Genomic DNA, 220,206 nt, shown 5'->3' with positions numbered 1-220,206 from the left:
CTGTCCACTTAGGGAGCAACACTGATTGACAATAAATTTCACATGCTGTTGTGCAAATGGAATAGACAACAGGTGGAAAGTATAGGCAATTAGCAAGACACCCCCAATAAAGGAGTGGTTCTGCAGGTGGGGACCACAGACCACTTCTCAGTTCCTATGCTTCCTGGCTGATGTTTTGGTCACTTTTGAATGCTGGCGGTGCTTTCACTCTAGTGGTAGCATGAGACGGAGTCTACAACCCACACAAGTGGCTCAGGTAGTGCAGCTCATCCAGGATGGCACATCAATGCAAGCTGTGGCAAGAAGGTTTGCTGTGTCTGTCAGTGTAGTGTCCAGAGCATGGAGGCGCTACCAGGAGACAGGCCAGTACATCAGGAGACGTGGAGGAGGCCGTAGGAGGGCAACAACCCAGTAGCAGGACCGCTACCTCCGCCTTTGTGCAAGGAGGAGCAGGAGAAGCACTGCCAGAGCCCTGCAAAATGACCTCCAGCAGGCCACAAATGTGCATGTGTCTGCTCAAACGGTCAGAAACAGACTCCATGAGGGTGGTATGAGGGCCCGACGTCCACAGGTGGGGGTTGTGCTTAGAGCCCAACACCGTGCAGGACGTTTGGCATTTGCCAGAGAACACCAAGATTGGCAAATTCGCCACTGGCGCCCAGTGCTCTTCACAGATGAAAGCAGGTTCACACTGAGCACGTGACAGACGTGACAGAGTCTGGAGACGCCGTGGAGAACGTTCTGCTGCCTGCAACATCCTCCAGCATGACCGGTTTGGCGGTGGGTGAGTCATGGTGTGGGGTGGCATTTCTTTGGGGGGCCGCACAGCCCTCCATGTGCTCGCCAGAGGTAGCCTGACTGCCATTAGGTACCGAGATGAGATCCTCAGACCCCTTGTGAGACCATATGCTGGTGCGGTTGGCCCTGGGTTCCTCCTAATGCAAGACAATGCTAGACCTCATGTGGCTGGAGTGTGTCAGCAGTTCCTGCAAGAGGAAGGCATTGATGCTATGGACTGGCCCGCCCGTTCCCCAGACCTGAATCCAATTGAGCACATCTGGGACATCATGTCTCGCTCCATCCACCAACGCCACGTTGCACCACAGACTGTCCAGGAGTTGGCGGATGCTTTAGTCCAGGTCTGGGAGGAGATCCCTCAGGAGACCATCCGCCACCTCATCAGGAGCATGCCCAGGCATTGTAGGGAGGTCATACAGGCACGTGGAGGCCACACACACTACTGAGCCTCATTTTGACTTGTTTTAAGGACATTACATCAAAGTTGGATCAGCCTGTAGTGTGGTTTTCCACTTTAATTTTGAGTGTGACTCCAAATCCAGACCTCCATGGGTTGATAAATTGGATTTCCATTGATTATTTTTGTGTGATTTTGTTGTCAGCACATTCAACTATGTAAAGAAAAAAGTATTTCATAAGATTATTTCTTTCATTCAGATCTAGGATGTGTTGTTTAAGTGTTCCCTTTATTTTTTTGAGCAGTATATATATATATATATATATATATATATATATATATATATATATATATATATATATCTCAAAAACGAAAATCAATAGCGTCTGAAAGGCAAAGAGCGTGTTTGCCCGGACAAATACTGGAAGTGGTTTTATGGACCATCTGTGTTTGTCAGGTAAATAGTTCCCATATTTCTGGCACCCAGCAGCCTCTGTGAGCATATCATGCATCCGCCCGCACCCGGCCCCAAAGGTCAGAGAGAAATAGGTTATGGTCAGCACGTAAATGCCCTGGCGAAGGCCGAAAGGTTGAAAAGTTAGAATGATAAAACTTGGAACAGTTGACGCGCTCAGTTTGCTGGAGTTTCCGAAAGTTTATCTGGTATGTAGTAGTGTAGTGTTTCATATCACACCAAGTTCTCTACAATCATATGCTCTTCAAAATACACAGTTGGATACATTGGTAATATATACTGAACAAAAATATGAACGCAACATGTTTCAATTTCAAAGATTTTACTGAGTTACAGTTCATATAAGTGTAACCGATGTGAAATGGCTAGCTAGTTAGCGGTGGTGCGCGCTAATAGCGTTTCAATCGGTGACGTCACTCGCTCTGCGACCTTAAGTAGTTGTTCCCCTTGCGCTGCAAGGGCCATGGCTTTTGTGGAGCGATGGGTAACGATGCTTCGTGGGTGTCAGTTGTTGATGTGTGCAGAGGGTCCCTGGTTCAAGCCCAGGTTGGGACGAGGAGAGGGACGGAAGCTATACTGTTACATAAGGAAATCAGTCGACTGAAATAAATAAATTAGGCCCTAATCTATGTATTTCACGACTAGGAATACAGACATACATTTGTTGGTCACAGATACAAAAAAAAGGAAGGAGCATGGATCAGAAAACCAGTTAGTATCTGGTGTGACCACCATTTGCCTCATGCAGCGTGAAACATCTCCTTTGCATAGAGTTGATCAGGCTGTTGATTGTGGCCCTTTGGAATGTTGTCCCACTCCTCTTCAATGGCTGTGCGAAGTTTCTGGATATTGGCTGGTACTGGAACACGCTGTCGTACACGTCAATCCAGAGCATCCCAAACATGCTCAAAGAGTGACATGTCTGGTGAGTATGCAGGCCATGAAAGAACTGAGGCATTTTCAGCTTCCAGGAATTGCGTACAGATCCTTATGACATGGGGCCATGCATTATCATGTTGAAACAGCAGGTGATGGCAGCGGATGAATGGCACGACAATGGGCCTCGGGATTTTGTCACGGTATCTCTCTGCATTCAAATTGCCATCGATAAAATGCAATTGTGTTCATTGTCCGTAGCTTATGCCTGCCCATACCATAATCCCACCGCCACCATGGGCCCTCTGTTCACAACGCTGGCATCAGCAAACCACTCGCTCACACGACGTCATACACGTGGTCTGCGGTTGCACGAACTGCCAAATTCTCTAAAACATCATTGGAGGCGGCTTATGGTGGAGCAATTGACATTAATTTCTCTGTCAACATGGACATTCCTGCAGTCAGCATGCCAATTGCAAGCTTCATCAAAACTTGAGACATCTGTGGCATTGTGTGGTTTGACAAAATTTCACATTTTAGAGTGGTCTTTTATTGTCCCCGGCACAAGGTTCACCTGTGTAATGCGGAATCATACTGAGTCATGCTGATCATGATTTTCTTTTCGTTTTTTTGTGTGTATGGAACATTTCTGGGATCTTTTATTTCAACTCATGAAACATGGGACCAACACTTTACATGTTGTGTTTATATTTTTGTTCAGTGTCTTTCTTTTGCACTGAAAATCAAGGGGAATTCCGACCCAAGTGAAATTGAATATAATTGCCCTTTTATACACTTTTCTCTCTACGCTTCTTCTGACCTTGACTTTATTCCCTCATAATTCCACCACCTTTGCGCACAAGGAATAAGGTGGAGCGACCTGTTGGTTCCAAGTGGAACAACATCTACTTTATTTTTCCTGATAGAAATAACACCATTCTTCATGCACTTTAAATTACAAATTGATAAGAGCCTGAGCTATTGATAAGAGCTAGGTAAATGAGTAAGCCATTTGGATACATATTTTTTTATTTAACCTTTATTTAACTAGGCAAGTCAGTTAAGAACAAATTCTGATTTACAATGACAGCCGACATGTAATGACGACCTACATGACATTCTAGACGATTCTGTGCTTCAACTTTGAGGCAACAGTTTGGTGAAGGCCCTTTTTTGTTTCAGCATGAGAATGATGAGTTACTATTTTGAATCAGCTGTGTAGTGCTAGGGCAAAAACCAAAACGTGCACCCAGGGGGACCCCTAGGTCCAACTTTGGGAAATCCTGTGGTAGATTATTTAGGCAAATTTTGGTCTGAGTTCCATAATGATTCAAATAGGCTAGATGTCCCAAATTATTGCACAATGTTAGCGTAACATGATCCACTAATGCTAGCAACCCTCAGGAACAACTACACAGACGTGACAGAGGAAAGAAAGGTCAGCGGAATGGAATGATGCAAAATGTAGGCTACAATTCAAGGAAACTATCACTAAGTGACAGTTATGAATGTATGTGGGTATTACTGATGGTGGATTCCGATACTGGCTAACATTTAACATGATACAAATTGTAAAATAAAACAGAGAAAAGCCTGGGCATATAATAAAAACATTTTAAAGTGTACACATCAACTCGGCAGGTCTATAAATCAATCAATTACAGTGCGTAGAGAATGCTGTTATTTCTATCTGAAAAAAAGAAAGTAGAGGCTTTTTCAACTTGGGACTGGCATGTTTGCTCTAACTTATTTATGGTTTCCTCGCACTTAAAGGTGGTGGAATTATGAGGGAAGTAAGTCATGGTCAGAATACGGAGTATCTGTAGACACACCTTCATTTCTTTGATCTCCACTCCACGCCGAATGAATAGCAGGTGAATAGCACACTATTCCCATGCTTAAACTGAAGGTCAGAATACGCATAGAGATAAAACGTTCCATTATGAGCGCTTAACTAGGGTCGTAATCCCCCCCCCCCCATTTAAAAAGTATTGTTGAGTGATGCAAATTCATACATTTTACATGTCAATAATAAATAATCACTTTGGGATAAACATATGTTAAATAATAACATGAAAACCATCTGTGCCCATGCAGTTGGCTGTGCTGTATGTGTTCTTCAGTTTGAGGACAGTAGCTTTATGTTGACATGTGAGGCATTCACTGCAGGAGTAGCCTACACACTGCCCCAGGAAGTGAATTCATGAAAAGTAGATTGGGCTCCAGTGGAAACAAACTTAGCGACTCACTGATATACTGACACACTAACCCAGAGACCCACAACACTGTGACACTAAAACCCTAATCCTAATCCTGGCCGGCAGCAGCACTCTACTTAATCTCCAACGCAAATCCCTAATACAGGGTTTAGATGTCAGTGCAGGATGTATACAGGATGTATCCCTTCAGGTGACAGATACTGTACATAGTAAATCAAGGAGAGATGGAATGATAAAATAGGTTTCCATCTAATTGGCAAAAGATCTATGTGAATATTTTAAATTCTTGATGAAACAATATGAGCATTTTCCCACCAGAGAGTGATTTATTGTGGATAAAAGGCTGTAGGCCTACGTGATGACTTACCAGTCAGAAGTTTGGACACACCTACTCATTCAAGGGTTTTTCTTTATTTTTACTATTTTCTACATTATAGAATAATAGTGAAGAGATCAAAACGATGAAATAACACATATGGAATCATGTAGTAACCAAAAAAGTGTTAACCTCTCTAGGGTAGGTGGCACCAAATCGTCCCACCTACGTAACAGCCAGTGTAATCCCGTGGCGCGTTATTCAAAAACCTAAAAAATGCAAAAACTTCAATTTTTCAAACATATGACTATTTTACACCATTTTAAAGACTCTCATTAATCTAACCACACTGTCCGATTTCAAAAAGGCTTTACAACGAAAGCAAAACATTAGATTATGTCAGCAGAGTACCCAGCCAGAAATAATCAGACACCCATTTTTCAAGCTAGCATATAATGTCACATAAACCCAAACCACAGCTAAATGCAGCACTAACCTTTGATGATCTTCATCAGGTGACAACCCTAGGACATTATGTTATACAATACATGCATGTTTTGTTCAATCAAGTTCATATTTATATCAAAAACCAGCTTTTTACATTAGCATGTGACTAGCATGTGACTAGCATTCCCACCGAACACTGCCGGTGAATTTACTAAATTACTCACGATAAACGTTCACAAAGAGCATAACAATTATTTTAAGAATTATAGATACAGAACTCCTCTATGCACTCGATATGTCCGATTTTAAAATAGCTTTTCGGTGAAAGCACATTTTGCAATATTCTCAATAGATAGCCCGGCATCACAGGGTTAGCTATTTAGACACCCAGCAAGTTTAGCACTCAGCAAAGTCACATTTACTATAAGAAAAATGTTATTACCTTTGCTGTCTTCGTCAGAATGCACTCCCAGGACTTCTACTTCAATAACAAATGTTGGTTTGGTTCAAAATAATCCATAGTTATATCCAAACAGCGGCGTTTTGTTCGTGCGTTCAAGACACTATCCGAAAGGGTAAATAAGGGTGATGAGCATGGCGCAATTCGTGACAAAAAAATTCTAAATATTCCATTACCGTACTTCGAAGCATGTCAACCGCTGTTTAAAATCAATTTTTATGCAATTTTTCTCATAAAAAAGCGATAATATTCCGACCGGGAATCTGCGTTTAGGTAAACAGACGAAAGAAAATAAAGCATGGGGTCGACTCGGGCATGCGCCTAAGCCCATAGTACTCTGATCGGCCACTTGCCAAAAGCGATAATGTGTTTCAGCCAGAGGCTGCCTCGATATCATTCAGCTTTTTCCCGGGCTCTGAGAGCCTATGGGAGCCATAGGAAGTGTCACGTTAGAGCAAAGATCCTCAGTCTTCAATAAAAAGAGCCAGGATAAAACACAACTTGTCAGGCCTGGCCACTTCCTGCATGGAATCTTCTCAGGTTTTGGCCTGCCATTTGAGTTCTGTTATACTCACAGACACCATTCAAACAGTTTTAGAAACTTTAGGGTGTTTTCTATCCAAAGCCAATAATTATATGCATATTCTAGTTAGTGGGCAGGAGTAGTAACCAGATTAAATCGGGTACGTTTTTTATCCGGCCGTGTCAATACTGCCCCCTATCCCAAAGAAGTTAAACCATTCGTCCACCGCAGGAGCTTCGATCTCGCTCTGATGCCAAGGTGCCAGAACCAGCTGATACCCCAGTGTGCACTGGAAGGGAGAGATGTTAGTGGAGGTGTGGCAGAGTGAGTTTTGGCACATATCTGCCCATGGGATGAACACCGCCCACTCCCCCGGCCGATCCTGGCAATGTGACCGCAGAAACCTACCCACATCCTGGTTTACTCCCTCCACCTGCCCGTTACTCTCGGGGTGAAAACCTGAGGTGAGGCTGACCGAGACCCCCAGACGTTCCATGAACGCTCTCCAGACGCTGGACGTGAACTGGGGACCCCGATCAGAGACTATGTCCTCAGGCACCCCGTAGTGCCGGAAGACGTGAGTGAACAGGGCCTCCACAGTCTGTAGGGTCGTAGGGAGAACGGGCAAAGGGAGGAGATGGCAGGACTTAAAAAAACGATCCACAACGACCAGGATTGTGGTGTTGCCCTGTGAGGGGGGAAGATCCGTCAGGAAGTCCACCGACAGGTGCGACCATGGCCGTTGTAGAACGGGTAGGGGTTGTATCTTACCTCTGGGCAGGTGCCTGGGAGCCTTGCACTGGGTGCACACCGAGCAGGAGGAAACATAAACCGTCACGTCCTTGGCCAAGGTGGACCACCAGTACTTCCCACTAAGGCAACGCACCATCCGACCGATGCCAGGATGACCAGAGGAGGGTGACGTGTGGGCCCAATAGATCAGACGGTCGCGGACAGCAGACGGAACGTACAGGCGCCCCGCTGGACACTGAGGGGGAGTGGGCTCTGTGCGTAACGGCCGCTCAATGTCCGCGTCCAGCTCTCACACCACCGGTGCCACCAGGCAAGAGGCCGGAAGTATGGGAGTGTGATCCATGGACCGCTCCTCTGTGTCATACATCCGGGACAGTGCGTCTGCCTGAGCGTTCTGGGAACCTGGTCTGTAGGACAGAGTGAAAACAAAACGGGTAAAGAACATGGCCCACCTTGCCTGGCGAGGGTTCAGTCTCCTCGCCACCCGGATGTACTACAGATTGCGGTGGTCAGTCCAGATGAGGAAAGGGTGTTTAGCCCCCTCAAGCCAATGTCTCCACGCCTTCAGAGCCTTGACAACAGCCAAAAGCTCCCGATCCCCCACATCATAGTTTCGCTCCGCAGGGCTGAGCTTATTCGAAAAGAAAGCACAGGGGCAGAGCTTTGGTGGCGTGCCTGAGCGCTGAGAGAGCACGACTCCTATCCCAGCCTCGGACGCGTCCACCTCCACTATGAACTCCAAAGAGGGATCTTGATGAGCCAGCACGGGAGCCGAGGTACACAGAGCCTTCAGGTGACCAAAAGCCCTGTCGCCTCAGCCGACCACTGCAGTCGCCCCGGACCCCCCTTCAGCAGTGAGGTAATGGGAGCTGCTACCTGACCAAAACCCTGGATAAACCTCCGGTAGTTGTTGGCAAACCCTAGAAACCGCTGCACTTCCTTTACCGTGGTGGGAGTCGGCCAATTACGCACGGCTGAAATGTGGTCACTCTCCATCTCCACCCCTGAGGTGGAAATGCTGTACCCTAGGAAGGAGACGGACTGTTGGAAGAACAGACATTTCTCAGCCTTGACGTACAGGTCATGCTCCAACAGTCGACCAAGCACCCTGCACACCAGGGATACATGTTCGGTGCGTGTAGCGGAGTATATCAGAATGTTGTCGATATACACCACTACACCCTGCCCATGCAGGTCCCAGAAAATCTTGTCAACAAAGGCCTGGAAGATTGATGGAGCATTCATCAACCCATACGGCATGACGAGGTACTCATAGTGCCCTGAGGTGGTACTAAATGCCATCTTCCACTTGTCCCCCTCCCCGATACGCACCAGGTTGTAAGCGCTCCTGAGATCCAATTTTGTGAAGAACCGCGCCCCATGCATTGACTCAATCGCACTGGCAATGAGAGGCAGTGGGTAGCTGTACCTCACTGTGATCTGGTTGATACCCCGATAGTCAATACACGGGCGCAGACCTCCATCCTTCTTCTTCACAAAAAATAAACTCGAGGAGGAAGGTGAAGTGGAGGGCCGAATGTATCCCTGCCCCAGGGATTCGGAGACATATGTTTCCATAGCCGCCGTCTCCTCCTGTGACAGAGGATACACGTGACTCCTGGGAAGTGCTGTGTCTACCAGGAGTTTTATCACACAATCCCCCCATCGATGTGGTGGTAATTGAGTCGCCTTCTTCTTACAGAAGGCGAGAGCCAAATCAGCATATTCTGAGGGGATGCGCACGGTGGAGACCTGGTCTGGACTTTCCACCGTAGTCGCACCGATGGAAACTCCCACACACCTCCCTGAGCACTCTCGTGACCACCCCTTGAGAGCCCTCTGTTGCCACGAAATAGTGGGGTCATGACAGGCCAACCAGGGTAGGCCCAGCACCACGGGAAACGCAGAAGAATCAATAAGGAAGAGACTGAATCTCTCCCTGTGACCCTCCTGCGTATCCATGCTTAGTGGAGCGGTGGCCTCCCTAATCTGCCCTGACCCTAATGGTCGACTATCTAGGGCGTGCACAGGGAAGGGCATATCAACAGGAACAAGGGGGATCCGTAACCTATGAGCAAATGAACGGTCAATAAAATTCCCAGCTGCGCTTGAATCTACAAGCGCCTTATGCTGGGAATGCGGGGAAAACTCAGGAAATGTAATTAACACATACATGTGAGCAACAGGGGGCTCTGGGTGAGCCTGGTGCCGACTCACCTGGGGTGACACGATAGTGCCCTGCCTGCTGCCTCGACTCCTTGAGGAACCCCCCCAGCACCGACCAGCAGTGTGCCCTCTACGGCCACAGATGGTGCAGGGAATGGCCCCTCCTCCGGTCGCCCTAAGTGCAGCACCTCCCAGCTCCATGGGTGTCGGAGCGGAGGTGCTGGGGGATGGAACTGACAGGCCCCGATCCAGACGCCCGCGGCTAGCCAGCAGGTTGTCCAGCCAGATGGACAGGTCCACCAGCTGGTCCAATGTGAGGGTGGTGTCTCGGCAGGTCAACTCCCGATGGACGTCCTCGCGCAGACTGCACCGGTAGTGATCGATCAGGGCCCTGTCGTTCCATCCCGCGCTGGCGGCCAAGGTCCGGAAGTCCAAAGCGAATTCCTGCGCGCTCCTTGTCCCCTGCCTCAGGTGGAACAGACGTTCACCCGCCGCTCGACCCTCAGGCGGGTGGTCAAAAACTGCCCGAAAGCGGCGGGTGAACTCTGCGTAATGGTCCAACGCCACGTCTCCTTCACTTCATACGGCGTTGGCCCACTCCAGGGCTTTGCCTGAGAGGCAGGAGACAAGGGCGGACACGCTCTCACGTCCCGAAGGAGCCGGGTAGACAGTCGCCAGGTAGAGTTAAGCTGGAGGAGGAACCCCTGGCATCCGGCAGCCGTCCCATCATTCTCCCTTGGGAGCGCGAGCCAAATTCCGCTGGGACCGGGTGAAGGAGGGGTGGACAGTGGGGCCTGCTGTAGTGGGGCTGGTGGAGGCGCTGGACGACCTCCTCCACTCTCCCAACAATCCATCGTCTGCAGCACGCGATCCATGGCGGTGCCCAGATGTTGCAATATGGTCGCGTGCTGCTGGATGCGCTCCTCTATCGCCACATGGAGGGCGTCTGCTCCTGCTGACTCCATTCTTGGTGAGTAATTCTGTAAAGCGTCTGTGTTTAGCTGGTGAGATGAGTCAGGCGCAAGACAGCAGATAAGAGTAAAGAAAGCAATTTTACTCAAAATATATCACAATACACATCGTAAATACAAGGCCACACAATACGGACCGCAATACAAAAAACAATTACTCACAAACAAACATGGGCGAACGGAGGGTTAAATAATGAACAAGTAATTGGGGGATTGAAACCAGGTGTGTAAGACAAAGACAAAACAAATGGAAAATGAAAAGTGGATCGGCGATGGCTAGAAGGCCGGTGACGTCGACCGCCGAACGTCGCCTGAACAAGGAGAGGGACCGACTTCGGCGGAAGTCGTGACATCCAGTCTGTGTAAAGACTATTTTGCCAAGGAGTGTGATAGAGTGCTGCATCAGTGTGAAGGAAAAGCAGCCAACAAGCACTCAGCATATGTGGGAACTCCTCAAGGCAACTCCTTCAACGCATTCCAGGTGAAGCTGGTTGAGAGAATGCCAAGAGTGTGCAAAGCTGTAACTACTTTGAAGAATCTGAAATATAAAATATATTTCGATTTGTTTAAATTAACACTTTTTAGTTACTACATGATTCCATATGTGTTATTTCATAGTTTTGACGTCTTCACTATTATTCTACAATGCAGAAAATAGTAAAATTATGTTTGACTGGTACTGTAGTGCACATAAAAATAACTTGTGGTTAAATTCTCATGTACCAAATAAAAAATAAAAGTTAAATGGTTTTCCTTCACATTTTCAACTCTACTGATGTTTTTCCCCAAAAACTGTTGCGTTATATAGCAAATATGCCCACTCTAGTCTTGGCACGTGCGCTCTAGCCAGCAGCTCGCAGATAAAGTGCGGGTAGTTTACCTACATGAGGAGATTACTACAGCAAGATTATTTTTAATTGTCAATCGGCAGCCAAGCATTGATCCTCATGTCACCAGAATAACACCCACTACATTTATTGGAAAGGAGCATCAAGCTCATCACCGTGCACTTTCACCACCCCGTAACTTATTTAAACTGCATGCTTGCATGCCCTGATCTTAACCCTCAACATAGTGATATGCTTCCTGGTGTTGATAACTGGAGTTCATTGGGCTGTACTTTTCACTTCATTAAGAGTAGCCAGAGACAAGGACTGAAATCTTTGGAGAGGGATAGAAGGCCAGCCCTACCCTGGTGGTAGAACACTCTCCCTGTAACTGTCAGGTAATATCAACAAAAGGAAGAGGAAGCACAGGATGCTAACTAATAGGCTACTGAGAATAAAACTTAACACCACACAGAAAATTGTAGCAAATACAAACAATATGGCATCACCAGACTGCAACAGAACAGCATTGCAATCATATATTGTATCACACACAACATCCTGTGGTGTATAACATTTTCCATTTGACTCTCCCTATGTGCTATAGGAATGGCAGTTTCTTTTTGTAGAGCTACAATAGAGCTTTTACCCTGGTCTCTGGCCACTGTTGATGATGTAAAGGTAAATCCCTGCAGGCCACAGAGCTCAATTATTAAATTACTGGGATGTGCTTCTCAAGGATTCAGAGAGAGAGAGAGAGATGGGGGAAAGACAGAGGAAAGGGGGAACGAGCGAGAGAGAAAGAGAGAGAGAGAGGGGGAGAGAGAAAGTACAGTATAATCAGGAGCCTATAATCACTAAAATCTTTGGATAAAGTCTTACAGTTTATAATAGTTAGTTGATCTTTATTTGATAGCCCATTGCTTTTCTGGTATTTCCACAGTATGTTTCTGGTATTAAGATTACCTGGTGAGATGGTCTTTACTTTCTAGTACTGAAACGGCAGTAAATTAGTTTTATCACCTGTACTTTCTTTCTAAGATGCAGGCTTATTCCCTCCTTTCCCTTTCTCTCCATTAGTGTCAGCTGTCCACCACTGTCTTGTTGACCTATCCACCCCTTCCCTGACATGAGAGACCTGCAAGAAATGTGAAACCTAATTAAAAGTCCCCTTACTGCGTCTTTCTCTATCAGAGGTCCCAGTCAGACCATTCAGGGTTTCTGTCACCTCACCTTCTTTTAGTTTTTTTTAATTTCACCTTTATTTAACCAGGTAGGCCAGAAGTTCTCATTTACAACTGCGAGCTGGCCAAGATAAAGCCAAGCAGTGTGACAAAAACAACAACACAGAGTTACACATGGGATAAACAAACGTACAGTCAAAAACACAATAGAAAAATCTATATACAGTGTGTGCAAATGTAGTAAGATTAGGGAGGTAAGGCAATAAATAGGACATAGTGGCAAAATAATTACAATTTAGCATTAACACTAGAGTGATAGATGTGCAGATGATGATGTGCAAGTAGCGATACTGGGGTGCAAAAGAGCAAAATAAATAACAATATGGGGATGAGGCAGTTGGGTGGGCTATTTTCAGATAATACTAGGTACCTGCATGCATGTACCTAGTACTTCATGTTGTGCTCTTTTTCTCAACCATTGCCACGAGAATTTTCAATCCCAATGATGATAACTAACAATTATTTTAAGCTTTGACCAATCCCCAAGGTTTGTAAGACCCTGGGTTTAATAATAATTAGGCTTATGCAAAAGGTCCGTACAGTTTATTCAGAGAACGTTCTAAAGTCCACAATACAAAGACATGCCATTTTATAACTCACTCCCTACTTATGAAAAATACCTCCACACAAACAGTAGATAGCCTACGCACATACATACACACGAACAGTAGGTAGAATGTATCCTTCCCCATGGTTCTCACCACTGTTCATCATTACCAAACTGGCAGTTCCATCCCCCCGAGATTAGAGGAACCTTGAAAGGACTCCCTGTCCTATCGTAAGTTTCTCAGAGTTCTAGCCAGGTCAAGTCATACACAGTTTAATTGTTCTCGGTATCTTCTTAGTCACACACACACACATTTCTCTCCCTTACATGTCTCTACCGAACCTTATTGGACTTACATTTAGTAATTTACGTTCATTATACATGCTACATAAACTAATAATCACTAATAGTTACGTTTCAGGGTGGAATTCTTTAATCATTACCTTTAAGCATATAAATTGCCTTATCAACCATGCATGCAAAGGAAAAGATAAATAAAATATACGTTCAAAATATAGATGTTATATAGCCTACACATGACAGAATATTTGAATCATGCACATACGATCCTATCTCTTAACCTTAGTGCACCATTATTCCCCAACAAAGTTTGTCAATGTACACACACAACAGCCAATGTAAACATACAAGACCTAAGGTTAAGGCTGTAGTGTCTGCTTTTGCCTTGTGATGTGCGAGCCACTTCAAATAACTCTTAATCACCAGGCTGATCCCATTACGACAGACAGACCCAGTTATCTGATATACATCAACCCTGTGTTACATCACTAAAGGGCTAGTTGCCCCACATTGAGGTGGACTAGCTCAGTACTCAGTAGGGTTTAATATTTTCCAGGTATTTCCCGCCAAAACCAGAAGTGTTATTCTAAAGCATCGAAAACAATAGAATCATGTGCCATTGTCACGTCCTGACCAGTAAAGGGGTTATTTGTTATTGTAGTTTGGTCAGGACGTGGCAGGGGGTGTTTGTTTTATGTGGTTCGGGGTTTGTTGGGATATGTAATTATGTAAGAGGGGTGTTTGTTTTATGTGTTCCGGGGTTTTGGGATATTGTTCTATGTTTTGTATTTCTATGGTTTTTCTATGTTGTGTATTTCTTTGTTGGCCTGGTATGGCTCTCAATCAGGAACAGCTGTACATCGTTGTTGCTGATTGGGAGTCATACTTAGATAGCCCTTTTTTCACCTGTCTTTTGTGGTAAGTTGTTGTTTTACTGCTGTGTTAGCCTGCAATACTGTTCGTTCGTACGTTTTCTTGTTTTGTTAATTAAGTGTTCTAAATAAAAGATAAAATGAGCACTCAACCCGCTGCGCCTTGGTCCAGTATATACGACGACCGTTACAGCCATTCTATGTGCCGTCTGGAGGAAACCTGGCACCATCCCTACAGTGAAGCATGGTGGTGGCAGCATCATGCTGTGGGGATGTTTTTCAGCGGCAGGGACTGGGAGACTAGTCAGGATCGTGGAAAGATGAATAAAAACCTGCTCCGGAGCGCTCACGACCTCAGACTGGGGCCAATGTTCACCTTCGTAAACTGTTGAGGAAAAAAGCAATGTTATCAATTTTAGAATAATGCTGTAACGTAACAAAATGTGAGCCAACCTTAGCATCTGTTGTCGAAGTGTAACTGGAACGACAATTTGAGATAAACTGGACCAATTGTCTTTCCCAGAAGTGGAGCGAGAAAGCCATTTCCTCATTAGAACACCATCTCTGTCAAAGTAACCCACACAAACTTCATCAAACTCCGGACGAACAGTATCTCAGAAAAGAGTGTAGAGGGAAACATCTTTACTCTGTTCAGAAATGAGCTGCTTCCTAGATGTTGATGTGCCAACTGCAGGGAGCCTCTCTGTCTTCAGTGGTCCTACAAACTCACTCACCTTTGGGGTTTTCAAAGGAGAGGTCAACTCAGGAGGTTCACCGAAATCAGGATCACTCAAACGTCTTGGACAGATCGACGATGGTGGGATCAGGTTCCTCTACACTGGGTTCCTTACAAATGAGAGGATTTGGCATGACCTTCCTCCCAGACAAATAATTTCCCAAAATGAATGAGACCCCCTTCACTGCTAGGCGTAGGCCTCACTCCAACAACAAAACCAGAAGCAAGATTAGACTTGAGTTCCACTAACACACTGTAACCAGTTGATGAAGAGTCAGACAAAGGCATAACACCCTCCAAAATTAAGGATTGGGCTGCCCCAGTGTCTCGCAGTATCTTACCGGCTGCTTAACATAATTGCCACTTGGCAGAGACACGAAACCATCTGAATCAAAGGGTTCATACACATTGGATCCAAAATCTTGTTTAGGTGATACACCAGTCCCAACCAGGGACTTGATGGGCTGGAGGGCTCCCACAAGAAGAAACTGCTTTTTCTCTCCCTCTCTCTCTATTTCAACTTTGAACACTAAAGACATTGTGTCCTTTGTCACAGCAGTAATGACAAACTGGTGGATACTTCAAACCAGTTTTCTGCTGATCCATATCTTTTGGGATTGTTGAAAAAAGACTGAAACCTCGCAGTAGGACGTGGTTTCTCTGGATTGCTTTTTGAGTAGGGATAACTACTGGGTGCTTTATTTGTGAAGGTAGTTTTATGTGTCAACACAAACTCATCTGCAAGGACTGCAGATTTCTCAGGAGTGAGATCCTTGTGCTCATAAATGTAGGTACCAACCCTTTCATAAAGGCAGTTCTTAAGCAGCTTGAGAAGTATTTAATTAAATCCTCAAGGTCCTTGACCTCTTGAGAACCCCACCACCAATCAAAAAGTCTTGCTTGTTCCCTTGCGAACTCAACATGGCTTTGTGATTCGGTCTTTCATAATTTATGGAACTGTTGTCTGTATGCCTCTGAGACCAACTCATATGCTTGAAGGATAGCAGCTTTAACAGTGTCATAATCTGAGCTCTGGTCAAAGTATTAAACGGTGTACACTTTCTGGGCTTTTCCCACAAGAACACTTTGGAGGATTAGTGACCAAATATCTTGTAGACATTTGAGGGATGTGGCAATCCGCTCAAACAGGGTAAAATATACATCAATTTCCTTTTTTGTTGAAAGGCGGTACAATCCGGCTGTTCCGACCAAGATAAAACTCTGTTGAGGGTGTAGGATGGCCTGATTTGATTCGGAGTACTTCCAGATCTATCTCTTTGTCGCACTTCCAGCTCCATCTCTTTTAATCAGATGGTACGTTCTCCTAGTTCTTGTTCTAGTCTGCCTGCACCTCTTTCCATTTCCTTATGCTCAAGGTCTAATATCTGTTGATCCCATTTTGCCTTTAGTTCTACCTCTCACAGTTGCACATCTACAGGGTGTACTCTATCACCCATAGGAACCTTTTCATCATCCTCCCTCTCCGTAAGGATTTCCTCCTCCACCAAAGCAGTATAGACCAGCATACTGACTAGACCGGGCGCGTGTGTCCTCCATCGCGCACATGTTTATTTTGTCCATACACACCAGACACGATCAGGACACGCAGTTTGAAATATCAAAACGAACTCTGAACCAACTATATTCATTTGGGGACAGATCGAAACGCATGAAACATTCATGGAAATGTAGCTAGCTAACTTGCTGTTGCTAGTTAATTTGTCCTGGGATATAAACATTGGGTTGTTATTTTACCTGAAATGCACAAGGTCCTCTACTCTAACAATGAATCCACAGATAAAAGGGTAAACCGAGTTTGTTTCTACTAATCTCTCCTCCTTCAGTCTTGTTCTTATTTTGACTTTATATGGTGGTTGGCAACCAACTTTAAGGTACATTACCACCACCAACTGGACTGGAGTGTGTACCTCAGTTCATCTTTCAATCACCCACATGGATTTATGCTCCTAAAAACCAATGAGGAGTTGGCAGAGGGACTTGCAGCGTATCAAGCATCAAAAATAGAACCAAGTTCTATTTTAGCTCCTGGCTATGCAGATGCTTGTTGACAGGTGCAAGCAGTTTGAATGAAATGATTGAATAACATGTATGTGTACATTTATTTTATCACGCTCGCGCACATAACGGGCAGTGTGGTCAGCATGTAACTCTGACTACTGCTTTCGAAATTGCATGTGCAACTTTGATGTCATCATGCTTTGCAATGATGAGCAGATTCGCCTTTGTACATTTATCTAGTTTCTCCCATGTAAGGTTTCCACAAATGCTTCCAACTTAAAGTCCATGGCTTTTTGTATATATACCCTACGCCTTTGGGTAGATGTTAGTGACAAACTACCACAAAAGTGTCTTTTGAACCCTCAAATATCTGGGCACAGTAGACCCTCAGAGTAAGTGATTAGAACGAATACCATACTCATGAGAAACAATATCCCAGTCTAGCTCCATTTTGTTACATTCTCTAGCAAGAAACCAAAAATGTCGCACAAACAGAAGAGGGATCTAGCAGTCACCAGCAACGACCAAAGCAAAACAGTTGGGGTTCTAGGAGGGGTTCTGAAAAAATAATGGGAGTGTCCAATGAAAGTTTACTAGCAACAACAACTGAGACCTAAAAGATACTCACCATGAGCTACCACTAAATTTGCCCAAGAAGAGACAAACAAAATAAAAACCCACACCAAACTTAAAGATAGGAAGCAAACCAAAAAGTGGAGCAAAATGAAAAACAAGGAAGATCAGATAGGGAGAGCCAACTAAAAGTGTTAACCCTCTACATCTCTCAAGCCAACTGGAGACCTGGGTAAGCTGCTCTTAAATATCACCTGTGCTCACACATGAAATAAAAAAAAGATGAAAAAAAAAAACATTTAGCCTTTATTTAACTAGGCAAGTCAGTTAAGAACAAATTCTTATTTACAATGATGGCCTACCCCGGCCAAACCCTAACCCGGACAACACTGGGCCAATTGTGCGCCGCCCTATGGGACTCCCAATCACAGCCGGTTGTGATACAGCCTGGAATAAAACCAGGGTCTGTAGTGACCCCTCTAGCACCTTAGACCTCTGTGCCACTTGGGAGCACACTTGGGAGACCATGCTGGCTAAGGTGAGACCAGTTGAAAGAGAGAGGGGGTTTGAAGTGAAGGGACAGGGTTTACATGTCTCTTGAGGAGGCAAAAAAGAGATTATGGCTTGGAATAGTTAAATATTTTCAAAAGGAGTGTGGTAATTGGTTAAGAGAGGAGGATTGGAGTTAAAGAGAGAGGAGGTTTAAAAGACTGAGGGAGGCAGAGGACGGTTTGAATCTGTTGAAGCTAGCAATAACAAGGGAGAGGGTATGTCGAGGAAGATTGGTGTTAAGTTCAAACAGAGGGAGCCGGACGCCAGTTAGAGTTCTGGAGGTGAAATGGAAAGGGTAGAAGGTGTTGTGAGAAGCTTGGAGCCCGAGCCTTGTATTGATGGCCATGGTAATGATAAAGATACGTTTGTTCCAGTGGGAGTGAGATTTTTGAAGAGGTTGGAACCAGGCCTTTTGGCTGATTCATGGCAGGTTTAAGGTTGGGTGGAAATGATGGTGGGGCTGTTGAGTCAGTGAAGGTAACCCAAAGTGGACTTGTGATGTTTCTTTGTGTTTCTTCAGATCAGAGGGAGCAGGCACTCCGTGCAACGTAACTTGGGGGAATACCTGTATCTTGCTTTGTGGTCAGGTACATGGCACCATTGAAGGGAGTGATTTCTGGGGTAGCATTAGGTGTGGAGGTGAAGCAATTTAAGTTGAAGATTCCTGGTGTTTGTGACGCCCGCCGTTTGGTGAGACACAGATCCGGTAGGGAGCGTGGTGAAACAGATGTGACAGTCTTTACCTCATATATTGTAATTAGGATATATGAGTTATGCTGTTGGAGCTTTTGTGCCGAATACACTGCTGTGTTATAAGTGTCATATTTATGGGGATGTCGCAGCAGTGTGTAGGAGGAAGAGTCCAAGATGTGGGAAGTGTGCAGGTGGACAACGGACGGAGGAATATGAAGTTTTGGTGGAAAAAGTTGTGTTAACTGTAGGGGTGCCCATGTTGCTGGGGATCGGAGGTGTCCGGTGCGAGAGAGGCAGGTTGAGGTGGCCAGGGTCAGAGTAGTGCAGAAGATGTCAGAAGCTGAGGCAGTGAAGAAAGTACAGGAGGGTGGATCAAAGGTAAGGGATTCTGAGAGGATCCTTCTGAATAGTAGGTCAGTGCCAGAACAGAGGGGTGTTGGCCAATGAGTGATATGTTTCAGTAAGGTTGGCTTATTAGCATTCATAGCAATGGCTATCAACTGTAACGAAGAGACGGAACGTAAGTCACAGAAAATAGATGTTGTGGTGGCAGCTGCAGATAAGTACTTGGGGGTACGAGATTTGACTTCAGAAGAGTTACAGGGTGTGTTGAGTGGCCTGGGGTAGAATCAGATAGGGTCAAAGTAATGGAATAAGGTGGTGGGATTTAATGAGTTTAGGGTTTTATTTTCCCGTTTACCCTTTTTGTATCACAAAGTGTAATGGATTTATAATATAGTTCATTTGGGGGGCGGTAATGCAACATATCGGATGCCAACGGCCATTAAACTCCACCTAAGAAGAGCAACATACTGACTAATGAGGTGACACCAATCGGTTCACCCAACGTGCTAATGTCCAAAACTTATTTCATTTAACTGTGGAGAGAAATGGAGAGAGAAAGAGGAGGTAATACACACGTTGCACAACATTAGGGGAAATATAATCAAATGTAATGCGTCAGCCTACTAATTATGAAAATGTAAAATAGGCTCTATTATATTTCAACATTTAAATCAAATTCGCTAGCCTATAATTCAAGAGTATATTTCCGAAATGTTATATATCCATTTTTTGAAATGTTGGCAAATTTGCTTTTATTGTTTAAATAATGAATGAAAGAGATTGGTGTGTTTTTTCACTATCTAATCATGTCATTGTGTTGTTCACCGACAGCATGTATGTGTTTAAAATCAATAAATTGGTTTCATTTCAGAGAGCCAAATAATCATGTAAAATGCTATATATTTGCCTCACTCTCAGAGAAATAAGTAGTACTTCTAATATTTACACAGTCACATGTAACAAATAACTATATTTGTAATAAAGAACTGTACAAATTATACATTTGTGACATCAATATTCAATATTAAAAAAGTATAATTCACTTTAGTAATATGAGCTCTGTATGTAAAACATTGACATTTGACATTTTAGTAATTTAGCAGATGCTCTTATCCATGGCGACTTACAGTTAGTGCATTCATCTTTAGATACGCAGCTAGGTGAGACAACCACATCACAATAAAATATACAAGATAGGAACATTCCATTCCAGCTAAACAATCGATATATAGTGTTTAGCAAAATATCACATTTGAATACACATACAAAATCTATGAATAAAAATCTGAGAACAGTAATATTTTACAAGCACTGCTGGATATAGCGTTTTGGAAATTAACTCTTCAATTTTTACTTTGTAGGCCGCATGTCCTGCACCAGCATAGTGTGTTCAATCCCAGCTTCTTTGCTTGAAGGAGGTGAGTAATCCCTGTCCATATAATATAGTATAATACAAAACAGTAGCCTACAGTAATACAGTCCACATTAAAAAAGATTACTGGAACTTGTTTAATTTATTTCCATACATCTATGAGCTTTTATGTTTTTCTGTCGTGCGCAATGTGAGGTAGCCTATAGCCTATCATATGTATTGGATAATGGCACAATCATTGAGATTTGGACACATAAAATGCATTTAATGTAGGGCTCCTCTTGCTCAGGTAGCATCAGGCTTGAATGTTCATGCTGATCAAAGCTCTAACCAAATCCAGACATATTTATACTCTTTATATGCTTCAGATAGACACTTCCGGTTCTGGCGAGAAATAACGGGCTACCTGGGAGAAAAGTGATTTATTCTCGAGATGGAACTTTCGTAAAATACTGGGAAAATATTGAACCCTAAAACAGACACTGGGAGACAAATTCACCTTTCAGGAGGACAATAACCCTAAAACAAAATGCCAAATCTACTGTAGAGTTGCTTACCAAGACTTATATCTGCTTGAAAATCTAGGGCAAGACTTGAAAATGGCTGTCTAGCAATGATCAACAAACAATTTGACAGACCTTGAATAATTTTTAAAAGAATAATGGGCAAATACTACACAATCCAGGTGTGCGAAGCTCTTGGAGATTTACCCCAAAAGACTCACTGACTCACTGACTCACAGTGCTGTTTCCCTAGATGCTGTAATCACTGTCAAAGATGTTTGTAACATGTATTGACTCAATGTGGTGAATACATTCCTAATCAAGGTTTTATTTGTCATTAGTAGAAAAAAATGACATTGATTCTTTCACTTTGACAGAGTATTTTGTGTAGATTATTGACCAAAAAATGACAAATCTATTTTAACCCCACTTCGTAACAACAAAATGTGGAAAAAGTCAAGGGCTGTGAATACTTTCTGAATGCACTGTAGCATGTAGTAAGTGCTGTTTCCCTAGATGTGCCAATTCAATATCAGTCTATGACTTTTTCTTTTTTTTACAATACAAGACATCCACATACAAACAAAAACATAGACTCACAAAAACATCCACAACATTACCCTTGCCCACATCAATCTGCTCACACCCCCATCTCCAGCGCCCGCATCAGTCTCCGCCACAAGGTCTCAAATTGCACCATTTAGTGTCTCTCCGTTGCCCACACACTTTCAACATTCTGATAGTATTTTACCTTTCCATTGTGCTAACAATGGAGAATTGGTTGATTTCCAGTTTAAGTAGACTGTATGTTTTTTCAAGATGATTGACGAGAAAAGTATTGTCCAACCCATCGAGTATCTCACTGCACACTGGGCTTCCAAGTGGCGCAGCGGTCTAAGGCACTGCATCTCAGTGCAAGAGGTGTCACTACAGTCCCTGGTTTGAATCCAGGCTGCATTGCATCCGTCCGTGATTGGGAGTCCCATAGGGCGGCGCACAATTGGCCCTGCGTCGTCCGGGGTAGGCCGTCATTGTAAATAAGAATTTGTTCTTAACTGACTTGCCTAGTTAAATAAAGGTTAAATCAAATTTAAAAAATATGCCATGTCTTAAAATATGCAGGCAGACGGATTAAAAGTGGGGTTACATTATAATACTTCTGAAATCCAACTTTCCAACTTTGCCCATAACTTTATAATATTCCCAGAAGGCATGGGAATAATACATTCTATACATTAGCTTATACTGAATTAAGTGTATATTTTCGTTAACTGTAATTAGTCTGACTGTTTAAATGCTTTTGGAACAGTTGATAACAGAAACCTGGTTTGAACCTTTGTCTAAAGACTCCAGCCATCAAAATAATGGATGTCTGAATATCTCTTGTTGACAAGAATGTGTACTCATGAGTGAAGATGAGCATTCCTCCCCCAACTTGTCTGGGTTGTGAAGCCTTCTCTAAGGGATGGGAAACACACTTTTCTGATCGTTAGGTGATGCCTTCAATGCTCACTTCGAGGCAAGCAACACTGAACCATGCAACACTCACCAGCTGTTCTGGACGACTGTGTAATCACGCTCTCCGTAGCCGATGTCAGTAAGACCTTTAAACAGGTTATCATTCACAACCTCTCCCTGACCCAGTCTGTAATACCTACATGTTTCAAGCAGACCTGTGCCCAAGAACACCAAGGTCTAAATGACTATCGCCCAGTTGCACAAATGAAAGAGATTAAATGCTTTGAAAGATTGGTCATGGCTCACATCAACACCATCATCTCAGACACCCTGGACCCACTCCAATTCGCATACCACCCCAACAGATCCACAGATGATGCAATCTTTATTGCACACCACACTGCCTTCTCCCACCTGGACAAGAGGAACACCTATGTGAGAATGCTGTTCATTGACTATAGCTCAGCTTTCAACAGCAATAATGCCCTCCAAGCACATCACTAAGTTAAGGACCCTGGGACTGAACACTTCCCTCTGCAACTGGATCCTTGACTTCCTGACGGGCCATCCCCAGGTGGTGAGGGTAGGCAACAACACATCCACCACCCTGAAAACGGGGGTGCATGCTTAGTGACCTCTTGTACTCCCTGTTCACCCACAACTGCGTGGCCGCACATGACTCCAACACCATCATTAAGTATGATGATGACACGACGGTGGTAGGCCTGATTACGACGCCGATGAGACGGCCTATACGAAGGAGGTCAGAGCAGTGCTTCATTTGTACATTTTGGGATGCCAGAACAAAAAGTGATCATGAGAGGGCAGGTGACCTGAGGAGCTCTGAGGTAATGGAAAATGAGAAAGAATATCACCTTTATATTAAAGCATTGCATTTTTATCATTGCATTTACGTACTGGTATTGAGCAGTAGAGTAGAGGCACTTACAGAAGTTACACACATGGGGACATTTTTTTGTGGCTTAGGTTCCGGGAGCTCGGAACTGGGAAATCTCTGACTTCTGACTTCAGTGCATTCAAGACAACTGGGAACGCAGAAAAAAAACGGTCATCCAACTCGGAATTACAAGTTGGGAACTCGGGCCTCAGACTTTCTGCCCTGAAGATCACTGATGTCATGATTCGATCTCATTTTTTTCCCCCGAGTTCTTAAGATCCTTTTCACAGCACAGGGCCAGAGTTATGGGCGGGCCTTAGAGGGTCTGACCTGCCCTACCGTACCTTCTTGCCGTCCAAATAAAATATTGAAATATTGATAATTTATTTGACCGAGACGTGCGCCGACATAAAGATGCATCAATCTAAGATAAAGCATCCGAGCGAGCAAAACAACACCCCTCTGTCTCAATATATGTAGATGTATCTGATGCTGTCTGGACAAAAAGAGTATGACATGTTATACTATTTCTGGCCAGACAGGATCAGATACATGAGCTACAGACAATATTTGTGAACTTTGTGCAGTCTTCTTACTTTTTGTCAAGTGTGAACAATTCAAAGGAACTCAGACCCTTCAAAACAGCCCCCGAAGCGAACCAAACTGAGTCCATCTCGAGAGGTGGTATGAATTAGGTTCGCTTGAAGTCCGTGGCCCGTCTTCCTTTTTTTGCGCAATGTGAACATAACGTTTTCCAGGAGACTGTAAGATGGCGGACAGGAAAAAAAGGAGGAAATTGGAACATATTATTAGTAAATATGGAGTGGGGGATTTCACAAGCCTTCTGGAAGATCTGATGAAGGAGATGATGGCGGACAATAAAAAAAGGAGAAAAGTAGAACATGTTTTCAGTGAATATGGAAAAGGGGATCACACAGAACTTTTGGAAGAGCTACAGAAGAAAATTAAATATGAGGAGAGTGAGGATTAATTAAATGCAGTGGCAGGTGCAGTGGTGACTGCTGAAAAGGAAAGCGGTGTGGTGAGGAAGGTTGGAGTCAAGTGCAAAAAGAGGGATACGTAGTAGCTCAGTGATGGAACCCGATGAGAGTGAGGATGAATTACCTACAGTGAGGACCGCCTAGTTTGAGCCTCGTCCTTATGACAACAAGGATGATTCTGTCCCAGTGGGAGTGAGATTTGTGGAGCGAATAGATCCTTGTATTCTGGCTGATCCATATGTCATGTCAGGTTGGGCGGAGAAGAGGTTGGGGACTGTTGAGTTTGGAAAAGTAACTCGAACTGGACTCGTAATCATTTATTGTGTTTCTTCCGTCCAGAGGAAACGAGAGCTCCGGACCATGTAACTATGGACAAGAACTGTGACTTGCTTTGCTCTTCGGAGCAGGGCGCCGTTGAGAGTGATAACGGGGGTGGCATTAAGTGTTGAGAAGGATTAGCTGGAATGGAAGATTTCTGGTGTCTGTGACGCCCGTCGTTTGGTGCGACGCAGACCCGGTGGAGAATGTGATGAAACGGAGAAGGCATGTCTGTCGTGCTGAGTTTTGATGCAGAGTCTGCCCGACAAGGTCAAGTTAGGATGTGTTAGTTGTTCCGAAAATACTAGTATTTTAGGTGCCAAGCTCATTTTCATGTGGCAGCAGTGTGTAGGAGGGAGATTCCTAGATGTGAGAAGTGTGAAGGAGGGCATGAGATGAAGTAATGTGTAGTATCGGTGGAGGAATTTTTGTGTGTAATCCGTGGGGGGTGCCCTTGGGGCTGGAGATTGGAGGTGTCCGGTGAGAGAAAGGCAGGTTGAGGTTGCCAGGGTCAGAATAGTACAGAAAGTGTTGTATGCTGAAGCAGTGAAGAGAGTGGTAAAGGAAGATGGGTACAGGGTGAGGGATCCTGAGAGGAGGCAGAGAACAATAGAGAGGGATGGGAATAATATGTGCTTCAGTAAGGAGGATTTCTTAGGATTAATAGCCATGGTTGTCAACTGTACTGCAGAAATGGAACGTAAGTCACAGAAATAGAGGTTGTGGTGACAGCTGCAGAGAAGTACTTGGGATTGCGATGTTTTACTGCAGAAGATTTGAAGGGGGTGTTGAGTGGTAGTGTTCTGTCCTCCCAGACCGTTGGCCAGGGGTAGTGTTAGATAAGGTTAAATTGTGGAATGGGGTGCTGTTTTTTTTTAGTAAAGGCTAATACTTGGCAGGGTAATTTTCATTTTCCCCAATTTTGTATTACCGGAAGTTAATGTACACTAGCTAGGCCGTGACAGGCCTCACATTCCAGTACAGTAGGTGGCGGTGTATGCACTTTAAAGTTGGAGGCGATCCGCCAACCCAATCCCAAAGAAGAAGAAGAAGAAGACAGCTCTTTAGGTTCACTTGCAAAGAGAACTGCCCTATGCCCATTTTGACACTTTTGACATTTCTGCTGTTGCTGTGCGCTCTGACAAGAAGTGACTAGCAGCTAACACCATCCAGCGTGTGTATGACTGTGAATAAAATCCAATACTAGCTATCAATCATGACAACCTGTAAAAAATATTGTATATACTGAACAAAAATATAAATGCAACACGTCAAGGGTTGGTCCCATGTTTCATCAGCTGAAATAAAAGATCCCAGAAATGTTCCATAGGCACAAAAAGCTAATTTCTCTCAGATTTTGTACACAAATTTGTTTTCATCCGTGTTAGTGAGCATTTCTCCTTTGCCAATATAACCCACCTTACAAGTGTGGCATATCAATAAGCTGATTAAACAGCATGATCATTACACAGCTGCATCTTGTGTTGGGGAGAACAAAAGCCCACTCTAAAATGTCCAGTTTGTCGCACAACACAATGCCACAATGTCTCAAGTTTTGAGGGAACATGCATTTGGCATGCTGACTGCAAGAATGTCTTTCAGAGCTGTTGCCAGAGAATGTAATGTTAATTTCACTACCATAAGCCAACTTCAACTTCATTTGGCAGTACGTGCACCCGGCCTCACAACTGCAGACCACGTGTATGGTGCCGTGTGGGCGAGCGGTTTGCTGATATCAACGTTGTGAAGAGAATGCCCCATGGTGGCGGTGGGGTTATGGTATGGGCAGGCATAAGCTACGGACAACAAACACAATTGCATTTTATCGATGGCAATTTCAATGCACAGAGATACTGTGACGAGATCCTGAGGCCCATTGTCGTGCCATTTATCCGCCGCCATCACCTCATGTTTCAGCATCATAATGCACGGCCCCACGTCGCAAGGGTCTGTATACAATTCCTGGAAGCTGACCATGTCCAAGTTCTTACATAGCCTGCATACTCACCAGACATGTCACCCATTGAGCATGTTTGGGATGCTCTGGATCGACGTGTACGACAGCGTGTTCCAGTTCCCGCCAATATCCTTAAACTTCGCACAGCCATTGAAGATGAGTCGGACAACATTCCACAGGCCACAATCAGCCTGATGAACTCTATGCGAAGGAGATGTGTCGCGCTGCCTGAAGCAAATGGTGGTCACACCAGATACTGACTGGTTTTCTGATCCACGCTCCTACCTTTTTTAAAGGTATCTGTGACCAACAGATGCATATTGATATTCCCAGTCATGTAAAATCCATAGATTAGGGCCTAATGGATGTATTTGAATTGATTGATTTCCTTATATGAACTGTAACTCAGTAAAATCTTAGAAATTATTGCATGTTGCGTGTATATTTTTGTTCTGTGTAGTTATCAATATCCAAAGCTGTGAGTGAATGAATTGTAATGCTGTCATAGTCCGTGTATGTAGGTGGCAGGGAAGTCAGGTGCAGGAGAAAACAGAGTGGTTTAAAAAATTGAATATTTATTCCCAAAACCAACGTAGAAAAGAATCCGGGTAAAACAATAACCCGTCGCACACCGATATAGAAACAACACGTACATCACCAACAAACAATCACCGACAGAGAAATGAGGGGAATCAGAGGGTTAAATACACAACATATAATTACTGGGATATGAAACAGGTGTGTACGGAGACCAGACAAAACCAATGGAAAATGAAAAACTGATCAATGGTGGCTAGAAGGCCGGTGACGTCGACCGCCGAACACCACCCGAACAAGGAGGGGCATTAACTTCAGTAGAAGTCGTGACAAATGCTTGGCATTTAATTGTCTCTCCTCAGAACTCATGGACAGCAGCAGTCTGGATGACAATTCAAGCACCTGTGCTTTCTGCATAGGAAAGTGGGGAGGAAAGCTCCAGTGGAAGCCCTCTCGCAGACCAAAAGAAGACTCCAGTGAAGAGGACTGCAGGAAAAAATGACAAGATGGCAAAGGAAACCAATGATCACAAGGGATTTGAAACACAGAGCAGTGGAGACTTCTCAGAAGAGGACAGGGAGAGACCATCCTCCTCAGTGAATTTCAGATACATAAAAATAGTGGAACATTAAAGAAGCTATCCTTTTTAGAGAAAACTATAATAAATATATTCACATCACCAAATAATTGATTAAAACACACTGTTTTGTAATGAAGGTTTACAGTAGCTTCAACAGCACTCTGTAGGGTAGCACCATGGTGTAGCCGGAGGACAGCTAGTTTCCGTCCTCCTCTGGGTACCTAGGAGGCTCATGGTTCTCACCCCCTTCTATAGACTTACACAGTAATTATGACAACTTCCGGAGGAAGTCCTCCAACCTACCCAAATCAAATCAAATCAAATTGTATTGGTCACATACACATGGTCAGCAGATGTTAATGCGAGTGTAGCGAAATGCTTGTGCTTCTAGTTCCAACAGTGCAGTAATATCTAACAAGTAATCTAACAAGTCCCAACAACTACCTAATACACACAAATCTAACAAGTAATCTAACAATTCCCCAACAACTACCTAATACACACAAATCTAAAGTGGTGAATGAGAATATGTACATATAAGGATATGGATGAGCGATGGCCGTGCGGCATAGGCAAGGTGCAGTAGATGTATAAAATACCGTATTTACATGTGATATAAGTAATGTAAGATATGTAAACATTATTAAAGTGGCATTATTTAAAGTGGAATTGTTTAAAGTGGCTAGTGATCATTTTATTCAATTGTCCAGTGATTGGGTCGCAATACAGTATAAACATGTGATATGAGTAATGTAAGATATGTATACATTACTAAAGTGGCATTATTTAGAATGGAATTGTTTAAAGTGAATAGTGATCCATTTATTAAAGTGTTCAGTGATTGGGTCTCAATGTAGGGAGCAGCCTCTCTGAGTTAGTGATTGCTGTTTAGCAGTCTGATGGCCTTGAGATAGAAGCTGTTTCTCAACCTCTCGGTCCCAGCTTTGATGCACCTATACTGACCTTGCCTTCTGGATGATAGCGGTGTGAACAGGCAGTGGCTAGGGAGGTTGTTGTCCTTGATTATCTTTTTGGCCTTCCTGTGACATCGGGTGCTATAGGTGTCATGGAGGGCAGGTAGTTTGCCCCCGGTGATGCGTTGTGCAGACCGCACCACCCTCTGGAGAGCCTTGCGGTTGAGGGCTGTGCAGTTGCCGTACCAGGCTTTGATACAGCCTGACAGGATGCTCTTAAAACTTCTTATGGGTAACATCCGGTAAAATTGCAGAGCGCCAAATTCAAAAACAGAAATACTCATTATAAAAATTCATAAAACATACAAGTGTCATACATCGGCTTAAAGATGAACTTCTTGTTAATCCAACCGCTGTGTCAGATTTCAAAAAGGCTTTACGGCAAAAGCATACCATGCGCCCAGCACACAAAACATTACAAACAGTTACCAGCCAAGTATTGGAGTTACAAAAGTCAGAAATAGCGATAAAATTAATCACTTACCTTTGATGATCTTCATATGGTTGCACTCACAAGACTCCCAGTTTCACAATAAATGTTTGTTTTGTTCAATAAAGTCCTTCTTTATATCCAAGAACCTCAGTTTTGTTGCTGTGTTTTGTTCAGTAATCCAATGGCTCAAAGGCAGTCACAACAGGCAGATGAAAAATCCAAATAGTGTCTGTAAAGTTTGTAGAAACATGTCAAACGATGTTTATAATCAATCCTCAGGTTGTTTTTAATCATAATAATCAATAATACTTCAACCGGACAATAGCTTCGTCAATATAAAAGAAAAACAAGAAAGGCACGCTCTCGGTCGTGCGCAGCAAACAGGTCTGGGGACTTTCCACTATCCACTTACTCAGAGTGGCCATTTTTCAGAATACAAGCCTGAAACAATTTCTAAAGACTGTTGACATCTAGTGGAAGCCATAGGAAGTGGGCACAGCACTTTGAGTCCTAAGTCATGGGATACTGTATAGGCATTCAATATAAAATTACAAACATAAAAAAATCCCACTTCCTGGATGGATTTTTCTCAGGTTTTTGCCTGCCATATCAGTTCTGTTATACTCACAGACAAACTTTAGAGTGTTTTCGATCCAAATCTACCAATTAGATGCATATCCTAGCTTCTGGGCCTGAGTAACAGGCAGTTTACTTTGGGCACGCTTTTCATCTGGAGGTGAAAATAGTGCCCCCTACCCTAGTGAGGTTAACTGTGCATCTGTAAAAGTTTGTCAGGGTTTGGGGTGACAAGCCAAATTTCTTCAGCCTTCCAAAGTTGAAGAGGCGCTGTTGCGCCTTCTTCACCCCACTGTCTGTGTGGGTGAACCATTTCAGTTTGTCTGTGATGTGTGCGCCCAGGAACTTAAAACGTTCCACCTTCTCCACTGCTGTCCCTTCGATGTGAATAGGGGGGTGCTCCCTCTGCTGTTTCCTGAAGTCCACGATCATCTCCTTTGTTTTGTTGATGTTGAGTGAGAGGTTGTTTTCCTGACACCACACTCCGAGTGCCCTCATCTCCTTCCTGTAGGCTGTCTCATCATTGTTGGTGATCAAGCCGAAAATTATGAAAATGTTATGAGTAGTTGACTCAAAGAGGGAGAAAGAGTTTTTAACAAATCAATTTCTTCAAAAATGAAGGAGAAGCAAGAGAGAGAGAGATAGAGACAGAGAGAGAGCTATCTATATTTTGCTGTATTTTTTTCCTCACTTTCACTTTCACTTTCACTAATGCAGCTAGCTAGTTTAGCTTACTCAAACACCCAGCTCAAATAGAGAGGGATACTATGTTAGCTAGCTGGCTATGGCTATCCAACACTGGATATCTTCCAAGTCAAGGTAAGCTTTTGGTTTGATACATTTATTGCCATCGGGACTCGCCAGTCCAACTGCTGAACTTGTAATGCATTAGTCAACAAAGCTACTAGAACTATGATGTTAATATGGTGACATAAATGTAGGTGTGTTGCGGTTATGATAAGAAGGTTTGGTTTGAAAGGTTTGTTCACCTGGTCACAGACAGCTGACGTGTTGTGCACTAAAGTCCACAAGCGAAGGGAAAAAGTGAGAGGATTAGAGCACGTAGATGCAAGACGGAATTGTACAACGATCAAAGGGATCATGCTGTTTGTACAGTTGAAGTCGGAAGTTTACATACACCTTAGCCAAATACATTTCAACTCAGTTTTTCACAATTCCTGACATTTAATCCTCGTAGAAATTCCCTGTCTTAGGTCAGTTAGAATCACCACTTTATTTTAAGAATATTAAATGTCAGAATAATAGTTATTCTTTCATCACATACCCAGTGGGTCAGAAGTTTACATACACTCAATTAGTATTTGGAAGCATTGCCTTTAAATTGTTTAACTTGGGTCAAATGTTTTGGGTAGCCTTCCACAAGCTTCCCACAATAAGTTGGGTGAATTTTGGCCCATTCCTCCTGACAGAGCTAGTATAACAGAGTCAGGTTTGTAGGCCTTGCTCGCACATGCTTTTTCAGTTCTGCCCTCAAATTTTTTATAGGATTGAGGTCAGGGCTTTGTGATGGCCATTCCAAGACCTTTACCTTGTTGTCCTTAAGCCTTTGGAAGTATGCTTGGGGTCATTGTACATTTGGAAGACCCATTTGCGACCAAGCTTTAACTTCCTGACTGATGTCTTGAGATGTTGCTTCAATATATCCACATAATTTTCCATCTTCATGATGCCATCTATTTTGTGAAGTGCACCAGTCCCTCATGCAGCAAAGCACCCCCACAACATGATGCTGCCACCCCCATGCTTCACGTTTGGGATGGTTTTCTTCAGCTTGCAAGCCTCCCCCTTTTTCCTCCAAACATAACAATGGTCATTATGACCAAACAATTATATTTTTGTTTCATCAGACCAGAGGACATTTCTCCAAAAAGAACGATCTTTGTCCACATGTGCAGTTGCAAACCGTAGTCTGGCTTTTTTATGGCGGTTTTAGAGCAGTGGCTTCTTCCTTGCTGAGCGGCCTTCCAGGTTATGTTGATATAGGACTTGTTTTATTGTGGATATAGATACTTTTGTACCTGTTTCCTCCAGCATCTTCCCAAGGTCCTTTGCTGTTGTTCTGGAATTGATTTGCACTTTTCGCACCAAAGTACGTTCATCTCTAAGAGACAGAACACGTCTCCTTCCTGAGCGGTATGACGGCTGCGTAGTCCCATGGTGTTTAAACTTACGTACTATTGTTTGTACAGATGAACGTGGTACCTTAAGGCGTTTGGAAATTGCTCCCAAGGATGAACCAGACTTGTGGAGGTCTACAATTTATTTTCTGAGGTCTTGGCTGATTTCTTTTGATTTTCCCATGATGTCAAGCAAAGAGGCACTGAGTTTGAAGGTAGGCCTTGAAATACATCCACAGGTACACCTCCAATTGACTCAAATGATGTCAATTAGCCTATCAGAAGCTTCTAAAGCCATGACATAATTTTCTGGAATTTTCCAAGCTGTTTAAAGGCACAGTCAACTTAGTGTGTGTAAACTTCTGACCCACTGGAATTGTGAGTTATAAGTGAAATAATCTGTCTGTAAACAATTGTTGGAAAAATTACTTGTGTCATGCACAAAGTGAATGTCCTAACCGACTTGCCAAAGCTATAGTTTGTTAACAAGAAATTTGTGGAGTGGTTGAAAAACTAGCTTTAATGACTCCAACCTAAGTGTATGTAAACTTCCGACATCAACTGTATGTGGCTGCTATGAAAGTGAACTGTGATTGCGTGTGATCAGGGGTGTATTCCTTCTGCCGATTTTGTCGAAAAACATTTCTTAAAGAAAAGTAAACGGAACGGGGATAAACATACCTGAATTTATCCAATATAAACTCTTGTTTGCAACTGTTGGACTAATGATTACACCCTAAATCAGCTAGATGCAGGCAAGAGCGTGCAAGGCGGTATTGAATGTGCCAATGTCTGTCACCTTGATTACTCAAATTTCTCTCAACCTATGCACTTATGTTGTAAACTTTCATTCATAGGCTAGGTTGTAGCGCTCCTCATAAAGGGTATAGGGAATATTTGAGTGTCATGTAGTAAGTAGCCTAAACCTTTCAATGTTACATTGAACTGGGTGAATGGAACATGAATGACAGTCATCCAATATGCTGTAATAGAAATAATGGAAATGCTCATAAATAAAAAAAATTGTCCTCCCTCATCTTAAACGGCACTGACTGACAAAGAGGAAAGTTCATGATGAATTGTTGGACAAAGATGCCAGGCACCAGCAGGAAATGGAACTCGTGAGAGAGAGAGGTACCGAATGCAGATTGAAGAGGAAGGAAAGCGGTGTGAAGCCCAGGACAAACAAGACCAAGTCATGGTCAGGATGCTCACTCAAGTGATGAGCACTGTTGCTTCAAGCAATGCTTCTGCTCCCCCTTACCGCCATGCCCAAGACTAACCCCATGCACCAGCCTAAAGATCATAGTCAGGAAACTTCTGCCGCCAGTACAAGCGTGCAACCACTCTTGTCTGCCTTGCATGAGCTAAATAAGTATAATTAACACAACTAGATATGGTTACGTTTCAGCCAGTGACAACGCGTTGTTCAGGGCAGGTTGGGCCTTTTTTGTGTCCCTGTTTTGCATGTTATTTTGCCGTTAATACGTGCCACATATCAGTTTGCAAACAAAGTAAAAAAATAAATAATAATCAGTTAATAAAGCCGGATTCAAACATGGTATTTTTTTTTGCTTTCTTGAGTAAGGCAGCTACAAAATGCAGGTGTTTCAGCCTAGCTCAGTGATTTTTGTGGTGGTGGGGCAGCCAGAGGAAAATACGGAGCTTAATGCTTGGTAATGTTCTCTAGTTGCGCTGTGATTGGCTCAGTGTTCTGTCACTCATGCGGACACTACGTTACCGCAAAATCTATGGGTAGAGCTCAATAATTCAAGCCTCTTGGGTGCTGCCATAGACTTACATTAGAAGTGCCCATCCAAGAAGGCTCAAGGTCATTGGCCACAGATAAAATGACGTCAAATATGTCAGCATACACAAGGTTATGTCTACAGTGCATCAAAACAAGTATACTGTGAAGATGTGAACTTATTTAATTGGACATGAACTGAAAATAATCTATTTGTTAGTGTAATTTGGGTTAATAAAATATTAACACTGTGCCTTGACCACAAAAACAAGACAATATAACTTTAATTACTTTTTTGAAGCAGAATATGACAACGGCATTGTACAGTGGATAAGCATACACATTACGTAGGCTATTGCAGATAAGTTTAGCTAATCTCTTCAAAGTTGTGCAAAATACTCTGTCAGAGCTCTGCACAGGCAATGTGCATCGACGTTGTCTAAAATAGGCTGCTCCTGGGGCTGCTCCTCCTCTTCCTCTTCATCCCTATTCTCCAGAATATGTGCCTCAAATGCTTCCCCTCTACTGTCGCATATATTATGCCGTATACATCAAGCTGCTACGATGGTCTTCCAATTGTTGATATTGTGATCATTTCTTTTCAGTAGGATCTTCCACTGAGCTTTAAGCCTGCCAAAAGCACACTCAACACATATTCTAGCTCCACACAGTATTTCACTTAAACTTGTTTGCTCGTCTATTACCCCATGTTCTGAAAACGATTTAACAAGAGTGGATATACTCCATCTCCTAGAATTGATATAGGGACATGAACATTCTGGAATTCTTCAGTCGATGGTGGAAAAAGCTCCCCAGACTGGCCTTTGTGAAAGATTGCAGAGTTGCAAAGACCCTCACATGATGCACCTTTCCAGGCCATCCTACATTTATGTCCCAGAACTGAAGTTTGTGGTCAACCCTGCAGAAAGACAGAGTAATCTGCTTTGTTGATAGGTGGGGCAAGGATGGGCACATGGGTGCCATCAATGGCTCCTGCACATTATGGGAACAGCCATTTGTCCATTGATAATGTCTCTCAGATCATTTCCCTTTGGGACCTTAACAAATTGTGACTTGAGGACTCGGACAATGGCTAAGGCAACATATTGGGTTATCACAGAGACAGTTGAAATCCATATTTCAAACAGGTGGGCAATAGAGTGATATTCTATGTTTATTGACAGCCTCCATTATGTGACTGCCACACGTTGTTCAACTGTGAGTTGGTGGGCAATAGGTCACAGCCAGTCTATTTCGTTCCAGGTCGACCGTGCTCTCCCACCAAATGCTGGATCGTTCTTTAGGTCAGCATGATCTGAAAGAGCAATATTCAATATATTCAATGTATTCATGTAAGCAAAGTAATGTCATGAATGCTGTTATGAATGCCAAACATACTATCTATCATGTATACAATAATACCATTCATTTGTTTTATTTCATGTAGGAAATTAGGTATAATTTAATCATTGCAATTACATTATAATATGTAATAATTGTATTAAATAATATTGTAATGTATAATTAAATATTGACATTTAATAACATAATATATGTAAACAAATATTTTAATAAAAATAAACAAGCTCTTCTGGAGAGCATTGGAGTGCCAATGTTGCGAGCAGCATCACCTGCACTCCGGACAGTTTTTGGTTCTGGATCATCAAAATCATTCTCCTCCATGCTTGTCTCCTCTTCAGTCGGTGGTGGCAAATTTTGTGTCAACGTGAGAAATCAAATTTTGCTTCTCCCTGTCTCTGCTTTTAAAGTACACAAGCAATGCTGAAAGGACAGTAAATCCAGCAGCGGCTGCCATCTTTTTCCATGTTCAAATACCCAGAATGCACATCTGTAAATGGTCTCATTTCCCATTAATCATGGCAATGTGAATGCAAAGTGGACTGAGACCTCAACGAAGGTGAAAAAAAACAGCAAGAGGTCTGAGTCTTCATTAAAAGACAAGGACACTGAATACAAAGTGAACCGAGTTCTTTAACTTTTTTCCCTGAGTTCACTTTTTTTTAAACTAGAGTCGATGTCAGCGCCCCCGCGAAAAGCGAGTTTTTCAGGTGAATGACCTAATCCCATCTTTTGCCAGGGTCGACATTTTCCAATTGGAGCCTATGGCTTTTCGCCTGTCGTTGTCCAAGGAAGAATTTCAATTGCTTACCCCTCACGTTCTCTCTCCTCGCCTCCTTCTAAAAACCCATTGGAGGAGAAGGTCAGAGGGGAGGAACCTCTGGTTTTCTCATCCAATGGGTTTAGAGAAGAAGACGAGGAGAGAGGGAATGCGAGGAGAATGCAATTGAGATTCGCCCGAATATGCAGGTGCCATGCTCTTCGCTCATTGGGCAACCACCCTCTGAAGGGGGTGGGTCCCCCTTTTTCTCTTCGACGATATCCTACCGGATCATGGGGACTATTATATATATTTATAATGGCCAGGGTGTTAGTCTTCGGAGGGGCCTGGAAGGGCCATCTCCTACAGAAGTTTTCCTCTTGTGCACCATGAATTGTTTTTTTCTTCATTAAACTGAGATTTTGTGCACCACGTATTGCGCTTCCCCTCACTTTGTTATGAGGATTTTCCCAATGGGTTGTCTCTGCACCTTCTCGGTGCGTACTGCCTTAGTTTTGGGCCATCTGAGGGTTGCTGATGTTGGGACTACCCTGGCTTCGGAGAGCATGTCTTTGCTATTTGGGAGTTGGCTATATCGCCACATGTGAGATATCCAAGCAAATAATTGAAAGAGAACTTAAGGTTCTTGCATAACCCCGTTTCTCTGATATTATGAGTGAGATATCTCATCGTATTCCCCTGCTCAAAAGAGCGTGAGAAAGAGATGCATGCTTGAGAATAACTAGTGGACGGGAGAGGGGCTCATTTTAAGAAAGGTGAGTCTCACCTCATTCGGCACTAAGGTCGGGAAGATACCAGTAATTAACGATACTCCTTATTGTCCTGGCAAGGAAACAAAACACAAAGTGGATCTAAATTCTTTAGGAAAACAGCCTTAATGTTGAAAGAAAACATAATTATGTTGTCATCCAGAGTCAATTTTATATATTTTCCAAAGTAGAGCACACAATATTTTACATACAGCAGGTTTTTAAAGGACCAAAGAGTTGTGTCTGCATTGTGATTCCATTTCTGCTCTGGAAAAAATATTGCGATACTAGTTTTGTCCTGGCCCTATTCGCCACTCTGTCTGTCTCCAACAGACACTTTTGATAGGTAGGCCTACTTCCAACAGATCCCCATGTGAGATATCTCACTAATATCAGAGAACCGGGGTTACGCAAGTCATCTTACGTTTTGGTTTGCTCAGATCTTGGACTGGTTTGAGTCGTGACATTGGTGCTGTGACCCTGATAACATGGCAGGTTTTTTTGGCCCCTTTTTATTTTAAGAATAGCCTTTACACACATATTATGCCAAATTTTTGTTATTAGTATTAGCTTTTATCCAGGCTGTATCTGTAATCAATACTCATGGAGAAAAAGGTGTATGTTCACGGGCAGAGTGCGGCAGATGTTTATTAAGCCATCACAGACGGCTGTTATCGTGGTCACAGGCAGCCAATGGTCAAATACAGGTAGGCAGTCAAAAACTAACAATACCTCACAACCATACAAACAGAAAGAACTGAACTAAATTGGGAGCTGATGAGACCAGGTGAGAAACGAACCCAGGTGAAATCAATGAACAAAATGAAAGACAGGGCTACGTTCCAGAACCCAAAGAAACAGGGCTACGTTCAAGAACACAAAGAAAAAGAACACAAAGTTGACTATGAAAAGAAAAGCAGAACCTTACAGTATCACAACCGGCCGTGATTGTGAGTCCCATAGGGCAGTGCACAATTGGCCCAGCGTCCCAGCGTCGTCCGGGTTTGGCCGGTGTAGGCCGTCATTGTAAATAAGAATTTGTTCTTAACTGACTTGCCTAGTTAAATAAAGGTTTAAAAAAATAAAAAATAAATTATTTATTTACATTTTATTTTACTCACCAGTCGTCATCTTGACTGGCAGTCAGATTATACATATTTTTTTTACCTCTACATCTCTGATTATAGTACAGGACTATGTTTGAGTGACAGTTTCTAATATTGTTTTTCCACAATGAGTCTTGGAAATGTAGATTACTAATGAATGACAGGCCTTGTAGTATAGCCTACTATACCTCAACCCTCCCACTCTTGCAGTTATCCAATCACAGCCTAAAGACTCAGACCAATAGCATTTGTTGGCCTGAGAGTACTTAGCACCTCTGAATGTAATTTGTTAACTGAGTGCGCACAAATTTTACATGTAGAATTACATGAAAAATGTCGGCAGGTGGTCCCTAAAACAACACGCCGAACGATCAGCAGACGAACGATAGATCCAGTTTCGGTGCGAGCCTTAAGACATTTGTGGATCTATGTCAAGAACATTTTGTGTAGTTTTCGTGACCACTGCAACTGAAGCTGAAGTGTTGGTCCATTGGCCTTATTATGAAACCAAACAGTATATGAACCTATACAGTGTGTACAGCAACAACAATTTTACAGACTTTAACTGTGATTGATCTTATTTTCTCTGAATGACACTCAATACCATCAACATGCACCATAAATGCTCACACCTGCACACCAATGCAATCAGGAAGCCTTGGGAAGCATTGTAATGGAGACACTGGGAGCCGAGAAGCAGGTCCAGGTGGTGAGTTTAATAATGCAATGAACATGGAACAATACAAAACACGAGTAGTGTCTGGACATGAAACACATAACCAATACTGCCTGTGGAATAAAACTAAGGGAGTGTCAGATATAGGGGAGGTAATCAGTGAAGTGATGGAGTCCAGGTGTGTCTCATGATGGGGCGCAGGTGCGCGTAACGATTGTGCTAGGTGTGCATAATGATGGTTGTCAGAGCCAGTGATTAGTAAACCAGCGACGTTGAGTGCCGGAGAGGGGGAGGGACTAGACGTGACAGCTCCACACTTCCTCTGCACGCCTGAACCACTCATCCACCGCAGGAGCCTCGGTCTGGCCCAGGGTCCACGGATCCAGGGCAGGCTGATAACCCAGGACACACTGGAAAGGAGTCAGCCCGGTGGAGGAGTAAGGTAATGATTTCTGGGTGTACTCTGCACAGGGAAGGAATCAGGCCCTGGCTCCTCAGGAACCTCCCCAGCTCCTGGCTCATCCTCTCCACTTGACCGCTAGACTGAGGCCTATACCTGGAAGTGAGGCTGACCGCAACCCCGAGCTTCTCCATGAAGGCTCTCCATACCAAGTGATGTGAACTGGGGGCTACGATCAGAGACGATGTCCTCCGGAAGGCCATAATGCCGGAAGACCTGTTGGACCAGTGCCTCAGCGACCTGGAGAGCAGTAGAGACAATGAGACAACAGTACAATGACCCAACACACCTCCAGGCTGTGTAAGGGCTATTTGACTAAGAAGGAGAGGGATGGAGTGCTGCATCAGATGACCTGGCCTCCACAGTCACCCGACCTCAACCCAAATGAAATGGTTTGGGATGAGTTGGACCGCAGAGTGAAGGAAAAGCAGCCAACAAGTAATCAGCAGATGTGGGAACTCCTTCAAGACTGCTGGAAAAGGAGTTCCAGCTGAAGCTGGTTGAGAGAATGCCAAGAGTGTGCAAAGCTGTCATCAAGGAAAAGGGTGGTTACTTTGAAGAATCTAAAATATAAAACAGAGAAAATTGAATGATTTTAATTTACAAAAATGTTATTTATAAGATAATTATAAAATACTTATAGGTTACATTAACTTAAGAATTTTAAGTTCTTGAAACAACTTTCCACGTGGCTCTGTTTTTACAGGATTGTGGGTAATTCAACTTTGATTATTTTACACAATGTTGTGTGTGCATGTTTTAAGAAAGAAAATAATAGTTCTATGTTAGTTTTAAGCAGCTTGTTCTGCCATATGTAATGGATCCTGATGAATGGATTTCGAAACCGTCAGGCAAATTGACTTTCAATGATGAGACCACCCTTCCCCACCATTATCACTCTTACTGGCAGAGTTCAATGCAGCATCCAGCAAAACTTGTGGCTCTACCTCAAGTTACTGCTGGTGGGTTGAGCACTGTGTTCAACGGTGCCTGCCAATGTCAAACATGAAGTGTTTGTGAAACACTATTGTTGGCTATATGAAATATTTGTGTTACATCAACTCATGTTTGATTTATATGATCAGTAAATCCAACACATTTTAATGGCTATTAGGCTGCATTTACACAAGCCGCCCAATTCTGATAGTTTTTTCACCAATCAGATCAGCTCTGAAAAAGATCTGAAGTTAAAAGATTTTATGTGATTGGTCAAAAGACAAATTCGTGTGTAAAAATATCAGAATTGGGCTGCCTGTGTAAATTAATTCCTTGGGCTTACTTTATTTGTGTAAATTCAAACAACTCATTAAAAATAGGAATTTACATAAACTCATATTTAATATCTTCTTGTTGCCTTATTTTTTTTTAAAGTAGCTTCAACACCATATTTTTTTTACAGTTTACGAGGGCAATGTACAGGGGCTACTAGATTTAAATAGTCCGATGATCCAGCGAGAGCCTGCATCAGCACACTTCAAGGAATTAATGTTTTGGTCTTGTTGTTCTTCCAACCTTAACCCTCACTTACACCCTTAAGGCTTGCACACCGCACATCGCACCGAATGTGGATCTACCATTCGTCTGCCGATCGTTCAGCGCGCTGTGTTTTAGGGACCACCCTCTGCAGACGTCTGACTGCCGACATTTTTCACCCGATGCTACATGTAAAAACGGTGTTAAATCGGTTTGCAAATTACATTCAGAAGTGCTAAGTATGCCTATTCTCGGTCAGCAAACGTTATTGTTCTGTCTGAGCCCGTAACAGTTCTTACAGCACCTAATTTCTTCCGGAGACCTAATTCTTTCAGGTTGAAGTGAATGGAAAATACCTGGCAACCTCTTAAAGGGGCAATCCGAGATTGTTATATCCATTATGGACTTTTAAATGTAGCCCTTGATTCTTGAAGAATATAACTTTATGAGTTTATGCCATATAACTAATGATCTTAATTCAACTGTCTTACCCCACCAGAACCCCAAAATATAAGATGTATTTACTTTGTTGTTTGTAAACAATGTCATTGTAAACTAACAAACTAGCTAGTTAAAACTGTTAGTCCTTGCACCTAGAGCACTGTATTAACTTGAGAGGGGCTACATTTCCCTAGTCTCATCCTTAATCTGTTTACCAAAGAATTTGGCAGGTCAGCCCGTTCGTTGTGTTTTGAATCCCTGACTGCTGCTTTAATTTGACAGCTAATGGTAAGTGGCAGGTAGGGAGGGTCTCCAAATCGAATCAAATTGTATTGGTCACATACACAATTTTAGCAGATGTTATTGCGGTTGTAGCGAAATGCTTGTGTTCCTAGCTCCAACAGTGCAGTAGTATCTAACAATTCACAACAATACACACAAATCTAAAAGTAAAAGAATGGAATTAAGAAATATGTAAATATTAGGACGAGCAATGTCGGCGTGGTATTGACTAAAATACAGTAGAATAGAATACAGTAGATGCATATGAGATGAGTAAAGCAGTACAGTACGTAAACATTATTAAAGTGACTAGTGTTCCATTATTAAAGTGGCCAGTGATTCCATGTCTAAACATGAAGGCTTCTCCTGAACTCTTGAGTTAACCAAATGCATGCAATATGCTTTTCCCATGAATAAACCTTTTATCACATGTATACATACTAAGCTCACAGCCCCATTGTGATCTGTTTAAGCCCTGTTAGTGGACTATAAGGAAATAGAAGATACAGTATAAGATATAGCATATGTTAACGTAATATATAAAGATCATATACTGTACAAACAGCTTTTAGATTATTTTCTACACAGCATGTTGTATATTGACTGTTGCATATTCTCTGTGATATTAAGGATCAACAATATGATTTGTAGTTGCAGTTAATTCATTTGCACTTATTTGCACAAGGCCTGTGTTTAATTGTTTTACTTGTATTATATCAGCTTTATCAGGACATTATTGGTTGTGGTAGTATACCGTATCTGTATCTACTGTATATTTGGTATAGATGGATTAGCTGACAACGTCACAAGAATTACGTGCGCGCTTCCATGGGGCAGAAGTCAGCGTGTTGTTGTGATTCTGGATGGCCAGATTGCTAACAAGATTGACAAGAAACTGTCATGTGGGGAATTGTAAGGGGCTCGTTTCAGCTAGTTTCATCTTGTTCTTGATACCATTTCATGTTTTGAGGTGTTTTGACTGATTTCATATAAATGCTAATATGGCTAGCTAGCTAACCAACACTGTAATGATGTATTTGAGAGACGACAAGTGCTCATTGTGCATATGCATTTATTTTTTCAATACACATTGGAGACGAAATATAGCTTACATGTTGTCAACAACCTAAGCCAACTCATTATTTTAATTAAATGATCAACTTTGCTTAACTTAATAACACATTGAAAAATAACGTGCTTATTGGTAGGCTACTTGCAAGTTGGTTCAACCACAATCCTCTTGCGTCTTCGTGCTGGAATGGATTGGCAGCTGTTTTGTTATTCTGAATGGCAGTTAAATATTTAATTGACCAAAAGGTTTAATATACTATAGAACCCCTTTTTTGTATCATTATTTAATAAAAGCGCAATCACACAGCAGCATCATTTAATATAGATATAAATGTCAATGGAAAGTAGCTAAAACAAGTGAAAAGAGAATGTTAGTTGTCATTTCAGAGTTTGAGATGACTGGGTTAACTTTTGCTGTTAATTTCTAAAATCACCATTACACCCTGGGGTAGGGATAGAACCCTCAAGGTTCTTTGCCTTCACTTGGTGTATATATATAGAACCTTTTTTAGTAACGTTTTTTTTTTTAATCGTCCAAAGAACCAAAAGGTTCTATATAGAACCCCAAAGAACCCTTTTTTATAAGAGTGTACACACTTCTGAATAAATATGTGGCTTCAGTGGTTTTGAAGGGAAGTATATTTTTTCAATAATTGCCATACCACAAATTTGTGATATCAAAAAGATTAGAGGAAGAATAGAACAGACAGTTAAGAAAACTCAGTATGTGTTTCACAGTGAGATGTGTGTCACTTGTGTATATCTGTTTTCTCTGTGTGACACTGCCCTCTGGTGACGGTGAATAAAGCACAGAGATTGTATTGAATAGAAGTATTGGTCCCATACCCATGGTTATATAATACATTTGCAGTACTATTTGTCATTTGTATGATCATCAAAAGTTAGATGTTTTACATGAATAAGACTTGAAAACAAATTGTATTATGTTTAAATGACCTTTTATTCTGGAAATGTTACGTTTATGTATCATAAGAGTATATGTATTTTATAATTGTTATGTTTAAGGCCAGAAGGACCATACTCTAATAGGGTAATTTCCCCCCTTTATCATATCACAATCATCTTCTACCAGTTGAATGTGGACACGAATGTAAGACTTTTTAAAATATTTTTTTATTCTGAAATATTGTATTAAAATATGCAAATTAGGTGATACCTTGTTAAATATGTACATATTTGCATATGACGCAAATACATTTTTCATTTTGTTAAGACACTCCAGGACCAGACTCATACATAGCAGATTCTGGATTTTTTAAATTTTTTTATTGTAAAACACTAAACAAAGGTACTAAAATGTTTTTGGGGCATATTTTTCAGAAGAAAATGTAATCTAGAATAAAAAAATTACAACATATCAACAATTCCCTATGTATAAGTCTGGAGAATACATCTATGGATAACCACACACAATTTCATGAATGCAGATGCTTCTGAGGCTGAGAAAACTTTGTGTGAGAAGAGTCTGACTTTCTGAAAATGGCAGTTAAAGACAGTGTGTTTTATTAAGTGCATTTTGGAAATGCCAGAGACATCAAATACTGCATTTATACTGCATATACATATGTTTGTATACAGTACCAGTCAAAAGTTGACATACCTACTCATTCAAGGTTTTTTTTCTTTATTTTTGCTATATTCTACATTGTAGAATATTAGTGAAGACATCACGTAGTAACCAAAAAAGTGTTAAACAAATCAAAATATATATTACTTTAGATTCTTCAAAGTAGCCATCTTTTGCCTTGATGACAGCTTTGCACACTCTTGGCATTCTCTCAACCAGCTTCACGAGGAATGCTTTTCCAACCGTCTTGAAGGAGTTCCCACATATGCTGTGCACTTGTTGGCTGCTTGTCCTTCACTCTGCGGTCCAACTCATCCCAAACCATCTCAATTGGGTTGAGGTCGGGTGATTGTGGAGGCCAGGTCAATATTATGTTTACCGTATATTAAGTATATAAATGTACATCTACCATAACTAACTATATTAAACTATTGCATACAAATGTAAAAAACACAACTTATAACACACATAGACATATAACCAGTAACCATCCCAGCTAGCTCAGGAAAACTAGACCTGTAGTAGACCTATAGGACATGTTACTAAGGCCCACTAATGTGCTCCTATTGAAAAGCATAAGTCCACCTGACTTGAATGAAACGTCTCTGCGCTGACTGTGTGGGATCTCCTGCCAAATTGCAGAGTCAGATGAAGCATATGGTTGCTGCATCTGTTGAGTCTGTAAGCTCCTATCCTATGTTGGGACCAAAGCCATGACATTCATTCACAATCTGATTTAAACACTGGCCATATGTTGTCAATTGACTCTTCATTCCTTAGTCAGCTCACCAACTGGCTCTGCTCACCTCTCATCTTTCACCTGAGGGTGAGTAAGCATGAACAAACAATAATTATACTAAGATATAATTATATATAAATATTAATGAACGCATATATATATATATATATATATATATATATATATATTATATATATATATATATATATATATACATTCATTAATTCATGATATATATTCATGAATTTATGATATACATTCATGAATATGTATATCATTAATGAACAATAAATATACTACTAATATGTTAGGTTACAATAGATGCAAGCTATATATGTTAGCTTTTCATGTAAACACTTTTGGTAACACTGTATATTATAAGTTACATTTACATTTACATTTTAGTCATTTAGCAGACGCTCTTATCCAGAGCGACTTACAGTAGTGAATGCATACATTTCATTTCATTTCATGCATTTTTTTGTTGTTGTACTGGCCCCCCGTGGGAATCGAACCAACAACCTTGGCCTTGCACACACCATACTGGCGTTCCAAACACCATGCTCTACCAACTACCAAAATAGTTGATCTTAATATGTGATATGTTACAATGTTGTTACTAGAGTAATTACAATTTTACTCAGGTAAAATAACTTGATGTTATGTGTTACCAAAATACATTAGCCTACTCTAGTAACAAAATGATATTAACATGCTGTATAGCAATTATGAACATTGAATCTGTAATTTTTCTGTATGTATTTGTACAAGTTTACTTTGATTTTTTTCCATCTATTTGGCAACAGATTTTCATGCGAATATTTTTTTTTTAATCTCAAAAGAGATGTTACATTCAAATGGACCTGTTGCAGATAAAAGGCTGTGTGTGATGACATAGTTCACATAAAAATAACCTTTGCAGTTAAATTCCTATGTACCGAAAGAATACAAATTAAATGGGTTTCCTCGTATTTTCAACTCTACTGATGGTTTTTTCAATAACAACACAACTTGTGTTATATTGCAAATGTGCCCACTCTGGTCTTGACACATGTGCTCTACCGAACAGCTGGCAGTTACAGTGTGGGAGAATAGCCTACATGATGAGATTATTATGGACAAAAGAACGAGATTTTTTATCTGTCAAAAGGCATCCAAGCATCGATCATCATTTTTCCAGATGAAGACCCTTCAATATGTATTGGAAAGGAGCACCAATCACCGCGTGCTCTTTCACACCACATTGTGAAATTGATCATAATTTCTTTAATCTGTAGCCTAATAAACTGCATTCGTTCCAAGCGGGGAAACATATAATCGCATTTCCTTCGCTATTTCTCGCATAATTCATTTTACCGACACAAAAAAAGATACCACCTTTTCTAGAGCATTTTATTTTGACAACATTTTGAAAGTTTATTGACAAATTCGCTGTTTCCAACACGCCTGGGGTGACATTTTTTTATCCGACATATTTAACCCGCACGAAAAGGTCGGATGGAAACCTGGTTCTAGATCAATATTATGCAATGCGCCTTCAATCTTCAAATGTATTGCGTTCCTAACCTACTGTATGCATTCCCTCCTAAAACGTTGTGGTCTGAATCCATTCCAGGTTTTGCGGTGTACCTTGGATTCCAGTAAGGCGTAACATTCAGGAATCAGCATCCCTAGTGCCACACACGCTGCTGCTCAAGAAAGGAAAAATTTTATACCTAAGCGTCAAATGAGACCCGTATCATTTTAACACCACCATATGACCAAACAATTTAATAAACGGTTACAGATAAGTATCATATAGTAAATATGATAGTGAATTATGATTTAATTGACAGTAAAAACAAATTAATATGTAAAAAAGAATATGTAATTGTAATATTATCTGTTTTAACATATGGTTTATTCTGTTCGCTTGCATTGCATGGTCTTTAGCTAGTGGAAGAAACTATTATTGCACTCCAAGCAGCCAGCATGGTCTTTCTTTTTTTATAAGAAAAACAAAAAGTGAACTTCCTGTTTCGGGGTGGTCCACATACTTTGAGAAAGGAGGGAGGGAGGGAGTGGGGAGGAGAAGAGGTCTCGCATTCCACCATTGACTGTGCAACCAACTTCGGGTTTGCGGGAGTTTGGTTACCGAATATGGGGTTTGTTCAATGCTGTCCTGCACACTGATTTCGTGAATTACCTATAAAGAAAACTATGGGGAAAAAGCTCCTAAAAATTGGACAAAGACGTGAATTGAACACGGGAGGAATAGAAGAAAGAACTAAAGGATAATTCCTGCAGCTCCATCTGTACGTCTGCCAGAACGCAGAGAGAGAGAGGGAGCTTTATTGGAAATTCTCGAACCCCCAGCGGGACGCAAGAGATCTCACCCCCAAGCTTCCAAAACTTCCCAAAGTCTTGGGATCAAGTCAACAAACTGATGCAGACGTCTTCAACTTTCCATAGAAGGTATTGCCATGCTTAATCTATTCGGTCTCCATACTACGTTACAAAAAAAAAATCGTTGATATGAGTGGTTTTGGAAGGAAAAGTGGTGCTGAAGGTGTCTTTGTTGTTTGTTTCTATGCAAGTCTTATTTTGATTTACCAGTCATGTAATGTCATGTTGACTATATATTATGGCTATTGTCAGATTGCTGTCACCTCGGGCGAGGATGGTCTAATTGGGACACATTCAATCTAATAGGTGATGGTGGTGTGTGCGGTGTTTACATTGAATAAACAGAATGAATCAATGTTAGCCAAAATTCAGCAAATTCATTGTCTTTAGTTATTTAAATTGATTGATTATAGGCTATTGCTGTCAGTGGAGCACATCTGAAATATCTTCAATGAATAATGAATAGTACATTTCAATAGCCTACCTTATTTTAACTAGTGAAGAATGCCTCTCATTTTTAACCGAGCGTTGGACATTCCCGACTCATCTCACTTCTTTCCTTGGCTTGTAATTCTCTCAAAGTGTTGATAATTGAAAATAGCCTTTCAAGAGTCAATGCATGTTTTGGCATTTGTCTTTGCATGGAGAGATTTTGCTTATCGTGCCTCAAAACAAATGATCTAGAGAATTTTGGAATTACACATCTTACATGTCCCACCACTACCTCAACATATGCTAGTGGAGGTTTTGATAGTCTATCCGGCCTGTGACACAGCCACACAGACTCAAAAGCCATCGGCCTGCACGGCTCCTCGCCATGTGTGTCCCAGAATTCCACAGAGGGGTTGTAGGGGCGCATGATAACAGCTGTTTCTCGTAACCTGAAATACTTGAGGTGCCAATATATTTTTCAAATGTCATCTGTCAGGACACCCACAGCCACAGCAAAACAACCTCATTATTGACCCGATATGTAGGCCTATGACATAAGATCCAAGTCCTTTGGTGATCATGTTTTTTAAACTTTCTTTCTTTCTTGAGAAATGGCCCAAACCACAATATGAAATCCCACATGAAGCTTGTTAATCTCAGTAATTACTCTTAAAGAGTTTTTAGGCGTTGATCTGCTAATGTGGTCAGATTATGACCCTTAGACAACTTTAAACTAATATAGAGGGTTTGTCAATACTAGTCTGACCTCAACAGGCAAACCTTTGTAACCTCTGTATCCTTTATTGACAAGGAGGAGAGCCAGAAGACTGTTGTATGGCAATCAACACACTCCACAGCCACAATATCGCTCAACATCTACGAATAATGCCTGAATGTTTAGCTGGTCTGGTCACAAAGTCAGGGAAAACCTAACCTTGCGACCTAACAAGAAAAATTTCCTGACCTTATGGGACAACATGGGACATAATTACTGATGAAATAGAAAGGGATTGAGATTTAGAGCAGCAAGGAGAGGAAAAGAGAGGAGGAGAGGACCGAGGAGAAGAGCAGAGAGGATGAGAGAGAGAGGAGAGAGAGAGGAGAGAGTTGCACTTGTCCCATGACTGGTCTGTGGTCTGGTTGGTGTGAAAACCTCTGCAAAGGATCTTGGATCTTCCTCCTCCTAGTCTTTATCAGAGTGTGATGGGCCTGTGTTATGGCCAAAAGGCGCCCCGCTAGGACAGGACCTAAACAAATAAAGTATACAGGAAGTATCTCTCTTCCTCTACATGGTAGCTACCTATCGGAGCAGTAAGATGACTTGTACTCTGTTTTATCACCAGCTAGCTGATAAGTCTGTTTTCTCATTTACCTCAGAGTTGATCTATCTATTTATATAACCAGACGGCTCAGTTAAGAAGCACATTCTTATTTAGAATGATGTAATTGAGAGGCAATGTTTTTATTACTGTATTATTATTCATCATTGAAGAAAACGGTTTGATCATAAACATAGACTATAATGTTTTTAGAAACCTATTTATCATAAACATACATATTGTGACTAACGGGTGAATGTTTATGGAAACATAGGGAAGTGGTCTTGAATTATGGTTGGAGTTTTCAACTTGGCGAGCGTTCAGCGGAGTTAGACACACTCTGGGAATTGTGTTATTCAGGAAGTCCCTCTCCTACAAAGAAGACCACAAACAAATCAAAGTGAATGCAAATCGAAAGTCCAGGTAAAGACGTAGAAGAAACCAGATTTTGGAAGCTGGCACTTAGCATTGCCGAGAACACACTGGACTCAGGCCAGACAAGACCATGGCAGACCACTGCCAGGCAGACCAGGCAAGCAGCAACAAGTGGTGTGTTTTTGTCCAGCAGATTCCATTTTAGTCCGCTAAGCGTGGTACACGTCACGTGACTCACAGCATTGGTCACATCCCCCCTCCCACCTCTCTAAAAGAGAGAGAGAGAGAGCGAGAGACCACCCTCACTGGGATCAGAGGCCCTCAATCAGGCCCTTTCACACCCTGTGAACCTGAAACAATCCGGCTTTAATAGCAGCTGTCTTTCCCGGGCCCATGGACCTTTAGAGCGGCTGCAGCACTGCCATAGGCCCTCTCAGAGCAGAGCGGCTGCAGCTAGCCTAGCGCTGTGTGGTGCAGAGAGCCAAGGACTGGGACTGGGCTGTGGATGCACCAGGAGAGTCACACACACGTGCTAGCACATGATTCTCGATACTCCTATACCCCTCTCTTTCTTTCTTTATCCCCCTGCAACTCTCCTTTTCTTCCTTCATAATTGTGTCTCATTCTCTGTGAGGATTAGACAAAAGAAAGAGGGTGTTTTTTATCTGTTAATTTCTCTCTTGCCGTGGGGTTTTGGCATTATAGCGTGCCCGGTGGCAGTGCTGTTTCTCAGTCGGTTCCTCTCTTTCCACCTCTTTCTCTCGCTCTCGCTCCCTCTCTTTCTCCATCTCCTTGATTGCCTCCTGTCGATCAATAGAAAGTTGTCGTATTTTTGTTGTTGTTGCTCTAACATAAGTTATTGGTCACGTTCGTTGAATCTCTACTGCATACGAACTGAGTTCTAAACTTCTTCCCCATAAAACCTTGATGAAACAGCTAGTGTCGTTAGTCTGTCTCAGGAGGAGTGGAGGAGTGGGGGAGAGAAAGAGAATGGAAGTGGCGGAGGAGCTCTTGCTTTACTAAGTAGATGGTTGACACAAGAGGGCAAAGGCATTAGACATTTTGAAAGGTTGAATGGCATTAGCTGTGGATCACACAGAATGGAATGGGAAATGTCATAGTCATGGGAAATATCTGGAGTATGGTTTTTCACTGCTGGCAGGTTCAGTTGAATGGCTTGGGAAATGAAATTAAATGAACTTTCAATTAAAGAAATTTCATTTACATATCCTCATCCCCAAAAATGTTATTTATTTAATGTTCATTTTTACCTGGCAAGTCAGTTGAGAATACAAAACCTTTCATCAATGCCTAATGATTGTGTCTCTCTAAGCATCTATTTTTATATCAATTGTGACACAATCAACCATAATGATTTCCAAGTAGTTAAGAGCAGAGGAAGCTCAAAGTGTGTGTGTCAGTGAGATGTGTGTGTTCAGAGCCCGCGGGGTGTCGCCTGTGTGTGTGTGTGTGTGTGTGTGTGTGTGTGTGTGTGTGTGTGTGTGTGTGTGTGTGTGTGTGTGTGTGTGTGTGTGTGTGTGTGTGTGCGTACGTTTGTGTGCGTATGTTTGGCATGCACATGTGTGTGTGTGTGTAGTAGCATGTGTCAAAGGAATGTGTGGTGTAGTAGTTCGGGTTGAGAGAGAGGCAGAGAGACAGAGATGGGGGAGAAAGAAGGAGGGAGAGAGAGAGACAGGGTGAGAGAGAGAGAGAGAGAGAGAGAGAGAGAGAGAGGAGGGGGGCAAGTGAATTGAAAGAGAGAGAGAGAGTACTGCTGCTGACAGTAACAGGCAGAAAGGGGAAAGGGGGTTACCTAGTCAGTTGTACAACTGAATGTCTTCAACTGAAATGTCTTCCGCATTTAACCCTCTGAATCAGAGAGGTGCGGGGGTCTGCCTTAATCGATGTCCACGTCTTCGGCGCCCGGGGGAACAGTGGACTGGATCCACCTCTTCTCTCTCTGATCCAACAGGCCTTTGAATGAGGGTGGTGGACTGGGAGAGACAAAGGGAAAGAGAGAAGGAGAGATGGAGAGAAAGAGAGAGGCTGCTGATGTCCCATGTGGTAGATATTAAAAATAAAGCGGGTGGTAATGGGAACCAGGTGAGGGACACACACACATGCTCATGGGAGTCGTATGCCACGGTGATCCTTGCTAATTTCCCTGTTGTGTTAGCATAGCCCGTCACAATGAGGTCCTAGGAACTGATCAGGGTTTACAGACTGGTACTGATCAGGGTTTACAGACTGGTACTGATCAGGGTTTACAGACTGGTACTGATCAGGGTTGACAGACTGGTACTGATCAGGGTTGACAGACTGGTACTGATCAGGGTTGACAGACTGGTACTGATCAGAGTTTGCAGACTGGTACTGATCAGAGTTTACAGACTGGTACTGATCAGGGTTTACAGACTGGTACTGATCAGGGTTTACAGACTGGTACTGATCAGGGTTTACAGACTGGTACTGATCAGAGTTTGCAGACTGGTACTGATCAGGGTTTACAGACTGGTACTGATCAGGGTTTACAGACTGGTACTGATCAGGGTTGACAGACTGGTACTGATCAGGGTTTACAGACTGGTACTGATCAGGGTTGACAGACTGGTACTGATCAGGGTTTACAGACTGGTACTGATCAGGGTTGACAGACTGGTACTGATCAGGGTTGACAGACTGGTACTGATCAGGGTTTACAGACTGGTACTGATCAGGATTGACAGACTGGTACTGATCAGGGTTTACAGACTGGTACTGATCAGGGTTTACAGACTGGTACTGATCAGGGTTGACAGACTGGTACTGATCAGGGTTTACAGACTGGTACTGATCAGGGTTTGCAGACTGGTACTGATCAGGGTTTACAGACTGGTACTGATCAGGGTTTACAGACTGGTACTGATCAGGGTTTACAGACTGGTACTGATCAGGGTTTGCAGACTGGTACTGATCAGGGTTTACAGACTGTTACTGATCAGGGTTTACAGACTGGTACTGATCAGGGTTTGCAGACTGGTACTGATCAGGGTTGACAGACTGGTACTGATCAGGGTTGACAGACTGGTACTGATCAGGGTTTACAGACTGGTACTGATCAGAGTTTGCAGACTGGTACTGATCAGGGTTTACAGACTGGTACTGATCAGGGTTGACAGACTGGTACTGATCAGGGTTTACAGACTGGTACTGATCAGGGTTTACAGACTGGTACTGATCAGGGTTTACAGACTGGTACTGATCAGGGTTTACAGACTGGTACTGATCAGGGTTTACAGACTGGTACTGATCAGAGTTTGCAGACTGGTACTGATCAGGGTTTACAGACTGGTACTGATCAGGGTTTACAGACTGGTACTGATCAGGGTTTACAGACTGGTACTGATCAGGGTTGACAGACTGGTACTGATCAGGGTTTACAGACTGGTACTGATCAGGGTTTACAGACTGGTACTGATCAGGGTTTACAGACTGGTACTGATCAGGGTTTACAGACTGGTACTGATCAGGGTTTGCAGACTGGTACTGATCAGAGTTTGCAGACTGGTACTGATCAGGGTTTACAGACTGGTACTGATCAGGGTTTACAGACTGGTACTGATCAGGGTTGACAGACTGGTACTGATCAGGGTTTACAGACTGGTACTGATCAGGGTTTACAGACTGGTACTGATCAGGGTTTGCAGACTGGTACTGATCAGGATTGGCAGACTGGTACTGATCAGGGTTTACAGACTGGTACTGATCAGGGTTTACAGACTGGTACTGATCAGGGTCAGTCAGTGGATGTATTGGGGTCAGATAGAATAGGACTAAAGCAGAGTGAAACATTATGAAATGAAATGGCAGTCAGTGGATGAAATGGAAGTCTATAGTGGAGTAAATGGTAGTCTAGTGAATGGGGGTTTGAAAGCCAGTCAGGGCACAAGGTGAATGAAACATATTCTATCTGTGTGTGATGAAAGAGGAAAGGTAGAGAGGAGGAGATAACTACAGCTCTTTGGATTTATTTTCTTCAGATCACAACTTGCATTGTCTTGACTTTTGAAAATTCATGTTAATATGAACAGCACATGCAAGACAGCGCTTCATATCTGTACTGACTGTGTTCACTTTTGAGCTAAACAAGCAAATCTAAATTATTGAATTGGAATATTTGTAAGTTAACAATAAGTCCTTATCCCTTCATATCTCGTACAGGTTATACCGCACTTGATTGAAAAAAAATACAATGAAGTCATTCTATTTGGGGTTGCTGAGTTGCTGAGTGATCGCTTTATCTTTAAACTGTGCGTGTGTGTGTGTGTGTCTGTGTGCGTGCATACGTGTGAGTGCGTGCGCATGCATCTGTGTGTGTGAGTTTGTGTGTTCTCTCATGAAGTGCTGTTGATGACTCACACGGTGTCGTTCTCTCTGCAGACAAAAAGAGATGACGAGACAGCGTTTTATATTTCCTTCTATTGCAATGGCAACCATGCGTTTGGGTTCTGTCATCCGAGTGATTTGAACACTCTGAATTTTCAATGTTGATGTTCTCTCCTCTTCTCTTTCCTCTTTTCTTCTCTTCCAGCTTTCTGTAAACTTAACAAATCAGAAAATCCTCCAGAAACAGATCACTAATCCAAATGCCCTCAGCAGCATTTAACACACATAAGACTTCCAGTCAAGTCAATAGAGAAGCTGAGAAGTTCATACACAGTCACTTAATTTCCACAGCGTTTATGTGATAAGCTATTACAATTTATTGCTGGAACATTTATTTCCGACTTCCAGTGGAACTGGAAGGAACGCAGACTTCTGTACACACACACGCACGCACGCCCGCCCACACACACACACACACACACTCTCTCTTCATTGCCTCGGCGGTTAGCACATTGCGTGTGTTGATGGGCCTCCAACCCTCCACAACCAATCTACTATCACAGCTCTGAGATAATGATCCAGATCAGGGAGGGAGTTGGCTGGCAGATGTCCTGATTCCTGAACTGACAGGCCTGTTCTGTCCTCACCAGTCCCACACCAACACACTGACTACAGGAAGAAGATTCTCTGTCCTTTCTCTTCTGTGTGTGTGTGTCCTCTACCTCTGTCTCTGTCTGTCGCCCTCTCTCTCTTTATCTCTCTATCCTTCTCTGGCTTTGTATCACTGTCATATGCATCTCCATTTACTTGTAGTTCATATTCTGTTTCACTCTTTCAGTGACTAGTAGTAAAAATAGTAGCTTTAATATGTTTGTTGGGTTCAAAATATGTGGTTTTAATATGTTGTTGGGTACAAAGTCTCATGATCGCACACCACTTGAATCAGATCAAATCATGACACATGGTCATAACGTTATCCTAGATCATTTACAGGACGTTTATAGAGTAATGTTGTAAATGACACACACACACACCTAGATAAGTTACCAGGTAGTTATAGATAGAGTCATGCCGAAAGTAAAGTAAATCACTGAAGCTGGAGACTTATATCTCCCTCACTAACTTTAAGTATCAGCTGTCAGAGCAGCTTACCGATCACTTGTACCTGTACACAGCCCATCTGTAAATAGCACACCCAACTACCTCATCCCCATATTGTTATTTATTTTTTTGTTATTTTGCACCCCAGTATCTCTACTTGCACATCATCATCTGCACATCTATCACTCCAGTGTTAATGCTAAATTGTAATTATTTTGCCACTATGGCCTATTTATTGCCTTACCTCCCTAACCTTACTACATTTGCACACACTGTACATAGATTTTTCTATTGCGTTATTGACTGTACGTTTGTTAATCCCTTGTGTAACTCTGTGTTGTTGTTTTTGTCACACTGCTTTGCTTTATCTTGGCCAGGTCGCAGTTGTAAATGAGAACTTGTTCTCAACTAGCCTACCTGGTTAAATAAAGATGAAATATTTGTTTTTTTTTAAAGTGACACCCAAGACTAGATACTGTACTTCACTAGTTGTAAGTAAAAGGACACACACACGACTATATACTTTACTAGACATAGATAGAGTGATAGGACACACACATGACAACTAAATGCCACAAGCACAGTATCCCCAAACAAGTTGTAGATAGAGTTATGGTCTTTTCAGACAACCAGTGGCCATCGTTAGCAGTGTCGGAAGTAAGGTGAGGCACAAACATGCAACTAAATGCCACAAGAACTATCCCGCACCATCCCCAAGGGAATTATTATATATTTTTTTAAAGACAAAAACATACGAAATAATTTATCTTTCGTCTCTCTGTGTTTTATACATTTACTTCAATTTGCAAGAGGCTAAATGTATCTCACCGGAGAAAGCATCCGAGAGAACGAAACTGTGCCCTTCTGTCTCAGTATGTGTACCCAGTCTATCTGATGCTGTCTGGACAGAAAGACTATGATATTGTTGCTGCCCGAGTGGCGCAGCGGTCTAAGGCACTGCATCTCAGTGCTAGATGTGTCACTACAGACCCTGGCTCGATTCCAGGCTGTATCACAACCGGCCGTGATTGGGAGTCCCATAGGGTGGCGCACAATTGGCCCAGCGTCGTCCGGGTTGTAAATAAGAATTTGTTCTTAACTGACTTGCCTAGTTAAATAAAGGTTAAATAATACAATTAAATCATAATAATTGAATGCAAGGGAAGCCAGTGAACATCTGGCCTCCATTTATTGAAAAAATAATAGCCAATCAGCGTTGAGCTAAATTGAGCGAGCTCAGATGTGAATGGTCCTGGCACATCCAAAAAAAAAGTGTCAAGGGGAAGCCAGTTTGGATTTGGCTTCAGACCAAATGCCGTTATTGACAGAAAAAAAACTTGAATTGTTGCGTTGTGTTGTTGTCCTCCGGTGGCTAGCTAGCTAAAACTGTCCCTTTCCTAAATTAGCCACGGATGGAGATAGGGATTTGGACATGTGGTTTTACTTAATTCTCCGTACTGGCCAATGGTTATAAAGGTGATTCTGATCCAACCATAAATTCATACATTGTACCCCTGGCCTGAGAGGATAGAACTTAAACGTGTAGCTAGGTGTAGTATGCTAATGTTAACTAGCTGGCCTGGCACATTTTTGCCCATGAAAGGAAGTTGGCTAATGAGCAAATATTTTTGCATCACCATGCTTGACTATGCTGTAGATCATGTAACTGTTTGTTACATGCAATATGTTTTGTGGACTTCACCGGACAGATGTTGCTCTCCGGTTTTGTAATGAAACAAATGTGTGGTTGAATTTATTCTGCCACTGTGTCTTCTTATTGTCTCGGCCTTCGGCCTATTTGTCACAGTGTCAAGGCATGTGAACTAACAGGTTATAGAGCAAACAACGCAATTATTATTAACACATATGTTGTAATATGGCTTTTTTGGGGGGATTGGCTTCCCCGGGTGATTTTACCCACACACTGCTACTGCTGAGAAGAGCACTCAGTATGAAGCCATGTCCAGAAGATTCCTACTTTTTACTAAAACTGTCTTTTAGAGAACTCTAGAACTGACTTTATAGAGCAGACTACAACTGATTCTAGAGTGATTAGAATTAGAACTGACTCTAGAACTGACTTTATAGAGCAGACTACAACTGATTCTAGAGTGATTAGAATTAGAACTGACTCTAGAACTGATTTTATAGAGCAGACTACAACTGATTCTAGGGTGATTAGAATTAGAACTGACTTTATAGAACAGACTACAACTGATTCTAGGGTGATTAGAATTAGAACTAACTTTATAGAGCAGACTACAACTGATTCTAGAGTGATTAGAATTAGAACTGACTCTAGAACTGACTTTATAGAGCAGACTACAACTGATTCTAGAGTGATTAGAATTAGAACTGACTCTAGAACTGACTTTATAGAGCAGACTACAACTGATTCTAGAGTGATTAGAATTAGAACTGACTGTAGAGTTCTAAACTGTTAATTCTACACAGTGCTTTGATGTGACAGGAGGAGATTTACACCTCTATCTGTCTGACACACCTTCTAAACGAAGGTACTTCTGAAGATTACAAATATTTACAAAAAATCATTTTCAGAATTAAATGTTTAACAACAAGCAAGGTCCAGGTGATTGTGTTTAGTTATAGATTTAATATTTTAGCGATATTTGTAATCAGACATAATTTTAAGATAAACCCAAACAGGATACACAACACAACAGCAAACACAATAAAGCCCTCATTGTCATTTTTGGGGATTAAATAGACTAAAAGAAGTTGAATAAGTTGTTTGCTCTTTAAAGCTACATCTGTGCTTTGTATTACGTTTCTGTTTACTCATGTTGTATACAAACCGGTAAATGAAACTGGTAAATGAATGTATAAAGGAATAGTCAACTTCCTCTTTGAAAAAAAGATGAAACATTGAGACTAACAACTGTTAGCAGTTTTCAAGTGGGAAAAAAAACTAATATGGAAGTTACATTTACCCCTTTTGATCTTAACGCATCTACCAGCGTACATCTGAATCTTCTTTATCTAACACTTTATGTGGCGAAAGCAGAACAATACAAGTCTCTCACACACACACACAGCTAGCTACACACTGATAATACACACACGTAGCTAGCTATACACCAATACCAATACTGTTTCTGTTCATTCAATGCAACTCACAAGACAAACCCAATTAAGCTTAGAAAAATAATATTGTTGGCAGGAACTGAGAAAGAGTTCTATTTCATTACCGCTGGGGATTCTCTCTCTGAAAACGAGGGAACCAAATAGAGTGAGAGAGGGAGAAAGTGAGAGAATTTTAGAGGGGGAAAGGAGAGAGAGGAGAGATAGAAAGAGAGGGAGAGGGAGTGAGAAAGAGAGTGCATTTTAGAGAAAGAGAGTAGGAGAAAGAGAAGGAGAGAGGAAAAGCAGAGAGAGGGAGAGGGGGGAGCTAGAGATGCAGATTGTTTTAAATCCGTAGTGAGTCAAGCTTTAAAATTTATGCCCATAGGCTGCTTCTTGGGTGGGCTGCAGGCAGCAGCGGGGAGAGAGAGAGGGAGAGGCTGGAGTAGGAAAGCAGGGGAAGGGAAAGTTGCCGACTGATTCCAGACTGCTCAGCTTCAGCTTTCCTGCTGGAACACATTTTACAACTCAACCGTCCTGGTCTGACTGGCAGCACGCCTCTCCTTTCTCCCCCTCTCTCTCTCACTCTCTCTCTCTCTCTCTCTTTCTTTCATTCTACTCCTCCATGTGGATTGTTTTTTACTCATCCCTTCAGTCTTAATGTTAGGACTGTCTCTGAAATAGTATTTCCTTTAGGTTAAGACCACAGACCACAGGCACAGACCTTTTGGGGGGGTCAGGTGCTCAAAATGAAGAGAAAAAAAACGGCACCCCCCTTCCCCCCCGAAAATGTTTTACTTTTTTGATCAGAAATACAGTATTAGACATAGTTAATGTTGTAAATGACTATTGTAGCTGGAAACGACAGATTTTTTTTATGGAATATCTACATAGGCGTATAGAGGCCCATTATTAGCAACCAACACTCCTGTGTTCTAATGGCACGTTGTGTTAGCCAATCCAAGTTTATCATTTTAAAAGGCAATTAGCCTTAGATCATTAGAAAAACAGTTTGCAATTATGTTAGCACAGCACCGGGGCCTCCCACTCCTCTTTCTATTCAGGTTAGAGCCAGTTTGCTCTGTTCTGTGAAGGGAGTAGTACACAGTGTTGTAGTAGATCTTCAGTTTCTTGGTAATTTCTCGCATGGAATAGCCTTCATTTCTCAGAACAAGAATTGCCTGACAAGTTTCAGAATAAAGTTCTTTGTTTCTGGCCATTTTGAGACTGTAATCGAATCCACAAATGTTGATGCTCCAGATAATCAACTAGTCTGAAGAAGGCCAGTTTTATTGCTTCTTTAATCAGAACAACAGTTTTTAGCTGTGATAACATAATTGCAAAAGGGTTTTCAAATGATCAATTAGCCTTTTAAAATTATAAACTTGGATTAGCTAACACAACGTGCCATTGGAACACAGGAGTGATTATTGCTGATAATGGGCCTCTGTACGCCCATGTAGATATTCCATTAAAAATCAGCCCTTTCCAACTAAAATAGTAATTTACAACATTAACAATGTCTACACTATATTTATGATCAATTTGATGTTATTTTAATAGACAAAAAAATTTGCTTTTCTTTCAAAAACAAGGACATTTCTAAGTGACCACAAACTTTTGAATGGTAGTGGACTTCGTTTACAAACATAAAATAAGATTATATTTTGGGTTCTGGTGGGGTACGACAGTTGAACTAATCCATAAGGCATTTCTAAGTTATATTCTTCAAGAATCAATGGGTACATATCATTCATTTATAAATCCAAAAATGTATTTAGCAACTGCAGATTGCTCCTTTAATGTTATTCAAGGCTGGAGTGTGTTCTTGTTAACTCATGCAGAAAAGGAATGAGGAAGAGTGTGTGTGCGTGAGTGCGTATGTGCCTGTGTAATTCTGTGCATGCGTACTGACTGTGTGTGTCCTTTTGAAATATGCTCTCCATTCCAAATAGCATGTGTTTACATAATAACTATGTTATTTTCCATAAAGTGAAAGCAAGTAGTTTATCCAATGGTCAAAGAAACTACATGATTTGCCAAACTTCTACCTCGTTGAGAAGAGGGTATACTAAGTGAAATGACACACGCACACACACAGAGAGAGAGCGAGAGAGAGAGAGAGAGAGAGAGAGAGAGAGAGAGAGAAATCCTCCAGTCAGGCCTTGGATCAGATAAGGAGTAATTCTGCCTCATGGGTTTCATGCCAGTATCCCAATGTTTGTTTTGTACAGCAGGAGAAAGATCAGGCTCGTCTGCTCAATTCAATATAGGCCTGTCAAATGTAAAAAAAAAATGTAATCGAGATAATCGCAGGAATTTGCTTTGATTAATCATGATTAATCGCAAATTCAGAATTTGATCAAATTGTGCTGTAATTTCCGATTTTTGTATATATAAAATATTGACGTCTTGATTTTGTCCAAAGTAATGGTTAGCAAAATCAGGGAAATTGATAAAGCACACTTTCTTTAACCTCAATGTCAACTTGTGTTGACATTGTTGTTTTTCACTGTATAGATTACACATTTTGGATGTTTTCATTGTACTTCGAACACTTCCAGACAATGTTATTAATCAAACGCATTTACACATTTTCAAATACATTAAAATCCCTTTTAGGCCTGTCTATTAAATGTAACAAAAACCAATGGACGGCTAACAATAACAGAAGATAAAAATAGCTAGCTAGGATGAAATGGAAGGCTAGCTATCGTCTGTAAACAATTGTTGGAAAAATGACTTGTGTCATGCACAAAGTAGATGTCTAAACCGACTTGCCAAAACTATAGTTTGTTAACAAGAAATGTGTGGTGTGGTTGAAAAACGAGTTTTAATGACTCCAACCTAAGTGTATGTACACTTCCGACTTCAACTGTATGTGTATCTTATAAGCACGTGCTCACAATGTCTGGATGTAGCATTTCTATCTTCCAATCTGGGCTAGGTATATTGGATAGCATAGCTAGCTGTGAGTGCTAGTTAACTAGCTAGCTTAAAATATGATTTTCACATGTGAAATTGCAAATGTCACATGTCTTTTGTAAGGGTTTCTCTCTCAATGTGTTCTCTTTATTTCTCTCTCTCTCTCTCTCCACCTCCACATTGGTTGCTCTATATCTATCTGAGCTGGACAATGTTAACTCGCTCAGCAACAAACAAATTCTGAAATGATGTTGTCCTTTCAAGATTTAGAAAGGGACACCAAAACGACGGTCCAGAGTGAAATGGCTCTGCTGTCTAAAGCTGTCGTTGGAATGAAATGGTGAAAAACAGTGTAGTACAATCATTTCAAAACGATATCCTGACTAAGAGCTAAAATAGATATTCTTGTGTAGAATAGATTTCTTCGTTTGTATCGAGTAATCTCAGTTTCTGCATTCTCTTACGTTGAAGGACCATGTTTCATGTTCTCTGTTCCCTCTCTGCACACCAACCTATGGGCCCTGGAGACCATTTTACTAGGCCTGTGTTGTTAGTTATCGGCTAGCATGAAGTGGAGAACCTTTTCTAGTAATTAATGGCCACAATTATGCAATGGAGGCAATGGAGGAGGAGAAGAGGGGTCTAGGGGGTCTGCTCTCTACTCTGCAATGAATACCAGATGTCTCCCTGCCTGGCCCGGGTCTGGTCTCTCAAGAGTTCAATTGTTCTCAAACACTTACAGTGGGGTCAACCTGTATACCGCGGCTGTTTCCCAAATGGAACCCTATTCTCCATACCGCACTACATTTGACCAGAACTCCAATGGCCCTGGTCAAAGTAGTGCACCACATAGGGAATAGGAAGCCATTTTGGGACGCAGCCCCAAGCCCTCCGTAGCCCAGTCCACCCCAGTCAATCTATCCCCCCCAGAGCCCTACGACAGTAAATAATAACCACCCCTTAATGGTTTACTAGTCTTTCAATAACCATAATAACCTCATGTTGAATTACCTTGCAGAGATGTAGACAGACAGGCTGGGCTGAGCTGGCGCAGGAGGGTGAAATATGTGCCTGGCGTTGCGCTGCTTTGACAAAGAATGTAGTTGAGCTAAGGCCTTGAGCAAATATTGAAGTAAAACGTTTTTAAATGTCTCTCTCTCCGGTTTTCACCACTTCTAATAGCACTTGTTTCAGTATAGTGTGTCTGTCAGTGTATGTTGTGGTGTAACCAACATCTTAACTTTAGATTATTCGTTCATTCAGCTGAGCCAGCTGATTCAAACAGCAATGAAGTCATCATAGTCTGTGGTTCTGGTGTAGTGCCTTACTGAAGGAAAAAAGAACTTGTTTAAGTGCGGGAATTTAAAGAGTGTAAAGTTATTGAACTGCAGCCTATAGGAATGTGACGGCCCAAGTCAACCGTGATGTAATAACCGGAAGACAAATCGTTGGCAGGACACAGCAATGCATGCCACACAACAACCTCAATAGCAAAATGTGTCTTTAGTAAACAACAAATGCCTCTTCAGTAACTAACAAAAATACAGGGCATTAAAAGAGACACATCAGATAGTTTAGAGAGTGAGTCTGGCCTTTTGGGGACCGGGTCCTTTTTGACCACGCACCAAGCTCCGCAGGTCTCCTCTCAGGGTAAGACTTATCACCTGCATGTTGTGGTTGGCTGGAGACTGATGTGATGGGGTATGAAGGACCAGTTGGTTTCACACCAATGACTGGCTAGAGACAGCGACTGTCTCGCTACTGTGTGTGTGTTACTACTGGAGCAAGACCTTTTACCAGGTCTACAATCATCACTTGCTATTTTGTTTTACTAATTTGTGCTAAATCTCTTAGTAAGTCTCCAAACCTAATTATTTTTAGTTCTTTTGTTATTTTGTTTACAAAAATATCTAAGAATGAATTTTTTTATGAAAACAAAATGTATGGTAACATTGAAAAGAAATGGGGGGGAAATTGGAATTTCAGTTTCCTTCCTGAATTGCCTGAAGTGAAATGTAGTTTAGGAAGTTCAATCAGGAAGGCTGGTCTGAATGGCTCGCCCATTTTTTAAATGAGTAATCTCATATAATTCACATCGCTTCCTATCTCACTCATCAGCATAGAAAGTATTTACACTGAGTGTACAAAATATTAGTAACACCTGCTCTTTCTATGACATACACTGACCAGGTGAATCCAGGTGAACGCTATGATCCCTTATTGATTTCACTTGTTAAATCCACGCCAATCAGTGTAGATGAAGGGGAGGCGACAGGTTGAATAAGGATGTTTAAGCCTCGAGACAATTGAGACATGGATTGTGTACTGTATGTGTGCCATTCAGAGGGTGAATGGGGAAGACAGAAGATTTAAGTGCCTTTGAATGGGGTATTATAGTAGGTGCCAGGCGCACTGGTTTGAGTGTGTCAAGAACTTCAACGCTGCTGGGTTTTTCACGCTCAACAGTTTCCCGTGTGTATCAAGAATGGTCCACCACCCAAAGGACATCCAGCCAAATTGACACAACTGTGGAAAGCATTGTAGTCAACATGGGCCAGCATCCCTGTGGAACGCTTTCAACACCTTGTAGAGTCCATGCCATTGAGGCTGTTCTGAGGGCAAAAGGGGGTGCAACTCAATATTAGGGTTCGATGCCAGCTGCCCAGCATAGGGCAACCTGTTATCAGCATCTGGCTCTGAGGAGCATTCCTCAGAGACGAGGTCTACCGCAAACTATTTAATAATGTTCCATATTGTATTCTGTATCTGTTGTCATTCAGTTAACCCTGTACTCGATTGAAAGTGAATTGACCCTGTCATTCTGGACTCCTCAGACCCTTAGTGTGATGACCTGTGGCTGCGCTCTGCTTGAAGCAAATTTTGGAAAGACAATGTCACTGTCCTGCCTTCTGCAGCTGTTGTTACAACCTCCCTCCCAACCTGTCATCTTCTCCTCTCCTGGAGACTCCCCCGCTCTTTTCCTCCTTCTCTCCTTCCTCTGCCTCTCCAGGGGGACAGGAGGAGTGCACCTGCCATTGGAGGAGCGGGGGAGTGTGAGAGAAAGAGAGAAAGTAAAAGAGGAAAGGAAAGGAAGGAAGGAAGGAAGGAAGGAAGGAAGGAAAGAAAGAAAGAAAGAAAGAAAGAAAGAAAGAAAGAAAGAAAGAAAGAAAGAAAGAAAGAAAGAAAGAAAGAAAGAAAGAAAGAAAGAAAGAAAGAAAGAAAGAAAGAAAGAAAGGAAACTGGTGGGGGGAGAGAAAAGGAGAGGAGGAAATGATCCCAGTTAGTCAAATCAAATCCAACTTTATTTTTATTTGTCACATGCGCCGAGTACAACATGTGTACACCTTACCGTGAAATTCTTACTTACAAGCCCTTAACCAACACTGTGTGTGTGAGCGTAGCCTGTGACAGTGTGTTGAAGCTCAGTTAGTGTGTGTGTGTGTGTGTGTGTGTGTGTGTGTGTGTGTGTGTGTGTGTGTGTGTGTGTGTGTGTGTGTGTGTGTGTGTGTGTAAGGGAGAGTGAAAGGGTGCGAGAGAGACAGTGAAAGGGAAAGTGTGTGTATGTATGTGAGAGGCTGTGAGATTGTGTTGTGGCCCTTTGATGCAGGTCTCTCTCTTAGTGTTGGTCTGTTGTGTAGATCCCGGACTCCTGCTGGGCGTTTACACCCTGCTCACCCTGCCTGGCTTTATTACAATAGAGCCAAAACAAGACCTCTACTACGCTCTACTGTGCTCGGCCTGCTCTGCTTCTCATAGGCAAGTTCCCAAGTTCTTCTGGGTTCCCCGCTCTTTCCATGTCTTCTGTGCAATGCAAATATTTTCCCAGAGTAGGAGTTTTTACCAATGTTGCTTGTCGAATAGTAGATTCAGGACGTTTTGACAGAAGAGTTCACTCTGAGAGATGTAGAAAGATTCTTATCTGTGTTGTATATTGAGTCTATTGTTCTTTATAGTTGATAAAGGTGTGTGTGTGTTAGGGATTTGCATGCTGATTCCCGTCACACCTGAACAAACACTGCCAGGCTACCTGAGACCCCCATGTATGGCCCGCCAGGTAACAGACCCATATTGACATTCTATCTTACAATCTCAGATGCTTCCTTCCCCACATGAGGGAAGCTCTGGCACCTAGCCACTCGGTCTTGTGGTGTTGCAAACATGAACAGGGATGGAGTTACTGCACTTCCTGAATTGACTGAATGGAAAACTGAATTGACCCAAACCCTGACCCACATGGGGCCGCAAGTGCTCTATAGCGGATGACAGTGCATTTGCTGGGGAAGGAACTGTGGGACTGCGGGCCGGGACCCCGGGTCCTGTTTCCCAGGGCGTTGATCTGAGCTGAGTGTTTCCCCAGCCCGAGTAGCAGGTTCAGTCCACTTGTCTAGTTCACTTGTCTTGTTTTGTCCACTTTGGATGGACAGTTGCTCCACTGTGGCACATTTATTATCATTTATGGACCCTAATAATTTGGCACCACCTGCAAGAGTTCCTTTCCTTATCCACCAGGCCCTAATTTAGTGACAGAAAATGACCTGCTTTGGTTTTTGGTTTTGGTGAAAGTTAAGCTTTGACAAAGACCACACATTTGTGAGAAGTGATTTACATCTGTGGATTGGTGATTTACATTTGTGGAAAGTGATTTATATTTGTGGATTGGTAATTTACATTTGTGGAAAGTGATTTACATTTGTGGAAAGGGATTTACATTTGTGGATTGGTGATTTACACTACGTGGAAAGTGATTTACATTTGTGGATTGGTGATTTACATTTGTGGATTGGTGATTTACATTTGTGAATACATTTGGCATGATATTGCTCCCATACTCTTAAGCTGAGCACATGCCCTCTCATGCAGTTAAAACGTATTTATCGATGGTTGTCTCTCACCGCAGCTGTAAAAGAGAGATCTGCTCAGCGCATGTGCCGTGTGTGACTGGGTGTTGGGGGGAATGAGAGGGTTGAGGAAGGGGGTGGATGTTGTGCAATAATAAGGACGTTTGTTCATTACTGGCAGAGATCTGAGGTCCAGGTCCTCAGGGAGAGGGCTCAGCCAAGGGTAGGTCATCGTTAGGTACCGTAGTGTACTGGACTCCTCCTTGGTTTAAAGGGTCATGGACTCGATGTCCAGCTAAACCTAGCTTATGGAATAGTGTGTGTGTGTGTGTGTGTGTGGTGTGTGTGTGTGTGTGTGTGTGTGTGTGTGTGTGTGTGTGTGTGTGTGTGTGTGTGTGTGTGTGTGTTGGGGGGGGGTCATTTACTACATTTCTACACAATTTAAATACTCTAAAATTATAATTGGAGAACAGCAAAAACAAAAATGACCCCAGCCATTAATTATCACCGCAATATTAGGTTTAAATGTCTGTGGAATGGCACATACAATGTCAACCACTACTCAACCTCATCATAAATGTACTAATTTACTTGTGGAACGGCGCATACAGTGCAACATGAAATAGATGTATAATACAAGCTGTCAAGTCACAAGGCCAACTTGAAATGCCGACATCCATAGGCGGCGTCGGTTTCAAGTTTGGGGAGAGAAAAGAAATCACCATAAAATTGCACCTTTAAAATAAAGGATTGTATCTATCATCACATTTGCAGACTAATGTAAGTTAGGCTACTATTCCTAATGTGATGAGTAGATTGCATAGTCATAATTTAGGCTAATAATATAACTCAATCACTGTTCTAACTCAATCATCCATACATTCTTATTCCATTCCTTTACTTAGATTCGTGTGTATTAGGTTTTTGTTGTGGAATTGTTAGATATTATTTGTTAGATACTAGAGGTCGACCGATTATGATTTTTCAACGCCAATACTGATGCCGACCAAAAAAAGCTGATCCCGATTAATCGGCCGATTTTATTTATTTATTTGTAATAATGACAATTACAAAAATACTGAATGAACACTTTAATTTTAACTTAATATAATACATCAATAAAATCAATTTAGCCTCAAATAAATAATGAAACATGTTCAATTTGGTTTAAATAATGCAAAAACGTGTTGGAGAAGAAAGTAAAAGTGCAATATGTGCCATGTAAAAAAGCTAACGTTTAAGTTCCTTGCTCAGCACATGAGAACATATGAAAGCTGGTGGTTCCTTTTAACATGAGTCTTCAATATTCCCAGTTAAGAAGTTTTAGGTTGTAGTTATTATAGGAATTATAGGACTATTTCTCTCTATACCATTGATATTTCATATACCTTTGACTATTGTATGTTCTTATAGGCACTTTAGTATTGCCAGTGTAATAGTATAGCTTCCGTCCCTCTCCTCGCCCCTACCTGGGCTCGAACCAGGAACACATCGACAACAGCCACCCTCGAAGCATCGTTACCCATCGCTCCACAAAAGCTGCAGCCCTTGCAGAGCAAGGGGAACAACTACTTCAATGTCTCAGAGCGAGTGATGTCACCAATTGAAACGCTATTAGCACGCACCCCACTAACTAGCTAGCCATTTCACATCGGTTACACCAGCCTAATCTCGGGAGTTGATAGACTTGAAGTCATAAACAGCTCAATGCTTGAAGCACAGCGAAGAGCTGCTCGCAAACGCATGAAAGTGCTGTTTGAATGAATGCTTACGAGCCTGCTGCTGCCTACCACCGCTCAGTTAGACTGCTCTATCAAATATCAAATCATAGACTTAATTATAACATAATAACACACAGAAATACGAGCCTTAGGTCATTAATATTGTCAAATCCGGAAACTATCATTTCGAAAACTAAACGTCTATTCTTTCAGTGAAATACAGAACCGTTCTGTATTTTATCTAACAGGTGGCATCCATAAGTCTAAATATTCCTGTTACATTGCACAACCTTCAATGTTATGTCATAATTACGTACAATTCTGGCAAATTAGTTTGCAACGAGCTAGGCGGCCCAAACTGTTGCATGTACCCTAACTCTGCATGCAATGAACGCAAGAGAAGTGACACAATTTCCCTAGTTAAAATAAATTCATGTCAGCAGGCAATATTAACTATATATGCAGGTTTAAAAATATATACTTGTGTATTGATTTTAAGAAAGGTGTTGATGTTTATGGTTAGGTACACATTGGTGCAACGACAGTGCTTTTTTCGCGAATGCGCTTATTAAATCACTCGTTTGGCGATGTAGGCTATGATTCAATGATAAATTAACAGGCACCGCATCAATTATATGCAACGCAGGACAAGCTAGATAAACTAGTAATATCATCAACCATGTGTAATTAACTAGTGATTATGTTAAGATTCATTGTTTTTTATAAGATACGTTTAATGCTAGCTAGCACCTTACCTTGGCTCCTTGCTGCACTCGCATAACAGGTAGTCAGCCTGCCACGCAGTCTCCTCGTGGAGTGCAATGTAATCGGCCATGATCGGTGTCCAAAAAATGCCGATTACCGATTGTTATGAAAACTTGAAATCGGTCCTAATTAATCGGCCATTCCGATTAATCGGTCGACCTCTATTAGATACTGCTGCACTGTCAGAACTAGAAGCACAAGCATTTCGCTACACTCACAATAACATCTGCTAACCATGTGTATGTGACCAATAAAATTTGATTTGAACTTGAGCGGAACAGACAGTTCTGAACAATGCATGCCTGAGCGCATAGTGACATAGAGTAGGCCTAATCAGAGACATTTCTTCTCCTTTCTTTGCACTGGAAAGATATAGCCTTTCATCCATTTCTATTACACTTTATATGACTGGAGACATAAGCAGCATATTTTTTAATACAACAGAAATTAGAAGCCTGCTCTGCTGACACTGACAAACAGATCAGTATAAACCACCTGGTCTTGAATGCAACTTTCTAATCTAGGCCTACGAAAAGGGGGAACACAAATTGTAAAATATGACATCCATCTAGCCTGGAGGAGGAAATTATTCTTGGCTAAAAAACTTTCCAGTGGTACTGTTCCAATGATAAAGACAGTGAATATGCTTGCACTATGGCTGATGCTCTCCGCTTGTGGCAATAAGATAGGCTACTCTTCACTCAATTGGGAGTTGAGAATTTGGATAACTAGAGACAGATTAGAGTATTTTCTTTGTCTTCTCGGTAACAGGTTGTCCTTACTACAGTTTAAATACATATGTAATTACACTGTAACAAGTATTGTAATTATGAGATGGGCTTACCAAAAAAAACTTCCAAAAGGACTGATTCGAGGTAGAAAGGAGTTGGAGCACTCAACAAAAAAAAGTAGAGATTTATTTATTCAGTCCTTCTCATGATTTTTGTCATTGTTGTTGAGCACCTCTCCTTTCCTTTGTTTGCTGTAGTGCAAAGGCCCACCTGAACAAGTATTGTAATTAATTGTAATAATGAATAGTTAAGCTGTACTAACAACTGGTGGTAAATGCAGTCTGTAATTACAAAGGTGTAACAACAAATGCTTGTTACCACGCTTGTTACAAATGCTCACGTTCCCGATAGCATCCGACTGCACAATTGTTCAGCCTGCATAAACCACATAAGTGTCAGCCAATTGAAAACCAACCACCTCATTGACACAGCTCTGCTATAAAGGACTCTGGGGACTGATGCCCACCCCAGGTCAAGCTTTCATTTGGAATGCATGGCAGCTTATCAGCACTATGGCAAAAACCAGTGCATTTGACCTGAATAGCAACAGTAGCTAAGGAGGGTGGGGCTTCAGAATGGGTGATTTACTTTATTATTGATCAATCAACCATTTTTAACAGTACTAAACAGTTACAGTTAAAACTGTGAGAAAGTCATTCAGTGCTTGCCAAATTGTGAGCCTATAAAAGGTCCAATGCAGCAGTTTTATCTGAATATCAAATCATTTCTGGGTAACAATTAAGAAGCTTACTGTGATTGTTTTCAATTGAAATGGTCAAACAGAAACTAGCTTCTTAGTAAATAGAAATTTCTCAAGCAAGAATTTAGCTAGGACTAGCCAATAACTAGCTGTTATTGGCAAAGAAGTTTGGAACTCTCTTTCTTCTTGGTTTATTAATTAATTTACCGCAGGGTGATGTCACCAGGCAGACCCAAATTCCATTCCAACAAAACAGGCTGTATTTTCAAACAGCTCTTACAGTAAAAGGGCATAATAATAATTTTCACAATTTCACAGTATTATTTCAACTTAGTGTGGAAATATATATATATAACACAGGAAAATCTCAGTTTTGAGTGTGCTGGGTCTTTAATGTTGTTCAAGGCTGGAGTGTGTTCTTGTTAACTCATGCAGAAAAGTAATGAGAAAGAGTGTGTGTGTGTGCGTGTGTGCTTGTGTGTGTACTGACTGTGTGTGTCCTTTTGAAATATGCACGCCAGTCCAAATGACATGTGCTTACAGAATAACTATGTACTTTTCCATAAGTGAAAGCAAGCAGTTTATCCAGTGGTCAAAGAAACTACATGAGGGTATACTAAGTGAAATGACACACACACACACACACACACACACACACACACACACACACACACACACACACACACACACACACACACACACACACACACACACACACACACACACACACACACACACACACACACTAAATCTCCAGTCAAGGCCTTGGATCAGATAAGGGATAATTCTGCCTCTTATTTGTTTCATGCCAGTATCCCAATGTTTGTTTTGAACAGCATGAGAAAGATCAGGACCATCTCTCTCTCTCTCTCTCTCTCTCTCTCTCTCTCTCTCTCTCTCTCTCTCTCTCTCTCTCTTTCTCTTTCTCTCTTCCAATGTATATTTATTATACATTTCTCTGCCTCAGAATATTGACTGTTAAAAATAGGGCTGTCAAATGGAAAAAAATTGAATCGAGTTAATCGCAGGAATTTGCTGTGATTTGTCACGATTGATCACAAAATTCGGAATTTGATCAAATTGAGCTGTATTTTAAGATTCTTCACCATGAAAGGCCAAAACACCCTCACTTCAAAAAAAAATTCAGGCAGTCTTTTCAAACAGTTCTTACACTAAAAGGGCTTTATCATAATTTTCACAATTTCCCAGTATTATTCCAACCTCGTAGGGTGGAAATATATATAAAACATAAGGTAAATCACGTTTTTGAATTGCACTGAGCCTTTAAGCTTGGTTGAATAATGGTTTATAAATGCACTTAAAATGGTGATAAGACAACCTCTTATTTCATCATGTAACCTTGCATGGGTTTCGCGGTTGAAGAACATTCTTACTTGTCGATGGGATGCATTGGTGGACTTATTTATGTCAGGAATTAAGGCGTCATGTCTAGATCTGCCCATTTGCGCAACATGCTCGAAATAACAACAGCCTTGAACGTGCCCATTATTTTCACACTGACATCCTAGTGACAGCAATAGCGGTGTGTGGGTAAAATTACTAGGGAAGCCAATTACGTTGTTTGCTCCATAACCTGTTAGTTCATATGCCTTGCCACCGTTATATACAGTGGGGCAAAAAAGTATTTAGTCAGCCACCAATTGTGCAAGTTCTCCCACTTAAAAAGATGAGAGAGGCCTGTAATTTTCATCATAGGTACACTTCAACTATGACAGACAAAATGAGAAAAAAAATTCCAGAAAATCACATTGTAGGATTTTTAATGAATTTATTAGCAAATTATGGTGGAAAATAAGTATTTGGTCAAAAACAAAAGTTTCTCAATACTTTGTTATATACCCTTTGTTGGCAATGACACAGGTCAAACGTTTTCTGTAAGTCTTCACAAGGTTTTCACACACTGTTGCTGGTATTTTGGCCCATTCCTCCATGCAGATCTCCTCTAGAGCAGTGATGTTTTGGGGCTGTCGCTGGGCAACACGGACTTTCAACTCCCTCCAAAGATTTTCTATGGGGTTGAGATCTGGAGACTGGCTAGGCCACTCCAGGACCTTGAAATGCTTCTTACGAAGCCACTCCTTCGTTGCCCGGGCGGTGTGTTTGGGATCATTGTCATGCTGAAAGACCCAGCCACATTTCATCTTCAATGCCCTTGCTGATGGAAGGAGGTTTTCACTCAAAATCTCACGATACATGGCCCCATTCATTCTTTCCTTTACACGGATCAGTCGTCCTGGTCCCTTTGCAGAAAAATAGCCCCAAAGCATGATGTTTCCACCCCCATGCTTCACAGTAGGTATGGTGTTCTTTGGATGCAACTCAGCATTCTTTGTCCTCCAAACACGACGAGTTGAGTTTTTACCAAAAAGTTCTATTTTGGTTTCATCTGACCATATGACATTCTCCCAATCCTCTTCTGGATAATCCAAATGCTCTCTAGCAAACTTCAGACGGGCCTGGACATGTACTGGGTTAAGCAGGGGGACACGTCTGGCACTGCAGGATTTGAGTCCCTGGCGGCGTAGTGTGTTACTGATGGTAGACTTTGTTACTTTGGTCCCAGCTCTCTGCAGGTTATTCACTAGGTCCCCCCGTGTAGTTCTGGGATTTTTGCTCACCGTTCTTGTCATCATTTTGACCCCACGGGGTGAGATCTTGCGTGGAGCTCCAGATCGAGGGAGATTATCAGTGGTCTTGTATGTCTTCCATTTCCTAATAATTGCTCCCACAGTTGATTTCTTCAAACCAAGCTGCTTACCTATTGCAGATTCAGTCTTCCCGGCCTGGTGCAGGTCTACAATTTTGTTTCTGGTGTCCTTTGACAGCTCTTTGGTCTTGGCCATAGTGGAGTTTGGAGTGTGACTGTTTGAGGTTGTGGAGAGGTGTCTTTTATACTGATAACAAGTTCAAACAGGTGCCATTAATACAGGTAACGAGTGGAGGACAGAGGAGCCTCTTAAAGAAGAAGTTACAGGTCTGTGAGAGCCAGAAATCTTGCTTGTTTGTAGGTGACCAAATACTTATTTTCCACCATAATTTGCAAATAAATTCATAAAAAATCCTACAATGTGATTTTCTTTATATTTTTTTTCTCATTTTGTCTGTCATAGTTGACGTGTACCTATGATGAAAATTACAGGCCTCTCTCATCTTTTTAAGTGGGAGAACTTGCACAGTTGGTGGCTGACTAAATACTTTTTTGCCCCACTGTATAGGCCTAAAGCTGAGACAATAAGATAACACAGAGTCAGAATAAATTCAACCACACTTTAGTTACATCACAAAACATATTGCATTAAACAAACAGTTACGTGACCTATAGCATAGTCAAGCACGTTGATGTTTCCATCATTTTTTGACTACTAAACAACGATTGATTTAGAAGCACGGAGAGTTACCATCCTCCTGTCACGAGCGGAATGAACAGTTTAAGGAGTGAGTCAAACGCAGGAGACTGAGGTCCGTTGGAACAATCTTAATTTAATAAATCCACGGGTAAGTTTCACATATGGCTGGGAGCATAACAGTCAGAAAAATGGACAAAAAGAAGCTCCGTTCAAAAGGCAGACGGGGCGCAGCCCGGCAACCCTAATGCCTAGATAATAAAAGTAACACCACACGTAACAACGAACAATCCCGCACAAAATCCTAGCTAAACACAGACAGACTAAATAACCCCCCCACTAATGACAAAACACAAAACAGGTGCAAACAAAAACCAGACATAACTAATAGACACTGAAACACAGATCGGTGGCAGCTAGTAGGCCGGCGACGACGACCGCCGAGCGCCGCTCGACCGAGGAGAGGCGCCCCCTTCTGTGGATGTTGTGACAGTACCCCTCCCCTGACGCGCGGGTCCCGCAGCGCGCCGATGCCGGCCTCGAGGACGACCCGGAGGGCGAGGCGCTGGGCGATCCGGGCGGAGGTTGTGGAAATTCCGCAACATGGCTGGATCCAGAATGTCTCTTGCCGGGACCCAGCACCTCTCCTCCGGAACGTACCCCTCCCAGTCCACGAGGTACTGCAGGCCCCCCACCCGACGTCGGGAGTCCAAGATGGCCCGGACTGTGTACGCCGGGGCCCCTCCGATGTCCAGGGGGGCCTCCCGCACCTCAGCGTCCTGCAGCGGACCAGCTACCACCGGCCTGAGGAGAGACACATGAAACGAGGGGTTAATACGGTAATATGTAGGAAGTTGTAACCTATAACACACCTCGTTTATTCTCCTCAGGACTTTGAATGGCCCCACAAATCGCGGACCCAGCTTCCGGCAGGGCAGGCGGAGGGGCAGGTTCCGGGTCGAGAGCCAGACTCTATCCCCCGGGTTAAACACGGGGGCTTCACTGCGGTGGCGGTCAGCGCTCTCTTTGTGTCGTTCTCCAGCCTTCTTTATACACTCCTGGACCGCCTGCCAGGTCTCCCTAGAGCGCTGGACCCATTCCTCCACCGCAGGAGCCTCTGTCTGGCTCTGTTGCCATGGCACCAGGACCGGCTGATACCCCAACACGACCTGGAAGGGTGACAGGTTAGTAGAGGAGTGGCGCTGAGAATTCTGGGCCATCTCGGCCCAGGGTACGAACCGCGCCCACTCCCCTGGCCGGTCCTGGCAATATGACCGCAGGAACCTGCCTACATCCTGGTTAATGCGCTCTACCTGCCCATTACTCTCGGGGTGGAAACCCGAGGTCAGGCTGACCGAGACCCCCAGCCTCTCCATAAACGACCTCCACACCCTGGACGTGAACTGGGGACCCCGATCAGATACGATATCCTCGGGCACCCCGTAGTGCCGGAAGACGTTGGTGAATAGGGCCTCCGCGGTCTGTAGGGCCGTAGGAAGACCGGGCAACGGAATCAGACGGCAGGACTTCGAGAACCGATCCACAACAACCAGGATCGTAGTATTTCCCTGAGATGGCGGGAGATCCGTAAGGAAATCCACCGAGAGGTGAGACCAAGGTCGTTGTGGAACGGGCAGGGGCTGTAATTTCCCTCGAGGCAGGTGCCTAGGAGCCTTACACTGGGCGCACACCGAACAGGAAGAGACACAGTGTGTTACATCCTCTACCAAGGTGGGCCACCAGTACTTCCCCCTCAGGCCTCGCACTGTCCGTTCCACCCCAGGGTGACCCGAGGAGGGTAGAGTATGGGCCCATCGGATCAAACGATCGCGAACACCCAGCGGAACGAACTTCCGACCCGCGGGACATTGAGGTGGAGTGGGTTCGAGCCGACCCGCCCGCTCGATGTCCGCATCCACCTCCCACACCACCGGCGCCACCAGACAGGACGCAGGGAGTATGGGAGTGGGATCGATGGTCCGCTCCTCGGTGTCGTAGAGACGTGACAGTGCGTCGGCCTTCCGGTTCCGAGAACCCGGGATGTACGAAAGGGTGAACTGAAACCTCATAAAGAACATGGCCCACCTGGCTTGACGAGGATTAAGTCTCCTCGCTGCCCGGATGTACTCCAGGTTACGGTGGTCGGTCCAGATGAGAAAAGGATGACGTGCCCCCTCAAGCCAATGTCTCCACACTGTCAAAGCCTTGACCACGGCTAACAACTCCCTGTCCCCCACATCATAGTTGCGCTCCGCCGGGCTCAGCTTCTTAGAAAAGAAAGCACAGGGGCGGAGCTTCGGAGGAGCGCCCGAATGCTGCGAAAGCACAGCTCCCACCCCAGCCTCGGACGCGTCCACCTCCACTATGAATGGCAAAGAGGGATCCGGATGCGCCAGCACCGGAGCGTTGGTAAACAGAACCTTCAGACGACGGAAGGCTCTGTCCGCCTCTGCCGACCACCGCAATTGCACCGGACCCCCCTTCATCAGTGAGGTAATGGGAGCTGCCACCTGGCCAAAACCCCGGATAAACCTCCGGTAATATTTGGCGAACCCCAAGAACCGCTGCACCTCCTTCACAGTGGTAGGGGTCGGCCAATTACGCACAGCCGTAACGCGGTCATCTTCCATCACCACCCCTGTGGTGGAAATGCGATATCCCAGAAAAGAAACGGCTTGTTGGAAGAACTCACATTTCTCAGCCTTGACGTATAGGTCATGCTCCAGCAGCCGCCCAAGCACTTTACGCACCAGAGCCACATGCGCGGCGCGAGTGGCGGAGTAGATCAAGATGTCATCAATGTACACCACCACCCCCTGCCCGAGCATGTCCCTGAGAACCTCGTCCACAAAGGATTGGAAGACAGCGGGAGCATTCTTTAACCCATATGGCATGACGAGGTACTCATAATGGCCCGATGTGGTACTAAATGCGGTCTTCCACTCGTCTCCATCTCGGATACGCACCAAGTTATAAGCGCTCCTGAGATCTAATTTGGTGAAAAAGCGCGCCCCGTGAAGTGACTCCACGGCCGTAGCAATGAGAGGTAGTGGGTAACTGAACCCCACTGTGATAGAATTTAGACCTCTATAGTCAATGCACGGGCGCAGGCCTCCCCCCTTCTTCTTCACAAAAAAGAAACTCGAGGAGACGGGTGATTTAGATGGCCGAATGTATCCCTGTCTCAAGGATTCAGTGACGTATGTCTCCATTGCCACTGTCTCCTCCTGCGACAGAGGATACACGTGACTTCTAGGAAGGGCCGCGCCAGCCTGGAGGTTTATCACACAATCCCCTTGTCGATGGGGTGGTAATTGATTCGCCTTCATTTTACTGAAGGCGATAGCCAAATCGGCATATTCAGAGGGAATGTGTACAGTGGAGACTTGGTCTGGACTCTCCACCGTGGTTGCACCGATGGAAACTCCTATACACCTACCTGAGCACTCCCTCGACCACCCCTTAAGAGCCCTCTGCCCCCACGAAATCAGAGGATTGTGAGAGGTTAGCCAGGGAAGTCCCAGCACCACCGGAAACGCCGGGGAATCAATAAGGAACAGGCTGATACGTTCCTCATGACCCCCCTGCGTTAAAAAAAAAAAAAAAAAAAAAATACAAAAAAAAAAAAAAAAAATACAAAAAAAAAAATAAAATGGTACCATGACCAGTGGCACTGTTTCCTCCCTCACTTGGCCAGACCCTAGTGGTCGACTATCTAATGCGTGCACGGGGAAGGGTTTGTCCAGTTTAACCAGGGGGATCCCTAACTTATCAGCAACACTTCGGTCCATGAAACTCCCAGCTGCGCCTGAATCGACTAGTGCCTTATACTGGGAGTGAGGGGAAAAACCAGGGAAGAAAACAGAGACATACATGTGGTCGACAGGGGGGTCTGGGTGAGACTGGTGCGGACTCACCGGGGGGGTCGATGGAGTGCTCTGCCTGCCCTCTGAGTTACCGGGAGAACCTCTCCAGCACCGGTCCGCAGTGTGCCCTCTACGGCCACAGTGGGTGCAGGAGAGGCCCCCCCCTCCGGTCCTCCTAGCAGCGGTCCCTCCAAGCTCCATGGGCGTTGGAGCAGGAGGGATGGGAGGTGGAATGAATAGGCCCCGATCGGAACGTCCCCGGGCAGTTAGCAGGTTGTCCAGCCTGATGGACAAATCAATCAACTGGTCCAGAGTGATGGTATGGTCCCGGCAAGCCAGTTCCCGGCGGACGTCCTCACGTAGACTACACCTGTAGTGGTCAATTAGGGCCCGCTCATTCCACCCTGATCCGGCGGCTAGAGTCCGAAACTCCAGCGCAAAGTCCTGAGCGCTCTTCGTCTCCTGCCTCAGATGAAATAATCGCTCGCCCGCCGCCTTGCCCTCCGGGGGATGATCGAATACCGCCCGGAAGCGGCGAGCGAACTCTGGGTAGTTGTCCTTTGCTGAGTCTGGGCCCTCCCAGACGGCGTTGGCCCATTCCAGGGCTCTACCCGTGAGGCACGAGACGAGGACGCTCACCCTCTCTTCATCGGAGGGAGAGGGCCGGACGGTCGCCAGGTACAGGTCCAACTGGAGCAAAAACCCCTTGCACCCAGCGGCCGTCCCATCGAACTCCCTGGGAGCCATTATCCGTATCCCGCTTGTACTGGGTTCGGTTGGATTCGGTAGGGGCGCAGGGCGATGAATTGGTCCTGGTGGGGGTGATGGAGCGACTCGCTCCCAGCTCTCCAGTCGGGTCAGCACCTGGTCCATGGCCGTGCCCAGTCGCTGGAGGAGACTGGCATGTTGGCCGACTTGTTCCTCCATTGACAATGTTCCTGTCCCTGCTGACTCCATAAGTGGTGCGGGATTCTGTCACGAGCGGAATGAACAGTTTAAGGAGTGAGTCAAACGCAGGAGACTGAGGTCCGTTGGAACAATCTTAATTTAATAAATCCACGGGTAAGTTTCACATACGGCTGGGAGCATAACAGTCAGAAAAATGGACAAAAAGAAGCTCCGTTCAAAAGGCAGACGGGGCGCAGCCCGGCAACCCTAATGCCTAGATAATAAAAGTAACACCACACGTAACAATGAACAATCCCGCACAAAATCCTAGCTAAACACAGACAGACTAAATAACCCCCCCACTAATGACAAAACACAAAACAGGTGCAAACAAAAACCAGACATAACTAATAGACACTGAAACACAGATCGGTGGCAGCTAGTAGGCCGGCGACGACGACCGCCGAGCGCCGCTCGACCGAGGAGAGGCGCCCCCTTCTGTGGATGTTGTGACACCTCCTCTCTTTCATGTTGACGAAACAGTCTATGACTCTGACATACATTACATGCCTTTAGTTTTTGTTTTCCTAGGCTACCTGGCTAAAAGGCTTGCTCGGTAGCCTAACTTCCTTTCATGGGGCAACGATGAGCCAGCTAGTTAGCATTAGGATACTACATCTAGCTATATATTGAACTTCCATCCAGGGGCACAATGTATGAATTGATGGTAGGATCAGAATCGCCGTTATAATCATTGGCCAGTATGGAGAATTAAGTAAACCCACAATCCAAATCCCTATCTCCATCCATGGCTAATTTAGGAAAGGGCCAATTTTAGTTAGCTAGCTAGCCATCAGAGGACACTAACACAACGAGATGCAACAATTAATGTTTTTTCTGTCAATGACATTTTGCTCTCGATGTGATTGCTGAGAAGCCAAATCCAAACTGGCTTCCCTTGACACAGTTGAGCTCACTCAGTTTAGCTCAATGCTGATTGACTATGATTTTATACCTTTTTATCAAGGGAGGCCAAAGGCTTGCTGGCTTCCTTTGCATTCAATGCTACGGGCGGCAACAATACCATACACTTTTTGGCCAGACAGCATGAGATAGATGGGCTATACATACAAAGATAGAGGAGCGCTGTTTCGCTCACTCGGAGGCTTTCTTCTGTGAGAGACATTCAGCCTCTTGCAAATTGAAGTAAAATTATGAAACAAAGAGAGATGAAAGATACATTCTTTTACATGTTGTTTTATTTTTTTCTTGGTCAATTTTGTGTCTGGAAGCCAGGCTTTCCTTGGCATCCATGAATACATGCCACTGAGTGACAGTGCACAAAGAACTGGGTTGAGATCGAGAAGAAGGTTTTGTGCAAAATCCAGACATAATAGATGGCCTTGAAAGAAAGAAAGGGCTCTATTCAATCTGTAAAGCTGAAGCATTACGGATTCCGCGATAGAAATTGAAAGGTCATTTTCCATTGAACCGACATATACAGCGTTTACCTTGAATGTAGCCTCCGCTAAAGCGGGAACATTGCCTATACATTTAAATCCAGCTGTAAAGCCGAACTTCCGCAATGCAGATTGAATAAAGCTGTAGACAAGAAAAAAAATTCCACACACGAGAGCGAAGGTAGGTTTTCCATGTAATTTGTTAACTTTTTGGATACAGAAATAGTGGCAAACGCTAGCTATCTAAATGCAATGTTAAAAAGGGGAATTAGCAAATGTTAGCTAGCTAGGCTACTCATCATACTTACTATGGGCTGAAGATTTGAGTCACCAAATAGTTATTTTATGTTATTCAGTAGGCCTATATTTTTGTTTAATCTAATTCATCAAATTATTAATACAACAATAAAAAATATGATTATTTTGTAAGAAATGTAAGATATTTATCCATGTTGCAATAAAGTTGAAGCTCATCTTTTGTTTTTAGGTATTTTTACTTGGTAATGAGTAGTAAGTAAGTATATGGTAATTGCTCATAGGTAACTAGGGAAAACCTAGTTGAATGCATTCATATGAAATGTGTCTTCTGTATTTAACCTAACCCCTCTAAATCAAAGAGGTGCGACATTCACGTCATCGGCACCCTGGAAGCAGTTGTTTTTGTTGGTTAACTGCCTTGATCAAGGGCAGAACAGTATATTTTTCCACCTTGCAGGCCTTGGGGGTTGAAACCAGACACCTTTTGGTTACTCTTAACTGCTAGGCTACCTGCAGCCTAACTATATATGTAGGTAAGGTACCATGTAGGTACACAATAATTACAAGAAAGTACCCCTCAAGATACACTTATTTTTTAACTAGATACATCATGTGTAACACTTAGCAATTACATCGTACTGGCAGATATAACATGTATTCTCTGTTGTACTAATCAGTTTACTTGGATGGTGCATCCAGAAGCTTTAAAATGAGGACCATGCTGTAGAGATGGGTAATGGGTTTTATGGTAGTTTGAAGGCATGTATTGAAGAAAGAGTATCTAGTTACCATGGAGATGGCCTGACTAAAAGAGATCTCTTTAATTTTGTGATATAGCAACTACAATCAAGACAGGATAACCAAATTGCTTCTGAAGATAATAAACCATGTTTCTTGTGGTTACATTTTTCTCAACTTGTTTATATTACTTCCTAGTACATCAAGCTAGTTTACAGATTAGCTATAGCTAACTAGCCAGCTAGCTTTGTAGCCATGGATTGTGCACCTTTCATTGTTTAGCTAAGTAGCTAGCTGGTTGTTGTTTTCCTTTTGTAGTTAACCAGAGCAGATGAAAGCAACATTCACCTCCACAAATGCTGTTTTACATTGATATCCATACTGAATGAAGCCGTAAAGAGACCTCATTGGCACCCTTAACTATTTCATTTAATTTAAGGTGGAAATGAACCTTAATATATTTTGTGCAACTGACTTAAAGTTAAGGAAACTTTAAGGGAAAATATGAGGGGGAAATTAACTTATGCAATGGGTTTTATGCAACCGGGCCTAGGTTGTCAGGATGGGTACACATTAATTACAAGTAATGCCAGGCTGACACTACACTACTTTTAAAATCCTAACATCGCTAATCCTATCACATTAAGGAACCGTCTTTCCTGTCATTTTTTGTATTGCCAACGCAGTGGTGCACACACTAAACGATGTGGCACTAACTGAGGGCCACACACTGCAAGATTCTTCACTTGGTTGTAAGGATTGTCAATACCACGCTGGCTCGCGAAAACAAAGATGTGACGTAATTAGATAGCTAGAATGAGCTGTGGTGCAAAGCAGCCTCATAAGCGTTTTCCGTAGGGCTGACCACATTTAGTCGACTGGTCGATTGTTTGGTCGATAGGCTGTTGGTCGATCGAGATTTCTTTAGACGAGCAGTAACAAAAAAATATATAAAGAAATATTGCGGTGTACAAGTCTGATTTGCGTCTGTCTGAGTGGACTGATCCATTGTGGAGTCCGTGGGGATGTCACAGTCCATCAGTCTAATAAAGACATGTGTTACTGAAATTGTATATGGTTACATTACATAAGAACAATGGTGCAACACTAATAAAAATCATATTATCTTATAAAAATGCGCTTTCTCCCGAGTTGGATAGTGGTTGCTGTCCACGGTACACTTTTTTCGTTAGAACAGCCTTTCTGCTATTATTGAGTGTTTACTCTGTTCCAAATGTTCAACATATATTCATAATAATAGTAACAACGCTCCTTTTTCTTGATCGCCTTCTTATTGTTATTATTACTATTATCGTTATGATCATAAGTAATGTAATTATCATTAGTAGGCTTAGTATAGCAGCCTTATATAACCGCCATTGAGCTCTAGGCCTAAGAGCACATCCTGTTTTAATGTTAATACTGTAAATTAGTTAGACCTATATTTAAATACTTATATAGGCTACTATATTCATGTCATCACACAGCATACAAGTCATTCATGATTTGAAATGCAATCAAGTATTTTAGTTTTAAAATAAAATAGTGAGCCTTGAATAATTAGCTTAAACAATAAATAAACTGTTCCATTTCGGAAATTGCATTCACAAATGAATGTGACTGTTTTTATTCTACAACAGACTCTCTGGTAAGCTTATAATTTATTTAGTGTTGTTTACATTGTTCTAAACGGTCAGACAATCTATGTTGCAATCTATAAGGCACCTGTTTGGAACACATAATATGCATGCAGCGCTTGCTCCTTACCTTATTTTTCTTGATCTCCGGCATTTTCCACAGCTAGTAAAATTTATTCCACACATCTGACTTTCACTTTACTTCCTGAGCAACCAGTAAACATTCCCCCGTTTCGTGTTGATTTGTCATGCCCTCTGCATACATTTTGCTGTCACATGTGTTGTGGTGTTCAGAGTTTGTTATAACCAATGTATTGATATGATTATGATATGCTATAGGTCAGGCCCTATTGTGCCCTATTCGGACAGGATTAGTTTTACTGGGGGAGGTCGGGTAATGTAATTATGTGCACGAGCACAAAACACCACATCTATCATTTTAGTCCCATCCGAATCGGCCATGTCAGTAATGTTTACATGGCAGGAGAGTAACAATTCCAGCCAGAATAACCTTCTGTTTTTTGGTGAACTCCAAGGTCCTCTGATAATACTAGTCCCGTGCGAATCGACATCCCTGTGTTTTGAGAGAAATGTGTGAGTTTGACAGGTGTTGCTCGCGGTTTGTGCAAGAAAAAACAATAACTGATTCGATAAATTGAACTAAGTGCTGCGCATAGCTATATATGAATGGCCTACATGTAGCCTATCAACTTTCACAGTGAATGCTTTTGTTTATATGTTTTGTGCGTATAAATTGAATATTGCCAAATACATCAGTAAAAGATATTGCGCCTATTTAATGCAACCCCCCCCCCCCAAAAAAAATGTGGGGAAATTATAAGATAACTTTCTCATCCATAGCCTTAAAATGCATCTCAAGTGCAATTGCACCGTTTAGCTCACATCTGAAGGCTGGGAGGCATATATGACGTACTGTGGATCGCTAAAATATCTTAATCATTATGATATCACCTCCTCAATTCAAATATTATGATGACACTATACCCAAGATGGTTTGGTATGGTTTAGAAACTTGTGAACCTAGCTCGAGTTATCAGTGCGGTCCTTTCACCTGGACATGTTGAAATACTGTATCTTCACACCTACAATAAAAACTTTTAGACTTCCATCATAACTGTCAATTTATAAAAATATTTAAAAAATAATTACAGGGGGCAGTTTGGGAAAAAAAATCCCGTCCGAGTCGTCCTCTTTAATAACGGACATTTTGGAGTAATAATTACATAACCAACGTTCTCTAGTAATACTAGTCCTGTGCGTATAGGTCTTTGGTCAAGTGCATGCGATGCATACATGTGTCAAGTAAAGAGAGCAAGGATTGAGGGAATAGGGAATGTTTTTCCTAAACAAATGAGGGATTTCGGTAACAGAACTTTTCAGACAGAAATGGCTGTAATTATGCGCGATGAACACTGATGTTCGGTGGTGGTCACTACAGCAGGGAGGAGAGAGAGACAACGGGTGCTAGTCACAGTCACTCGCTGTCTTTTTTTTAACACAGCCCAGCAAGTCTGAGCCCTGCCCGACACAAACAAATCAGTTGCTGGTCGAACTACCTCTAGTCATTTCTGTATCTTAATTATTTAATCAAAGAGTGTGCTTAAAGCATCAGACAAGCGCAGTGAATATAGTTGATTTGATTAAAACTCATAGGATGTGTCACTATATGGAAAAATACACGTTTAAACATTTTGACCAATCGATTGGTCGAAGAACAGACACCTTGGTTGACCAATATTTATTTTGGTCCGGGACCACCTTAGTTTAAAGTCAGACATTCACGCTTGCCATATAGAGTTGAAATATCTAGCCAATAGATTTTGAATGTAATAACATGGCATGTAAAAAGCTTGTCAGAGTTGTAACTATAACATTGCGTGTAATTAAGAGCTTGTCAGAGCTGTAATGCTTTGACACTTTGGCAAGTACAAATTAATAGGATGGGTAATGTACTATATAAGCACACATTAATTACAAGTAAGTACCCTCAAGATACATTTAATTTTAACTAGCTAAATACTGTTTAACACATAGTAATTACATTGTACTGTAAATATAACATGTACTCTGTGGTGTACTAGTGTGTTTATCCTCCCACTTGGAGGGCAAGAAGGTTCAGGTTGTCATAATGAGTAACGTACAAATGAATTATAACTTTCCATACCCTAGCTCAAGACCAAAAATATAAAGTAGCTAAAAAATAATTGACTCAAATCATTCCAATCCAGATTAAAATGCAACAGCTGTTTATCATATTAGTGGCTGGCTTTAGGACCATGTGGAGCATCGCTCGGAGAGCAGCTGCCAGCCTGCTCCCTTTTCTCTAACTTTTAGAAAGCAGAGAGCAGAGACAGTGCGCCGATTCCTTTGAATTTCATGTCGGCATTTGAACTCGGCCTTGTCAACCTTGTTGTAATATGATAGCCATAGGTACTTTGAATTGGCAATTGGGAGGTGAGGGAGCCCTCTTTTTTGGTGACCATTCAAAACCAAAAGCTATTTTATTGCTATTAAAATATAGGCTGTGATAGCTGTAGGTCTAATTGATATCTTCATTCATTTGCCCAGTAGGCTAGTGCAATTTTGGATTCATGTATTGGTATGAAAATTAACACAACTGAACAACTTGCTATTTAGAGCATTTCCCCAAAATACATGTCCTGTTTTTGGCTTCAAAGACATTAACAATTGTATGCTATAACACATGTACGTTGTCATGCAGTGACAGAACGATAATTGATGCAAATCATTAAGGATTCAATTGGTTTACCCTTTTTATTACTTCTTGCTGTAGGCCTACTTCATCATCGTCCTCTGCCTGCATCCCTAATCTTTACCTGTAGCCTACTGCTTCTGGTATAATACATTTCCACCTCTTACTCTATCAGTCTTGCTTGTCCATCTTCCTCAATTAAAATTAGATACTTTTACAGATAAATCTTGATGGCAAAACGTCATTAAATATTGCTAAGTTATTTAGCTATAGTATGGATGTAGGGTTGTTTTTTAAGTATAATAATCACCCATATAGTGCAACTACTGCGTAGGCAACACAATAATATCAATAATATCAGACAAGCTGGCCCGTGAAAAATACGCAAGTCGGCCCTTCGTGGCTAGTATTTTGAAATCAATATTCTTGGAGCCACATTGTTATTACAGAATGTTTCTATATTCTTAAAGCCTCCTCGTTGATTCTTCAATATTCTCAGAATGTTTCCTTTCCCTGGCGAATAATGCAACTGCAAAAATTAGCTGGGTGCACTCATGAGGAACATCTCTGAATCCAGCTCAATGAGAAAATGTTGGTGGGAAGCGCACGAGACAATACCAATGTCGTGGTACACTGTAGGCCAATGCTCCGTTCCACAAGGGTGGCTTCATATAACCTATAGCAGGGGGTCAGGAAACTTTTCCATGTGGAGTGGCAATTTACAATTGATCCTACCATTTCTAAAAATCTGTGAGCCAGTTATGATTTCCATATATGAATTGTAGGCTACCTAACTGTGGCCAAAAATATGTAACTGCCCAAAAATGAAATAATTCTATAGCTGGCTACTAGACACAGGCTCAGTCGATTGTGCACCACGCCATGGAGCTCCACTATGCCAACTTGTACCAAGGCGCTGTCCATTCAGCGGTGCTGAATCACAGGCGTGGTCTTGGCTCCCTTTAAAAAGGCATGTGTAGATTTCCCTTTTGTATTTCATGATTTTCGTCATTCTTTGGTCTAGTTTGTTTGTCTTCATGCATCTTTTTTGATTGTAGGCCTAAGTCAATTATTTGATCTAGGCTATGCCTTTTATACATGTGTAGGATTTATCTGGCATAGTTTGCATTCGCGGTCAGTTGTTTTATGCAGCAGTTACTTTCACATTGATGTTGGCATTTGAAGTTGGCCTAGTTGTGACTCGATAGCGTGTATTATACATCTATTTCTTGTTGAGCCTACACGCAGTTCCACAGACCTTTAAACCTAATTCATTTCATTTTGTTTGTTTTTGCTATTCTCAAAATAGAGTGTGCAAAGCTGTCATCAAGGCAAAGGGTGGCTACTTTGAAGAATCTAAAATCTAAAATACTTTTGGATTTGTTTAACACTTTTTTGGTTACTACATGATTCCATATGTGTTATTTCATAGTTTTGATGTCTTCACTATTATTCTACAATGTGGAAAATAGTAAAAATAAAGAAAAAGGTGTGTCCAAACTTTTGACTGGTACTGTATATTATATAGCTTATTGGACGCGCCGCCTATGCCGACATCAATGTGAAAGAAACCAGTGCATAAAACAGCTGGCTGCGAGACTTACAAGGCCAAATTGAAATGCTGACATCAAATTCAAAGCAATCGCCAAACTGCCTAAACGTGATCCTAAAGCCAGCCAACCAATACACTGCCTTTGCATTTGAATCAAGATTGGAATGATTTGAGTCTACTTTTTTTGGCTACTTTTACATTTTTGGTCTTGCGCAATTGACGCCCCTGTGTCTCAGCTCTCTCACTCTCTCTCTCTCGCTCTCTCTCTCTCACTCTCTCGCTCTCACACTCTCTCTCTCACACTCACTGCTTCTTCTTCTGTCAAGAATGAGGGTGCAGTGTTTGTCCTCCAAGGTAACCAGTGAGAGAGAGTTCGCTCTGCCCTCAGTGTAGACCATAGGAAATGATCAGCCAGGGGTTTTATGGAAATCTCTTGGCCTGTGAGTAGATGGGGAATTTTGCATTATCGAATTATTATTACATCTTTATTTATTTATGATGTATTTAAGGATGTTTCTAAATTGTATTTAATTCCTAGACATGTTCTATATATAGTGGAGCTCTGCCTCTCACCTTTTGTGTCCTGCTTTTCAAGCCTTTCACTCTGGCTTCCTGTGTGTTATACGCCTGCAGGTAAAGAGAACAAGTTCAGTCACACATGCTGAATCTTGTGTGTGTGTGTGTGTGTGTGTGTGTGTGTGTGTGTGTGTGTGTGTGTGTGTGTGTGTGTGTGTGTGTGTGTGTGTGTGTGTGTGTGTGTGTGTGTGTGTGGTGGGGGGGGGGGGGGGGGGGGGGGGGGAGACATAGGGGTGTTTTCTTACGTGGGTGGGTGGGGGAGTCTGTCTGTCTGTCTGTCTGTCTGTCTGTCTGTCTGCAACATGAACATTTTTTATTAATTTGCAAAAGGTCACCACATCTCTGAATCAACTGTCTCAGGTTTCCTAAACACAACGTTTTGTTTGTGAGTTTTGTCCCTCAGACAGCCAATGGTCTTCTACGAGACAGTAAAACATTTACTATCTCTGGTTACAATGGAAAATAAACAGGGAATGTCAGCTTGATAGCTGGGCTGTACAGAAGAGGCGCTTTATTCAATGCATCCCATTTTCTCATCAAATTATCTCTCAAGATTTAAGCCAGATCATCAGTTACAAGGAGTGATTTAGGAGAGAATCGGTAGCATAATATCAATTGTATATCTCTGGGGCAAGTGTAAGTACGGTGTTAAATACGGTGTTAAATCAATCTGTAGACACAGTACACTATATCCTGTTTGCTTCTTATTTTCTCTTGGTAGCCCATTAAGAGTTGACTGTTGGTACATCTGAGGTGTGTGGGTGTGAGGCTAACCACTGTGTCATAGGATATGCTGGAATGGTTTTCTCTTCTGTACACACACACACACACACACACACACACACACACACACACACACACACACACACACACACACACACACACACACACACACACACACACACACACACACAGAGACAGACTGACAGACAGACACATACTGTACACTGCACATGCACACATGTAAAACACACACATGCACACACAAACACTCCTTCGGGCCCATTTATACACACTACACACACTGGTCAACAAGAGTTGTTTTAACCTCTGCTCCCCGTCCACTCCTCACACACACTCTTCACACAAGAAGAGGCACACACACACACACACTCCACCACAGCCCTCAACCCGCAGACAGTGATAATTCACTGCCTCATCCCTCTTCTCCTCTCCTCTTTGCAAACACCCCACAAAAAGAGGAGAGCAAACGGTGTTAACTTCACTCGGAGAGTAGCGTCCTCCCCTCAGAGCTCTTCCGCTAACTGACCCAGGCCCTCTGAAGAGCTGCAGTATAACAGGCATGAAACAGGCTCTAACATTGGCTTTTGTGTGTTAGGAGGGTCTTTACATAACCCACATAACCAAGCCGCATTGTCTAGCAACCAGCCGGCTGCTGAAGAGGGAGCCTTGTAAAGAGAAGAGAGAAGGAGGGTGTTTGTGTGGAGGGCTTGTTGAGGGGAGAGGAGAGGTCTCTAGACCCAACCGGCAGGGAGGGTTATCTGGGATGCAGGCCAAGCCGTTAAAATGCTAATGCCCTCTGGGTAGCCTGGTCTGGCTAGTCACAGGCTTTGACACAGCTCTCTGCTAGCTAGATTAGCAGTACAAATCATGGCATCGTTAGGACATTTCACCTGTTTATATTGAGATGAGTTACGGCCACATGTTAGGAAACTGCTGCCAATTTGAAATGGTTCATGCTTGTAAAATGGAAATACCTACATTAAATTGTATTTCAATAATACATTGGTATGTGGAAAATTAGTATAGTGTATAATGAAAAGCATTATTTGAATGAAAACATTATATGGAAACAGTTAAATACTGTAAGATGCATTTTGATAAAGAATGAATAGACATTGATAAACAGAAGGCTACTGATGCTCTGAAGGCTACTGATGCTCTGACTATGTTAGCTATGTCCCCAGAGTGATTGAGGGTGTGACTAAGTGAGGAGCCACCCTGTCCCACCAGGTGTTCCTGGTACTTTATAACGGCATCATTGTGACTTCCTGCTCTGACGATAATGGTCCATTTAGCTGAGACTGTCAACCCTCCTGTTCACCTCACTATTCCCCTCCTTACTATTCTGTTCCTCCTATCTGTCCCCCTCGACTCCCCACGGGATAAAAGGAAGTGATTATTACCTCTGTGACATGGCACCATTGTCTCCCAATACACAAAGACAAGCTGTCCCGTTGGCCACTACCACACTGCTGTTGTCACTATTGTCATTTGGCTGTGAGGCTGTGATCAGGGATGAGTAGTGGGATAGAGGGGTACAGGGTGTCGTGGAGAGGTTGTGGGGACTGGGGAGCCTACCTGGGTTCAAATACTATTCAAAATCTTTCAAATTACTTTGAGCGTTTGCCAGATGGGTGGGATGTACACTTTTGGGACTTTTCTATTGGTTTCCTCACAACATGCAAGCTCAATCAAGCAGAGTTATTTGAAATGATTTCAAATAGTATTTGAAACCAGGTCTGGTGGGATCTAGGGAGGTGTTGATGGAGAGGTGGTGGGTGTTAGCTGCTATTGAGGCTTTGTAAAGATGGTGTGAAATGGGAGCATTGGTATTAAGGGTCTTATCCCAGTCGGGGGTCCATTGTGTGACATGCTGAGCCCCCCCTACCAGCATCCATGATCTCCCCCATTCTCTCTCTCTCTGTATCTCCCTGTATCTTCTCCCCTCCTCCGTAATTGACAAGCTGTCCCAAACAGCCTCCTCTTCACCTCCCTTCGTTCTGCCTGGAGACGAGACACACTCTCTTTCAGGATTTACAACATACCTGCTAAACCACAGCCACACCAACAGGCAGGATTCACAGTTTAACACCACACTTTCTTGGGATGACTCTTGCGGTCTCTCAGCAGTGTGTCATTGTCCCATTTGGCAGTTTTGACGCATTACATCATTTATATATAGGGCCTTGAGTTTTTCCCGACCAGGCGACCTAGTCAGGGAAAACCCAGGGCCCTATTGTGTAATGGCTATTTACAATGGCAACATAAGTATAGTTGTATGACGAAGTAGCTAGGTTTAGCCTGTGTCACTCAACAGGTGGCCTAGTGAATTCTCACATCCTATCAAAAAAGCCTAAAGGATTGGTGTCATAAATCGCTAGCTTTTCTCTCCACCACTTACGTCCGCAGCCAGTAGCGGTGCACTTGAATGTGTGTGTTTGGGAGATTGCGGGTCGGTCGGGTGTGTGTACATACACATATTTGCACAGTGTTATCCAGTTTGTGTGGGGCCAACAGCAGTCGTGCGATTGTCAATAGTGGAAGTCTATATAAAACTCATTGACAAAGAGTGAACAAACAGCAGTGGTTTGCTCAGGACTTCCTAACAAACACTCCACAAGGAGAGAGAGGGAGAGAGTCAGATGGAGAGGGAGAGAGAGAGAGAGAGAGAGAGAGAGAGAGAGAGAGAGGGAACATTGATGGAGTGAGAAAAGAGGGAGGGACAGAGGGAGCCTTGGATGGGAGAGAGCGGCTGGCAGGGTCCGGCTTAGGTTACGCCCCGATTCTCTACCCTTCTCCCAAAGTCTGCGCTTGCACATTCCCCGTCTGTCCACGGCATGGCAACACTCACGCACCCCCAAATAGAAGAGTTGTCCTCAAGATGAGGCTACTGTGTGCTACCGGGGATGTTGGCCTGATGATTATGTGACAGCAGCAGATGTTACTGCTCTATCGGCTGGGCTGAGGACAGGACAGGAGAGAGGACGGGAAAGGAAAGTGGAGCCTCATAGAAGGTTTCACTCTAAATAAGACTGAGTGGAGTGGAGTAATGTTGTTGTAGTCCCCCCATCCCCATAGTAGTGGTTTGGCCCTGTCCCTGGGCTGCACTGTCTCTTGGGATAAACTACTACAATAGGGGGTGTTAGGGTTAGAATGCTAAAGCTCTTGTGCAAACAGAGTTCTTGAATGAAGGGGACATAAAAAGAAATCTCTCTCTTCAGCCTCCACTGTCAGATCATGACCATCACTTTCCCTCCCCGTTTGAGACAGGAATTTGGACAGGATCCCTAAACTTTAAATGGGAAAATAGTTCCATCCTTTTTGGGTCTGGAGGGAAATGATGTGCCTCGTTGTGGAGAGGAAAGGAGGCGTTACAGTATATAAGATATGGGCTTAGTAGCAGGGGATGAGTGGGGAGACTCAGGAGAGAGAGAGAGCGATAGAGAGTGAGAGAGAGAGAGCGAGAGATAGAGAGAGGATTCAGACTAAGAGGTGAAAGGCAGGGTGATTCAAATTCATCCCACGGTGCAAACAAAAGAAGGAATGAAAAAAGAGAGAATGCAGCAGGAGAGAGAGAGAGAGTGGAGAGGGGGGGAAAGATTTGGGTGAAGAAAAGATTGTAAGCCTCCCTTGTAACCCTGTGGATCCCTGAACAGTTCCCCCTAAATCACAACCCTTTGACTCAAAACACAATTACCCCTGTAGAAAACGGAAGAGAGGAGGCGAGAGAAGAAGGGGAATGGATGGATGAAGAGGGAGGGAGGGAACATTTATTATTCCACAGCCCCCCCCCACCAAAGTTCCCTCATTGCTGAACAGGAGGTCAACAATTGACTCGATTACTAGACAAACTTTCCAAGGGCCCCTCTATACACCGCCCCCGTCCTCTTTTGGGCCCTACACACCATGTACTCACACAGCCCCCATGGCAGCCCCCGGACTCTTGGGACCACTGGCGATTTTTTTTCTAGACCCCTTTATTGATGAGCCAGGTCCTTAGGGGTAAATGTTTGGCCCTTTTCAGGTACCCCTGTCTGGCAGTCGCTCTCTCTGCTCTGGCCACACACTCCTCCCGCTCGCTATAGTTGAACCTTTTCAGCTGGTGAATGATTCTCCTCTCCCTCCTTTTCTTTCTGAAGAGCTGGAGGGAGAAGGGAAGAGAGGGACTAGAGAGAGAGAAGGAGTAGAGAGAGAGAGCAGATGAAGGACTAGAAGCCCCCTTTCTTTGTCTGTTTTTCTAGTAGCTAATGAATAGGAAATGGTGGATGTCCCAAAATGATTTTTTTTAATCACACAGGTGGTTTATTCCCGATTTTTCTTAACCTTGTATCTTGTGGAACTTCGAGTAGTGAGTAAAGAAATTAATACTGATTCAAATGCACATATGAATGTCTGCATTCCTTCCAGCAATTTATATGAGTGAGTATTTTATAGATGTATCCAAACATACTATACCGAAAGCAAATACCACCAGCCTATGGATGTGGCAATAAATGAATCTGAATCTGAATGTAAAATGATGGAGAAATATAATTCAGCTGCTGCTTTTCACAATGTGAATGGGTGACTCAGTGAGGTAAAAACACAAACACACAGCCGTGGGATGGGGTGGGCTGTGCCGATGACCCTACATTTATAAGGTCAGACAATACAGTGAGGAACAGCCTTCAACAATAGCCTTCAGTCTCTCACGTCACTCAAAAGGATCGTTCAAGCATAGAGGAGGACGAAGACGCTACTCTGCTCACTCTCTTTCTGTGTCGTTCTCGCTCTTTCTCTCCTTCCCTATTTCTTTCCCTCTACTTCTCTTTTTCTCTCTCCTCTCTCTCTCCCTCCTCTACTTTTCAATCTTTCTCCCTTTTCTCTCTCTTGCTCTCTTTCTCTCCCCCCGCCTTCTCTCTCCCTCTCTCTCTCTCTGTCTGTCCCCCTATCGCTCTCTCTCTCAGTGGGAGAAAGAAGAGGGGGTTATAAATGCCACACACAGTCATTGACTCATCCACCCTGCACAGCTAACAGTGCTCTACTCACAGACAGATTTGTGAAGCACTCTGCTTCTTCCTTTCAGATAGGGAAAATATGTTCTACTCCTTTACGTGTGTGTGTGTGTGTGTGTATTGAGTGTATTTACATGTGTACATATGTTTTATTTGTATCTAATGGCTGCATGCTAACCGCTAGCTAGCTTAGTGATAGGCAACAGCTAGCCTTCTATTTCATACTAGCTAGCTATTTTTAGCTTCTGTTATTGTTAGCTGCCCATTGGTTTTTGTTACATTTAATAGACAGGCCTAAAAGGGATTTTTAATGTATTTGAAAATGTGGGAATGTGTTTGCTTTTGGAATGAATGTAAACAAATCATTTTCTACAAAGAGATGCTTTTGAAGTAGGGCTGTCGGAGTTAATCAGTTAACTCTAGTCAACTTTTTGTCATTTTTGCCCACAATTTATTTTGAAATGTGATTAATCACATTGTCTGGGAGCATTCAAAATATACTGAAAATGTTCAAAATGCGTAATCTATATAGTGAAAAACAACAATGTCAAAACAACTTGAAATTGAGGTTAAAGAAAGTGTGCTTTATCAATTTACCTGATTTTGCTACCTGTTACTTTGGACAAAAGCAGGACGTCAATATTCTTGAAATGCATTTTACAGTATATATACAACAATCCTAAATTACAGCTCAATTTGATCATATTCTGAATTTGAGATTAATCGTGATTAATCAAAGCAAATTCCTGCGATTATCTTGATTACATTTTTCAGCGTTTGACAGCCCTTTTTTGAATTGAACAGTCGAGCCTGATCTTTCTCATGCTGTACAAAGCAAACATTGGGATACTTTCATGAAGCACATAAGAGGCAGAATGACCCTTTACATGATCCAAGGCCTTGACTGGAGGATTTCTCTGTCTCTCTCTGTGAGTCTGTGCGTGTGTGTGCGTGTGCTCGGTGTGTGTACGTTACGTGCGAGCGAGCATGTGTATTATGACCAGTCCACCCCCACGTGTTATGGTTGGTTTGAATGGTTCATTTGCCAGTTAGTTGCTGACGAGGATTATCCCCATTCCTTACCCTTTGTGATGACTGATGTGCTGCTCTATCTATCCCTCCACCCTTCAACCCCTCTACACCTCCACCCCTGCTCGTCTGCCTGCACCCTACGCTTCACTGACTAATGCTTGGATATAGAGCAAGGAGTCAGGAATTTAGAATTTGAATCTTTCAAAACTCTCATGTGATGGGATGTGTGTTCTGAAAGAAATGCATTCTTCAATCAAACTGGTTATGTGGTCAAGGTTAGCAGAGTTTGGAATATTTTCCACCTGGCGTATTATAATAGACAGCATTTTACAGTCTAGTTTATTCTAATCTCAATGATTCCGATTAAATTCTCATCATCAGGTTCATACTCTCTCAGCTTCGTCTGTATGTTATATGTAGTTACAGTTGTGGGCACTAACAAATTGTTTTGTAAATCACTGTAATGCGCTACAGGTTTTTGTGACAAACTATTGGCTAGAAGACATTAGACTAGAGCAGTGGTTCCCAGCTCCGGCTCTTGACTACCCACAATAAAAATGTGTATTGTTGGGGGTACGCGAGGACCAGAGTTGGAAACAACTGGACTGGAGCACTGTGTTATACACACATTGTGGCAATTGTTCTGCCAATGCTGCAGTGCTAACTCTGTTTTTAGATCAGTTTCCCTCTCTTGGTTCTAAGTGTTTAGCTTCCATCAGCAGTAGGCCAGACAAGAGCTTCTCCAAGTGACACTTCTCTGGAGAGGTGCAAGTCGGTCTCTGCCCTCTCATTCATGATCTCTGTTTTCTGTGTATCTCTCTTTGTGAGGACACACACACACACGCACGCACCCACGCACGCACACACACACACACACACACACACACACACACACACACACACACACACACACACACACACACACACACACTGCATTTCCAGAGTCCAGAGCCTGTTCTGTTGATGAGGTGATTTGTTGCCTCTTAGTTATGTAAATGGCCCTTAATTGTGGAACTGTTGGGATGCCCCCACTGCCTACCCCTCACCACCCTGTGTCCCTGTGTGAAAGGAGACATTCTGGGCTTCAGGAGTTGTGTGAGGGAGAACAATGGTTCTCTGAGAGAGTTTGGCTGGGCCCAGTGGCTGAGAGGAGATCTGTGACACTGTGTCACAACACTGGCTACAGGTGTCCTTCTTAGAGGACAGGGGGACAGAGGGTAAACACTCATGTCTTTATCATCTGTGTGCACACATGGTGATGAGGGAGGGATTAGTGGTGTGTTAAGGCATCACCCAAACTCAGCTAGCCGAACTGAATGAGTGTGCTCGCACACTCCCTTAAAAGTAGAAATAGTAATGTTGTCACGGCCGTCGTTGAAGAGAGAAGGGGACCAAGGCGCAGCGGGTTGCGTGCTCATCATTATTTTATTAATATTAACGTGAACACGAAAACAAGAAAACAAAGAACGACAGACCGACAGTTTTACAGGCTATAATAACAGCAGTGCAAATACAACTACCCACAATCAACCAGGTGAAAACAAGCTCCCTATATATGACTCTCAATCAGGAACAACGAAGTACAGCTGTTCCTGATCGAGAGCCACACAGACCAACAAAGAAATAACACAAAGAATAAACACCCCTCTACATACACATAACCCCCGAACCACATAAAACAAATACCCTCTGCCACGTCCTGACCAAACTACAATAACAAGAAAATCCCTATTACTGGTCAGGACGTGACAAATGTTTGTCCTTTTTGAGACGCCTTAGCTAGTATACACTTCTTCAAAATAGTCTGAATTAATCTAAGATAATGTTTTTACCGAATATATCTTGGTCGCGCAATTTTACATTTAACTAATATGTTTGGTGCAGTATTTTTCAATAAAAAAAGTTTGTATGAAAACGAGTCGCCTCTTGTTGAATGACAACAAAGACTTTATTGAAGAATCCCTACTGTTGACCAATCACCAACGAAGGGGCGTAGACTTCGGATCCAAACTTCGTCTTGCCTCCAGAAAAAATGTTGTGTGCCCGAACAACTGAAAAAACCCTCAAAGTTGTCCAAAATGAACAAAAACGTCACAAAATGTCGTCATAATATATTCAGGGAAGCATGTGGACGCCTTTTGTCTGCAAAGCCTATATCACTGTATGTCTTAAACGATGACTACATTGTTCTTATGTTGCATTTTAATATTGGCATGAATCGTACTCTACACTCTTAGAAAAATAAGTTCCATAGAACCCATTTTTTGTTATCACTTCCTTCATATATGGAACCCCTTAAAGTTCTATATAGAACCCTTTTGTACAAACAAAATAGTAATATTACAATGAAAATAATATAATAAATAATGCACAAATGAATGTCATTATAATCACATTCAAACACAAAACAGTTTAGGTAATGCAAATGGGAATATGCACTGGTGGCTAGGGAGACTCTTTGTTTGAATGATAGCTAACACCAATATTGGTCATTCTGGATGCCTTCAGTGGGTTTATGCCTTCTTTATGGAGCAGTACAGTATGGGTTAATGCCTGGCTGGTTCCTGAGAAGAATAAAAAATGAGCATTAACTTCAGTCAATCTTATACCTGCAAGAATGAAGACAAAATGCTATGCAGACATACTGTACACTCAGTGGCCAGTTTATTAGGTACACCATATGGTACCGGTCGGACACCCGTTTGCCTCTAGAATAGCCTGAATTCTTTGGGGCATGGAAGCGTGTCTCAATTGGTGTCAAGGGACCTAATGTGTGCCAGGAAAACACACACCATTACCCCACCAGCCTGCACTTTTGACACCAGGCAGGATGGGACCATGGACTCATGCTGCTTATGCCAAATCCTGATGCAAGAGGCACCAGGATTCGTCAGACCAGGCAATGTTTTTCCACTCCTTAATTGTCCAGTGTTTGTGATCGCGTGCCCATTGAAGCCGCTTCTTCTTGTTTTTAGCTGATAGTAGTAGAACCCAGTGTGGCGTCTGCTGCAATAGCCCATCCGTGACAAGGACCGACGAGTTGTGCGTTCCCGAGATGCCGTTCTGCACACCACTGTTGTACTGCACCGTTATTTGTCTGTTTGTGGCCCGCTTGTTAACTTGAACGATTCTTGCCATTCTCCTTGGACCTCTCATCAACGAGCTGTTTTCACCCACAAGACTGCCGCAGACTGGATATTGTTTCATTTCTCGCTCCATTCTCGGTAAACCCTAGACATTGTTGTGCATTAAACACTCATGAACCCGAATGTTTCTGAGATACTAGAACCGGCGTGCCTGGCACCGGTGATCATACCATGATCAAAGTCACTTAGGTCTGTCATTTTGGCCAATTCAATTGAACAGTTACTGAATGCCTCAATGCCTGTCTGCCTGCTTTATATAGCAAGCCACGGCCACGTGACTCACTCTGTAGGAGCGAACCATTTTTGTAAACGGGGTGGTATACCTAATAAACTGGCCACTGAGTGTATAGTTATTATAAGACTGACGTACATGCTGTTGTTGACATCAGCATCAGCCAATAGAGGGATCCTCTCTCTGCCTAATAGTTGAGTTCAGCGGCAAAATGGCTAGTCCCCCCATTCGAGTCCACCTTGAAATACTGAAATAACAATTAGCTAATTGCCAATGTCAGACTGGGTCTGTAGTTCTATTTGGCACGTTCTATAAGTAAAATGAATGTTTATTTGTAAGAGTTAGCTGGCTTGTAAAATGGCTAGCTAATTAAAAGGGCCTTAGCTAGCTAACAAATGGTAGTCCAGTGGTCACCAACCTTTTCTGAGTCAAGATCACTTTCACAGTCAAAAAGCCAGCCAAGATTTACCGCTCAGATTTATTTAAAACACAACTTAAAAAATGTAAAATTAACCTAATAAAAACAGTTCTGTAGGAATGAGGTTTGGGCTATATGCCTGGCTTGCCAATATTGTTCTTCTCAGACCATATTATATTTCAAAACTTGAGCTTCGATAAAAAAATCGATCAGTTGGTGTAGCACTTCCGAGGCACTGCGGAGCATGAATTGATATAATTTGCTTTTTTATTTTACTGGACTGATGATACCTGCATGTGATGGTCATGGTGCTTTCTAGACAACTGGGAACTCTGGTGGGGGGGGGGGTCAAATCATGATGTCAGTGATCTTCAGGGCGGAAAGTCAGAGCTCTAAAAAGATGCCAGAGTTTCCGATTTGGAATTCCGAGTTGGATGACCGTTAAAAAATGATTTTTCACAGTTGAATCAAGTTTTTTCCTGAGTTCCCAGTTGTGTTGAACACGGCATTAAGTATCAGCGTAGGGAGGGAGAGAGCAACAAAGGTTCCGCCTCTCACGGTCCCTGCTCTCTCCTTCCTTTCCTCTGGTGAGACTGACCAGAGAGAGGGGACACCATCTTCCACCTGATGTCAAAACTCGAGTTTCTGCCTCATGCACACATTTATGTTGTTCCTGTGATCGGAGAAAGTGAAATATGCTTTGACATTAAAATAGACATGATGAGCTGCTAATAACACAAAAAAATGCTGGGCTATCGATACACTTGGCTACGCATTTATTGCAGCGCGTATGGATGTACGGAGAAGCTGTAATGCGCTACAGGTTTTTGTGACAAACTATTGGCTAGAAGACATTAGACTAGAGCAGTGGTTCCCAGCTCCGGCTCTTGACTACCCACAATAAAAATGTGTATTGTTGGGGGTACGCGAGGACCAGAGTTGGAAACAACTGGACTGGAGCACTGTGTTATCACACATTGTGGCAATTGTTCTGCCAATGCTGCAGTGCTAACTCTGTTTTTAGATCAGTTTCCCTCTCTTGGTTCTGAGTGCTTAGCTTCCATCAGCAGTAGGCCAGACAAGAGCTTCTCCAAGTGACACTTCTCTGGAGAGGTGAAGTCGGTCTCTGCTCTCTCATTCATGATCTCTGTTCTCTGTGTATGTATCTCTCTTTGTGAGGACACACACACACACAGACACACACACACACACACACACACACACACACACACACACACACACACACACACACACACACACCACACACACACACACACACACACACACATCAAAATGTTTGTGGAATGAAGCAAGCATGAACACTGCTCAAGCTGGACTTTCTTTAGTAATAGGCCTACTAATTCCATGGAATTCCCTTGTGTTCCGAGTAAGTGTGTGTAGTAGTTCAGACGAGAAAGGGACGGGGCGCACTATAGGGAGAGAGTAGTAAAATGACATGATCCCTTGTGAATGTGTTGGTGACATAACATAATGAGACACACGTATCCACAAGCACACACACACACACACACACACACACACGCATGAACACATACAGTACACACCTGGTACACAAATACTCTCCACTGTCTGTCTGTGAACTGATGAAGACAAGTCTTAACATGTGCTTTCAGCTGCTAGTTCAGATACAAGGCAATCATACAGAGACTTAGGCAGACTGCTGCAGGAAGAGAAGGAGTCCTTGCCGATGCTTCTCAAGGACAACATCGTTTGAAGTAGGCATTTCTGGCAAAAAATGTACTTATTTCAAATTGCTGATAAAGGGCCACTAGGTTATAACTACGAATACTTTGGGCCCTGCCTGAGATATCAGGAAGTTTCTCATGTCCGCCATGCTGTCATGCTGCCGCAGTAAACCAAAGATTTGGGTCGACGTCCATCATGGTTTCTCCCACAGTCTGCCCTCTACACTCGCACACACACACACACACACACACACACACACACACACACACACACACACACACACACACACACACACACACACACACACACACACACACACACACACACACCCCCTCAGGGTGTGTATTTCCGCTGTGTCCACCCCCGTACCCCTGAAATCCCTCTTCCTCTCTCTATTGTCCAGAGGTTTCTAACAGCTGCCTAATATTCCCCTGTTATAGCCGACTCTACTCTGGGCCCTGTTATAAAAGTGGAAACAGACAGACTAAAAATACCCTCCTGGCTCCAAACTCCCCTGCTCTGGCCACCCAGGACTAACCGTTATGATTATTATTTCTCTTGTAATCACTGTGGTGAACTATAAACTGAACACATTATTATTTGGTTTGGCTTCTCTAGTACTCCCTGCTTAAAGGGCAAGCTCTGTGTACATATGTGTGTGCGTTGCGAGCATGTGTGTGTGAGTATTGTATGCTGAGGCTTTGATGACTATTGTACATAGCTCAAAGTGACAGTACCGACCTGGGTATAGCAAGGACAACAGGGAAGGAAAGAATGAGTGAGAACAGCGAAAGACAGGGAAAGCGAGAGAGACACAGAGAAGAAGAGAGAGTCTCTCAGTGATGTTCAGAAGCGGTGGTAAAGTTGAGGAGGAGTGCTTTTGGGGGGAGTAACAATGACAAAGTCCTTTTTCCCCCTGTTGGGTTTTGGTTGTTTATACATTGGTGCTGTTCCCTCTGAGAGAGGTGCAGCTGGTTCACAGCTGTGAATAAGTCTATTCCTACACACACTCCTCATCTGCTCTATCCAACCATCCCTCCCTCCCTCTTCTCCCCTTCCCTATTTCCTCTCCCTCGCCTCCTTAAATAGAGTTCAAAGAGATGTTTGTGGTTTGGGATATTACCAACCTGATAGGTTACAGGGCTCTGGTAGAGAGGAAAGTGTAGTAAGATGGAAGGAGATGAAGAGGTGGTTGGAGGTAAAGAGAGAGAGTGTGTAGTGAGGGAGGAGAGGGTGGAGGTTAGGAAAGTGGAGAAAGAGAGAAGGTAGAGGTTAGGAGAGTGTAGTGAGAGAGGAGAGGGTGGAGGTATAGTAAGAGGAGTAGAGAGGGAGGAGAGGAGAGGGCGGCAGGAAACCACCGGTATGTGCAGGATGGTGGGTGGGTGGCCTGAAAAGAGGGAGAGAGGTAGGGAGGGAGAGGAATAGAGAGGGAATGCAGTGGGAGTGAGTAAAGGAGGGAAATTGAAGGGAAAATTGAGATGGTAGAAATGGAAAAAAGGAGGGAAAGGAAAACCTCCACAAAATGTTTAGTTACTGTATTACTGCAGTCTCTCTCTTTCTGTCTGTGAATTCTACTGTGTTAACCGATTAACAAGCATGAGGTATATGCTTCTAGCAGGTGACAGGAGGGACAGGTGTGTGTTGTGGTGTGTTTAAAGATGTTGAGCAGCATGTGATCTGTCATCAGTCACTCAGTCTCTGTAGCAGCAAGGGATCAACGTTTCAGTCTGACAGTTATCCTGAACACAGCATGGGAAAATCAGCAGCAGCCTACCAGCCTATCAGAGTTAACAGTAGTCATAACACACACACGTACTCACTCACTCACACACACGTACTCACTCACACACACACACACACACACACACACACACACACACACACACACACACACACACACACACACACACACACACACACACACACACACACACACACACACACACACACTACACACACACACACACACACACACACACACACACACACACACACACACACACACACACACACACACACACACACACACACACACACACACACACACAAATAGTTTACATGGATACAGTCATATACTGTATATGCCCTTTTAGCAAACACTTTTATCTAATGTGATTTACAGTACAGTGAGTGCATACATTTTTTCTTACATGTATTAGTGATGCGTGGGTTGACTCATAACCCGCAGTCCCCGCGGTTACATCCTTATATCCGCAGGGCGGGCGGGTTTATGGTCATGAAATATTGTGTGGATGAAAGGCAGGTGGTTGGCGGGCAGGTTGAATACAGATAAAACAATACATAAAAAAATCCATAAATATAGAATTCTTGTGCAATTCATATCTATAGGCTACATTGAAGATTTTCTTTCATTATTTCTATCTGCCATTAGTGCGTAAGTCTAAGCTTTAGGGCCTAACTGTACGCACGCCAAATACACACCAATCGCCAAATGCCTTTTGGGGACTTACGCTGAAAAAGTTACCGTCGATCCACTGAGGCAAAAAGGACAATGTCGGAGTTGAATTCCACGAGGACAATGTTTGAGTTCTCAAGAGTTTAATTTAATAAGAGGAAAGCTATGAAATGGAGAGTTGAAAATAAAGAGAAGGGAGGGCCAGAACAGTAATGTTTTGGAAAGATTTTGTGAGGTGGTAAAAGAGAATGATAGTAGTGTCGGCTATTTTATGTGTGATGATTGTGAGGCGCTATACAAATTAGATGGGGACTTCAAATATGGCACGTTAAGGGAACTGTAGCCTTCTGTTCAGATGGGTTAAATGGAATAGGAACTGAAATGTAGGTCTATAATCTCTCACCTAATATTAACTCCTGCAGAATTAATCATTTCTTGCAGTAAAATTATACACCAAATGTACATTTTGACTCGGAAACAGGAGTGGAGAAATAGGATTTATTTCTTTCAGCATATTGACAGAATGTGAAAGCGCAATTAGGGAGTGTCTGTAAAGGTGCTATCTTTATCAGCATCATAAAAGCTGATAGTATTTCAACCACATAAAATAGGTATCCAAGCTGACCAGAAATCTTATCAGAAACATGTTGGGTCATTTTCACTGCTTTTCATTTCCTTAATACCGCTCATACTGATGTCATTTTGAAATTTTGCAGAAAAATGTTTCTAGAATTTTTTTGGGGGGGGGTTATTGCTTTTTCTCCCAGGTTACTAATTGTCACTTGGGCGATAGAAGCAGAGATGAAAGAGAACTTTACTGATGCCAACTAGATTGAAGCGTTCATCGACTTAGGGTTTATTTAGTCTTCTAGGGCAGTAATGACAGAAGAGAAGCTGCATGTATCTAATTATAGACTAACAAATATTCTTCCAAAATATCGGAAATTATAAGCCAAAACATATCTGAATTAGCCTTAAAAAACAAAAACCCTGTCAAAAAACATTCCACTATCTCTGACTGTACAGCATATTTTCTTTCAGCCTATTTGCAGGTTATGGTCAGAGATTTTCACTTTATCACATAACAGTATGCAGGAACAGTTATGGCAATGTATGGCATACACTGATTATAGAAAACATTAAGAACACATGACATAGACTGACCAGGTGAATCCAGGCGAAAGCTATGATCCCTTATTGATATCACTTGTTAAATATACTTCAAAGTGTAAATGAAGGGGTGAGACAGGTTAAAGAAAAAATTTTAAGCATTGAGACAATTGAAACTCAATATTATGAAGGTGTTCCTAATGTTTGTTATACTCAGACAGGTTATCAGCAATTATAGGCGGGTGCGGGTGAACAAACAGCTGACCCGTGCATCACTAACGTGTATCTAATCCCTGCAGGAATTGAACCCACTACATTGGCTTTGCTAGCGCCACACTCTTACCAACTGAGTCACACAGGACCACACATATAGACACATACATCCATGAGCTTAAGTAGGTGGAACACTTGGACAGGGAGATTCTCATAGACTTGTACAGTAAAAGCCACATTTTTGTAATTTCTTGCCAATGGGTCCAACTCCAAATGTAGTATTAATTTGAATCATACATTAATATACTAGCTACAATGCTTCCTCTTGGAGAAAAAAAAGTGTATAATTTTTACAACAGTTAACTGTTCACAGGGTTGTTTAAGGCTGGCTTGTCCAGCAGGGCAACAATGTTTTGAATTTTTGTCCTTTATATTGTTAATGTAGTCCGGTGGCTGGACTGTCTGGCAGGGCGTATACAGTATGATACAATGGCGTCTCCACACTGGCCTTTAGTCCTGTAGATACTCACTGATTGGCCACCATTACCCCAGCTGACAGGATTTCAGAAAGGGAGTGGCCAGGGGGAGGAGAGAGAGAGAAGAGAAAGGGGTGGGGGGTTGACGGGGAAGGGGGGGGGAATACATTTAAAAACAACATTTACCACTGAAGGAAATCAACAGGATTGAAGAAGTGGGGGAGCAAGAAGAGAAAGAGAGAAAGAGAGAGATTGAAAGAAAAAGAGAGACAGAAAGCCGGACATCTCTCTCTCTCTCTCCCTCCCTCTCTGGCCTTAACACAACAGAATCCCCCACAAGTGCAGCCACATCAGGAACGGCTGGCTACATTATAGCTCCCATTATCGTTTCCCAAGTCATAACAGCCTGAGAACACCCACTTCGACTGCTGCTCCGCTCAGAGGCTCAGCGCTCAGCCCAGAGAGGGAGGGAGGGAGGGGAGAGGATTGGAGGGAGGGGAGGAGGCAGGTTGCACAAGCAGGAATGAGCCGAGAGACGTTGGGGAAGAGGCAGAGAGATGTAAAGAGTGAGGGAGGGAGAGAGAGGGGGAGAGAGAAAGAGAGAGCGAAAAAGAGAGAGAGATGGAAAAAAAGGGAGTGAAAGAGGAGGAGAACAAAATACTTTCAGATGACTGTTTATGTTCCTTAACCCGTTCCAAAGATGTGCTTTAGTTTTACGCAGTATGTACGTCTGCCTGTCTGTCTGCGGCGCAGATATATAAATTGGTTATCACTTTGACCACTTTGTAAATACGTGTTTTTATCACATTGCAAATGTACATCTTGTTAATGTATGCCTTATTTGCAACACAAAAATAAGATTCAATTCAATTTACACATTTTCTCCCAAAGAGTAATTAAATGTAACAGAGGAATGGGCCAAAAGGATTTGGAGCTAATGTGGGATTGTCCCCAAAATAATTATCACGTAGACACATTTCTCTCAAATTGGAATGAAATAAACTTATTTCCCCACTTAAGCCTCTTCGTTCCTGGAGCAACACAGGGCCTGAATAAGACCAAAGAAGGGGCTATGAGGCAGTTATAACATGTGACTTATGTGAGAGGTAGTTCTGTGTTACCTTGGCAGCGAGGTGGTCAGAGAGAGCAGAGCTGTATTATATTTGGGTAGGACTTTGTGTGTGCGAAGTCACTGGCCTGTGCAGTCACTGGAGGAGCAGCTAAGGGAATATAGAACACACACACACACACACACACAGTCACACATGCGCATGCACACAAACACACAAACACACGCACACACCTTGGAAATATTAATGTCATTAAGTCAATAGTAATTTGGCCAACGTTGTTGTTGATTTTCCTGCTAGGTTTTTAACCACAATGGTGGCTGTCTGTGGTGAGGAGTGTGTGTGATGATGTTGAGGAGTGTATTTGGCCAGGTTTTGTGGTGCGGTAGGCACAGGTAGAAGATGTAGAACATGCTAAAGGGGTTGACAGATCCTCCTGTTGTGTCTCTTGTGGTGGTTTAGCACCAGGTTGTGACTGAGGGCTGGCGGCTGGGTGCTAGGGGCTGTCTGGGGCTGACAGAGAGACTTCTGCTGTGGTGGTTTGGTATCAGGCTTTGCTTTGGGTCTCTGGGCTTGGGGCTTAGGGCTAGAAGATGGTTTGGGGAATGGGATTGGTTGGGGGCTAGTTGGTGGTTGGTTGGGTGTGGATAGAGGCTGAACATCCAGGCCTGCCCTCACTGACCAGCTCCTATACCCTCAGGGGGGAGAGAGTTGTTTGGTTAGCAGTTTGATTTATGGGATTTGGTTTTTAATATGGAGACCTAGCCCACCTCTCTCAACCCTGTTAAGTTTGAAGGATAGACGCAACCACAGGTGTCAGAGCTAACTGTACTCTTTTAATCATAACGACAACTGAACAATACAGAACGTGCGGGGTGTAACATAACCCCAGGGTCAACCACTGTTACAATAATATATTGTGTGACTGTCCTACTGTACGTACTGAACAGACAAAACACCCCTCCCATATCAAACCGGGTGTGAAACTAAGTAATGCAGACGCCCAGGCCTAGTATGAGTACGGACCGGCCGGGGCTCAGGCAGATTGACAGCAGGTTGGGGACCTGTGACTTCAGGCTACAGCGGAGGAGGTGGAGCCGCTGATGTGTCCAGCCAGGCGGCCGGTAGGGCTGCAGGGTTGGGAGAGTTAACCCCGGGCCCCGGAGGTGCTTGCACTTTGCAAAGACTGCTTGCATGCCAGCATAAAATGTCAGAGACCTGGAATGTGGCTGGTCCATGCTGCCATCTGACCTGAACAGGGTTTGACAAGAAGGATTAGAGCTTGTTGTCGCGGTGGGGCTGTCGGATCCTGACCCAGTCGGAGGCGGCTATGATCGGCGGCCTAGCCTGTCGTGTCAAAGCGGTCTTTCATCTGCTGCTTCCGGGCCGTGACTGTGGCCCGAGCATGGTGAGCTGGTGGTTGAGTTAAAGGACCTCTCTAGGCTAGGCGGGACGAATTCGTCCCACCTACGTAACAGCCACTGCTATCCTGTGGCGCGATTTTCAAAACCTTAAAAATCCTATTACTTCAATTTCTCAAACATATGACTATTTTACAGCCATTTAAAGACAAGACTCTCGTTAATCTAACCACACTGTCCGATTTCAAAAAGGCTTTACAACGAAAGCAAAACATTAGATTATGTCAGCAGAGTACCAAGCCAGAAATAATCAGACACCCATTTTTCAAGCCAGCATATAATGTCACCAAAACCCAGAAGACAGCTAAATGCAGCACTCACCTTTGATGATCTTCATCAGATGACAACCCTAGGACATTATGTTATACAATACATGCATGTTTTGTTCAATCAAGTTCATATTTATATCAAAAACCAGCTTTTTACATTAGCATGTGACGTTCAGAACTAGCATACCCCCCGCAAACTTCCGGGGAATTCGCTAACATTTTACTAAATTACTCACGATAAACGTTCACAGAAAGCATAACAATTATTTTAAGAATTATAGATACAGACCTCCTCTATGCACTCGATATGTCCGATTTTAAAATAGCTTTTTGGTGAAAGCACATTTTGCAATATTCTAAGTACATAGCCCAGGCATCACGGGCTCGCTATTTAGACACCCGGCAAGTTTAGCACTCACCATAATCATATTTACTATTATAAAAGTTTCATTACCTTTTGTTGTCTTCGTCAGAATACACACCCAGGACTGCTACTTCAATAACAAATGTTGGTTTGGTCCAAAATAATCCATCGTTATATCCGAATAGCGGCGTTTTGTTCGTGCGTTCCAGACACTATCCGAAATAGTAAAGAAGTGTCACGCGCATGGCGCAATTCGTGACAATAAAATTCTAAGTATTCCATTACCGTACTTCGAAGCATGTCAACCGCTGTTTAAAATCAATTTTTACGACATTTTTCTCGTAGAAAAGCGATAATATTCCGACAGGGAATCTCCTTTTCGGCAAACAGAGGAAAAAATCCCAAAGGCGGGGGCGGTCGGGGTCACGCGCATAAGCCAGTGTCTCTTGATCGGCCACTTGAGAAAGGCGATAATGTGTTTCAGCCTGGGGCTGGAATGACGACATTCTGTTTTTTCCCGGGCTCTGAGAGCCTATGGAAGACGTGGGAAGTGTCACGTTAGAGCAGAGATCCTTAGTAAATGATAGAGATGGAAAAGAAGTTCAACAAATGGTCAGACAGGCCACTTCCTGTAAAGGAATCTCTCAGGTTTTGACCTGCCATTTGAGTTCTGTTATACTCACAGACACCATTCAAACAGTTTTAGAAAATTTAGGGTGTTTTCTATCCATATGTAATAAGTATATGCATATTCTAGATACTGGGTAGGAGTGGTAACCAGATTAAATCGGGTATGTTTTTTATCCAGCCGTGTCAATGCTGCCCCCTAGCCCTAACAGGTTAGGAGGGCGAGGATGAGGGAAGAGTCTATCCAGGGGCAGCTGCAGCTCACGTCCCAGCATGAGGGACGCTGGGGAGACCGCTGTTGTGGATTGCTGCATGGCAGTGCAGCAGTGTTTGGAGCAGATACATGCACCCTTGTGCGAGGTGTGCCCTAATGCCATTTTTGAGCATCTGGTGTTCCCCTGAGGTTGGTAGTACGCTGTGCGGATGTGGCGAGTCCCCTCCCCTTCCAAGTAGGAGGATAACTCATTGGACACCATCTGGGGGCCATTGTCAGTGGTGATGGCCTTTGGTAGGCCCCAGTGGGAGAAGTGTGACTCGAGAATGTCTATAATCACTCTGGTAGTGACCGAGCCCACCGGTGTCACCTCCGGCCACTTGGAGTGGAGGTCGTAGGATATTGTAGGCTGCAGATATTCCCAGGGTCTGGATGGGGGAGGGGGGACTGGGGGCCTTGTTTTCCAGCTAACAATGCAGACGGGCAGTCCCTGACCAGGGCCTCAATATCCCTGTTGATGCCTGGCCACCACACCAGGTCACAACGCTTTTGCTTGAGCCTGACTATGCCCATGGCCCTTGTGCACCATAGCAAGCATATGTGCATGAACAGCACTTGCACCACAGTGCAGAGCCCTCGCAAGACACCGGTGTGGATCTTGCAGGACAGCTTCTCTGGATCATGAAGTACGTTTGAGATTCAGGGGGATGCATCAATAGGCTCGATGATGTCTTCCTCGAGCTAGCGCTGTAGCTCAACATCAAGCCAATGGGACGCAGCATAGAGGTTGTGTGACGGGGGTCACAGTCGGGTCAACCAAGGGCTGGTGTGCGAAGGAGGTGAAGCTGCCCAAGATGTTAAACAGTGAAGGGTGCTGTTGCTGCCACAGGGAGGCACAGGACCTCTAAGCCGCTGGTGTTCAAGAGAGAGAAGGCTGCTGAACAGGTCGAGGTCCAGGAGGCTGGCACAATGGCATGACACGTGAAACTGTAAATCTGGCAGAGATTTGTTCCCGTATTTTACAGGCAGTTGGAGGGACCCCACAATGTCAATTATGGAGTTGCCATAACCACATAGGGCAGTTAAGGAGGCGCCCAGCGGCTGGTGGTAGAAAAACTGGCTGTATGTTTCTAAGTTCAGGAGAGACACTGAGGCTCCTGTGTCCTGTAGGACGGGCGCGGTAATGCCCAGCACGGTAATGTAAGTTTCAATGGACTGAATCAATCAAGTCCATGGAACCGGGGACTCACCATGAAGAGTGAGAAAAGGAGAGGGTGGTGGTAGGGAAAATTAAGCCATCGTAGTCAGAAAATGTTAAAGGAAATTTTCACTGTAGTTCGGCCACCATATAGTTATTACTATATCAACAACATTACGTTTTCGTAATAAACATAAAAAATCTCCTCACCACAAGCTAGAACAAGCACATTTTAATTTCACCAGTAGAATCAGGAAGTTTCCAATTCCTGTCTATTCGTCTGCTCATAGTGAACCATTCATAGCAAATGCCTGATACCGCCCCACAAGGTAGTGGGGGCATGCCCACCAACTTGGACTTGAGCTCTGAAGGAACAACACACAGAGTAGCTAGCTAGCTAGCTAACGTTACGGCCAGAAGATTATCAGAGGGATTTTCAGTCTGAACTAATGAGCAATTCAACTGACGCCAGCTGAAAAGTAATGCGATAACGTTACCATCGATTGTTTTCTTCAAAACAAAATGGAAGACTTCCCACCAACCAACAATAATAATCTCAAGAGAAGAGCTTGATTAGAGGTAACCTACCCAAGCTATCTAACTCTGAAAGCCATCAGCTAAGTCATATATATTTTGGATACAGTGTCCATCAATTTAGCTAGCAGTGACATGTTTCTTTGTTGCAGGGACACTGTAACTGATACTGTTTGTAAATAATGCCATGTTAATCCTTTGTACACTGCTCAAAAAAATAAAAGGAACACTTAAACAACACAATGTAACTCCAAGTCAATCACACTTCTGTGAAATCAAACTGTCCACTTAGGAAGCAACACTGATTGACAATACATTTCACATGCTGTTGTGCAAATGGAATAGACAACAGGTGGAAATTATAGGCAATTAGCAAGACACCCCCAATAAAGGAGTGGTTCTGCAGGTGGTGACCACAGACCACTTCTCAGTTCCTATGCTTCCTGGCTGATGTTTTGGTCACTTTTGAATGCTGGCGGTGCTTTCACTCTAGTGGTAGCATGAGACGGAGTCTACAACCCACACAAGTGGCTCAGGTAGTGCAGCTCATCCAGGATGGCACATCAATGCGAGCTGTGGCAAGAAGGTTTGCTGTGTCGGTCAGCGTAGTGTCCAGAGCATGGAGGCTCTACCAGGAGACAGGCCAGTACATCAGGAGACGTGGAGGAGGCCGTAGGAGGGCAACAACCCAGCAGCAGGACCGCTACCTCCGCCTTTGTGCAAGGAGGAGCAGGAGGAGCACTGCCAGAGCCCTGCAAAATGACCTCCAGCAGGCCACAAATGTGCATGTGTCTGCTCAAACGGTCAGAAACAGACTCCATGAGGGTGGTATGAGGGCTCGACGTCCACAGGTGGGGGTTGTGCTTACAGCCCAACACCGTGCAGGACGTTTGGCATTTGCCAGAGAACACCGAGATTGGCAAATTTGCCACTGGCGCCCTGTGCTCTTCACAGATGAAAGCAGGTTCACACTGAGCACATGTGACAGATGTGACAGAGTCTGGAGACGCCGTGGAGAATGTTCTGCTGCCTGCAACATCCTCCAGCATGACCGGTTTGGCGGTGGGTCAGTCATGGTGTGGGGTGGCATTTCTTTGGGGGGCCGCACAGCCCTCCATGTGCTCGCCAGAGATAGCCTGACTGCCATTAGGTACCGAGATGAGATCCTCAGACCCCTTGTGAGTCCATATGCTGGTGCGGTTGGCCCTGGGTTCCTCCTAATGCAAGACAATGCTAGACCTCATGTGGCTGGAGTGTGTCAGCAGTTCCTGCAAGAGGAAGGCATTGATGCTATGGACTGGCCCGCCCGTTCCCCAGACCTGAATCCAATTGAGCACATCTGGGACATCATGTCTCGCTCCATCCACCAACGCCACGTTGCACCACAGACTGTCCAAGAGTTGGCGGATGCTTTAGTCCAGGTCTGGGAGGAGATCCCTCAGGAGACCATCCGCCACCTCATCAGGAGCATGCCCAGGCGTTGTAGGGAGGTCATACAGGCACGTGGAGGCCACACACCCTACTGAGCCTCATTTTGACTTGTTTTAAGGACATTACATCAAAGTTGGATCAGCCTGTAGTGTGGTTTTCCACTTTAATTTTGAGTGTGACTCCAAATCCAGACCTCCATGGGTTGATAAATTGGATTTCCATTGATTATTTTTGTGTGATTTTGTTGTCAGCACATTCAACTATGTAAAGACAAGTATTCAATAAGATTATTTCATTCATTCAGATCTAGGATGTGTTATTTTAGTGTTCCCTTTATTTTTTTGAGCAGTGTATTTCAAAATGTTGATCGATTTTTGTACAGGGAAAGGTCTCACTTTGAACAACTATAGCTTTTTCCAAACTGTGATAAAAATGTTTTGATTCATTATCTGATTAACAGAACTAACCGTCTAATGCCAGTTCCCTACTACAGGATGGAACCACTACAGTACCAGAATCCTACAGGAAATGTTCTCCTTCATTCTGTAGGTTGCATTATTCTAGTTCTGCCCGGTTTGGCAATGTTCTCCTACTAGAGAACCAGAATAAGATAACTAAGCGGAACCAGGCTGTAACGAGTGTCGTGTGTGGAGGACCAAGACGCAACAGGGAAGTGTATACTCATCTTCTCTTTTTAATATATAAGAAGGAGAAACAAAATAAACACATATACACTTAACAGAAACGACACTAACAGTTCTGTCAGGTGACAAGCACAAAACAGAATACACCTACCCACCATCCACAATACAAACAAACCCCTAATTATAGGACCTTCAATCAGAAGCAACGAGGAGCCGCTGCTTCCAATTGAAGGTCAAGAACAAAACTGCACATAGAAACAGAGTGACTAGAATAAACATAGAAAATGCCCTAACATAGAACATATACCAAAACTCTAGACCACTCTAATCAAACACCCCTTGTCTATACACATAGACTAATAATCCCCGAAACATATAAACAAAATACCCCCTGCCACGTCCTGACCATACTAAACACTAACAAATAACACCTTTACAGGTCAGAACGTGACACAGGCAGAACTAGAAGTATGCAACCTACAGCTGAAAGTATTGTATGGGTCTTGGGATTTTTAAATGGAAATAAAAGCGAAACCAAAAATGTGTTTCGCCTGGCTTTTTATCAATCTTCTAAATATGCCTTCCTGTATAGATTCACAGAAGATATTTACACTGAGTGTATAAAACATTATGAACACCTGCTCTTTCCATGAATTCAGGTGAAAGCTATGATCCCATATTGATGTCACTTGTTAAATCCACTTCAATCAGTGTAGATGAAGGGGAATAGACAGGTTAAAGAAGGATTTTAAAGCCTTGAGACAGTTGAGACATTGATTGTGTATGTGTGCTATTCCGAGGGTGAATGGGCAAGACAAAAGATTGAAGTGCCTTTGAACAGGGTATGGTAATAGGTGCCAGGCGTACCGGTTTGTGTCAAGAACTGCAGCGCTGCTGGGTTTTTCACCCTCAACAGTTTTGCATGTGTATCAAAAATGGGCCACCCCCCCAAAGGACATCCAGCCAACTTGACACAACTGTGTGAAGCATTGGAGTCAACATGGGCCAGCATCCCTGTGGAACTTTCGACACCTTGTAGAGTCCATGCCCCGGTGAATTGAGGTTGTTCTGAGGGCAATATTTGGAAGGTGTTCTTAATGTCTTATACACTCAGTGTATATAAACTGTGCAGGGCTTTGTAGCATCAAACAAATGCTAGACATTCAGATGTATCCAAATAATGTTTATTTGCCAAGGCGAGTGTACACTAATGCTAACTCAAAAAGAGAATTGGGTATTCAACAAGAATGTTGTGTGATAAAAGTAACATAGAAAAAAACTACAAGATGAACAGTGTAGTTTCAGTGTGTCTGAGTATGTGTCCTGTGTAGTAAAGTGGTCATGATGAAATTGCCATTCAAAGACACGTACAGTATGACAAGTGTAGTAAAGTTCAGGGAATAGTTGTACAGCTGTGTGACTTAGCAACAGCTGCTGTGTCGTGTGTGAGCGTGCCTGAGGTGTAAAGTGCAGACATCTGTTGATCAACAAATGATGGGAGGGGTATGGTCGTGATCAAACTGCCATTCAGCTCCTCTTGAGTCATCTTCTGCCTGACATCCAGCATAATGTGCAGTCCATTGACAGGGATACAGTTCACGGGATACTGTTCTGCTCCAATGACACACACAGGCAAAGGAATTCTGTTTCTGTATCTAGAATCCGCTCCAGGAAGAAGCCCAGGCAACACACAACACGGTATTGTCTGTAAGACAAAAAATAAAATAAATGACACTCTATTGTACAGTTTGAAATACAGAGGAACTGTGCCAGCATAACATCAACATTAGGGTAGGCCAGTTGAACATGCATACATGTGCACCTGCACAAAAATTACATTTAGAACAATAAGTGGCTGATAGAGGCATAGCCCTCAACTTTTGCAGTGGCCAGGCAGTGAACATGTACCTAGGTAGCCGGACAGTACCTAGCCACATTGTCACAGCTGCCGTGGAAGAGAGAATGGGACCAAAACGCAGCGGGTTGCGTGCTCAACATATTTATTATAAAAAATGCGACCACGGAAAAACAATAAACAAACTAACGACATGAACAGAGAAGCAGGCTCAACAAAAGCAGTGCTCTCAAACAACTACCCACAAGTGACAAACAAAACACACACCTATTTATAGGACTCCCAATCAGAGGCAACTAGAAACACCTGCCTCCAATTGAGAGTCCAACACCCAATCCTAAACATAGAAAAACTACCCTAGAACATACACATAGAAATACAAACATAGACCAGTGACAAAAAAAACGTAATACATAAATAAACTACCCTCTGCCACGTCCTGACCAAACTACAATAACAAAATATCCTCTAAACTGGTCAGGACGTGACACACATGTCTATCGGGCATGCTTAGGCAAATATTTTTCTAGTAAAACCAGATCATGAGTTTTAGAGATTTACAACAGTAAATTGTTGTATTATTGTTTATTGTTATTGTTAGTAAACTTAGCTAGCTAGCTTGCTGGATAGCCAATAATTGTTATTTATTGTACATACTGCATGTTTGGAATCCTAACTATATATTGCTTCATGCCTCTAATTTTGTGAGATTGAAATGCATCCACTGTCTTAATCATAACTAATATGTCAACCCTCGTCAATTATCTTACCCTAGTCAATTCCTTCGACCTCATGGCTTGGTTTCTGCTCTGACATGCACTGTCAACTGTGGGACCTTATGTAGGCCGGTGTGTGCCTTTCCAAATCATGTCCAATCAATTGACTTTACCACAGGTGGATTCCAATCAAGTTGTAGAAACATCTCAAGGATGATCAATGGAAACAGGATGCACCTGAGCTGAATTTCAAATCTCATAGCAAAGGGTCTGAATACTTATGTAAATGTTATTTTTAAATTTGTTATTTTTAATACATTTGCAAAAAATACTACAAACCTGGTTTTGCTTTGTCATTGTGGGGTATTGTGTGTAGATTGATGAGGGGGAAAATGATTTTATATATTTTAGAACAAGGCTGTAACGTAACAAAATGTAGAAAAAGCCAAGGGGTCTGAATACTTTCCAAATGCACTGTAACAGTAAAACATTCTTAGGATGACAAAAACAAATTGTTGGCACTGTCAATTCTTGAACATTTTCACATAAAAAGTAGATTTCAACACTCTGCCGCTCAGGCGAATTTGACGAACTACTGAACTTGGAACCAATCAGAACTCTCGTACTTACCCCTCGTGATGAAGGCAGCCAATGGCCTGATTCTATCTATGACGTAAACACAGCCTCTTGTGAAAACGCGAGCTGGTGTCAGATGAAGAGGAACAGATATAGCTAGCTAGCGCTCCACACTGAAATAAAATAAATATCTGTTTTCGAGGGCACTTGAAATATGCATCATGCAATACCAATTGTCTTGATCATATGAAAAGGTAACTCCGTTGACCATTTCGCCAATTTATTGAAAGCTAGCCAACGTTACAGCAGAACTGCCAACTCTCACACATTGTCAATGTGTGTTTTGTTGGCCATCTTTCTGGCAATTAATTAAATTGTTGAATCATGTTTTGGCATGATTATATGTCTAATTTCAAATAACTATCTATAGGCTTTAAAGAAACATTCAATCACATACTTTGCATAGAAAGCCCAAATAAAACCATGTAGGTAGAAAGATGTGTGTGTCATGTATGCTAGAATGGAGGTTTAAAAATGACAGCTGCGTATTCACATTAGCCATTACATATAGCATAGCCTACACATAGCATACCTTGCAATACAATCTTCTGTAAAAACAGTTGTACAATGTGCTCTGCAATAAGATAACCATAGTTTGATTTGTAAACCAGATGCATTCTCATATAGCAGCTGCCCAATACCATTGTGGGCATGCATAATGTTGGATGCATTGGAATATAAGGATTGGAAAATGATAGAGAGCCAGTAGGATTATATAAAATGCAGTTGGGAAATGAATGTTTGAGTTTCAAATACTAAATGTTCAGTGACTGTGAGTGTATTTAGGTGGTTTAAATGATTAACTTACCTACTAACCTCCTAAAAAGTTAGCAATGCCAAAATCTTGCCAATCTATTCGTTATTCTACTATGACATTTTTTCCATAATGTACGTTTCATGAATATACATTTGAACATAGAACACCATCACAAATAGTGTTTCACCATTTATCGAGTACGGAGACAAATAACAACGGTGTCTCAGGTAGTATTGGAAGTATCTAAATATAGTGTAACCTACCAATCAATGAATGGGGCGGCAGGTAGCCAAGTGGTTAGAGCGTTGGGCCAGTAACTGGAAGGTTGCTGGATTGAATCTCTGAGCTGACAAGGTAAAAATCTGTTGTTCTGCAGTTAACCACTGTTAACCCACTGTTTCCCGGTAGGCTGTCATTGTAAATAAGAATTTGTTCTTAACTGACTTGCCTAGTTAAATAAATAAAAAATGTATATCAAGTGCTGTGGAGGGCACAGTGTTGCAGTAAAGAAATGAGAGCTTTACCATCTATGCCAAAAGCCTGGGCCTCTGATGGAGCCTGTAGAACTGTCATCAACACATGCTTCTCTCTGGAGAGAGGTAGGTGGTGCCCCATTTGCATTTTGGAAGGATCCCACCCTGGTCTCCAATGTGATTTAGTCATTTAGCAGATGCTCATAGCTAGGGTTAAGTGCCTTGCTTGACGGCAAATCGACAGATTTTCCAGATAGTTGGCTAGGCTACCTGCTACCCTGACAAGACTGTGTAAGAAAAAACCCACAAAGAAAAGACAACAGGCATATGATGTCCCAATGTCTAAATTAGAGGTCAACTGATTATGATTTTTCAGCGCCGATACAAATGCCGATTATTGGGTGCCCCCCCCCCAAAAAACCGCCGATACCGATTAATCGGCCGATTTTATTTATTTATTTGTAATAATGACAATTACAGCAATACTGAATGAACACTTTTATTTTAACTTAATATAATACATAAATAAAATCAATTTAGCCTCAAATAAATAATGAAACATGTTCAATTTAGTTTAAATAATGCAAAAACAAAGTGTTGGAGAAGAAAGTAAAAGTGCAATATGTGCCATGTAAAAAAGCTAACGTTTTAGTTCCTTGCTCAGCACATGAGAACATATGAAAGCTGGTGGTTCCTTTTAACATGAGTCTTCAATATTCCCAGGTAAGAAGTTTTAGGTTGTAGTTATTATAGGAATTATAGGACTATTTCTCTCTATACCATTTGTATTTCATATACCTTTGACTATTGGATGTTCTTATAGGCACTTTAGTATTGCCAGTGTAATAGTATAGCTTCCGTCCCTCTCCTCGCCCCTACCTGGGCTCGAACCAGGAACACATCGACAACAGCCACCCTCAAAGCATCGTTACCCATCGCTCCACAAAAGCTGCGGCCCTTGCAGAGCAAGGGGAACAACTACTTAAAGGTCTCAGAGCGAGTGACGTCACTGATTGAAACGCTATTAGCACGCACCCCACTAACTAGCTAGCCATTTCACATCGGTTACACCAGCCTAATCTCGGGAGTTGATAGGCTTGAAGTCATAAACAGCTCAATGCTTGAAGCACAGCGAAGAGCTGCTCGCAAACGCACGAAAGTGCTGTTTGAATGAATGCTTACGAGCCTGCTGCTGCCTACCACCGCTCAGTCAGACTGCTCTATCAAATATCAAATCATAGACTTAATTATAACATAATAACACACAGAAATACGAGCCTTAGGTCATTAATATGGTCAAATCCGGAAACTATCATTTCGAAAACTAAACGTCTATTCTTTCAGTGAAATACAGAACCGTTCTGTATTTTATCTAACAGGTGGCATCCATAAGTCTAAATATTCCTGTTACATTGCAGAACCTTCAACGTTATGTCATAATTACGTAAAATTCTGGCAAATTAGTTTGCAACGAGCCAGGTGGCCCAAACTGTTGCATGTACCCTAACTCTGCGTGCAATGAACGCAAGAGAAGTGACACAATTTCCCTAGTTAAAAGAAATTCATGTCAGCAGGCAATATTAACTATATATGCAGGTTTAAAAATATATACTTGTGTATTGATTTTAAGAAAGGTGTTGATGTTTATGGTTAGGTACACATTGGTGCAACGACAGTGCTTTTTTCGCGAATGCGATTGTTTAAAGAGGTTAAATCAACCGTTTGGCGAGGTAGGCTATGATTCAATGATAAATTAACAGGTACCGCATCAATTATATGCAACGCAGGACAAGCTAGATAAACTAGTAATATCATCAACCATGTGTAGTTAACTAGTGATTATGTTAAGATTGATTGTTTTTTATAAGATACGTTTAATGCTAGCTAGCACCTTACCTTGGCTCCTTGCTGCACTCGCATAACAGGTAGTCAGCCTGCCACGCAGTCTCCTCGTGGAGTGCAATGTAATCGGCCATGATCGGTTTCCAAAAATGCCGATTACCGATTGTTATGAAAACTTGAAATTGGCCCTAATTAATCGGCCATTCCGATTAATCGGTCGACCTCTAGTCTAAATAGTGAGAGCAGGGCTAGTTCAAAGTGCAGTAGGATGGTTCTCCTCGCAGTTGAGTGAATGAGACCATGCTTGGTGAATAGCACTTGGATGATCTCTGGGAGTGGGACACAGGAGAGATGAATAGATCATGTGAGACAAAAGTGAGAGACAATAATTAATGAATAAATCATCACAGCAATGGAATGTGTTTATGAGCTAGAAAATGAACATCCTAACAGTCTGAGGGAGGGTGCTCTGCAATCATCCTACTCCAAATATTGACAGGGATAATGTGGGATTTTTTATTTGTCAGGATGAATGAAATGAGTGGGTCCTGCCTTGATGACTGTATTAGATTTACACTACTTGTCCAATAGATTTTGTAGTTATTAATTGTAATAAACTGATAGCTAAAACGCTCCTTGTCCCAGAATGACATGTTAGCTAGTGATAAAGCGATCTGTTTCTGCTGGCTAGCCACATATCTACTTGTAACAAGCTAGCTAACTAGCAAGCTAGCTACATTACCAAGGTTGCTGTGTTCTAAGTTGAGATGTCACCAGCTGTCTACTATCTTAGATGCGGATAACATGATTGGCAGACTTGATCAGCAGAGATAGTATCATGGATAGTACACAACTTTTGATTGGTTTACAGTTTAGCTAGCGAACATAAAAGTAAGTATTTTGAAATAATTTGCAAGAGTTGACTTTGTCAACAAACGGAAATGTGTTTAGAATAAATAAATGTACACAAAATGTAAAAAACAGATCCTCCCTCGACAGAGATCGATCATCTAAAGCAGATAGCTTGCTACGGCCCACCACCTACCTCTCTCCAGAGAAATATGCCATCACACACACGCACATGGACATGCATGTGTGCACACATAAGGTGGCAGGTAGCCTAGTGATTAGAGTGTTGGGCCAGTAACCCAAAGGTTGCTAGTTTGAATCCCCGAGCTGACAAGGTGAAAAATCTGTCATTGTGCCCTTGAGCGTGCCCTTGAGCAAGCACTTAACTGTAATTGCTCCAGGGTTGCTGTTGATAATGGCTGACCCTGGCCATAACCCCACTCTCTGAAGGGTGTCTCAGGGGGAGTAGGGATATGCAAGAAAACATATGACAAATATGAGCACCCACCAAATGATTATTACACACACACATCTCTATAAATCTTAACTCCTCTATATACAGGCAAGTTGTCCCGCTGTAACATAATTTTCTGTCACATACTCCGACACACACACATGCACAACCATTGAGATTTCATTCACACCCCCACCCTGTCATACGCACACTCTCTGGCGTAGACATATGCTAAATACCCTTACAAAAATAAACATGAAAAAATACATGTCGTTTTCAGACGCGTGTGCAGTTTCACATGACTCAGACATGTGATTTCCCAACATTCCACATGTGATACTCTCAGTTTCATATGTGTGCTTTTGTGACCAGCAGGATTAGAACTCAAGTCTCCCAAGGGAGAAGCCAATATCTTGACCATTAAACCAAGAAGGCTGACACTGGGTTTCTCTCCCAATGTATATTTATTATAAATTTGTCTCAATCTCAGAATATTGACTGTTCAATTCAAAGTAGGGCTGTCAAATGTAAAAAATAAATACATAATCAAGTCACGGTTAATCACACATTTTATTTCTTTTTTATTTAACCTTCATTTAACAAATGCAGAATTTGCTGAAATTGCTCAAATGTAAGAATATTGACGTCTTGATTTTGTCCAAAGTACTGCAAAATCAGGTGAATTGATAAAGCTTTAACTTCAATGTCAATTTGTTTTGACATTGCATTGTTGTTGTTAGCTGTATATATTATGTAAAAGTATCTGTTTACATTCATTCCAGTAGCAAACACATTCACACATTTTCAAATACATTAAAATCCCTTTTAGGTCTGCAGCAAAAACCAATGGACAGCTAACAATAACAGAAGCTAAAAATAGCTAGCTAGGACAAAATGGAAGGCTAGCTATCACACACACACCAAAATGACCAGAAAACTCAACACAGTTTTGTTAAACATGTTATCTCTATATTTTGAAAACGTAACCATGCATATAAACCGGAAACAGCATAAAAAATAAGGAGACATGGAGAGCTAGACAACTTCTCTCTTCTTTTCACTGGACTTCATCCAACGGTCACGGACAAATGTACAAAGAAGAGAGGCCCGCGCCTGCAGAAGTAACACTCCGAATGCCTCTCCCTAGTAGTACCACTAAGTATACAGTGAATGTATATCAATGCAACACCGTGGAGGACTACAGTAGTATAGGAGTGAATGGCTCAGAAATAAGAAATCATTATTTTTAATACACTCTAATTATTATACTCAGGTAGGCTAAGTAACCATTTTACAAAATGGAATTACTGTATTTGCTATTCCACATGTGGAAACATTGATACTGCAACATGTTAACACCAACTTTTCACATGTGATGAGAATAACGCTATTTCACCCCCATATGTGAAAATGCAATTCCACATGTGAGAATTGTGATTTTCAAATGTTAATGTTTGTCAAACGTGAACTTGCAATTCCACATGTGAAAGTTTTCGTACATGTGAAACTGCAAATGTGAAACTGGCATGCGTCTTATTGATATTAGCCATCTGTTTACAGTGAAAGGCAAGATGTGTTGCTCTGTTCTGGGCCAGCAGCAGATTTTTCTATGCTCTTATTTGCAGCTCCTGACCATATAACCGGGCAATAGTCAAGATGTGATAAAAACCAGAGCCTGCAGGACTTGTTTGGTCGAATATGGTGTTAAAAAAGCAGAGCATCTTTATCACAAACAGACCTCTTCCCATCTTTACAACAATTGAATCAATATGGCTTGACCATGACAATTTACAATCTAATGTAACACCAAGAATGTTAGTTTCCTCAACTTGCTCAACAGCCACATCATTCATTACCAGATTCAGCTGAGGTCTAGAACTTAGGGAATGATTTTAACCAAATGCAATGCTTTTAGTTCTAGTTCAGGACTAGTTTATTACTAGCAACCCATTCCAAAACTGACTGCAACTCTTTGTTTTAGGGTTGCAGGGATTTCACTAGCTGTGGTTGCTTCTGTGTATCATGTTGAATCATCAGTGCACACAGATACAGAAGCTTTGTTTAAGGCTAGTGGAAGATCATTAGTAAAAATAGAGAACAGTAAAGGACCAAGACAGCTGCCTTGCAGAATACCACACTTTGCATGCTTTACGTTAGATAAGCTTCAATTAAAGAAGACCCTCTCAACCCATGATATGGTAGAGGATGTAAAGCCATAACATATACGTTTTTCCAATAACAGATTATGGTCAATAATATCAAAGGCTGCAATCCCACAATTTTCTTTTTATCGATTTCTTTCTGCCAATTATCAGTCATTTGTGTCAGTGCAGTACATGTTGAGTGCCCTTCTCTATAAGGATGCTGAAAGTCTGTTGTTCATTTGTAATTTAATGTAATTTGTTCACAGAGAAATAGCATTGTATCTGGTCAAACAATTATTTTCTAAAGTTTGCTAAGAGCCTGCAGCAAGCTGTTTGGTCGGCTATTAGAACCAATAAAGGGCACTTTACCATTCTTGGGTAGCGGAATCAGGGCTGTAACCAGGGTTTGAGTTTTAGTGTGGTCCGGAAGGGTGTGGTCCCAGGAATTGTCCTTTATATAATAATTAAAAAAAACTTTAAAATGCTGTTTGGAGACTTTAGCCACTCCTTTTGCTTCTAGATGCTCCTTCTCACAGACATCAGACCAGCAACTATTTTTCACATCTTCAACATAGGAATCATTTCAAAACTTTTGTATGATCTCTTATACACTATTTTAGTCCCAGCCTTTGGAACTTTTGCTTTTCTGGATATAACCATTACACTACTGTCACTATATCCAATGGGTATGGATGCATTGGTAAAAATGTGATCAATACACGTGGATGATGTAGGTCCTGCGCTATTTGTAAATACTCTGGTAGGTTGATTGCAACACCCCTAAAGAAGAACATCTCCCGAGTAGTCCTCGTTAAGGAAGATGTTGGTTCCTCTCAAGTTCTTGGCTCTCTCCAGAACAGCCATCTTGTCCTTAAACCTCAGGAATTTGACCACTATCGTCCTGGGTCTGTTACTTGGGCTGGTTGCAGCTTTTCAGTGATCATTTTTCTTGATTTCTCCTCAGACTTGGCCCAGTTCTCATGTGAAGACTCTGGTATGCCATCCACAACAATGTTATTCCTCCTGGATTGTCCCTCTAGATAGTCTGTTTTCCAAGTCATTGTTAATAATGATTCACATTATTGATGTCCTCTCGCGTGGACTTACAGTTTGCTGTCATCTTGCTGAAAGTCTCTTTCAGGACATCCACCTGTGCCTGGGGGAACTGCAAACTGTTCTTAAGGTCTTGGACCTCTCTGGTCAGATTGTCCATTCTTTTGTTAGTTGAGTCCATTAGTATTTGGACAAAGCTCTTGAAGCTATTTTGAGAGGGACCGGGTGAAGAAGGGAAGAGAGAGACAGAAGGGAGATAAGTGGGAGAAAGAGAGAGTAGAAGAGAGACAGGGATGGAAAGAGAGGAGGGGAGAGAGGGCGAGAGGATGGAGGGTGTGAAAGAAGGTGGAGGGATAGAGAAGAGGCGATAGAGAGAAAGAGACAGAGGGAGAAAAAGAGAAGAAGAGAGAGGGAGGGAGGGAGAGAGAGAGAAGAGCGAGATGGGGAAAGGGGGATTAGAGAAGAGAGAGACCCATTGACAAATGTTGACATAAGCATCAATTGGTTGATGCTCATCTTTTCACATTGACTGCAATGTTTATTTATTTTATTTTATTTCACCTTTATTTACCAGGTAGGCCAGATGAGAACAAGTTCTCATTTACAACTGCGACCTGGCCAAGATAAAGCAAAGCACTGCGACAAAAACAACAACACAGAGTTACACATGGGATAAACAAACGTACACTCAATAACACAAATAGAAAAATCTGTATACAGTGTGTGCAAATTAAGTAAGGAGGTAAGGCAATAAATAGGCCATAGTGGCAAAGTAATTACAATTTAGCAATTTACACTGGAGTGATAGATGTGCAGATGAGGATGTGCAGGTAGAAATACTGGTGTGCAAAAGAGCAGAAGAACAAAAACAAATATGGGGATGAGGTAGGTAGTTGTTTGGATGGGCTATTTACAGATGGGCTGTGTACAGCTGCAGCAATCGGTATGCTGCTTTGACAGCTGATGCTTAAATTAAAGTTAGTGAGGGAGATATGTCTCCAACTTCAGTGATTTTTGCAATTCGTTCCAGTCATTGGCAGCAGAGAACTGGAAGGAGAGGCGGCCAAAGGAGGTGTTGGCTTTGGGGATGACCAGTGAAATATACCTGCTGGAGCGCGTGCTATGGGTGGGTGTTGCTATGGTGACCAGTGAGCTGAGATAAGGCGTGGCTTTACCTAGCAAAGACTTATAGATGACCTGGAGCCAGTGGGTTTGGTGAGTGGTGGGTAGTATATGGCCTATTTATTGCCTACCTCCTCATGCCTTTTGTACACACTGTATATAGACTTTCTTTTTTTCTACTGTGTCATTGAATTGTTTATTGTGCTATTGGCTTGTTTATTGTTTATTCCATGTTATTCCATCTGTATCTCTGTGTTGTTGTCTGTGTCACACTGCTTTGCTTTATCTTGGCCAGGTCGCAGTTGTAAATGAGAACTTGTTCTCAACTAGCCTACCTGGTTAAATAAAGGTGAAATAAATAAAATAAAAATATGGGGCTTTGGTGACAAAACGGATGACACTGTGATAGACTGCATCCAATTTGCTGAGTAGAGTGTTGAAGTCTATTTTGTAAGTCAAGGATTGGTCAAGGATCGGTAGGATAGTCAGTTTGGCAGCATGAGTGAAGGAGGCTTTGCTGCGAAATAGGAAGCCGATTCTAGATTTAATTTTGGATTGGAAATACTTAATATGAGTCTGGAAGGAGAGTTTACAATCTAGCCAGACACCTAGGTATTTATAGTTGTCCACATATTCTAAGTCAGAACCGTCCAGAGTAGTGATGCTGGTCGGGCGGGCGGGCGGGTGCGGGCAGCGATCGGTTGAAGAGCATGCATTTCATTTTACTAGCATTTATGAGCAGTTGGACGCCACGGAAGGAGTGTTGTATGGTGTTGAAGCTCGTTTGGAGGTTTGTTAACACAGTGTCCAAAGAAGGGCCAGAAGTGTACAGAATGGTGTCGTCTGCGTAGAGGTGGATCAGAGAATCACCCACAGCAAGAGCGACATCATTGATATATACAGAGAAAAGAGTCGGCCCGAGAATTGAACCCTGTGGCACCCCCATAGAGACTGCCAGAGGTCCGGACAACAGGCCCTCCGATTTGAGACGCTGAACTCTATCTGAAAAGTAGTTAGTGAACCAGGCGAGGCAGTCATTGGAGAAACCAAGGCTGTTGAGTCTGCCGATAAGAATACGGTGATTGACGGAGTCGAAAGCCTTGGCCAGGTTGATGAAGACGGCTGCACAGTACTGTCTTTTATCGATGGTGGTTATGATATTGTTTACGACCTTAAGCATGGCTGAGGTCACCCGTGGCCAGCTCGGAAACCAGATTGCATAGCGGAGAAGGTACGGTGAGATTCGAAACGGTCGGTGATCTGTTTGTTCACTTGGTTTTCGAAGACTTTAGAAAGGCAGGGCAGGATGGATATCCTCTCTGGGCTAGGCGGGACGAATTCGTCCCACCTACGTAACAGCCAGTTGAATCTTGTGGCGCGATTTTCAAAACCTTTGAAATGCTATTACTTCAATTTCTCAAACATATGACTATTTTACAGCTATTTAAAGACAAGACTCTCGTTAATCTAACCACACTGTCCGATTTCAAAAAGGCTTTACAACGAAAGCAAAACATTAGATTATGTCAGCAGAGTACCAAGCCAGAAATAATCAGACACCCATTTTTCAAACTAGCATATAATGTCACTAAAACCCAGATGACAGCTAAATGCAGCACTAACCTTTGATGATCTTCATCAGATGACAACCCTAGGACATTATGTTATACAATACATGCATGTTTTGTTCAATCAAGTTCATATTTATATCAAAAACCAGCTTTTTACATTAGCATGTGACGTTCAGAACTAGCATACCCCCCCGCAAACTTCCCGCAAATTCACTAACGATTTACTAAATTACTCACGATAAACGTTCACAAAAAGCATAACAATTATTTTAAGAATTATAGATACAGAACTCCTCTATGCACTCGATATGTCCGATTTTAAAATAGCTTTTTGGTGAAAGCACATTTTGCAATATTCTAAGTACATAGCCCAGGCATCACGGGCTAGCTATTTAGACACCCGGCAAGTTTAGCACTCACCAATATCAGGTTTACTATTATAAAAGTTTGATTACCTTTTGTTGTCTTCGTCAGAATGCACTCCCAGGACTGCTACTTCATTAACAAATGTTGGTTTGGTCCAAAATAATCCATCGTTATATCCGAATAGCGGCGTTTTGTTCGTGCATCCCAGACACTATCTGAAATGGTAAATCAGGGTCGCGCGCATGGCGCAATTCGTGACAAAAAAAATGTAAATATTCCATTACCGTACTTCGAAGCATGTCAACCGCTGTTTACAATCAATTTTTATGCCATTTTTCTCGTAAAAAAGCGATAATATTCCGACCAGGAATGTCCATTTAGCTAAACAGAGGAAAGTAAACAAAGCTTTCGGTCGACGCGGGCACGAGCCTGAGTCTCACAGTACTGTAACCAGCCACTACCCAAACGCGCTACTTTTTTTCAGGCAGAGCCTGCAAAGCCACGATTCAGCTTTTTACCGCCTTCTGAGACCCTATGGCAGCCGTAGGAAGTGTCACGGGACAGCTAAGATCCTCACTCTTCAATAAACAGAGACAAGAAGAACGACACCTTGTCAGACAGGCCACTTCCTGCATGAAACCTTCTCAGTTTCTTGCCTTCCAAATGAGTTCTGTTATACTCACAGACACCATTCAAACAGTTTTAGAAACTTTAGGGTGTTTTCTATCCATATGTAATAAGTATATGCATATTCTAGTTACTGGGTAGGAGTGGTAACCAGATTAAATCGGGTACGTTTTTTATCCGGCGGTGTAAATACTGCCCCCTAGCCCTAACAGGATATAGGTCTGTAACAGTTTGGGTCTAAAGTGTCTCCCCCAGAGCAATGTATTGACATCAATAGATTGACACTCGTCCTTTCCCATTGACTGCAAATGTATTGATAATAAGCTTCGACCCTGTGACACTCATCTTTTCCCATTGACTGCAATGTATTGACATAAGTGTCAATTGGTTGATGCTCATCTTTTTACCATTCGCACCGCCAAGCATGGCTAGTTGACATAAGCATCAATCAGTTGATGCCTAACTTTTTGCAAAAACGTAACAGGATACATTTTTGAGGCTGATAATGGGCTGTCCTATGATGGATGGCAGTTCCTCATGTCCTGAAGTTCTCTGTTGGCTGACTGTCTACTCTGTGTGTACTGTAATATGTTGTACTAATTGCTGTGTTAAGTACCTACCAGAGCCTACAGCAATAATAGTAATAGTACCTGGAGTGATGTGGGTGGTTGTAATGAGCAGGTGCTCACTAGCTTTCTGAGGCTAATTGCCCACATACAATTCTACACACACACACACACACGCACACACACACACACACACACACACACACACACACACACACACACACACACACACACACACACACACACACACACACACACACACACACACACACACACACACACACACACACACACACACACACACACACACACAGACACACACAGACACAGTGCCCAAAACATGCTTGTTGATCTCTTGATTTCTGTTAAGGCTCCATTGTGGCATTCCTCTTCAGTTTGGTGACACAGAGACAGTCCATTGGTTCTGTATAGTGCAGCATGCCTCTTTTGGCCTGTGTCTTCAGTTTGGAGACAGACAGAGAGAGATTGGCAGTGTGGCGAGAGCTTAATGCATTAAATCATTGTTTGTGTCCCTAAAGACAGGCTAATCTCTCATAGCCTGTCCAGGCATGTCAACAGTAGGATCACAGGACTTCTTTACCACGCGAACACTTTGGGTGGCATCAGAAAAAGCTCATTTAGACACTCTGTGCCTCGTGTACGGGCAAGACAAGTGTGTTTGTGATTCAGCATGTGTCTACAAGAGAGTGTGTCTATGACAGGGTGGATGTGAATAAAAAGTACAATGGTGTGTGTGTCTACGCATTCATATTTCAGTTCAGCATGTGTTTTCCAGAACAATGCTATTGCTAGCCTAAGACACATTTCAAGAAGTCATTAGATGGCTGCGGATCCACCCGGTGGTTATAATTTTAGGTTCTAAGTTCAAATTTTGGTTTTCTGTCATTGTGTTTCCTAACGGTTTTCCTAACGGTGGTTCTAAGTTCTAAAAGTGATTATTGTGTTTATGTCTCCTAACGGTGGTTCTAAGTTCTAAAAGTGATTATTGTGTTTATGTCTCCTAACGGTGGTTCTAAGTTCTAAAAGTGATTATTGTGTTTATGTCTCCTAACGGTGGTTCTAAGTTCTAAAAGTGATTATTGTGTTTATGTCTCCTAACGGTGGTTCTAAGTTCTAAAAGTGATTATTGTGTTTATGTCTCCTAACGGTGGTTCTCGTTGTCTTTCCCTCAGGGCGTAAGGCTGCTTGCTGGCTGTCCTGTTCCGTCACAGAACAGAATAGAGCACTGAGCAGAGGACAGAGCCCCAATGCCAGTGGACATGCAGCCACATCAGGGGCTGTATCATTATGAGTCTACACCCAACCAGCCGCCCAGAGGGTAAGATATTTTTGGTGACCAACTTTTTATTTTGGTGTGTATACAAAAAATACATAAACAGAGAATCAGACAGTAGAAAATAAGAACAAGCATACAAGACAAAATGCCAAATAAAAACTAAAAGTTAATAAATTAAGTCAATAATTGTCCTGTCTATCCCATCCAGAGGGTAAGACAACACAACAACACCATCAACAACAACAACTTCAACCACTCCTCCTTGTCCTTGGTCTAACCAGTCTAACCTAAAACTATCAACACTTTTCTACCATAATCCCTGAACTTTAAATCAAATCTGGTGCACTGGCCAGTACAAGAGACTGTAAAGACACTAACAAACAGGCAGATATGAATGATTTACTCTCGTTCATCCATATGTACTGTAAAACAATCTGATGACTCTTATTCTACTCACAGACAGACGGCATCCTCTGAGTAGCTAAAAGCCTAAGCTGCAATTGTTTTGGAGATTCTCTCTCTCTCTCTCTCTCTCTCTCTCGCTTGCTAATTACAGGCTGGCCAGACCCCGCTGAGCTCTGCATGACTGCCCTCCCTACCGTACCCTGCTCAGGTTACTCTGATAGCGGGAGAGAGGGATAGAGGGAGATGAAGAGAGAAAGGGAGGGAGGGAGTAAGATGTGGGAAAGAGGAGAAAGAGAGAGCAGGAGAGAGAAAATGGGGACAGGGAGGCAGAGAGAAACAGAGGGAGAAAATCGGAGGGAGGTGGAGAGAGAGAGAGAGAGTGAAAGAAAAGCTTAATTTACTTCTACCAGATTCGAGAGTAAGAAAGAGGGATAGAGAAATGGGGAGAGAAAGCAGGAGGAGGAGGAATACACATTGTGGAGAAAGAATTAGAGAGCTGAAAGGGAGACTTAGAAGGTACAGGGATGAATGAAGTCTGCTCTACAGGAGAGGAATATAGGGAGAGAGAAAGAAAGACAGGATGGGAGTGGGAGTGAGAAAGAGAGAGCGAAAGAGAGAGTGTGTGCATGAGTGGAGAAAAGTTCTGAATCCAGAAAGAGAGAGTGAGAGAGAAAAGGGAGTTAAGAACACATTGAAATGTCTGAGAACATTGGAACTTTCCAGCTAGGCTTCCCTAGTCTGTTCAGCTGAGAAGGGAAACCCCCATCTGGGTAGCTAGTAGCTACAGCTATAACAACATTACTGTGAATTTGAGTACATCACCATCTGGTGGGGAGTGGGAAACATCACAACACCTCAGAATTCATTGGTGCAGTATTTCTTGGCTGTTCAGACCAGGGTTTCCCTTGGTTTTTGCCCCAGCACTACACAGCAGATTTATATAATCAAAGATTGATGATGAGTTGGTCATTTGAATTAGCTGTTTAGTTTGCACTGGCAATTAAACCGTTTACAGAAAGAATTAGACATGACCCAAACGTAACAGGTATCAGTATTGGTAAACATGAATATAAACTAAACTTATTGAAACTCAATGCCCTCCTTGCTAAAAATATTTTCAGAATACTCTAAAATATCAGGATATAAAATGAATGTGAAAAACCCCTAGAAATAATGGCAATAGGAAGAAAAAAAAAAGAATAACTCATTATCTACAACAATTTTTTAAGTGGACCACAAAAAATATAAAATACTTAGGATGCTTAATAAGTGACAACAATCAACAAATATTTGATTGATGATGCCCAAAAGCCGTGATTGGAGGATATATTGGCAGGGGTTTTGTTAGGCCCGAGACAAAGTCAAAACGTGCCAATATATCCTCCAAACACCGACTTTGAGTGCATTATCATTTTTATACAACGGGTTACCAACATATTCAAATAAGAATTATGTTAATGAATTCATTCATACAATTTCATCCTACCACCAGATACAGTCCTGACACAAATCTATGGTTGCTACCCAAGCCGGCTGGTCTTTTGGTGGGACAGCTGGAGATCGAATTTCAATACTGAAACAATGCTGCAAATGTCAGAGAGACAGGCAGCAAGGTTTATACAAATGTTCGCTACTGAAAACTAATTGCTAATCTAAAGGAAATGGGAGATAATATCTAGATGCTTTTTACAGTGGAGATCAAGTTCATAAATTGTCTGGCCGGGCAAATGAGACAGTGGATTGCGCTGTCAGATGGAACATAAATAGGCATTTCAACATCATAGCTTTAGCCGGTGGTAACTTGTGCAATAGACGCCAGCTGGAATGCGGTTTTAACCAATCAGCATCCAGGATTAGACTCACCCGTTGTATAAATAAAGATAACTTTATCCCATTACTCAACAAAATGAAAGCTTGAATAAACCTCTTCAGAATGACATGGCTCCCAATGTTTTTATATTTATTCTCTGTAATACAAATTAGCTCACTGAAGACATTCTTTCAAAAAGTATACTCGGTCATAACATACTTTATATGGGCAAATTAAACTCATAGAATGAAAAGCTAAGTCTGACATCTTCCTAAGTCTGAGGGTGGTTTTAACCTTCCAGACTTGGAATCTGAGGGTGGTTTTAAACTTCCAGACTTGGAATCTGAGGGTGGTTTTAAACTTCCAGACTTGGAATCTGAGGGTGGTTTTAAACTTCCAGACTTGGAATCTGAGGGTGGTTTTAAACTTCCAGACTTGGAATTGTATCAACTCGCCTCCCAGGGCTTTTACTTGTGCCATACACTGAGTATACAAAACATTAAGAACACCTTCTCTTTCCATGACAGACTGACCAGGTGAATCCAGGTGAAAGCTATGATCCCTTATTGATGTCACTTGTTAAATCATCTTCAATCAGTGTAGATGAAGGGGAGGAGACAGGTTAAAGAAGGATTTTTAAGCCAAGAGACAATTGAGACATGGATTGTGTATGTGTGCCATTCAGAGGATGAGTGGGCAAGACAAAAAAATCTAAGTGCCTTTGGACGGGGTATGGTAGCAGGTGCTAAGCTAACATATGCAATTATTTTAAGATGGTCATACCATGGATTATTTAGCTATTTCATTTGGAATTTTTCGAGCCCTTTAAGTATATAAAAAAATAGTAAAATATTATTCGATAAATTATTTTGGCTTTTACTGCTACTGTAGCCCATAGAAATCATTGTATAACACATTCATAAATGGCAACACAGACAGTAAAACAAATGAATCACAATTAAGGTTTTGAAGTGTCTGTCCTATATCTAGGAGATATAAGAAAGCTCTGGAAATATACATGTTTTTTTGACACATATTTAACCCTTTATTCATAGTTTGTAGGCCAAACCGTTCAGACGCTGCAGATGTTTTCATGAGAAGACCAATTTTCGGTATGTCTCGGTCTGACAAACACCACTGTAGCTCTGTCGCCTTCCACCGCAGATGCGGTCGATTGAGACGCAGCCCATGCAAAAAACCTGATATCTCTATCTTAAACTGACAGATTTTTATGGGGATTTTTTTATTATGTTACTTAGATTGACGCACGGGTGCATCAATAGACTCTTAAGGATTTTAATATAAGGATTTTGAAATGATTTATACTTTTACTTTTGATACTGTTGGTAGTATATTTGAGCAATTCCATTTACTTTTGATACTTAAGTATATTTCAAACCAAATACTTTAACTTTTACTGAAGTAGTATTTTTCTGGGTTACTTTTACTTGAGTCATTTTCTATTCAGGTATCTTTACTGTCACTCAAGTATGACAATTGGGTACATTTTCCAACACTGGTATTCAGGACCAAAAGTGAATTGCTTTTCCACATTTTTGCAGTATTACTTCAGTGCCTTGTTGCAAACAGGATGCATTTTTTGGAATACAGTATTTTATTCTGTACAAGCTTCCTTCTTTTCACTCTGTCAATTGGGTTAGTATTGTGGAGTAACTACAGTGTTGTTGATCCATCCTCAATTTTCTCCTATTATAGCCGTTAAACTCTGTAACTGTTTTAAAGTCATAATTTGCCTCATGGTGAAATCCCTGAGCGGTTTCCTTCCTCTTTGGAAACTTAGTTAGGAAGGACACCTGTATCTTTGTAGTGACTTGGTGTAGTGATACACCATCCAAAGTGTAATCAACAACTTCACTTATGTGACTTGTTTTACTCCTGAACTTTTTTAGGCTTGCCATAACAAAGGGGTTAAATACTTATTGACTCAAGACATTTTAGCTTTTCATTTTTTATTAAATTGTAAAACAAATTGAAAAGCATTATTCCACTTTGACATTATGGGGTATTTTGAATTTAATCCCTTTTAAATTCAGGCTGTAATACAACAAAATGTGGAAAAAGTCAAGGGGTGTGAATACTTTTTGAAGGCAATGTAGTTAAATGCACTAAAGAGGAACAATGGGTACATATTGAAGATAGGTGAACAGATTCTGGGGGTGAGCATGCGTGTCTATTTTCAAAGGATAAAGCTAAGAACATTAACAACTTCTGACCAATATATTTTCATACATGCAACTTAAAGGTTTCTATTTGAAATCGTTTGGACATCAGAGCAAACTTGAGGGAATCCTATTTGAGTCAGAGAAGGATGTTCATATGATAGGGAAGATATACAAAACCTTGCAGAGTGCATATCCAACTGACAGTGTCTTAGAAAAATATAGAACCAATTGGAACCAAGACTTAAAAATAACTGATATTGGCACAAGATGGAGGGAATGTTGGAACATAACTAACGAAATTACAGTTAACTAAAATGTACTCTTAAAACCTCTTAAGGATCCGGCCCTTTTTTTAAATGTTCGTCTAAAATAACATACCCAAATCTAACTGCCTGTAGCTCAGGACCTGAAGCAAGGATATGCATATTCTTGATACCATTTGAAAGGAAACACTTTGAATTTTGTTCAATTAATGTAGGAGAATATAACACATTAGAGCTGGTAAAAGATAATACAAAGAAAAATACATGCGTTCTTTTGTACCATCATCTTTGAAATGCAAGAGGAAGGCCATAATATATTATGCCAGCCCAGGCACAATTTGGATTTTGTCCACTAGATGGCAGCAGTGCAAAGTTTTAGACTGATCCAATGAACCATTTGCATTCCTGTTCAAAATGTTGTATCAAGACTGCCTAAATGTGCCTAATTGGTTTATTAATACATTTTCAAGTTCATAACTGTTCATTCACCTCAAACAATAGCATGGTATTATTTCACTGTAATAGCTACTGTAAATTGGACAGTGCAGTTAGAAGAACAAGAATTTAAGCTTTCTGCCAATATCAGATATGTCTATGTCCTGGGAAATTATCTTGTTACTTACAACCTCATGCTAATCACATTAGCCTACGTTAGCTCAATCCAGTATAAACTAATGCATAGAATGTGTTACACAAGAGACAAAATTCACAAATTCTTTAGCACAACATCAGTGTCATATCTTAAGTGTAAAACTAACGATGACTTAAAAATCCATAACTTCTGAGAATGCTATAAAGTCCAAAAGTTATGGGTGGGTTTAGGTTAGCTGTCATAAGTATTAAAATCTAAATGTACTTTTAATTCATCTGTCTGCATATTTCAAGACATGGCATATGGGGTTGCAGTGAGGTCCCCGATGGGTTGGACGATACTTTTCTCATCAATCATCTTGAAAAAACATATACTTAAAAACTAGAAATCATCCAATCCTCCATCGTTAACACAATGGAAAGGTCAATGCTTTATTATCTAAATGTTGGAAGTGCGTGTGCAACGGAGAGAAACAAAATGGTGCAGTTTAAGGCCATGTGGCGGAGAGTGATGCGGGCGCTGGAGATGGGGGTGTGAGCAGGTGGGTCTGGGCAGGGGTGATGTTGTGGATGTTTGTGTGCATCTGTATGTTGTCATTTGTATGTGTATGTTTTGTATTGTTAATCTTACAAAAAAAATGAATTAGTGTTAGGGCACAAACCAAAACCTTCACCCAGTGGGTGCCCCCGGGACCGAGTTTGGGAAACACTGGTTTAGATCACTGTTCTTCACTCCAGGTGTGCAGGCTTTTGTCCTAGCCCAGCACTAAACACACCTGATTAAACCAATCAACGTATGATCACAACCTTGACTAGCTGAATCAGGTGGGTTAGTGTTAGGCTAAAAGGACCAGAATTGAAGAATACTGACTTAGAGAACGTACAAGCCATACTTTAGCTTGGTTCACCCTTACATTGGAGTGACTAAGACCCTGATATCTTGGTCTCTTTGTACTGAATGTCTGTATGGGTATGTTGCTTTCTATGTACGTCTATGTCCCTCTGGATGCCTCTCTGTCTGTATTTCTATGTCTTTTTGCATGTCTGTCTGAATGTCTCTCTGTATGTCTCTCTGTCAATGTCTGTCTGTATGTCTAGCCTTGCTCCTTCAGGAAGGTCTCCCTACAGTGAAGTGTCATCCCTGCACGCTCCGCTCCACAACGGCCATCCTCAGGACTGCAGGAACATGTATAACCCAATGACCCCTAACCCCAGAATCAATCCTAACTCCGGTGTCAACCCCATGGACCAGTACATGCGACCCCCTCTGGCTCCCCCACTGCACAGCATGATGGGACACCGCAGCATGAATCAGTCCTCCGACGGTGAGTCAACAGTCCTGCGCCACGTGAAACACTTCTTGAACTTACCCTCATTATAACCAAAGACAGGCTCTATCTCAATCAGTATTTTCTCCATTCCTCCCGACTCTGATGAATTGAGAAAAAAACTGAAGAAACCTCTTCATGATGCTCCGGTCCCTCAGGAGTCAGTATGGCTGTGTTCTAAAGCCTGTAATAATGTAATAATTCTTATCCTCTTGTGTTTGTCCAGGTGGTAATAGCACACCCTACTGTCACAACAACCTCATGTCATCCCACCACGGCTTCCCCCACGGACAGGGATTAGACCATGTGGGAGACGGTAAGAAAAGAACTGGATCGTGTTTATATCCGCTGCAAAACGCTTTAAAATGTTTTCCGTTGCAATGCCCCCTCTCCGCTCCTCATCTCCTCGCCTCACCCATCCTTTACCTCCCAATCCTCTCTATCTCCCCCACTCCCTGTCTCCTCTTTTCTCTCCCCCCTCCTCCTTTCGCCTCCCCAGGCTCGCGGTTCTCAACGCCTCGCTCCATGCTGAAGCTGAGTAAGAAGCGTGCCTTGTCCATCTCTCCGCTGTCTGACGCCAGCGTGGACCTACAGACGGTCATCAGGACCTCTCCTAACTCCCTGGTGGCCTTCGTCAACTCACGTTGTGGACCCAACGGAGCCAGCTCCTACGGACATCTGTCTGTGGGTGCCATGAGGTCAGGAGCAGGAACCCTACACTATACTTCGCTATGACATATACACCACAATGTATTAAACGATACTATACTATATTACACTGTACTCACGCTGTTGACCCAAAGGAACCAGCTCCTACCGACTACGGACATATGTCTGTCATGAGGTCAGGAACCAGAATACTATAATCTATAACGCAACACTACTTTACATTCTTTGGTATCAGTCACTTTGTATTGAAATGCGTACTTTCCCAACGAAATGTTAACATCAGTTTTAATCAGTAACATAACCTGTGATCAGTGTAATATTCTTAAACATCATGATGATAAAAACTGTTTATGACACCCCTATCTCTTGTCTCGTGTATTGTAGTCCATCAATGGGTTACTCCAACTCAATGAACTACCAGTCCAGACAACAGGGCTCTCTGTATGGTGGACACACCCCTGGACCCTGCCACGCCCCTCCCCCCCGACTACCCCCCCACAACCCCCGCCTCCACGCACCAAAACATGGACACGTAAGACTATTTATGGTTGTCTTCAGACACTTGCTATGGGCTCCACCTGCTACTAACAGTTTCGAGAGAGTGCATCCAGAAAAATAGAGAGACATTCTAAAGCTTGTACCAAAGTACTGTATGTACATGCACTTGAGTAGACTCATTTCCCGGCCGCGTCATGAAAACCTGTGCGTGCAGTTCGTCATCAGAAACCTCTGTTTACCTAGCAGTGGATACGATCACATGCATCTTCAAATGCAGATCGTGCAAGTTAACAAAACACCTCATTAGATGGTGATTAACTACAATTTCTTAGATGTCATCAGAGGATTGATTACCTAGCACGCTTGTAAGCCAGTAAGGCAAGGTAAAGTATCACAAATAGAGCTAGATAGAGCCAGAAGAATAATATATAGATGTGGGATCTTAATTTGGGCCAGTTTGCTACAGCAGGAAAATAATGTGAATTATTATGTAGATTATAATTAATGGACATTTTTTGTAGGGGTTGATACATTTTTTGTTACGGCAAATCAAGTCTAAAATTTCAAAGTGGAAATGAATGCACTCAAATACGCTACAAGTTTGCATTACCTGCTGAGCATAAACATTCTCAGCAACAAAAGAGTGATCAAATTATGATCCTACATCTGTACTTGTTGAACATAGTCTTGTGTGTTTTCATGGTCATCACTTACTCACTATTCAGTTTGTCAAGGCCCCGACATCAGTGTTAGAAATTGTTATTTCTTTAGGGGCTAGATCAGCTTTAATATTACAACTGCCCGAGTTACACCAGGAACGCACAATCCCTCCATCAGTGCTCAGACTGTCCGCAATAGGCTGAGAGAGGCTGGACTGAGGGCTTGTAGGCCTGTTGTAAGGCAGGTCTTTACCAGACATCACCGGCAACAACGTCTCCTATGGGCACAAACCCATCATCGCTGGACCAGACAGGACTGGCAAAAAGTCCTCTTCACTGACGAGTCGCAGTTTTGTCTCACCAGGGGTGATGGTTGGATTCGCGTTTATCGGCGAAGGAATGAGCGTTACACCGATGCCTGTACTCTTGAGCGGGATTCATTTGGAGGTGGAGGGTCCGTCATGGTCTGGGGCGGTGTGTCACAGCATCATCAGACTGCCTGCAATGACGACAAGCTCAATCTCAATGCTGTGCGTTACAGGGAAGACATCCACCTCCCTCATGTGGTACCATTCCTGCAGGCTCATCCTAACATGACATTCCAGTATGACAATGCCACCAGCCATGCTGCTCGTTCTGTGCATGATTTCCTGCAAGACAGGAATGGCAGTGTTCTGCCATGGCCAGCGAAGAGCCTGGATCTCAATCACATTGAGCACGTCTGGGACCTGTTGGATCGGAGGGTGAGGGCTAGCGCCATTCCCCCCAGAAATGTCTGGGAACTTGTAGGTGCCTTGGTGAAGAGCGGGGTAACATCTCACAGCAAGAACTGACAAATCTGGTACAGTCCATGAGGAGATGCACTGCAGTACTTAATGCAGCTGGTGGCCATACCAGATACTGACTATTACTTTTTGAACGCCGCCCCCCAGCCCCCCCCAGGGATATAACATGAAAATGGGAGCGTGTGAAGAGAGCACAGTGGGCTTGTCTGGAGTTTAACTTCTTGGACCCTCTGATATATTCCAGCTTACAATGATCTGTTTAGACGAGAAAGGGATGTTGTGCGCCCTCCAACCAGTGGCGCCACTCCTCGAGGGCCAGCTTGATGGCGAGGAGTTCTGTTCCCCACATCGTAATTCCTCTCGGCGGGGGATACCTTCCTGGAGAAGGCGGCACAGGGATGTGATTTGGGAGGTGTTCCCACCCGCTGAGAGTATTGCTCCTACTTCGGAGGCATCCACCTCCAGGGTGAAAGAAAGGTTCGGATCAGGTTGGCGAAGGAGAGGAGCTGAGGTGAAGGGGCATTTCAAGTTGTTGAACACAGTCAGCGCGGTATCAGTCCATTGAAGGGTCCGTGTGTTTTGGCTGGTAAGGGCAGTGAGGGGAGCGGTAGTAGAACTGAAGTTCCGAATGAACCGGCGATAGAAGTTGGAGCACCCAATAAAACGTTGGAGTTCCTTAACGGTGATGGGTTTGGGCCAAATTACTGATGGTGGTGACTTTGTTCTCATCCATGCTGTCCCCTCCAGGTGTCAGTATGAAGCTGAGGAAGTTCACCGAGGTTACATGGAAGGCACTCTTTTCAGTCTTCACATAAAGGTTATGGTCAAGGAGCTGTTGAAGAACCTTTTGCACATGCTGTATGCGTTCCTTCAGGGAGTAGGAGTAAATCAGGATGTCATGAATGTAGACGATGAGAAAGTGGTTGATCATATCCTGGAAAACCTAGTTCATAAAGGATTGGAAGACAGCGGGGGCGTTCGTAAGGCATGACCAGGTATTCGTAGTGCCCTGGAGCGGTGATAAAGGCCATATTCCATTCATCGCCTTCAAGTATACGGACAATGTTATATGCACTTCGCAGGTCGAGTTTAGTATAGAGCTTGGCGCTTGACTTTGCTGAAGACATTGCTGTACTGGGCGTATTCAGATGGTATAGTGGGTGTCACTGCCGAGGCAGAGTCCTCAATGGTGGTGGCTCTGCAGGGTAGTCTGAGACAACTGGAGAAGCAGGTAGAAGACCACCTTGTTCCCACTAGATGGCTGGGTCATGACGATAAAGCCAGGGGTGTTCGATGGCTGAGTGGCTGTTTGGGGGATGAGAGTTCCATGAGTTGAATGGTTACGGTGTGGAAGACTCCAATCTGGAGGGTAACGCTTTGTCAGGTGCGTGATGAAGCCCGTGCCCAATGGCTGCCCAGCCAGGGTGTTAATCCTTAAGGGAGGGGTGACAGGTGTTAGATCAATGTCAAGCTCTTGTACTAACTGGTGATCGATAAAATGACCTGCTGCTCCCGAATCTATCAAGACTTCTACGTACTAGGTAACTCCCTTCACGGTTATCAATACTGGGACGGAGAAGTGCTTCTGGGAGATATTTAGATATAAGGACACGCCTACCTGCATGGCAGCAGGGGGACCCTTTTCCTCCCTCCGTGGGGGGGCGAACAGGGCAATGGCTGAGTAGATGAGCTTTCCCTTCACAGTATAGGCAGAGCCCTTCTTGGATCGACTTTTGACATTTAATACACGGGAGAGGAGCATAGCCCAACTGCATGGGCTCTGGAAGACTCGGACAGGATGACTGAATCATGGAAATAGAAGGTTTCGGGTTCCTGGGTGGCAGAGTTCTTTGGCGGTGAGGTGGTCGATGGCGATACGAATGTATTGATTTAAATCCTACAGGCCAGCTCCGCCTGAAGTTCCCTGTTGAGCCCTCTTCAATAAACAGTAAGTAAAGCAGCCTCATTCCGTCCACTCCCTACAGCCATGGTGCGGCAGCTGAATTGTGTCCTTGTTGAAGTTCTATGAGGAGGTCTACTATAGGACGACCGGAGGGAGAGTGATCGAATACCTCTTTGAAGAGGGTGTGGAAATGGGTCTCGGATCCGAGTTCTGTGCTGTTGGCAGTCCATATGGCGGTGGCCCAATCCAGGGCTTTGCCTGTGAGTTAGCGACAACAAAATCCACCCTGCTCTTGTCGGTGGCGAAGTTAGTGGGGTGGTGCTCAATGTATTTGCTGCAATTCCCAGGTGAACCGTCATATTTTCCAGGCATGGGTATGAACGAAGGAGGGCTACGGGTTACGATACCTGGCATCGGAGGAGTAGGCTGGCGGAGGAGATGGCGAATTTCCTTTATAAGCTCCTCTTGCTGGGTTAGGTGCCGCTGTAGCTCCGCTGAATCCATTCCGTTTTTAGGTGAGGTTTCCTGTAATGAATACTCAGGGATAAAAAGGTGTAGATTCACACGCAGAGCGCAGCAGATGTTTATTAAGCTTTCGCAGATGGCAGGAATTGTGGTCGCAGGCAATGGTCAAACACAGGTAGGTAGTCAAAAACAAACAATACCTCACAACCATACAAACAGAAAGAACTGAACTAAATAGGGAGCTGATAAGACCAGGTGAGAAATGAACCCAGGTGAAATCAATGAACAAAAATGAAAGACAGGGCTACGTTCCAGAACCCAAAGAAACAGGGCTACGTTCAAGAACACAAAGAAAAAGAACACAAGGTTGACTAAGAAAAGGAAAGCAGAACCTTACACTAACTATTATGTGCCTCTATGGTACTGTTTTTATTGCCATCTATCTGTACTCTTAGTCCTTCTATTTCCTTTCTTAATATGGACTCTTTTGACCTAAATTGCTTTTGTTTTAGTATTGAGTATTGAATTGCATGGTCTCTAAAGGCACATTTAAAAGTGTCCTATACAATAAGGGGATTTTCTGTACCTATGTAATGTTGGAAAAAGTCAGTTATAAATTCTTCTGTCTTAGTTATCATCCAATAGGCTTTGATTAAATTTCCAATATCCTCACCCACGTGGAAATTCTGTAAAGAGGAATGTATATGCCAATTATTTTATGGTCCAACCGCATTCTGTCCCCTATCAACACTTTTTTATATTTTGGTGCGAGAATGACATAAGAAAGTAGTCAAGACGACTAATTTGATTGAGCCTCCGCCATATATATCTCACTAGGTCAGGATATGTAAGCCTCCATATATCTACTAGTTCCAATATATCCATGATATTCGTGATTTCCTTAAGTGCTTGAGGGTGATAGTTGATAGTTAGTGTGTAGTGTGATTTCCTTTACGGTCCATTGAGGTATTTAAAACCCTATTATAATCTCTCACCATAATAATTGAGTCTAGTATTGCTTGTAGGTTTGATAAAGTATTATATATATTTTCAAAGAAGCATGGATCATCATTATTTGGACTGTATAGATTAATGATCCAAATCTATTTATGGTCCAATATTTTTTTAAATAATCCATCTACCTTGCCAATCTGTTTGGACAATTTGCACATTCTGATCAAAATAGTTGTTAATAAATTGAGTTTCTTTGCCCGTGGGAGAATATATATACCCCCCAGTCCTTTTTCTACAAAACTTCATCTGAATTTGTTGAATGAGTTTCCTGTAAACAATAGATATTATATTCCTTCTCTTATCTGCTAAGCCATTACAATTATAACTAGCTATACTTATTTAAAAATGTACCATAATGAAAAGTTTCAGTTATATTTATCATAATATATGTTTGTAAACTTACCATTAAAAAGTACCATCACGATTGAGTGTTCATATAGCTGTACCATGGTATTTGCACTGCTAAACACATTCATCTGAATGTCATAGAATCACTTCAAAAGATCACTCCTGTTGGCTACCCGTGCACGTTTGTCCACTCACAAAAAAAATCCAAACTGTGTACTGTTCACCTGTAATTTGATGAATGAAAAGAGACATCTGTAACAAAAAAAAATGAAATTGTAATGACATTCAGCGATTGATGCGTCCACTGCTGTACACGCGTGTATCGGTCTTGGCCACTTTTCTCCGCCTTGGCAAAATGTTAGTGTTTTCGTCAAACCACAACACAATCTGGAGGGTATACCGCCCGTTTTCACTGTGTGCTCTTTTTGAAGGACGGCTCCCTGTCTCTCAGGGGCCCTGGGATCCAGGGGGACAGGGGTGGTCTGCCAGTCACTGGGACGACAACCCAACTTGGGATGGGGGGGGGGGGGGGGTTTAATGTGTGGAATAATGGAGAACAATTGGTGGTTTACTTAGTAGCAAAACAAATATCATGGTACAGCTATATGGACCCTCAATCATTATTGTACTTATTAATGGTATGTTTACAAGCATAGTGTTAGCAATCCTGCTTATCTTTTGATGATCTTTTTATCACTCGAACGCGACGTTTGATGGTGAACAAGAAATGGCTCTATATAGTCTTGACCTGTTTCTCTACGTGTAGGCCAAGACAGAAGTGGTACTGGGCAGTGTGATGTTTTACCAGACATTCTAATGTACCAATGTTGTGTGTGTGTGTGTGTGTGTGTGTGTGTGTGTGTGTGTGTGTGTGTGTGTGTGTGTGTGTGTGTGTGTGTGTGTGTGTGTGTGTGTGTGTGTGTGTGTGTGTGTGTGTAGTTAAAGACAGAGCCAGTGCTGGGTAGTGTGATGGATGGGATCAACATTAAGAGTCTGGAGGAGAGGTCTGAGGGTGACGTGGCCAGCCCATCCTCTACTGGCACACAGGTAACAGGTTACACTACACTACACACACACACAACACACCCAACCTCAGGTAACACTAAGCTCATTACACACGGCACACACACATACAGTGAGGGAAAAAAGTATTTGATCCCCTACTGATTTTGTACGTTTGCCCACTGACAAAGAAATGATCAGTCTATAATTTTAATGGTAGGTTCATTTGAACAGTGAGAGACAGAATAACAACAACAAAAATCCAGAAAAACGCATGTCAAAAATGTTATAAATTGATTTGCATTTTAATGAGGGAAATAAGTATTTCACCCCCTCTCAATCAGAAATATTTCTGGCTCCCAGGTGTCTTTTATACAGGTAACGAGCTGAGATTAGGAGCACACTCTTAAAGGGAGTGCTCCTAATCTCAGTTTGTTACCTGTATAAAAGACACCTGTCCACAGAAGCAATCAATCAATCAGATTCCAAACTCTCCACCATGGCCAAGACCAAAGAGCTCTCCAAGGATGTCAGGGACAAGATTGTAGATCTACACAAGGCTGGAATGGGCTACAAGACCATCGCCAAGCAGCTTGGTGAGAAGGTGACAACAGTTGGTGCGATTATTCGCAAATGGAAGAAACACAAAAGAACTGTCAATCTCCCTCGGCCTGGGGCTCCATGCAAGATCTCACCTCGTGGAGTTGCAATGATCATGAGAACCGTGAGGAATCAGCCCAGAACTACACGGGAGAATCTTGTCAATGATCTCAAGGCAGCTGGGACCATAGTCACCAAGAAAACAATTGGTAACACACTACGCCGTGAAGGACTGAAATCCTGCAGTGCCCACAAGGTCCCCCTGCTCAAGAAAGCACATATCCATGCCCGTCTGAAGTTTGCCAATGAACATCTGAATGATTCAGAGGACAACTGGGTGAAAGTGTTGTGGTCAGATGAGACTAAAATGGAGCTCTTTGGGCATCAACTCAACTCGCCGTGTTTGGAGGAGGATGAATGCTGCCTATGACCCCAAGAATACCATCCTTACCGTCAAACATGGAGGTGGAAACATTATGCTTTGGGGGTGTTTTTCTGCTAAGGGGACAGGACAACTTCACCGCATCAAAGGGATGATGGACGGGGCCATGTACTGTCAAATCTTGGGTGAGAACCTCCTTCCCTCAGCCAGGGCATTGAAAATGGGTCGTGGATGGGTATTCCAGCAGGACAGTGTCCCAAAACACACGGCCAAGGCAACAAAGGAGTGGCTCAAGAAGAAGCACATTAAGGTGCTGGAGTGGCGTAGCCAGTCTCCAGTCCTTAATCCCATAGAAAATCTGTGGAGGGAGCTGAAGGTTCGAGTTGCCAAACGTCAGCCTCGAAACCTTAGTGACTTGGAGAAGATCTGCAAAGAGGAGTGGGACAAAATCCCTCCTGAGATGTGTGCAAACCTTTTTGACTGTCACGCCCTGACCAGGTGAACTCGGGTATTTTGGTCAAGGTGTGTCATGTTGTGTATTTTTCCTTGGTTTGTTTTCTATGTTTGCGTTATAGCCTTGTGTTAGCTCTATGTGGGTTATTTCTATGTTGGGTTCTGTCGATTCCCAATCAGAGACAGCTGTCGCTAGTTGTCTCTGATTGGGATCACATTTATGTTCCTTTTTCCCCCACGCTGTTTGTGGGGTGTTGTCTCTTTGTTTTGAGCAGTTAATGTATCGGCATTTTCTTGGTTTTGTGTACGTGTTTATTTGAGTGTTAAGAATAAACATGTGTTCGCTCCCAGCTGCGCTTTGGTCCTCTTCCTCATCACCCGACGACGAACATTACAGAACACCCCACCAAACCAGGACCAAGCAGCGGGAGGATAAGGAGCGCGAGAGATGGGCTCGCGATGGGCTCGCGATGGGAAGGAGTTCTGGACCTGGGAGGAGATCATGTCGGGGAAAGGACCCTGGCGAAAGGATTCCCAGGTCGAGGAGGTAAAACCAGCCGGTGGACGGAGTCGCAGGCGGCGGTCGAGGAGGCCCGGAAGACACCCCCAATAATTTTTTTGGGGGGGCTAATGGGGTGGTCCGGAAGGGCAGAGGAAGAGCCCAGACCACTGCTCTCGTGGGGGATGACGGCGGAGGAGACGAAGATGAGGCGGTTGATTGAGGACCTGCTGAGGGACGATCTGGAGGAGGAGCCATGGGATGCGGAGTTGCGCGCTGTGTCGCCAGTGCGCCCGCACAGCCGGTGCGTCCGGTGGACATGCCCAGCACATACCGTGCTAGGATGGGCATCCAGCCAGGACGAGTGGCTAAACCGGCTCCACGCTTCAGTTCACCAGTGCGTGTTCACAGTCCTGTCTGGCCCGTTCCTGTTCCCCGCACCAAGCCCGCGGTGCGTGTCCACAGTCCTGTCCGGCCCGTCCCTGCTCCCCGCACCAAGCCAGTGGTGCGTGTTCCCAGTCCGGCCTGGCCCGTCCCTGCTCCCCGCACCAGGTCAGTGGTGCGTGTCCCCAGTCCTGTCCGGCCCGTCCCTGCTCCCCGCACCAAGTCAGTGGTGCGTGTCCCCAGTCCGGCCGGCCCGTCCCTGCTCCCCGCACCAAGCCAGTGGTGCGTGTTCCCAGTCCGGCCCGGCCCGTCCCTGCTCCCCGCACCAAGTCAGTGGTGCGTGTCCCCAGTCCGGTCCGGCCTGTTCCTGCTCCCCGCACCAAGCCAGTGGTGCGTGTTCCCAGTCCGGCCCGGCCCGTCCCTGCTCCCCGCACCAAGTCAGTGGTGCGTGTCCCCAGTCCGGCCCGTTCCTGCTCCCCGCACCAAGCCAGTGGTGCGTGTTCCCAGTCCGGCCTGGCCCGTCCCTGCTCCCCGCACCAGGTCAGTGGTGCGTGTCCCCAGTCCTGTCCGGCCCGTCCCTGCTCCCCGCACCAAGTCAGTGGTGCGTGTCCCCAGTCCGGCCGGCCCGTCCCTGCTCCCCGCACCAAGCCAGTGGTGCGTGTTCCCAGTCCGGCCCGGCCCGTCCCTGCTCCCCGCACCAAGTCAGTGGTGCGTGTCCCCAGTCCGGTCCGGCCCGTTCCTGCTCCCCGCACCAAGCCAGTGGTGCGTGTTCCCAGTCCGGCCCGGCCCGTCCCTGCTCCCCGCACCAAGTCAGTGGTGCGTGTCCCCAGTTCGGCCCGTTCCTGCTCCCCCCACCAAGCCAGTGGTGCGTGTTCCCAGTCCGGCCTGGCCCGTCCCTGCTCCCCGCACCAGGTCAGTGGTGCGTGTCCCCAGTCCTGTCCGGCCCGTCCCTGCTCCCCGCACCAAGTCAGTGGTGCGTGTCCCCAGTCCGGCCGGCCCGTCCCTGCTCCCGCACCAAGCCTGTGGTGCGTGTTCCCAGTCCGGCCCGGCCCGTCCCTGCTCCCCGCACCAAGTCAGTGGTGCATGTCCCCAGTCCGGTCCGGCCCGTCCCTGCTCCCCGCACCAAGCCAGTGGTGCGTGTTCCCAGTCCGGCCCGGCCCGTCCCTGCTCCCCGCACCAAGTCAGTGGTGCGTGTCCCCAGTCCGGCCCGTTCCTGCTCCCCGCACCAAGCCAGTGGTGCGTGTTCCCAGTCCGGCCCGGCCCGTCCCTGCTCCCCGCACCAGGTCAGTGGTGCGTGTCCCCAGTCCTGTCCGGCCCGTCCCTGCTCCCCGCACCAAGTCAGTGGTGCGTGTCCCCAGTCCGGCCCGGCCTGTTCCTGCTCCCCGCACCAAGCCAGTGGTGCGTGTTCCCAGTCCGGCCCGGCCCGTTCCTGCTCCCCGCACCAAGCCAGTGGTGCGTGTTCCCAGTCCGGCCCGGCCCTGCTCCCCGCACCAGGTCAGTGGTGCGTGTCCCCAGTCCTGTCCGGCCCGTCCCTGCTCCCCGCACCAAGCCCACGGTGCATGTCCACAGTCCTGTCCGGCCTGTCCCTGCTCCCCGCACCATGTCAGTGGTGCGTGTCCCCAGTCCGGCCCGGCCCGTTCCTGCTCCCCGCACCAAGCCAGTGGTGCGTGTTCCCAGTCCGGCCCGGCCCGTTCCTGCTGCCCGCACCAAGCCAGTGGTGCGTGTTCCCAGTCCGGCACGGCCCGTGTCCGGTCCACCGGTGCCCAATCCTGTTCCGGTCGACGGCTCCGCTCCGGACCCTGAGCATGCCGCTCCACAGTGGTCCAGTCCAGGCCAGAGGGGTAGGGCTAAGGTGGAGGCGGGGGAAAGAACACGCCCGGGGCCAGAGCCTCCACCGAGGCGCCCACCCGGGTCCCCCCCCCCAATAGACTTAAGTTTGGTGCGCCGAGAGTACGCACCGTTGGGGGGGGGGGGTACTGTCATGCCCTGACCAGGTGAACTCGGGTATTTTGGTCAAGGTGTGTCATGTTGGGTATTTTTCCTTGGTTTGTTTTCTATGTTTGCGTTATAGCCTTGTGTTAGCTCTATGTGGGTTATTTCTATGTTGGGTTCTGTCGATTCCCAATTAGAGACAGCTGTCGCTAGTTGTCTCTGATTGGGATCACATTTAAGTTCCTTTTTCCCCCACGCTGTTTGTGGGGTGTTGTCTCTTTGTTTTGAGCAGTTAACGTATCGGCATTTTCTTGGTTTTGTGTACGTGTTTATTTGAGTGTTAAGAATAAACATGTGTTCGCTCCCAGCTGCGCTTTGGTCCTCTTCCTCATCACCCGACGACGAACGTTACATTGACATGCATTTTTCAGGATTTTTTTGTTGTTATTCTGTCTCTCACTGTTCAAATAAACCTACCATTAAAATTATAGACCGATCATTTCTTTGTCAGTGGGCAGACGTACAAAATCAGCAGGGGATCAAATACTTTTTTCTCTCACTGTAACATACAAGCAATAGGTTACACTACACTATCCACAACACACACACAACCATGGGTGAAAGTAAGCCAGTTTGGTATGGTGCCCCAGGAAAATAAATAGTTGGGGTATGTCGTACCGGTAAAACGTGAGCCTATCACAATAATCTAAATGTAATGCCAAGAAAACTATAGGCAATTACACCATTATTTAACACTACCACATGTCAGCAGCATAAAAATTTGCAAATTAACTTGAATACGGGCAGTATACCCTTCATTTTGTCAAGGCGGAGACAAGTGGCCGAGACACGTGATGCATGAATCGCTGAACGTCATTACAACTTCAGGTTTTTTGTTACAGATGTCTCTTTCCATTCATCAATTTGCGGGTGCACAGTGCACTGTTTTATTTATTTTGTGAGTGGAAAAACGTGCACGGGTAGCCAACAGGAGCGACCTTTTGAAGTGATTGTTTGACAATCAGATGAAAACATCATGACTGGTTGTATTTATGCCACATTAAAAGGTAATGCATGATAAAGGTTATGACATATTTTTACTTGCCTACTCGGCCCACGGATATTATACTAAATCAATAGGGATTCTATATGTAATTCTTTGATTAGACCCATAAAATGTTTGTAAAAATAGTAGGTCCCTTACCGATACAGGCACGCTGAGAAATCTGACTGCAGATAGGTACTGTGCCTAGCACAATAGGAGGCTGTTCCTTCTCATGCTAGAACAAAAGCTATCCCTGCTGTGTACTGACCTGGTACCAATGATCCTGCCGTTTATACTTGTAGAATCGCAATGCTCGTCAGTGGCCAAGAACTTGACTTTGAGCCAATCAGAGAGCACAAACCTCCATGTGGGGGAGCCGATAGAAGTGACAAGAAAAAGGGACAAAATAGGGCACATTTCCCAGTGTAATCCACAAACTTTTCATCTGCATTGTTCTTACTAAAACATATTTTTATTCTTTACTCCATTTACATCTAGCTAAGGAGTTTTGTGTTTGAATAAATATTTTTTTGTTAGGTTCAGTTTGATAATATGCACCTGCTAATTTTGTTAGCTAGCTAATTAGTTAACGTTAGCTTGATAACTGAGCCAGGAAGTCACATACACTTCATATGAAACTAATGGGTTGGTAAGTGCAGCACAATGCACACAACACTAAATGCTTGCCTTTACCAAGCTATCTTTCTACCAATAATTGATTTCCCTTCCATTATCCCGTACTGCCAATGCCAATTCGCTTGCTAGCTAATGTTAGCTAAATGGTTAGCACCACATAGCTAGCTAGCTACTCCACCGAATCCATTGTGATTTAATTATAATGTTGCTACCTACACCAGTTATTTAGTTGTGGTCATCTGGTTAGTATCAATAAGGGCTTACTACAAATTCTAGCTAGCTAGCAACAACATTAGCGCAGCTTGCCAGTTAGCTTACATTAGCTACAGCAGGCACAAGCCAAACAAGCCACTGCCCCCTTGTTGCTGGGAGTATTTATGTGAAGCAAAAATCAGAGGTAAAACTGTGAACAACAAAAACTTAACTGCCGACACTCTTGGCAGTACCTATTGGCAGTCAGATTTTTCTATGGGTCTGACCCGTAAGAATGAAATCTTCTGCACACAGAACACACACACACACACACTTTGAAAAGAAGGTTGACAACATCCGCTCCTCATTCACTCACCCTATTGAGTCCACTGTCCCACTCGCACAGATCTCATCCCTGACCACTGGCTGCATCCTCTCTGACCACAAAATGGCTAGAGTCGCTCCCCTCCTCAATAAACAAACACTCAACCCCTCTGATATAAAAAACTACAGACCGGTATCCCCTCTTTCTTTTCTTTCCAAAGCACTTTCTGACAACTGTCTCAGAATGATCTTCTTGAACCTAACCAGTCAGGGTTCAAGATGGGTCACTCAACCAAGACTGCTCTCCTCTGTGTCACGGAGGCTCGCTGCACTACCAAAGCTGACTCTTTCTCCTCAGTTCTCATCCTCCTAGAACTATCCGCTGCCTTCGACAGCATGAACCATCATGTCCTCCTCTCCACCCTCTCATGTCTGGGCATCTCAGGCTGCTCCTACCAGGTGACGTGGAGAGGATCTGTGTCTGCACCAAATACTCTCACTACTGTTGTCCCCCAGGGCTCGGTTCTAGGCCCATGTCTCAGCTTGGATGTCGGCCCCCCACCTCCAGCTCAACAAGACAGAGCTGCTCTTACTCCCAGGTGAAGGCCTGCCTGCTCCAAGACATCTCCATCATGGTTGACAACTATATGGTGTCCCCCTCCCAGAATGCAAAGAACCTTGGCGTGACCCTGGACAACACCCTGTCACTCTCTGCAAACATCAAAGTAGATACTTGCTCCAGCAGGTTTATGCTCTACAACATCCGTAGAGTAAGACCCTACCTCACAAAGGAAGCGGCGCAGGCCCTAATCCATGCAATTGTCATCTCCCGTCTGGACTACTGCAACTCTGTCTTGGTTGGGCAGTCGAAGCTTTCATCCACTACAAGACCATGGTACTTGCCTATGGAGCAGCAAGCAGCAAACACTAAACCCAACCTGAGTACTCCCTTCTGCTACCTCTGGTCTCTTGGCCCTCCCACCCCTACGGTAGGGCAGCTCCCACTCAGCCCAGCAGTGATGAAACCAGCTTCCCCCTAAAGCTAGGGTAGCTGAGTCTTCTGAAAACATCTGAAACCCTACCTCTTTAAGGAGTATCTAAAATTAAGATGAATGCACAAACTGTAAGTCACCCTGGATAAGAATGTCTGCTAAATGGCTAAAATGCACATATTTAATGAAGAACATAACACACAGGTAGCAGGTTACACTACACACTCAACGACACAATCACACATGGTAACACTCAATCACAACTTTAAAACATTTTGCTAACAATATGTGTGAGGTTGTCATTGTGGGAGAGAGAGATTGTGTGTATGCGCCTGCATGTGTGTGTGTGCTCTGTGTTTCAACAGCTGTTTCAACCATGTGTATTTAATGTTGCTCATCTGAGAACTGCCTATGTACTTCCTGTTGTGTTGAACCCTGACTTCTAACCAATGACCCGTGACCATTGACCTCTACCCAGGATCCTCTGATGGGTCTGCTGGAGGGGCGGGAGGATCTGGATAAGGAGGATAAACCGGAACCAGAGGCCATCTATGAGACCAACTGCCACTGGGAGAGCTGCAGCAAGGAGTTTGACACGCAGGAGCAGCTAGTCCACGTGAGTATGGACAGGACAGGAGGTTTTCCTGACTACATGACTTGGCCTGGATAAACTCCGGGCCCCCGGCATTAGTTAGGGCCCAGAGTTTTTCTGGTCAGGTCATGAGGAAAAAGTATCGGCCTTACATATGCACACTGTATGAGAGAAGGGAAAGGAAGGAAACCATTGGTTTGAGTCAGTCCCGAGTAGCGGTCTCCAACTATAATCCAAAACACAGGATCCGTGTAAATCAACAATAACATCTCTCTGTCTTCAACAGCACATAAACAACGAGCACATCCATGGAGAGAAGAAGGAGTTTGTGTGCCACTGGCAGGAGTGTTCCAGGGAGCAGAGACCATTCAAAGCCCAGTACATGCTGGTGGTTCACATGCGCAGGCACACAGGAGAGAAACCGCATAAGTGTACTGTGAGTATACTACAGTATCCTGATCGCTCTCTCGCAAACTGAGCTTTGAAATTGATTGTTATATAAATTCAAATTCAGTTTAGAATTAAATTTCAAATTCATCAAATAATAAATTTCCTAGATCAGTTTGAGAGAGAGATACAGTATAGGTAGTATACTCACAGTGCATGTATGTGGCTTTAATCAAAATGCGCTACCTGACAGTGATGACATATTGGTATTTGTACAGTATGCGTGTTTCAGTTTGAGCTGTGTTATAATGTGTAATGTGTGTTTTCAGTTTGAGGGCTGTAATAAGATGTGCATCTATAGTTTCAGTTTGAGGGATATTATACAATGCATTCGGAAAGTATTCAGACCCCTTGACTTTTCCAAAAAAATGTACGTTACAGTCTTATTCTAAAATGGATTAAATTGTTTTTTTTTCCTCATCAATGTTATTTTTTCCCTCACACAATACCCCATAATGATAAAGCAAAACCATTTTTTTTTTGCAAATGTATTAAAAATGTAAAACTGCAATATCAAATTTATATAAGCATTCAGACCCTTTACTCAGTACTTTGTTGAAGCACCTTTGGCAGCGATGTAATGGCTGTCTTTGGAGAGAGTGGACCAAGGCGCAGCGTGGTTAGTGCTCATCATGAATTTACTAAAAGATCGAACACTTTAAACACAAAAAGCAAGAAACCGACAGCCAAACAGTTCTGTCAGGTGCAAAACACTATCTATCCCAATTAAAGGTGTTATTACGTGTTCCACTAAGGCAGTTATTTATCTTATAACTTGTCCTTGTGGTAAAAATTATGTGGGTAAAACAAAGCGTGAATTAAAAGTACGTATCTCAGAGCATCGTAGCACCATTAGGTGCAAAAACTTAACTTACCCAGTTGCGGCCCACTTTTTGGAAGCAAACCATCCGATTTCGTCTCTGCGTTATATTGGTATCGAACATGTCACCCTCCCGAGGAGAGGGGGTGACCTTGATAATTTATTGTTGAAACGAGAGGCTGCCTGGATCTTTAATTTAAAGACCCTTGCTCCCTTCGGTCTCAACATAGACTTTGATCTGAAGCCATTCTTGTGATAATTGTGATTTTGCCATTGTAATTGTTTGTTAGATACATTTTAGACTACAAATGCTATGATCGTATGCTATCCATTTGTTTGTCTTTTTGTATGTTCTTTGTATGCCATTTTTTTAAATATTTGAGTTTACCAATGATATTAGGCCATACTTGGCCATGATTACAAACACCTGTGTGTCTCTTGACACTTTATAAATGACTCATCTCGCAGTGTTTGATGATACCCTGATGAAGACAGCTTCGCTGTCGAAACGTTGGTGATTAAATTTTTGCATCTGAGCTCTTAGAGTGTGCGGCTTTCCTTCATTTTCAGGTGCAAAACACTAAACAGAAAATATCTACCCACAAACCCCAAAGGAAAAACAGGCTGCCTATGTATGACTCCCAATCAGCAACAACGATCTACAGCTGTTCCTGATTGAGAGCCACACACTGCCAAACCAAAGAAACAAACCAACATAGAAAAATAAACATAGAACGCCCACCCATGTAACACCCTGGCCTAACCAAAATAGAGAACCAAAAACCCCTCTCTATGGCCAGGGCGTTAGAGTACCCCCCCAAAGGTGCGGACTCCAGCCGCAAAACCTGACACTAAAGGGGAGGGTCTTCCTACGGCGGTGGCTCTGGTGCGGGCCGTGGACCCCGCTCCACCCTCGGCTTAGCCCACTTAGGTGGCGCCCCTGGCTGCGCCCGGCTGGCGGCCGACTCTGGCTGCGCCCGGCTGGCGGGCGACTCTGGCTGCTCCGGACAGGCGGGCGGCTCCGGACAGACGGGCGGCTCTGGCGGCTCCGGACAGGCGGGCGGCTCTGGCGGCTCTGGACTGGCGGGCGGCTCTGGCGGCTCCGGACTGGCGGGCGGCGTCCGGACTGGCGGGTGGCTCTGGCGGCTCCGGACTGGCGGGCGGCTCTGGCGGCTCTGGACTGGCAGGCGGCTCCGGACTGGCGGGCGGCTCTGGCGGCTCCGGACTGGCGGGTGGCTCTGGCGGCTCTGGACTGGCGGGCGGCTCTGGTGGCTCCGGACTGGCGGGCGGCTCTGGTGGCTCCGGACTGGCGGGCGGGTCTGGCGGCTCTGGACTGGCGGGCGGCTCTGGCGGCTCCGGACTGGCGGGCGGCTCTGGCGGCTCCGGACAGGCGGCGGCTCTGGCGGCTCCGGACTGGCGGGCGGCTCTGGCGGCTCTGGACTGGCAGGCGGCTCCGGACTGGCGGGCGGCTCTGGCGGCTCCGGACTGGCGGGCGGCTCTGGCGGCTCCGGACTGGCGGGCGGCTCTGGCGGCTCCGGACAGGCGGCGGCTCTGGCGGCTCCGGACTGGCGGGCGGCTCTGGCGGCTTCGGACTGGCGGGCGACTCTGGCGGCTCCGGACTGGCGGGCGGCTCTGGCGGCTCCGGACTGGCGGGCGGCTCTGGCGGCTCCGGACTGGCGGGCGGCTCTGGCGGCTTCGGACTGGCAGGCGGCTCTGGCGGCTCCGGACTGGCAGGCGGCTCTGGCCCAGGATTCACCAGGCTGGGGAGACATGCAGGAGGCCTGGCTCTGGGCGCAGGCACAGGACTCACCAGGCTGGGGAGACCCACTGGAAAACTGGTCTGAGGAGGCGGCACAGGATAAACCAGGATGGGGAGACCCACTGGAGGCCTGGTCCTGGGAGGAGGCACAGGATAGACCAGGCTGGGGAGACCCACTGGAGGCCTGGTCCGAGGAGGAGGCACAGGACTCACCAGGCTGGGGAGACATGCAGGAGGCCTGGCTCTGGGCGCAGGCACAGGACTCACCAGGCTGGGAAGACATGCAGGAGGCCTGGTTCTGGGCGCAGGCACAGGATTCACCAGGCTGGGGAGACATGCAGGAGGCCTGGCTCTGGGCGCAGGCACAGGATTCACCAGGCTGGGGAGACATACAGGAGGCCTGGTTCTGGGCGCAGGCACAGGACGTGCAGGGCTGGAGAGGTGCACAGGAGGCCTGGTGCGTTGGGCTGGCACAGTCTTCACCAGACGGCTAGCACACACCTCAGGCCGAGTATGGAGAGCTGACTCAGGTGACATCAACTCGAGGACACGCTCCGTAGGGCGAATGTCGTGCCTCATGCACCAACACAGCAGCTCTCTCATATCTCTTTCCTCCAATCTCCCCATCAACTCCTTCACTGTCTCTGCTTCGCTCCCTTCGCTCACCTCCAACTTCACCCCGACTGGCTCTGGTTCCATCCTCGCATGGCACTTGCGGGGGGCTGGGATGTAGCGCACCGGGCTATGAGCGAGCACTGGAGACACCGTGCGCTCCACCGCATAACACGGCGCCTGACCAGTACCACGCCGCTTCCGGTAAGCACGGGGAGTTAGCTCAGGTCTAACGCCTGACTCCTCCAATCATTTTTGGGGCTGCCTCTTCACCTCCACCTGCTTCCCCGGCAGGTTGCTGCAATGGTCAAATAGCTGTTCCCAAGGCCAGTCTATTCTTGCCTCCAATACTTCCAGCGGCCAGGATGTCATCTCCTCCCGAGCACGCTGCTTCCTCCACTCCTGGTGCTGCTCCCCTCCACGCTGCTTGGTCCATTTTTGGTGGGTAGATCTGTAACGATCGTCTGGAAGAGAGGACCAAGATGCAGCGTGGTTAGTCCTCATCATGAATTTATTAAAAGATCGAACACTTTAAACACAAAAAGCAAGAAACCGACAGCCAAACAGTTCTGTCAGGTGCAAAACACTAACAGAAAACAGAAAATATAAATACTAAACAGAAAATATCTATCTATGACTCCCAATCAGCAACAACGATCTACAGCTGTTCCTGATTGAGAGCCACACACGGCCAAACCAAATAAACAAACCAACATAGAAAAATAAACATAGAACGCCCACCCATGTAACACCCTGGCCTAACCAAAATAGAGAACCAAAAACCCCTCTCTATGGCCAGGGCGTTACAAGCGATTACGGCCTCGAGTCTTCTTGGATATGACCCTACAAGCTTGGCTCACCTGTATATGGGGAATTTCTCCCATTCTTCTCTGCAGATCCTCTCAAGCTGTGTCAGGTTGGATGGGGAGCGTCGCTGCACAGTTATTTTCAGGTCTATCCAGAGATGTTCGATCGGGTTCAAGTACGGGCTCTGGCAGGGCCACTCAAGGACATTCCGAGACTTGTCATTCAGAGACTTGGAAGGTGAACCTTCGCCCCAGTCTGAGATCCTGAGCACTCTGGAGCAGGTTTTCATCAAGGATCTCTGTACTTTGCTCCATTCATCTTTCCCTCGATCCTGATTCGTCTCCCAGTCCCTGCCACCATGCTTCAGTAGGGATGGTGCCATGTTTCCTTCAGACGTAACGCTTTGGCATTCAGGCCAAAGAGTTCGATCTTGGTTTCATCAGACCAGAGAATCTGGTTTTTCATGGTTTGGGAGTCCTTTAGGTGCCTTTTGAAAAACTCCAAGCGGGCTGTCATGTGCCTTTTACTGAGGAGTGGCTTCTGTCTGGACACTCTACCGTAAAGGCCTGATTGGTGTAGTGCTGCAAAGACGGTTGTCCTTCTGGAAAGTTCTACCATCTCCACAGAGGAACTCTGGAACTCTCTCAGAGTGACCATCAGGTTCTTGGTCACCTCCCTGACCAAGACCCTTCTCCCTCAACGGTTCAGTTTGGCCGGGCAGCCAGCTCTAAGATGAGTCTTGGTGGTTTCAAACTTCTTCCGTTTAAGAATACTGGAGGCCACTGTGTTCTTGGAGACCTTCAATGCTGCAGAAATGTTTTGGTACCCTTCCCCAGATCTATGCTTCGACAAAATCCTGTCTCGGAGCTCTACGGACAATTCCTTCGACCTCATGGCTTGGTTTTTGCTCTGACATGCGCTGTCAACTGTGGGATCTTATACAGACAGGTTTTCATTTTGTTTTCATTTTGTCATTATGGGGTATTGTGTGTAGATTGATGAGGGGGGAAAAATATTTAATCCATTTTAGAATATGGCTGTAATGTAACAAAATGTGGATAAAGGGAAGGGGTCTGAATACTTTCCTAATGTACTGTAAGTTTGAGCTGTGTTGTAATGCATTATGTGTGTTTCAGTTTGATGGGTATTATAAGAGATTGTTAACCTCTGTTTCAGTTTGTGGGCTGTAATAAGGCCTACTCTTAGTATGGGTCTTGTGTGTTTCAGTTTGAGCTGTGTTGTAATGCGTTATGTGTGTTTCAGTTTGATGGGTATTATAAGACATTGTTAACCTCTGTTTCAGTTTGTGGGATACTCTTAGTATGGGTCTTGTGTGTTTCAGTTTGAGCTGTGTTATAATGTTTTATGTATTGTTTCAGTTTGAGGGCTGTAATAAGGCCTACTCTCGCCTGGAGAACCTGAAGACCCACCTGCGGTCTCATACAGGGGAGAAGCCGTATGTCTGTGAACACGAGGGATGCAACAAAGCCTTCTCCAACGCCTCAGACAGAGCCAAGCACCAGAACCGCACACACTCCAACGAGGTACAATCAATCAACCAATCACTCAGTCAATCAATCACACTAACTCCAACTGCTGACATCATCACCTGCTTAAAGGGATTGTTCACTCAAATTATAGCTTTAAATTGTTTCATAAATAGCTAGTGAATGATCTATCAGCATCGATTACATTGAAATCTATGATTTATCTCACAGATTTATCTCATGTTTTGACATCATGAGAGACTATTTGAAAGACGGATGTCATAAGAAATAACTTAAAATAGCTACAAATGTCTGACACCTACCTGAATTCAAGTTTTGTTTCCATGTCCAATCGTGTTGTCCTCCTGTCCCACTACAGAAGCCGTATGTGTGTAAGATCCCTGGGTGTACGAAACGCTACACAGACCCCAGCTCACTGCGGAAGCACGTTAAGACAGTCCACGGCCCTGAGGCTCACATCACTAAGAAGCACCGAGGGGACACTGGGCCCCGGCCGCCTGGCTCATCACTGACCCCTGGTGGACAGTCTGGTGAACTGCTGCTAGAGAAAGAGGAGACTAGACACAGGGAGGACTGCAAACTGCTGGCGCCTGAATCTGCTCTGGTGAGTGAGGGGAAGGTGAAGACGGCTCATAATAATGGCTGGAACGGCGCAAATGGAATGGCATCAAACACATCGAAACCATGTCTTTGATGTATTTGATACCATTCCACTCCAGCCATTACCACAAGCCCGTTCTCCCCAATTAAGGTGCCACCAACCTCCTGTGGTTTAGACTGGAGAGCTGAGAATTAAATCATCTTCTGACTCAACTCCTGCTCTCTGTGCTGTCCAGCTGCTATAGAGTTCTTCCAAATGTTTTAAGCTACATGTAGAGGTTAAATCATCTATTTTTCTTCCAGAAGTCTCAGCCCAGTCCGGGTGGCCAGTCATCCTGCAGTAGCGAGCGTTCTCCGCTGGGGAGCGCGAACAACAACGACAGTGGTGTGGAGATGAACCTGAACGCAGCAGGGAGTCTGGAGGACCTGACCGCTCTGGAGGACGGAGGGGCGGGAGGAGGAGGGGAAGCTGGGGGAAGAGGGCAGGGCATGGCAGGGATGGGGGGCACGTCGGCTCAGGCCCTAAAGAGACTAGAGAACCTGAAGATAGACAAGCTGAAACAGATCAGAAGGCCCACTCCACCCGGACGCTGTGGTAGGAGTAGCAAACTACCAGCACTCACAGGTTTGTAAAGTCGTTTGTAGATTAACAACTATGGTTGAACTAGTGATTTTAAACCTGGTCCTCATCTATAGAGGACCATTTACCTAAAATCGGACCTGGGAGTAAGATGCTTAGCTTAGATTCAGTTCACAATACTTATGCTTTCCTCTTGAACAACCCTTGAAGAGTAAGGCTAACTAAAATGTATGCACTACAGTGCATAGATTATATCGACTGAAGAAAAAAATGACATTCACTCTCAAATTGTAGCAGTATTTTCTGTGCCAGACATTTAACCTGATGATTCTCATCCTGTCTTGTTTCTCCAGGTTGTCCAGGAGAGATGATGGGAGGGATGTGTACTCCCTCGCCCCTCCTCTCCAACCGCCGCGTCATGGAACTGTCCAATCACGAGCTGGGCGGCGGACCCTCTGGCATGCCCCCCCCTATCAGTGACCGGAGGGGGAGTGGCACCAGCAGCCTAAGCTCTGCCTACACAGTGAGCCGTCGTTCTTCCATGGTGTCCCCCTACCTCTCCAGCCGGCGCTCGAGCGAGGTCTCCCAGTTAGGAGGAGGTGGAGGAGGTAATATTTGTGTTTTGTGACTGTCTTCTTTTAATGTTATTTGTTTACCTTTGGAGGACCACTTTGTAAACAACTGTTTTAATTAATGCTTTTAAAGAGATTATCTTGTACTTTTGTATACTTTTTAGCCAGTAGTTCTGAAAGTAGTACTCATGAGCCAAACTTTGTCCCCCGGGGGATATATGTGCAGATACAGTATCAGTCAAAAGTTTGGACACACCTACTCATTCAAGGTTTTTTCTTTACTATTTTCTACATTGTAAGTGTTAAACAAATCAAAATATATTTTAGATTTTAGATTCTTCAAAGTAGCCACCCTTTGCCTTGATGACAGCTTTGCACACTCTTTGCAAAAGGGTGGCTACTTTGAAGAATCTCAAATATATTTTGATTTGTTTAACACTTTTGGTTACTAAATGATTCCATATGTGTTATTTCATAGTTTTGATGTCTTCACTATTATTCTACAATGTATAACATAGTAAAAATAAAGAAACACCCTTGAATGAGTAGGTGTGTCTAAGCTTTTCACTGGTCCTGTATATGTGCACCATGTCATTGCTCTCTTGCACTGTTGTGTGTGCATCTTGCTAGCTGTCACTCAAATGGTGGGGGCTGAAGCTCATTGGCTAGAACTTGTGTTTTTTACATTGGATAAAAGTAGAGACACAGAGCTAGAAAATTGTATAAGATACACTACAGTTGAGGAACAATGGGAAAGTAATTCTGCTTTGGAAGTTGATAAACATGTAACCTCAATTTTGGGAAAATGGCCCTTGAATGTTTTGGTACACCTACTGGACAGGTCTTCTTTGTCTAGACCCATTCAGCATCATTCACACCCTCTAAAGCCTTAGCCCCACCCATATCTTTAAGGATTCACATGTGAGGCCGTGTACTAAACAATCAAAGTTTCAAGACTAAAGCCTGGTTTACACTACGGGTGTGTCCGTACATTTAATCTGGAGTGCCAGAGTGTGCTCAGAGTGCACTAACTTGAAATGACAGTACACTAACTTGAAATGAAAATGACTCTGATAAAATTAGAAATGTGTAATATCGGAAAATGTAGCCATCTTACCCGTATACATGGACTGACGCTTCTCCCTCTCTGCCACGGATGCTATGGTTGCCCTTAATTTGAAGATGTAATCCAGATACAGGTGTTTTATACAACAGCCTTCTGTGTGTTCTCTTTTCAACTCCCTCTGCATATTTGCATTCAAACGCTAAAATTTTCTCCATCTCCTTAGCTATCATGCTGTAATTACACTGATTTCAAAACTCAGTCCTCCAGAAAGTGGAGAGCAACACTTATGCAGTTTTACTATGTGATATCTTAAAAAAAAAAAGCTGCATTAGAAAGGATTACCTTGGCCTCCCAAGAGGCGCAGCGGTCTAAGGCACTACAGTTCCGGGTTCGATCCTGGGCTGTGTCGCAGCAGGCCGCGACCTGGAGACCCATGCACAACTGGACCAGCGTTGTCCGGGTTAGGGGAGGGTTTGGCCGGCTAGGATATCCTTGTCCCATTGCGCTCAAGCGACTCCTTGTACCGGCCAGGTGCATGCACGCTGATTTCGGTCGCCAGCTGTACAGTGTTTCCTCCGACACATTGGTGCGGCTGGCTTCCGAGTTAAGCGAGCAGTGTGTCAAGAAGCAGTGCGGCTTAGCGGGGTCATGTTTCAGAGGACGCATGGACATTTTAGCCAAAAATATACTTGCCTCTGCTAGGAGGCTGAAACTTGGCTGCAAGTGGATCTTCCAGCAAGACAATAACCCCAAGCACAGATCAAAGTCCACTAAGAAATGGTTAATTGACCACAAAATCAACATTTTGCAATGGCAATATTAGTCTCCAGACTTAAACCTCATTGAGAATCTGTGGTTTGAATTGAAGAGGGAAGTCCATAAGCGCAGACAAAGGATCAGGAAAGAGCACTTTTGACAACAACTTAGAGCGTATGACATCTGTTATTTACATCTGAAATAAGAACAGATATAACTTCTACCAAAGGAGGTACAACTGTTTTAGTAACCGCATCCACAAACAGTAGATATGGTTACAAGGAAATGATAGGGGAGGTTCCCTAGTGGCCTAAGCCGATATGACGGCTTGGCGGACAAAGGGAAGTGGGTGTGGACTGAGAAGGGCGGGAAAGACAAAAAGCAGGTTCTACACAGTTGATAATTATATTAATTGAAATGCTAATCCTTTGCACATGAACGCTCACTCATTCAGGAATAATTGCAATCAATATATATTTACCCTCAGTGTGTCGTCGTGATCTTTGTTGGAATTGTCCGTCTTTTTGTCGGAGAGTTCGTCCGAGCGCCTCTCTCTCTACTTCCCTGAAGTCTTTCGTGGTTAGAATGGATACTTCAGAGTACCATTCAGAAATGTTCTCATAGAATAGATGTTTCGGCAGTTGTCGGTCTTCGCATCCCAGGTTAACCTCTATGGGCTAGGTGGGACGCTTGCGTCCCACCTACGTAACAGCCACTGCCAGCCTGTGGCGCGATTTTCAAAACCTTAAAAATCCTATTACTTCAATTTCTCAAACATATGACTATTTTACAGCCATTTAAAGACAAGACTCTCGTTAATCTAACCACACTGTCCGATTTCAAAAAGGCTTTACAACGAAAGCAAAACATTAGATTATGTCAGCAGAGTACCAAGCCAGAAATAATCAGACACCCATTTTTCAAGCCAGCATATAATGTCACCAAAACCCAGAAGACAGCTAAATGCAGCACTCACCTTTGATGATCTTCATCAGATGACAACCCTAGGACATTATGTTATACAATACATGCATGTTTTGTTCAATGAAGTTCATATTTATATCAAAAACCAGCTTTTTACATTAGCATGTGACGTTCAGAACTAGCATACCCCCCGCAAACTTCCGGGGAATTCGCTAACATTTTACTAAATTACTCACGATAAACGTTCACAAAAAGCATAACAATTATTTTAAGAATTATAGATACAGACCTCCTCTATGCACTCGATATGTCCGATTTTAAAATAGCTTTTTGGTGAAAGCACATTTTGCAATATTCTAAGTACATAGCCCAGGCATCACGGGCTCGCTATTTAGACACCCGGCAAGTTTAGCACTCACCATAATCATATTTACTATTATAAAAGTTTCATTACCTTTTGTTGTCTTCGTCAGAATGCACACCCAGGACTGCTACTTCAATAACAAATGTTGGTTTGGTCCAAAATAATCCATCGTTATATCCGAATAGCGGCGTTTTGTTCGTGCGTTCCAGACACTATCCGAAATAGTAAAGAAGTGTCGCGCGCATGGCGCAATTCGTGACAATAAAATTCTAAATATTCCATTACCGTACTTCGAAGCATGTCAACCGCTGTTTAAAATCAATTTTTACGACATTTTTCTCGTAGAAAAGCGATAATATTCCGACAGGGAATCTCCTTTTCGGCAAACAGAGGAAAAAATCCCAAAGGCGGGGGCGGTCGGGGTCACGAGCATAAGCCCAGTGTCCCTTGATCGGCCACTTGAGAAAGGCGATAATGTGTTTCAGCCTGGGGCTGGAATGACGACATTCTGTTTTTTCCCGGGCTCTGAGCGCCTATGGACGACGTGGGAAGTGTCACGTTAGAGCAGAGATCCTTAGTAAATGATAGAGATGGAAAAGAAGTTCAAGAAATGGTCAGACAGGCCACTTCCTGTAAAGGAATCTCTCAGGTTTTGACCTGCCATTTGAGTTCTGTTATACTCACAGACACCATTCAAACAGTTTTAGAAAATTTAGGGTGTTTTCTATCCATATGTAATAAGTATATGCATATTCTAGTTACTGGGTAGGAATGGTAACCAGATTAAATCGGGTATGTTTTTTATCCAGCCGTGTCAATACTGCCCCCTAGCCCTAACAGGTTAACAATTTCTAGCTGCAGACTAGTAATTAGTATATAAGATTTGCTCTTATTCTGTCTTAATCGATAGTCTCAGAGTTTAACCATGTCCCGCCGTGTAGCCAATGCTCCACGTGGTATGGTTAGGAATTCAACAACCATTACAACCTTAGCTTAGACTGAGGTTTGTGTGGTCTCTACTCAAACCTTTGCCCCCTCAGCTGACCGAAGTAAGCATGGTCTGAAGAGGATTTCTTCATGTGGGGGTTGTATTCGTAACAGTGGAAAAGGGCTGTCCCATGAGCCAGATCATGTCTGTGCTCATGGGGGTGGGCCAATGACTTAGTTAACCTCTCTGGGCTAGGCGGGACGAATTCGTCCCACCTACGTAACAGCCAGTTGAATCCTGTGGCGCGATTTTCAAAATCTTTGAAATGCTATTACTTCAATTTCTCAAACATATGACTATTTTACAGCTATTTAAAGACAAGACTCTCGTTAATCTAACCACACTGTCCGATTTCAAAAAGGCTTTACAACGAAAGCAAAACATTAGATTATGTCAGCAGAGTACCAAGCCAGAAATAATCAGACACCCATTTTTCAAGCTAGCATATAATGTCACAAAAACCCAGAAGACAGCTAAATGCAGCACTAACCTTTGATGATCTTCATCAGATGACAACCCTAGGACATTATGTTATACAATACATGCATGTTTTGTTCAATCAAGTTCATATTTATATCAAAAACCAGCTTTTTACATTAGCATGTGACGTTCAGAACTAGCATACCCCCCGCAAACTTCCGGGGAATTCGCTAACAATTTATTAAATTACTCACGATAAACGTTCACAAAAAGCATAACAATTATTTTAAGAATTATAGATACAGAACTCCTCTATGCACTCGATATGTCCGATTTTAAAATAGCTTTTTGGTGAAAGCACATTTTGCAATATTCTAAGTACATAGCCCAGGCATCACGGGCTAGCTATTTAGACACCCGGCAAGTTTAGCACTCACCAATATCAGCTTTACTATTATAAAAGTTTGATTATCTTTTGTTGTCTTCGTGAGAATGCACTCCCAGGACTGCTACTTCAATAACAAATGTTGGTTTGGTCCAAAATAATCCATCGTTATATCCGAATAGCGGCGTTTTGTTCGTGCGTCCCAGACACTATCTGAAATGGTAAATCAGGGTCGTGCGCATGGCGCAATTCGTGACAAAAAAAATCTAAATATTCCATTACCGTACTTCGAAGCATGTCAACCGCTGTTTAAAATCCATTTTTATGCCATTTTTCTCGTAAAAAAGCGATAATATTCCGACCGGGAATGTCCATTTAGCTAAACAGAGGAAAGTAAACAAAGCTTTCGGTCGACGCGGGCACGAGCCTGAGTCTCACATTACTATAACCAGCCACTACCCAAACGCGCTACTTTTTTTCAGCCAGAGCCTGCAAAGCCACGATTCAGCTTTTTACCGCCTTCTGAGACCCTATGGCAGCCGTAGGAAGTGTCACGGGACAGCTAAGATCCTCACTCTTCAATAAACAGAGACAAGAAGAACGACACCTTGTCAGACAGGCCACTTCCTGAATGAAACCTTCTCAGATTTTTGCCTGCCAAATGAGTTCTGTTATACTCACAGACACCATTCAAACAGTTTTAGAAACTTTAGGGTGTTTTCTATCCATATGTAATAAGTATATGCATATTCTAGTTATTGGGTAGGAGTGGTAACCAGATTAAATCGGGTACGTTTTTTATCCGGCGGTGTAAATACTGCCCCCTAGCCCTAACAGGTTAAACTTTAAAGGGAATACAATTCTCTCACATTAACGGTTCAACATCACCTTGCATCATTTCACAAATAGTTTCATCTTTACTCATTCATTTTAAACAATAATTACACGCAAACCTCATAATGGAGGCACCTGTATAAACAGAGTTATTGTAATGTGGCTGTATTGTCTTTCATGAGGTCACAAACATGAAACAAAATGGACCGGGTCGTAGCTGGCTTCTCCACCGACCGTTTACACATTCTCCAAAACATGGATATTGTTCAGTTCTGTGATGTAGAAGAAGTTCCTTTGTTCTCTCTATGTGTCTCTTTCTGCATGGCCAGGGGTAGAGAGTCTCTCCTCCAGGAATTTACGACCTGAGATAACAGAACCTGGGTGTAGGAGAGGAGAGAGGGGGAAGGCACTCGCTATACCCAAAGAGGGCCATGTCATGACACAGGTCAAGGCAGGCAGAATGGTCAGGCAGGCGGGTACAGAGTCCAGAAACAGGCAAGTGTCAAAACCGGGAGGACTATCAAAAGAGAATCGAAAAAGCAGGAGCACGGGAAAACCACACTGGTTGACTTGAACATACAAGTCAAACTGACACAGAGAGACAGGAAACACAGGGATAAATACACTGGGGAAATAAGCGACACCTGGAGGGGGTGGAGACAATCACAAGGACAGGTGAAACAGATCAGGGCATGACACTTTGGGCAATGAGGAGTTCGAGATCTTACCCCCACGGCCTTTTCCCCCACACGTTTCCATGGCAATTCCATTGTTTTGATCGAGTTTGATTGACCTCTTTACCGCATCTATGCTTTCACACATATATAGAACATGTGAATTATAAGATCTTTCTTCTCTCACACTAGTCCCCAATTTGTAAATAGTCATGTTAGGCTACTAAACAAAATAATTCTATAGTTTCTATAGTGATCAAAAAGTAATCAAAAATGTATAATTTTGAGTAATCCTAAGGACTACTTTGCTGATTACTTTATTTTACATGTAACTGTAATCATTAACGGATTACATTTTGGGGGTAATCTGCCGAACACTGCTGAGGGAGCACATACAGTATGACTGATTATGCCACACAGCTCACTCCAACCCACTAAACTAACCCACTATAACAACCCCCACACTCACTAACCAAACTACAATAGCGACCCTACTTGCTAAAGCTAACCCATGGCCTACATACAGTGCATTCGGAAAGTATTCAGATCCCTTGACTTTTTCCACATTTTGTTACGTTACAGCCTTATTCTAAAATGGATTCCGTCGTTTTTTCCCCTCATCAATCAACACACAATACCTAATAATGACAAAGCTAAAACAGGTTTTTAGACATTTTTGCAAATGTATTACAAATGTAAAACTTAAATATCACATTTAAATAAGTATTCAGACCCTTTACTCAATACTTTGTTGAAGCACCTTTGGCAGCGATTACAGCCTCGAGTCTTCTTGGGTATGAGGCTACAAGCTTGGCACACCTCTATTTGGGGAATTTCTCCCATTCTTCTCTGCAGATCCTCTCAAGCTCTGTCAGGTTGGATGGGGAGCGTCACTGCACAGCTACTTTCAGGTCTCTCCAGAGATGTTCGATCATGTTCAAGCCTGGGCTCTGGCTGGGCCACTGAATGACATTCAGAGACTTATCTGTTGTCCTGTCCTGTTGGAAGGTGAACCTTTGCCTCGGTCTGAAGTCCTGAGCAATCTGGAGTAGGTTTTCATCAAGGATCTCTCTGTTCTTTACTTCATTCATCTTTCCCTCAATCCTGACTAGTCTCCCAGTCCCTGCCACGGAAAAACATCCCCACAGCATGATGCTGCCACCACCATGCTTCACTGTAGGGATGGTGCCAGGTTACCTCCAGACGTGACGCTTGACATTCAGGCCAAAGAGTTCAATCTTGGTTTCATCAGACCAGAGAATCTTGTTTCTCATGGTCTGAGAGTCTTTAGGTGCTCCAAGCGGGCTATCATGTGCCTTTTATTAAGGAGTGGCTTTAGCTGGTTATTTTACCATAAAGGCCTGATATGTGGAGTGCTGCAGAGATGGTTGTCCTTCTGGAAGGTTCTCCCATCTCCACAGATGAACTCTGGAGCTCTATCAGAGTGACCATCAGGTTCTTGGTCACCTCCCTGACCAAGGCCCTTTTCCCCCAATTGCTCAGTTTGGCTGGGCTGCCAGCTCTAGAAAGAGCCTTGGTTCTCCAAAACTTCTTCCATTTAAGAACGATGGAGGCCACTGTGTTCCTGGGGACCTTCAGTGCTGCAGAAATGTTTTGGTATCCTTCCCCAGATCTGTGCCTCGACACAATCCTGTCTCGGAGCTCTACGGATAATTCCTTCTACCTCATGGCTTGGTTTTTGCTCTGACATGCACTGTCAACTGTGGGATCTTATATAGACAGGTGTGTGCCTTTCCAAATCACGTCCAATCACTTGAATTTACCAAAGGGTTAGGGTTAGATACTGCATCTCCGTCTGTAGAACTCCATGAGTGGTCTGGACCTGGCTGCTCTCTACCCAGGGCCCTGTACCTCCATCGGTACAATCAAGTTGTAGAAACATCTCAATGATGATCAATGGGAACAGGCTGCACCTGAGCTCAATTTCGAGTCTCATAGCAAAGGGTCTGAATACTTATGTAAATAAGTAATAATAATAATAATACTACTACCTAGTCTCCCACTGAAGGCTCCAATCAATTATCTAGAAAACACTACTACACCAGCCTACATTTTTCAACACAAACTAACTTCTAAACTTCTTCCACTAGACGCACCATCATATTTCTCTCCCCAAATGATAGCTTAAAACTTTTCTAATTCCTTATGAGTAAAAGTATAGTTATTTGCGCTCAAATATGTGATCTAACTACCCCATACTCCAAAGTAATAAGGTTTATATAGTAGGCGATCAACGTAATCAGACCAGATATATTTATATGTTAACATTTGACCATATTTCACTGCTTCAGTAAAACATTTTAAACTTCCTCCACTACCTCAAAAATACTTTTAAAGAGCTGAAGCAAGTCCCACAATTTTTCTTAATGGAAAATTACCTTCTAGTTTAGTTTAATAGCTCAATTTCTAATTCAATTTAAGGGTTCCTGGGTCCTGACCAGGGAGGAGGTGACCCCCTCTCCCCTGAGACCAGCCGCCGAAGAGGGCCCTGCCATGGTGTTGGAGGGGGAGGAGGGTTGCCAGGTCTGCCTTGTCTAACACCCGCTCAGCAATACAGCCTGAAGGCTAAGTATGCAGCAGCAACTGGCGGCCCACCCCCTACCCCGCTGCCCAGTATGGAACAGGGAGCAGGGACACCCGGGAGACGAGGAGTGCTCCTCAGCGAGTACCAGGTACAGACTCTTCTTGTTAGTTTGGTTTTTAATTAGTCTGGCTTGGGTTGCAAAATTCTGGTAACTTTCTCAAAATGTCCAGCTTTTCTGAATTCTGGAAAGCCTGGGAATTTTTGAATTTTGCAACTCTCAATATGGCTAGTTTTGTATTCTTTTGAATATCTTATTCCTATGTATTTTTTTTAGCATTCTGTTCTTTTATTTATTATATTATTGACAGCAACTTGAGTTGGCGGCAGGTAGCCTAGCGGTTAGGAGCGTTGGCCCAGTAACTGATAGGTGAAGAATTTGTCTATGTGCCCTTGAGCAAGGCACTTAACCCTAATTGCTCCTGTAAGTCGCTCCTGATAAGAGCATCTGCTAAATGACTAAAATGTAAATGTATGAAATGTGCTATACAATTATTATTATCCCCAGGGTCAGCCGCTACCTGCGTTCCTGCAGCAGGGGGGTCAGAGGAGACACAGTGCCAACACTGGGGAGTATGGCACTGGGGTCATCTACCCCCACCAAGCCCCGGGGAATGCCACCCGGCGTGCCAGCGACCCCATCCGCTCCACCGGCGACCCACAGGCCCTTCCCAAGGTTGTCGTTGTTGTTGGTAGAAGTGGTAGATTAAATTACTAAGACTGCTTTACTGTTGTTCCTAGCTACAGTGAGGGAAAAAAGTATTTGATCCCCTGCTGATTTTGTACGTTTGCCCACTGACAAAGAAATGATCAGTCTATAATTTTAATGGTAGGTTTATTTGAACAATGAGAGACAGAATAACAACACCAAAAAATCCAGAAAACCGCATGTCAAAAATGTTATAAAATGATTTGCATTTTAATGAGGGAAATAAGTATTTGACCCCTCTGCAAAACATGACTTAGTACTTGGTGGCAAAACCCTTGTTGGCAATCACAGAGGTCAGACATTTCTTTTAGTTGGCCACCAGGTTTGCACACATCTCAGGAGGGATTTTGTCCCACTCCTCTTTGCAGATATTCTCCAAGTCATTATGGTTTCGAGGCTGACGTTTGGCAAGGCCACTCCAGGACCTTAATGTGCTTCTTCTTGAGCCACTCCTTTGTTGCCTTGGCCGTGTGTTTTGGGTCATTGTCATGCTGGAATACCCATCCACGACCCATTTTCAATGCCCTGGCTGAGGGAAGGAGGTTCTCACCCAAGATTTGACGGTACATGGCCCCGTCCATCGTCCCTTTGATGTGGTGAAGTTGTCGCGTCCCCTTAGCAGGAAAACACCCCCAAAGCATAATGTTTCCACCTCCATGTTTGACGGTGGGGATGGTGTTCTTGGGGTCATAGGCAGCATTCCTCCTCCTCCAAACACGGCGAGTTGAGTTGATGCCAAAGAGCTCCATTTTGGTCTCATCTGACCACATCACTTTCACCCAGTTGTCCTCTGAATCATTCAGATTCAGATTCATTGGCAAACTTCAGACGGGCATGTATATGTGCTTTCTTGAGCAGGGGGACCTTGCAGGCGCTGCAGGATTTCAGTCCTTCACGGCGTAGTGTGTTACCAATTGTTTTCTTGGTGACTATGGTCCCAGCTGCCTTGAGATCATTGACAAGATCCTCCCGTGTAGTTCTGGGCTGATTCCTCACCGTTCTCATGATCATTGCAACTGCATGAGGTGAGATCTTGCATGGAGCCCCAGGCCGAGGGAGATTGACAGTTCTTTTGTGTTTCTTCCATTTGCAAATAATCGCACCAACTGTTATCACCTTCTCACCAAGCTGCTTGGTGATGGTCTTGTAGCCCATTCCAGCCTTGTGTAGGTCTACAATCTTGTCCCTGACATCGTTGGAGAGCTCTTTGGTCTTGGCCATGGTGGAGAGTTTGGAATCTGATTGATTGATTGCTTCTGTGGACAGGTGTCTTTTATACAGGTAACAAGCTGAGATTAGGAGCACTCCCTTTAAGAGTGTTCTCCTAATCTCAGTTTGTTACCTGTATAAAAGACACCTGGTAGCCAGAAATCTTTCTGACTGAGAGGGGGTCAAATACTTATTTCCCTCATTAAAATACAAATCAATTTATAACATTTTTAACATGCGTTTTTCTGGATTTATTTGTTGTTATTCTGTCTCTCACTGTTCAAATAAACCTACCATTAAAATTATAGACTGATAATTTCTTTGTCAGAGGGAAAACGTACAAAATCAGCAGGGGATCAAATACTTTTTTCCTTCACTGTATGTATTTGAGTATTTACACTTTTTAAATAAATGTTGATTTGATTTTGTTTCCCAAGGTGCAACGCTTCAACAGCCTGAACAATGTGGCCATGATGGGCCGGAGGAACGCCCTGCAGCATTGTGGGTCAGACGCCAACATCGCCCGCCACATGTACTCGCCGCGGCCACCCAGAATTACAGAAAATGTCCTGATGGAGGCCATGGCTACAGACTACCATGGAGGAACCATGGATGCCAGGAACCACTGCATGATGCTTTCCCCAGGAGAGAGAGGCTTCCTGGGCTACCAGTCCCACCACATGGGGGGGCCCACCAGCCTGTTATCACCCAGCCACGACAGCCTGGGATGCCCGGAGCAGGGCTACCAGACACAGGGACAGATGTTCATGCAGGGTGGGCACCACCAGGGCACCTCCAGAGGACCAGGTCAGGGCCAGATGGGGCAGGGGGGACCCATTCACCCAGAGGGGATGTCAAAAATCTTGCTGCAGCAGGCTGAGTACAGTATGAGTACCTGCCAGCTTAGTCCCTCTGGACCACACTACCCCAGCCTGGACCAGGGTGGCCCCGATGTAGGTACAGGGGCCTGGATAGAGAGCAGCCAGGTCCAGACCACTCATGAAGTTCTTCAGACGGAGATGCAGTATCAGGACCAGGGCTCTATGCAGGGCCAGACACAGGGTCTGTACACCCAAGAGCCCGATGGCGGACACAAACTGATCATCAAACCAGAACAGCAGCAGTACCACCCAGCCCTAGCCAACCCAGATGCCTGCCAGAAGCAACTCCACCAACACCAGCAGCAGAGGCCCCATCCAGGGCAGACACCCATGCCCATGCGACCCATGTCCTCCCAGAGCGGTTACCCCCAGCAGGGGCAGCCTGGCCAGGGCATGATGAGGACCACCAACCCCAGCTGTGACTTCCATGGAGGAGGCATGGAGAACCAGAACCAGGCCTCCATGCAGCAAGGGAAGCAGCAGGGTTCCTTCCCCCAAAGCGGAGGCATCAGCCTGGGGTCGGCTGCGCTGGGTGCTGGGGGTCGCTCCCAGACACCCATGATGCAGGTGAAGGAGATGATGGTGAGGAACTATGTGCAGTCGCAGCAGGCTCTGATGTGGGGTCAGGAGCAGGACCAGAGGGGGATAGGAGTGGACGGCAAACCTCTTCCTCTGTCAGACAGCATGGACATGACAGGACAGCAGGTGACTTGTTTTCCCTCTCCCTTTTTCTTCTGCTCTTTGTTCCCCCTCTTTTTGTAAAGTGTTTTGTGACATTTTCAAGGAAATTTCCTGAAGAAAATGTGTTTTTGTTTGTCTTGAAGTATTTATCGTAGCACTTTAACTAAATGTTGATCTCATTTGATTTGTTCCAGGTGGCCATGATGCAGCAACAGCATAGTCCCCAACACCAACATAATCTCTACCCCAACCCAGGCTCCAGCTACCCAGGCTACCCTACCAACCAGAACCTGATGAGCTCCCCAGCACACAACCGAGTCCCCAGCTCTGGCTCCTCCATCCCCCCGACGGAGGTACCCATGACGGGTCTGCCTGGAGGCCCAGGGTCCTGCTACGGCCAGGACATGGGGGCCCCTGTAGTCCCAAGACCCCCCCAGTGCCGGAAGCCCCTCAGCAGGCAGAATAGTCTCCAGTCCCAGGGAGGTGGAGCGTACCTGGGCAGTCCTCCCCACCTCAGCCCAGTCCACTCTACCTCCAGCCCCAGACGTGTGGTCCGTCTGCCCCCTGTCCAGGGCCACATGACCCCCCATCAGACCCACCAGGAGATCTTCCCTCCCTTAAACAACATCAACAATAACATGTACTACTCTGGCCAGATCCACTTGCAGCACTCTGACATGGACAAGCAGCAGATCCAGCAAATCAGCCACCCTCACCAGGACCCAACTCAGACCGGGCCCTGCCTCAATCAGCACCAGCACCAACAGCACATGGTAACCCACATGGATCACCAGGGCAATAAGTCTGCGTCCCTAGCCTACCTTCATGAGTCGACCCCCATCTCCAATGCTCTGGAGAACCTAGATCTGGACAACGCCCAGATAGACTTTACCTCCATCATCGATGACCCAGACCCCTCGTCATTCAGCCCCATCAACCCTCCTCTCCATGGGGGTTCATCCCAGACCTCGTCCCGCCTCACCACCCCTCAGACATCCATCACCATGCCCCCCTCTGGGCTCCCTAACATGGCTGTAGGAGACATGACCTCCATGTTGACATCTCTGGCCGGAGAGAACAAGTACCTTAATACACTGTCTTAGAACCCAAAGACTCTGTTCTAGAACAAGAACAGAACCTGAACACGCTCATAAAGTTAACTAGATGGGCTAAGCTCCCTGGGTGGGGAGAGAAAGTACCTAGAAATACTCTCCTAGGCTCAACTCCGCTGAACAAGTACCGAAACATTTGTCATTTACTAGACAAGTACCGAAACACATTGTTCTAGAACAAGTGCGTGTGGATGGACACACTGTCATAGACTAGACTAGAGGGGCTCAGCTTGGTGGCTCTGGTGTTAGGTCACCTATAAAGATAAAGGTATGATAAATATTACCTTTCCTTCTTGGCCTCCTACACACTCTTTCCCAGCTACTCCTAGACACTTTCAACCCAAACCAAAGGTACCTATCGATCTTGATCTTGCTCACGGTGTACTATACTCTACTCACTTTTCTGGCTCACAGAGAAGGGGAAGGGTGACACAAAATTGTTTGCCTAAAATGAGTTGCAGAATGTTTCCATGGGACGTCAACACCATAACGACGTCATCTCCATAATGGCGTCATCAGCATAACAACATCATCACCGTAATAACATTGTCACCATAACGACACCAACACCATAGTGATGTCATCTCCATAATGATTTAATCCCCATAACGACAGTCATTCCAGTCACAGAGGTTTTATAGGGCAACAGTTGGACAGAGAGGATAATATGTAAATAAGTTATACATTTACATATACAGTACAAGTCAAAAGTTGGGACACCTACTCATTCAAGGGTTTTTCTTTATATTTACTGTTTTCTACATTGAAAACATCAACTATGAACATCAAACTATGAAGTAACACATATGGAATCATGTAGTATTTTATATTTTATATTCTTCAAAGTAGCCACCCTTTGCCTTGATGACAGCTTTGCACACTCTTGGCATTCTCTCAACCAGCTTCATGAGGAATGCTTTTCCAACAGTCTTGAAGGAGTTCCCACATATGCTGTGCACTTGTTCGCTGCTTCTCCTTCACTCTGCGGTCCAACTCTTCCCAAACCATCTCAATTGTGTTGAGGTCGGGTGATTGTAGAGGCCAGGTCATCTGGTGCAGCACTCCATCACTCTCCTTCTTGCTCAAATAGCCTTTACACAGCCTGGAGGTGTGTTTGGGGTTATTATCCTGTTGAAAAACAAATCAAAGTCCCACTAAGCGCAAACCAGATGGGATGGCGTATCGCTGCAGAATGCTGTGGTAGCCATGCTGGTTAATTGTGCCTTGAATTCTAAATAAATCACTGACAGTGTCACCAGCAAAGCACCCCCACACCATCACACCTCCTCCTCCATCTTCCACGCTTCACGGTGGGAACCACACATGCAGAGATCATACTCTACGTCTCACAAGGACACGGCAGTTGGAACGTAACATTTCTAATTTGGACTCAGACCAAAGGACAGATTTCCACCGGTCTAATGTCCATTGTTTGTGTTTCTTGGCCCAAGCAAGTCGCTTCTGCTTTTTGGTGTCCTTTAGTAGTGGTTTCTTTGCAGCAATTCAACCATGAAGGCCTGATTCACGCAGTCTCCTCTGAACAGTTAATGTTGAGATGTCTCTGTTACTTGAACTCTGTGAAGCATTTATTTGAGCTGCAATCTGAGGTGCAGTTAACTCTAATGAACTTATCCTCTGCAGCAGAGGTAACTCTGGGTCTTCCTTTCCTGTGGCAGTCCTCATGAGAGCCAGTTTCATCATAGCGCTTGATGGTTTTTGTGACTGCACTTTAAGAAAGTTATTGAAGTGTTTTGCATTGATTTACCTTCATGTCTTAAAGCAATGATGGACTGTCGTTTCTCTTTGCTTATTTGAGCTGTTCTTGCCATAATATGGACTTGGTATTTTACCAAAATCTTCTGTATACCTCCCCTACCTTGTCACAATACAAGTGATTGACTCAAACGCATTAAGAAGAAAATAAATTCCACAAAATATATTTTAACAAAGCACACCTGTTAATTGAAATGCATTACAGGTGACTACCTCATGAAGCTGGTTGAGAGAATGCCAAGAGTGTGCAAAGCTGTCATCAAGGCAAAGGGTGGCTACTTTGAGGAATCTCCAATATAAACTATATTTTGATTTCTTTAACACTTTTTTGGTTACTACATGATTCCATGTGTTATTTCATAGTTTTGATGTCTTCACTATTATTCTACAATGTAGAAAATAGTAAAAAATAAAGAAAAACCCTTGAATGAGTAGGTGTGTCCAAACTTTTGACTGGTACTGTATGCTGCGTACACTACATATAAAAAAGTATGTGGACAACCCTACAAATTAGTGAATTCGGTTATTTGCGTCACACCCGTTGCTGACAGTTGTATAAAATCCAGCACACAGCCATGCAATCGTCATAGACAAACAGTGGCAGTTGAATGGTCTTACTGAAGAGCTCAGTGACTTTCAACGTGGCACCGTCATAGGATGCCACCTTTCCAACAAGTCATTTCTGCCCTGCTAGAGCTGTCCCGGGCCAACTGTAATTGCTGTTATTGTGAAGTGGAAACATCTAGGAGAAACAATCGCTCAGCCGCGAAGTGGATCGGCCACACAAGCTCACAGAACGGGACTGACTTGTGCTGAAGAGTGTTGCGATCTGGAAGCAACGTCAGCACAAGAACAGTTAGTAGGGAGCTTCATGTCATTTATTTCCATGCCCAAGCAGCCGCACACAAGCCTAAGATCACCGTGCGCAATGCCAAGCCTCGGCTGGTGTGCTGTAAATCTCGCCGCCATTGGACTGGAGCAGTGGAAACGCGTTCTCTGGAGTGATGAATCACGCTTCACCATCTGGTAGTCCAACGGACAAATCTGGGTTTGGCGGATGCCAGGAGAATGCCATCTGCTCAAATGCATAGTGCCAACTGTAAAGTTTGGTGGAGGAGGAATAATGGTATTGGGCTGTTTTTTGTCGTTCGGGCCAGGCCCCTTAGTTCCAGTGAAGGAAAATCTTAACGCTACAGCATACAATGACATTCTAGACGATTCTGTGCTTCCAACTTTATGGCAACAGTTTGGGGAAGGCTCTTTACTGTTTCAGCATGACAATGCCCCAATGTACAAAGCGTGGTCCATACAGAAATGGTTTGTCGAGATCGGTGTGGAAGAACTTGACAGGCCTGCACAGAGCCCCGACCTCAACCCCATTGAATACCTTTGGCCTGCACAGAGCCCAACATCATTAACCGACTTCACTAATGCTCTTGTGGCTGAATGGAAGCAAGTCCCTGCAGCAATGTTCCAACATCTCGTGGAAAGCCTTCCCAGAAAAGTAGAGGCTGTTATAGAAGCAAAGGGGGGATGACCTCCTTATTGATGTCTATGATTTTGGAGATGAGATGAGATGTTCGACGAGCAGGTGTCCGCTTACTTTTGGTCATGTAGTGTATATGACAATGTTGACGGTGACAGTCCACGAGACTACTGTCTCGTGGACTGCTAAGGGAATTCCGAGACCAACAGATCAGATTCTAGATTCTCATTCTGGTTCCGTAATGAGAACTGAAGTCAACAAATCTGTTCCGAGGAAGAATGTTTTGTAGAAAGTGTGCCTGAAAAAAATATTGACTGAAAAATGCGGTGCTTTGAAGCTTCATCTATATCCCTAGGGGCACAACCCTGTCAGTGACACACAGATCATTATTATGACACACACACACTATAGTGATGACACACGCACACATACAGTTGAAGTCGGAAGTTTACATACACTTAGGTTGAAGTCATTAAAACTCGTTTTTTAACCACTCCACAAATTTCTTTTTAACAAACTATAGTTTTGGCAAGTCAGTAAGGACATCTACTTAGTGCATGACACAAGTAATTTTTCCAACAATTGTTTACAGACAGATTATTTCACTTATAATTCACTGTATCACAATTCCAGTGGGTCAGAAGTTTGCATACACTAAGTTGACTGTGCCTTTAAACAGCTTGGAAAATTCCAGAAAATGATGTCATGGCTTTAGAAACTTCTGATAGGCTAAGTGACATATTTTCAGTCAATTGGAGGTGTACCTGTGGATGTATTTCAAGGCCTACCTTCAAACTCAGTGCCTCTTTGCTTGACATCATGGAAAAATCTAAAGAAATCAGCCAAGACCTCAGAAAAAAAATTGTAGACCTCCACAAGTCTGGTTCATTCTTGGGAGCAATTTCCAAACGCTTGAAGGTACCACGTTCATCTGTACAAACAATAGTATGCACGTATAAACACCATCGGACCACTTTGGTGCGAAAAGTGCACATCAATCCCAGGACAACAGCGAAGGAGCTTGTGAAGATGCTGGAGGAAAGAGGTACATGGTTTGCAATGGTGGTTTGCAACTGCACATGGGGACAAAGATTGTACTTTTTGGAGAAATGTCCTCTGTTCTGATGAAACAAAAATAGAACTGTTTAGCCATAATGACCATCGTTATGTTTGGAGGAAAAAGGGGGAGGCTTGCAAGCCGAAGAACACCATCCCAACCGTGAAGCACGGGGGTGGCAGCATCATGTTTTGGGGGTGCTTTGCTGCAGGAGGGACTGGTGCACTTCACAAAATAGATGGCATCATGAGGAGGGGAAATTATGTGGATATATTGAAGCAACATCTCAAGACATCAGTCAGGAAGTTAATGCTTGGTCGTAAATGGGTCTTCCAAATGGACAATGGCTCCAAGCATACTTCCAAATTTGTGGCAAAATGGCTTAAGGACAACAAAGTCAAGGTATTAGAGTGACCATCACAAAGCCCTGCCATCAATCCTATAGAAAATGTGTGGGCAGAACTGAAAAAGTGTGTGCGAGCAGGCCTACAAACCTGACTCAGTTACACCAGCTCTGTCAGGAGGAATGGGCCAAAATTCACCAAACTTATTGTGGGAAGCTTGCGGAAGGCCACTCGAAACGTTTGACCCAAGTTAAACAATTTAAAAGCAATGCTACCAAATACTAATTGAGTGTATGTAAACTTCTGACCCACTGGGAATGTGATGAAAGAAGTAAAAGCTGAAATAAATCATTCTCTCTACTACTATTCTGACATTTCACATTCTTAAAATAAAGTGGTGATCCTAACTGACCTAAGACAGGGAATTTTTACCAGGATTAAATGTCAGGAATTGTGAAAAACGGAGTTGAAATGTATTTGGCTAAGGTGTATGTAAACTTCCGACTTAAACTGTACATAATGATGACAGACATAGCGTAATGATAACATATCATATCAGTATTCACTCAGAGGCCTTTTTGGCATTAATCTGCCTCCATACTCTGAATCTGTTGTACGGTAAAGTACATGTTTTTTGACATGTTACATGTTTATTGTAGCTAAGTGTTCTCAAAGCAGCTCACTATTTTACAAGTATAGGGGTTGTAGGATAAGAATATCAAAAAGTGCCTTTGTCTGAACTTATCCATGATGCTTGAGAGGTACAGAGAATAAAAGAGATAGAGGGAGAGAGAGAAAGGTGGAACTTCAGAATGAAATCAAATATTGTATCTGGTACAGTATCATACGACCCAACTTGGTCACATATTTGACAGGGTCTTAAAGATACCTTCCCTCACCCTGAAAACCTTAAACAGGATTTATAATTGCTTGGAGGTACGGCGTTGAGGTACTCTCTCTCTGAGGTACTTTATAGTGTACAGTGGCGGTGAGGCCCTCTGACCATAGAAATAGAATCAGTCCACCTATTATGCCATCATTGACTTGAATGGGGAGGTCCTTTCTATAAATTCTAGAGTCTATACCTCTGACATCCTGTCCGCAGCCATGACCAGTTGAGCTGATATCACATGACATCATACTGTAGCATTGCACTGACTGCAGCATTGCGTGGACGTGGACGAGTCTCTCTCCTTGACTTTGTGACATAGAGACTGTCTAGAGGCCAACACATTGGCCTACATGGCTTTGATTTCATGTAAACATCAGCTTGGAGGATGATGGAATGTATCTTACAGTAGTATCTATCTGTTTGGATGGTTATTCTAGATCACGTTTACACACAACTACAGGAGATCCTATGAGGCTGAATTTCAAATCAAATTGTATTGCTCACATACACGTATTTAGCAGATGTTATTGCAGGTGTAGCGAAATGCTTGTGTTCTTAGCTCGAACAGTGCAGTAATATCTTAACAATTCATTTCAGTATTGGTGCCTTTTCAATCATGCTTTATTATTTCTAGTACTTTACTGTTGTTCTTAATGCAGGATTAGAGTTAGTAGTCAGGAAAAACTCATCTAGTCAGGAAAACTGTACAACCTATCAACCAACCAAAGACGATTTGAACTAACAACATTCAAGGAAAAAAAAGAAAAGATGCACAATACTCATAGTCACAGCTATGAAGATGTGAATGGTTTGATAGTGCTGTTACTTAGAATGTATGAAATGTTTTGTATAAAAGTAACATGTTCTCTTTTGGTTTTTATGAGAATGAACTTTATCATGGATATTTGCCTTTCTTCTCTGTGTTGTGTGTGTTTTGATACCTGCCTGTCACCATTCAATCAGACTTTTTGCTGGCAAAATAATATTCTGTTAAGCAACAAAGGTTATGATAGTAGCGTTTTCTATTTACACGTGATATATTTTGTGTACAATTTTCTAAATTTTATACAAATGTACTATATTTTACCAATTAAAAATAAACATGTTCAGCTTGGGATGGATAAAAATGTCTGTCAGAACTTTATGTATCTTACTGTATATTTCACTTACTGGATCTTACTGTAATTGTATGAGGTTCTTATTGTCCTCGATTGACTTGTATCCACACCACCTCTATTGAGAATGTCTGAGTAAATGTATTGTCTCCATACAGCCACCAGAGGTCAGTGGAGTATGATACAAATGGGAGCGAAAGTAACTGTATATTTGGATGAGCAGCCAACCAGATGTGGAAATATAGGGGAACCCCATTATTTAGGTCTATGGGGGAACCTGAGGGAACCAGGTTCTGGCAGGGAAATCATTTTGCCATGTTAAAATGTGCATTTCAAGGTGAATTGGACAATTTTTCATTGTTGGGTTCTTGGAGTGACTTTTTTCCGTTTCCACTCCTGCAGCCAACACAAACCTAGTGCCTTCAGAAAGTATTCATACCCCTTGACTTATTCCACATTTTGTTGTGTTACAGCCTGAATTCAAAATGTATTAAATTAAAAAAATTCTCACCCGTCTACACACAATACCCCATAATGCCAGTGAAAACATGTTTTGAGATATTTTTGCAAATGTGTTGAAAACGAAATACAGAAATATCTAATTTGCATAAATATTCACACCCCTGAGTCAATATGCCTTTGGCAGTGATTACAGCTGTGCGTCTTTCTGGATAAGTCTCTAAGAGCTTTTCACACCTGGATTGTACAACATTTGCCCATTATTCTTTTCAAAATTCTTCAAGTTCTGTCAAATGTGTTGTTGATCAATGCTAGACAACCATTTTCAGGTTTTACCATAGATTTCCAAGTAAATGTAAGTCAAAACTGTAACTCAACCACTCATTCACAGGCTTCTTGGTAAGCAACTCCAGTGTAGATTTGGCCTTGTGTTTTAGGTTATTGTCCTGCTGAAAGGTGAATTCATCTCCCAGTGTCGGGTGGAAAGAAGACTGAACCAGGTTTTCCTCTAGGATTTTGTCTGTGCTTAGCTCCATTCTTTCTTTCTTATCCTGAAAATCTCCCCAGTCCTTAACAATTACAAGCATACCCATAACATGATGCACTCAGTATTGTGTTGCATTGGATTTGCCCCAAACATAACATTTGTATTCAGGACAAAAAGTAAATTGCTTTGCCAAATTTGCTGCACTATTACTTTGGTGCCTTGTTGGAAACAGGATGCATGTTTTGGAATATTTGTATTCTGTACATGCTTCCTTCTTTTCACTCTGCGAATTAGGTTAGTAATTACAATGTTGTTGATCCATCCTCAGTTTTCTCCTATCACTGCCATTAAACACTGTAACTGTTTTTGGCCTTATGGTGAAATCCCTGAGCGTATCTTTGTAGTGACTGGGTGTATTGATTCTCCATGCTCAAAGGGGTATTCCATGTCTACCAATAGGTGCCCTTCTTTGCAAGGCATTGAAAAACCTGGTCTTTGTGGTTGAATCTGTGTTTGAAATTCACTGCTCGACTGAGGGATGTTACAGATAATTGTATGTGTGGGATACAGAGATGAGGTAGTCATTCAAAAATTATGTTAAACACTATTATTGGACACAGAGTGAGTCCATGCAACTTATTATGTGACTTGTTAAGCAAATTTTTACGCCTGAACTTATTTAGGCTTGTCATGACAAAGGGGTTGAATACTTATTGACTCAAGACGTTTCAGCTTTTCATTTTTTATTAATTTGTAAACATTTCAAAGAACATAATTCCACTTTGACATTATGGGGTATTGTGTGTAAGCCAGTGACAAAAAATCTAAAATTCATCAATTTTGTATACTTAATTGTCTTTTTTCTTTTTTAAATGTCTTAAACGCTAATTAGAAAAAGCCATTTCCTCTTTTCCCATCAGAAGACAGTTATAAAGTGGTTATAAAAGCAGACCAGCGTGAGGGTGACCACTGAAACTGACATCAGCTTCTGAATGGGATCCACTGTGGTCAGTGGGGCTGGCAGGCATGTTCCTCTGGGGCCAGTAGGGATTGGCACCTTGAGCTGGTCCATGGTCCTTCCTTAAACCTAGTACCTTACCCTGGTGCTCTGGGGCCACAGGGGCTGGCAGACCCTAGGCTCTTCATTGGTCCTGGTCCCTGGTTGCTGGTCCTATGAAGTTAGTAGAGTTGGCACCCTGGGTTGTTCCTCTGAAATCAAACCGCATATTTCTAGAGAAAGCTTTCTCTTGTTCAGAGTGCACTTACCAGGAGACGACTAAGTTACACCTTCGTCTAACTTCTCTCCCGTGTGAATTAGGGGTCGATTTATGAGTTGCAAAGTGATTATAAAGGGTGAACCTAACAACACTCCTGACCAAGAGATTTGAAAAGCGACTTTGATGGCCTATTCTCCTGAGTAGTAATCTGCCTTAATAAACAAGTAAGTAACACCACACAGAGAAGATCTGATCCTGGGCCCATCTGATCATGTAAATAAGAGAGAAATAGTTATCTGAACTACACAATATCATCATATATGCAATGGTATGTATCTTTTAAAAGTAATAATATTGATGAGAGGATAGCGTGAGCAGTACTGAGGCCCTTTCCCCTCACAACTGCAACAACGTGAATAATACAAATGTAAATCTCCCAAAAGAAGTTATTTTTTTCAAATGCAAAAAAGTTTCATAGGCTGAGAATAATGACTTTTTTTATTTTCTTGTCTTGCCATCTATTCAAGTGAAAGCTTTTTCTCTGCCTTTGTCCCAAAGGTTGGCATATAATTAACTTGTGCTTAATATGCGGTTAAAGAGGTCTCCTCCCCATGCTACCAGCTTTGAACCCTGGCCACAGACAGGGACAAAACCCCAGTGGGACAGTTGAGAGAGAGAGAGAGAGAGAGAGAGAGAGAGAGAGAGACAGAGAGAGAGAGAGAGAGGAGAGAGAGAGAGAGAGAGAGAGAGAGACAGAGAGAGAGACAGAGACTCTAAAACAATTGCAGCTTACGTGAACACTTCATGACTCTAGGTCACGACTCTAGGATTAATCAAAGTAATTCAAAACACCTTGTGAAGTTATGTGACTTCAAAGGTATAGATCTGAAAATGCACTTTTGTTTTTCAAAAATCCAGAATGCCAACGATATGTTTGGATGCTTACCCCATCAATGTGTACACTCAGATCCACACTACTGGTATGTACAGGCACAGAAGTAGAGGGAGCAGCTTGGAGTGTTTTGTCGACACAATCAAAAGCATGGAGAGAGGCAATAATGTGTATGCAAGAGTTATCTTTTATAAAATTAAGTCAACTATTGGGCTTTAATTTGCTGCTGCTGGTGGTGTGCTTGTTAACAACAAATAAAGATAGTCAAACACTCTATACTGTATATGCTTCCAATATTCTAATGGATATAAAACACCCATGGTGTGCATGTCATTTCCTCAGGGGTATCAGCTCTCCCAGGAGTTCTGCACTCCTAGCTCAGTCCCCTGACCTACTGAGTTTATGGTCCACCCCACTGCCCTCCTCTTCCATCCTTGGACAAAAGGGCCATGACCTCCCTCTCTCTCTCTCTCTCCCTGCTCCCCTCTCTCTCTCTCCTTGCAATTCTTTTCTAGAATCGAGATGGCTTTTAACAAGTCAGAGGATAGCTGTGAAGGCCACAGAGAAAACATTCTAAACTTGAGAATACAGGTGATTGGGAGAAAAAAATAATACTAAAGGCCTACAATAATAATATGAGTGATTGCAAATTGCACAGACATGATGCTGTGTTTTCAACAAGTTGCAACTGACAAACTAACAAGTTGACAGGGGGAAATAAAATGCATAAGAAAACATGTATAACAGAAAAGAAACATGACCATGCCATTGTCCTTCTTTATCAATGTAAAATGAAAAAGGTGACTACCATGTCCCACTCGGATTATCATGATCGAAAAACAGCATCCAAGGGTTTTCTAAATATTCTAAAGAACACCTGGGAGAAGTGGGGGTTCTATTGGTTCTACAAGGGTTAGAATGCCAAGGTAGGGGTCCTCAACACCGTGTTAGCGTTTTTCTTTCTCGGATGTTTTTTTCAGTTGCAAAACAGATTACGGTCCAGTTCTTCGCACAAAAGACTGACAATTCCCCACTTCCTCGAGCCATCCAGGGGTGAATAGGGCGCAGGGCAGGGGGCACGACAGGGCACTTCAGTGCAGGTGCGATGCCTATAACATTCAGGCCACAAAGCATCAGGGGGGCTTCGAATACCTACAGTGACCATATAAACATGTTTGCATTTGGTAATGCCGATTTGTTGTGTGGTGTTTGGGATAGTTTGCAAGTTTTGCAATGTCAAACTTCTCCGTTTGGCCATATGTACATTAAGCAGCCTAGTGCTCAACGTGAACAATTCTTTAACAAATAAATTGCAAAGAATATGTTTTTCGCATATTAACCTATTTTATTTTATTTAGTGCAAGAATTTGTTAAAATATTATTGGACAATATAATGTTTACAAAGAAAAAAACGTCCATCACACAAGACTGTTAAGAACCGATACGAAAACATATCAGATATTAAATAAAGATACTTAGACCACCAAAACCAACTGTTGGGATATGAACTCTCCGCTTTACGCACGCGGCTTGCTGCTTCTTTGTGCAACTCATGCTCTATTTGTGGCTGGAACTCGATAGAATTGAGAGAGGATAACATATCATTTACTGTGTATAACTTTAAACCATAACATTTAAATGGCGTTTTTAGATGCCACAATGAATGCGCCGGTGGAGAGAATCCCCTCACTATATCACGGACAGGAGGGACTAACCTTCTCCAATGACATCACTCACTTCTCTCCTCGCTCCTCGCGCTCAGCTCGTCGACTTGAGGTTACAGAAGGGTTATAGTCACCCGCTGCGGACGCAGGCAATGTTTCACGCCATTCGTTGTCAATTCTCACGCACCGACACTCCAAAAAGTGCTTCTTCGGGCAAAGGGAGCCTTTAGCGGCATGATGGCAGAGGAGAGCAGGGGCAAACGAAGGAAGCAAGCGAACCCGAGAAGGAATCAAGGTATGGAATATTATGTAGTTGCAGTTGTTGAACACATTGTTATTATGTCCTTGTGATGTCGTTCACATCTCATGATGGAGCGGATCTTTCATTATTGAGACGGTATTGAAAAATATTGAATAGTGAATGACTCGGGTTGGTTTCTCTAAGTATACGTTTTTATCATTTAAAAACTTTGGAAAATAGCAGCACATTCTAGAGAAGTATGAACATGTGGTTTCGATGTCACTGATATTATCATTATGCATTTTGCCATAACAGCAATTGATGGCATGTTTAGAGAGAGAGATTTGCAAAACAGCGAAACATGCTAAATTTAACAAGTAGACACGTGCCATTCAAGAAATAACCCTAAAATTCCAGAATTGTGCGGCAACGTGAATGCAGTTCATGTAGTGCGAAATCTTTAGGCTACTTACTGATATACCCATATGTTTCCAAGTGTTGATATTAGAATGAATTATAATAAGACGTTCTTATTTTTAAGTACAATGCCTTGTTTGAAAATGAGTACATATTTTGAACTATAGTCTACTGTCATAGGATTTTGCTCCCACTTTTTTGGTTCGTTTTGTTTGTCTCTCCGTGATTGTTGTAATATATCCAAGTATTTATTTTAAAACACTTGTAAAGTATATTGTAAAGAAGAAAGAGGTAGACATGAACAGCAGCATTTGAAATGCAACAGGTCGCAAGCAATATTTCCTCCAAGACAACAATGCATAACAGGCTTACATTTTGTTTACAGTGATCATTGCGCGCGTAATAATAACTGGTTTGGAACATAATAACTCAATTGAAACATATGTTATAATTATTAAAAGCTTTGTATTGGTTATATCACCCAAACAGAAAAAAACGTTTATTCTAGACACGACAAAAGACACCAAGAGCAAAGGGACTGAGTTGGACAGGGTAGATATACAAACAAATTAAACGATTATTTACAAAAATCCGAAACGGATTTTGTGATACATTGATCAAAAATAAATAATCGTATTCCTGCATCATTTATATTTAGCAAATTATTAAGAATAACATAATTCAAATGAGTTGAAAAATAGAACAGATAAATACTTTTGACTTTCCTTTACCAAATAAAAACGCATTGTATTATAATATACAATTCGTTTTTTTTTTATTGCGCGATTATTGCAAGTTAATATATTCATCTATTTGATTAACTGTATTTTCAAACAAACTAAAATAACTACATTTAAATTAAGACAATTGATTTACCAATGCCATATCCAAGTCCTTTGTCATTTCCCCACACTTGTAGTCTACAATTAAAACATGCATATTATAACAATCTATTTGTAATGTATGTAGGTTATTACTGAGGTAGCTCAGTGTTTTCATATGTAAATACTGAATAGCTTCTCATCAACTGATGATGTCAATCATTTAACAGTGACAACTGGAGCTGAAGCCGGAGAGTGCTACAGTGAGTCAGATAGGGTCTCTCTCTCTCTCTCTCTCACACACACACACACACACACACACACACACACACACACACACACACACACACACACACACACACACACACACACACACACACACACACACACACACACACACACACACACACACACACACACACACACTTTTGACCACTAGTGGTGCATGGTACAGTAGCAGTAGCAATTCTACACATTTTGCCATGGGGCAACAAGAACATTTTGCAGTTTTATAGATCATTTCATTTTATTCTACACTTTTTGCCATGAGGTTGAGAGAAGAATTTGCTGTTTTAAAGCACATTTCCTGCAATTCTACACATTTTGCCGTTGGGCAGAAAGGAAAATGTGCAGTTTTATAGATTATTACATGCTATTCTACACATTTTGCCATGAGGCTGAGAGAAAATGTAGCATTTTTACAGCTAAAATATACTGTAGGTGTTGACTGTGATAAAGGCACTGGATTGTTTTTACATTTTATTTTATTGAACCGTTATTTAACTAGGCAAGTCAGTTAAGAATAAATTATTATTTACAATGACGACCTACCCCGGCCAAGCCCTCCCCTAACCCGGACAACCCTGGGCCAGTTGTGCACCACCCTATGGGACTTCCGATCACAACCGGTTGTGATACAGCCCGGGATTGAACCCAGGTCTGTAGTGATGCCTCTAGCACTGCGATGCAGTGCCTTAGACAGCTGTTTTGCACTCAGGATTTTGAGCTGTCTTTTTGCTAAATGAACAGAGGAAGAAGGCAGTGGCATGGTGCATATAGCCATAGAAGCATAGTGACATATGCCTCAGTGCGGTTATATTCATGATTTATTGGGGGTGTGGCTTTCAGTTACTTATTTTCAGCCACCCATCCCATGAGAGTGAATGTCATTCCAGTTCATCTGAAAGTCATTCCAGTGCACTGCTTGCTATGAATTCTATCAGATGGTGTTAGCATGTTTAGGTAAAAAGTAGGTAATGTCCCGTTTGGAACACTGACAAGTAGAGAGCATAAAAAGATGCTTGGCATGCCTCCACGGCTTTGTTTCTGGCTCATAAATATATTTGGAGGCGTGCCTTTAAGAGGTTATACAGTGAGGGAAAAAAGTATTTGATCCCCTGCTGATTTTGTATGTTTGCCCACTGACAAAGAAATGATCAGTCTATAATTTTAATAGTAGGTTTATTTGAACAGTGAGAGACAGAATAACAACAAAAAAATCCAGAAAAAAACGCATGTCAAAAATGTTATAAATTGATTTGCATTTTAATGAGGGAAATAAGTATTTGACCCCCTCTCAATCAGAAAGATTTCTGGCTCCCAGGTGTCTTTTATACAGGTAACAAGCTGAGATAAGGAGCACACTCTTAAAGGGAGTGCTCCTAATCTCAGCTTGTTACCTGTATAAAAGACACCTGTCCACAGAAGCAATCAGTCAATCAGATTCCAAACTCTCCACCATGGCCAAGACCAAAGAGCTCTCCAAGGATGTCAGGGACAAGATTGTAGACCTACACAAGGCTGGAATGGGCTACAAGACCATCGCCAAGCAGCTTGGTGAGAAGTTGGTGCGATTATTCACAAATGGAAGAAACACAAAAGAACTGTCAGTCTCCCTCGGCCTGGGGCTCCATGCAAGATCTCACCTCGTGGAGTTGCAATGATCATGAGAATAGTGAGGAATAAGCCCAGAACTACACAGGAGGATCTTGTCAATGATCTCAAGGCAGCTGGGACCATAGTCACCAAGAAAACAATTGGTAACACACTACGCCGTGAAGAACTGAAATCCTGCAGCGCCCGCAAGGTCCCCCTGCTCAAGAAAGCACATATCCATGCCCGTCTGAAGTTTGCCAATGAACATCTGAATGATTCAGAGGACAACTGGGTGAAAGTGTTGTGGTCAGATGAGACCAAAATGGAGCTCTTTGGCATCAACTCAACTTACCGTGTTTGGAGGAGGAGGAATGCTGCCTATGACCCCAATAACACCATCCCCACCGTCAAACATGGAGGTGGAAACATTATGCTTTGGGGGTGTTTTCCGGCTAAGGGGACAGGACAACTTCACCACATCAAAGGGACGATGGACGGAGCCATGTACCGTCAAATCTTGGGTGAGAACCTCCTTCCCTCAGCCAGGGCATTGAAAATGGGTCGTGGATGGGTATTCCAGCATGACAATGACCCAAAACACACAGCCAAGGCAACAAAGGAGTGGCTCAAGAAGAAGCACATTAAGGTCCTGGAGTGGCCTAGCCTGTCTCCAGACCTTAATCGAATAGAAAATATGTGGAGGGAGCTGAAGGTTCGAGTTGCCAAACGTCAGCCTCGAAACCTTAGTGACTTGGAGAAGATCTGCAAAGAGGAGTGGGACAAAATCCCTCCTGAGATGTGTGCAAACCTGGTGGCCAACTACAAGAAACGTCTGACCTCTGTGATTGCCAACAAGGGTTTTGCCACCAAGTACTAAGTCATGTTTTTTTATTCTGTCTCTCACTGTTCAAATTAACCTACCATTAAAATTATAGACTGATCATTTCTTTGTCAGTGGGCAAACGTACAAAATCAGCAGGGGATCAAATACTTTTCCCCTCACTGTATTTGTTGCACCCATGAGTGAGAAGGCAGTACCAATTGAACTCCTATGTGGTTATAGTATCCCATCAATGTAAAAATGTATATGAGACAGATTGGAGTGGCAGCAAGTCTTGAACCTTAGATGGTTGAGCATTTTGCCATGTCCTTTTGTTCTGTTTTGCTCTGTAGTCACTGCAAGTTTGGAAGCCTTTGTTAAGGCCTCTGCTATGAAATACAAACCCCTCATCCATTCATTAATTCATTCTGATTACAGTAGAATTTACTGTTTTACAATATAATACAGTAAATGTTATGGTATTGTACTTTGTGTCATTACACAGTATTTGCTTTCATACCGTATTTCTATCACAGCAGGTGTACTTCATTTTATTTGCAACTGAGCTGCTTGTAGGCTACTGTTAAATTCACGCACCCGTGCAAGCACCCACACAACCACACACATCATGCAATGTTGACTTTAACTATGGCTGTGATGAGATGTAGGCTACACACAACAGTTGACTGCTAGGAGTGTTCCCCATTTTGATGCAGAGCGAGGTGTGTCTGGTTGCGTGCGCGCTCCCATCACCGTCCCCTCCTTGTTAAATATAGCACACGTCTTCCCAGGACCTCCTTTTCACAGTTCTACTCACACTAACGTTAAGGTTGTCAAAAAATACATACTTACCGTAATTACTTACAAGGAACTAGAAACAGCAACCAACACATTACTTGTAGATCAGGGAAGTCCCTCTCATCAAACCAGGAGATTGAGGTGTGTATAATTTGATGATGCATGCTGTGTTTAGAGGCATGGTCAGAACTTGCTTGTTGTTTCTGAGACAAATAAGTTCAATGACTTTTCTTTGTGGATTTAAGGGTCAGCTATAGTTGAAAGTGAAATGGTGTTGTGACTGTCACAACTAAGATCAAGGAGATATTCCTTACATGAAACAGAAAAGAAGGTGATTTTGCAAACACAATTTTGTGACTGAATTCAATGTGATTCAATGCGACTTAGAGGACTATAATGCCTGGGATATGTGTTTAGTTCATTCACACAACAAGACAAGGTGAAATGGCTCTGACACATGCAGCCTCAGATGTTTGCTGATGTTTCCTCTTGTGTTGGTACAGGACTTAATTCAAATGTACAACAGATGGAAGTTAGAGAAGAAAATACATGACAACAGTCCTAAATATAGAATATTTTAGAAGATTTTTTAACAATGTATATTTGCAGAGTTGATTCATAGAAAAATATTGATGGCAAGAGATGGTGAAGGGACATTTCTAATTGCCATCTAAAGAATGATCAGGTGATGGGTGTCACGGTTGTCGTAAGGAGAAGCGGACCAAGGTGCAGCGTCTGTGTTGTTCCACATTTTATTTACACTGTGAAACTATGCAATACATAAATAAACTGAATGACAAAAACAACAAACTGTGACGCAGAGGTGAAGCATACACTGACTCAAAGATAATCTCCCACAAACCCAGGTGGAAAAAACCCTACTTAAGTATGATCTCCAATTAGAGACAACGAGGACCATCTGCCTCTAATTGGAGATCATCCCAAACAAAACCCCAACATAGAAATACAAAACTAGAACCTGAACATAGAAAACATAGAAAAAAACGTCACGCCCTGACCTACTCTACCATAGAAAATAACATCTTTCTATGTTCAGGACGTGACAGTACCCCCCCAAAGGTGCGGACTCCGACCGCCCCTAAACAAAACAGCAACAACCACCCCCCAAAAAAGGAAAAAAAAAGGAAAGGGGGGGAAGGGGGGGTAACTGTTGTCTATGGCGGCTCTGGTGCAGTACACATAACCTTCCCATCCCGCGGATCCTCCCACACAGGAGGCGGCTCCGGTTCAGGGCGTAATCCCCGCTCCGCCGCTGATCCCTCTGCTTCTGTGTCACCGGACCATGGATCGTCGTCGGAGGAACCGGACTGTAGATCATCGCCGGAGGTTCAGGGCTGCAGGCCGTCGCCGGAGACTCCGGGCTGCAGGCCGTCGCCGGAGACTCCGGGCTGCAGGCCGTCTCAGGAGGTTCCGGGCTGCAGGCCGTCTCAGGAGGTTCAGGGCTGGGAGCCATCGCCGGAAGCTCCGGACTGGGAGTCGTCGCCGGAAGCTCCGGACTGGGAACCGTCGCCAGAAGCTCCGGACTGGGAATGCGCACTGGAGGCCTGATGCGTGGGGCTGGCACAGGTGGCGCCAGACTAGTAACACGCACCTCAGGGCGAGTGCGGGGAGTAGGAACAGGACACCCCGGACTGGGCAGGTGCACTGGAAGCCTGATGCGTGGGGCTGGCACAGGTGGCGCCAGACTAGTAACACGCACCTCAGGGCGAGTGCGGGGAGCAGGAACAGGACACCCCGGACTGGGCAGGCGCACTGGAGGCCTGATGCGCAGGGGCTGGCACAAGTGGCGCCAGACTGGTAACACGCACCTCAGGGCAAGTGCGAGGAGCAGGCACAGGGCGTACCAGGCTGAATAGACTCACTGGAGGCCGGGTTACGTGGGGCAGGCACAGGATATACTGGGCCATGGAGGCGCACTGGAGATCTCGAGTGTAGAGCTGGCACAACCCATTCTGGTTGGATGCTCAACCTAGCTCGACAAATGAGCGGTGCGGGCACAGATCGCACCGGCCTGTGAATGCGCACTGGCGACACAGTGCGCATCACCGTATAACACGGTGCTTGCTTCGTCACTCGCTCCCCACGGTAAGCACGGGGAGTTGGCTCAGGTCTCCAACCTGACTCTGCCAATCTCCCCGTGCCCCCCCCCCCCCAATTTTGTTTTGGGGCTGCCTCTCGCACTTGCCTCGTGGTTGGTATAGTGCCTTGTAGTATCGCCGCTCCACTCTCACTGCCTCAATTTCCTCTTTAGGACGGTGATACTCCCCAGCCTGCCTGCAGAGTCCTTTCCCGTCCAATATCTCCTCCAAGTCCATTTGTCCTGCTGACCACGCTGCTTGGTCCTTTGGTGGTGGGAGATTCTGTCACGGTTGTCGTAAGGAGAAGCGAACCAAAGTGCAGCATGTGTGTCGTTCCACATTTTATTTACACTGTGAAACTATGCAATACATAAATAAACTGAATGACAAAAACAACAAACCGTGATGCAGAGGTGAAACATACACTGACTCAAAGATAATCTCCCACAAACCCAGGTGGAAAAAAACCCTACTTAAGTATGATCTCCAATTAGAGACAACAAGGACCATCTGCCTCTAATTGGAGATCATCCCAAACAAAACCCCAACATAGAAATACAAAACTAGAACCTGAACATAGAAATAGAAAACATAGAAGAAGAAAAACCTGTCACGCCCTGACCTACCCTACCATAGAAAATAACATCTTTCTATGTTCAGGACGTGACAATGGGAGTATTTATTTTTGCAGTATCTCCCTTTTTTGTAGATTTCATTCTCTGAGCCATGTGTGCTTGAATGTGCGTGTGTGCATGCGTGTGTGTGTGCGGAAACTGCTGGAGAGAATGTGTATGTGAGGAGTGGGGCCCCAGATAAAACCAAATGAACTTGGCAACACTAACTCAACAGACAGAGATTAAAGTGTCTGTCCAAAAAAAGAGAAGCTATGACATCGTTTCTTCTGTCTCCAAGACGCTTATTGATTACAGTCTCTGTCTTCCAAATAAAACTGTCAATGTCCACAGATATCAACCAAAGTTGAGATTATTGCTGTCTATTGTCTCCAGATTACAGGAGATCATGTTATAGGGTATTTATGTAGACAAGTATATTGAAAATGGTGTACAATTTCAAAAGATGTGACTTCCCTAGTTTGATATGAGAATGATTGTAAGCATGGTGATGCAGGTACGCGTTTGCACTCGATGTGTGACATTGTTAACACTTCCTATGAATACCTTCTTCATAATGCATATAAGCACATTTGTAATGCCTAGTGAACTGTGTGTGGTGCATTATAATGCATGGCATCGCAATAACAACTGCCTAAATAAATAACAACATTCATGAAGTATACACGTATTATATCTCACAGCACTGTCTCTGAGTAGGTGGACTGATAGAATAGTTTCAGTTGTGCTAAGGTGCAGAAAGAGTCATCCCCTTTAACCTCTTTGCCTTACTACTTGATCTTGGATTAATTTACAACTGTACTGTACTGTTGAGCTGATAGTCGATTTAACTTTTTCCTCACAGTTCTCTCTCTCTCTCTTTCCCTCACTCTCTCTTTCTCGGTTTCTTCTTTTTTCAAGTGCCAATTTATTTAAACTCTTTCCACTTTTTCTTCTTTCTCCTTCATTGATTTCCAAACCCCAGTCTTTGTGTGCAGCTGGGGCCCAGCTGTGTGTGTGCATGTGCACACACGTATGTGTGCGTGGTGTGTGTGTGTGCCCAAATGTGTCTTTCTCTGGCACAGAATTGTCACAGGGGGCATGAGTACAGGAGAGAGAATCGAACGGAGAGAGAGAGAGAGAGAGAGTCGAAGGGAGTGAAAAACACATTGAGAGAAAAGAGAGAGAGAGAGAGAGAGCGAGAGGGAGATGTTGTGGTATTATATGAGCAGCAGAGTGAGTGAAAGTCTGTATATAACTATAGCGGCACTGTAATGAAAAACGTTCATTTATATAGTAATTTTAGGTAAATATCAAAAGTAAACAACTCTGAAATATTTAACTGCAGCATACTATGAATTATGGTGCACTGTGGGAAAATTACTATATTTTGAATGGTACTCTAATTCCACCCCACAGAATACAGTGCCGTATCGTATCTTTGGAGTGGCAAAAAACTTTTGACCACTAGTGGACTGCAGCATACTGTAAATGATGGTACATTGTGGGAAAATTACTGTATTTTGAATGGTACTCAAATTCCACCCCACAGAATACAGTGCCGTACCGAGCGTCTAAAACTTTTTGACCACTAGTGGGTGTATGGTATTGTTGTTTCTGGCTCATTAACATATTTGGAGGCGTGCCTTGTAAGAGGCTATATTTGTTTCACCTGTAAGTGAGAATGCTGTACCAATTTAACTCCTATGTGGTTGTAGTGCGCCATCAATTTAAATGTATAGGGGACAGATTTGAGTTGCAGCAAGTCTTAACCTCTCTAGGGTCGGCAGGACGAAATCGTCCCACCTACGTAACAGCCAGTGGAATCCTGTGGCGCGTTATTCAAATACCTTAGAAATGCTATCACTTCAATTTCTCAAACATATGACTATTTTACACCATTTTAAAGACAAGACTCTCGTTAATCTAACCACACTGTCCGATTTCAAAAAGGCTTTACAACGAAAGCAAAACATTAGATTATGTCAGCAGAGTACCCAGCCAGAAATAATCAGACACCCATTTTTCAAGCTAGCATATAATGTCACAAAATCCCAGAAGACAGCTAAATGCAGCACTAACCTTTGATGATCTTCATCAGATGACACACCTAGGACATTATGTTATACAATACATGCATGTTTTGTTCAATCAAGTTCATATTTATATCAAAAACCAGCTTTTTACATTAGCATGTGACGTTCAGAACAAGCATACCCCCCGCAAACTTCCGGTGAATTTACTAAAAATGTACTAAATTACTCACGATAAACGTTCACAAAAAGTATAACAATTATTTTAAGAATTATAGATACAGAACTCCTCTATGCACTCGATATGTCCGATTTTAAAATAGCTTTTCGGTGAAAGCACATTTTGCAATATTCTCAGTAGATAGCCCGGCATGACAGGGCTAGCTATTTAGACACCCAGCAAGTTTAGCACACACCAAAGTCAGATTTACTATAAGAAAAATGTTATTACCTTTGGTGTTCTTCGTCAGAATGCACTCCCAGGACTTCTACTTCAATAACAAATGTTGGTTTGGTCCCAAATAATCCATTGCTATATCCAAATAGCGGTGTTTTGTTCGTGCGTTCAAGACACTATCCGAATGGTAAATAAGGGTGACGAGCACGGCGCATTTCGTGACAAAAAAATTGTAAATATTCCATTACCGTACTTCGAAGCATGTCAACCGCTGTTTAAAATCAATTTTTATGCCATTTTTCTCATAAAAAAACGATAATATTCCGACCGGGAATCTGCGTTTAGGTAAAAAGACGAAAGAAAATAAAGCACGGGGTCGACTCGTGCACGCGCCTAAGCCCATTGTCCTCTGATCGGCCACTTGCCAAACGCGCAAATGTGTTTCAGCCTGGGGCTGCCTCGATATCATTCAGCTTTTTCCCGGGCTCTGAGAGCCTATGGGAGCCGTAGGAAGTGTCACGTTACAGCAAAGATCCTCAGTCTTCAATAAACAGAGACAAGAAGAACAAGATCTTGTCAGAGAGGGCACTTCCTGTAAGGAATCTTCTCAGGTTTTTGCCTGCCATATGAGTTCTGTTATACTCACAGATACCATTCAAACAGTTTTAGAAACTTTAGGGTGTTTTCTATCCAAAGCCAATAATTTTATGCATATTCTAGTTACTGGGCAGGAGTAGTAACCAGATTAAATCGGGTACGTTTTTTATCCGGCCGTGTCAATACTGCCCCCTACCCCCAACAGGTTAAACATTAAATGGTTGAGCATTTTGCCATGTCCTTTTGGTCTGTTTGCCCTGTAGTCGCTGCCACAAGCTAAACACCTTTTCGCCCACTTCGAAAATAACACAGAGCCACCGACGCAACCCCCTCCCATGGACTGTGGGCTCTCGTTCTTTGTGGTTGACGTGAGTAAGACATTTAACCTCTCTGGGGTATGTGGGATGCTAGGACGCCAAATTCAAAACAACAAAAATCTCATAATTCAAATTTCTCAAACATACAACTATTATATCCCATTTTAAAGATACACTTCTCGTTAATCCAACCACATTGTCCCGATTTCAAAAAGGCTTTACAGCGAAAGCATAACATTAGATTATGTTAGGACAGCGCCGAGACAAGAAAAACCCCACAGCCATTTTCCAAGCAAGGAGAGGCGTCACAAAAAACAGAAATACAGCTAAAATTAATCACTAACCTTTGATGATCTTCATCAGATGGCACTCATAGGACTTCATGTTACACAATACATGTATGTTTTGCTCGATAAAGTTCATATTTATATCCAAAAAAAACATTTTACATTGGCGTGTAATGTTCAGAAATGTTTTGCCTCCCAAAACTTCCGGTGAAGGAGCACATCAATTTACAGAAATACTCATCATAAACGTTGATCAAATATTCAACTCTTATTCAAAGAATTATAGATACACTTCTCCTTAATGCAACCGCTGTGTCAGATTTCAAAAAAGCTTTACAGCGAAAGCACACTTTGAAATAATCTGAGTACAGCACTCAGTCACAAAACCAAACCCGCCATTTTGTGGAGTCAACAAAACTCAGAAATAGCATAATAATTATTCACTTACCTTTGATGATCTTCATCGGAATGCACTCCCAGGAATCCTAGTTCCACAATAAATGTTCATTTGTTTTGATAAAGTCCATCCTTTATGTCCAAATACCTCCATTTTGTTCGCACGTTCAGTCGAGTAATCCAAATTCACTGTGCTCGCGCAGTAAGTTCAGACGAATAGTCAAAAAAGTTATATTACAGTTCGTAGAAACATGTCAAACGATGTATGGAATCAATCTTTAGGATGTTTTTATCATAAATCTTCCATAATATTCCAACCGGACGATTCCTTTGTCTTCAAAAAAGAAAAGGAACACAGCAAACTCTCACGGGAGTGCGCGCCACTGAGCTCATGTCATTTTCTCAGTCATCTGATTCCAATGGCTCTTATTCTCCCCCCATTCACAGTAGAGGCATGAAACAACGTTCTAAAGACTGTTGACATCTAGTGGAAGCCTTAGGAAGTGCAAAATGACCCCATTGACAATGTATACTGGATAGGGAATCACTTGAAAAACTACAAACCTCAGATTTCCACACTTCCTGGTTGGATTTCTTCTCCGGTTTTTGCCTGCCATATGAGTTCTGTTTTACTCACAGACATCATTCAAACAGTTTTAGAAACTTCAGAGTGTTTTCTATCCAAATCTACTAATAATATGCATATCTTAGCTTCTGGGACGGAGTAGTAGGCAGTTTACTCTGGGCACCTCCTTCATCCGAACGTCAAAATACTGCCCCCTACCTCGATGAAGTTAAGCGTGTTAACCCTCGCAAGGCTACCAGCCCAGACAGCATCCCTAGCTGTGTCCTCAGAGCATGCGCAGACCAGCTGGCTGGAGTGTTTACTTATATTCCCAGTCTGCTGTTCCCACTTGCTTTAAGAAGTCCACCATTGTTTTTGTACCCAAGAAAGCAAAGGTAACTGAACTAAATGACTTTCGCCCTGTAGCACTCACTTCTGTCATCAGGATCATATCGATCATTCTGTCATTAAGGATCATATCACCTCCACTTTACCTGACACCCTAGACCCACTTCAATTTGCTTACTGCCCCAATAGATCAGGGCCCTCACATCCTCCCGAGTGGCGCAGCGGTCTAAGACACTGCGTCTCAGTGCTAGAGGTGTCACTACAGACCCTGGTTTGATCCTGGGCTGTATCACAATTGGCCCAGTGCATCCGGGTTAGGGGAGGGTTTGGCCAGGGTAGGCCAACATTGTAAAATAAGAATTTGTTCTTAACTGACTTGCCTAGTTATATGAAGGTACACAAATAGATCCACAAACGATGCAATCGCCATTGCATTGCACACTGCCCTATCCCAGCTGGACACGAGGAATACCTATGTAAGAATGCTGTTCATTGACTAAAGCTCAGCCTTCAACACCATAGTACCCTCCAAGCTCATCATTAAGCTCAGGCCCTGGGTCTGAACCCTGTGCACCTGGGTCCTGGGCTGCCCCCACTACGCTAATCCTCAACACAGGGGCCCCACAAGGGTGCATGCTCAGCCCCCTCCTGTACTCCCTGTTCCTGTTCAACCATGACTGCGTGGCAATCACGCCTCCAACTCAATCCTCAAGTTAGCAGACGAACCAACAGTAGTAGACCTGATTACCAACAATGATGAGACAACCTACAGGGAGGAGGTGAGAGCACTGGCGGAGTGGTGCCAGGAAAATAACCTCAAAGACAACAAAACAAAGGAGATGATCGTGGACTTCAGGAGACAGCAGAGGGAGCACGCCCCTATCCACATCAACAGGGCCGCAGTGGAGAAGGTAAAAAGCTTCAAGTTCATTTGCGTACACATCACTGATAATCTGAAATGGTTCACTCACACAGCCAGTGTGGTGAAGAAGGCGCAACAGCGCATCTTCAACCTCGGGAGGTGCACAATCGAGAGCATCCTGTCGGGCTGTATCACCGCCTGGTACTGCAACTGCACCGCCCGCAACCGCAGGGCTCTCCAGAGGGTGGTGCGGTCTGCCCAACACATCACCGGGGGCACACTGCCTGCCCTCCAGGACACCTACAGCACCCGATGTCACAGGAAGACCAAAAAGATCACTAAGGATATCAACCACCCAACCCACGGCCTGTTCACCCTGTTATCAACCAGAAGGCGAGGTCAGTACAGGTGCATCAAAGCTTGGACCGAGAGACTGAAAAACAGATTCTATCTCAAGGCCATCAGACTGTTAAATAGCCATCACTAGCTGGCTACCATCCGGCTACTCAACCCTGAACCTTATAGACTGCTGCCCTATGTACATAGACATGTACATAGTGGAACACTAGTCACTTGAATAATGTTTACATACGGTTTGAATCATTTCATATGTATATTCTGTATTCTACTGTATTTTAGTCAATGCCACTCCGACATTACTCATCCTAATATATTTCTTAATTCCATTCTTTTACTTTTAGATTTGTGAATATTGTTGTGAATTGTTAGATACTACTGCAATGTTGGAGCTAGGAACAGAAGCATTTTGCTACCCCCACAAAAACATCTGCTAAATATATGTATGTGACCAATACAATTTTATTTTATTTGAAGTTTGGAAGCCTTTGTTAAAACCTCTCTGGGGTATGTGGGACGCTAGCATCCCACCTGCGGGACACACTCACCAACAGTCAGTGAAATAGCAGGGAGCCAAATTCAAAACAACAAAAATCTCATAATTCAAATTTCTCACACATACAACTATTATATCCCATTTTAAAGATACCCTTCTCATTAATCCAACCACACTGTCCGATTTCAAAAAGGCTTTACGGCGAAAGCATAACATTAGATTATGTTAGGACAGCGCATAGACAAGAAAAACCACATAGCCATTTTCCAAGCAAGGAGAGGCGTCACAAAAAACAGAAATACAGCTCAAATGAATCACTAACCTTTGATGATCTTCATCAGATGGCACTCATAGGACTTCATGTTAGACAATACATGTATGTTTTGCTCGATAAAGTTCATATTTATATCCAAAAACCCCATTTTACATTGGCGTGTAATGTTCAGAAATGTTTTGCCTCCCAAAACTTCCGGTGATAGAGCACATCAATTTACAGAAATACTCATCATAAACATTGATAAAAAATACAACTGTTATTCAAAGAATTATAGATACACTTCTCCTTAATGCAACCGCTGTGTCAGATTTCAAAAAAACTTTACAGCGAAAGCAAACTTTGCAATAATCTGAGTACAGCGCTCAGACACCAAAAGAAGCCATACAGATACCCGCCATTTTGGAGTCAACAGAAGTCACAAATAACATTATAAATATTCACTTACCTTTGATGATCTTCATCGGAATGCACTCCCAGGAATCCAAGTTCCACAATAAATTTTCATTTTGTTCGATAAAGTTCATCTTTATGTCCAAATACCTCCATTTTGTTCGCGCGTTCAGTGGATGCTTGCGCAGTAAGTTCAGACGAAAAGTGAAAAAAGTTATATTACAGTTCGTAGAAACATGTCAAACGATGTATAGAATCAATCTTTAGGATGTTTTTATCATAAATATTCCATAATATTCCAACCGGACAATTCCTTTGACTTCTGAAATGAAAAGGAACACACCTAACTCTCACGGGAGCGCACGAGATTGAGCTCATGTCATTTTGTCAGTCATCTGACTCCATATGCTCTTACTCTATCCCCATTCACAGTAGAAGCATGAAACAACGTTCTAAAGACTGTTGACATCTAGTGGAAGCCGTAGGAAGTGCAAAATGACCCCACAGACACTGTGTATTAGATAGGCAATCACTTGAAAAACTACAAACCTCAGATTTCCACACTTCCTGGTTGGATTTTTTCTCAGGTTTTTGTCTGCCATATGAGTTCTGTTATACTCACAGACATCATTCAAACAGTTTTATAAACTTCAGAGTGTTTTCTATCCAAATCTACTAATAATATGCATATTTTAGCATCTGGGCCTGAGTAGCAGGCAGTTTATTACAGGCACGCTTTTCATCCGGACGTCAAAATACTGCCCCCTACCCCGATGAAGTTTTAAGGTGATTTAAAACACCAAATATTCAATAATATGTTGTAATGTGTAAACACTTTACCGAGCAGCCAACCTGCTTGCACCAATCCCTTGTAATTACAGTAAAATACTGTGAAATACAAACCCCTCCCCTCAATGAATTTCATTCATCTGTTCATTCATTCATTCTGATTATGCTAGCATTTACCTTTTTACAGTATAATACAGTCAATTTTAAAGGTATTGTACTGTTTGTCATCACACAGTACTTGCTTTGATAATGTATTTCTATTACAGTAGGTGTGCTGTAATATGAAATACAGACTTTTACTCGTCACTGAGCTGCTTGTCAGATACTCTCAAATTGTGTAGCTGCAGCACTAAGTTAGGCCAGATTCCCACAGTGGTAGGAAGGCGAGACCAGGGGAGAGTGAGACAGCAACAAGCCCAGGCACCAGGCCCTATTACTAGCCCTCTTCATGAGGCTCGACACAGGCATCAGACCCAGTGAGCGAGAGGGATGGATGGAGAGGAGGAGGATAAGAGAGGATCAAGTGCTGTGGTCAGGGTGAGGGTTGGAGTGAAGGAGCGAAGGAAGGGTGGAGGGGGTTGAGTAGGAACAGAGCAGAACTGGATAGAACTGAGGACCAACTCAAGCAGTATTTATTTTCTTTCTTTTTTGTAGCAGGGACCAGTAGATCTCACAGATAACATAACTGGGGAGGTGTGTGTACTGTCATAGGCAATATTCACACCAAGTCTTCAACTGTATTTCCTGTGCTCTCTCAATCATTTAGATGTAGCTATTGTCATTCAGTATGAAGATAACAAATCCACATCATATTGATACATTTACACACATTGGACAATTGCTACCACTGCAATGACACAACTTTGCTAACACGTCCCATCTGGGGTTGCTATTTTGGATGCTTCATCCTGAATGTCCCATGCAGGTGAAAATAATTGCATTAACTTTGCAGACTGTGTTGCATGTACATGTGTTTAGCAGAGAGGCTTTTCAAACAGCCAGCCAGTCAGCTAGTAAACCGGGTAGGGTTGGCTTGCTGACTAGCTGACTGGCAATTTATAGATATGTGCCGTTTAATCACACCTCAAATTAAATGTGGAAACCCTACTTCAGCTGTCATGTGTTACAAGACTCGGATGGGTGGCGGAGAGAGAGAGAGAAAAATAGAGAAAGAAAGACACAAAGCTGTTAACATAACATTTGAAATGCCTTTATATTTTTCAAACCTTTGTGATTGCAATGTAAACTGTTCATTTCTTTTGTTGTTGTTTTTTGTTTCTTCTCATTTTTTATTGTTTTTTTCACTTGCTTTGGCAATGTAAACATATTTCCCATGTCATTAAAGCCCCTTTGAATTTAAATTGAATTAAGAGACAGAGAGAGGCAGGCTGTATAACCAAACTTCACCCAACTGACTTGTTTACTAAGCTGATGTCAGTGTTGACTAGCAAGGGAACTAGATGTTGAATGAGCATGTTGTGGGTATTTTATTTTTCCTTTATTTAACTAGGCAAGTCAGTTAAGAACAAACTCTTATTTTCAATGACAGCCTAGGAACAGTGGGTTAACTGCCTTGTTCAGGGGCAGAACAACAGATTAGTTAGTACCTTGTCAGCTCAGGGATTTCAACTTGCAACCTTTTGGTTACTAGCCCAATGCTCTAACCACTAGGCTACCCTGCCGCCCCACAAGGTAGGACCTTGCTCTGATCTAGACTGTATCAACAGAGAGAGCAACAGGTGGGCATTTGCTCAGGACGTTTGTCTTGATCACCCCAACAGTGCTGTAAACATCACACCTGCTAGGAGTGGACATGGATGTACCGGGCCAGATTAATGCAGGGGTTTACAGTGGGTGAAGCCCCTGGGGCCAGGCCCGTAGGTGCCCCAAGTGGCAAAACATTTATATATATATATATATTAACACAGTATATATTATATACAGTTGAAGTCGGAAGTTTACATACACCTTAGCCAAATACATTTAAATTCCGTTTTTCACAATTCCTGACATTTAATCCTAGTAAAAATTCCATGTCTTAGGTCAGTTAGGATCACCACTTTATTTTACGAATGTGAAATGTCAGAATAATAGTAGAGAGAATGATTTATTTCAGCTTCGATTTCTTTCATCACATTCCCAGTTGGTCAGAAGTTTTTTTGCCACAACTTTTTGCCTCAGTTTTCCCACAACTTTGGAAGTATGCTTGGGTCATTGTCCATTTGGAAGACCCATTTACGACCAAGCTTTAACTTCCTGACTGATGTCTTGAGATGTTGCTTCAATATATCCACATAATTTTCCTACCTCGTGATGCCATCTATTTTGTGAAGTGCACCAGTCCCTCCTGCAGTAAAGCACACCCACAACATGATGCTGCCACCCCCGTGCTTCACGGTTGGGATGGCGTTCTTCGGCTTGCAAGCCTCCCCCTTATTCCTTGAAACATAACGATGGTCACTATGGCCAAACAGTTCTATTTTTGTTTCATCAGACCAGAGGACATTTCTCCAAAAAGTACAGTCTTTGTCCCCATGTGCAGTTGTAAACCATAGTCTGTCTTTTTTATGGCGGTTTTGAAGCAGTGGCTTCTTCCTTGCTGAGCGGCCTTTCAGGTTATGTCGATATAGGACTCGTTTTACTGTGGATATAGATACTTTTGAACCTGTTTCCTACAGCATCTTCACAAGCTCCTTTGCTGTTGTTCTGGGATTGATATGCACTTTTCGTACCAAAGTACGTTCATCTCTAGGAGACAGAACGCATCTCCTTCCTGAGCGGTATGACGGCTGTGTGGTCCCATGGTGTTTATGTTTGTGTACTATTGTTTGTACAGATGAACATGGTACCTTCAGGCATTTGGAAATTGCTCCCAAGGATGAACCAGACTTGTGGGGGTCTACAATTTTTTTTCTGAGGTCTTGGCTGATTTCTTTTGATTTTCCCATAATGCCAAGCAAAGAGGCACTGAGTTTGAAGGTAGGCCTTGAAATACATCCACAGGTACACCTCCAATTGACTTAAATTATGTCAATTAGCCTATCAGAAGCTCCTAAAGCCATGACATAACTTTCTGGAATTTTCCATGCTGTTTAAACGCACAGTCAACTTAGTGTATGTAAACTTCTGACCCACTGGAATTATGATACCGTGAATTATAAGTGAAATAATCTGTCTGTAAACAATTGATGTCCAGGTTTTTGCCTGCCATATGAGTTCTGTTATACTCACAGACATCATTCAAACAGTTTTAGAAACTTCAGAGTGTTTCCCATCCACATCTACTAATATTATGCATATCCTACCTTCTGAGCCTGACTAGCAGGCAGTTTACTACGGGCACGCCTTTCATCCGGACGTCAAAATACTGCCCCCTACCCTAGAGAAGTTAATGACTCCAACCTAAGTGTATGTAAACTTCCGACTTCAATTGTATGTAGTATATATTTTTTCTTTTTTTACTGCAACTGCCAACCACAGGAAGACTTAAGAGTCCGCTCTCAATGAGTGTAGACAACCTGTTACTGCCTGATGCCGCTCTGCTAATCATCAGATGGGGGAGGAGAAGAGGTAGGGGATTAAGATTAAGTCAAAACTGTAACTCGGCCACTCAGGAACATTCACTGACTTCTTGGTAAGCACCTCCAGTGTAAATTTGACCTTGTGTTTTAGGTTATTGTCCTTAATTAATCTCCCAGTGTCTGGTGTAAAAAAGAGTGATTTAGGTTTTCCTCTAGGAAAACTCCATTCCATTTCTTTTTTATCCTGAAACACTCCCCAGTTCTTAACAATTACAAGCGTATCAATAACATGATGCAGCCACCACTGTGCTTGAAAATATGGAGAGCAGTACTTGGTAATGTGTTCCATTGGATTTGCCCCAAACATAGCACTTTGTATTCAGGACAAAAGTTAACTGCTTTGCCACATTTTTTGCAGTATTACTTTATTGCCTTGTTGCAAACAGGATGCATGCTTTGGAATATTTTTTATTCTGTACAAGCTTCCTTCTTTTCACTCTGTCAATTAGGTTAGTATTGTGGAGTAACCACAATGTCTGTTTATCCATCTTCAATTTTCTCCTATCACAGCCATTAAACTCTATAACTGTTTTAAAGTCACCTTTGGCCTCATGGCCCCTGAGTGGTTTTCTTCCTATCCGGCAACTGAGTTAGGGAGGACGCCTGTATTTTTGTAGTGCCTGGGTGTATTGGAGGTAACATCCAAAGCTTAATTAATAACTTCACCATGCTCAAAGGGAGTGGCGCAGTGGTCTAAGGCACAGCATCTTAGTGCCAGACACCCTAGTTTGAATCCAGGCTGTATCACGACTGGTTGTGATTGGGAGTCCCATAGGGCGGTGCACAATTGGCCCAGCGTTGTCCGGGTTTGGCCGGTGTAGGCCGCCATTGTGAATATGTTCTTAAAACTTCTTCAGCCTAGGGTCTATTTTTCTCAATTTCCACTAGACTGACATGCCCAAAGTAAACTGCCTGTTGCTCAAGCCCTGAAGCCAGGATATGCATATAATTGGTACCATTGGAAAGAAAACACTCTGAAGTTTGTAGAAATGTTAAAATAATGTAGGAGACTATAACACAATAGATATGGTAGGAGAAAATCCACAGAAAAACCAACCAGAATGTATTTTTTTGAGACCCCAATCTAGCTCCCAGTATGCAATTCCTATGGCTTCCACTGGGTGTCAGTAGTCTTTGTTCAAGGTTTCAGGCTTGTTTCTTCCAAAACGAGGAAGAATAATGACTTTTGCTACAGGGACACAGACTTGGAAATTCGTGTATGTGGGTGTGACGAAGAGGACACGCACCTGCTAATATCGTTTTCCTATTGAACATACTTCTTTCCGTATGAAACATTATATTTTATTTACATTTTAGTGTATCTGAGGATTAAATAGAAACGTATTTTGACTTTAACTTCTCTAGGGTAGGGGGCAGTATTTTCACGGACGGATGAAAAACGTACCCAAATTAAATGGCCTACTACTCGGGCCCAGGAACTAGAATATGCATATTATTAGTCGATTTGGATAGAAAACACTCTGAAGTTTCTAAAACTGTTTGAATGATGTCTGTGAGTATAACAGAACTCATATGGCAGGCAAAAACCTGAGAAAAATCTAACCAGGAAGTGGGAAATCTGGTGCTTGTAGTCCTTTCAAGTCATTGCCTATCGAACACACAGTGACTTAGGGGTCATTTTGCACTTCCTAAGGCTTCCACTTGATGTTGGTTTGAGGATTCTATGATGAACAGAGAGCGAACAGAGGAAGTTGGAAGTTGTTGACTCAGGAAAGCACATGACTTCAGACGCGCATTCACGTGAGGAGGTAGCTGTGTTCCAAAACGTTTTTCAAGACACTGGATTCGTCCGGTTGGAATATTATTGAAGTTCTAAGTTAACCTCTCTAGGGTAGGTGGCAGTATTTCCACGGCCGGATGAAAAACGTACCCAAAATAAACGGCCTACTACTCGGGCCCAGGTACTCGAATATCCATATTATTAGTATATTTGGATAGAAAACACTCAGGGTTCATTTTGCACTTCCTACGGCTTCCACTAGATGTCAACAGTCTTTAGAAAGTTGTTTGAGGCGTATATGATGAACGGAGAGCGAAAAAGAAGGTGGGGAAGTTGGTGATCCAGGGAAGGACATCAGTTCATTGGCGCGCATTCATGTGGAAGTTGGTTCATGTGGAAGTTGGGGAAGTTGGTGACCCAGGGAAGGACATCAGTTCATTGGCGCGCATTCATGTGAGAGGTAGCTGTGTTCCAAAATGTTTTTCAAGACAATGGAATCGTCCGGTTGGAATATTATTGAAGTTCTAAGTGATAAAGGCCCTAAAGATTGATGCTATACAACGTTTGACATGTTTGAACGAACGTTTTTTACTTTTCGTCGTGACATTTTCCGCGCGCTTCCTACACTTGGAGTAGCTTACTGAACACGCTAACAACAAGGAGCTATTTGGACATAAATTATGGACTTTATCGAACAAAGCAATATTTATTGTGGACCTGTGATTCCTGGAAGTGCCTTCTGATGAAGATCATCAATGGTAAGTGAATATTTCTAATGTATTTATGATTTTAGATGACTCCAAAATGGCGGGTATCTGTATTGCCTAGTGTATTTTTCTGAGCACAGTACTCAGATTATTGCAAAGAGTGCTTTCCTCGTGAAGCTTTTTTGAAATCTGTCACAGCGTTTGCATAAAGGAGATGTTCATCTATAATCTTTGAATAACAGTTTAATATTTTATCAACATTTATGACGAGTATTTTTGTAAATTGTTGTGCTGCTTCACCGGAGGGATTGGAGGCAAAATATTTTCTGAACATCACACACCAATGTAAAAGGCTGTTTTTGGATATAAATATCAACTTGATCGAACAAAAAATGCATGTATTGTGTAACATGATGTCCAAGGAGTGTCATCTGATGAAGATCGTCAAAGGTTAGTGCATAATTTTAGCTGAATTTCTGGTATTTGTGACCCCTGTCCTTGCTAGGAAAATGGCTATGTGGTTTTTCTTGTGTTGGAACTGTCCTAACATAATCTAACTTTATGCTTTCGCCGTAAAGCCTTTTTGAAATCGGACAACGTGGTTACATTAAGGAAATGTGTATCTTTAAAATGGTGTAAAATAGTCGTATGTTTGAGAACTTTGAATTATGACATTTTGTGGTTTTGAATTTGGCGCTCTGATTTTTCACTGGCTGTTGAATAGTGTGAACCGTGATTGGGATGGTAGCGTCCCACCTGTCCAAGAGAGTTTAACAAAGTTTAGCGGTAGCTTTTTGGATTCCTTTCTCTGCATGTTGAACGAGTGAATTACTCAAATCAATGGTGCCAACTTAACATACTTTTTGGGATATAAAGAAGGATTTTATCTAACAAAACGACACTACATGTTTAGCTGGGACACTTTGGATGACAAATCAGAGGAAAAGTTCAAAAAGTAAGTGAATATTTAATCATTATTTGTGAATTTATGAAACCTGTGCTGGTGGAAAAATATTTTGATGTGGGGCGCCGTCCTCAAACACTCGCATGGCATGCTTTCGCTTTAAAGCCTACTGTAAATCGGACGGTGTGTCACATCTGCTCCTGCTACACCCCCTAGTGGACATCCGGTGTCTCCTTGACCTCCAGCCATTCCTCCAGTTCTCTCCCTCTCCCTCTTCTTCTCTCTCTGTGTGTGTGATTGTGTGGTTGGAGACAGGTGTGCTGGAGTCAGAGCAGTTCCCCACCAGCTGCAACCCGTTCTATAATCAAGACCTCTACAAATACTAGTCCTGCCACTTCCACTCTGCCAGATCGTAATCTCCGTTCAGTCAGTCCTGTATCCTGCTGTGCCTATTTCCTTGCCTGACGCTGTTTCTCATCTCACTGCAGATTTGCCGCTCTGACTCTGGTTCCTGTCTCTTGTTCCACATCTCACCACCCTGCTACCCTGTTCTGGATTCAACTCATCATCACTCCTTTGGACTCCCCTCCGGACCTGTTTACCCTGTCCCAACCCAGCTCAGTCCAACCTCAGCCTCCACATCTGGTTTCCTACAACTCATTCAAGCTTCCCTGGACCTGCACTTCATCTCTCCCCATGTTACAATAAATATCTTGGTTCATTCATCCCTGTTTCCTGGTCTGAGTCTGCTCTTGGGTTCCCCTGTGCTGCTCCGCTTAACACAGTGCAGTTAGATTAACAAGAATTTAAGCTTTTAACCTCTCTTGGGTATGTGGGACGTGACTGTCCCACCTGCGGGACACACTATTCAACAGCCAGTGAAATAGCAGGGCGCCAAATTCAAAACAACAAAAATCTCATAATTCAAATTTCTCACACATACAAGTATTTTACACAATTTTGAAGATAACCTTCTCGTTAATCCAACCACATTGTCCGATTTCAAAAAGGCTTTACAGCGAAAGCATAGCATTAGATTATGTTAGGACATCACCATGACAAGAAAAACCCCACAGCCATTTTCCAAGCAAGGAGAGGCGTCACAAAAACCAGAAATACAGCTAAAATTAATCACTAACCTTTGATGATCTTCATCAGATGGCACTCATAGGACTTCATGTTACACAATACATGAATGTTTTGCTCAATAAAGTTCATATTTATATCCCAAAACACCATTTTACATTGGCGTGTAATGTTCAGAAGTGTTTTGCCTCCCAAAACTTCCGGTGTATGAGCACATAAATTTACAGAAATACTCATCATAAATGTTGATAAAATGTTAAACTGTAATTCAAAGAATTATAGATACACTTATCCTTAACCTCTTACATCTAGACGTTCCGCTAGCGGAACACCTGCTCCAATATCCAATGATGGGCGTGGCGCGAAATACAAACTCCTCTAAAATACAAAAACTTCAATTTTTCAAACATATGACTATTTCACAGCATTTTAAAGATAAGACTCTCCTTTATCTAACCACACTGTCCGATTTCAAAAAGGCTTTACAACGAAAGCAAAACATTAGATTATGTCAGAAGAGTACCAAGCCAGAAATAATCAGACACCCATTTTTCAAGCTAGCATATAATGTCACAAAAACCCAGAAGACAGCTAAATGCAACACTAACCTTTGATGATCTTCATCAGATGACAACCCTAGGACATTATGTTATACAATACATGGATGTTTTGTTCAATCAAGTTCATATTTATATCAAAAACCAGCTTTTTACATTAGCATGTGACGTTCAGAACTAGCATACCCCCCGCAAACTTCCGGGGAATTTACTAAATTACTCATGATAAACGTTGACAAAATACATAACAATTATTTTAAGAAGTATAGATACAGAACTCCTTTATGCAAATGCTATGTCAGATTTTAAAATAGCTTTTCGGCGAAAGCACATTTTGCAATATTCTGAGTACATAGCTCGGCCATCACAGGCTAGCTAATTTGACACCCACCAAGTTTGGGGCTCACTAAACTCAGAATTACTATTAGAAAAATTAGATTACCTTTGCTGTTCTTAGTCAGAATACACTCCCAGGACTTCTACAACAAATGTTGCTTTGGTTCCAAATAATCCATAGTTATATCCAAATACCTCCGTTTTGTTCGTGCATTCAGGTCACTATCCGAAGGGTAACGCGCGAGCGGATTTCGTGACAAAAAATTTCAAAATATTCCATTACCGTACTTAGAAGCATGTCAAACGCTGTTAAAATCAATTGTTATGCTATTTTTCTCGTAAAATAGCGATAATATTCCAACCGGGCAACGTTGTATTCATTCAAAGGCTGAAAGAAAAAAAATAGAGGTCTCGTGGATGCGCATCTCAGTCTCACTGTCCCCAGGCTGACCACTTACAAACTCTGCTGCTGTTCTTTGCCCAGAGACAGCAGACACCCCATTCCACTTTCTGGCTGCTTTAGAGAGCCAATGGAAGCCTTAGAAAGTGTCACGTTACAGCACAGATGCTGTATTTTCGATAGAGATGCAACAGAAGGACAACAAATTGTCAGACAGGGCACTTCCTGTATGGAATCTTCTCAGGTTTTGGCCTGCCATATGAGTTCTGTTATACTCACAGACACCATTCAAACAGTTTTAGAAACTTTAGAGTGTTTTCTATCGAGATCTACTAATTATATGCATATTCTCATTTCTGGGCAGGAGTAGTAACCAGTTTAAATCGGGTATGTTTTTTATCCGGCTGTGAAAATACTGCCCCCAGCCCCAACAGGTTAAGATCCTGTTGTGCCCGTTTTCCCTTGCCTGGCGCTGTTTTCCTCTCCGCTACAGTTCTGCCCACTCTGACTCTGGTCCCTATCTCCAGTCCCACGTCTCGTCATCCTGCTACTCTGTCCTGGATTCCCCACTCTACTACTCCCTTGGATTCCCCCCTGGACCTGCTTACCCTGGTCCAACCCCTCTCATTCCAGCCTCAACCTCCGCACCTGGTTTCCTGCAACCCACCCAAGCTTCCCCTGGCCTGCACTCCATCTTCTTCCTGTGTTTCAATAAATACCGGGGTTGCTTCATCCCAGTCTCCTCATCTCAGTCTGCTCTTGGGTTCCCCTGTTCCACTCCGCGTAACACCTTCTTTGCAAGGCATTGGAAAACCTCCCTGGTCTTTATGGTTGAATTTGTTTTTAAAATCCACTGCTTGACTGAGGGACCTTACAATTATCTGTATGTGTGGGGTCCAGAGATGAGGTAGTCATTCAAAAATCATGTTAACTATTATTGCACACAGTGAGTCCATGGAACGTACTATGTGACTTGTTAATAAGCACATTTTTACGTTTACTCTTGAACTTATTTAGGATTGCCATAATGGGATTGAATACTTATTGACTGAAGACATTTCAACTATCCATTTGTAATTCATTTGTAAAAATTTCGAAAAACATAATTCCACTGTAACATTATGGAGTGAGAGTGACTAACAAAAAATGAATGGGAGCCCCATGGAATTCAGGGCCCCTGGGCATATGCCCTGCATGCCCGGTCGGTATTCAGCCATTTTTACTACAAGTTTAGATAGATGGCTAGACTAATTTATAAATTTTAGCTGACATGCCTAATTGAGTGACATAAGAGAAACTGCTGGTGCATAACAACATTTAAAAATGCACCTTGGGTATTCTAACTGTCAACAGTAGGTTGAGAGCCTGATTGAGTTCCTCCCCCCCCAAAAAACAGGCGCCTATGATTTGTTAATCTGTCCCTGTGAATGTTTGCTGCTTGGTGTCTCCCTCTATGTCCCTGTCTGTCTCTCTCCCTCAATCCTTCTCTGTCATTGTTACCACTATCGCTTGTTCTCTCTCTCCTTCCTCTTCTCCCTCTTTACCTATTCATCAGTTTTCTTGTTATCTCTCGCACTCTCACTTACACATGCACATACAGACACACCAGTTTCTGAGGTTTTGCTACAGTGCAGTTCAGGTGAACTCAGAGCTGACAGTGAGAGAGCATGGCATTGGCATTGGCAGAGACTTGACTGTTGGGTGTACTTTACTCCTACCTCTCAGTACCTGTGATCAACAGGTACCACCTTGATATGCTCTGTACACTAGCTGCCCTGTAGACCAGCTGCTCTGCCGTGCCCTCACTCCCACCTACAGGGAGAGAACACATTCCATCAGCTGCCCTTCACCTGTGGTATTACTGATAAAGGAAGACTGTGTGCATCCCAAATGGCACTCTATTCAATATATAGTGTGTTACTTTTGGCCAGAGCCATGGTCAAATCTCTTGCACTTTATGGTGAATAGGGTGCAAGTGGAGACACTACCTAGCAGCTGGGCTTACCTGAACAACACATTTGTATTTATGTAGCGCAATTAGGCCGTCATTGTAAATAGGAATTTGTTCTTAACTGACTTGCCTTGTTAAATAAAGTTTTTTTGTTTGTTGCCAGATTCTAATGGAGTAGGTAGAAGTTGCTGTTCCCAACCACAATGTCACACATATTTCTTTATATAGTGAAAAACGCTTCAACTCTTGTGCTACGTTGTTACAATTTGCTTGATTCTAACTAAATAGGTCGAAGTTGCTGCTCATAATCACTGATACGGAGTCAGATAATCTGGTTAGGTATAATCTGACCCTAGATCTGTGGTTAAGGATATGTTTTAACCGAATAAGTTCTAACTGATAATCAGTAGCAGAGAGCAATAAACAGTAATGTTGTGAATGGAATGAACTGCAGCAGGTCTTTTTTCAGCGTTCTACAGAATTAAGATGAGACATTTTGATTAGATAATCATTGCTAATGACCAATGTAGTTCAGGTACAGGGTGCTCTGTAATTTCCTGGTTGCTAAAATTCAGGTAATGTCAGGTAATGTGAGAAAACAGGCACTGAATAGTGTAGGGAATCATTGTACCATCTAAATCAATGTGAAATATATTTTCAATAACAAAAAACATTATTTTTACACCTGTTTGAAGCTGGTGGACCAAAACCGAAAGTAAAAGGCTCAAGCGTGAGTCTCCACCATGTTAATGGAAAATGGGATGCGGGGGGAGGAGGGATTTTTTTTGGAACGCAGGCTAGTGCTGTTTCAATTCACCTAACTTCCACATAGGGGAGAAATTCTATGTGTAGCACATTTAAGGTCATTTGACAGTCAGTGACTACAGTTACAGTAGTGTTACCTGAAGGAGGGAAACAACACAAAATGTGTAGACCCTGATGTGCTTCTTTAGGGCACGCAGGCTTAAATAGGAGTCAAAGTCCCACCTCTTTTAGGAACGAGGAAATACTGGCTGTGCCAGCCTTCCTGGACCTCAGGATTGCCTGATTCTGGAGAAGGGAAGAAATCTCCTCCCTCAAAACAGGGGCTGAGGTCTTGGGAACAGTCGACGTGATGACTCAGTAAAAACCTGGGGGACGCAATGTCACTGTTTGCATAATACAGGGCTTCACTACACATACAGGGCTTCGACACAGACAGCGAGTGTCCCGTAAAGTGCCATCTGAAGGGACTGAACGTCAATTTGTGGATTAGGAGAATTTGGTAATTTTTCATGCATTTTTTTCCCCACCACTCTCAACCACTGAGTATGCATTTTTTTCCCACCACTCTCAACCACTGAGTGTCTGTCTGTGGGGAAGGGACTCTTTTTATTAAGCTCACATGAAGGACACAGTACTCTTGACACCAGTGAACACTTGGGGTAGAAATCATGTGTTTAAGGGCCGAGTTTGCCTGAAACTAGGTCCAGTCTGGGTTCGGGGGCTTCGGCTACCAGTGTCTTCCCCTGATTGGCCGTGCCACTTGGGGGTACTGTTGTCACAGCGAACATCTGGGGAGGGGGGCAAAGGGGAGCTCCAGCCCGTGCTACCTCCACTCTCATTGCGCTAGCTGAACAAGGGCTGCTGCCTTCCCAGCTCCACGCAGGGACCAGCTTTCACTTCACCCTTGGGAGTAACCTGCGACAAAGTCAATCAAAGGTGCCGCTGCCCCACCATGGTAGCCCCCATGCCTCTCCAGAGCGCAGTGACAGTGCAACAGGACATGCGCAACGGAACATCTAGGAGCTCAGCATGGGGCTCCCCAGTAGCCAGAACCATGGCCAGGTCAGCCAACAGCTCAGTCTGGTAAACATGCAGCATTGTCACCGTGTTCAGGGACTGGGCCACAACCCCCTGGGCCCAGTGCTGCTCCCCCGAAAAACGACTACGCTTATTCGGCAGCGACAGGTTATGGTTAGCCATCCCTTTATTAGCCAACGGAGCTAGGTAGCCAGCTAGCTTCCCTTCCACCGGAGGTGTGTGGACAAGCCCTGCCCCCTCCATCCCCTCCACATCCATGAAGTGAGAGACCCATGCAACATCAGGTTGGCTGAATGCTCATCGACAAAGTCTGGAAAAAGAGACAAGCGGAGCTAAGCGGTGCCCAAAAACTTGTCTAAGAATCCAGTTACCCAAGTCATAGACTGTTCTCTTTGCTACCGCACGGCAGGTGGTATGGGAGCTAGGTCCAAAAGGCTCCTTAACAGCTTCTACCTCCAAGCCATAAGACTGCTGAACAATTAATCAAATGGCCTCCCGGACTATTTATATTGACCCCCCCCCCACCCTTTGTTTTTACACTGCTGCTACTCACTGTTTATTATCTATGCATAGTCACTTTACCCCTACATACATGTACAAATTGCCTTGACTAACCTGTACCCCGCACATTGACTCGGTACCAGCACCCCCTGTATATAGCCTCATTATTATTTTATTTACTTTAGTTTATTTAGTAAATATTTTCTTAACTCTATTTCTTGAACTGCATTGTTGGTTAAGGGCTTGTTAGTAAGGATTTTACGGTAAGGTAATACCTGTTGTATTCGGCTCATGTGAAAAATACAATTTGATTTGATTTGACTACGGTATGCACCGGTGGCAGTTATTTCCCACCAAACCAAGACGCATTCTGCCTTAGGGGGCGGAAACAGCCGCTCGGTCGACACAGCTCAGTGAGCGACCCCGAAGCCTGTCTCAGAAAACAAACGTGTCGTCATCCGAACGTGAGTCCTGTGTAACACTGAAGGAGAATGAGATATCAGCCAGCTATATATCACCATGCTGGGAGGATAGCTCCGTGTGATCCGGCCACGAGCCCAGATCCACCCCAGTATCCTGAAACTCCACAGACGTACAGGCACTCAGGAGAGGAAAGTCAACTTCAGTCCCACCAAGCCTTCTAAGGAAGGCTACATGCTTATCGAGTGAGCTTGGACACAGCCAGCAACAGTTGGGCTGGTTCGATCCAGGGAAGCCTGAGCATGCACCCAGATGAGAAATACAAAACAACACCCGTTAGTATCATTCAAAGACACTGTGAAACCGGATGACTGTGGGCAAGGTCCTGAACTTAACGGCCTGCTAGTCATTTTACTTACAGTTAACGAGGCTAAACAGGCAGAAGAATAACTAACAAATTGACCCTCCGTAAAGATAGACTCAGCGATATGACGTAGATACAGAAAGTAAACAGCATAGTGTGTCCATTTCCACAACAACTAAGAGCGTTAAAAGCGCAAAGCTCAACTTCTCTGCTCTTTTGGTGTTGAGAGCCTGACTGAGAGCCTGAGAAGCGAGCCCGTGTACATGCACAAAAAATACTGTGTGTAACTGTGTGAGAGCGAAGTCTTGCATCTCATTCATCTCAATATCTGCGGCCTGATATGCCTCTGCGTTTCAATGTAATTTTTTTTAAAGAAATGCGTGAATCGTTCTGCCCAGCTCGAGGTGAAGAGCAGACGAATTGTAGGAATGAATCCATGTCTCGGGTGTATCAGCTGTGGAAGGCTTCAGGTGAGGCACGGTGTTCATTGGCATTGTCAGGCATGATTGTAATGTTTTTCAGTAGAGGGCGCTAGCTAGCAAACTCCTCATAGCGGTTGTACCGAGTTGACCGACTGACGGAAGGGAACCTCTGGTTATCACTGTGAAATAATAGGATTATCTGACTTCTGAGGAATTGAATTGCTTACGTAAAACAGTTATCTTTATTTTAATTTTTTTGGAGAAATCTAACAAATTCGAGAGAGGTCGCAGGGGTGTTCAGCATAAGCAAAATGTATAGTTGCAGTATAGCTAACATGAATATGAAACCCCAAATTACTTTTTTAATGCACTCGTCATGGTACCTAATAGCAGGATTTTCCGTCAGAGGTAGAGAGAACACATATTGAAACCTATAATGAATTTTCTTCAGGCTCTTGTCACGGTGGTCATGGAGCAGTGGTCACACACACACACACACACACACACACACACACACACACACACACACACACACACACACACACACACACTGGAGGGGAAGGGTTCTAACACGTATTGGACGTGTATCTGAGGATGGTTGCATCATCACAGAATGTGTGTGTGGATGATATCAGAGCTCTGACTGTGCCTGGTCCCAGACCCTGCATCTGAAAACCACCCAGCCGGCACCACTGTGGGCAGTGGCACGCACTCAGCCTTCTTCTTCTTCTTCTTCTTCTTCTTCTCTAGCACTCTTCCTCCTCCCTCCTTCTCTCTATCCCTTTTCTCTCACTCCCCTTCCCTCCTTCACTCTCTTTCCACCCTGGTTGAATCCCCCTCAGCCGGTGCTGTCGCCACCCTGGCTCCCCCTCGGAGCTACTCTGTCACACTCTCTCCTCCTCCTTCACTCTCTCCCTGCCCCATGGTTGGGTCTCCCCACACTCTACCTCCCATCCACCCCCCCCCCCGCTCCCCAGCCCCGTGCTGTCGCCACCCTGCCTCTCCCCTCCCTCCCCCCTCCCTAACTCTCCCATGTCTCCCACCTGCCTCTCCCTCCCCCTGCCTCCCGTCTGTCCCACTGACGCCACACGCTGCTCCCATCCCTCTGCTAACCACTTCAAACACCACAGCGCAGCCATCAAAGCCCCATGGCCAGGCACACAACTTCTGCTTTGACTTAACACAGCTCTAATCCCAGTCACAGGGCTTGTGATATACTTCAAAGATACTCTTAAACTCCCAGTTTGCTTTTTAAACCGAACCCTTTTTTTCTGGTTGAATTTGAGTTTTTATTCCATAGATTTTTTTGTATTTCTTTTTTTTTTATCCCTTGCCACACACACACATGCGTGCATGGACACATGCACACACACTCTCTCTCTCACTCTCTCTTTGTTCTGTTCTTTTTTTCCCGATCTGGGTCAGTGTCAGTAATGCAGGCAGTAATGACATGCACATACTCTCTGGTGCGGTGGTTCTGCACTTTTCACACAGTTTAATTAATAGATTTTTTAAGGTGTTGGCTCTGTTTCACACGCACATCACCACACACATACACATACACACACACACCCACTGTTGCTAGAACACACACATAACGACACACAGACACACGCCCCCACATACACACAGTTGCAAGCATGCTCACATATGCTCACATTTTTTCCTCCTTCAACCGTATTGAAGGAGAAGGTCCATGGTCCCGCCCCTCAGACTTTCTTCTCCAATGCGTTTTGAGATGGAGGAGAGGAGAGAGGATGCATCTAGGAAAGATGAATTGTGAAAAATCTCTTCATATATTCAACCTGGGCGGCATCACCAAGAAAAATTATAAACAGAGGCTGAGTTGTGTCATGACTGTGAAAGATGGTCTATTGAAACAATGTAATACCAGTATGTACCAGAGGGGGGTGCCCAGTATGTGTGTAAAAGGAGGGAAAGAGTGGAAGAGTCATGGGGCTCGTTTGAGTGGCAAGGCGAAAGCAACCGGCTGTAGAGGAGTGAAGTCGGGGGAGGTGCGTCTGCGACAGCCCAAAAATCGGACACTGATGTGGTTTTCCAACGGCAAGGCTCAGTGCAACATGGCAGTGTTGCCATTGTTTATGTCGGAATAAACATGTCTCCAACCCCCATATCACAGTCTCATAAACGGAAAATATCAATCAAATGGTGAGAGAGAAAGCCTCAAATATCATCCTTTGAGCATATCCACTGTATACATGAATTGCGGCAAAGTTGGTTCCTGTTTCAGTCACTTCTTTGGTCACATTCGCTTGAGTCAATCAAAATACCCTAATGACTGCTTCACAGTAGAGCCTCCCACAGGCACTATTGTGAAGTTGGTGAAGAGTAACTGCAGAAACTTGCAGTCAACTTGCAGTCGACCTTTGATCACATGATTTCTGTAAAGTTCATGTAGTCACATGTAGGTGCAAGTTAGACCATGCAACACACTTTGAACGGCGGTGACCAACAATGTCCAGTGTTTCCTTTTCTCCTTGCTGATGTGCTGAGTCACCCAAGAGTACCATGCAGCAAAGAACAACTCAGAGAAACAACCTTTATAGATCTTTACTTTATGTTTAAATCTGATCCTTCTGTTGTCTAGATTTAGTTTTGGTCGATAAAGCAAAATCTTTGATGATTTTAATGCAACATTTCATTCCTTTGTGTTTATTCCTTTGTGTCTGTATTTGTATTGCTGTGAAAACACCTCATTCCTAATCTCATAAAGATGTTTTAGATCATAAAGATGTTGTAGAGAGACAAACGTTTCTATACGGAATAGGGAGCCATTTGGGATTCACTCAGTGTTGTGGATACCAGGCATACCAGTCAAACCTCAGCCCCCTGATCTCTCGGACCGTAACAGAAAAGAAGTTGCAATTCAACTAGAAACTAAACCCATAACAGTCCCACATTATATAGCTGTTAAACTCAAAGAGGAGTTTTATTTAAGACTACCCTATTAAAACTTCAAACCTTTTGTCTTCCCCCAGGAGAATGTTTTAATATTCTAGACGCAGAACCACCATTGTGTGGTTTTGTTCAAATGTACAAAATAAAGAGCCCACATCAGAAAGAACTGGAAGATGCAGTGAAGCATTTTCATGTGCTGAAAAAAAGGGAAAACAAATTTTTTGGGGAAAGTAAGGTATTTATAGAGTGGTGTGAGAGACTTTGAGATGACAGAGCAGTTAATGAACTGAACTGGAGTTGGGTTTTTGATTCATATGCGGTGTGGTGTGTGTTTGTGTGTATGTGTGTGGTGAGTGTATGGGACTGGTCCCTCCATGTGTCCTTGCATTCCTACCCAACCCAACATCCCACCGCTCTACACGGAATAGAACAGAGCTCAGGCAAGGCACAGCTGCACAGGGATATAGCAAGACACCTCAAAACAATGTGCACAACTCCACTCACTGACATTTGAGGGGCGGCAGGTATTGGGCCAGTAAACGAAAGGGCGCTGGTTTGAATCCCAGAGCTGGCAAGGTGGAAAAATCTGCCATTCTACCCTTGAGCAAGGCAGTTAAAACCCAACAACAACTGCACCCCGGATGACGTGGGTGTTGATTAAAGCAGTCCCCCGCAACTCTCTGATTCAGAGTGGTTGGGTTGAATGCATTCAGTGGTGCAACTGACTAGGTATCCCCTTTCCCATTACACACACAGACACATGCAAGCACACACACACACACATACATACAGTACCAGTCAAAGGTTTGGACACACCTACTCTTTCAAGGGTCTTTCTTTCTTTTTATTATTTTCCACATTGTTGAAGACATCAAAACTATGAAATAACACATATGGAATCTTGTAGTAACCAAAAAAGTGTTAAACAAATCAAAATATATTTTAGATTTTAGAATATTCAAAGAAGCCACCCTTTGGCTTGATGACAGCTTTGTACACTCTTGGCATTCTCTCAACCAGATTCACCTGGAATGCTTTTCCAACAGTCTTGAAGGAGTTCCCACATATGCTGAGCACTCTGCGGTCCAACTCCTCCCAAACCATCTCAATTGGGTTGAGGTCGGGTGATTGTGGAGGCCAGGTCATCTGATGCAGCACTCCATCACTCTCCTTCTTGGTCAAATAGCCCTTACACAGCCTGGAGGTGTGTTTGGGGTCATTGTCATTTTGAAAAACAAATGATAGTCCCACTAAGCGCAAACCAGATGGGATGGCGTATCGCTACAGAATGTTGTGGTAGCCATGCTGGTTATTTATTTCACCTTTATTTAACCAGGTAAGCTAGTTGGGAACAAGTTCTCATTTACAACTGCGACCTGGCCAAGATAAAGCAAAGCAGTGCGACAGAAACAACAACACAGAGTTACACATGGAATAAACAAGCATACAGTCAATAACACAATAGAAAAAAAGAAAGTCTATATACAGTGTGTGCAAATGGCATGAGGAGGTATGGCAATAAATAGGCCATAGTAGCAAAGTAATTACAATTTAGCAGATTAACACTGGAGTGATAGATGAGCAGATGATGATGAGCAGATGATGGTGTGTAAATAGTGATACTGGTGTGCAAAAGAGCAGCAAAGTAAATAAAAACAATATGGGGATGAGGTAGGTAGATTGGGTGGGCTATTTACAGATGGACTATGTACAGCTGCAGCGATCGGTTAGCTGCTCAGATAGCTGATGTTTAAAGATAGTGAGGGAAATGTAAGTCTCCAGCTTCTGCAATTTTTGCAATTCATTCCAGGCACTGGCAGCAGAGAACTGGAAGGAAAGGTGGCCAAAGTGTGCCTTGAATTCTAAATAAATCACAGACAGTGTCACCAGCAAAGCACCCCCCAACATCACACCTCCTCCTCCATGCTTCACGGTGGAGCACACATGCAGATATCATCTGTTCACCAACTCAGTGTCTCACAAAGACACGGCGGTTGGAACCAAAAATCTCAAATTTGGACTCATCAGGCCAAAGGACAGATGTCCACCTGTCTAATGTCCATTGCTCGTGTTTCTTGGCCCAAGCAAGTCTCTTATTATTATTGGTCTCTTTTAGTAGTGGTTTCTGTGCAGCAATTCGACCATGAAGGCCTGATTCATGCTGTGTCCAATGAACAGTTGATGTTGAGATGTGTCTGTTACTTGAACTCTGTGAAGCATTTATTTGGGCTGCAATCTGAGGTGCAGTTAACTCTAAAGAATTTATCCTCTGCAGCAGAGGTAACTCTGGGTATTCATTTTTTTTTACGTTCAAACGGCTCTCCTGTGTAGTCGTGACTTGCGACATATTGTCACGCCCTGGCCATAGAGAGGTTTTTATTCTCTATTTTGGTTAGGACAGGGTGTGACTAGGGTGGGCATTCTATGTCCTTTTTTCTATGTTTTGTGTTTCTTTGTTTTGGCTGGGTATGGTTCTCAATCAGGGACAGCTGTATATCGTTGTCTCTGATTGGGAGCCATACTTAGGCAGCCTGTTTTCCTTTGGGTTTTGTGGGTGGTTACCTTCTGTTTAGTTGATGTTCCTGACAGAACTGTTTGGCTGTCGTGGGCGAAGGTGGAGCGGGGTCCACGGCCCGCACCAGAGCCCCCGCCGTAAGGAAGGCCCACCCGGACCCTCCCCTTTAGAGTCAGGTTTTGCGGCCGGAGTCCGCACCTTTAGGGGGGGTACTGTCACGCCCTGGCCATAGAGAGGTTTTTATTCTCTATTTTGGTTAGGCCACGGTGTGACTAGGGTGGGCATTCTATGTCCTTTTTTCTATGTTTTGTATTTCTTTGTTTTGGCCGGGTATGGTTCTCAATCAGGGACAGCTGTATATCGTTGTCTCTGATTGGGAGCCATACTTAGGCAGCCTGTTTTCCTTTGGGTTTTGTGGGTGGTTACTTTCTGTTTAGTTGATGTTCCTGACAGAACTGTTTGGCTGTTGTTCGTTTTCTTGTTTTGTTTAAAGTGTTCTATTTAAATTATCTGATGAGCACTCAACACGCTGCGCCTTGGTCTACTCCCTTCGATGGCCATTACACATATGCCTAGTTTCCTGAATTGGGTCACATATATTTTCATTTGTTTAACACTTTTTTGGTTACTACATGATTCCATATGTGTTACTTTTTACACATTTTTTTACGTTACAGCCTTATTGTAAAATTGATTAAAAAAAATATTCAGCAATCTACACACAATACCCCATAATGACCAAGCGAAAACAGGTTTTTAGACTTTTTTTTCAAATGTATTACAAATAAAAACAGCAAAACCTGTCAGACCCTTTGCTATGAGACTCGAAATTGAGCTCAGGTGCATCCTGTTTTCATTGATCATCCTTGAGATGTATCTACATCTTGACTGGAGTCCACCTGTGGTAAATTCAATCGATTGGACATGATTTAGAAAGGCACACACCTGTCTATATAACGTCCAACAGTTGACAGTGCATGTCAGAGCAAAAATCAAGCCATGAGGTCGAAGGAATTGTCCATAGAGCTCCGAGACAGGATTATGTCGAGGCACAGATCTGGGGAAGGGTACCAAAAAATGTCTGCAGCATTGAAGTTCCCCAAGAACACAGTGGCCTCCATCATTCTTAAATAGAAGAAGTTTAGAACCACCAAGACTCTTCCTAGAACTGGCCGCCAGGCCAAACTGAGCAATCGGGGGAGAAGGGCCTTGGACAGGGAGGTGACTAAGAACCCCATGGTCAATCTGACAGAGCTTTAGAGTTCCTCTGTGGAGATGGTAGAACCTTCCAGAAAGACAACCATCTCTGCAGCACTCCACCAACCAGGCCTTTATGGTACAGTGGCCAGACTGAAGCCACTCCTCAGTAAAAGGCACATGACAGCCCGCTTGGAGTTTGCCAAATGGCACCTAAAGACTCTCAGACCATGAGAAACAAGATTCTCTGGTCTGATGAAACCAGGATTGAACTCTTTGGCCTGAATGTTAAGCGTCACATCTGGAGGAAACCTGGCACCATCCCTTCGGAGAAGCATGGTGGTGGCAGCATCATGCTGTGGAGGTGTTTTTCAGCGGCAGGGACTGGGAGACTAGTCAGGATCAAGAAAAAGATGAATGGAGAAAAGTACAGAGAGATCCTTGATGAAAACCTGCTCCAGAGCGCTCAGGACCTTAGACTGGGGCGACGGTTCAAACTTCAACAGGACAATGACCCTAAGCACACAGCCAAGACAAAGCAGGAGTGGCTTTGGTACAAGTCTCTGAATGTCCTTGAGTGGCCCAACCAGAGCCTGTACTTGAACGCGATGGAACATCTCAGGAGAGGCCTGAATAAAGCTATTCAGCAATGCTCCCCATCCAACCTAACAGAGCTTGAGAGGATCTGCAGAGAAGAATGGGAGTGCCAAGCTTGTAGTGTCATACCCCTGAATACTTATGTAAATGTGATATTTGTTTTTATTTTAAATAAAGTAGCAAACATTTCTAAAAACCTGTTTTTGCTTCGTCATTATCGAGTATTGTGTGTAGATTTAGAATAAAGCTGTAACCTAACAAAATGTGGAAAAAGTCAAGGGGTCTGAATACTTTCCGACTGCACTGTATACACAAGTGCATGCATTCACACACACACACAAACACATACATATAGGCTAATCTCTCACACCATACCTCTCCCTTTCTCCAAATTTAGAAGATTAGGGGAAATGGTGAGAAAGGACAAGTGAGGTTTTCTTGGTTTGCTATCTAGATGATTTTGGATAATTGTTGTTTGTTTATGTTTCCATAAGATCAGGTGTTACACTGTAACATCCTAATGTGAAGTCCCTGTCGAAGACTTGGTAAGCCAAAGATGAAAAAAAGGTTTCAGTTTAAAATCAAACTGGGAGTTTAAGCCAAAACTCTACACTCTATTTGCCTATCTTCCCCTTCTCCTATTGTCCTTCTCATTCTGTTCTCAGCCACCCCTCGCTTCACAACACAGTGAGGGAAATGAGTCAAAATGAGACTGAACAACAGTACAGGTACATCCGTTGTTAACCCTTTCTGTGGTTTGGACTGTTGCTGTGCATTTCCTTCATGAGACCCCGATCCCCTATCACTGATGTAGCTAGATAGATACAGTAGATTGGTTCTCTGCACTTTCTACTCCTCTAGACCTCCTGCTCACGGTCATGTTGCATTACCTGAAGAAGATCTGGTTGAAATGTGTTGCATGCTGTCGATGCCAACCGACCTGGCTCTTAGATGGTGACAGACAAGGGAATCC

The 220,206-nt window shown here is 43.4% G+C and overlaps 1 protein-coding gene across 1 annotated transcript; it reads left to right on the top strand.

Moving 5' to 3' along the window:
- Nucleotides 1-46,175: 46,175 nt before the first annotated feature.
- Nucleotides 46,176-176,732, top strand: LOC106582669 (zinc finger protein GLI1). The gene is made up of 17 exons (XM_045705279.2): nucleotides 46,176-46,783; nucleotides 126,686-126,831; nucleotides 133,140-133,366; nucleotides 133,596-133,685; nucleotides 133,869-134,067; nucleotides 134,423-134,570; nucleotides 140,650-140,757; nucleotides 148,630-148,767; nucleotides 149,030-149,179; nucleotides 154,568-154,732; nucleotides 155,055-155,300; nucleotides 155,600-155,921; nucleotides 156,230-156,484; nucleotides 165,302-165,552; nucleotides 165,970-166,137; nucleotides 167,817-168,965; nucleotides 169,136-176,732. Exons 2-17 carry the CDS (start codon nucleotides 126,761-126,763, stop codon nucleotides 170,042-170,044), a joined length of 4,596 nt encoding a protein of 1,531 aa, XP_045561235.2. The 5' UTR covers nucleotides 46,176-46,783; nucleotides 126,686-126,760; the 3' UTR covers nucleotides 170,045-176,732.
- Nucleotides 176,733-220,206: the final 43,474 nt, after the last annotated feature.

This window comes from Salmo salar, chromosome 22 (genome assembly GCF_965601325.2).
Source record: "Salmo salar chromosome 22, fSalSal1, whole genome shotgun sequence".
Classification (NCBI taxonomy): Eukaryota; Metazoa; Chordata; class Actinopteri; order Salmoniformes; family Salmonidae; genus Salmo; species Salmo salar.
This window is presented reverse-complemented; position numbering and strand designations above follow the sequence as displayed.

Bases quoted from the DNA above. Each gene is read 5' to 3' on its own strand.
- LOC106582669 (XM_045705279.2), top strand. From the start codon at position 126,761: ATGCCAGTGGACATGCAGCCACATCAGGGGCTGTATCATTATGAGTCT. The intron at 134,571-140,649 runs GTAAGACTATTT...GTGTGTGTGTAG, and splicing joins ACGCACCAAAACATGGACAC to TTAAAGACAGAGCCAGTGCT. The intron at 154,733-155,054 runs GTACAATCAATC...GTCCCACTACAG, and splicing joins ACCGCACACACTCCAACGAG to AAGCCGTATGTGTGTAAGAT.